Source organism: Epinephelus fuscoguttatus, linkage group LG17 (genome assembly GCF_011397635.1).
Source record: "Epinephelus fuscoguttatus linkage group LG17, E.fuscoguttatus.final_Chr_v1".
NCBI lineage: Eukaryota > Metazoa > Chordata > Actinopteri > Perciformes > Serranidae > Epinephelus > Epinephelus fuscoguttatus.
The window spans coordinates 33,510,607-33,766,844 of record NC_064768.1 but is presented as its reverse complement, the minus strand read 5'-3'; the positions used below and the strand labels follow the sequence as shown (position 1 = coordinate 33,766,844).

Sequence of the window (256,238 nt, the reverse complement as noted above, 5' to 3'; positions counted from 1 at the left end):
TTTAATTTTTATTTTTCTCTTTTATCTTATTCTGTTTAATGTCTGTTTGTTTTTGTCTTGTGCTGCTGTGATATTTGAATTTTCCCTCTGTGGGATCAATAAAGTATATCTTATCATATCAAATCCTAAACTCTGAGTTTGGCATCCTGAATAAGTCATAATGCACTCTTCAACGAATGTAATGTGCCACACTGACAAAAGAGTAATAATGTGTTACATTTACAAAAAAAAATTATTTATTTGTTAAAAAAAAAGTTATTGAAAAGTTACTTCGCTGTTCAGCTAACGTTAGCTTAGCATCAGCTCGCTAGCTATGTTAATATGAGTCTCAACTTAATTTTTTTTTGTGCAACTCCAAATGTTGAACAAGGTTGGAGGTTGTTGCATCTCCACCTGTAATTTCTGACACACACATTTTGCATATGGAAACAAAATTGGCAGTGTTAGTACTTCATGGTTCTGTCCTTCAACTTGACCTGATGCTGTCGCAGTGTTTTAAACACAGTGTGTCTTGGGAATTACGTGTTGAGCTTTTTGGAGTGAAACAGCTTTAACGTTAGTTGATTCAGGAAATAAAAGTAAATTAAATGAATCGTGGAACAATTTTTCAAGAGTCTAAAGTCAACAAGTTTGTCACTCGACTCCACATCGAAGAAGATTGTGTTATTTTATTATATTAAAAGTGACACAGTCTTGCTTTAAGTAAAGGATTTGATACCACAGTGTAAATACACTCCATCACAAGTCCATTCAGAATCTCACTCTGGTACATAAGTAATAAAATAATAGCAAAAAAAAAAGTACCACTCCCTCTGAAATGTGGTGCAGTGGCAATACAACGTGGAATAAACTGGAAACATTTAGAGGAAAGAACAAGTAGAGTACATTTGCACTGAAGCTCAGTACTTAAGTAAATGTAAATGCATCTGACCTTTGACCTTCAGATATTTAATACAGAGTAATGTTCACTCTGTGTTGTGTTTCATGTTGTTATAGTTGTAGCATTGTGAGCATGGAAAGAACAGAAAGCAAGAGCAGCAAGAGAAACAGCCAGCAGCCACACACACACACACACACACACACACACACACACACACACACACACACACAGAGCCCTCCCTGATGTGGATTGAGCCCCGAGCTTCGTCTGTCACTTTTGCGTTTCCACTTCAAGTTCAGGAAATCTAAACTTTCCTCTTCTAATCACCCGTCCCTTTGAAAGGGATAAAAAGAATTAGTGGGGACAGTAATTGCCCCCCCCGCGGCCCCCACCGGCCCTCATCTAGGTGCCCTACAGTAGACCTTGGGACCTTTGGCATGCTAATGATAGGGGGGCTCAGCTTTGACACTACAGGGACCGACCCAGCCAGCTCTGGAGAGGGAGAGTTGCTGAGGAGGACAGTTTGTTAGGTCTGCGTCACGATGAAATACAGGCAGCTCCTGTGGGGACACTGTTAAACTGTAAATGTGAAGCACGGCACAGCTGATATAAATAAGTTAAGTTTGGAACATGTAGATACATGAGAGAGATTTGTTTTATCATCATTCAAACTGTTTCTACTGGACGTAGAAGGAGTAAAAACAAATAGACACATCTAAACTCATGTCCTTTGTGATCACATCTGTCATAACTGAACATTATAACAATAGCACAAGTTTCATTGAGGTCTGTGATGCAGCACAAACACAGCAGTCTGTGCTGTTATCATGTCTCTACTCAGAGACAGTGAATGGATTTTCTTTAAACCAAAGTGGTGAATGAAGTAAAGTGATAATCCTAAATTACCAGTAGGGATAAAAGTCATAATACAACAAAGTAAAAGTCTCTGTTACACAAACTGACCTTTTCTTTAAAAACAGAATGTATAAGGCTGGTCGTGCTGCAGTGGGGTTATGAAATAGGAAATTTGATTTCAGGAAATAAGTAAAACTGGGGTGTTCTTACCCCTCCTACAATAACTGACTATTTATTCTTTTTTATTTTATTTTATTATCTTTTTTTTGTTTGTTTGTTTGTTTATAAAATAATAAAATATCTATTTTTATTTTTTATTTTTTACTACTCTATTATTATTATTATTACACATTTCAATAAATGTGTTACAATTATGATTAAATATTTCTTTCTTTTTTACTATTATCATCTGATATTACTTATTTTCCAAAATGTATTATGATTATTTATTTGTTTATTTAATTATCTATTTTTATAGAATACTATTTTTTTACTACTCTTTTTTACTATCATCATCTGATTATTACTTATTTTCCAATAAATGTATTATGATTATTCATTTATTGAATTATTTAGTTGTTTGTTTGTTTGTTTATGTATGTATTTATTTATTTAATTATTTCTCTATTTTATCAAATAATGTATTTTTTTTACTACTCTTTTTTACTATTCATTTATATAAAAATAATTTTATATTTAATATTGTTTTATTTTTCACTACTTATTTTCCAATAAATGTATTATTATTATTATTACTGTTATTAGTAGTAGTATTTATTTATTTATTCACCATTTTCTCCTCCTTGTTTGTATATATATTTCGTTCTGTTTTGTACCTGTAACATCAACACTGTTGATTTTGCACCGATAAAAAAAGAAAAGGATAACTGGATTGTTCTTCCTGTCCTGATGGATTCTGTTTCACTTTAAGGGTTTAGAATTTAATCATAGATTTAATGAGGAAGGAGCTTTGTGCAATTTGAAAAGTGATCAAATGTTTCGTATGAAAATTCTGAATTAGTAAAGTAGCTCGTAACTGCTGCCGTCAGAGAGTAAAATACAGTACAATATTAACTTCTGAATCATAGTGGAGTGTGAGTGGCACAAAATGAAAATGCTCAAGTAAAGTACAAGTCTTGTCAAATGGTGCTTAAAGTAAATGTTCTTTGACTCATCCAGACCTTTAGTTTAGTTTATTGTCTGCATTTGGGCGAGTGTGTTATATGTATATTATGACAAAGCAGCTGATTTATATGTAACAAATAATCTTATTAATCCTCTCATGTGTTTGAATCTTGTAATTAAAGCAACAGATGAAACGCAAGAAAACTCAGTATCAGTAATATATCCAGTAATGCACTGTACGTGTGCACCTTTCAGGTTTTATTGCTGTTAAATTTTGATTCATTGTGATTAATTTACGTGTTTCCATCTGAGGAGATAGTGAGGCTGTATTTCATTTTCTTCCTTGCAGCTTTGTTTTTGCCTGTTTCCTCTTCTTCTCCACTGCGATGGTCGCCGTTGCCTGATGTAAATATGAGCAGCTGAGGTCAGCAGACACCAGTGTGTGAGAAAACACAGTTAAATCTTCTTACTGCAGTCCCCAGCTGTGTGCACATGCACCCACACACACACACACATATAAACAGTAGACCCTGTGGAGTGAGATCACACTTCAGCCTATCTCCCTCTGACGTGAGGAGGGATCTACTTGGGGCTGTGCTGGGAAGCTGCGAAAGACATTAGCAAATATTAGCAGATATTAATCATAGCTTTTGGGTGGATCATCATAACCGGGCCCCGCTGTCTGCTCGGGAAGACTTTTTATAACCACCTCAGTCTGCAGGACTCTGAGCTGGGTGGGTGAGTCTTTTAGTGGGAGGGTTGAATGGGCAGGAGGGGGGAGATCAAAAGGAGCGAGGCCAGTTTCCACTGACAAACAGTAAGTGTTAAAGACAGAGGATTAATGATAGGTGCAGCCAGGAACATTATTTACCCAGAGTCAGAGGACGTGTGACTTCAGAGCTCATCACCCTCTTCCTCTGGCGGCACTTCCTCTCTCTATAAATGCACAATTAAAATGAGATGTTCACACAACACCGTGTCACCTTCTGATGCATGACCAATGAGCCCTCTGCATCTCACTCATCACATTACCAAGCAGTAATATGGAGGACTAATAATAGCACCTTATATACAGTATGTATGTGGGCGACCTGGAAATAAACTGTTACAAACAAAGTACATTACCATTTACTACAGGTGTTAGATGCACTTTGTTCTCTCATCACAGCCACAATCCACAAGCTTTATCTGAACCTGTTTTTTTTTAATTTGGCTTTTCCTCTTGTGCATTACTGTCTGATTTTACATCTGCAGACCTCAAAAAAATGATCAACTTCAAATAAAACAAGGGATGAAATAATTATGATACTAGGTCAAATAGCACATTTTTGTGCTTCATGCTCAAAACTGATCTAAAAAAATGGTTTCAAATATTATTCTTGTTACAAATAGATGGCACAGCTTTTTAAGTAATATAAAACACACACAAATCTCCAATTTGTAAAGATTTTAAAACATTATACTGAAGTAGTTTCATGTCTCCTCCAGATGTTTTAAGACAGAAAAACACTCTTTCTTAAAATTACGTCACATTACAAGGACAGCGACATAAAGAAAGGTAACGTGAGGGACCAAGAGGTGTTATTACATCACTCCAGTTTTGGCGTCCTTACACTGGCTCCCAGTTTGTTTTAGAATACTTTTTACTTATTACTTTTAAGGCTCTTAATGGTCTCTCTCCGACCTCTTAGTGCACTTTGAGTTCCTCGGGTAGAGTGTTTGCTGTCAGGGCCCTGAGGCTCTGGAACAGTCTGCCTGAGGAAATCAGGTCGGCTGAGTCTTTAAGTCCCTTCTTAAAACGTACTTTTGTTGGCGAGCCTTTCATGATTTTACTTCAGCTTTAAGTTCATATAAAGTGCCTTTTATTTATACACCAAAGTGTTTATCAGTTCTTTGTTTTCATGTCTTGTCTGTTTTAAATATCGACATGAAAAGCTCTTTGTAACTCTGTTTTGAAGAGCGCTATATAGATAAAGGTTATTATAAGGTAATACAGGCAGTATTAAATGCTTCAAATGTATGGAAAGTGGACAAAGAATGTAATGTGAGTGGTATATGGCTGCATAACTGTTGATTGGGACAGTTTTTGTAAAGGAAAGGTAATGGGAATGACAACTTCCTGAGCAGTTACCTTCTCATAATGCCAAATTCCTGACATTACGTTAGCTATCTGGCACACGTTACAGGCATTAATTAGCAAACAGCCAATACATTCTGAGGATCTGTTGATATTCAGATATATCAGATGTTGATGGGTAACTTATTGTTGTAATGCCACACCAATGATAACAACCAGCTCTGGCTGCTCTCATGCATTGTTCATACATTTTCCTACAAACCGTAACGCACCAAAATTCGTATATCCCATGAAATCATGAGCCAGTGAGTTGTGCATAACTTCTACCTGGAACTGACGCCGTACCAACGGTGTAGGCTCTGCGTAGAGCTGACGCACAAATATCAATCTGCCATTAGGGAAGGCTGCAGTCATGTGACCAAAGCGTTGACGGGAGTAAAGAAGGAAGCGGTCCCAAGCAGCACTCATAAAGAGGCAGGTTGGGGCGGTGGATGGGTCACAAAGCACAGGACTTTCCCCATGACACTGGTGCTCAGACCTGTGAAAGCTTTGAGTGAACTGAGCATGGTTTTAAGGTGCATTCTCACCATGTTTCTTTTCCCAAACCTTACCACAGTAACTTTACTTGCCTAAACCTAACCTCTGTAGCTTTACGTTAATTACCTAACTTTACGTTAGGAATGTATCGTCATTCGTGGGATGCTAATTTTCAGGATATCGCTAGGTGACATGTTGACCTCACGCTAGAACTGTTGTTATGGAAATAATAAATATTTTGCTAAAAATGTCACTAAGTGCCTGAAAACAAATGTTTTTGGTGAGAACAGGCTACTCAATCAACTATCACTAATGTTAGCTGTCATAGCTAAGTTACTTGCAATTAATTAGCCCCATATTCCCAGCAGCTACAGCCATGACACATTGATGTTGACCTTCAGTGACCGTAATAAAGTCTTTAGACCCTCCAATCCAGTGTCCAGCATGTTGGTCCAGTGTTGTAGGGCCGTACCTGCTCTCTGTGTTGACACTAGTTAATGGCCATATGAGATAGGTTCAGTCTTGTGGCCTAACAGACACACTGATGCACAGTTTGGTTTATTTGTGTTGAATAAACAGGTCCATCCTCAGTATATGTGTGATGACAGTTTCAAGTTTCCACATAAGCTGCACACTGGACCATGACTGGCTTCCAAACTAATGATGTCATTAAATCCTGCTGGTATGAACAACTATTTGAATCAGATTTAAAGTGAAAGCAGATAAACATTCCCATCTTAGATGATTGCGAGTTGTGCACACATTATTGTGCACATAGAAGCTCAAACATTATAGTGAAATAACAAGAGGCAAAACACTTTTCTTGAGTGGAGGGAGTTTTATTCTATAACTGTTGTCTATTGTGTATGTAAATAGTCTGTTACTGGGATTTGTTTTGCGTTTGTCCATGCACAGACTGTTTATGGTCATTCTTGTGAACGGGTTCCTCTTGATGAGGCGACAACCTGTCTGTCATTGATTTAATAAATATATAGAATGCAGGATGCAGCTGTGACTACCAGAAGGAAGTATGGTTGCCTGTGAGCCCTGTCATTCAGCTATACCTCTACGGGTGTCCAGTGGCCTCAGAGAGCAGCCAGCGTCTGCCTGCAGAGTCTGGAGGCCAGGCAGGACTATAGGAAGAGGGGAGCCCCCGCTGCACCGTAAACCAGAGGGGGGGTAAACAAAGGGGGCCGGGCAGATTTTACTGCCTTCCCACGCCAGGCAGCAGCAGCAGCTGACTGGAAAGTGTTACCTGGAATATGCCGAGTCGCCCCCTCCACCAGCAGACAGCCAATCTGAATGCAGGCACAGTGACCCAGGTGTACAAACAGCAAACAGTGGGGCCACATCAAAGGGTCTCATTAAAAGACAATAGATGCAGCCCTCCTCCTCATCCCCTCCCAGCTGCACTGCATCCCCCCTGAGACCAGCACACTGCCCCCTGCTGTCCAGTGTGGTGGTGAGAGGGGAGCGTTACAGCTTGATCCAGGCTCCAGAAACTTAATGGTTGTCTTAAACATATGTATCTGAAATAAATATCAGTGCAGATGAAAAGAGAGCAAGAATATTTACTTATTAAAGGGTATTTTGAATTGTTGATAAAGGTGAGGGTCTGTGTAAGTCAAAGACTGTTTAAAGTAAAGCCTCCATGACGTCACCCATTGGTTTGTGCACATTTGTTTTGAGGCCTTGAGTTTGGCATTTGGGCTGTCACCATCTTCGATTTTTGGAGTGAAGTGCTCATTTTTGGACCAGAGGGTGGAGATAACGCTAATGCTAGCTGCTAGTTTGGTTAGCACAGTGCATTTGCAGCTAGGGTTACCTGTAATAATGTTTGTGCCAATTTTTGCTTGAGAACAAAAGGCTTAAAACCATTAAAACAAAATTTACTTACCTTAAAACTGATCATCAGACTCCTTAAAGGGTTTTGTACTGTATTAAATCCGCGTGCCGTGATCCTCTCGCTAAACAATTTAAAAAATGCTTCTCCTGGTTTGCACTGTTGGCTCTCACTTCCTCCCTTTGGTCCACTGAATAGTCAGTTTGCATTTCTCACTGGAAGCGAACCGCACCAGGATTCACTTGCAAGTGAACCGAGACCCCCAGTTTTCAAGCGGACCAGGGTTCGCTCGTTTGATCTGCACCAGAGTTTGAATGAGCTTCACACCACTCCAAACGAACCGAACTATCCGTGGAAGCGGACCAGGGTTCGTTTAAAGCAGACAAAATAGCGCCAGTGTAAATTCATCCTAAATTTCAGTTTGTAATCTGATTTTCTTAAAGACCATTATCACCTATCCATCAACATCCCTGTACCATTATAATGGGACCAGGGGACCACTGTGGACCTTAAAGAATATATCTGGTGATATTCTATGACTGTAACCAACAATGTATCTGAGCTTCATATATGTAATTCCTCTGTGCCACAGAGCTCACCCAGGAGCGTGCTCCTTCATCACCATGAACACGCACACAAGTTTATCTTGACTCAATCCCACACACGCCATCCTGCTGAGCCACGTACTTACTAAAACTCAAAGCTTGTATTGTATTGGTGAAAATAGTCCCCAGCAAGTGCACTACTTCCTCCTGTTTGACTTGTGATTACTCAAAACTACAGTGACCAGCTGGTTTATGTTTATAGGAACACAGAAAGGCTGCAGAAGCTGTGCCAGCTTCATCCTCTAAAGGGCTGTACCTGTGGTTTTATATATTTTGGCTCTATACTCTATACTTTAAATCAAAGCTCATCATGCAACCCACACTACAATAATTGAAGTACCTCTTTAACATCCACTGGTGTCCATCATTTCCATGAAACTGGCGTGTAATCAGTCACAGTGAATATAAAGTCTGCATTAATGCTTGTCGAGTTAATTTATTGAAATATTGCAGTGCAATCTGTTCATTTCATGAGTCACCTAATGATCTACAAATCCCATAAAACTGAATTGAAATTAATGGCTGCCCCAAAAAAACCCTCTAAAAAATCTAAAAGTGTATAGTAGGCATTTCAAATGGTCAAAAAATATGTAAAATATATGTCAAATGAAGATAAAAGAAGTTAAATTTCTTTCTCCCATATTTTAAAACAATGTTATCCCATATTTTCCAAACATATGTGTTTTCCTAAGTGTCTCTCAGATGTGAGAACACCTGTACTTTCTCCTCCAGTCTCTGAAACATAAATGTCCTCCACAGGGAAACTGCCTGCTTAAATGTAGAAAAAACCTGAATATTAATACATCAAAGCTCGAGCTCTACCCTCTCATTTCATCTCTTATCATCACGATATCAACCTTATATGAGCTGAGCATCACTCCCAGCTGTCAGTGCAGAGGCCTGACAGATGTGCAGATGATGGTAATGATACGATACGAAGTTAACGCCTTTGCAATAAAGTCATTATTAGAATTTCTCTCTGAGCAGTCAACGATCATTATAGGAAAACAACTTCAAAAATCCATTACAGCACTATATCTGCCTCATGCCTCCCATCCTCATATCAGCGACATCACTGAGCGCCCACGTCTCTGATGTAAACTTTGAATTAGAAGTCTGGTCCCCAGAGTCACTGGGGATCACGTACGTAAGCATTTCTGCAGCAGTCAGAAGATGTGAGACGCAGGAAGACGTCATCACTCGTCCCGGCTAAAGGAAAACAACACAGAGGCATTTTAAAGCAGCACCCTAGAGGCCTGCGCTGCTGTGCCGTTAGATGTGAGCCGGCCTGGGAAAAGCCTATCTGGACTCCACAGACAGCAGCAGCCTGCAGCTTTGATGGGGAAGCCTCTTTGTAGTTGGCCTGGAGATGGCTTGTTAGTCAGTAAAAGTGAGGGCTAAATGGCTCCCTAACAGGAAGCAGTTTACACGGTGACGCTCAACCTGCCTGTGGCCCTCTATTGTCCCGAGCCCCATGTCCCACTTCATTACCATTTCCATAAGAAAGGAACAGTAATTGCCCCTTTTCTTCTGCTGCCCCTTCATCTTGGAGTGTTTCTTCTTCTTTTTTTACCCCCCTTCCTTCTTCTCTTGCTCAGTCCCTCTCTATCTAACTGTCCCCTGGTTCTGAGACGTCCGAGCAAACTGGCTAGAAAATAATTCATGTGATACATTTTATAAACAAGGATTATTATGTTCTTCTTTTCTTTAAGTACATGTTTCAGTCTTTCAAAGAAAAGGGTGTAAATAAATCATTACTATAAACAATCACATCATTCTCATTGTCCCACCACCTTCCAAAAGTACCCGAAAGGTCCAAAGAATCAGTGCAGTGTTTGTGCAGGAGGTCCTGAGACTCTCCTGACCTTTGACCTGACCTCAGATGGGGGACATGTCTGCTTGGATGACTGACTGACTAGTGCAGAGTATTAGTGTTTTACTGGTTTACCTGGAAACACAGTACACAGGATGTTCTTTTTTAGCTCTCGTTTTTGTTTGTAATAAATCACCCTGGTCTCAATCCAAAGTCGTCAAATACCAGCGCTTGGGCCTTGAATTCTGGCATCAGACACGGACAAAAAAGCCGTTATTTCACATCTGTATGATACGTGGCTCGCACCGTTATTGCGTAATTTGCAACAGGACAACAATGTAAGTTAAGGGGTGGAAGTCCAAGGTGGGAGCGGTGGATGAGCCCGGGATGGTGGTGTTCACTTCCTGTAAGATTGGAAAACCAAACCCTGTTCTTTTTTCTTAAACTCGAACCACATGCTTTGTTGGCTAAACATAACCACGTGTTTGTTATTGAAGGAAAAAACGTCTATTTACGGTGTTGTACGGACAGAGCCAGCCGCCATTATTGTGTAATGGCGCCCAGCAGCATAAGGGGTAAAGAATATAAGGTAAGGGGGCGAAAGTCTGACTTGGGCAGGTTTGAGGGCTGGTGGGATGATTGGAGCGACATAGTGCTTTTATTTTGAAAGAGACTGTATGTAAACTTTCATTTTCTGTGTAAACCGAAATGTATTTTGAAAACACATAAAGCATGTAATAGGCTGAAGTTGACACGGCATCCCAGAACGTCAACAACCAACACATCCAGGGTACCTTGCACGTCATATGTCGACATGGAAAATATATGACCAAACATCGACATGTTTCAAGATCGGAGTGAGAATGAGTTAAATAAATCAATAAAAATGAAAAAATATTTACATAGTTTAAAAATAAAAATGTTAATTTAATCCTTTACTTGATCTAGAATATTCAAAACAACCAAATTTGAAGGAACATGATTTTCTTTCTGTGTTTTTGTCTGTAAAGCGACGCATGAATAAAATATTTTATAGGACTGCTCTCCTGCTGATGATTATTGATCCAGAGTGCAATGACTCATGATGATCTGTATGTAAATCATCCAGTGAAATATAAGTAAACATTAGTGGTTAAGTGGCTGCAGCGAATAGTTTAGCCGAGAAACAGAGACTATGAATAAGAATAAATCAAACTGGGGGTGAAAGTGCCTGGAATCAACACTTAAGCAACAGGGTCAGAGAGGATAACACACACTCTCTCACACTCTCATCACGGGACTCCTTTGCCTCACTTTGAACTTCAGAAGGTGACAGGAGGTAAATGCAGCGACAACACGATGAATCTATGCGGAGAGAACGACCAACAGCCTCTGAGTGTCAGTAATCCTATCAGCAGCAAAGTCAAACATGTTGTTTCACACGCACGCTTGGTGGGATACCTGGATCCCACTGAGCCCCCACAGCAGAGGCCCCTGAACAGATCTGTAATCTGAAAGTTTGGAGTTTTATATGTAGGTAAATAGAATCTATATATAATTTGTGTGGGTGTCAAAGGCTTTAGATGCTCTTCCCAAACTTCACAAACACTCCTGTCTCCCCAGTTTCCTGACTCCCTCCATGGGAAGGCTGCAGGTAGTGCTGCTGTCAAGGGAGGGGGGAGGGCCACCGGACCCCCTTGGTGACTTGAACTGTTTTAATCATGGCCCCATGTGGACCCCGACAAAAGAGCCAGGTCGGAATCACCGTCTGCTCTTTTGTTGCGGGGGGAGCCACTGAGGCTGGGAGCGGGCTGCAGGCTCAAACGCTGCTCCCATCACCACAGCAGGCCTCCTGTTTATTTGCTTTGGAGATTGTTTTATCCCAGGTGACAGTGAAGGTAGCAGGTTCCCGGCATGATATATTGCACTGGGATAATTTCTACCAGTCGTCCGGTCACGGCTGTCAGCGAGGCGGCTGTGGGAGACACATCTAACATGCTCCTCGTTGCATTCAGATTACAGTTATAATTATACATGAAGCAGTGATCTATACATAACTGAGCACGCTGCTAATGACATTTATGAGCAATGTGTATTCAGATGTAATTTATCTCTCACAGTCTTCAGTCAACAGCATATGTTATGTTGGCGTACCCCCTATGTGTAATAATAAATAACAATGCCTCTTATGGTTATTATTATGATTGTGATTATGGTTATGATTATTTATTTATCTGTTGATATATTGTTTCGTTTAGGCTCAGTTTAATTGCTTCTTCGTTGCTATTAACAATCTAAAACTTGAATCTGCAACAGCCTGAGATAAACACAGCTGAGTTAAACATAAATATGATCTAAAAATACATTAAAAGTGTCATTTTTAATAGTCTGAAACCATACGCAGTGTTCGATTAGTCGACTGACAGCAAATTTGGTCATCAAAAACATGTTGAAGCCATCTATCGTTGTCTTTCTGCCTTTAAATTGTGAATATTTGCTGTTTCAGGCATTTTTATTCAGTATTTCAGGGTATAATTGGACGAACCGTGCAGGCTGGAGACCTGACTGTCAGCTCTGATCTAACATTTAGGCTGATTGCTATTCTGGGGTGTCAGAGAAACATCACTCTGCTCTACATTCCCATTACCTTCTCTATTGTACCTGGTCTGATGAGCTCTCAGCAGGTGACGAGCGGTTGTTTATTCCAGAACTTTAATTGTTCCTGTAGTCATTTTTAATAAAAGATCAGTTATAAAACAGTGGGCATCAACCTTTTTCGTCAAGGGAACCCCTTTTCTATCATTGAGCTAAGTGACCAAGTGACGTTATATAAAAATAACAGCACAGACCAGCAGATAAACTGTACATTTAACCCAAATAGTGAAGCAATAAGTGCAGGAAGTGTGTATAAAATGAGCAATCAAGATGAATTTTGAGCAGATTATTTACTGAGAATATTACATCAGGGAGTTTTTATATGATTTTCTGTCTGTATTGTGTTTTTAAAAACAATCATACATATGTAATAGGCTTCTTCTTCTCCCTGATGCTTAGCCATTATTCTATTAGCTCAGTTTGATGCAGGACGAGTCTGTTACGCAGACTAAAGGCTCTGTGAATACACCCTGTGCTCAGGCCTCATCCTGCCACACTCTTTTTAAGTTTAAATCTTGAATAAAAAACTTTAAAAATGACTTTACCTGTAGTTTACTCCACATAAGTAATTGAAATCCTGAGATACAGGCCTACTGTATATATTTTTAAAAATGTTTTTTTTACACCTCATGAAAAAAACGACCAAGATGATCTGGTGACGGCCTCGTGAAGCTTTGCTGACCTCTAGTGGGGGTCAGGACCCCAGGTTGGGAACCAGTGTTTTCAGGGGGTTTAAAGCTGAAGGCAGTAATTCTTATTCAAATAACTTTTTGTCATATTTTCTGACAAGGTCGAGGGTGGGCTCCATGGACACGGAAGGGCCGAAAAAGGGGGTTAGAGCTTGGTTTCAAGTTTCTACCACCTTTCTATCAAATGTTATCCTCAAAAATACCTTCCTGGTTTTGGACACAACTCCTCAAGGGTCGAGTTCACCCTCTTCCCGACGTCTTAGACAGTTGAGGGTAGGCTCTATCGATGCGGACAGGCCTACAAAGGGCGGGTAGACCTTGGTTTCAAGTCTCTACCACCTTTCTATCAAAAGTTATTCACGAAATGACCTTCCTGTTGTGGTTTTCTTGCCTCTACCTAACTCCTTGAGGGTCGAGTTTACCCTCGTCCCGACGTCTTAGAGGGTTGAGGGTGGGCTCTATCGACACGTGGCACATGAGGCAATTAAACATTGTCACTATACAGGGACGGCGCTACACCGGGGCTAGGGGGTGCTATAGCCCCGTCAAAAATCTGTGTAGCCCCAGTTAAGCCCCTCAAGCATTTTATTTTATATTTTATATATTTTTAAGTTAAAAAACATTAAGTAGCCATTCTGTTCCAATGCAATCCCCGCTTGCATGTTTGTGCTGCGCCTGTACCCCATTGATTGGTGTACCATAACCTCTGTGTGTGTGAGTGTGTGTGTGTGTGAGAGAGAGGGGAGAGGAGGGGGGTGGGGGTAGTCCTTTGTTTATACTTGCGTGTTAGGCTAAGGCTAGCTAGTCAACAGTCCGCTGCAATGGATCGTTTTGTGATCAAGAAAAAATCGTAGATGGTACGAGGATTACAAATGGCTGGAATATTCATATTAATTATGCATATGGAATAAATGCACTTGCTGTTGCATTTTGGATGTATTGTCTGGTTATTGGCAGGCGCATGGGCGCTGTCCGGTGCTGAATCTGTCACCTTTGCACATGAAACATTTTTGCCATTGCCTTGTGGTCACTTGTATTAGGCCTAACTATTTTGTTGGATATTCTTTGGAAAAATTCAGTTAAAACCACTTTTATATCGAACATGCTTATGCTGTGTATCATAGCTGCTTTTACTGAAAAAACAAGAACCTCCTTATAAAGTAACTGAAGTCATGAAAATCAATTATTTTCTTAGCACCCCCACGTATCGGTCAAGCTCCCCCTTAGCCCCGGGAGAGAAAAAATCCTGGCGCCGTGCCTGTCACTATACCTCCATCAAAATCGATAATTTCCACCACAGGAAGGCTCAGACTATTGTAAGTGTCTGAAGAGTCTCTTTACTTTTCACTTGATCCGGTCTGTTTGTTACTGCCTCATTAGGCAGAAGTCGCCTTCTGAAACATCCACGGATGTCACCTGTTGCAAGAAAACAACAGTAGGAGTGTGTGTGAGATCTGGAGAGAGTGTAATAACCACAGTAGTTCAGTGTTCTCTGAAAGATATTCATTGTCATGGATGATTTTTTACCTGACTCCATCCAGGTGGAGCAAAGTGCAGCCTGAAGATTTTTTAAACTATTATTTTCAAGATAAAGAATGACAGCTCATGCTCAGTTACTCTGCTATTTAAAACAGTTTATTAGAAAAATAAAAATAGTTCCTAGCCTTTCAGATTCCTTGTCTGGCTTCAAAGTTAGATAAACGTTTGATGCACTCTGTATCTCTTCCTTTCAACACTTTATTGGAGCTTTAATGAAATATTCAAGATGCCATGTTTTCTATATGACTGCCACGCTGGAGGAAATGGAAATATTTTAACTGTGGACTTTACTGGATTCCAAAAAGCTGCATTTGAACTGTGTAAACGTCAGAGTGGCTTGCATCAGTGCAAGACAAATGATGCCATTAGGATGAGCCTGCTGATTAATATTGATCACCGGGCTCTTATTAATGTGAGCACGCTCTCTTCTCTCTTGTCACTCTTCCGCTGCTTTTAAGACACACAACTGCCGACACTCTTTCAACGTTTGGTGACATTTTCATTGATCCTCGCAGTGATCTCCAGCTAAATGGCCCCCTGGTGTTTATTACAGAGGAGGACGGAGGGGGAAACATCTGTACAAATGAAAGCTTTGGATAGGAACGGTCTGCTTAGAGCTCAGATACAGCTGCAGGGAAAATGTGTGAGAAGCTAAAGGGAGCTTTGGATAAGATGTCCAATCAGATGTTGTTTTGGTGGCAGCTGCTTGTTGTCACATGATGCTAGTTTGTCAAACTACTGAGTTTTTGCTTTCCCATACACATCAGTCTTTAAACAATGCATGGTCACCCTCTGGTGGCCACTGTAGTCACCACTATGTGGCTGTACGCTCCTGCACCAGCCCTCCATATAACTCTTCACTATGCTTGGTACAATAATTTAATCTTCTCTGAATGTGAACCCCCAAACAATGTACAATGTTTTTCTCCCCAACAACATGCACGAGGCTGCTGCTACAAATCACATAGAGAGGTGACAAAAATGCACGTCTCCACAGTTTCACTTTTCCAGGCCTGAATATTACACGAGAATCAAATTACGGGCACGGGCTTTGTGAATGATTGATATAATGCAACAGCATGCAGTAAAAATGACTCCGGGATGTTTTATTCATGAGGGGTTAAATAAACAATAAAATCTGGGCTGAAACGTGAACACCAAGAGAACAATGGATTCATGAGAATAGCAAACACATTAGATTGTTGTATAATCGTTCATTCCCGGTGTTATCGCAGGAAAATGTATAAATTTAGTCAGAATATAATTTGAATTCTGATGTCAGCGGCAGCAGAAGGCAAAATACTGCACTCCGCTTTGAAGATTTGGACTTCAGAGAGAAACATTTTTGAACACATCTCATCAGGCTTTATGGAATTTTTATAAGTGAGTTTGCATTCATGTTGGGACCTCTTTCTCCCTTTCCTGCTCTCTGAATTGGACACTTTCATTTGCACCAGTGTCTTTCACTCTCTCCAAACCATGACAAACAGATGCATTAGCTCCCTAATTGCTGAGATTACCAATGAGATGCCTTATGAGTTACCAGGGTTGCCTCCTAGAAATGAAAGCCCCGGCCAATTTGCATGGGAGGTAATTGAATCGCCTGCAGTGAGGGAGAGAGGGGACGTGCTACGCATTACAGCCCAATTGGCTTCTCGGAGAGTGTGGCATGAAAAGCCATTTTCAAGCACTGAATGCCAAGGGTTTGCTCTCTCATTCATGTAGAGTCCACTTCTCGCAGCCTTTCCCATCCACTCCAGTGTTTCTCCGGACCGGTTGATGGCTGTTGAATGCAGGCTGCGTTCAGGGGCCCTCGCACTTATGGGGAAATGACCAATCACTCCTTCATCTGGAAATCCTGAGAACAGCCACAGGAGAGGGTTCGGGTGGGAGAAATGACAGTGTGTGGGAATGTGGAATAAGATTAACTATTGCTGTACAATCCTCCAAAGCGGGGGTGAGAAATGCATTGGGACAGCGGGGAGATGTACATGTCATATGTTATCTGCATGTGCAAACTGATTGTACTGATGAGATGAATACACAGCTACACAGCCACACACCCAGGCACCGTGGACATTTGCATTCCCCGTTAATGTGAATATAACACACTTTTTATATAGGACTCCCTGTGTGCTGCTCCTAACGTCTCCTCTGAATGTTATTCATTGACACTCTGATGCATTGAAATCATTTTCTCACTTAATTCTTGCTGCAATATTTCACATTTCTTGCTTATTTGCATGTTTTGTATCATCTTGTCTTTGCCTCATGTCATCTTATGTTCACAGTGCCTGTCTCATATGTTTTATTAATCCAGTCTCAACCTTTTTGTACAGAATTCACTGATATTTGAAACAATAGTTTGCTTCCAAATTTGTGTAACACTTTGGGAAAGGCCCAAAAAAAATGGTGAAAGAGACAGGCCTGCACAGATGCCTCAGTTGTATATCTATCAAACTTATAAGAAATTTAGCATAGCGTTAGTTCAGGCAGAGTACGGTGTCAAGCTCAGCTCACACCTTTGTTGCTGCTCTCCCTGCCTTAGGCTTTCCATGGAGGCGCATGGAAGGGCAGGGAGGTTTACCTCTCTGCCTTAGGCTTTCCTCATCTGCACATGGAAGGGCAGACAGGTGTGCTCTCTCTGCCGTATGGCTTTCCACGTAGGTGCTTGGAAGAGGCTTTCTGTGTAGGCCAGAGGAAAGGCAGAGGGGCCCCAGAACAGAGCCATGCTGCCAAGTATAATACTGTGCCAAAGTTTTCTTTGACAAAAGTGTTCCTGACTGAATTACATTCAAGTACTTTGGAGTAAATACGTTCTTTGCCAGATGTGAAGAATGAGATACATTCATCAAATGACTTACTCCGAGTCCTCAGCAGTCGCCAGAAGAAAATGTTGTATATGTATATGAGCTGACTTCTTCATCTGGAGGTCGAGGTGATGGTGGGTGACGTGACAAAGATGAAATGGCTGCCAAGCTGCTGTACTCGAGTACTCGATTTGGACATCAGTATTCATTCAACATATAATGTAATTGCTGCCCAACAATCAAAATGTGAACACACGCTTTTATTTTTGTTTTTGCCTACGGTTTAAATTGGGTTAAATCTTATTTCATTGTAAAACGCATCACATGGCAAACGTTACCTAACAATCATTAACGGGTTAAGCGACAAAGTTGAGCTGTTATGGTGTCGGTATGAGTTTGTTGGGAATGTGCACGGCTCATATGTTATCCCACAAAAATACAAACACAACAGTTTGCGTATCCTACGAATTAGCACCGTGCAAATGACGATATCTGTAACGCAAAATTAGAAAATTAACATAAAGGTACAAAGGTTAGGTTTAGGAAAAGAAACATGTTGACAACATTCCTTAAAATGACTCAAATTTCACTCAAAGACCACGCAGTACTCCTGTCAGCACATTGGTCATGAGATTGCGGCCTTCCAAAATATGTGGGTTATACAGAAATGACTAGCTCACCTTGACATGGGATATGTACAAATGTTGGTGCATTACTTTTTGCAGGAAAACGTACAAACAGTGCATGTAACAGCCTGAACTGACCCAGAGGAGAGCGACTCCAGACTAGCGTGACTTCATTCTCTGCTATATTAATGCTGTCAGTGTGACATACAGATCCTTTAAGTCCAAAATTTCACTTTTAGCCATTTGAAAAATATAAACCCTGACCTGAACCCCCTCCAGCACCTTTGGGATGAGCTGATACACTGACTATGAACCAGTTTCCTAAGTTTTGACTCATGCACATGGTTTTTGGAGGGTATAACGTTCAGTGTGTGTGTGTGCCTGCTTTTAGGCATATATTTTAAACACCATCAGCTGCAATGTCCCATTTTCCCTCAGTGGTCATTAAGTGTTATTTTATCTAATATACATTACATAGAGTCACTTACTGCATATGTTTATGAATATACAGTGCAACATGAAATAATCACAGCCCTTCATCTAGATGGCTTCACAACAATGAGTGTTGTGACAGTAAAAACAATATTAATTTCCTGTGCTCCTGATCCTGTCAGCGCCGACGGACAACATACAAAGGTCTGGATGCTTTTCCTCCGCTGCCTCTACATCTCTTTTGTCATCAGACTGCAGAAAAGAGAAACACACACCCCGCGCTTATTTATTTTTAGTCCTGGCCTCAAATGGGAATGAGGCCGATTACACTTCCAAGATTGACAATTTTATGCTGCCAAATTAAAAGAACCCTCTGAATTAGCGAGATAATTGCATGCAATCTCCCTTTAATGGACCTGTCAGTGATTACTGGCTGCCTCCACCAACCCTATCAGTGGCAGGGGAGGGGAGTGTGCTGAAATGAAATGTCAATCATATTAGCATAAATGAGTAAATTAGTGCGAGTAGCTCATTGTCAGAGCAAATCAGTCCTAACGTGTCACCCTCCAACCTGCGGTGGGGACTGATACTGTGAGGAAGGACGGATGAAGAAGAAGAAAACAGAGAAGGAGAGGGAGAGAGGGAGGAGTAAGAGAGACAAAGAAATTACATGTGAGCACATGGAGCTGACAGCTTATGAGATGTACAATTATTATCTTCAACTGGTGAAGCACAGCGCGGTGGCAAAGAGCAGTCGACAATAATTTCTCTTCATCTGCTCGTGTGTTCATTCAGTCAGTGTCGTCTGCCGCCTGCTGCAGCGTTCAGTTTCACAACAGCATCACTGGAGAGGAAGACATTTAGGGAAGTTCTGAGGAGAGCTCACCAGTGCAGTTCCCCAATATTTGCTCAAGATTAGTCTCTTCTCGTACAGACCTCTCTTTGTTTCCCACAGAGGAATCTCTCAACCATGACTTTACCTTACAGATACAATGTAAACATGAATAAAAGAGGAGCTTTCCTCTGTCACTGCAACACAAAGAACTTTCATGTAGGTATGGGCCATGATTTACCTAAATAATCAACTTCAAGTCTTTGATATTGATGTGAATATTTTAGCATAGCAGAGTGTATTTATCTCACTTCTGTTTTTGAGACGAAAGCAAAAAGAGAAGTAAAACACATTTAAAAATAACTTTATGTGATCAAGCATTGTCTAAAATCTTTGCATGACAGCTGCATTCACACCATTTTGATAAAACTATAACATCTGACATATTCTAACCATATGTTGAGCTTGTGTCGTACCGTTCAGACTGTAACAGTGAACCACTATGGGGTGCCGTTTGTAAAGTGTCTCACGCTGAAAATAACATCAACATTTTGCCACATTTAGCTTCAAACAATGTTTAAAAAAGTATTGTGAATTTTTTAACGTCACCTTTTACCACATTTACAGCAATATTTGTTAACTTAGAAATATATTAAATAGTTAAATCTAAATATTAAATGTGGCACCTAAATGTTAAATGTTAAATCTAAATCTAAATCTAAATATTAAATCTAAATCTAAATGCTAAATATAAATATAAATGTTAAATCTAAATATTAAATCTAAATCTAAATCTAAATCTAAATGTTAAATTTAATGCTAAATCTAAATCTAAATGTTAAATCTAAATGTTCTGGGTGAAACTAAATATTTAGCTAATATGCAAATTTACACTGCCGGTCACCGGAAGTACCAAAATAAAAGCTCGAGATGGTCAGACTGTGTTTATAGAATCAAATAACGAATTAAAACCAACTTATCGGGGGAAATGGACACTTGAACATACATTAGCGTGATAATAACTACCTAAAATAACAAGAAACGTGTTTGGAGAAATTTTATTTGATGTTTACTTTGAGTTGTTAGTGTCCCTTCGGAGGGAATCACCTTGTTGTTTACAAATACTTCCGGGTAGAAAACCAGCGGAGTTTAGCTACACATATATATGCATATCTCACACTGTATCACCGTTTAGACTAATCTGGTGTTTGTGAAGTCTATAAACACTATGACTGAACAAACATTACTATCACGTTCTGAAATTAATAACATGGTTATCGTAGATTAGCGGGGCTAACTGTTAGCTGTTAGCCCCGTTAGCGGTGTCTGTAATGACTCACTAACTCTAAACGGTCCGTTAAGAAAATATTTTTTCCAGTGGATGTCTTAGTTACAACATGATTGAGCTAACTGGAGTAGTTTCATGTCGTATCCGACAACGGGAGACATTTAACAGATGACGTCCTGTTAGCTTTGCTGCTGCTGCAGCCGCTGATGCTTTCTAGACATCGTGATTTCCCAAAACTGAATAAATACCACACATCGCAACACAAAACTGCTTTGCTAGCTCAATCATGTTGTAACTAAGACATCCGCTGGAAAAAAATATTTTTTTCACGGACCGTTTAAGAGTTAATGAGTCATTACAGACACTGCTAACGGGGCTAAGAGCTAACGGTTGTTAGCTTAGCTTAGGTTGTTAATCCCTCCGAAGGGACACTAACAACTCAAAGTACACGTCAAATAAAATTTCTCCAAACACGTTTCTTGTTATTTTAGGTCATTATTATCACGTTAATGTATGTTCAAGTGTTCATTTCCCCCGATAAGTTGGTTTTAATTCGTTATTTGATTCTATAAACACAGTCTGACCATCTCGAGCTTTTATTTTGGTACTTCCAGTGACCGGCAGTGTGAATTTGCATATTAGCTAAATATTTAGTTTCACCCAGAACATTTAGATTTAACATTTAACATTTAGATTTAGATTTAGCATTTAGATTTAACATTTATATTTATATTTATATTTAATATTTATATTTATATTTATATTTAGCATTTAGATTTAACATTTATATTTAGATTTAGATTTAGCATTTAGATTTAGATTTAGATTTAATATTTAGATTTAGATTTAGATTTAATATTTAGATTTAACATTTAACATTTAGGTGCCACATTTAATATTTAGATTTAACTATTTAATATATTTCTAAGTTAACAAATACTGCTGTAAATGTGGTAAAAGGTGACGTTAAAAAATTCACAATACTTTTTTAAACATTGTTTGAAGCTAAATGTGGCAAAAATGTTGATGTTATTTTTAACGTGAGACACTTTACAAACGGCACCCCATAAACCACAGCCTCCGAGCTGTGATTTCAAAATCAGATTTCAACAATTTATGACAACTGTGATTTTTTTTCTTTCCATTTTTATTGTGTTTTACTTGAAAAGTGCTTATATATAAAATTTATTTCTATTTTTATTATTATTATAATTATAAAGAGGTATTCTTTAAAGGTCCGGTATGTAGGATTTAGGAACATCTAATGGGGGAAATGGAACATAATATTAGTTTAGAATCACCTGAAAATAAGAATCTTGTGTTCACACCAACTGCAATGCGACTTTTCTCGTCGCAGTGCTCGCGTAAGTTTGGACACTACAGTATTTTGTGTTGACTCGCTTCATACATGCAAATAACTCATGTCATCTTACGTAAAATCACTGAATCGATGAATGAACCGACACGTCCTCAGCATCATACGTCCCCGGAGGATACCAATGCCGATTGGCTATCGGTCGCTGAAGTTCAGATTTTTTTAAATTCTCGCAAGAAAGCATACGATGCGAAATCATGCCACCCACTTCATTCACGCCACTTAATTTGCTTCGTGTCCATCACACCACCCGACATGAATTTTGTGTCTAGTTGCACTTTACATGTAACTCACTCGAGCAATTTGTTTTACTTCAGCCTGGTGTGAACACAACATTAGTGTTTTTGCTACCTTAGAATAAGCCCTTTATATCTACATACAGACCTATTCCTCTTCTACAGACTCCGTCATGTTGTTTCTATATTATCCCAAACAGACAAACCAAACAAATGGGTCTATGGTTATGGCCTTTCACATTTTCGCATCGGCCACTGTGGTTAACATACTTGGCACATGGGAAAAGTGTCAGTTGTTTGCAATCTGCCCTCTCACCACTAGATGCCGCTATATCCTACACACTCAACCTGTAAATAAGGCTATACACTCCGTATGTCATAGTTTCGCTTGTTAAAAAACATTTACAAATACGTAATGCAATAAAAATAGTTAACTAACGCTATGATTCTGGTCTGACCAGCGAATGCGTTAAGAGAGTTGGATACAGCACCACCGCTCAGGCTTGCTGCTAATTTGTGCTAGTGGCTACTCCACAGTCAAAGTCAACTCAAAGTCAAGTGTTTGTACAAGTATTAAAACAAGGTTGTTGTTTTTTTTGTTTGTTTGTTTGTTAAAAACTAGGATTAAAAACCTAATTATCAAAAAATATTTACTAGTAAAGCTGAGAGTCGGGGCAACAATGAGAGGGTACAGATGAAACAAAAAACTATAGAGTGCTCCAGGGATGATGGTTCTCTGTAGACCAACACTGAAGCTAGCATCGCACTGGTTCCCTTGTCAACAAGCCGACGGGATTTTTGGATTATTGCTGTGAAATAAGCTCTGTGGCAAACAAACACATTTTATGATACTTGCAGCAAGATAAACTGAACAACATTTTCATGATTATTGAAGCCTAAATGCCAAAAGTAAAAAGCTTACATTAGGCTATAAACAAAGCATGCTACGGTCACATGACTTCACATCACCACCATAACAAGACTGTAAAGCTGCGTCTGGCTTTATACTTCTGCGTTGAATCGACGCCATAGCTACAACGTAGGCTCTGCATTAACGTAGAGCCTATGCCGTAATCTGACGTGCACCTCCCTAGAAACGTACACGTTGCAGTGACGCAGACCTCCTGTCTATTTTTGTAAGCTGAAACCATTTCCCTCAGTGGAAACAAAGCTTTTATTTAATTTAATTTCACAGATAAGAAACAATAAATTGTGAAGACAATAAAGCCTCCACAGAAATAACATTTTAAGTCTTGTGTGTGATTTATCCTGGCTTCATGTGAGCAGAGGAACTCTCCGCTGGGCGCTAGGTTAATTTTTACAATGTAAAATGCCATAGGCTTGTGCTAATAACGTTAGCATGTTGTATTTGTTTGGAAAACGTGTTTAGTATAAGACAGTTGTTTTGTTGGTGAACCTTTTGAGCTGTAATGGATCAAAATTATGCCATTTCCTTTGTTAAATGTTGCTGTTGTCCCTGGAGGAAAAGATCACTAGCTGCTGGGATAATTTATACACTGTAAAATGCAGTAGACTTGTGCTAATAACGTTAGCATGTTGTAATTGTGGGGAAAATGTGTCCAGATAAAGACAAGTGTTTGTCTGTTAATGCTGCGAGTTATAGTGACGCTGATTTGTGTACTTGTGTTTGAAACTGTCTCTATTAAGCCATGTTTAATGTGTGTTTAATGTGTGTTTTGAATCAAGAAAACTTTACAGCACTTCACAGAAACCTCCACTGCCAACCAGTGTTTTGGAGGTGTAACTGCAGAGTGACAACAGACACACCACCACACAAGTTACCTACAAAAACTCTTGGTCAGCATTTGGTTGTACTAAAAGGCTCTGTAAGGAGTCTGGTGTTCAGTTTTCCTGGTAAGTACACTTTGTTTTAATGGTTTGAAGCCTGTTTTTCACCAGCAAAAATAAGCATTACCATTAGCACAGTTAGCTAAAGACTGTAAATGCAAAGTGCTACCAAGCTAGCAGCTAGCACAAGGGTTAGCTCAACCCTCTAGTCCAACTATGGTCACATCTGACTCCAAGAATCCAAGATGGTGACAGCCAAAATGCCAAACACAAGGCTTCAAAATGGGTCTATGGTCACGACTAGCGACACCTTTGACATTACATATAGTCAGTTGATCCTCTGTGAATATAAAATAGTGGTCAGGGCAGCTTCAGGGGATCAGTTTAGAGAATCTAGTCAGCTTTACATGGAGACACAACTGAAAAGTTGGGGGACTAACAAGACCCTTTCTACCTGGTAAATGCCAACATCTTTTAAACTCTACACTTTGTTTGTTGTTGCTTTCTGTTATAAATGTTATAAATTTAATGACCTCATCAGGGTCATTTTCCCAGACTTGGGCCTCAGAGGACATGACGATACATCTGAGTCGCACTCATCACCAGTCAAACTGACCTTCGGGTGTAAAGCTGGTGCAGTTTCCCTTTAAGACTTTTTAAAAAATAAAAGTTTTACAAAGACAACCCTTAACAGTATAAGAAGTTTTATATATATGTATACTTTCATCACTCTGCGTCTCTCTCACACACATACAGTGCTTACACTCTCAGCCCCTTCTCTTAGGATTTCCCACAGGCACTGGGAACAGAGTGTAAATCAAGGCAAAATTCCTCCAGTTCGACAATTCATTTGTCCACAGGCTTGTTAGGCAGGAAGGAGGAGGAGAGGGAGCGCGTGTCAATAAATCATCTGACGCCTGGCTATATTTATGCCCACAGCAATGAGTTTAACAAGGAGAGCAGTCCTTGAAGCAATATCCTAAGTGGCACTTCATCCCTGTCTCCTTCTTCTACACCCCACCCCCCTACCCCCCCACTCCTCATCCCTCAGGAGGCTTCTGATTGTGAAGTGGCAGAAGATGCTTCAGCTATAGCGCGCAGACAGAGAGAAGACGGACTCGAGACACCCGCTGCCGTCTCTCGGCTAAAATTATCCCATGAGCCAGAGATTTGGAGAACTTCATTTCCTTGTTCATAATTAAACTCCTCAACCTTAATCTGACCCAGTCATTCTCCTGCTGGAGCCGAGTGGGGGCTTCCTGCAGCGCTTATTGAGCCCTGCTTATTACAGGGATCAGAATCCATCCCTCCACTTCAGCTGCCAAGTGTGGGTCACCCTATTCAATTATTTTTGCCATTCATAGTGTAAGGAGATGATAGATCCTGGAGATCCTGCCAGTCTGTGCTTTCACGTACTCGTAAGGAGCGAGTGCTGGGTTCAGGGAAGGTGACTGGGAGTTCTGTCTCAACTGAACACAGTATCATTGCACAATCCTGCTCAGTGCATACTCCAAGTACAGAAAAATCCATAAAACAAAGCCCCTTGGATGTCCTAGTGTGCATTATGCTCGTCACACCACTAGGTGGCAATCCTGAACCAGCCCTTTTCCACCCTCTCTGCTTCTTTCCCACACTCTTCCACCCACTGCTGGTTTAATTACTGGCATGAAAGAGGGAGCTGTTTGTTCTGTTCGCTCCTCACAGGCCATCATCGTTCCTCTGATTGAGATAGACACTCTTGTTTTGCTGTCAAAGCTGTTTCCAAATCAAGAATAGCCTGGCTAAATTATTTAAAAACAGAGCTTATTGCAGTAAAACCAACACTGAAAATAGCAGCTGCCCCTTTCCTGCTGACCTTCTTTGCCAATTATCTTTTCCTTCAAAGTGATCTTATTATGAAGAATGAAAGAAAATCAAACACATCTCCGCTGGTTTTCCCACTTGGATTCAACAGCTCTCAACTGGCTCACAGTTTCCACTCCAGGAGCAGGACAGCACCTTCGTCCTTAGTTATTAATTTTGCAGGTAAACCAAAGGTGTCATAATCACCAGGCTGATGCTGCACCTTCTGACCTGCGTGAGCACTAGACAACATCTGAGACGAAAGGGAGCATGTAGGTTATCAGACACTTTCACCAGCTGTGACAGAGAGATAGCCTGGAAGTGTGTCTGACACTGTGGCAGTATTAGTAGATTTGTCAGTGTCAGACCTGCTCCCTCGCCATCGGTTTAATATCACAGGGGGTAAAAGAAAAGGGGGTGCTCCGTCCAAGTTAACCCTACAACTGTGTTGGAAGGGAAACAACAAGCAGCCAGATGATCAGCTCTGTTTCCATTGTCATCGCCCCCTTTATGAAGCTGATTTAGTGTGAGCCCAGAAGTGTGTCTTGCACCCGGCTACATGATTTGAGCCGGGGTGGAGAATGGGATACAAGCACGGCTCCATACAAAAAGCCTCAGTGCTTGGGTCGCCGCGGTGAGCCTCTGACCTCTCCCTCTCAATGGGTATTGTGTGGCCCCGTGGATCGGAGGGTAAAACAATCCATATAGGTTTAACAGGCATGAAGTAGGACGGATAAAGCTGGGGGATGCTGGAAGGAGACGTTGTCGTCCGAGCCAAAGGGCCTCGCCCTCAGTGTGCTGCGGGTCAAGGGCAGCGGGGTAATCTGGGGGGGGTAAAGGTCACTGACATGTCGACAGGAGCTGGCTGAAGCTCACTCACCTGAATCAACTATGTGCATCTTTTCACCTTGGCTCTAATTAATCTTATTCCTTTGAGCGTGTTGTAATCCATCTCACTTTTATAGAGTCTCCTGCTCCTGAATAGCCATGTCTATATGAATAGCAAGGCCAGCATTCAATGGGTAACAGCCCAGACAAGGGGATTAGTATGCTATGACCTGCTTTACAGTCAGCACAAACAATAGCTTCTCCTTCGTTTTTCATTCTCAAAGTTACAAGCAACCCCACCTTTGTCCAAGTGTGTACGTGCAACAAATGAGTACAGTGAAGATGTGACCGAGCATTTCTCTCATTCATGTCAAGTCCCACCATGTGCTCTTTGATGTAACCTACTTTTTTTGTTCTTCTGGTCCAAAAAAATCAATCTACAGCTGAATTCCAGGATTAGCCCCTGTGTCAAATTAATTCAGTTTTACCGGGCTACGGAACAGATGGCTGTTTCATTCAGGACTCGGGGTAGTTTTGTTGCCTGGCAATCTCCAGCCAAACCAAATCAAAGACCATAAACTGTCACTTAGGGGGCAGTGGAATCTGGTTTTGCATGCAATCTGACTGCGAAAGCATTGGTCATCATACAACCACATCGCGGCCAGGGCAGAAATTAATTGATGGTTAAGATGCAGTGCTGATAAGGAGCTGCTTCTTTTGGGTAGCGCCCAAGAAAAATACTGCAAAAGTAAGGCTGTGACTAATACAGGGTCACACAGCAGCAAAAGTAGCTATAAACCCCATGTTATGGGAATATTTTGGTGACATGGGTGATAAAATGTAAGACAAAAGCACTACAGACCCACATTTGAGTGGCACAGATGTACTTTAAAGGCCCTGCAGGAGTATGATAGGAATATTATGGAGTGTCTTTTTATGAGAGAGCCTTCGCCCACCTACTATACTGAGGGGGTTTAGTTACCAAAATTGATCACATTAATCAGAAATGAAATAATTTTAGATTTAAATGTCAGTTCAAGAACATGAAATATATTCTATTTCTACAATATTACATTATGTGTTATCCTTATATGGCTGTTAAAGGTTACATATCCATGTTAATAAATGTTTAGACATACTTCTATATGTACAGTGCTCATTTGTTGTCTGTTAGGGACTGTTCGTTATTTATGAGAGGGAAGGGAGGGTGCAAAAGGGGGAGGCGTGTCGAATGACTTTTTAAGCGTTGGGGAAGGATTTGTGTTTTTTATTTTGGCTTAGGGGAGGAGCATACAAATTTGAATGGTTGTATTTTGAAACTATTTTACTGCCGAAGGCAACTTTTCTTTAAAAATTGCCAAAATGACGAATTTTATCACAAACCAGAAACTGTAAAAACAGATATAATTATTTGATTTTTGAATTTCTGACAGTCCTTGGACACATCATGTGCAATTAACGCTTCCAACAGAAAAAAAACATTTATTTTACATTTTATTTCTTTTATTTAACCTAAGTTATTTAACCAGAAAAATCTCTTTTGCAAGGCCAAGACAGGCAGCAACATAAATTACAGACAGACAACACAGAATAGAAATGTACAGCTCTAAAACAAGCAATATACAGTAAAAAACAAAATAAGATTACTACAACAAAAAGACAAAAAGTCTGTTAATGTATACTAGAAGTGAACCATAAAAACGCAAAAAGGGCAACTACACATGATTACAAAAACCACCTAAGATACACTGTGACATTGACATATAGAAGATTGCGTACAAAAATCCCTTGAAACGGCCAAGAGGAACCAATGAGAGCAAACTCTATACGTAACCTCGGTGAAGCCAGTAAAAACAAGTTCTGAGAATAGAGAGCATGAATATAAGCAAACATGACCAAATCTGAGCTTCAAATACAGATATTTAATCAAAATGATTTAGGTTGGTTTGCACAGACTAACCGGCATGCATGGCAAGTGAAAAACCGAGGCTTTTATCAACTCCAGGATTTCGTCTTAAACTTTTAACTTTAAAATATCATCGGGTAAGTTTTAATAATCTAATTTATGGTCACTCAGGGAGACTCAAGGAAAAATATCTGTAGCTTTAGAGAGGGTCAGATAATAATAATAATAGTAGGGGAGCGTGGGGTAAATTGTAACATGGACTATTTATGTGGCTACACAGGGTCGATACTTTTGTGCTGCCGGCCAGTTGACCACAACACCACCAAACAGTGACCTGCAAAGAGATCGGACATGTTTCAGGTGAGGTCAGTAACAAAGTGTTTTCAGCCAACGTAAGTAAATGTCTTTGTCATACTTGTTTTTCAATTACTGAGCTGTCTATCCAGCCATATATCATCTTAACAACTGTCCTATGTACCCAACTCCCAGCAAGTGTTAGCTAGGCTTGATACAGATGTTAGCTGTAGCACGGTGTTATAACTAAGCCTCCTATAGCGCATTTTCTCTGTCTTTGCACTTCAGACTTCTGTTCAGTTTGAACTAATAAATGAGATATACTCTGTATTTTTAATTTGTCAGGTATCTTATCGACACAGTTTCACAGTCTTGTCAATATTCATACCTCAATACTCATATTATGACATGTGGATCTAGGTTACCCATTCCGTGTACATCTATCGGTCCAACCATTGAATATCGATGATAGACTAAGGGGCCGTACACATGCTGCGTTTTCTCAAATTCATTGTTTTCAATGAGGACGCTTCCATCACAGATATCTTTCCCTTCTTCTGTAAATACCAGTCTGTGGTAAATATGTAAAAGTTGATCATTTTGGTGCAGGGCTGCTGGAGCTTTACATCTGTCCCACGGACGATAGGCCTACACACCTGGAGGAAGATCAGCCCTGCACTCAGGATTTCAGGTAAAAAGGCTACAATACAGTGCTTGTCACGGTTGCTTAGCAACATTAGACGCAACTTAACGGCGCACTTTTGACAGCTGGCTCCAAAAAGGCACAAGAGTAGCACCCAGTGCCCGAGCATGGCACGTGTACGGCCCCTAACAGATGGATGGATACCTATACGGACACCTATCCATTCCCCTATGGTATAAAGATAGAATTGTATTAAACAATCAATAAATAAAACAAGATAATAATTAATCTTAAACAGTTTTAATAACAGCCCAAACTAAAATGTAATAATAATAAACAAAGTGACACCACAGACACCTCCCTCCTCTGATAAGTACAGAACAGTCCCTTAGCTCTTAATGTAGTGGACAATGAGAGCTGTTATTTGTTATGCAGGCAGTTTTGAGTAACTTGATATTTGTGCACTCTGATATGTGCTAGTCATTATTTTATTACGTGATCACTGTGTTCATTACTGCCTGCAAACTTGATGCGTGCTCTAAAATGGAATATGAACTCCAGTGTGGGTGCTGTGGGCCTGCTTGTTTTATAGGGCTTTTCCACTCACTCTCTGAGCTCCGTCTCTGTGTCTCTCTGCCTCTCTCGCTCATTGAGTCAAGGCGGGAGTTTACAGGAACAGCAGGCAGGCAGGGCCTTGTCACACCGCGGAACAACACAGGAATGTATTGTATGCGTTAGAAAGACAGGACAGCTGGGGCAAAATAGTGCGCCAAGTTCCCCAAACCGGGCCTGCGGGCGTTGAAACGCATTATAATAACTAACCCGCGAAGAGACATTCAAAATGAGCTATCGCAGTTGTTTTTGCGTGGCGTTGCGTGTGACAGTACGTGTCGTTTTGTGCTGTGAAACAAGAGTCACATACACGCACACACAAGTGAGCCGCGGAGGAATCCTTAAGGTTGCCAGTGAGTGGTGCGGCGCTGAAAGCACACACAGTAAATTGAGGCTCCGGCTCGGCGGAAAACCCGGACTGGATTTTGATGTTAATCTGAAGCAAAAACACATTTTAAAAGTGCAAAAACACAAGAGGTGAGTGCAGTAGTGCTTTACTCTGCCTGACAAATATATTTAATCAAATTCTGTTGGTGAAATCTTTAATATTTTAACACATTTTGGCTGTTTTTAGCCTGTATGTGCTAATGAACTGCCTGTGTATTGGAGGGAGCGGTTGCTGTACTATGACCTCTATCTAGACTTGACAATCTCTGGCTCAACTGTGTGAGCGCCAGACACAAGCAGCACACAGAGTGGAACTGGTTACACTGGTGGACGGTAAACTGGGACACCCCAGTGTCAAGAATAGCCCGAAGGTCATTCAGCAGTTCTCAAAATGTCCCATGGAAATAAAATGAGGAGATTTGTCAGGCCTGAATTAACCATGTCGTGCACCTCTGAAGCCTCTGCAGCAGGGCAGACATGTTGTAGTGTTGTGGAAAAGTTAGCACGGCATCAGCCTGTTTGCAGCCTGTACACTTCAAGACTAGTTTCTTATAAAAAATATGCTACAGATGTACAGCATCAACAACATCTTCTTTTAGCTTATATTCCTGAAGCTAGCCTCCATAATGCATATATATCTCTAAATTCATGTGGTGCTCACAGCCATAATTTGTAGTGCATGTGATTTTCTTTAGACTAAATGAGTAAAACATTAGCATGATCCTTGAAATGTAACATGTAGCTATTCCTAATGATAAAATACCCTATATTATTTCTTTTGAATGACTTCTTTTCGTCCCAACTTTTCAAATATCGTCATGTTGTTTGTGGACTTTCACGTCACAGGTATTCTCCTGTGTCTGTTGTTGACACGTTGGGACGCCGTGTCAGTTTAGGCTTGTTTACATGCATTGTGTCTTTTCAAAATAAACTTGCGTTGGTAAAACACCTCATATTTACTGTTAATTCCTTGTGCAACAGAACCAAGTGGTTAGGTGCAGAAAAAACATAATGGTTTGGCTCAACTTTCACAAAGAAAGTGAATGACGGGCTCCAGGAGTTTGTTGGATCCATCCATCTCTCCTCCTGGCCACCTTACAGCCACTTATATTATGTGGTTACTGATGGCGTTACAAATTGCTGCCTGCAAAAGGTGGCTTTGTGCATTGGTATTTTTTGCAGACGTCCACTGACATAGCACCTGATTTCGTCATCTTTGGTTGGTGGCCACTACGTCAACAACTGCCACTACCCGGTGCGTATTATACCGCCATGAAAGGTGCCTTTGTGCATCGGCATCTTATGCTCTTGACAAAGCTAAGTATTTTAACAAGTTCGGAGTTAGCATGGGCAAGTTCTTCTTACTTTGCATTCACTCTAATATTTACCCTAGTATTTCAATATTGGCCTTTGCCTTTAATTTGAATCATATTCTTTTTGCTCCATTGTGCCGTTGCAGCAGTCCACTGTCATATCAACTATTTTGTGGACAAACAGAAGTGTTGGTCATTCATTTTGCATGGTACAAACATGTTTATATGCACGCCGAGCTGCTCAGGCAGGAATATAACAAACCCAGAGCCAGTTTGGCTAAAGAGCGTGTTGAAGGCCAGGTCTGTGTGACCACAGACATGTTTAGATCTACCATATCTAGACGGCGGCCGTCATCCTGTACAATCTCTACAGTCTGCCTGCCCTGGAATGCCGCCACTGACAACGATTCTTCTCTGGAACAACAGGGAATTATTTGGAAAGGGTGGCAAAATCAACACACCGTCTGTCGATTATCCCCCTGCTATTCTGGGTCCTTTGGCTCCACTGTGTGTTTGGAGCATCAAAGGCCCGTCGGAGATGTCGGCCTAAAGGGAGGCGATGCACAGTTTAATCAAACATTTGGGTGCCTCTGTGTTCAGTGTCATGTGCCACTGTTTCAAAGCAGTGACATATTAAGAAAAACCATGGGGAGAATGCACCCCCTTTGGAGCGAGGAGACTTCAAACCTATGCACATGTGACCGTTCCCACTTTTTTTTTTTTGAGACTCAGGAATCTGCATTGAGGTGCAATTGGTTGAAATGCAACCAAAAACATTTTTGGGTGAACTTGAAAGAGAAGAAATCCTCTCATCTCTGCATCACAGAGAACCATAATTCCTGTTACCCTGCGGGATGAATTGTGAAGCCAAAGCCAAGAAAATGTATGTATTTATGTTTATATTTTTGTCTCGATCGCAGTCACATGATTGGCTTCTAATAGACCAGCACTTGTTATCAGGTGTCACACAGTTACAGGATGTTACATGACATCTGATAAAAGATCAGGAGGAAATGTTAGTGTCGTGTCTGTGCTGCTGTTTTGATTTGGACTCCATCACTCAGTGCATTTGTTATTGGGGACTGTGTGCCTCTGCCTGGCCTGATAATACCCTTTCTCTACCCAGGCCCTTTCTTGACTGTCACGTCTGGTTGACACAAAGTGCTGCCACACGGATGGGGGTTCACCCATCCCTTGAAAGCCCAGCTGTCAGTGGTTACATAATAGCAGAGCCTTGTTGGGCTCGCCGGACGGCTTTGTGCGCCTGTCACTGAATGTGATTGTGGGTGAGATTAAGCGGCGGGTGAGAAGCCACAGTTAAGGGGTTCCTACCTGGTCTCCAGCAGAGACGACAGTACAAACAGAATCAGAGGTTTTGGAAAGCGCTTTAATGTGGCTCCGTGAGAATCATACCCCCTTTTAACATCCCACATTGTGTTGATGAACAGTGTTTTTTGCTTACATGCTTAATGTTTTATGTATTGCCTTCGCACAGACCTCCAAGGGAGAAGCTCGGCTGCATGGGGCGTCCGATGAGCTGAACATACCAGAAGTGAAACATTTGAACAAATTACATTAAACAAATGTTCTTTTTCACATGGATTTAAAGCTTTAATGCAATTCCTCTACACACACTTAAAAACCAAAAGCTGTGCTGAATTCCTGTAGCCCACAGCTACAATCAATAAGTGCTTATGAAATATCATGTAATGTAATGAATTCACCCAAAAGGAAAAAAAAGGCACATTTGAAATCTCAACCCAACAGTTATACAGCCGAGACAAGGACATGCACGTGATTCCAGTAAACATGATTTAATAATAAATGCGTTATTGAGCTTGAAACCATAAAAATCATGAGTAGTGGGTGGTGGGTGGGGGTACAAGGGAGGGGTTGCCAATTTATTGTAGAGAGACCTGATTTCCCCAGGGCTCGTGTTGTTAATTCAGTGTATTATAGCACTGTTTATCCAAAGAGGGGGCAGAAGCTGCTTCAATAGGGGAACCATTCTCTTGGAGAAGTGGCTCCCAGAGAGAGGGTCCGCTCTGCCCAGGGCCAGTTACTTCTACTGGACTGAATCCCATCGAAAGCACCCCTGAGTGCTCCATCTGCGGGGCTGACAGGCGTCCCTTAGGCCGCTTGATGAGCCTCTGCTTCCTCCTCCTCTACTCTCCGTCTCCCTCTTCCTGCCAGTCCACACCAGCTTTTTCCTCTCTCCCCTGCTTATAACAGAGAGCCAAGCCTTACATTAAATCTGTGTTTCTGCATAACCGGCCTTGTATGTTTTTTTTTTTTTCCTCTCAGTCTGCTGGGCCCTCTTCTGTCTCTCTCCTCTTTCTCTTGCAGTGGAAACAGGGCAAGCCAAGCCTCCCAGTGCCTCACTATCAGCGCTTTCTGCACAACCTGAATTCTTCCAACACAACAGCAAATAAACAGCATTGCAAAAAAAAAAAAAGGGTGGTGGTGGGGGGGTGGGGGGGTACTGTGTAGTGTACCACAGTGCCATTTAAAACTGTGGCTATGGAAACCCCTCTGTCTTCCCCCTTAATATGTGTTTACGTTGCTGGGTTTGACTGACAGATAAAGGCACACTGGGGGAAGAGCCTCTTTTAAAATGCATTGTTTTCAGCACCTCCTCCCTCCGCTTTTATTTTCTCTTAAAATAGGCCTCTCTGGCAGGTTAAAATGAGGCAGAATAAATTACTTCAGCTATATTTTCCCCTTCTTTCCCCACTGTCTTGATTTGTACAGTTGCAGGACAGAAATTGCTCTCCTTGGTGCCTGAAATTAAACATTGCTGTTGTCCCTGACTATGTTCCTAGAGCCCTTTTTATTGTAACAGCCTCGGTGAGGATTGCGTATGTGGCGCCTGCTGCTATCAAACAAGGGATATCAAAATCTCTTGGAGAGGCTTTGAGCCAAATCTTCCGGTAAGAACGTTCACGGTTAAGACACTGTCAAGCTGGGTTCATAATTGAGGACACATTGTGTATTTAATTTAGTTTGCCCAGTGAGTATAGCCCAAATTATGATGTTTGTTTACAATAACTTCCAAGTAGAACCCCAGCATCACATACATGAAATGAAACGGCGCAGAACAGACGCTGCCTCAACTGGTTAGTTTTTAGCCACCTAAAAAAGGCCCACCTAAAACAGTTTAAGTGTATACTCTCTTTGCCATCAGACAGTACTTTCCATCGGGGAACTGAAGCCACTAGACTCCACTGACAAAAACAATTTTACTTAGCATAACAGGGGAGTTGCTGGTCTATTGTTGCCTTGATCACTTAGTGTGTTAGGTAAAGCGGAGAAAATATTACGAATACAGTTTATGCTAAAATATGTTTTGCTGTGGTCCCCGATCACAGTCATACATTGCTTTGCCACCATGCCAGTAGTGCAAAGAGGCTAGCAAAGCAACACAGAACATAAAATGAGCACAGCGGATATGCCAGATCTACGTATCCTCATACAACAGTTTGTAAGATATCCCATGAAAATGCACAAATATTAGTTTGTATGATATCCTGTTAATCAGCGACCAACAAATGACGTTACGTCCTTGATGTAAAGTTTCTAATTATTGCAGAGTTACTGTGGTTAGGTTTAGGAAAAGAAACATGGTGAGAGTGTACCTTGAAATGACTCAAATTTCATATGGTTACAAACACCGGTGTCCTGGGGACCGATCCATCACCCCAACCTGTCTCCTAACTGGACGGCTCAGGACCACTTCCTTTTTTACTCCCATCAGCACATTAGTCAGATGATCGCAGCCTTCCAAAATACATAGGTTGTGCACGAATTACTGGCTCATCATTATGTAGGAATTTTGGTCAGACCATTGTGTTTTACTGTATTTTTTAAAATGTTACAGTTAGGGCTGAAGATGACTGAAACTAAAACTAAACAAGTCTGTTGATTTCACATATTTCTGCAATTCAAATCAATTGCCAGTTGTCTACCTGGAAGTGTCTCAGTACGTCTACATGACATTAGGGCTGCCACTAACGATTATTTTCATTGTTGACTAATCTGTCGATTATTTCTTTGATTAGTCGACTAATCATTTCATCGAAAAATGTGTTAAAATGTTGAAAAATGTCTGTCTGTCTCGCCCAAACCCCAAAATTACGTCATCTAATGTCTTGTTTCATACTCACGCCAAAGGGTTTTAGTTCACTGTCACGGGAGAGTGTGTAAAGCTGCCAATATCTGAACGTAAGAAGCTGCAGTAAGTGTATTTTGGGGTACTTTTATAGTACTTTTCTATGAAAAATGACTCAAACCGACTAGTCGACTGCTAAAATAGTCACCGATTATTTTAATAGTCGATTAGTCATCAATTAGTCGACTAATCGTGGCAGCCCTCCATGACATTAGAGAAAATCAATTTATTGTGTTAGTCCGATTAAAACCAAACGTTTAAAATTCATGTAAGCATGTTATTCCAAACATACTAAATCGAATTTCTCAAAATCGGACTAACACACCCAGATAATGTGATTGGGAGTTGAATTCCTCCTGCATGTATACAGTCAATCAAACCCCATTCTCAGAACCCATCGGCTGCATTCGGCGTCTGACTTCCAGCAGACGGCGATACAGCCTCTGGGGGCAGACCCCCGATTTTTTGGCATTCCGGTTTGATTTAGCGGAGGAGGCGAATATCCTTTTCCGACTTCCGTTTACATATAAGTAAATATGCTGAACCATTGCGATGGATTCAGGGTTTGCAGTGACGCCAATTATGTTCTGCCTCGTTAGTTCACCGCACGGACTGTTTAACCTGGCAACAACTGCAGCCGGCTCAAATGTGATTGGTCAATATCACACGGACTACAAACAGCCTACAACCGGAAACCAGGGCTCTTCCGCTCTTCTTCCGGAGGCAAGATCTCCGGGGTTTGCCTGCAGACTCTACATTCACTGAATGTAGAGTCTGTACATAGAGACTAATCAAACCCAAACTGGCCAAGGTGCTCTGAGCATGCTCCACGGTGTCCGCCCCGCGCTTTGGCCTGGAAGTTGAAAGCTTTAAATGCGTAACAGAAGAAGAAGCCGGTCACAACGTGGTGAAATCTACATCCAGAGCTGTGCATTTTTGGACGAACAAAATGTGCAAAAATGTAAAGTTGTCCACCATGGCACCAGTTTGCTGCTAGCTAACCATTGCTAACTTGTTTGTCGATTGTTTGGTCTGTGACGTAATAGGTAAACCGGAAGAAGGTCCAATACTAACAAGCTGAAGGAGGCATATCTCCACCTATCGGTCAATAAAGTGACACTCTTTCTGTGCTTGTATACTTGGACAAGGACAGTAGTCCAATTAAATGGCCTAGTCGAGCTATAACCGTAGCTCGACTTAACTGTGCATGTAAATGTACGCACTGTTGTTAGCGTGACATCACGGTGATTTGGTCTATATATAAAGTTAATAAACAATACAAGGTAACCCATTTTTTGTTAAAGCTATGATTCCTTATTGATTTTTTTCATTAAAATCCAAACAGACAGCTGAGGATAAAGGGGGCTACAAGACATGTGGGATTCGTCCACAATATTTTGCACCTTCCCAGTATGTTTTTAATTGATTCCCATTCTTGTGCCTCTCATCTCACTCAGAGACTGAGAGCTTTTTAATGAATCACTTTCAGTTTGTAATGCTTCTGTAACCTAATGCTAAGTTGTGTTTGGGCCAGTTGTCTGGAGGAGACAAGCCATACTACAGAGACACATGCCAAACAAAACCCTTGGTTGGCACTATGATGTGGGCATCATGCCTTTGCCAGCCTTCACTCTGTAGGGCCCGTGCCAACCTTTTATAAATGCCCTATTTGGCAAGAGCTGTGCCCAGCAGTGTCTCTTAAGGTTCTGGTTCAAATACCCTCTTCAAATGTGAACCTGATCCAAATCCTAAATGATCCAAATGATGCGTTCCAAATTGTAAGCTCTCATATCATATTCAGAGGAAACCGTGGATTATGTTTTATCAACTCGACTGGCAACAGATGGAGAAAAGCTGGAAAGTCATATGCACAGCCTCGTTTTACTTTATTGTCACACATTATAGTAGATTTTGTTCGTTAATCTCGGCATCCTCCTGCCTTTCCATGCATGGAGGAAAGAGGTGGCAGCTGCAGCACATCAGCGTTCACGGTTTGTTTTCTTCGTATTCAGCTTGGAGGTGTGTCACCCAGAATCGCAGCAAAAGAGCAATTACAGCTGAATGTCCTCTCTTTCATCAGCATTTCAATGCAAAGATTTAAGATCCGACCCCCGGCCAGCACCACTCCTATCTTCAACCTTGCCCCGCAGCCCTCAAGCCAATTATCAGCCCCAAAGAATAGTCTCTGCCCTCAAAAGCCTTGTAGTCCCCTATCTCGCAGCCTCCCTACAGAGTCAAGATAAAGTTTTGTTTTCACAGTTGACTGGTGGGTGGTGCTGGACCCCCTTCACCCCCCCACCTGCTGTCCTAGCATAGATGCAAAAGGTCATGCCTGAAGTGTGCCGCCACACAAGGGGACAATTCCCAACGGAGGGGCCCTGAGGTCGTCAACATGGCCACATAGGTGCCTTCACTTGGAGGCCTCGTCTTCTCATCAAACCCAATCTATCCTGCTGTCACTTTACAAACAATACGTTTTATATGCCAAAGTTTTTCCTCCTTCAACAGAACTCTCTTGCTGTTTCAACATCGACTCCGACTCTGCCACCTATCTCGTATCAAACTGCTATGCTAATGTATTCCAATTTCTCTTCATCGCTGCCCTTTGTAAGTTAAGGCACTCATGCTTGAAACAGCATAAACATCAGCCCCCATAAGAGGGAAGAGTTCAGGCACAACAAAAGGCGCATCTGTAAACAATAGGCTAAAAGAGTGGGACAAGAAAATGATTCAGCTGGTAGCAGCTGAAATACATCCAATTTCAGTATATGAGAAGATTGGTCTCTTGAGCATCTCAGGGGCCCAGGGAGTGAATAACACCGGCCGTTTTTCAATATAATGCCTTGTATCAACATACTGATATTACACATAGAAAATGGTTTCTCCATAAAATGCTCCTTTGGTTTCTACACAGACTCTATTTTCCTTGCTGGGTAAGTACAGGTGCTTGTGATTCTTTTTTTCCCCATATCCATTCATTCGCAGCCAATTCATCTTCTCAGCCTGCCACAGTACATATTGATATATGCTCAGGGGCTGTTCTGTAACAGGTAACTTAATCACTCCGTCTTCAACATGTCAATTTTGTCCATCTCTGCCAGCCCACTCTGCTGTTCATCATATCTGCATTACAGTTAGCTATTTCAACTCAAAACAAACGCAGGTCCCCCGACTGCCACCATTGATTGCAAACCTATGGCTTCTGAATCGCTAATTCAAACACGCGTATTTGGTTCAATTATAGTTTTAAATATTCATAGCCCAGTCCATCTTTCTATCTTGAATCTACTGCATGAGCAGAATCTAAAGGCCCCGTCTATCAGCCACACATGGAGGGCAGCACCTTAACATTAAAACACAGAATCTTTCATTTTCACCTTATCATTTGAAAACAGATGAACGTATTCTCTAATGACCTGTGATGTGCAGCTGCAAAATTTATTTCTGAAAGCATTTTGATGCTTCTCATTTGTATTGTTTGTGAACACTATAAGTTTATGGAGATATAAAGTGTTCAAAATCTAAAAGCGATAAAACATCAAATAAATAATCACTTAAAACTCAGTTTACTATTATTAAACGTTGCAACAAAAGAAAATAGTTGTGAAATAAGGGACATTAAGAGCGATAAAACAACATTCAAAATCAAATAAATTACGATGGTGAACTCAATGTCTGGTAGACAACAGAGCTAGCCGACCAACCTGTTCTCATTCCCAGGTCATCAAATACTGACGTTCTGTCACAGCCCTTGAGTTTTAAAGCGATGCACAAGGAACCCTTAAGTGTCTCCTTTTCCACCAAAATTAGCATGTGTTTGCAGCTTTTTTTAAACACAGGTAAACCCACTAAAAATGTTACAGACTCCTTTCCCATTGCCAGTAGACCAGAGCTGTGTCATGTTTGATATCAAGGACAGGCCAAGTTAGTAAACAGTAGAGAGGAGCATAGAGGCAAGTGAGAACTTTACGGTGGTCACTTCTTTTATCTCTTATTTATTCAGTCTCTCTCTCAAACTAGATGCAGACTAATTTGAACTGATGCTTAAGTGCTGATTAAGAACTGATGTCATTGCATCTCACTGGTAAAGGAGCTAGAAATAGCATGTTCCCACAGGTGTTGTGTTCCCATCAATGCAGATCAGAGATGGAGTCAAATGACGCTACTGCAGACACTGTAGACGCCAAAACTATTGCTGCAGATCATGAGTTGCCTTGGGTGCTTGCTGCCGCGACGCATCCAGTGTGAACAGCCCGATTGGTTAATATGGGTCCCGAAAGCAAGCAGGCAGAGCTCCACGAAAAATTGGCGCACTTCGTGGTGCTTCCGTGTTGAGTTTTGTTATTTCGCAAGACACAAACTGAGGTCTCCTGGGTGATCATCTTGTTTTGTTTGACCCATCCACCTTGTATGCAGATTTCTTACTCTTCATACTACATCAGTTGCTCTCAGTTTGAAGTATTGCCACAGATGGGTTTACATTAGTGTTTGCTGGAAGCCTTGTGCATGCAGGGGTGCCTTGGCGTTGATATCACATGCCAAGGGGCGTGATAAAGCATTGGTATTTGACCATCTAGGGTTAAGAACAGGTTGTGCTTACAGCTATCAAGCTAGCTATTTTAAAGTGCCCCCCCCCCCCCCCCTTAATATCTCTTAATACAAATACCAACAAAACATCAGGGAGAGTAAACGGCACAAAGAGAGAAAGAGAGATGCTGGGACTGACTATTGCTAGCATGTTCCCATGTTGACTGTTAGCTTGCCAGCTAGCACCTCTAGTTTTGCAAAGATGTACGGAAGACTCTCCGTCTTTTTCTGGTGTGACTGGTCTGAAGTACTTCTATGGGATTGAAAAAGATATATTTACAGATATAAAGTGCTAAACTTGAGATTACAAGTACATTTTTTTAGAAGCCCTGGTTAAATTTTCCGCTGTAAGACCACTGCACGGTCTTTCTCTGCTCTTTATATTGGTCCTTCCCCGCAGCTGAAACGCTGACAAGATGCTCTGTGTGATTTGCAGGGATGGAACCGTTTGTCAGTCTAGGAGGAGCTCACATACTGGGCTCTGTGACCCACAATGGATCGGTTCCCAGTATGCTCGCAGTGATGAGTTCCCTTACGACAGAAATGATTCCCTGTACGGTTTCTTTTCATCCTCCCTGAAAAGAGAGTGAGCACTTCTCAGTCCTCCTAGGGTGGACACTGTAATTTTGACTGCTCTTAACCTTGCCTGGCTTTGTTGCGATCGGGGGTCCTTCCTTCACTTCACTTGAACACACTGCGAGAAAATAGAGTGTTTAGAATTCAGTGCCGGTGCCTGTGTGACTGTGCGGACTTCATGAATTCAGAGAATTCGAAAAAATGCCCCCTAGCAAATTATCACCCCCCACACACAAAAAAAGGTAGATAAAAGTGCTCCAGTGTAACCTGAATATGTCCTATCAGCTTTGATTTGAAAGCCTGTCGTGGGGCATTGAGGTCCCCTGGTCTATTTTCACCTAAGGAGCACAGAGGATTTCTCTGCTTTGGAGAGAATAATACAAGGAGAGAGGAGCAACTGATTGAATGTCTGCTAAGCAGTTCAGGGTGAGCTGCGGCTCTTAAAAAGTTTGATCCCATTTGATCAAATCATGTAAGAACAATGGCTGAAAGATTAATCTGAAATATGACCTTACAAGGCAGCGGAATAATTCCACAAGTGCTTTTTTAGATATCCTTTCATCTGTCAGCGCTGTATGTTTGACTGAACGTATGCTGAGGCTCTGGCGGCGGCGGTATGAAACTGATTGTCCACATTTATTAAGGAACCCTGGAGGAAACCACGTGGGGCTTTTTTTATTGCACATTCCTTAATGCTGCACTGTTTACAAAGAGGTGTGTGTGTGTTTGTCAGGTGTAAGTTTAAGCGGCAGGTTCCACGCGCACACACACACAGCGTCTGGGAACGAGCCGGATGCCCATTGCACTTCGCAAAGTGGCACTTCCTTCCTCTACACACTCCAGACTATGCGTTGAACTGCTGCCTGGCAACCATCTGGACAGGACCCAACTGTTGTGTGTGTGTATGTGTGTGTATGTGCAGGGACAACGTCACTGTGGGATTACCACTGATGTTTGGCGCAACTATGTGTTAATGACGGACTCTTGACGGCCATAAATTCTCAGTGTGTATATTATTGTCAGGTATGAGCTGTGTCTGGCTATAGCACACGAGGGTGGGCACCGTGCATCAGTGTGTGTGTCTGAATTCAACTCCACTCTTGTTAGGAAATTCCACGCCACATTATTGGGTTGTCTTGGTGATTGTATGGCTCCATTCCCAGACTGGATCCAAAGGGATTAAAATAAAGGGAAAAAAAAACTCCTGAATGATCAGTCATCAGTTAACTCGCTCAACAAGAGTGACACTTTTACTGTTCAAAGCTGAGATTAATTGAAGAAAGTTACTACATTAAAAATGCATATTTAAGAATATCAAAGGCGTACATAAATTAGCAGAAATAGAATATTTTGGCTTAGTTAAGTTGGTAAAATATTTATGGCCCTAGCCTGTCCACTGAAATTTGTGTTTTGCATTTATAACTAGATTTGATGACATGAATAATGAACTCCCTCTAACTCTTTGCATCTTTAAATGCAGCTTTTTTCCACCACAGCTTCCATTGTTACTTTCCTCCCTCTAATCAACCCTTGATATCAATTTAATAATGATTACAAGAGAAAGGATCGCCTGGATGAAGTCCAAGCCGCTGCCTTGGTGACGAACGGGGGAAGCCGCGGCATCAGGCCGAAGGTGATGCATCACGGTCATCCTTGCAGGGGAGGTGGCGGTGGGGCACAAGTAAACACTCTTAAATCATCATCCTGGGACAGATGGGGGGTGTCACATGACCCCACCCCCCCACCCCCCCTCCCGCTCTTTCTCTCTCTGCCTCTCAACACTATCAACTGTCAGAGCAAAGAGCCAAACGTGACAGAGTCCAGGCAGCTTTCTGTGCAACAATCTAAAAAAATAAAATTTTTCCTTTTTGTTTGAAATATTTCTAACGAGACAAAAGACAGGCATGGGGCACGATACTACGAGGCCATGTGGGAAGTGTGAATCTCATGCTACATGAGCCAGACAGGATTATGACGGAGAATTACAGTGAGAGCTTTTCATGGTAACACTTTTTCATCAAGTCATTAGGTGACTGGTGGGTGCAAGCAGTTATAGTGGTGACGACATGAACAATCGTAGCATCAGTTGTAAACTACTGGTACCTGTTTTCTGATTCCGCGTCAGTATTTCAGAGTAAAAGTCTTTCCAAGTGATATCAATTAAGAATAGTATCCCTATTAATTCTGCGTTGAGGAAGTCCTCATGCTTGTGTTGAGCTCGTCTGGACGTGCAGCATGGCGTTTTAAAGAACACCATATCCTTGTAAAACAAGAATCACATAAATAAATGCATGACACTCTTAGCTGCACAGGAGGTCTTTAGCATCATGTTGTTGCTCTCCCACTGAGATTTAACATACCATATGATCTCGGTGCTTTTAAGTTGCTCTGCAGCTGCACACAGACGGCTGAACAACAGATAAATATATTTCAAGGTGAGTGCTGAAAATACAGCACATTTTTGAAGCCATGTCTAAAATAAGACCGGGAAAAACAGAGCATAGAAAGCAGATTGTAGTGCTCCTTTTTAAAAATATGAAAGAGGGAAGAAGAGAGACTGCACCCCTTGATAATAAACAGCAAGTTTATGCTAAAAAGAAAAAAGAAGCTCCCTACCCCCTCCTCCCTTACAGCCTAGTCTCTGCGCTTTCTGCTAACACACACGCACGCACACACACACACGCACACACACTCCTCCCTTAGCCTATATAAGCAGACAGCAGCTGAGCTGACCCCCTCCACCCTGCATACTCTCCTTTATTAAACACACAAAAGCTGTCTTTGCAGCTTCAAAATACATGTGGATATTTTTTGTTGGCCTCAGAGTAAAACTTAAAGTAAAAGAGGATCTCTTTTTCCGCGGACAGAGTGAGCAATGTGAGCAGAAAGCCCCGCATTGTAGAGAGAAAGGGCTGAGCAGAGCAGAGAGCTGCTGCTTCCCATCCCCCACATTCACATAGCAAAGTTCTGCTGCTTTTGCAAGCGGTGATGGTGCCTTCACGTGCTCCACGCGAGGCTCGGGAACGCACAGTGTCGCAGCATTCTCGTGCTGTGTGGTTAGAAATAAAACACTCTATACTCTTATATGAGTGGGGATTTGTTTGCTTAGATTGTTGCTTATATGCCTTGTGTATCTCAGAGCCACTTTACAAAAACACACGCATTTTATTTCTGATATTATTTCAAGGAAAATAGGAAAATAGGAGAGCTGATATACAAAAAAAAGCACACTACATCTTTCCATATGAACACATACAAACACTATTTTCCATGTCCTCTCATTTTGAATACCTGTGTGCATACTGGTGCGTTAACACAAAGGAAATGTAATACTTTTTAAATAGTATTAGCCCATATTTTCACATGATCTTGTGTTGAACTTTATATAAATGGCACCTTCAAAACAAAGCTACAAAATGCTTTAAATAAAAATAATAATAAAGCTGTGACTACATTTTTACTAAATGTTTGTATTGTAATCTATATTTCTGTAGATATTCCCATTTATCCAGGTCAATTCCATTTTGGCAACAATTAAATCGTAGGCAACATCAAAAATCGTAGACAAAATCAAAGTCCAGTTGCCTATGATTTAATTGTTGCCAAAATGTAATCTATATTATTTATAATCCTAATCATTCCTGTATTGTGTGCTGCTGAGGTGGATAATGCCCCAGATAGATAGATAGATAGATAGATACTTTAATAATCCTGACAAATTAATGCACCCACTACCTTGTTACACAACACAACACATGCAAAGACACATGCATACATATGGATAGAGGATCTTTTATGTGTTTTGGTGTATATTACAAAGCTGTCACACCCTGCAGCGACTTTAAAATACCAAACAGGCCACTAAAGTAGGGTTTTGCATGACGTTTCATACTTTCCTTTCACATTTAGTCTCTTAGTTTTGCACTGTATGAGTCATTCGTTTCTGAGTCGCGAATATTCCGACAGCCTCTGAAGGCAGCACGAAGGCTGCTGCTGCTAGGAGAGCGCGAGGCAGGCAGGCAGAGAGCACGAAGAAAGGGGGTGGGGAGGGAGAGAGTGGTGGAGAGGCACAGGGTGTCTATTCCTATTAATTGTATAGGACGATTTTGTGCTTTTCTCGCTCTCGTGCGTGTTGGCGTGAGATTTGAGTTTTAACAGACAGCATATGATGTGTTGGATCTCAGTGGCCTGATACACTGTCACTTTTCCACCACCACTGTTTCTCTTTTTGTATCTTCACTTCCTGCTCTGTGACTGGCTCAGTCCATCCCCCATCCTTCTTCCTTTTCTATCCTCTCTCTCACACTCACACACACACACACACTCTGCACACACTGCACAGACTTGCACAGGTTGTGATTTCATGCTTTCCTCTACTCTCCTCCGCTGTCCTCTCCTCTGCTCCTGTGGACACATGGACACAGTCACTTCCACCCATTAGCCCACTCTAACAGAAGATGACATTGTAGCCTATTTTGTTCCACTCCTTTAACGAGCTAATAAGATAAAGTGCACAAATGAATGTAACACAGATGAACACACACAGCTCATGCATGAAGCAATTTTTGTAATCAGAACGGTTGCATAGTTATGGCTGACTTCAAGGCAGAGTAGTACGGTGCAGGAAGGGGCATTTTAATAGATTTACTTTACACAAAGTCTGTGGCACTGAGCAGTGCAGCAGCTTTGTATATAAAACCATAAGGCTATTTAAAACATAGTTAAACTGAAGTTGAATATGTCTCCAGACCTGTAATTCTGTTTTTGGTGGAATGTCCCCAGCAGAAAATGTCTCTGTGTTTAATGGCAGGGCTGCTAACTGTCAATTAACTGTCAGAATCACACAATGCACACCTTCCACATGCTCTCACGCCACACATCCATGGGCAGATTATGAGATAACAAGCCCCTGGGTGCTGATATGCAAAAGTCCTCACCACCTCTCCTGCATAAGAGCAAGACACACTGAGACACAGATGGTTTAGCCTTAAAAACGCACAGTTATTTAACTTCTCTTCAAAGTCTTTATGCATCTGTTGCAGTTTCGTGTAATGCTGGTTTTGTGTGTGCTTTATTTTGGGTCATGTAGTTAGTTTGAAGTCATTTTGAGTCTCTTCCTGGATGTAGTTGTAGCCTCGTCTATGCTATATACACAATTTAATAATGTTTGAATAGGATATAATATCAGAATGGAATAAAAATGCTGTAAAATAAGCAATAAAGTTGCACTGTAGGATGAAATAAAAGAAAATATAGTAATATAGCACCCATTTTTATCAACACATACCATGGCCAAATTACACTGGAGTTTTTCATAGATGATAACACTGAATATTTTATTAATATTGACCACCAAACTTCAAAATTTCCAAAATTTAGTCACCTATTCTTAGTTTAATAGCAGCAGTGAGCATGCACGCATAAATACGCTTTGTAAAATGTGTATTCTTTTCAAATCTAAATCTCACTCACTTACTTTGTCAGCCAGCCCACTGCTGTGTATTTTCATTAGCATAAGCCTTTTCGCCGTTCAACACTTAATTAGTCTCACAATGACCAGTACTTTATGCTAACAAACAGGGCTTTTCGTACACGTCGACATTTTTATGCACGAGCTCAGTTTAAAGCGCATTAGACCCACAATAATGGCTCTTCTTGGGTATAAACAATGTTGTTATTAGACAGGGCAGTCCGGATCCACTTCTCACCGCGGACTCCGCTCCGGGTTTTCATTTTCTCGCGGCAGGTCGGTAAGATGGCTGTGTCTCGCGGAGCCTCGTGCTGGTTTGGTTGATTTCTAGCTCGCGCTCTCGTTCTGTAACAGAAGCCCCCCCTCCAACACACACACACTCACTTGTGTCGGTGAAATTCATTTCCCTGGCTCTGTATTTATATATTCTTTCTTTCACAAACTTTCCCCTCTCTGTTTTAACTTTAAACGGAGTCGCGGTGGATTACCGGATACCGGTCCGGGCGGAGGGCAAAGGGGGGAATGAACCGGGACAACGGGTACGTTGTTATAAATATAATCGTATTTATATTCAATGGTTATTCGGAGTTTGATTGTGAGTGAGTCGCCGTGCTGAGAGAGAGGTAGAGAAAGAGTGGGGGAGAGAGAGAGAGAGGGATATCATGGCCGCTCAGGTTGCCAGCGTCGCCACTCTCAACACTAGCCCGCCATCCGAACTCAAAAAGCCGGATCGGGACCCACAGGAGGAGTCGGTACCGGGAGAGAAACAGCATGAAAATAAGGAACCGGGACCTGACGGCGGATCTCCTGGCCAGAAGGAGCTGCAGGACGGGACCGATGCTGGAAATGCTGGGGGAGGAGGGGATCCTGACATGAAGAACGGCAACGGGAATTTGCCCAGGGTAAATAATAATAGCAGTAATCAGAATGATTCAGGCGGGCCCGAAGGGAATAACCATCCCGGAATGGGACACCACCACCCGGGCCCCTTTCCTCCACCTCCTTACGGTTACAACCAGCACTACAGCCGGGCCCCTTTTCATCAACATGGCGGACAACAAAGCCCTGGCATGGCAGCTGCATCGGGGCCGGGCATGATGGACACTTACCCCCCTAATTCACACGAACACGGCTACCCCAACCATTATAACAACTACAGCCCTTTCCAGAACAGGACTTCTTATCAGGGCCAAGGATACGGGGCCATGAATTCCCCGCGTAACAACCAGCCTCCGGCGGCTGGGGGGCAGCCAGGCAAGCAACAGCCAGCAGGAGGAACCACAGCTATGGCTGCCTCTTACAATAATCAGAGGTATAACATGGGAAACCAACAACCTACGTCTACGCCAACTTTAAATCAGCTTTTGACATCCCCTAGCTCTGCCAGGAGCTACCCGAATTACCCCCAAGGAGACTATAACAATCAGGAAGGGGCCAGCAAGGGGCCAGGAGATATGGGCAGCAGTCAGTATGGTGGGGTCCATCCGGGTTGGCAACAAAGGACCCACCATCCGCCTCCCATGAGCCCGGGAAACACTGGACAACCTCCCAACAGAAATCAGGTAAACTCCACTTACTGCACAGTACCACTTTGACACAGTTAAAGTCACCCAGTAGCTCAGGAAAAGCACTGTAGAGTTGCATATTGCATTGGACCAGCCATTGTCTATGTAGCAAGAGCTCTAAAATGGCTGCCTCTCTCTCTTTCTCCCAATACCACCCCCTGCAATAGTGTTTAGACACAGAAAGAAGCCACATATTCTGTTGGAAACAACTTCCCGAGTTGTTGGTGTTAGTGTGTGTCCCTGCTGGGTACAGGGCAAGAGTTTGACTAAGTAGAGCAAGAGTTTGTCAGGAGAAAGTGTGTGTGTGTGCAGAGGGAGATAAGGCGATATTTCTTCGCAGTGCTCCTCCAGCCTCATTGTAGACAGAAGTGCTGTAACCACTGTTATTTCTGCGAGAATCCGCGGCGAGATAGCGTCTTTTAATGTGCTGTGCTCCCACCAGTGCTATCAAAGTTGTGTCAATGGCTGTCAAGGCAATAAACAAGATGCAAATGACAGCGGTAGCCGTTAAATAACATTTGCATAATCATTAAGAAAAGACCCCTCTGTCGGTTAAAAAGCCTCCGCACGGTGAGGTGGAGATGTGTCTCACAGTCCAGTGAATGGCAACAATTGCATCCGCTAAGTGTTTACTCGGATCAAAGTGTGATTGTGACCGCGATTGATTCATCTTGACGGAGGGTTTCATTCATTGTGGCTCGGTTCGGCTCCGCTCTCCCTTTTTGCCCCTGCGCCTCTGCTCCATGTGCCGCCTTGTAAACACGGCCCCGCTGGTTAGAGTTGGCAAAGTGCAGATTGCCTTTGCTTTGGGATTTGAATTATGGAGGTAAAATCCTGCTGTCAGAGCCAGGAGACAGTTGGTCTTAGGTTGACATGCGAGCCGAGATCTGATTGGCTCCCCATCCCTCTGCTCTCGGCCATTTATAATTGCATCTAATGGAAGGCTGCAGAAAAACAGCCCCCTCTGCCCAGTTATGTGTTCCTCCACCGTGTCAAGACAACATAGTCCCTGTGTCTTTTATGTCATTATATTTATTTTGATCACTATTGTGTGCATTTTTGTAGCCTCAAAACATACCTATATTTTTGTGCATATTAATGCTGTTAATGTTCTCCCACATCAACAGAAACATGCACCAAAAACCACAATATTAATTTCAGAATATTAACTTACTCCCTGGTTGTGTCTATTTAAAGCATTTTGAGAACACAGTTCCTCCCACTGCAGTAATTTGCATGATGACTGTACTCGTGTGGATCCACCATTGTTTTTATTTGTATGATAAGCTCACTTGTGCTGAATCACATCTCAACTGTCATTTTCAGCTGCTGACCTCTGACATGCTCCTGAAGTTTTTTGGGGGTTTTTCTTGCCGTTGGGTACACTGTGTGCACTGCTTGTTGAAGTTGGCTGACTCTGGTACAGCACATAGAGTAGGTGTGGCCATGTAGCCCCATTGTACAAGTGTGTTTTCCACTGTTTCCAGATCAGAAGTTGAGGAGACTTGTGTGCGCCGACGTCTCACAGCCACGTGAGAGGGCTGGACTGGCTCCAGTTGTGTTTACAAGCAACTAAGGTGTCAGCCGAGTGTCACAGCTTTTATTTTTCCCCCAGCAGGTTACAATAGTCTAATTTGCTTCCACATGCAGGGAGTGTAACCATGTCAACAGTGCTCACCCACATCTCTCTCTCTCCAGTGATAACAGCCACATGTGTAGTGTTTTTACTCTACAATTAAGTGTCATGGGAAACATTTGTGCAGTGTGCACCGCCACCTTTACAGCACAGGACTGTTTTGTCATTGAGATGCATGAGGATGATTCTGTTGTATACATACAGCATTGTCATTAAGGGCAGAGATGTGATTTCCAATTCACTTTGACACAGAGAGGAACATTTATTTAATTTTCTGTATTACAACATTTTGAATTTCTTTAAATATTCAAATTTGAGCATCACATGTTTCTGCTTTTTCCTGTCAAACTTTGCTTGATGCATCTGTTAACCAAAGATGATAGACCCTTTACGACAAAGGTCGTGCTTTATGTGTGTTGATGCTTTGATTTAGTCCCACAAGAAAGCAGACATACTGTGTTTATTACTTTATTTCCAGCAAAAGAGTTGTCTTCAAGGACAGACTGTTCAGCTATAGAAGTGATATCACCACATGTTGCTTTAACTTAAAAGGTGCAAGCTATTCACACGTGTCAAATGCCACTTTGCTGCCTCACAGCAAGGTCAATTGTGGACACTTAGAGCAACACGGTGCGACTTCGCACATTCACAGCGCTCTCTAAATGTCAGCAAAAGGATATGGTTCCAATAGTTTTAACTCAAACGTCCAGATGTTCTGCGATTCGACATCAGAAGCTGTAGACAGCATTGTCGTATTCACGGGCTGTGATGATCTGTGATTCTTTACTAAAGGGTTAAGGAATGTCAGGCTGATGAGTCTTACTGAAGTGCTGCTCACTGCTGTTTTGAGGAAAGTTTGGATTTCCCTTTTTCGTTCCAATTTGTGGCTTCCTGTGTGCAAGTGTCAGTGCCCAAGGCCAGCTTTCAACTTTGGTAAACAAGGTAAATTGACAGCATCTTCGTGGACATTGAAACGGGCACTTGTTTTATAGTTGAGCTGCTGATGCTGTGGGGTGAACTTTTTTAATTTTAATTTATTTATTTTTCACATCAAATTAATCAATGTTAACCATCAGACACTTTTTTGAGATCATGTTTTCAGCTATGTTTTTAGTGAGACGTCAGAGATGACCACGTGGGTCGTATTCATATTTATTGCATGGTTCCTGTGGATCCTTCAAAAGACTTAAAGGACATTAAATTTGTTAAAAATAAGGCGTTAATTGGTATTCAAATGTCTTAAATTAATCTTTCAAAAGCCTTAAAAATGCTAAGACGTGAAGTAGGATATTATGATGTTTTTAACTGGCATATTGCATCTTAATATCTCAAAATAATTGAAATCTATTAAATAAAAACTTAATTGACTGTGTCGTACATTAACTTTGAACAGAACAGGATGGAGGAACCAGCAACGCTCATTTACCAAATCCAAATGACAGATGAACATGTTTTGTTCAAAGCAAACCAGATGGATAGTTTTATGATAACATATATGTTCGTTGTTTTCCGTATGTTCCACTACAGAAAGTTGTACATTTTTTTTCAGCATGTGAACTAGATTATCTAACTTTTGAAGTAGACAAAAAAGTAATGTTTTATGTTACAGTAAATATTTAGGCAAAATTGTCCCAAACCCAAAGTAGTTGATGTCAGTTTGTGTTTTGGTTATTGTTAAATTGGTTCTAGATTTCAGTCCAGGCAGCTTTAAAAATGTGTTATGACTTATTTCAATCACATTTTATTTTGATTGACTGAATTTTTGTTAAGAAGAAGTAGAGTTGTTTTCTGTTGCTCCTAAGTATCAGTGTTTCTTAATTGCACTTACATTTTTTTTTTAGCATTTCTTAGCTGCCAGTTTTGCATGTGGACTAGCCTCAGTAACACTCATCTTATTGAATAAGTGCATTAGTTCTCAGTAGGTTAGTTTTATCTTTAATTGTGGTTGTGTTGTGTGCCGAGCAATATTTCAGGTGTCAGATTAGAGGCGTGAACTCGGAAGAAGTGTCTTATCTTTGCTGTGACGTCTAAATGTCTCAGAGAGCAGCATGCAAACAACTCTGCCGCCACTTTTCTTCAATTTATTGTTATAATGCTTGCTGTAGGCGATAGATCATGTTCGTGGAGACACAGTATTACCAGTAATGTTTGTAAGCTTTGCTTATGCTCATATCCTGAATGTGCTATCCACTTGTTTTCTTAAAGGTCTGGTGTGTCAGGTTTAGTGGCACCTAGAGGTGAGGTTGCAGATTGCAAACAACTGAAACTTCCCCATGTGCCTAGCGTGTAGGAGAACTACAGTGGCCGACATGACGATGCGAATGGCCCTATTTAGAGCCAGTGTTTGGTTTGTTTGTTCTGGGCTACTGTAGAAAAAACATGGTGGACTCCGTGAAAAAAGTCCCGCTCCTTTGTCGATATAAACGGCTCATTCTAAGGTAACAAAAACACAACAAGTCTTAGTTTCAGGTGATTGTACACTAATGAATATCGTATCTCATTTCTGATATACCCCCTACACACTGGACATTAGTCTATCCCAACACCCTTAACACCTTTTCATCACTAGATTGTCAACCATGCCGGTTTTTTTATATGAGCTACTGTGCTTTCATAGCAGTTCTTTGCTGAAGAAGCTCAATCTCATTCTTATTGTGCAAGTGGAAGAAGAGAGTCTGCTGGGAGGGAAATTGAACAATTTGGTTGTTAAGCACAGTTAAAGGTAGCAGAAACTGTATTTTTGCAGGAGGCAGACGGGTTTGTATCAAGATCTCATTAGTGTCACTGAATTGGGAAGAATTAGAATCACTTAGAACTGGAGCTTTTGCAGGAGTTTTTTGTCTTGGTGTCAGTGGTGCAGGTGCAGAGAACACATTACTTTAATGGATATAATCCCAAATGTGGTACCGGGAGGAAAAGACCACTCGCATGGGGCAAATGGACGGAGAGATGAAGTAAATAGTTTCCAAACAGTTGTCAAATCATGACACAGCGATGTCACACGAGGCCACCACTACACACACATTATGCTCAGTCAAAGAACTTGTTATGTGTTTGATGTTTGACTGCAGCGATTGGAGAGTTTTTCACAGACTGTGCAGAAGAGCTGTCCACGATGAGTGCTGCTGGCTGTATTTTAGCAGAGTTGATTAAATGCTTCAACTCTCCATTCATCAACAGCGGCACGATTGGCCTTTTAATTGGCAGATGCATCGCCAGTAATGATTCGATGGATGATTTTTATGGAGCCATTCACCTGCCTTGGGCCACCTGCTAAAGATGAATTAATGTGTTAATTGAGTGGTGGGTGAGGGCTAATATTATGGGTTTTCATTATGCCTTGCACACAAACAAATACTCTGAAGTGGATTGTAGTGGGGTTGTTTTGGATGGTATAACGCCAGGTGTTTCCCTCCGCCTAACACATGGGAGTGAGCCATCAGGGATGCCCTCTCCGCTCTGAAAGGCTGACTTCCCAAATTGAGTTTGAATTAAATCATAATCCAAGACACTTTGGAAACATTTCTCTGAGAAAGTCCCACAGTTGAAAACATAATGAAAAACACCAAACCAAGGGTGTTAAATTGCCTGCTGCTAATAGACGCTCAGCACTGCTGCTGCTGATGTACAAGGGAAGCCCCACTGCAAATTGGAAAGCAGTGCACAAATAAACAGTTTCATGACAGCTTTACGGTGTCAAAAACTCACAAGTAATGAAGATGGAATATATTTAATATTTCTCAGAGCAAACATTTTCCCCGTCTCTGCATTGTTATTCAAAAGTAAAACTAATTAAAGCATTAAACCGACCAGTATGCTCTTATTTAGCACACTAGAGCTGTTCTAAGTGTGTCATTTGTTTGAGGATGTAATGAAAATCGTATTGGAGATCATACTGGAAATGTGAAGTATACTGGGCGCTGAGTCCTTTACACTGAAGTGGGATTTGAAAATCATTAAATTTGTATTCTGATGAAATTTAAAGTCATTACAAAGAAAAAAAGTTAATTAAATGCCAAAAATAAAGTGCTGCAACTAGTGATTATATTCATAATCAATTATTCTGCCAATTATTTTTGTAATTATTTGATTTATAGTATTTTAGAACATACTAAAATCCCTCTTTGTCACAATTCCAGTTTCCTAAAGGGGCATTTTTTGAAAGTAATTGTTACAGCCCTAATGATGACGATTAAAGTACCCATTCACTCACAGTGTTTGTACTGGAGATGATACATGAATAAAATAATGTCAGGTGAGGTGAAGATGGTAAAAGGTTGCAACTAGAGTCTGGTGATTCAAATAGTTGACATTTAAGATGTCACCTTTGAGTCTGTGGACTTGTAATGAGAGGTGCGATGATTAGGTGATTGCAGAAAATGTATCCGCAGCTATTTTGATAATAGATTAATTGTTTAAATTATTGTCTATTCATTGTTAAAGCAACAATGCCAGATATTTTCTGGTTCCATCTTGTCCAGTGTGACGATCTGCTGTTTCTCTCTGTTTATATCAATGTTAATTTAATATCTATCGACAAAACAAGACATTTGAAGACAGTTGGCTCTGAGAAGTTGCGTTGAGCCTTTTTTTGCTTATTTTTTCGCTTTTATTTTTATTTTTACAACATGTGATCAAGAAAATAATCTACTGATTAATCCATAATGTAAACAGTTGTTAGTTGCAGCCCTTAATGTAGATTGTAGTTGGCATTTTTTAGTATTTGCTGACACTGTGAGGACCAAACTAGGGCTGGGCAATATATTGATATTATCGATATCACGAAATGAGACCAGATGTCGTCTATGTCGTCTATGATAATATTGTAAGTGTTATTTCAGAAAAGTGATATAATTTCCTGAAGACTGTTCTAGCTGCTGTTACTGTATTTGATTTTACCTCAATTATATTCACAGTACTGATGATTTATCAAAAATCTCATTGTGTAAATTATTTTAATATTGCCGCAATCTTGATATATTTGTTAAAAAATACTGCAATATTTTATCGTCTCCATATTGCCCAGCCCTCGACCAAGCAATTGAAAAAATTATCAGTAGATTAATTGATCATGAAAGTGAGAAATATTTTAAGTTATTATTTTTTAAGTTAAGTTAGTCGTTAAGAAAAAAGCCCAAAGGATTTTTTTCTGTCTGATGTTGTTGTAAATTGCTCACCAGATGTGTACTTCTTTCCCTAGACGAATCACGGTATGAGAATTTCACAGTACGATCTCATCTCAGAAAACATTGCAGTTTCACTGTATAACGGAATTTATTTTATCATCAGTCAGAATGACACTGAAAGGAATAAAAACAAAAGGGTTATTTCATTTTACAAAACATTTTAAAACTATAATTAAAACGTGAAACCATTTTGTTAATGGAAGTATAAGGTAAGTAAAAGTAAAGAAAAGTATGTGTAAAAGGTCTCCGCCCAGTTGCATTTTTTAAAATATCGTAGATAAGCAAATGTACACAGTATTACAACCGTCAGCTTTTATATCACAGTATACATTGAAACCAGTATATCTATGCAAATCAGGCGTTTTAAAGAAGTCGTCATCTGCTTTCACTTTTAACTATTTTCATTCTTTTAATAGACTAAAAGATAAATTGGTTTCTTAAACACGAGTCAATCAGTTATGAAATAATTGCTGGTTGCGGCTGTCACAGGCACTTTCTGTATTTGAAATGATTTAAAAATAATTCTCATTTTAAACTATAATTTTTGGACGGGTGAGTGTTGCGTCACTGGATGTTCACAATCACTAGAAAGTGATCCGCTGTTCTTTGACAGCCGGCGATACACTTTCTAAACTGTCCCTGCTCATTCAACATGACACACATTTCCAAGGAAACGCACAGAACAACTTCCAGCTACTGTTGTGACTCTGTTTGGTGGGGGGTTGGTGCCGTGGAAAAGAGGAAGCCCGAGCATTCAAAAAGGAAGTTCACTCTCGGCTCTTTAGTGTGCACTGCTGAGTAATGATTCTCCACAGGCCACATGGACAGCATGCTGCCTCCCGGCAACTGTGTGTGTGTGTGTGTGTGAGACTGGATGGTGAGTATGTGTGTGTGTGTGTGTGTGTATCAGGGAGAAACGGTGTCAGTGATACCCAGGGGAGGGGGGTTGGGTGTTTTGTGAATGATCTTCGTCTGCCCCTGACAGCTGTGTGTATTTGTGTATAAAGTGCGGCAGTTACTCGGTGGTCGTTGCGAGTGTGTGTGTGTGTGTGTGTGTGTGTGTGTGTGTGTGTGTGTGTGTGTGTGTGTGTGTGCTGCTGCCTCAGGAGCCTCTCTGACCTGCTCTTACTCCACGTGTCACCAGCCAGCCGTCTTTCTTTGGTAACATCGCCCGTTTTCATCTCGCTGACAGCCACAGACAGTGTTGCATTTTTCCAAGTCAGTCTTTTTCTTGAGTCAAGTGTTGGATTTGGATCCACACGACCATTTAATTATCACTGTGAATTTTTGATACGGAGCACGTCAGAGACAACAACACAGTAAGAAGCTGTGAGTGCTTATAAAGTTGACTACGTCTGCAGGTGTATTGACTTCCACAAACTATCCTGCCAGTATCTGATGATGATGCTGTTGAAATCTTTGCTTTGAAGTGATACAAAAGATAATTTTAATTCCTGATGGTGAAAATTACCAATCTGAAAAATTATATTTCCAGTGTTGCACATTGAAAACACACCAAGGAAAAACAAGTTCCTCGTGGACAAATGTCAAACTTGGGCTATTGCATCAGGGCACGCTGGAATGTAAAGGTAATTCATTTCTTTTGACATTTACCTTCTAAAATGCCCCAGATTAGCATAGTAATATCCTTCTCCGAGCCTGTGTGAGACTACAGACTTCATTTACATGACGTATGGTGTGTGTGTTTTTATGGAATAAAGTGGTTAACCTTTAAATTGGTGCAGTTGTTGATACTAGAAGGTAGAGAATGATGCTTCCTCCCAGCTCTCATACAGCTCTCACCTTTGCTCTCTGCAGGGAGAAAAAAGCCATTGGCTCATATATAAAGCGGAAAAGGGGAACATAAGCACACGTCTTTGTCTTCTGTGGAACTCAATCATGATATCTGTTGTTGTGGAGTGTGCCCTCTAGTCATAGCCTTGCTTTCTGTTTCTCCTAATGTGCTATTCAAGTCTAATGTTGTCACAATACCAGAATTTTAAACTTTGATGCAATACCAGTATAAAAAATTAGACTCGATGCCTCTTTCACAACCACTGCAGAAAGAAAAAGTCTTAAGCACACAAACTGGTATTTTTTACGGCCCATGACCAGTCTTAAAAGTGGTGGTAGTTGTTATAGATCACCCACACCATCAGTTTGTTAGTAGGAGAATATTCAAGTAGTGGAAATACTTCCATCTGGGATGCATCTGGGACTTTGGAGGAACGGCCAGCGACAGAACTTTATTCAAGCAGCACCATGACTCAAGCTAGATTTGCTATATGTGAGTTCAAATAAACACAAGAAGTTTGTGCTCTAGAGAAAGGATCAACACTCAGTGAATAACCTAAGCCCTATGATAAGCTAATATGGCAAGGCTTAACTATACAAACCAGTGAGCAGTGATAACTAGCATGTCTTTGGGGTCATCAGGTGGGAACCTCCTTTCACCAGTGTTTCGTCTAGTTGGTCCCACGACACCTCCAGGAGGCTAGACAGTGATCTCTGGCGTCCCAGAGACACCCCCTAATGCCAGGTCTCACTGCTCCCCTCCCCACACCAACCCGATAACCTCCTTTACCTTACTTACACATGGCTTTCTCAGCCCAAACAGCACTGCTACCTTCAACCAAACCCAGGCTCCGTACATGCGAGCTCCAGGTAGAGATACAGTGGAGTAGTGGTGTCCTGAGAGGTGAATGAAGTCACGCTACCTATGTATGTATGTTGTAGCTTTGTGGTATTGCACATGCATGTTAGTGCATGTGGGTCCCTATTAGTGTGTAGCTCATCACTGCTACTCCACTGCACTTAAATGGCAGTTAGCACTGATAATAGGATGGCATCATCATGAAAGCACCCGCCATGTTAACACTGTTAGCTTTGTTAGCACTGTTGTTAGCACCAGTAGCTGTTAGCTGCTGGGTCAGCCACCTCTATGTGCAGACAACTTCAGAATCATAGATATGTTCTGATCATCATATTGAGCATCTTTTAGGCTAATAAAACCAGCTCTGTGGAGTTCATTTAGGACAGGCAGGAGCTGGGAGAAAGCCTGTGCACACTGAAGTAATCTTAGCAATGGAGGATCAATATTTAGATATTGTGCTACATCTATGTACTATAAAGACAGGAAAGCAGTAACAAGTGCAACAAGTGAAATAGTTAGCAAATTAATGGATGCGTTGATAAGTAAATAAATGCAGTGTGTTGAATAATATTTAAGATCTTCTGCTCATTCGATTTGGTGCATTCACTATTCACTGATATCACTGTTTCTATCTGAAACAAATTGTCGATTCATTGATTGGTTGATTGACAGAAAAGCAGTCGGCAACTGCTTTGTTTTTTGTTAAGTTCTTGGTTGAAAATAATGAGTCAGAGTCAAAATTCATCTGTAACAATTCGGGTAATTACTTGCATCATTTTGTTGGAAAAAATGCCCAAAATTACTGCTCTGGGAACCTGTGATTGACATCTTTAACTATTTTCTAACAGGTAATTGACCAGACAATTAATGAGTTAATCATAAAATAATTGGGGAGTTCATTAGTTATGAAAATAATTGTTAACAGCAGCCCTTAATTGAATCACTTTTGATTTTTTGACATGGTTTTCTGTAACATAAACTATAAGCAGAGAGAGTTCTGACTCACTTTCATTGTACACTTCAAAATGAACTTTTCAGCTCTTTAAAAAGTATACGTGGTGCCACTGTGCTTATTTTTAACTGGCCTAAATAATTAACGTACATTTTTCATAGAATTAGGCCAGTGTTTACACAAGTTTAAATGCCACCTCTTTGTGCACAGCAGTGTGCCAGGCGTCCAGTTAGCAGCCCGTTTGATACGGAGCCATTGTTTTGTTTTTGATTTGGTAGGCTCATGGTTAAAAAAAGAGCAGCCGGTGGTCAGCAGGGACGAAGTTACACAGACAAAAGCGACAGCGAAAAGGCTGTTTAGTGTCATTGTTTCTCGCTGGTGTGGCAGGTGACAGTGATTTATGCACCAAAGACACATTTGAACAGTATTTGCTGCCTGGCTGATACTAACTGTGTTGTGATGCTTTAAAATGTGGTTGCATGGCTGTAGAGAAAGCAGTAACTGTTGTGGGCATGATCCCCTGACCTGAAGATTTGCATAGCAGTGCCCGAGGGAGTGCAAATTAACAATCTAAACTGTCTGTCCAGAGCAGTTCAGTCCGTCAAGGCCTGAAACATGATGGAGACAGTCCTGCACGAGCCTTTTCCCTCCGTGTTTTAGTGGAAATTAAAAGTGTACAGCTCTGCCGTAATGCACAAACGCCATATTCCATTAAAATTACTGGTCTGTGATTGACATTATGACCAAGCATGTTTTCCTCTGGTCAAGTGTGTGTGTGTGTGTGTGTGTGTGTGTGTGTGTGTGTGCGCGCAGAGCAGTGTGTCTGACATCAGTGTCAGAGTTGTGACTCTAACCATGAGGCAGGCAGTGACCCAGCCAGGTCCTTAAGTGGCTTCGCCTCATTCAGTAGCCAGGGTATTTTTGGCATAGTAGTGAGTGACACACTTATCGTAATAGGTCGTCCAGGGTGCCAATGGTCAGCCTGAATAAGCATCCTTCTCAGCAGCGCGAGCCGAGCCTCGGCAACGTGATGTAACCGATCACTGTCTTGCCTCCAATGCTGACGGAGGAGTCTCTGCCCGCTGAACGCACCAAGTGGCTTATCTCGGAGCAGGAGTGGAGAGCACAGACGGCATTTTTCTTTTTCCCCGAGCGCTCCTGGTGAAGTGCTCGTGTAACCTGAGCGCCACAGCCATTCTTGAGCTGTACTCACATTGTGGCCTTAAAAAAGCCACACCGCTGTTTATTATTGGATGTTAGGCGACCGTGACTGTAAACACTCTTTGCAAAGGTAGTGCATTTTAACAATGAGCTGTTAAGCGTTACAGTGTAACTGGATATTTGATTCCATGTGAAAAGGTTTAACACTGTAGGTTATAGGTGAAGAAGTGATTTCATATGTGACTTATAATGAAGAGGAAGTCAAACACAGAAACTGGTTGTTCATAGGGCAAAGTATGAGATGTGGGAATCACCCGAGGTCCCACGATACAATAATATTGCGAATTTAGGTGTTTTCTGATATGCTGAGTATCGCAATAACATGTATATTAACATATATTGCGATTACTTACCTTTTTTCAGCTGTAAATTCTGTCCATAACATCTGTTTTGTCTAATTAAATAAAGTTTTAAGTAAGTGTATCCATACTGAAACAATACTTTTTTCAATTGATTATTCAAGTGTTTTTTCTTAAACAAAACCTTTTCCCCATTTTTTTCAATATCAACGTCAAAGTACTTAAACATTAAATGTTGCTTTAACACAACTGAACAATAACTTTTCCCTCTACCAAATAATGTCAAAAATTATTGATTTATCCATACGTATCAGTTCGGAATATTTTAATTATTTAATACTCATTTTCCATAGTATCAGTAACTGGTACCAGCTGCGCTTTCTCGTTGCTCTTATTATTGATATTTACTTAAGTCCTTCTGCTGTTCTCTGCTTTTTGTATTTATTTTTTAATGAAAACTTAATTTGTATGCCCTCATTTTCGGTTTTTCCCCTTTGCTATCAAATAACAATATTTTTCAAAGTGTTGTGTCGTAGTAAGAGATGCCAATATTATGACAACACTACCTCAAATAGTCTAAAATTGGTGACATTTTGATATAAATCTGGTATTATCTTATCCAAAAATAAGTAAACACTAGTCACAGTCTTTAATACTCTGCGATACGGACGTATTTTGGTCGGTACCAAAAACGTGAAGGTTCCATTCTGTAGTTCTTAAGCAAAAGATTTTCTACCCTTCAAAATGGTCTTTGCTTTTATTTATCACCTTTTTAACCAAGTGTAGAAAATAAAACTTTCCAGTTCTTGTTGCGTCTGCAGGTGCCGCACACATCACTCAGAGTTTACTATTACTCCTCTGTTAAACAGTGAACATCTGGTTCACCTTCCTCTGTTTCACACCACAATGTGAACCATTCCCACTGGCCCTGCTCTCAGCCCTCCTGAGCTCCCAGTCCACAAACGCCCGTCTCACTCCTGGGAAGCAGCCACTGTCACCTGGAAATATAACTTTGGCCTGACAGGTTGACAGCCGGCAGTCAGGGCGGATGTTCACTCTCTTGTACTTCCAACCTGAACATCACAGTGACAGGCCAGGCAGCAGCAGGCAGCCCTCTCTCTCCTTTTTTTTATCAGGCAATAACTGGACGGTCTCAGCAAGCTGCTCTGATCTACCCAACGGGGGATTTTTTTCACAGAGCACACTGGGCCTGTCATTGCTGGGAACCAGTTAACACCTTGCAGCTATGTTTTTGTTCAGTACGTACTCACTCTCAGGTACTGATCACCGCTGTCAGATTGACACTAATCGATTGAGTTTCTCCTCAAGGAAGGATTGTGTTTACCTGATGTTTTGTTTTGAAGTCATGATTGATCATGTTATCAAGTTTTCTGCATCTGATAGATAATTTGTAGAGATGTTCCGATACAATTTTTTTCTTTAGCAATACTGATTCTGAAGCCTGAACTTGCGTCTCGACCAATACCAAGTGCAATCCGATATAATTTTGGTACAGATGTGAAATGATTGCTATCATTGTTGCGTGGCATGGCTCACAAAGGTTGAATGCCATAGGATTATTTTATCCAGTGTGAAATATTGCCAAATTCCTGACATTATGCTAACGGATAACATTACACTATTTACCAGCAATCAGTTCTTGTTCATTGCTCTAAAACAGAAGCGGCTGCACAGTGCAACTTGCTGTGTAGGCTTTTGTGTTGGGGAGGAGAAGAAAAATTAACTGCCTTTTTATCTGTTTGTGAAACTACTTTTGAGTATATTAATAAATTACATGGTATCAGATAGGTGCATAGACTTGCGTATTTGCCGAAACCCGCAGTTACCTAGTATCTGAAGCACTTCCAATACTGATATTGGTATCGGAACAACTCTACTAATTTTACTTATTAAAATAATTGCGATGTGATTGCTTGGATCTGTTTCTGCTAAATGTATAACTTCACCCTTGAATTCTTATATCATTTCTATGTGATGCTAATTACATTGTTGATGTTAAAATTACAGAGATAGTCCAGCATTTTAGCGCCAGACCTCCATTGAGTCCGGCAGGTATGATGTTTTTCTGTAGGTTGATGAGGACGTCAAAAAGCCTGTGGGATTTGTCCATTGGATTTCTGAAATTAAGCTCTTTGGCAAACTAACGTTTATGATGCTAGCACCTTTTGTTCACCATTTTCATGGTTATTGAAGCCTTAATGCCATCACCTGAAGTAAAAAGCAAAATGATAGGCTACTCACAAGGCTGTGATGCTGTGTTCAGCGTGGTAGAAGCTTCAAAGTTCACGAGTAGGGTATTTACTGATGTCTTTCAAGACGGAAAACAAAGCGTGAAAGTCTCTTAAGCTTGTGTTAACCACAGACCTTATTATAGGCATCTAGCCAAAAACTATTGACTTTGAGACGAGGGAACTAGAAGTGGTAAAATGCTAGCTCATTTCCGGGTTATAGGACTCATTCCTGGCGGACGCTTTCAGGGCAATAGTTGACAAAGATACATTTCAAAACTCGGACACAAGCTATGAAGTGGACTTTGAGTTAAGATTTTTCTTTTGGTCATTTACTGAGTTAACAGTGTAGATGTTGGTGTCTGTGCTGCCTTTACGGTTTGTTTCTGCCTGTGTGAATGCTGAATGTCAGTGTATAATGAAAGCTATTGACAGACAAATGTTTATAGCATTAACATTTAAAAAATTGGGCTGTCTAACTGAATTTGAACAGATCAAAGAATATCTCTAATATATGTGACATCGACCTCTGCTTGTCTTTGGGAATAATGTGCACAGAAATGCAACGGGCCGTTTGAGCAGCAGTGTTTCCCACCTTTAAATCATGCAAGTGTTTTTTAACTCTCGTCTGTTTGTCGCTGTTGTTGTTTCTGTTCTTGTTCACCTCAAATAGCCTTGTTTTTTTTTCCCTGATCTCTCAGAGATGTGAAAGTCGATTTTGTCATGCAAGCTCCCTTCTCCCTCTCCTCCCTGAACATCTTTTGGATTCCTTGGAACAGCTGGGTGAACATCTGGGCGAGTAGGGTGCTGCTGCCTCTGCTCGATGTGGATGATAGCACAAGCAGGCACAAGCCAGGTCCTCGGTGCTTTTATCCAGAGTCACGCAGCGGACAGCTCAAAGTTGGAGCTTCTCGGGTTGATGCAGTGGGAAGGCAGGCTAATTGCTTAATTGAGAACATGGCTTTTTTGGTTGTTTTTTTCCTCAAGCTTTTTGTTTTCTCTATACTATTTGGTTACTTACAGTTGGATACTTTCCTCAAAAGCTCATTTAATTAAGTTATTTTGAGGCCTTGAATATTTAGAGTACCTCACTGCTGTTGCTGCTCAGATGCAGCTGTTATTGTGAGAATTTAATAAGTTTTTTCTGGTCTTTAAGTATTATGAATTGAGTATTTTGGTTTGTTTGGGCTGTTGGATGGACGAACAGTGTGTCCTGCTTTAACTTGTTGAATTCTACCCAGACATTGAGCGATAATACCCATCTCTGCCGTCTGTTATCTCTGAGGAGTATCTACCTCAGTTTAAAGATGTTAGTCTGGAGAAATGTTGTCAGCATGACTTCTCGTGAAACTGGGAAAATGTCAGTGGAGAAAGTGGCTGAGAAACAGTTGCCTGTCCTGGAGCAAAGCACTTATCTCCTCACTTCTGCAGTGGGAGTGTTCAGTGCTTAAACGGTGAGGACTGGTCATACTGGGCAGCTCCCACTGTGAATATGGATAACCGCATTAATGTGAAGTGAGCTGTTAAACGCAAAGTGCCTCACAAATCTCACCCCTGAAGTTGACATTGGTGCTAAAGGGTAGGATATCCTGTCCCTCTCTGTCATGTGATGTGTGTGTCTCCGCCACCATATGAGGGCGGCCTTAGCCGGCGTGTGTTATCGCTGGTGTATTGCGTGTTGAAGGGCTTTAACGCAGAACAATGGTGTGTGCGCCGAACCGAGGCCATGTGGCCGTGTGGCGGATTAAATTAGCAGCAGTTGTTTATCGTCTGCCCCCCACCCCCCTCGGTCCATCTGCTCCGCTCGGCCCTGTAGACTCCAGCTCCGCTCTCAGGCACTGCTCCAGACCCCCCCATCACCCTCCCCAACCCCTTACAAATCCCTATCCCCATGTCACACACACACAGTTTTTGAATAGTTGCAATATCCACCAGCAGCCCAGTCATGACACAATATACTCAGTGCAACCTCTTCTGCCAAGAGTGCTCTGGCTTTCCTCTATGCAGATTAGCCACGTGCTAATTGTGGTTATTTATTTATTTTTTTATGGAGGAGAAAAAAGGGAGGGGAAGGAGTTTCCTCCAGAAATTGATTAGATGACTGAGCAGAAATAAAGAGACAGTGCTGTTAGCTGAGTTGCCATCCAGTGTGCATGTTTCAGACTTTGTTGCTGCGTGTGGAAAGCTCGTCATAAACCTGCAGTCTGTGTTGAGAAGGAAACATGTCAGTAATGTTTTGGTCTTTTACTGAAAATCAGATAGCAATAGGTCAGTTATCCCTGAATTTTTTATAGATGATTATGTTAAAAGTGCTGTCCTTGAAATGAGAGTTTTAGTAACCTTGTCTGAAATGTGTTTCATAATTAAAATTCTTGAGGAAACACAGAGTAGTTACAATATTTTTCATTTGTAATTTGCTTTTTTTATAGGAGTGGCTTAAATAAGAAGGAAAATATCGGCTCAAAACACAGTATTGGTTTCTAACATTTTGTAATGCGAATGATCTTTTCATTTCATATCTATAAAATAATATACCATTGACCTTTTGGAACAAATATCAGCCTTTCAGCCAGACAGTTTCAGAAACAAATAAGTGGGTTGCTGCAAATGTTTTTTTATCACGTGGCTTTTGATCTGTGTCTGTCAGGGAATCTCCCTCCACATCATAACAGCAGACTTTTGTTAGTCACATGCATTTTATTATATATATATATATATATATATAAAATTGACATTCATAGTCTGGAAATGTTTAGATTTTGATTTACGGCTGCATAATATTGAGGGCAATATATTCTTCCAATATATGTCGGAAAAATATTAGGTATGCCAGTTTACTTGTGACGTATGATTTATATTTATTAGGAGAAAAAAAGAGTGCATATTTTATTCCAAAGATGTCACAGTGGTGCTTGTTGGATAAAAAATTCAGATACTTGTTAGCTTGTTTTGTTAGCATGCTAATGTGATCAGTTGCTCTGTAAATGATTGTAAATACCAGAAACTAAAAAGTTATTAAAACAGGCCGCAGATGTAGATTTCAGGGAGGATGCAGGCGACATGTCCCCCTCAATATTTAAAATGTGCATTCACTGAACTGAGCCAAGTCTTAGGAGTAGCTGGGAGGTCATCAGGTGTCAGACCTCGATTGCAGTTATTTGTGTTAAAAAGCACAAGGACTCAGACTTCCACTCCGATCTACTGTTGTATGCCTTATCGTCTTTCCACTGTGTCTATCTTGCCCTCGCCACCTCCAGGCCCTGACATTTTTCTTTGACACATCACAAATTGCAACAAACAACTGCACTGATTTGCAAATAACAAGTTCATCCATTTTAAAGGTTGACAAATGTGGGAGATCTTGCTGAATCTTACTATTTAATGTTGAAAGTTTTAATCTCAACACTATCATTAAAAAGTATAATTCCTTTAAATATTACTCGTACAAACAATGATAGATGTCACGTTATCGGTTATGATTTAACTCCCAAGTTCAGACTTGTGGAAAAACGTGGGAAAAAAAATTCAGACACTCAAGGTCTTTACTCAACAGCACCAGTGCACCAGCTTTGGCGTCGCACTTCTAAAGAGCCACTCATTCTATTGCTAAGAGAAGGAGGAACAGAGCCTTCTATAGCAGTCCCTGACCTCTATACACAAGATGCAGTAGAAGAGGTTGTTTAGTGTGGTTAAAGCACACACACTCATAAATGCCTCAGCCAAAGCTCTCTGGGATCTCGGAGGATGCGTAACGGTGTGTCAGATGTGAACAATTTAAAATGCTGGTAAACAGATCAATGGAGGCCTGAGCAGGAGACTGGCCACAGCTCTATCCCAGCCTGCAGCACATAGATGTGTTAACATGATCGAATGAGGTCGAGGAGTAAAAAACAAGACCTCTTGAGCAGGTTTAACCAGAGCTGGGCGTTACGGCCAAAAATGTTATTTCAATAAAAAATTCACATCAGTCGATAAAGATAATTATCACAATAAATGTCAAATCATTATTTCTTTCGAGTTTGAAAGTTGAAGAATGATTCTGGTTTGAACTATTTTTTATGTCAGAAGATGACAAATATTTGCCCCAAAGCATAACATTGACAAATCTGAGGTAGTTTCAAAACAGTTACTATCAAGAAAGTGTCAATAAATAAAACAATAAATTGACAAAGGACTCTTAATTCTGGTCAGTAACATGTCAAACCCTTTGTACAAATGGATTAAAACATTTCGTAGAAGTTTAAGCTAACAGTGTAAACTAAAGAAATACACAAAACGCAAATCTCCACTGTGGTCATTGTTTTCTGTACATGTTTTAAATGCGGTTTGTAATTTCTGCCGTTTCTCAATCAATGGACTTTAATGTTGTAGCGGTGTTAAACAGTCATTGTTGCTGATGAAAATCTGACATGACTCAGTCTAAAATCATGTTCATGGACCAAAAAATATGATAAAGTTTTAGTCACGTGATGTTTAGTCAGATTTATTCACATTAAAGCAATTCTTCCTAATGAAATAACCGCTAACGCTGGCTAACATTATGTTACTTAGCATTAGCTGGGTCAACTAGCCATACAGCTATTGTAGCTAATGTTATGTAGTGAACTCAGAGCTAAAAATTGACAGTAAGTTTTGAAAAATAACTTCATGGTCGTGTTGAATGTGGTTTTAACATTGTAAGGCTACCGTACACATTAGCGTGGTGGCTGGTCACATCCTGTTCTTCTTTTACTACTAATACTTCCTTTTTTACTGTTTGATGGTGGGGGGGCAACTAATGTTTGAGGTGCATTAGCATTAGCACCCCATCCTGATGTATGGGTGGCTTAATTTAGGACTATCTCGAATAGCATTGCACCGGTGCTTCGAAGCTTTGGTTATTAATACCCAAGAATATTCGTAGTTTCTAGGGACCTGGTGGAGCTAATTGTAATCAGTCATATTTATATACGCTAATCAGCCACCTTTAGAAGGACTTGGCGCTGCTGAATGTGTGTGACAGAGTGATGGAGAAAGGGAACAATGGGTGGAAGGTTGGCTATTGCTACTGTTGTTTCTGTACAGGCCTCATCACTTGATGCAAAGAGAACTGTCGCTGTCCGCGATTCGTCTCATCTCCTCCTTTTCCACGTTGCTCGAAGCAGGGGTCGACTGTGCTGGGAACACTGGCTCCTCCGCAAATTTTATTGGCAAAAAAACAAAACAAAAATCGGACCATTTGAATACTGATTTGGACGTCAATTATCGTGGTAGAGATTGAAACTTGGAGACATTTGGGTCAGCCCTGGTTCTTGAACACTTTTATATTTCTGTCAAGAAAAAATATTAATTAATTACTATTAATTAATTTTTGGATTCCTTGGATTTATACCAGGCTCATTGACTTATGTTATGAATGTTCTTACATGATATTTAGCATGTTATAACCTATTTGTTGTGCACATGTGGGTATTTTATTATTTGCTTTTTTATAAACTGTAATTATCCTTCAAGGATTTGCTACCCTAAATAAAAGAGTTTAATTATTTGGAGTAGTAGTGTCTAAATCGAGTTTTTTTTCCCCACCTGATCACCTCTTTAAATGACCACTATCTCCATCTTTAGAGTGGTTGTTAAATGAGACATGAGAGAGACGAGTGAGTTGTTTTGGGAGCGCCGGCGCTGATTCTCCACGTGGCTCAGGGAGCTGGAAACCCTGATTGTAGTCGAGCTGTACTTTCCCCCTCTCTCCCTGCTGGGCCGAGGCCTGAGCTGTCAGGCTCCTTAATGAAAAAGCGGGCACACAGGCCGCTGTAGAAATATTCTCACCGCTGGCGAAATATCGACCGAAATTGGTGAGGAAAAAGGTTGATTGTTTTATGGCCCGGTCATCGCTGGGAGATTTTTGTCTAAATGAGAAATAGATTTTACCTTTAGTGTTGCTGTTCTGTAGTTTGTTAGCATACTAGTCATTTTTCATGTGGATTGGAGGACGTTAGCGGGTGATTCAGGCCTCTGTGGCACACTTTATGGATGACACAGGAGGCTCTGCCTAACTGCTTAAGCAGCTCATTAGGAAAGAGCTATAGCGCATTTCTATCCAGTGAGAGAAGTTGCTCCAGCTTTGTTTCTGGGAATGTGACGACTTTTTGTTGTTTGCCGTAATTGGACAAATACACCTGTCTGAAATGGATTAAAAACCACATCGAGGTCGCGTCTGCTTCACCAGTCATCTTTAGGCTGAGCGGTGTGCTGTGCGGACTCTGATCATGGCATGATGTAAGGTGGGGGCGGTGTCCTTCCTTTCAGACTGGGGTTAAAAGTGCATTAGAGGTCACAGGAGAGTGCCTACCGGGGCCTGTTACGTCTTCCCCCCAAGGTGCGGTCGGTAATGACCCTTGGGAACGTAGTAACACCCCCCTTCTCTTTCCCTCCTTCCCTCCACACACACAACATAACACACAACATAACACATACACATACTCCTGAACCTGGAGGAGCTCAGGAGAGTGTGGCCTGGGGGAGGCTACAGGGAAAACCTGGAGTGGAATATGTTATCTTGGATAAAGCTGGTTGACCGCCCTGACAGCCTGTTGATCCCCCCCCCACCCGACCACCACCAGCAACACCTACAGTCTCCCGCCAACACACACACACACATATATATTCACACACTCCTCTCTCCTGCTGAGCCACCCCCCGTCCGACCTCCTCTCTCTCATTGCAGCACTGTCATTCATAGAGTGCCAAAGCCTGCTGCTTTATTAAAGCCCAGGAAGAGCAAGGCCTGGCCCAGGTTCAAACAGCAGTGCAGCTGGGACCTGTTACATTTTCGGCAGACTGCCCTCTCCGTCTCGCTGGCTATAAATAGCCCTGGTGGTTGTCTCCCTTAACCAAGGAAAAGAGGTTTTTGGGGGAGGGAAAAAAAACACACACACACACAGATTAATAACCGTGGGAAGCAATGAAAGCTTTGTGTCTGCTGCCCGAGGTCAGCAGGCCAGGAGGTGTTGCTACTTCAAAGCCCCCATTGTGGCTCGCACTTTCAGATGCCGCTGCGGTGGGTTTGATGGGAACACACGGGTTGCCAGCGGTGTGATGAGTTGATGGCATCAGATTGTGCCAAGCAGGCAGACAATCTGACAGGCCCTGGCTTGAATTTTGTTTCTCTCTCTCTCTTTTTTTTTATTTCCAGGGAATGACCAATTCATTATAATTCAATGGAATTTTTTAACTCTTTTATTTTTTGTTACACTGGAGAGTTAATGTTGTGTTTGGGGGGGATTCCACCAAGCTCATCTCTTATGTACACATACGGCATCAGACACTTTATGACCTTGGCTCCAGCTGTTGACAGGCGAGGCTGCCTCATTACGAACCCCCCCCTTCTCTCTTTCTCTGCTCTCTCCGTTTCCCTCCCTGGCTCGCCAGCCAGAAAGGCCGTCTGGCCTTTAACATTGCCTGCCCGGGCCATGTGGGTCTCCCCGACTCCAAGCTGGCCAAGGTCAGCCCCCACCACCAACCCGGCCTCCGTCCTGACGTGGCTCCAGCTGAGGGGTGGGCCAGCTCCAGCCACCGCAGACACTTCCACTTCCTTAAGCTTATTTTAATAGAAACCCTCCCCGACGTCTCCGCTGTAACAGTATCCACCCACTGGCACAATGATCTCCTGGGCAGGGAAACACTCCTGGCGGATATAGTGGGCTCATTCATTCATTCATGGCCAATTTTTTCCCTTTCTAGTAGGAAAGTAAATCCACTACTGTTTTTTCCCTCCCCCTTCTGCTTTTTGTTCTATATTTGCTTGATTATACTGTGACTGGTTTATGAGATGATGCTTACACGACACACTGAAGAAACGGTGGAGTCATCATTTGTGTTCGTTGCTGAGTAATGTTTTTTCAAGAAACCCAACTAAAAAGGTCCCAAAATAACTCTGGCTCTCCCATGTTTTCCTGTCACATCACCAGGCTCAGAACAATACTCTGTCAGTTGCATCATTATAGAGCTTGTTATAGGTTGTTAGGGTATGTGACTGCACAGCCTAACAAGGGCTATAGACACACCAAAACCATCAACCTCAAAAGCAATGACAAACGAGTACCTCTAAAGTCAAACCTTTTCTACAGTGTTTTAAAGCTAGAGTTGCTACTCCAGCCAGCCATCCATTCTTAGCTTACTGAGACATTGCAAATTCTCTGTGTCCCCTCCAGCCTCCAAGCCCAATGGACCAGGTTGGGAAGATGCGTGGCCAGCCATATGGAGGACCCAACCCCTACTCCCAGCAGCAGCAAGGACCTCCCACAGGGCCAGGACCCCAGCAGGGAGGCTCTTACCCAGGGCAAGGCTACGGACCTCCTGGCCCTCAGAGGTATCCCATGGCGATGCAGAACCGGACTCCTGGCGCTATGGGCGGCATACAGTATGGACAGCAGGTCAGTTATTCTTCATATAGATGAACATCCCTGCATCCTCTCTGTAACCATACATAACCAATGTTCCTGTGTGGTGGAACGTCTTCTAGGTGATTTCAGTTTATCTTTCCTTCGTCTTTTACCATCTGGATAAATGAGATGAATCATGGAAGGTTTTTTAACCACATTGATGTGTTGGTCAGAGCTTTTTTTTTTTCGACATTTCTGCAAAGGTTGACTGTTGATATAACAAGAACAACCTTTTTCCTTATCTTAAATAGAATTAATGTATAAGACAATGCATTTATAATCAGAGTAATGAGGATGTGAACTCATAAGTATATAACCACCATTGGAGTCCGGAGGGCAGCATACTAAGAACAGTTTGAGGGATTTGTACTGCCTGATACTGACAGGGTGGCACTGTTTTCCAAACCAACACCACAACCTATGGTGCCGCTGGGTGAGCTGGGGAATTGATGGGTGGAGTCTGGCATTACCAGACCCAAACCACATTGCTGCTGTCAGTAAAAAAAAGTCTGTTGAAACCAGGTGAAACCAATAAGTTCTTATAAATGAAAGACCTCCTGCCTCAGGAAAGGATATTTAACAGGGCCATTTTGAGTGCGTGTGGTACTTAGTCATGATGCAGGGCATGGTTTGAAGTCCGGACCACAAGTTAATAATTTTTTTTTTTACATTCCTGTTAGTTGAGGCAGTAGAGCGTTCATTTGGTCTGTGACTTACTGCTGCAGGAATGGTGGAAATGGTAGCGTACGGATGATAGAGTGACTTTATGTAGCGAACTCATCTGACCTGAGGTGCGGGGAAGTTTGCAAGCCAGTTACTTATTCATATTGACTAGTCATGATCCGGAAATGGTGGGGTAGTAATCACTTCAGCCTGCAAAGGTACGGCTGATTCTTTAAAGGCACACTATGCTTTTAGCTAAAGGTGGAGCTGATGGATGTAACTGTACTTAAAGCAATAGTTGGACATTTGGGGAAATAAGCATATTACTTTCTTGACAAGAGTTGGATGAAGAAATTGATACAACATTGTTCCGTTCAGTAAAGTCCCTCACCCACTGGACATAAAACCCACTAACACCAACTAGCTTTTGTCTTTAGTGGGAAAGATTTCAACCTGCAGTCGTTCCCAGGAGAAATGACTCTGCAGAAGTCAAAAGTATTTATTGGCTCCAGCTCTAATGGGCTGCCATCGGAAGTGATCAAAATACAACACGCAGGTGGACGTGCTAATTGTCGGCTGTCTTGTGGTGCGATGCAATGGCCCACCTTAATGAATTCTGTCTATCTCCACCCAGGCAGAGCTCAGATATCATCTTAAATTAGTCTGCACTGAGTTTTTACGAGGGAATAAATAGCAGATATGAAAAACACGTAACCTCCATGCTGCTTTCTCGTGTTTACTAACCCCGGAGATCTGTTTGTTTAGCGTAGTATAAAGACTTCCAACAGGGGTAAAGACTAACCTTGTTCTGTCCAAAGCTGAAATAGAAAAAGTTGCACATATATTCTTCCGTAAAACCACATATTTTTATACACATCAAACAAATGTGATATATTTTGTTTCATTTGTATAGAGGCAGGCTAACTTTTCCCTCTGAGTCGAGTCTTTATGATAGGCTAAGCTAACCAGCTATTTGTTGTAATAGAGGTATTGATCTTCCCATGTAACTCCCGGCAAATTCCAAATTTGCGGTCTCAGCAGGGGAGAGACAGGAGAGCAGCATGACACAGGGTTTATTGAATTGTGGTAGCTACAGGGATAACTTTGTTTTTTGTAGGCCGCCACTGAAGTGGCGGCATTGCCGTGGTTCCCTTGTGAAAAGACCTATGGGATAATTCCATTAGATTTCGGATTATTGCAGAGAATAAGATCTGTAGCAAATTAACATTATGATATGTATTTGTTTTGCGCAAGATGATCTTTACAAATAAACACCAATTTTTGATTTTTGAAGCGTAATGGCTAGAAGTAAAAAGTTAACACCAGGCTACTTCACCAGGGTCATGTGACTTAATTTTGTCACCACCACAAGTCCATGTGTTCGGTGTGATGACGCTGCGCCTCATTTAGTCACTTGTTAGCAACCGCCTTATCAGGACACCTAAACGCTTCAAAATTCACGAGGGAGGGTATTTACTGATGTGACTGTGTCTTAATTGAACAGTACATGAAATTCTTTTGAGCTTATGTGAACCACAGGCTAATTTCTAACCAAAAGCCCATTGAAAGAAACATTGACTTTGAGACAAGGGAACCCGGAGTGCTAAAATGCTAACTCATTTCAGGGTTTTACGACTCATTCCTGCACCTCTACATATAAATTTGGTCATTAGGGGTCAGGGGAAAAGGCAGTTTGACATAAAATTGTGATTCTCACCCTCTATGATTCAGGATCAATTATCAAATGCTAAACATCAAGTTTATTACAGTTAATGAAGTTGTAATATTGACAAACTGCAAGAGCAAAGTGCAGCACCCGGACAACAATACACAGTGCGCACACACCCGAATTTTCTTGTAGTTTATCCTCGAAAATGTTAGAACTTAGTAATTAGCTTTGCATGACTTAAGTGAAGTGTTTAGTTAGCGTAAGCCATGTATATATTGCGTTTCAGTGCCTTAAGAGCCTGAAAAAAGTGCACCACTTTCTTTTTCTCAATCAAGAATCAGTGTTGTGATAATCGATCTTGAATCAATGGTGACACTAAGAATCAGAATCGAATCAAATCATAGGATTTGCAAAGGTTAACACCCCTATTGATCATGATGATTTAAACATCAGTGTTACTGGAGCCGAACAAAAACAAAATGTCGCATCTTTTCCACCTGGAACCAAAATTCAACTGAAGAAAAATCTATAAGAGGAACCGGCTCTAAGAGAGCAGGCCATCAATTTTTCACTGTCTGGTTTATTTTCATGCTCGAGAGCAAAAGTTGGTGAAGATTCAGGCTGTGTGTACAGGCACAGTGGGCAGCACTTTCTGACTGCGTCGTCCAATTGAAAACAGCAAACATCCAGTTTGCCGAAGCTACTCACTCATAGCTAGGAATAAGACCCTTCTTGAACCCTCTCAGCCAGGCAGTCCGTCTTAACAGACAAATGCATGCAGGGAATCCCGTAGAGTGAAGCCTTTTCTTTTACGTCCGCTGTCTGTGGTCGTGTGCCCATTGTGTGGTGTGATTATCTCATACTGGCCTGCCTGGTGTCTGACCGTGGACTCGATAAGTGCCATGCAGAGAAGAAAACGGCTTCCCTCCCTTTGTAAGACAGATACAATACAACCACTTCACGTTGTTTTAAATGTGTGGCAATTCTTTACTATCTCTTATTCCCTTTGAATTCTTGAGGAGCTGAGAACCCTCCCAAAACAACACGTGGCTTTTTTTTTCCTCCTCTTTTTTTATTACTGTGTTTCCTCACAAGGTCAGCGCTTTCTCCTTCCATGCTCCTTGAGGGTAATGAAACGAAATCGTTGTATTGAAAGGCTTTCCGCGCTCTGGATCGGGTAGAATATGAAAAGCCTCATATTGAAGTTCAAGGAGATGAAGTCAAAACTCAATTTTTATTTCCCCAGCTGTAATTTAAAGCGATACACGGCTGAATTCCAACACTTAGATGGTTTTTCTTATGCGCTTTGACTGATCAGTTTATAGCGAGGATCACACTCTTCTCTCTCACAGACACACACACACACACACACACACACACACACACACACACAACGGTTGTCTTTCCCTTTTAATCTGTGAGTAAGATGAAGAGATGCTCTGATTACTCCGCTGAGAATGAATGGTAAAAATATCAAAGAGGTGACTTTGGATATTGGGTTATTTTTATGTATTTTTACAGCTTTAGAAAGGATCCTGTCAGTGCACAGACTGTATTCAGGTAGTGATTGATATTCCACAGAGGGGCTCAGGATAGTAAACCTGTAGTAAAACAGAAGAAAGCTGTTTGTGTTCACAGCCAATTCAACCGCGCTGGGTTTTATTTGCTCACATTTCTGTTCTTCCTCGTTTTAAGCTGAGCTATTGTTGATGACCAATCTTTCTGTTTTCACATCTAGATGTCAGCCTATGGGCAACAGGGGCCGGGTGGCTACAGCCAGCAGAGCCAGGGCTACTATGGTCAGCACGGCCCCCCACCTCACCCTGGCCAGCAGCAGCAGCCCCCATATGCTGGTCAACCCCAGGGCAGCTCTGGACCTCCCTATTCCCAGCAGGGCCACCCTTCACAGTCTTCTGGCCAACATGGGCAGCCCGGACCCCCCTACCAACAATCCCAAGGTCCCCATGGTCCTTCTCCAGGTCAGCCTCCCTATAGCCAGCCCCCACAGTCTCAGCCAGGACAGCCACCCTATGTCCCTCCCCAGCAGCAGCAGCCTCAGCAGCAACAGGGACCAGGTCCCCAAAGTCAGCAGGGCCCTCAGGGCCAGCCTGGCTACCAACAGCCCCCCGGACCAGGGCAGCCACCACAGCAGCAAACCCCACAGCAGCAGCAGCAGCAGCCGCCGCCGCCGCCGCAGCAGCAGCAAGGACCCCCACAACAACAACAACAACAGCAACAACAACAACAGCAACAACAACAACCAGGAGGTCCGCCTCCTCAAGCTCAGCAACCTCCAGGTCATGGCCAGCAGGGTCAACCATCACCTTACTCCCAGACACCCCCTCTGCAACAGCAGCAGCAGCAACAACAACAACAGCAACAACAACAGCAGCAGCAGCAACAACAGTCACCATATCAGAGGTTCCCACCTCCCCCACAGGTAACAACACCTCACAGAACTCTGTTAGCACACTTTAGCTATGATGTGATGTGCCCTGTTGGACCTCTCTGTGTTTCTGTCTCTGTCTGCAGCATCAGATTCTTGAGCTGACGCATGCTCTTTATGTGCGCTGTACTTTTTTAATGCTGCAGAGATGCAGTATAACGTCCCTTACAATGTTAATGCATACGGTCTGTAGCTGCTTCTCAGTAAAAACCTTCCATTCCCTCTTTGTTCAGTGTCTTTTTGGTCATAATTGACTTAGTTGTGTAATAGACAGTTGAAATCATCACATCCTTAATTTTCCATAATACAAGTGGTCCAAAAATGGTGTACATATCTGAAGGGCTTGATGCACGGCGGGTCCATCTGTGTTCTTCTCCATGTTTTTCAAATTTGAACTCCTTCTCAACTGTTATCAAAAATCAGTGATGTAGGTTAGAGCACTGATCCACGTTACTGTGGCTACAAAAGTCACGCAATAACACAAACTAACTAACCGATCAGGGACAGTTTTAAGGAGTAACTTCTGCAAAGTAAAACTACTATTTCTTTTGAAGGAGCAGCAGCTAAATGTATTTTAGCTTCCTAAAAAGGACCACCTAAAAAGTGAAACGTATGCTATATGTAGATTATTTTACCAGTTTAACTTGTTGCCGAAAGCTGTTTTCTTTGCTCTCCTCAAAGTCACAAGGCTATTTCCAGGAACAGTAATTTACCTCACAAAACACGGGAGTTGCTGCCTTGATTGTTAACTTTGTTTGTAATTGTGTGACTTTCGTAACCAAACTAACGTGGCGTACAGCAGTACATCGACTTATATGCCAGGTCACATGCGAAAAAGCTTTCTAGAACTGCCCGAGAAAGAAACCTTTTTTTTTTTTTTTTTTTTTTTTGCTAAAACGTACCTCCTTTGACCAAAATTTTAATTTTTAGATTTGAATACATCAGGAACACTACTGGAAAGATACAGAATGATATAAAAACCTCAACAAAAAAATCAAAATATAATGGAGTAACCCTTTAAATGAACAGCAGCATCAACAGTAGGATTTAGAACACAACGACTCCTGTTTTACATGAAAAAACACAGAAAGATGATGAAGCCACAAGTGAGCTAAACAGGCAAACAGCTGTAAAGTAAGCAATTCCCTTTCCCTGTCTCCTATGGTGACACAGTCATGCCATACAGGAAGTATTCAAATCACAGTTGCGTGTGGCACGGCACACTACATTTATCCAGCCCAGTGGAGATCTGTCATTTGTTTTATGTTGCTGTACATTGGAAAGAGCCAATAAGCAGTAAAAACACTTAGGATTTTTTATTTTTTTTACATGTGTGGAATTCTCTTCTGCTTTTCCCCATAATCAGGAACTTTCCCAGGATTCCTTTAGCTCCCAGTCCAGTGCTCCTCCTTCCAACCAGCCCATGGCTTCCAACAAGAGCAGTCAAGAAGACAGCATGCAGGCACGGCCATCCAGTCTGCCGGTAAGAACTCCATCTGCTCACTTAACATCTGACTTGTGCTCGATGCTGGGGTTTCATCAGCTGGCCTCCGTAGTTTGCACCGCTGATATGTATTTTGTAGCCTTTAGACAATGCCAGAAATCCTATTAAATCTACAACTAGAGATTTCTAAGTAGTTTTGAATCTTGACCAGTCTATCCTCTCCTTCAGCCAGGAAAGAAAAGACAATAATTAATAACATTCTTGATAGTGAATGGGGGACTTATCTTGAATTTATGCACCTATGCATGTGTCAAAAATTGGACACTGGGCATGTGCTAGAACTACACTCGGAAATCATCCTACTCTTAGTGTCATTACAGCCGCCTCCTCTGCCCTGCGTTTGCAGATAGGAGGCACTGCTGTTTGACTAGAACAGATTTCAGACCAGATCTCATTCAGATGTTTTCTTGATCGGCACCCAAGTTCAATAAAACTGTTGATTTTGCTATGTATGTAAGCAAAGCGCTCATGGATTCAGACTTAAAGGAGCTGTGTGTGGGATTTACTGGCATCTAGCAGTGTCGACTGCAGATAGCAACCAGCTATAAACTATTCCAGTTATACTTCTTTCAGTGTCCATTGTTCAGGAGGTTTTTACCATTATCAACAGAGGTCTCCTCCTCTCTGAAACAAACAAACAAACAAACAAACCAGGTGATTAAAATCAGTAACAACACTAAATAAAGCAGTTAAGCCTCAGTAATCAGTGTTTCCCTGATTCTGTTTGGCTTGCTGGAGACAGGCTGCTAGCCCACCAAATGCTAATGTGTGCTTGCCTTTTTTTCTAATAACTTAAAATACAGACAGTCAGGATGTTTTTACGAGGAGAGGGTTATCCACAGAGGTGTGTTCCTCTCAGAAACAAATGGAGCAGGTGAATAAAACTAGTAAAAACACTGAATAAAACAGTTTCACGTTAAAATGTAAGAGTTTGTCCTAGAGGGGCTGCTAACTACGGTGGCTGACGCAACAACGCAAATGGTTGGGTCACCTTTAGAAACATGGTGGTGCAACGTGGTAGACTCAACAACTATGTAGATTTAAACAGCATATTTTAAGGTAACAAAAACACAATAATTCTTATTTTTAAGTTATTATAACCAAAGCAAGCATACTTATTATATTATATTCCATTTTTGCCAATATATACTCCTTAATTCTACGCACTGGACCTATAACAACCAGTTTTTAGTGACTCACTATCATGCCATTTTTGGTGTCATGATTAGATTTAAAATCGTGTCTTGATTTGAAACAGATTTTTGATTTGGCTAGATTTCTAGCCACCCGTAACACATAACACTAATTGTTTTCTCTTCCCAAGTTAGTAAATGAAGGTGGGCTTAAAGTTAAATAGAATAAATTCTTGTTTAAATCGAACTGTTGTTGTGCAGCGGACGTCACCAACCACCCCTGTACGCAAAACAATCACAATCAAACATCACCTGACAGTAGAAGGAGTTGCCCCATAACAGTAGGCACAGTCACAGTGTGACCAGAGAAGAAGAAAACACATAGAAATGTGGGGTAAATATTGGATTTTTGGGCCCACACTGCAAATGACTGACTACCAAACACTTCAGTTCAGCTGCACTAACCTATTCAGAGCAACATGATGGACATTTTATGTTTCTAAAAGCCAGAACTACTGTGGGTATTGCGTGCTTTACTGGAGAAGGGTCAATATTCAGTACTTTGGACTCTGGCCACTGGTGGATTCCCAGCTTTGTTTACTGTTTCTGTTGACATGTCTGCTAAATCACTGACATGTTTGGGGATACTGAAGTCTACTCTGCATAAAATTCTAACATATCTTTAGATAAATATTTTCCCTCAGTTGGCGCATACATATTTCTGTCCTAAAATCTGCATATTAATGGCAGTAATGACAAATTGAAGGTGTGAACAGATCTTTTAACTGTTTGAGGTAACAAGAGTAAGAATCTGCATCCCTACTGCTGTCTTTTAAATTTAGCCCCGTCTCTCTGCTACCTCTGAAGACAACATACACACAGTACACAACAACAAGCTGATGCCAAGAGTGACTAAAGCATGTTCAAGCAGTGCAGGTTTCTACTGACTTGTTAGGAAAAAAAACCTGAGAGGGGGAAAAAACATTTCTGCCAGGAAAAGGATTGTTGAAAGTGAAGTAAAGCTGGTGTGTGATAGCCCTCTGGCTAAGATAAAGGTGAGAGAACCCCCTTCTCTCCCCACCTCTCCCCCCCATCCTCCCTGTTAAAGAGGTGTCTCGCTGTAACACGTTGCAGTTTCCATGGCAGTGTTTATAGGTCAGACTGCGGAGCTAACCTCATTCTGGGCCTCAGGGAAGGAGAGTGAGAAATGAGATCATTAATGAGAGAGAATGAAAGTGAGAGAGCGGAGTCGGCGGCGAGGGGAGGGGGTGGCGGGGGGGGTGAGGTGCGGGATTGAGGGAGTGCAAGCAAATAACTTCAAATAGTGTGAGTGATTGGTTGGAGTGGGAGATGCTGAGAGGGAGGGAGGGATGAGAGGCAGCGCTGTCTATGCCAGTAGGGGATGCCCTCAGGATGTGTTTCCCTCCTCTTTTATTTATTTCTCTTATTTATTTATACATCTCTCTGTGGGCTCAGCCATTGGCCGAGCAGGCCAGGCTCGGGCTATTTTTATTTATTTCCCTCCAACTTCTCGGGGATTCCCTATTGGTGCTTTGTGATTGGCTGTGAGAACCATTAATCTGGCTAAGGTAGAGATGAACTGATCCCCTTCCCTCTCCTCCTCTCCGTCTTCCCTTCGCACCCCTGTGGAGTGCACATGGCACAGTGTGCAGATTAGACCATACTAGCTGTGAGTATAACCCTGACAGCCTCTGTCAAAACAGCTGAACCGACTCCTACAGGTGTTAGGAGTAGATATGCACCAGTAGTATCTCTTGCACCTGAAAATCAATCTGTTTTAATAACTGCACGTGAAATCTGCCACGATGCAGGAAATGTTTCTGATGCTGCTGTTTGCTTAATTCATAGAAAGGTATAGTTAAGACAAGGATCTGTGACTGTTAAAGCTTCATTAAGCCAAACCCTGTTGAACATCTGAAGATGTACTCCGCATTAGCAGCAGGGCTCAGTGTCACTTTCGTGGTACCAGCTGAAATTTGTCCAAAGCACTCAGTGCCAAACGCTGTCAAGAATCCAAAGTTGGCATGGCATTATTGTCCACATGCTTACCCCCAGTTTGCAAGACTTGAGACGTCAGTGGCGCAGAGGCGCTGTTGAGGCATCTTTTCAATACTCGCTTGATTCTTATCTCGCTTCACTAAGCAGTCCAAAAAACTGGAGTTGATGTGGAATGTTACTTTGGTTAAAATGGACGTTTCTGTTCCATGATGGATGTTGAAAACGCTCCAGAAATGCTTTAAAATGTGGCTAATTTGGATCGCCTTTTAGTTTTGTTAAAATGTTAAGAATAAATGCATCAAAAAATGATGATAATGTTATAAAGTTTAATGAGGCAGAAGTTTTGCTGGACATTTTTGTGTCAAAGGAAATTAAGGAAATTCAAAGGTTTTCGCTCATTTTGTTACAAAACATGCTCATATGTCAAACTAGGGTATAATAAAGTGTCACATCAGACTTGTCCTGACACACAGATATCATATTGTCACTGGCATTAAAACGATTCAAACAGCACCCAGATGATGATACCCTGATAAGCAGTTTTATCCCCTTGCTTTACAAAAGAGCACCTTATTGTCCGGCTCATATTTTCTATATCACTTAATTTTTCGTTTTCCATTCAGTGGTGGATGCATAAAGAGTAAATGGACTTGCATTTATGTTGTGCCTCTCCAGTCGTCTGACCATTCAAAGCGCTTTAACACGACATGCCACATTTGTTCATTCACATACACTGGTGGCCGAGGCTACTGTAAAGGTGCCACCTGCTACTCAGTTAAGCATTCATACACGCTCACACGTAAAAGGCAGAGCCATCGGGAGCAATTCGAGTGCATTGTCTTGTCCAAGGATACTTTTACATGTGCAGAGATTGCATCTATTGTCAGTGACTAGTACGAATATGTATTTGTGCACCTGTACTCAAAAAGGAAGTGTTGGGTATTGTATCTTAAATTAACTAGTTTGTATCAAACTAATCAAAGAAGCCTGTTCTCCAAACTAAAATAACACCTGACAGGATGTGCGCGACAGATCTACAGGTTTAATTTGATGGGGAAGGGTGTTTATTTTGCAGGCACCTGCAGTGATTTGTACATACGCATTTGTTTTAATCTGCCTCAGAACATGTTTGAATCCCGATCCAACAGCGGCTGAGAGGTAAGCGCCATTTAGCTACTTTAGTAGCTTTTGCACAGAGCCAGCCAGACATCACCTCATCCAGAGCACAGATGGGTCTGTTTGAGCCAGGTGCTAAAAACCCAGCGTCTGTTAGGCCGCCGTTGAGGTGGGAATAAAGGAGTACAGGAGGCTCAGCGCCTGCTGGAAGGCGCAGGTAGGAAAGCAACAGTCAGCTTGAGAAAGGGACTGTGGATAAGAGGTGGAGGAGGGAGGGAGGGAGGGAGCAGGCAGCTATAGTGGAACTAGCTGAGCAGGTTGAGCTGGTTTCTGGCTCCAGGATACAAATGCACAGTTTAACTGTTGAGTATTTACCACACCGGCTCCATGGAGCTGTTGTTGTCTTCACTGAAGCCTGCTTACACTTTCAGTAGTCAGGTATCTGATTCTTAACGACCTTACAGTGAGTAACAGCTGTAAAGTAGTCTGTGCAGTCTTAAAATATTCCTGTGACAACAATAATGCCATTTCTAGGAAAGGACATAAACTAAGAGCCAAGAGAAGGGACAGAAAGAGACATTATTTTGTACTTTTCTCCATCAAATGCGTCACATTATTGACTTACTCTATAATGAATAACCATAGTTGCTGATTAAAGGGGCACTCACTGGCTGAACAATTGTATAATGTCTTCTGCAGCTCTGCAGGGACCTTTAAAAGGTTCGCAAAAAATAAAGGCCACTGTACACTGTATTTTCCATCCAAAATTGTTGCATGTTTAAGAATAAATATGACCTCACGCTGTGTCAACCACTTTTACACACTGACTCCAAAACTTTAGTCCATCGTTAAAGTTTTCAGAGCTGGTTCGATTTTCTGCCTTGAGAGTTTTTTGACCAACAAGCAGTTAAGAAAATGTGGTTCAACGTGGGGGAATGGTATGCACAGTATTATTTCCCAGCTCAGATAGCCTGCTAAGATAGTGATATTCAGCTGGATGATGATGATGACGAGGAGGAGGAATTATTAGAAGATGAGAGCCGCACACAGACAGAGAGAAAAGGCGACTGTGTGGAGACAGAGAGGGAGGACAGCTCAGGCCCTTCAGGTAGCTACGATGCCAAATGCAAGATGTAGGCAGGAACTGGCGACAGGCGGGGAGGTAACTCCTCTGAGGAGAGAAAGTGAGCAAATGAGTCTTACCATTTTGTTTCATATACGATATTTTGCCTGAATGCAGAGTGAAAGGTTTCTTTGCACAATGATTTATATTAGATGATGGATTTAAAAAATACGTACAAAAAAATACAGATTTGGTGGGCGAAGTCCTGACCCTGATGATGTCAAAGTGATGTCACCAGGGTCATCTCAGTAAAGCTTGAGATTTAAAGTTTTAGTATAAAGCCTGTATTTTAAAACTAGAGGTTTGGAATTTGAAAAAATATGGGTGTTTAAGAGGCAGGGAGGGTCTAATGAAAGATATGATGCAGTTGCAGTGTGGGAAATGTAGGTATGTTTGGGCCTGCTAGCAGCACTACATCGCTGTTGCTCAGTCTACAAAGTAATAGTGAGTTAAGTGTCTTTATTTAGGGACGAGAGTTATAATATCTTGTATGAAAGCTCCTTGAAGCTGATGCAACTTATCTCCTCCCTTTGTGGCTCCAGCAGAAGTAAAGCAGGCCTCAGCTTTCATGGTCCCTGGAAGTGACGCTTCCTCTCCATGTCAAGCCATGGGAAAGGGAATAGCTACCAGACCACCACCAACTTCCCTCCCTCCCACCATCCCCCTCCACTCTGTTTTCTCCCCTTTTTTTAATCTCCTTCTTGTCCTTCCTCAGGTCTTTTGTACACCCTTTTTCCACTATGGGGCTAATCCCACTCAGAACCGCCCACTAGTTGTGATGCTCCTCTTTTCTGATGTGTCTGAATGTGCTCCAGACTCAAGAGGAAGGTCACATGTTGGTCACACACTCATGCCGGAGTTTGTTTTTCTGTCCTCCACCCTCCCGTTCATCATGCCTTTCCAAATAAGAGGCTTCGTCTGGAGTGGTTTCATCTTTAAGGAAGGGCCAAGGGTTCACGTTGTCTTCTTTATTTGTGCCAGGGATGCACTTTATTTGCCTATAAACAAGGGTGTAATGGAGTAGACTCAGTACTCAGTATTAAGCCCTACTTAAAACTAACAACTTCAGTATAATATGTGGGAGATAAGAAGCCTCTAAGTGGAGTGGTATAATGATGAAAGACGTGCATTCTTGCTTGTCACTCAGTTGACTTTTGATGCGTTGGAGGTCCTAGTCTTCTCACCTTTTAATTTATCACTGCATCACTGTCTATCAGGACCCCACCCTCACTTGAATTCAGTCTTGAGTGCATTTGCAAAGCTCCGAGACCACCCACATCACAACAACAGAGCCCCCACCCACCACCCTCCCACCCTAATGACCTTTAATGTTGTGTGCCAAGCCTTCTGATCTGGATCCAAGAGATCTTCCAGTCTTGGTGCTGATCAACTCTGAGTCCCCCCTCCTGCAATCCCCATTCCCTGCGCTCAGCCCAGCCCAGCTCTGCTCTCCTGCTGCAGCTAAGCTTGTTTTTGCGACATAGCTCTGGAGCAATCAGCCTGACAAGGCCGGCCCACTTTTTTCCTCTCCTACCCAGCCCAACCCCCTCTGTGCCTTTTTCAATATTACACTCTGTTTTTTGCTGCATCTCTCTCTTTCTTTCTGTTTTTATATATATATAAATATATATCTCACTCTCTGCCTCTCTCCCGTTCCTCTTTCTGTCCATATTCTCGTTTTCTCTTTGCCTTGCCTGCGCCCTCCTCCCCTCCTCCTCCTCCTCTTCCCTTCCTCGTTCTCTCTCTCTTCTCTCAGTAAATCAGCTTTCATAACGCTGTGCAGCGCAGCCTTGTTTTGCGAGGCTCTGGCGCTGACAGTATTCAGAGTCCGGGGCCAGTTTCCTGTTGCTATTCTGGGGCCCTTGCTTCCTGTGTGCACATGTCTTATTCAGATTCCAGGGCGCCTCTCACTCGCTCTCACCCCCCCCTCCTCCTCCTCCCCTCCTCCCAGCTCGTCTGTTTCTCTCCCCTGCTCCCTCTCTGTCTCACCCCTTTTCTTTCCTCTATGTGATTTTTAATTAATGTACTTGAGAAAATTCAATCTGCTGACAAAGTGTGTTGTTTTTGCATTTGCTTCAGTGAATTGTTTCTCAGGCTGCTAAAACCCGAGCCCTGTTTTGCTCTTGTGAGCTCGCACACACACACACACACACACCAGCACACACACACACACACACACACACACACACACACACCAGCACACACACACACAGAACACTCTCCCTCTCCCTTTTGCTCTCCGCTCACTCACACACTCTCACACTTGCACACACACTCTCCCATGCCCCTCCCCTCTGCCTCCATTTCTGCTGGGCTGAGCTAGTTTTGCAGCACAAAGACTGTGGCTGACTGCAGCACTGTCTGTCCTCTGCTCTCTCCTGCTCTCGCTGGAACAAGCTGCTGAGCCTGGATGGATGAAACCAGCCTCACAATGAAATTAACTCTCACTCTATGAAATAACCTCTATATAATATTTTCTCCCCTCTCCCCAGTTAATTCACTGGTGGTGTCGGGTGCTTTGGTAGCGCCCCCTAGACGTGCTGTGTGTGTGTGTGTGTGTGTGTGTGTGTGTGTGACAGTAGGAGGGGAGGGGCGTTGCTGCTCTGGAAAGCAGGCAGACTGGCTGTAGGGGTCTGGAGACTCCCCACCCACCAAAACCCCCCACCACACCCCAAGCCCCTCCAGCCCCCTCGTCCTCCGTATCCCAGCACCCCTCACCTCGGGCTGGGCAGCTGCCTGCCTCACTTGGGCATCTGTGCGCTGCCCTGGGACTCCCTGCTACTATTGTGATCTCTACAAAAGGCCCCCCACGCACACACCATCTCCCCATTATTCACAGCAATCAGACGCCCCCCCCCCCCTTCTCACCCTCCTCCCCTCTACCACCTCCCTTCATCTACTCTGTGTTAGCTCCACACACACTGCTGCAGTGTTTGTGTGCCTCGCACACCCCCTTTTTTTGTTACCCCCACAGAGAAGCTCAATTAGGCAAATGTGGAGCGTTTAAAAAAGAACTCCCTGTGTATTGATTAAGATTCATAGTTGGCCTTTATTTTCTTTTTTTGACTGCAAGCCTGCATCACACAGGAATGTTAAAGCAGAACAGTATTGATCAGTGTCAAATGAATTGTATTTTTTATGCCTTAGCAGTACGAGACTGTTTTTCTGAACAACGCCGCTTCACTCTTTCATCTTGGACTTTTTTTTTTGTCTGTGTTATTATCCTTCCCACGTGGCTGCTGGTGATGAAGTAGCAGTGTAATGGTGATCTCTGGAGAGCTGGAGGTAGCTCATCAGTGGAGGTAGTAGACATTGTGTCTGTGGCACTGATACTCCAGACAAGATATGTAACCCCAGCAGGGTGCTCCAAGACTCTGAGCGTTGTGTCACCCTACTGCCGTGTTCCTTAACCACGTGTGTTCTTTGCCTACATCTTGGAGAAATGAGATAACGAAACTCAGACGTGTTCATTTCATCCACTTAATACTTTTCGAGCCATCTGCTCAACGGCTCATATCTGTATCATCGTGCAGATAGGGTCAGAGTTGTGTGGTGCTCCTATAGGTCGCTCCAACTGTGTATAGAGAGTTTCTCGTCAGCTTGTGCTGTATGTGAAGCCCTGTAATGGCTGCTGCTGCTGTATGAGGCAGGGGCCTGCCTTGCTTCTCCTCCTTTCTCCAGTTCTTCCCTCATAGTGGGATGGGAGTGCCCCCTTATGGTTGAGCTCAGCCCTGCAAACCTGGAGCTGGGGCCGGAGCTGCCTCTCTACAAGCCATCTGTGGACTTCCCAGAACCTCCTCATAGCTCGGCGCAGCCCCCGGATGCAGGTGGGAGCCTCTGGGCAGGTGGCTGAGGCGTCAGCACCACCCACCTGTCCATCTCCTTGTTCACCACCTGAACATTTCCTGCTGTCACTCCATTGTGCTGCAGCACGGAGTCATTACAGGTGGTCTCAGAGACGAGTCAAACTAGATTTTATTTTGTTGGTGCGCCTACAGTCTTTCTGTCATCTGTGTACGTGCAGATAGGAGCGCTCTGATAGAGGTTCTCTGATATATGCTTCTGGGCTCAGTTAAGTCAAGTCAGCATTTTCAGAGGCTGAGCTGGGAGAAAGAGAAGAGAAACCACTTTAGAAACTGTGCAGAGAAAATTTCACTTGATCTTACACATAAAAGGGAAGAGATGACTTTTCCCATGACCCTGTTCAGATATCAGAAGCCCACTGTGCCCTGAATGAGCAGTGAATGTGCAGCGCTCCTACTGACGAGGTTTTCAGCATGTAAACATAAACATGAGGGACTCAGGAAAGACGGCAAAAAAGTTCAAGGTTTCACTGTTTTGTGTTTGTCCGCTCTCCGTGCTACTATGTGCATGTGTCTCAGTCCTCAGTGCAAAAGGCCTGGAGGCTGAGTGTGTAATTAAAGCAGTGGTGGAGCAGGAAGGGTGGGGAGGGGGGCACACGGCTTTGGTGCGTCTGCGTTTCCTGTAACAATGATGGGCTGCTTCTTTTGTAGTAGCTGACTGCACCGTGACCCTGCCAAGCACGCAGGGAGGCCGCCGCGAGAGAGAGACAGACAGAGGGATGGCAGCAACAGGGGGGAGGGACTGTGTCGGCTCTAATGTGTCAACCACGTGGATCTCAGTAACCATGGCAGCCCTTGAGATGCATCCATTTTTTTCCCTTCCTCTATCTCCCCAACCCCATCTCCCCTCCCCTTCTTACTCTCTCTTCCTCAGCTATCACCTCGCCACAGAGGATGTGTGAGTGTGTGTGCAAGCCAGTCTGGAGTGAGTGAGCTTTTTCTCTTTTTTTTTTTCTTCCCCCTGCTGTATATTGTGTTTAGCATCTGGAGGCCTGAGAATAAGGAAGCCTGCCAACCAGGCGGTTGGTGAAACCCTGAGGTCTGAGAATGACAGAGAAGAGTGGGTCAGGGAGAGTGTGTGACTGAGGGATGAACTCTGCCCCCCCATACCTCCTCTCCCCTCCTTACCACCACCACCACCACCAGATCTGGTTACGCTACTGGCCAGGGTCACACATTCCAGATACATTTCATTATCTCAGGGCTGCTACCTCTCTTCTCCCACTTTCTGTTCCTCATAACCTACAAAAAAAAAAAAAAAAAAAGAAATCGGCTGGCTTGGCAGACTAATGGCTCTGGTTGGGCTTGATTGATTCAGTGAAGTAATCTGCAAATGGAATACATTAGGACGGCGGAGAGGAGAGGAGAGCAGAGCAGATGACTCAGAGACAGCACAGGCACACTCAGAAGAGCGGTGGAGAATATGGGAATAATGGCAATAGTGAAGACTTTCTGCCATTTTCCACATTCATAAGCAATAATTGCATTGGAAAGATATTTTTTTAGGATTTTTGTGTTAAATTTTCATCACCACACTTTGTGTAAATCTGTCTTTTTGCCTCCTTTAAACCCTCAAACATTAGGAAGACTGTTCTGCAGTTCTCAGCTCTGAAGTTCCATGTTAGGCAGTGCTGGGAAAAACACAAAATGGCTGCCATAGAGAGGAGCTTGAAGCTCCACAGAAAGAACTGCAGCTCTCTCCTTCTCTCCCAGACACAGCTCACATATCTTCCCCTTTTTCGTGCTTGTATATAAATTCTGTGTTCTCCTTTATTCTCATATAATCAACTGTTATAATTGTCTCAGATGATAACTGCTGTAACCTTCCTCCGAGCTCATAAACCATCACACTCCAACTTAGACACCCCACCGTCCCTCAGCTCCTCCTCATGCCTGATCCATGTCCTCTTCATCATTTGCCTTCTAATAATGAGCGTGTTGAATAGCAGAGCCACACAGCATCAGTATCACCAAGCTCCCCCCCCCCCCCTCCCCTCCTGCTTCCTCTCCTCTCGCTGTCCGGCTTGTGCAGTCAGCAGAACAGGCTGGTGCTGTGCAGTATTGAGCCGGGAAAAATCAATGACTGCAGAGTGGGAGTAGGTAGGAGCTTGTGTGTTTGAATGTATGTGTGTGTGCGATGCTTCTGCCTGTCCAGGCTGAGGGATCAGAGCTGTCAGTTGTCAGATATTTACAGAAGGGTAAAGAGCTCGGCCTCGATGCTGCATCGTGTGGCAGGTGTACATCATGTGAACGTTTCTGTAGATTTGCATTTCTTTTCTCTTTTTGTAATTATGCATCAGGGTAAAACAAGTTGAAGGGATTTTGTCAAAAGAAACCCAAGTCAAGAATATTTTTCAAAACCTTACCCCCTCACATATATTAATTTGACAAATATAAACATGCTTTTACTACACCCCCCCTTTTCCCATTAAACTAAATAAGCCAGACTTTTCAAATGTCAGAGAAACTTAAAGGAACAGTGTGAAGGATTGAGTGACATCTAGTGGTGAGGATTGCAGGTTGCAACCAGCTGATACTTCTCCCGTGTGCCAAATGTGGACTTGCGGTCAGGTTTTCATTAGTGTTCATTGATATAGGAGGATTATACTGGGAGAGGATTTATCCACAAGTGTCTTCCTCTCCAAAACAAACAGGCCGGGTGGTTTAAAAAGGTAAAAACGCAAAATAAAGCAGTTTTATGTTAAAACTCTGTGTTTCTTGACACTGTTGAGCTCTTTTCTAAAGGACTGCTAACCACAGTGGCTGCCGAGAATATGCGAAAGGCCTGATCTGGAGCCAGTGTTTGGTTTGTCTGTCCTGGGCCACTGTAGAAACAAAATGGCAAACTCCATAGATGATAGATGTAGATTCATAGGCTCATTCTAAGGTAACAAAAATGCAACGATTCTTAATTTCAGTTCGCCGGACCTTTAATACTTAAAGTTATTTATGTGATCAAGCACTTTATTATACTGTCAGTTGATTCTGAATCTGAGTCCAGCTCTGAAACTGCTTCTCTGATCCAAATCCTTTTCGAATCTCCTTTCGAACACTCCACCCTGCCCGTGCCGACAGTTGTGTTGATTAAAACTGAGAAACCTGGTTCTCCTAAATAAAAATCAATACAGTCAAGAATTGGTAAAATGACTGTCTCATCCTAGAACAGGAAACAGGGTTACAAATTTGTTGAGTACTGAATGCCAGTGCCACTTGACAGCCTTTGATACTAGACAGTTGACCTCGGTGCCAAGAGTGTTCAATGCCCAGTCATGGTCTTCACTATATGAGGTAAAAAAAGTGGCAGCAAGGACTGGTTTTTCTCCAATTTTGCTCATTTCTGGCAGATTTTTACTCACCTCATCCTAATTCTGCTCCAGTGCCTCTAAGTACACCAAATTCCACCTGTAAAAGGAAGTGTCTTTCTTGTCTTGCTTTCTGTGTCGTGACTGAAGTGTGTATGTCTTGTGCAGCCATCCACAATGACCTCTTGCTGAGGTGCAGCTCCTGGGCATAACCCCAGGACCTGACCCCTGACCTGTTTGTCTTGTGGTCTGGGTCAGGGAGGGGTTGGTGAAAGGGGGGGGTGTCACGGAGACACAACTCTGCGCAGTGATCTCTGAAGCTTTCAGTACGGCAGCTGCTGAGGTGGTCATCGTGGCGGCTGGCCCAGGGCCTTCAGACAGAGTCCTCTGTCAGATGACCGGTCTTGTGATGTCTGAGTGGAGGTGGGGTGGTGCTAGTTGGGAAGAGGGGGGGATGTAGGTCATCTGACGATGCTGGCTGCTGGAAAAAGGATCCCGCCATGGTTGTTTAAGCAAGGAATGTCATGCTGTTTGATCTCTGCTTCTTACTCCGGAGCATTAAGATCTCGCTGCTCCCTGTCGTTCACATAGCACGGCTCTGCCTCATTCTGACCTGTTTTTTCACTTATGACCATTAATTGGGTATCAGCCAGTGAAACGCTTCAGCGTGTGATTCTCCTAAATAAAGCTCTCATGCTGAGTTTCACGTGGTTTTGTAGCTGCCACATCTCCTGTGCAGGTCATAAAGGCCTGGGTTTGTGCAGTCACCGAAGTAAGAGAGAGAGAGGAAGAGATGGAGGGAGGGCAGAGGGAACAGGGTGGGGGTGGGTTGGAGTGGGGGGTGGATTCTGAATCAGCGTTCTCCTCCTGTCACTCCCTCTGGGGTTCCTCCATCAGGTCACGTCCCAAAAATAGCAACGGGCGCTGTTTCAAGTGCAAAACCGCCGGCTTCGGGGCTGCAGCCAGCCTGCGAGTGTGAGATTTCTATGGGAATAGTTGGCCACCTTCCAATGAGTGCTTTTTTTTCCCTCCTCCTCCCTCCCATTTTTTCCCTCCTCCGATGTGACTGGCAGATGAGCTTGCATTTCTGAGCAAGCACATGGGCTCCACGTGAGTGGCCAGTGTGTAAACATTCACCTTCCCACAAACATAATCATCGCCGGCTGCCTTCCTACCTTCTTTCCTGCCTGGCTGTCTTTGTGTCACAGCCAGCGAGGCTCAATAACAACACCACATGGCACCAGAGCCCGTGCCCAGCACCAATTATTTCAACTGCCTCCCGAGATGACTTGCTTCAAACATTTTTCCCCCCATTTTCTCTTTGCAAGCCACACAAACAGAGTTCTCCTCGCCAAGATGGATCATTATCAGCATTATAGGAGTGATGTGGAGTATTTTTATAAACGTGGGAAAAGAAGTCGTTGTACCTGAGTGTGTTCGCACCGTAACAGTGCTGGCAGCCTTGTATGTGAGAATAACAGACACAGCCCAGTGGAGGCAAAGATTGCTGTAATGCAACAGTGGCCATTTGGATTTCCACTCACTTGATTTGACTTCACTTGACTTTGACATGACGCTCAAATAAAATGCTCTCGCCCTCCTCATTCTAGTATGTACAGGGAACCAAAGTTGAATATGATTCACATTTCCCAAATGCATCAGCTTTCTTCTCCTGCTTTAGAGTCTGAGCCAAACTGGGCTTTATTTACATCCCTGCTTACACACACTGACACACACGCCTCTGATATCCTGTATCGCTTTTTCCTCTTAATTTCCCTCTTACTCCATCATAATCGCAGCTTCCTCACAGCCACAGAGGACTGAGTCGTCTTTTGAGAGTTTTTGCCTTGGAAACGTTTATTCGTAGAAACCAATACCATTCAACCCATCCCAATACAATGAAATGAAATGGTGCATAAAATTAACAATAGTTACAATAAGCTGATTTGAAGTCAATGAATTAGATGTTAAAAAAACACATAAGCCATTAAACAAAAACAGGACAGTATTTGGCTTCAGCTAATCCTAGCCATATTTCATGGTAATATTCAAGGCTGCTAGCTTAGTCTTTAAAGTTATCAGGATGTTATAATGTCCGATACGTTGTTTATTCACAACTTAAACTAAGGCTACATCCACACTGAAACATTTTTGTTTATAACTTATGTTAATGCCTAGCATCCACACCACTCCTGTATTTGCATACCCCTAAAATGGAGACTTTTAGAAATGCAGCTGACGCCGTTTTAATTTGGAAACTCCAGGGTTGCGTTTTAGTGCTAACAACCAGAAACAGGGACTTTTGAAAATGCTGCTGACGTCATGTTCCTGTTAAAAAAAAAAAACATTAACCCATGTTGCTCCTCTTGTTCCAGGATCTGTCGGGCTCCATCGACGACCTGCCCACTGGTACAGAGGGGGCCCTGAGCCCAGGCGTCAGCACCTCAGGGGTATCCAGCAGTCAGGGCGAGCAAAGCAATCCTGCCCAGTCGCCCTTCTCTCCGCACACTTCGCCCCACCTGCCAGGTATACGTGGGCCTTCGCCATCACCTGTGGGTTCCCCCGCCAGCGTCACCCCCTCCCGCACTGGCCCTCTGTCCCCTGCTGCTGTGCCAGGTAAAGACGTGATACTATGAGCACTGGCTGGTGTTTGAAATAGTCAAATTTTTGAATGTGGTTTTTGCTCATGTTGGACAAATGTCTTTGCTGCATGTCTTAAAGGATTTCACAGTTGTATCATAAGCACAATATTTCATTGTGCTGCATTGAAGTAGCATTGAATTGATCTTTTGAAACAGTTATATTTATGCAGAACCAGGGTGACTTCTCAAACACAAAAATGTATTATATTGAAAACATTTATTGTGCTGAGATGAAATAAAACTGAAAAAATCAACGTGAAAAGACCAGAATTACCGGTAAAGAACAAATGCAGATTATTTACAGATTGTTTATCAAATCTGCTTAAAAAACAGGAAAAATCCATTTTTCATATATGGAGTTGGATGCTGTGCGAAACATCCAGTAAACGAACAGCAGACAGATTTAGAGTTTTAATTCACCACTTGCTCACTCACAAATACGATGGATCACATTTGTAATTCATGAAGTGACTTGCCAGATGGGAACATTTTCTCCTAACATGATGCTAGTAAACCATCCAGACGGCAGGGAAACAGAAGTTACGATGCCACCAACAACTCATTGTGGAGAGCAATTTAACAGGCAGCCAACAGGACACTGTCATAGTATTTCTTTGTTTTGATTTTCATTTCATTTGATTGGCTTTCGGTCATTTCATGGCCAATATTTTGAAGTTTAAGGCAAAGACAGGAGAAAACAAAGACAATTGAATTTCTGATGTCTTTTTTGAGTTGCTGAGCATTTGTGTTGTCGCTGTCCTGCAGGTAATCAGATGCCTCCCCGGCCGCCCAGCGTCCAGTCAGAAAACATCATGCACTCTTCCATGAACCAGCCAGCCATGGGCCAGGACAGGGGTGAGTGTTGATTCGAGATGTTTATGAGCAGGAATAGCTTCAAATTGCTCATGAGGTGTCTTTAATAAAGCACCTAACCTTTCCTCTGCTCAGTGGCCATCAGGGCATGAATGTGTGCCACGTCCTCAGCAGCTTGTATGGTGTGATTGTTTGCAATTGTAAGCATTCTGTCCTCCTGTAAACACTCCCCCAGGCTCCATCTTTAAATAAGAATGTGCTTGTATTCTACTTGCCAGGTCAAATGAGGGTAGCAGCAGACAGACACGCTGTACCTCTGTGTGTTTGTGAGGAAGTAAAGAGTTCTTCACACAGGGACATGATGTGTTACACAGAGTTTTTTGTGTATCTAATCTCTACGAATCCTCTCCAGTGTACATGCGCAACCCTCAGATGCCTCCTTACGGGTCCCCTGGACAACCTGGCTCCGCCTTATCTCCACGCCAGTCTTCAGGAGGCCAGATGCATGCTGGGATGGGACCATATCCCCAGAACAACTCCATGGGAAACTACGGGCCTCAGGGGGGCCAGTACGGTCCACAAGGTAAGGCTCCAGGGAAGATGTGTAGGTGGTGCTGCTTTAAAAGGCCCACTTCAGTGGTTGACAGAATAGTGTGCAGTGTTGAATGGTGCAGTCAGCTCCGTCATATCAAGCAGGCCTCTTTTTTTCAAATCCTAAAAATATTATGAATGAGTTTACAGTTGTCGTCTTGAGACCATCAGAGTTTTGTAGATAGCCCAGATTTTAAAAAAAGGCTTTGAAGTTTCCTCTCACTTCATATATTTATGAAATTATATCACTTCACTTTGAAGTCTCAGATGGTTTCTGTGGGCTTTGAAGAAGTTCTGCTATGAGTCATATCAGTGAAGGCCAGATAAAGCCCGCTTCATCAGGCTGCTTGTCAGAACAGGCAGCACCGAGGTAAATTTAGAGCTGGACTGCCGAAACTCTTTATCTCATCAGGGAGAGATGAGTAGAAGTCCTTACTTCTCTGTTTCAGACCAAAATACAGTTTCAAAACACAGCAGGATGCCATGAAAACCTCAAACCAACATCAGATGACTGTGGGTACCAGTCTACATTTCTGTCTCTGTGATTGTTCCAGGTTACCCCAGGCAGCCTGGCTACACAGGGATGCCCAATGCCAACTACCCCACTGGTCCCGGCATGAGCGGCTCCATGAACCCCATGCCCGGTCAGGGCAGCGGGGCTCCGTATGGGAGCATCCCTCCTGGCAGAATAGGCCCGGGGCAGATGGGTGCTCGGCCCTTTGGTCCCGGGATGGCCTCAAACATGGCGGGCATGCCTCCGCAGGTGGCATCTGGGATGTGTCCCCCTCCGGGCATGAACAGGAAGGACGGTGGCCCCACCATGCACCATGGACCCACAAACTCCATACACAACAGGTGGGTGCTCACAGCTACTGGCTGTATATGTGTCTAGGTGAGATAAGAGGTAGCAGTTAGCTGTCGAGGGTCAGTAGGAAGCTTTGTATTAAGACTCTCTAAAGATCCTGAAGGAGTTTTTTTTCCCTCTTTGAGCTGAATGTGTGTGTCTTCGTATGTGTGTCCTTGCTCGTATGTGCCGGTTGTGTGGCCATGAAAAATGATTGGTCCTTCCCACGTGCAAGCCGGTCTGCTGTGTGTTTTGGTGCCTGAGTGTGCCACAGAGTAGATGGCAGTAGACCAAACAGTTATCTATGAGAGAAAAAGGAAAAAGTGGAGAGAGCGCGAGAGCAGGAGATGGTCTCTGAGATCAGTGAATCACATCTCTCCCCAGCCAAGATGCCAGCTCAGCCTACAGAGAGACACTCGCGAGCTTGGCAGTTGCTGGAGTCATGTGACGTAAATTGATGTTTCCTACAGAATAAGCTAAACACAGCGAACACTAGATAAGAAAAAGGCATAGATTTGTCACAGCATCAAAGAGAAAGGCATGAAGGACGACAGACTCTTGCATATTTATTTCTAGGAGTTTCTTTGTATCAGCTAGTGTTCCTTCTAAACAAGCACTCTCTACTTTAGGCCACCTGGCTACCCTAACATGTCCCAGGGGATGATGGGAACAGGCTCTCCATACGGCCCTGGCATGAACAGCATGCACGGTATGATGAACCAGGGAGGACCAGGGCCATATCCAATGGGAGCAAATATGGCCAACAACACTCCTGGTGAGTAAACACAACATTGAATCCCTGATCTAGTGGTGGTACTACTGTGTGTCCGTAGAAGGCTGTTATAGACTGGAAAACTTTTGTTTTTCACTGTCCTCCTTTCACCTCTCAACACTCAGGAATGGCTCCTAGTTCGGAGTTTGGCATGGAGAAAATGAACCCCGCCCCGAAGATGAACAACAAAGTGGAGGGGACTCCCAAGCCCGAATCCAAAAAGGTACAAGTTCTAAATCCACAAGATGAAATTCTTGTTGCTCAATCGAGTCTTTGTCCAATCTCATGATTTCCTCTCATCATCTGTGCTGCAGAAGTCGAGCTCTTCCACCATCACAAACGAGAAGATCACTCGTCTGTACGAGCTCGGCCCAGAGCCAGAGAGGAAGATGTGGGTGGATCGATACCTGGCCTTCGCTGAGGAGAAGGCCATGGGCATGAACAACCTGCCCGCAGTGGGACGCAAGCCTCTCGATCTCTTCAGACTCTACGTGTCTGTCAAAGAGATCGGCGGCCTTACCCAGGTATGCCTGGATTCCAAACAAAGTTGATGTGAATATCACAGATTTAAAAACAGACAGCATTGTAATTCCTGTAAGGCTGTTGTGTGCAGCTTTCTGAGCCTACTCCTTCCTCTATCGCCCACCAGGTGAACAAGAACAAGAAGTGGAGGGAGCTGGCCACCAACCTGAATGTGGGCACGTCGAGCAGCGCAGCCAGTTCGCTCAAGAAACAGTACATCCAGTGTTTGTACGCCTTCGAGTGCAAGATCGAGCGCGGCGAAGACCCGCCTCCGGACTTCTTTAACACGGACACCAAAAAGAACCAGCCGAAGATCCAGCCTCCCAGCCCAGGTGAGCGGCGGCATCCTCCCACACCTCATCGCCATTTGTTTCTCCCTCGGAGTTAAATCACACTCGAATGAATGAAAGCTTATTTCATTTTTCCGTGTCTTCCTTGGTTGCAGTGTGGTTTCAGTGCAGTTCATCACATCCTCCTTGCTCTATTTGCCTCACATCATCTGCCCTATAAACTAGTGTATTTTATTGTATCCTATTAATTGCAGCGTTAAAAGCCGATCGCAGATCGTTTGTCATCCTCTGTACAGGGCTGCCATCCTCCATAAATCACTGCTATTTTGCCGTATATCTGAGGAGTTGTAAATGACGGCAGCGTAGCTGTAAGTCACAGAAGTCCGACGCATCCTCTGGACAGTTCTACACACATGTCTCTCGGGGGAATACTCCCTGGCATTTGCACAGGAGATGACGAAAGACTTGTCCTTTCAGACTCCCCGGGTTGTTTTTTGTGCGAACAGTGATTCCACCAGCATGCCAAATCTTTCAATGAACTCTGAATGTTGGGTAAAAGTCAGTGTGTAAACTGGCAGTCAGTCAGAGGTTAAGGGGGGGGGTGCAATTGGGGATGGGGGGAGGGGGGTGGTGGTCTCGGGACGATGTGTCGCCTGGAAGCTGTTTGTTTTGGAGGGACTCCGGTTTTAGCTGCCAGGAGCAACCACACCAGGAGCGACCACGTGCTGCTTCAGTCTGGCCGAGACCCATGCTGTCAGACACGGGGCACTGAGTCAGCGCCGGGGTGTTGTTACAGGAGACATCAGGGTGCTTGTCAGCTGGCATCAGCCCTCTAGTTAGTACGAAGGAAGAGCTGGGGAGGGGGGTGGGGGGAGCGGCGGCGTGGGGCGGGAGGTGATTTGGCGATAGCGATGCCCCGTCAGTGGCGTGTCCTCGCTGCCTGGTGCCTGGCTCAGGGCTACAGAGGCAAGGCAACACTCCCTGGAGATTAGTACTGAGCCAGAAATGATGAATGGGGGGAAGAGGCTTGGATGTGTGTGTATGTGTGTGCGTAAAAGTCATGCGATTCTCCCTCTCTCTCTCTGACTCTGTTTCTACCATGCTATTTTTTTCCATCCTCACGAGATCCTCCCCCTCCCCCTTCCCCTTTCCTCCCTTCATCTTTAGTACAGGGAAATCCCTGCCCAGAGGGAGGAGGGGGAGGGGGAGCCGCTTAATGTGTGTGTATGTGTGAGAGCTAGAGAGGCGAGAGGGTGATGTGAGAAAATGTGAATAAATGTGACCTGCCAGTGACCCCAGTGTTGTGTGTGTATGTGTGTGTGTGCCAGTTTAATGAATGGGAACCTGTGAGTCATCAGACTGGCGTGCTAATAGTGAGAAGTCCTGAGCTGAAGTTAAGAACGAGCACTATGTCACACACAAACAAACAATCACTCACTCTCGTGCACACGAACACAACTCGTTGTCTCCTGTCTCTACAGGTCAGGCAGTAATCTGTCAGAGTCAAGGTTTAGATCATTGTTTCCTGGTGACTCCAACAGCCCGGCGGTGGCTGAGGAGGAGGGTGATGGAGATGGAGATGGAGGTGGAGGTGGGGGGGGTGGGGTTGGCATGCTGTGATGAGCTGGAAGATTCAACGTTTTCGCTGGCTGTGCACTCAAAAGCCAGTCAGCTTGACACAAACTGTGTCCTCTGTGCAGCGCTCAGGAATTTCTTAATGGGATTTAGGATTGCCAAAAGCAGCGTGTGTTCCTGAAAGCCCCCAGCAGTGCTCAGCCTATCCACAAGACCGGCCTGCCTCACTATCAACTATCTACTCTCGCCTTCATTCCTGGAGTGAGGAGAGGAGGAGGGGATGAATTCTCTGGAATCTTTGAATTTTTCAAACCAGAGCACTTTGGTCGTTTACAAGCACTCAGTGTGTGTGTCCTTGTTTTGCAGCTGGTTCTGGATCCCTGCAAGGACCCCAGACTCCGCAGTCCACAAGTAGTTCGATGGCAGAGGGGGGAGACCTGAAGCCCCCCACCCCAGCCTCCACCCCGCACACACAAATGCCTCCGATGCCTGGCGTCAGGTACGAATCCAAAGCCGCACTATCATGTTTCTGTGATGTTGACAATATCTGGAGTCATCACAATAAAACGAAAGTGATCCCTGTGGCGAAATTGGATCATTGCAGCAGGAAATAAAAAATGATCTACAACAAACAGTAAAAAATTATGTAATTGTAGGTCAGGTTAAGATATGCACACACCAAAGCAGCTTGTTAAAGAGGAGTGTAATAATGGGGTATGTGTTAAAACTATTGCTGAAATTATGTTTTGCGGTTTGGAAAATGACTGCAGAATACTATATAAAATGTATAGACTATATAACTAAGGTAAGATGAATGTCCCCTAAAAAACTGTAGCGGAGTTTTGAATGCCTTGAAAAATATGGCGGGACACCAAAACCTTTAAAACAAGAAATAAACAGTGCTTTTGAATACTGTGTATATGAAGCAAAAACTTCTGTGTTTCAATAACAAGCCTCCTGCCCTCCCACAGGAGTAGCGTTAATCTGCAGGACCCCTTCGCTGATGGCGGAGACCCAGCGTTTTCCAGAAGGAACGCCGTGACTCCCAACTCACAGGGCTACCAGCCTGGGATGGGCGGCCCAGAGATGATAGGTCGAATGGGTCCCTATGAGTCCAACAAGGACCCCTTTGGTGGCATGAGGAAAGGTGAGCGACAGCCAGACCAGTAAATCAGATGCTTAAGTTTTATCAGAGCCGAAACAAACAATGTGTTTTCTTTTTTTGTAGCTGGAGAGCAGTTCATGCAACCAGGCCCCAACAGTGGGATGGGAGAACAGTATAACAGAGGCCCACCAGGGCCTATGGGCAACATGCAGATGGGTCAGAGGCAACAGTACCCTTACGGATATGACAGAAGGTAAACATACTGCATTATTCTCTTGGTGGTCGACATGATGTTATACTTGCATACATCTTTAAAATATATAAGGTTCACAAAGAGCTTTGGCAAGGTTGGGCTCAGGCTTGTACGACTCCAGTGTCCTTTTGTATATTCAGTCAAGTCAGCTGACGAGTGTTGGGTTTACAGACAGGAGCCAGGCATGGGCCCTGACGGCAGTATGGGACCAGGAGCTCCTCAGCCCAACATGATGCCTTCTGGAGCCGACACAGGGATGTACTCGCCCAGCCGCCCTCCACCGCAGCAACGGTCAGTACCACTCACTGCTGAGATCGTTCTGTATTAAAGTAGAAATGTGGTTGTTTGAGGGCATTTTGCCAGTGTGATCATTTTTACGTTAATTACGTCATTAAGACTGGAGGATTTTCAGCATTGGAGTTTTATACTTAAACTGTCTGCGCTTTTACTGTGAAGAAGAACTATGAAATGTAATTGTGTGAACTTTTGTTATTGTTTTCAGGCATGAGTCCTATACCAATCAGTACCCTGGCCAAGGAGCTCCCCCTGGTGGCCCATACCCAAATCAACAGCCAGGAATGTATCCACAGCAGCAGCCGGTAAGAACATAATGTCCGGCATTCGTCTTAACTTGATTCCTCCTTTTTTATGTATACATGTGTTAAAGGTACACTTACCTATCTTTGCTGGCATCCGAATAACTAATGCAAATTATAATTATTTTGTCACTCAATTATTAATATAATGCCGATTGTTGTCTGCTACCAGAACTACAAGCGTCCTGTAGATGGAGGGTATGGTCCTCCAGCCAAGCGCCATGAGGGAGAAATGTACAACGTCCCTTACAGTGGTCAGCAGCAGCCAGGACCCCAGTCCACGGGACCCCAGGGCCAGCAGGACATGTATAACCAATATAATGCTTACCCTGGAGGGGACCGCAGACCACCAGGCCCACAGAACCAGTTCCCCTTCCCCTTCAACCGGGATCGAGGACCATCATCTGCAGGCCCCAACTCCCAGTCTCCAATGCCTCCCCAAATGATGGCAAGCCCCATGCCTTCGGGTCCTGATGGCCCCCAGGGCCCGATGTGGCAGGGCCGCAATGAGATGGGCTACCCCAACTATCCCAACCGACAGGGACCTCCTGTACCAGGCCAGGGGCCTGGCTACCACGGCATGAACCGCTCAGAGGAGATGATACCGTCAGACCAACGCATGAACCACGAGGGTCAGTGGCCCGGCCACGTCAACCAACGGCAGCCACCTTTTGGCCCCGGGGGATCTGGACCTCCCATGACCAGACCCCTGCCATCCACCTACCAGACTTCCCAGAACCACATTCCTCAGGTGTCCAGCCCAACACCCATGCCCCGGCCCATGGAAAGCAGGACGTCACCCAGCAAGTCCCCCTACATGCATCCTGGCATCAAGGTGCAGAAAGCTGGACCCCCAGTACCCGCTTCCCACATCGGCCAGGCCCCTGTGCAGCAACCCATGATCAGGCGAGATGTGGCCTTCCCTCCTGGGTCTGTGGAGGCCTCCCAACCCCACCTTAAGCCCCGCAGGCGGCTCACCATGAAAGACATTGGTACAAAACATTTACTTCGTAAATTGTAAATTGACTCATTCAGCCGATAAAAGCTACATGCTTGAAATATGTGACATAAGTAATTGTGAGTTAAATAAATGCATTCAATGAAATCTTTCCTGTTGTTCACAGCTGTAATAACTGATCTTGATAAGTTGGCTCATTCAGGTTTTGTTCTTTCTTCACAGGCACCCCTGAGGCTTGGAGAGTGATGATGTCACTAAAGTCAGGCTTACTAGCTGAAAGCACCTGGGCCTTGGACACCATTAACATTTTACTGTATGATGACAATAGCATTACTACTTTTAACTTATGCCAGGTAAGCAACACAAAGCCACGTGTCAAATGTACATTATCACATGGTGTTAATGTTTACAGGATTGTTTTGGTGACCTTCCGTCTTTGGTTTCTCAGCTGCCTGGATTCCTGGAGCTGGTGGTGGAGTACTTCAGACGCTGCCTCATCGAGATCTTTGGCATCTTAAAGGAGTATGAAGTGGGAGACCCAGGCCAGCGCACCCTCATAGACCCTAACGCTGCTGAGGACTCTGACGATGAAATCCCCATGCCTGAGGGAGAGGGTATGGACGTGGACGAAGAAGACGAAGAGGAGGAGGAGGTAGAGGAAACAAAGGCCAATCCCGACACCCCCTCACTGGTCCAGGTGAAGCAAGAGGAGGAGAGCTCACTCAAACACAAGTCTTCAGAGGACGAGGAAGAGGAGAAGGAAAGGGAGTCTTCTATCAAGGAACCCAATACCTCTACCTCAGGGTCCTCCCAGGACCCCAACCTCCACTTGGAAAAGCCCAAGCAGGCTAGCAAGTTTGATAAACTCCCAATCAAGGTGGTGCGGAAGAAGAATCCCTTCCTGGTGAACCACTCGTCCAAGCTTGGGCAGCGGCAGAGCTTTGATAGTGGCCTGATACACTGGAGCATTGGTGGTGGTGACACTACCGAGCACATCCAGACCCACTTTGAGAGCCGGATGGACCTCCTCAAGCAGCGGAAACGCAAGCCAACAGCCACTGAGAGCCGCAAGAAGGTACAGGCGACTGAGACTGTGACAGAAAACTCTGACAAATCCAAGTCCAACGGGGAGGATAAGCCTCGGCAGCAGCAGCCCCAGTCCTCTGAACCTCAAAAATCTCCGGCGGAGAAGACCCCTCCTCCTCTTCCCATTGGTCCACCAGTCACTGCCACCATCGATGATGTCCTATCCGCCCGCCCAGGGTCGGTCACAGAGGAGGTGGTCCGAGGAGGCGCAGAAGAGCAGAAAGAGAACGGAAAGTATCTGTTCAGTATCAACCCTGAACTCCAGAGTCGACGCAACATCAAGATCCTGGAGGACGAGCCTCACAGCAAGGATGAAACGCCGCTCAGCACTCTGTCGGACTGGCAGGACTCGCTAGCTCGGCGCTGCATCTGCATTTCCAACATAGTGCGCAGCCTCTCCTTTGTTCCTGGGAATGACCAGGAGATGTCAAAACACCCAGGTCTCCTGCTGCTGTTGGGCCGCCTGGTGCTGCTCCACCACAGGCACCCCGAACGCAAACAGGCGCCCGTCACCTATGAGAAGGAGGAAGAGGAAGATGAAGGCGTGAGCTGCGAGAGAGATGAGTGGTGGTGGGACTGCCTCGAAGTGTTAAGAGAGAACTGCCTCGTGACTCTGGCGAACATCTCAGGCCAGCTGGACCTTTCTATCTATCCAGAGAGTATATGCCTGCCGCTGCTGGATGGCCTGCTCCACTGGGCAGTCTGCCCCTCGGCAGAGGCCCTGGACCCCTTCCCCACGCTGGGGCCCCACGGCTCACTTTCCCCCCAGAGACTGGTCCTCGAGACCCTCAGCAAGCTCAGCATCCAGGACAACAACGTCGACCTCATTCTGGCAACGCCACCGTTCAGCCGCTTGGAGAAGCTGTACGGCTCGCTGGTGCGCCTGGTCGGTGAACGCAAGGTGGCCGTTTGCCGAGAAATGGCGGTCGTCCTGTTGGCTAACTTGGCCCAGGGTGACAGCCTAGCGGCGCGGGCTATTGCTGTGCAGAAAGGCAGCGTGGGTAACCTGTTGGGCTTCCTGGAGGACAGCCTAGCTGCCACGCAGTACCAGCAGAGCCAGAGCTCCCTGCTACAAATGCAGGGAGGACCTCAGTTTGAGCCCACCAGTGTGGACATGATGCGGCGGGCGGCCCGGGCCCTGCACGCCCTGGCTAAGGTGGAGGAAAACCACTCTGAGTTCACTTTGTACGAGTCGCGGCTACTGGACATCTCGGTGTCCCCACTTATGAACTCTCTGGTGTCCCAAGTGATCTGTGACGTACTCTTTCTGATTGGCCAGTCATGACAGCCGTGGGGAGGTTTCGGCTCTGCCTCTTTCCGTTCCCCCTCCCCCTCCCCTCTTTTTTTGTGTGTGCGTGTGTCTGTTGCGTGTGAGTGAAAAGAGCAAAACTGACTGTCCTTTTTTTATTTATGCAAAATCACCTCGGATTCCACTGTCTTTCTACCCCTGCTTCTCACTAAAGGAAGGAATACCATGAAGTAGCTGTGGATTTTAAACGTCTGAAATGGAAAGATACTGACAAAGAAGAGCAGACTGGGACCCAGGCATAGGACAGAGTGCGCTGCCCTGCGGAAAGGACTTGTTTTTTAATGAAAAGAAAAATCTCCAGAAAAAAAAAAGAAGAAACTGTAACCAAAGTTGCTGTCTCGTTTACAGTGAGTTTGGGGGATACATGTGCTCGCTTTCTCCCTGGGGGGGTCGGCAGGGGGAAGAGGGCACGGACTAAACAATATTATGGTTCATGTTTGGAGGCTACATAGACTCACGGACTGTGGTGTGGTATAATTGCTGTAACTTTGGATGCTATATACTCAGCCCCACAGGAACCACATTATTGGCTGTGAACAGACATCTGTCATGGGAGGCCTGTGCAGTAGATTGTAGGACTTTTTTCTGTACTGTACACCTTAAAAACTGTAAACATACTGTAATAATACTGTTTCACACTGAGATACGCTGGCTTGGCAGCAAACTGTAGTTTTTAAAAACAGTTTTAGTTAATGTCGAGAGAGAAAACGGCTTTCCCCCCAAAGTATGGTGAACCTACAACACCCCGACCTCTTCTCTTTGTCCCTTGATTGTATGACTTGACCCTTATATTAAAAAGTCACCTCTTTAGGACTGGTCCTCAACTCTAGATGCAGTCCAAGCTGCAGTGTATATATGATGTTGTACATTACACTTCTCTCTCTTTCTCAACTTCTGTTGCTCTTCACCATTTTTAATCTTTGATGATTACAGTTTTTCCCCTGCATCAAGTACGCCATGTGATTACTTGACGCCCACCCTCTCCGTTTCCTTAGGCGCCTCACCCTGCTCGTATCGCGCTCCGGGGGTGTTTAGCTGCTGTCCAACGCCACCCCCCAACAAACACAACTTCAAGTTTCAGTTTGTCTCCGGTCTGGGTGTAGAGAATATAACAAAAATCATGTCTGCGGTTCCATTTGAGCTCCCTCATAAATGACAAACTAGACCTTGATGAAGAAACCATTTTAAATTTGTTTATTTTGTTTATTTTTTTTTTCCAGTGATGCGGATTCTGCATATTTGTATTTCAGATGATGTAGCTAAAAACTTGATGTAAATTCCTCTTTTTTCCTTTTTTTTGGCTTAATGAATATCATTTATTCAGTATGAAATCTTTATACTATATGTTCCACGTGTTAAGAATAAATGTACATTAAATCTTCGTAAGACGTTTGCTGTGGATTTATTTATTATTCCTCTCGTATGTGGTGGAGGCAGCAGTAAATAAAGTCCTGAATTTTTCATTTGGCTCGCACTTCATCTGCACGGAGACAATTTGATGCGTCTAAAGCAACATGCAGTGTGTTCTGCTGATGGCTTTTATATTTACACATAGAAGCGGAGGCATAACACGCACACACACACCTCGCTCTGTGGAGTATGCTGCTCATCAAATGCACAGCCATGTTTTTCTATCTGTGCATTGATTGACATCTCACCCCGATGTTGCATTGATGTCTTTTGTCCCTGGATCACATGTGCTGATATTTACATATATATTTACAGTAACAGGGGGGTGTGACCAGGCAGAGTCTGCTTGATACATACAGATAACCCAGAGAGTTCTCATTTACTGAGGGTGAAAATTGTCTCTGAATTTCATTTGTGACATTTTGACAGAAGCTGCATTCATCAGTGGGAGAGATACCAGACTTAAACCAAACCAAATATCTGACGTGCCGAAGCCCAGAGAACAGCATCCATTTCAGTTTCACCACAGTACAGATAAAAAATAAATGTTAAGTTTTCTCAATGGTGAAGCAAAATAGCATCCAAAAAACAAAACAGTCACCGTGAGCCAAATGTGGCACCAACTAAATTTTGTAAAGACCACCACCGTCTCTCGATGTTGTTTCACTTAGTTTAGCTTTATTTATTCAGGAGGTTTCGCAGAGATCGAGATCTCTCTGGCTGAAGAGACGTGAAAACAACTTAATCCAAAGTCAAGTCCTCACTTCCTTCTCACAACATTGACTCTGACTTGGTTAAATGCATCAAGGCATCTCCTGACAGAAACCTGAGTGAGGTGATGAGAGTCTCAGAGTCTAGTCATGAACTCGCAGTTAGAAATATACTGTACATTTATATACACCAGGGGTCGGCAACCTTTACCACCAGAGGAGCCAGTTTGTGTACAAAAACGCTACCTTTGCTAAGGAGACTCACGACATGCCACCGCTGTTGATGAAAATTTAGAGATAACGCGTGAGGCTGTAGACGTTTCTACGACTCATATTTTAGATAATGAAATGTTAAAACATCTTTAAAAAATTGTCGTAGGCCTGCAGGATAATGTCCGAACCACTGTGTGCCTACGATGATAAGTGAAAACTTAGGGCGTGTCCCTTAGCCCGACCCCTTGGCCCTACTCCTAGATTTGCACCTTCCTGCAAGGGGTAGCGGTGTCCCAATTCCTAGGGAAATGTTCAGAAATAACCCTAGTTCATTTCTCTGTAGTCTAATGTTTTGGTCAAAGCCACAGGGAGCCATTGGAGAGGGGCTCAATAGCTCTACCCTTGGTTCAGAAGGTAGAGCAGGTCGTCTGCCTATCAGAAGATCAGCATTTCGATCCTTGGCTCATCCAGCCTACATGTCTAAGTGTCCTTGAGTAAGATACTGAACCCCAACTTGCTCAAGGTGGCTGCTCCATCGGTGTGTGAGTGTGTTAAAAACTGAGTAGCAGGTGGCGCCTTGTATGGTTACTTCAACCAACAGTGTGTGAATGTGACTTTTCGTGGTTAGATGACTAGAAAGGCGCCATACAAGTGCAGGTCGCAGGTTGCCCACCCCTGATGTAGACTCTGCATGCACTGAGAGTCACCTGATGGAGCTGCCTCACTGTGCTCCATCACAGCAGTGCTTTGAGCTAAATGCTAACATGCTGGGGCCGTAATCACAAACATTCTGACATCACTCTCAGACAGCTCCTAACTTAGACTAAAAACTTTCAGTAAGGAGTCCTAGCTTAGGGGTGGTTTAGGAAAGCTCTAAGAGCAACTCTGAGCAAGGAAGGGACAGAGACTTTTACCTTAGTGAGGAGGTGTGGTTCACCCTGTTGCTAGGTGTGATGCTTTCTCTCAACAGATATGATTGGTTGTCACAGACACACCCTTTTGTGAGCCTGCAAGGTGTGGACACCCAGTGGACATGAAATGAACTGCTGACTGTGAAAGTGTTAGTGTGATCACAGCTGATGGAAGGTTGAGACAGACCAAAGTCATCACTGCTGCACTGTTGCATTTTTCCAGTTTTTCAAATGTCATCACTGATCATTTTATTTCTGGCGTTATAGTGTTATTTTGTTAGGTGGGAAATGTGTGCATATCCCTAATAAGATCGGCCACAAACATTATTCCTGCACGATCACATCTGCAGCATTTCATTTACTCACTGTCATTTTGTGTTGAGAGACCGTTTCTCCGACCTCTTTGTGTTTCCACCATTTTCTCCTCTGATTTTCAGATTTTCAGTTTATCAGTCGAGATTGTTTTGGTGTGAGTTACCAAGTACTAGAGATATCTGCTGTGGAGATGTCTGCCGTCTCTCCAGTATAATGAAACTAGATGGCACTCAGCTTGTGGTGCTCAAAGCGCCTCAAAAATACATTTGGAAAACTCAACAGCAATGTCTCTTTACAGAAATCATGACCTTACACAAGATAATCCACAGACCTTGTTGTGAGAAGTTTAATGTAGCAACTATTTTCTGTCTGCTTAGTGATTCGATTAGTGGTTGTAGTTAGGCAGAGAGAAAATGGTTCCTACATCAAACTGCTCACAACAAGGTCAATTCAATTCAGTTGTATTTATAAAGCCCAATATCACAAAGGACAGTTTGCCTCGGAGGCTTTACAGCATACGACAGCCCTCTGTCCTTTTGACCTTCACTACAGGTAAGGAATAACTGCCCAAATAATCCTAGAACAGGGAAAAAATGGAGGACTTTTTTTCATGATTTTGAACGACATGCTATACTATGACTTTTTTTCATGATTTTCAATGACATACTATACTATGACTTTTTTTTTCATGATTTTGGACGACGTACTACACTATGACCTTTTTTTCATGATTTTGGACGACGTACTAAACAATGACTTTTTTTTTCATGATTTTGAACGACATGCTATACTATAACTTTTTTTTCATGATTTTGGACGACATACTATACTATGACTTTTTCATGATTTTGGACGACATGCTATACTATGACTTTTTTTTCATGATTTTGGACGACATACTATACTATGACTTTTTCATGATTTTGGACGACGTACTATACTATGACTTTTTCATGATTTTGGACGACATGCTATACTATGACTTTTTTTCATGATTTTGGACGACATGCTATACTATGACTTTTTTTCATGATTTTGAACGACATGCTATACTATGACTTTTTTTCATGATTTTGGACGACGTACTAAACAATGACTTTTTTTTCATGATTTTGGACGACGTACTAAACTATGACTTTTTTTTCATGATTTTGAACGACATGCTATACTATAACTTTTTTTTCATGATTTTGGACGACATACTATACTATGACCTTTTTTTCATGATTTTGGACGACGTACTAAACAATGACTTTTTTTTCATGATTTTGGACGCGACATACTATACTATGACTTTTTCATGATTTTGGACGACACTATACTATGACTTTTTCATGATTTTGACGACATACTATACTATGACTTTTTTCATGATTTTGGAGGACATACTATACTATGACTTTTTTATCATGATTTTGAACGACATACTATACTATGACTTTTTTTCATGATTTTGAACGACATACTATACTATGACTTTTTTTCATGATTTTGGACGACATGCTATACTATAACTTTTTTTCATGATTTTGGACGACATACTATACTATGACTTTTTCATGATTTTGGACGACATACTATACTATGACTTTTTTTTTCATGATTTTGAACGACATGCTATACTATGACTTTTTCATGATTTTGAACGACATACTATACTATGACTTTTTCATGATTTTGAACGACATGCTATACTATGACTTTTTTTTTCATGATTTTGAACGACATGCTATACTATGACTTTTTCATGATTTTGGACGACATGCTATACTATGAATCTTTTTTCATGATTTTGGACGACGACTATACTATGACTTTTTTTCATTTTGAACGACATACTATACTAAGACTTTTTTCAGGATTTTGAACGACATACTATACTATGACTTTTTTCATGATTTTGAACGACATACTATACTAAGACTTTTTATCATGATATTGACGACATACTACACTATAACTTTTTTCATGATTTTGAACAACATACTATACTATGACTTTTTTCATGATTTTGAACGACATACTATGCTAAGACTTTTTTCATGATTTTGAACGACATACTATACTATGCCATTTTTTGGGACACTGATGACATACTATAGTAAGACTTTTTTCATGACTTTGAACGACATACTATACTATGACTTTTTTCATGATTTTGATGACATACTATACTATGACTTTTTCATGATTTTGACGACATGCTATACTATGACCTTTTTTCATGAATTTGGACGACATCCTATACAATGACTTTTTTCATGATTTTGCGACATACTATACTATGACTTTTTTTCATGATGTCGGACAACATACTATACTATGACTTTTTTTTCATGATGTCGGACGACATACTATACTATGACTTTTTTTGCCATGATTTTGGACGACATACTATACTATGACTTTTTTTCATGATTTTGAACGACATGCTATACTATGACTTTTTTTTTAATGATGTCGGACAACATACTATACTATGACTTTTTTCATGATTTTGGACGACATACTATACTATGACTTTTTTTCATGATTTTAGACGACATACTATACTATGACTTTTTTTCATGATTTTGAACGACATGCTATACTATAACTTTTTTTTCATGATTTTGGACGACATACTATACTATGACCTTTTTTTCATGATTTTGGACGACGTACTAAACAATGACTTTTTTTTCATGATTTTGAACGACATACTATACTATGACTTTTTTTTCATGATTTTGGACGACGTACTAAACAATGACTTTTTTTCATGATTTTGAACGACATACTATACTATGACCTTTTTTTCATGATTTTGGACGACGTACTAAACAATGACTTTTTTTTTCATGATTTTGAACGACATGCTATACTATAACTTTTTTTTCATGATTTTGGACGACATACTATACTATGACTTTTTCATGATTTTGGACGACATGCTATACTATGACTTTTTTTTCATGATTTTGGACGACGTACTATACTATGACTTTTTTTCATGATTTTGGACGACGTACTATACTATGACTTTTTCATGATTTTGGACGACATGCTATACTATGACTTTTTTTTTCATGATTTTGGACGACGTACTATACTATGACTTTTTTTCATGATTTTGAACGACATACTATACTATGACCTTTTTTTCATGATTTTGGACGACGTACTAAACAATGACTTTTTTTTCATGATTTTGAACGACATACTATACTATGACTTTTTTTCATGATTTTGAACGACATACTATACTATGACTTTTTTTTCATGATTTTGGACGACATGCTATACTATGACTTTTTTTTCATGATTTTGGACGACGTACTAAACAATGACTTTTTTTTCATGATTTTGGACGACGTACTATACTATGACTTTTTTCATGATTTTGGACGACATACTATACTATGACTTTTTTTCATGATTTTGAACGACATGCTATACTATGACTTTTTTTTCATGATTTTGGACGACGTACTAAACAATGACTTTTTTTTCATGATTTTGGACGACGTACTATACTATGACTTTTTTCATGATTTTGAACTACATGCTATACTATGACATTTTTCATGATATTGACGACATACTATACTATAACTTTTTTCATGATTTTGGACGACGACATACTATACTATGACTTTTTCATGATTTTGGACGACATACTATACTATGACTTTTTTTTTCATGATTTTGAACGACATGCTATACTATGACTTTTTCATGATTTTGAACGACATACTATACTATGACTTTTTCATGATTTTGAACGACATGCTATACTATGACTTTTTTTCATGATTTTGAACGACATGCTATACTATGACTTTTTCATGATTTTGAACGACGTACTATACTATGACTTTTTTTTCATGATTTTGAACGACGTACTATACTATGACTTTTTTTTTCATGATTTTGAACGACGTACTATACTATGACTTTTTTTTCAGGATTTTGAACGACATACTATACTATGACTTTTTCATGATTTTGAACGACATACTATACTATGACTTTTTTTTTCATGATTTTGAACGACGTACTATACTATGACTTTTTTTTCATGATTTTGAACGACATACTATACTATGACTTTTTCATGATTTTGAACGACGTACTATACTATGACTTTTTTTCATGATTTTGAACAACATACTATACTATGACTTTTTTTATGATTTTGAATGACATACTATACTATGACTTTTTCATGATTTTGAACGACATACTATACTATGACTTTTTCATGATTTTGATGACATACTATACTATGACTTTTTCATGATTTTGAACGACATGCTATACTATGACTTTTTTTCATGATTTTGGACGACATACTATACTATGACTTTTTTTCATGATTTTGAACGACATACTAAACAATGACCTTTTTCATGAATTTTGAACGACATACTATACTATGACTTTTTTTCAAGATTTTGAACGACATGCTATACTATGACCTTTTTCATGAATTTTGAACGACATACTATACTATGACCTTTTTCATGAATTTTGAACGACATACTATACTATGACTTTTTTTTCATGATTTTGAACGACATGCTATACTATGACTTTTTTTCATGATTTTGAACGACATACTATACTATGACCTTTTTTTCATGATTTTGGACGACGTACTAAACAATGACTTTTTTTTCATGATTTTGGACGACATACTATACTATGACTTTTTTTTCATGATTTTGAACGACATGCTATACTATAACTTTTTTTTCATGATTTTGGACGACATACTATACTATGACCTTTTTTTCATGATTTTGGACGACGTACTAAACAATGACTTTTTTTTAATGATTTTGAACGACATACTATACTATGACTTTTTTTTCATGATTTTGGACGACGTACTAAACAATGACTTTTTTTCATGATTTTGAACGACATACTATACTATGACCTTTTTTTCATGATTTTGGACGACGTACTAAACAATGACTTTTTTTTCATGATTTTGAACGACATACTATACTATGACTTTTTTTTCATGATTTTGGACGACATGCTATACTATAACTTTTTTTTCATGATTTTGGACGACATACTATACTATGACTTTTTCATGATTTTGGACGACATACTATACTATGACTTTTTTTTTCATGATTTTGAACGACATGCTATACTATGACTTTTTCATGATTTTGAACGACATACTATACTATGACTTTTTTTTCATGATTTTGAACGACATGCTATACTATGACTTTTTTTTTCATGATTTTGAACGACATGCTATACTATGACTTTTTCATGATTTTGAACGACGTACTATACTATGACTTTTTTTTCATGATTTTGAACGACGTACTATACTATGACTTTTTTTTCATGATTTTGGACGACATACTATACTATGACTTTTTTTTTCATGATTTTGAACGACGTACTATACTATGACTTTTTTTTCAGGATTTTGAACGACATACTATACTATGACTTTTTCATGATTTTGAACGACATACTATACTATGACTTTTTTTTCATGATTTTGAACGACGTACTATACTATGACTTTTTTTTCATGATTTTGAACGACATACTATACTATGACTTTTTCATGATTTTGAACGACGTACTATACTATGACTTTTTTTCATGATTTTGAACGACATACTATACTATGACTTTTTCATGATTTTGATGACATACTATACTATGACTTTTTCATGATTTTGAACGACATACTATACTATGACTTTTTCATGATTTTGATGACATACTATACTATGACTTTTTCATGATTTTGAACGACATGCTATACTATGACTTTTTTTCATGATTTTGAACGACATGCTATACTATGACTTTTTTTCATGATTTTGGACGACATACTATACTATGACTTTTTTTCATGATTTTGAACGACATACTATACTATGACTTTTTCATGATTTTGGACGACATACTATACTATGACTTTTTTTTTCATGATTTTGAACGACATGCTATACTATGACTTTTTCATGATTTTGAACGACATACTATACTATGACTTTTTCATGATTTTGAACGACATGCTATACTATGACTTTTTTTTCATGATTTTGAACGACATGCTATACTATGACTTTTTCATGATTTTGAACGACGTACTATACTATGACTTTTTTTTCATGATTTTGAACGACGTACTATACTATGACTTTTTTTTCATGATTTTGGACGACATACTATACTATGACTTTTTCATGATTTTGAACGACATACTATACTATGACTTTTTCATGATTTTGAACGACATACTATACTATGACTTTTTCATGATTTTGATGACATACTATACTATGACTTTTTCATGATTTTGAACGACATGCTATACTATGACTTTTTTTTCATGATTTTGAACGACATGCTATACTATGACTTTTTTTCATGATTTTGGACGACATACTATACTATGACTTTTTCATGATTTTGAACGACGTACTATACTATGACTTTTTTTTCATGATTTTGGACGACATACTATACTATGACTTTTTCATGATTTTGAACGACGTACTATACTATGACTTTTTTTCATGATTTTGGACGACATGCTATACTATGACTTTTTTTCATGATTTTGAACGACATACTATACTATGACTTTTTTTCATGATTTTGAACGACATACTATACTATGACTTTTTTTCATGATTTTGGACGACATACTATACTATGACTTTTTCATGATTTTGAACGACATGCTATACTATGACTTTTTCATGATTTTGATGACATACTATACTATGACTTTTTCATGATTTTGAACGACATGCTATACTATGACTTTTTTTCATGATTTTGAACGACATGCTATACTATGACTTTTTTTCATGATTTTGGACGACATACTATACTATGACTTTTTTTCATGATTTTGAACGACATACTATACTATGACTTTTTTTCATGATTTTGGACGACATACTATACTATGACTTTTTTTCATGATTTTGGACGACATGCTATACTATGACTTTTTTTCATGATTTTGGACGACATACTATACTATGACTTTTTCATGATTTTGAACGACATGCTATACTATGACTTTTTTTTCATGATTTTGAACGACATGCTATACTATGACTTTTTCATGATTTTGAACGACGTACTATACTATGACTTTTTTTTCATGATTTTGGACGACATACTATACTATGACTTTTTCATGATTTTGAACGACGTACTATACTATGACCTTTTTCATGAATTTTGAACGACATACTATACTATGACCTTTTTCATGAATTTTGAACGACATACTATACTATGACCTTTTTCATGAATTTTGAACGACATACTATACTATGACTTTTTTCATGATTTTGGACAACATACGATACAATGACCTTTTTCATGAATTTTGAACGACATACTATACTATGACTTTTTTTCATGATTTTGAACGACATACTATACTATGACTTTTTTTCATGATTTTGGACGACATACTATACTATGACTTTTTTTCATGATTTTGAACGACATACTATACTATGACTTTTTTTTCATGATTTTGGACGACATACTATACTATGACTTTTTTTTCACGATTTTGGACGACATACGATACAATAACTGTTTTCACGATTTTGGACGACGTAGTATACTATGACTTTTTTCATGATTTTGGACGACATACTATACTATGACTTTTTTCATGATTTTGGACGACATACTATACTATGACTTTTTTTCATGATTTTGGACGACATACTATACTATGACTTTTTCATGATTTTGAACGACATACTATACTATGACTTTTTCATGATTTTGGACGACATACTATACTATGACTTTTTCATGATTTTGAACGACGTACTATACTATGACTTTTTTTTCATGATTTTGGATGACATACTATACTATGACTTTTTCATGATTTTGAACGACGTACTATACTATGACTTTTTTTTCATGATTTTGGACGACGTACTATACAATGACTTGTTTTCATGATTTTGGACGACGTACTACACTATGACTTTTTTTTCATGATTTTGGACAACATACGATACAATGACTTTTTTTTTCATGATTTTGGACGACGTACTATACTATGACTTTTTTCCAGGACTTTCGATGACATACTATACTATGACTTGTTTTCATGATTTTGGACGACATGCTATACTATGACTTTTTTCCAGGACTTTCGATGACATACTATACTATGACTTGTTTTCATGATTTTGGACGACGTACTATACTATGACTTTTTTCCAGGACTTTCGATGACATACTATACTATGACTTTTTTTTCACGATTTTGGACGACATACTATACTATGACTTTTTTCCAGGACTTTCGATGACATACTATACTATGACTTTTTTTTCACGATTTTGGACGACATACTATACTATGACTTTTTTCCAGGACTTTCGATGACATACTATACCATGCCTTTTTTCATGAATTTTGATGACATACTACACTATGACTTTTTTTCATGATTTTGGACGACATACGATACAATGACTTTTTTTCATGATTTTGGACGATGTAGTATACTATGACTTTTTTCATGATTTTGGACGACATACTGTACTATGACTTTTTTCCAGGACTTTCGATGACATACTATACCATGCCTTTTTTCATGAATTTTGATGACATGCTATACTATGACTTTTTTTCATGATTTTGGACGACGTACTACACTATGAATTTTTTTTTCACGATTTTGGACGACATACTATACTATGACTTTTTTCCAGGACTTTCGATGACATACTATACCATGCCTTTTTTCATGAATTTTGATGACATGCTATACTATGACTTTTTTTTCATGATTTTGACGACATACTGTGCTATGACTTTTTGTAATGGGTTTTGACGACACACCACACTATGACTTTATTTCATGGTTTTATAATGACATACTATACTATGACCTTTTTCATGATTTCGGACAACATACTATCCTATGATTTTTTCCTTACATACTGTGGTATGACTATTTTTTGAGAATAAGCAACAGCAGGAAACATTAGCTTTGAATTAGTAGTTAACACATCTCCAATACGACTGAAAGCAATAAATAAACAGAGTCTAATGTGTGAACACAGGAGTGAAACCACACTCCAAACTACAGAGATTAGGGAGGAGTTATCGGTCATTAGTCTAAACTAACATTAACCCCCTGACTGACACTGATGAAACTACATCACTATAAATAAGCGATGATTTTGTGTGATAGCACTTGTTACTGTGATATGTTTTGTATGAGTGAAATTAATTTCACCTTTTATGTGTAATATTGTTGAGTCATGAAAGAATCAGCCCAGCAGAGCCAAGGACATTTCATTGTTTATTTTCAACTTCATGTTCAAAAAGTTACATAGTATTTTAACAATTAAAATGTGCTAAAGCACAGCGTTCTAAACTTCTAAAAGCCGCTTCGGACAAATACGGAACATTTCAATGAGCATTAAAAAAAGAAACCTGTATATGTATAATAAAAAGTGTAAAACACCTACACATTAAAAATCATTGAACATCACCATTAATGAAAATAAAATGAAAGAGGAAATGTACAAAAGTCTGTAGGAACACAGAAGGAAGAGGAACTTCCAAACAAGCAGAGTGTGGTTGAAGTGTGTTGCTTTAATCGAACATGTCGTCATCGTCGTCTTCATCCCCGTTGTCTGACTCGTCAAAGTACTTCACCTCTTTCTTGGCCCGGCCCGGCCGGTCACGGGACGGAGCACTCAGAGCACTCAGGCTGTTGCTGTCATCATCCTCGTCATCAGATGGGGGTTTCTGAGGCTTCTGAACAGGAGGACAATAAAACACTTTATTACAGTAACCATTTAGGTTATTACTGCACTGAGTGTGTGGACTGTGTATATGTAGGAACTGTATGTATAAACCTTTTTGGTATCTTATAACTGCAGGTACCACATGTATCCAAGACAAATTTTCTTCGGGACAAAGTCTATTTTATCATATCATAAATAATTAACAATATTATTGTTCCCTTTTTTTGGTCTCAAACACCAACACTGTGTCTAATGCACACAGGACGATACTCACTCTGCCGACAAGTTTTGCTTTCTTCATTGGACTGTACTCGTCTTCAGAGCCGGAGGCCTTCCTCTTCCTCCCTCTGCCTTTACCTGCACAAAGTTTACCAGAACAGAAAGTGACCAAAATATTCACCATGAGCAATTATTGGTTTGTTTGTGAGAAAACATAGGATGCGTGCTGTACCTTTAAGAGCTGGTGCTGGCTTCTTGGACCCAGTGTCAGAGTCAGAGTCCCAGATGGATTTATCTGGCTTCTTTGCTTTTGGTGCTGGTGGCTTCTTAGGTTTGGGAGCTGCATCAGAGGGTTTCTTAGCTGCTGTAGATCACAGGACATCACAAGTTGTTAACACATGGGCACCTTCATTTTGTCCATTGCAAAGTCCTTATTAAATACATATTAAACTCCATTAAGTTCCATTTTAGGCATCGTTATTAGCTTTTAAAAATCATCCTCTCCCTTCTGTTACGCTGTCAGCTACGGTGCTGCATTAGCACTCCCTCTGTTGGACACAGTGAGTCATTACCTTTCTTTGCTGGCGACAGTTTGTCAAATGCAGAGCTGCTGGAGTAAGTGGAGAACACGGGGCCCCTGTCGTCGTCACTGTCGGACTTGGACCCATCTACGAGACAAACACAGACCAACGCTCAGCTGCTGCACTTTCTGCACACATCACTCCTGCATGTTCACATTTCTGACTGAGTTGACCTTCTGTAGAGCATCATACGAATTTGCCTTCCTGCACCTTTTCTCTGTTATATTATGTCTAGAACGTACATACTTGGCTTGTCCTCAGCTTTTATGAAATTTGTTGAACTTGTCCAGATCCAGCAGAACTAGATCAGAAATGTCGGTAGTGTTCAGTTCAAAGAAAGAGAAAAGCAAATGCAAGTGTTGGCAGTTTACTTTTGGAGCCTTTATGGACAAAACAACCAGAGATGAGAACATGTGTTTTCAGCTGAGCTAGAAATTAAATATCTGAGAAATCAAGGTGCCTCATCACAGTGATGCAAAAGTCCTGTAAATCCAACACTGACACAAATCACTTCTGCTCATTGATCTTCAGTGTTGTCTACAACGGCCTGATAAAACTATAGATGTTAAAAGAGAGAGCTTGGTAACCCTTCATTAGAAAAGCAACAACTGTTGGATTAACTGACTGGCACTAAAAGGTCATTGATTTTATTGGTTGAAATTGATAAAAGTCTCTTTTGTCTCTTGTTTTGTTTCCTATATGACAGTAAACTTAATAGTTTAGGGTTAAACTGTGGTTAATGTTTTTCATCGTTTTCTGGCATTTTACAAACTATTAAGGTCCAAACAAACTGAAAGCATCTGATGCAGGCGTAAGTACACCTATTGTTTTAAATGGTCAAAAATGCACCGAAACCATTTTGAGGCGTGTCAAACTTTTTTGTACCTCTACTCCGCCTTTATTTTGATTTTGGAGCATCAAATGTGGACCCAGTGAAGCAGAGACGAGGGACGGAGAGACAGATGTGCAGCAAGATGCACATCAGTTTTGGGCAACAGCTGACATTAGCTCCATTTGCTTAGCTCAAATCTTTATGAACAATACAGCTGTATTTTTTGCAACCCTAAATTTAAAACACTGCCAGCAACTACTATAGATATTTACTGCTGCGTTGTCTCATGTCAGATTCTAAAATTAAAAACTTAAAACCTTAGTAATCATGTTTGCACAACAGACCCAACCTGTATCATCTATTTATGTTTAGAGCGTTTACTGACACCTGCTGGTCATAAAACGTAACAACAGCAAATCATTAACATAGTTTAGTTCAGCTGTGCTTCATGAGGCTCTCGTTCGCCTGGAAATAAAAATATAAGATGAATTGTGATGGCTGGTCCTTCACAAAAAGCAACCTTTTCCCAAAACACAGCTGGTCCTGTGAAGTTGGCATTTTAAATCTGGAGGAGCATCAACTGGCGTGTGTGTCAAATGAGGCACGTTAATTATCGCTTTCAGTGTGTTTGGGCCTTGACTCATGTCACAAATCAACAAGACTGAAAGTAGATGTTTGCTGCTGCCCTAAACTGTGTAGAAAAATCTGATGGTTGTCAAATTTTTATCATTGGAAACAAAACACCAACACATCACCAAACCGTTCCATTGCAGTTCATTTTAAGCCCAGTTGAGACCAAAGATTTGTGACGAGACGGAACCATTTTAAAATGTTGCAGCGGGGTGGACTGGCCCGTCTCAGTTCGACTCAAGCCGGCTGATGGTGTCGCCTGCGATTTAGACCGTATGGTACGTCACCTCTTTCATCAGCCAATCGCCTTGTGGCAAAGTCATCTGATCAAGCCAGTTAAAACCTGTCAGCAGATGGTGTGTTTGCTTGCCGTGGCATTTTCTGGCAACAGCCCTCCGTCTGGATGTAAAAGAGATGGACACAGGCTCACTCGGCTGCTGACACGTATACAAGTCTCCCTCCTTGTGTTGTGTCGGATGACTGATACACGTGTCAGACGGTGGGTCTCTGCTGCTGGTTGTATGTAAAACAAGGTACTCTTACGGTTGTTACTTGTACCTGAAAACTCATCTTCTTGCGAACCTTTGGTGTGAACTGGGCTTTAGAAAGATACTGCAGATGCGTGTGACGACACACTGACACTGAGCTCTTACTCACCACTGTCATTACTTTTTTCAGAGAAGGCCGACTTGGACGAGAAGATGCTGGTTGTCTCTGTCTTCTTAGCTACAGACGCAGACCTTCAGAGAAGCAGAAACAGTTTATTCAGTATTTGTTTTACATATATTTTGGGGCCTTTTGCCTTTATTGGATAATGAACAGTAGAGGAGGAAGACAGGAAATGAGTAGGGGAGTGATGGGACAGACTCGAACAAAGGTCCCGTGTTAGATTTGAAGGTGTGAGACATTATGGACACATGATAAGCAGGTTAGACCCAGAGCAGACACACAACATTCCTACAATCTTTTTATTTCAACACGTTCAGATGAGCTCCTGAATGTTGTTTCAATCTTACGTGGTCTTTTGTTTGGGGGCAGGGTAGGAGTCTTCGTTATCGTCGTCATCTTCGTCATCGTTATGGTCATTGAAGTGCTCCTTGGTGTCAGAGGACGGGAAGTCGTCCTTAAACGACCTCACTGGAGAAGAAGGCACATAATCGTCACCGTTCTCCTCTTCGTCCGCTGCCTCCTCGTCGTCCTCCTCCTCCGAGAAGTCGAAGGTGTATTTTGGCTTGGAAGCTGAGAGACGAGCAGAGTGTCACATCATTACTGCTGTGGATCCTGGTGCCTTGTACAATAATTATTCGCGTTGCATCAGACTGCACCCTCAGAGGCTTGAAGCTGACAGAGGCTAATCAAACTGACGAAATGTGGACCCAGTTCACAAGTTATTTTTGGCCGCAGGCCGCATGACGTGGATTTAAATAAAATGGTAGCAGTTACTCTGTAACCAGCTCCCTGATCCTGACGGTGGGTCATAACATAACAACATTGTACATAATCCTGAAATCTCACACTCCTTAGACTTTACAAGCACATCAATATTAGGTAAAGGGAGCCCTAAGGAAAGGGCCATGCCAGTTTTACCCCGGCCAAATTTTAGCCTATCTTTCCAGTGTTTTTTAGATCAATTCGCCACAGGCTAGGATGAAATGGCTGGTACCAAGGGGTTCCCTATGTTGTCTAGTTTCACATGATACCAGAACAGTAATAAAGATTTAATTTATATATAAATTCATACTTCTGTGTTGAATTGACACTGTAGCTACAGTAGGCTCTGCGTTGACATGGAGCCTACACCGCAACCTACGCCATAGCCTTACATGCACCTCCCCAGAAATGTAACTAGACGTCACAGCGACACAGACCTCCCGTCAGACCTAAGTCTTGTGTGTGATTTATCCTTCAGAGATTTATACTTCGGGATTTATCTTGGCTTTATATGAGCAGAGGAAATCTCCGCTCGTTGCTAGGCTAATTTATACAAGGTAAAATGCCATAGGCTTGTGCTAATAATGTTAGCTTGTTATATTTGTTTGGAAAACGTGTTTAGTATTAGACAGTTGTTTTGTCGGCGAACCTTATGAGTTGTAATGGATGAAAATTATGTACCGTTAAATATGTAAAATGTTGCTGTTGTTCCTGGTTTTATATGAGTAGAGGAAAAGTCCGCTAGCTGCTAGGCTAATTTATACAATGTAAAATGCCATAGGCTTATGCTAAAAACATTAGCATGTTGTATTTGTGGGGAAAATGTGTCCAGATAAATATAAGTGTTTGTCTGTGAATGCTGCGAGTTATAGTGAAGCTGATTTGTGTACTTGTGTTTGAAATTGTCTCTATTGAGCCGTGTTTAATGTGTGTTTAATGTGTGTGTGTGAGATACTGTAGCTGCCATAAATGGTGAGATGGTGGTGCTAGAGATGACAGTGAATATTCAACTGAGGGCCCAACTCTACCTGATGCCCTCTGGGACTTGGTCTCTCTTGGGATGACAGGTTTACTGTTCTCCACGTCACTGTCTGACTTGGAATCATCCTCAGACCAGGGGTTTCTCTTCTTCACCTTCTTCGCAGGGGTACCTTTGGGTCCTGGAGGTTTCCTCACTCTGGGAGCTCCTGCAACACAGTAAACAAGATTACCAGACTGTTTGTTGATGGTCAGGATTCTCACTTATGACCAAGGAGCTGCTGGTTGTTAAATAATGGACTATAGTTTTCTCTCTGCACTGCAAAGCATCACAGAGGCCTGGGGTAATGGCTTCTTTCAAACCAGTCCAACACAGTGTATCGAGGAGAAAGAACGCTGTATCATCTCTGGATAGTGGTAGCCGACAAATGTGCTGATCAATCATTTATCTACTGATACAGCAATTTCATCATTTCTTACAACCCTCCTCCTCCTCCATCTTCAGAGAGCTCCAAAAAGTCACACTATTACATTGGAAAAACAGTGATGCAGTTGTTGTTAAAAACTAAAAGAAATTACTTTTACATGTTTGATGAAATTGCAGTTTTCAGGTTAGTACTGACCAGGCTCTTTCTTTTCTCTCTTGACACGTGGAGCCTTCGGTTTAGCCACAGAGTTTTCTCCTGTTGCCGGTGCTCCCTCGCCGCCCAAACCATCTTCATCAAACTCCAACTTCACCGCTGGATCAATGTCGCTCTGGGAGAAAAACAAAACCTGTATCAATCCTGGATTCAAGGAAACATTTCTTTTTGGCATTACATCGGCAGTTATTACCTTCTTCTTTTTGGTCAGTTTCTTGGCTGCGTCAGATCTGATCGCCTGAGTCGGAGGCTCCACCCTGCGGCCAAATGGTGAGGGCATGGTCTCCTCCAGGTTCATCTTCTTCACTTTAGGTTTGCCCACTTTCCCCTTCACCAGTTTGATGGCCTTTCCTGAACTCTGCTCCTCTCGCTCCTGAGCCTCCACTTTCTGATAGACCAAACAAAGCATTTCTTAAATTGCGTAACTTTTTACTTTAGATACAGGAAATCATCAAATAAATGGCAGTATTACAAAAATAGCAGAGTGGCCATCACGAACAAATAAAGGCCAAGTAAAAAGAGAGGCTATCAGTCAATAGTTTGTTAAGTGCAAGGAAACTGAGATCTGTGTGGGAACGAGACCCTAAAAAGAGGGTGGATCACAGGGAGTACCACCAGTTGGTCCAGGAGCTTCGCCTCCATGATGGCTGTCACCAGGCACATGGGATGACTCAGGGGCAGTTTGACAACCTGCTGTCTATCATTGGGCCGTATAGCTCTGGGTATCCAGCAACCACTACCACCAGGTTCTCCTCTATTGTCTACCAACTGTAAACTTATTGTCATGACCACCACAGAAGGCCTCTCTCTCGAATCATCCGACTGGACAATGGGGGAAAGGCGGAGATGACATGACACGTTTTCTGTCCTGAGTTCTTTCAGCTTGAGGCGTTCAGAGCGCTCCGGCAAAAACGCCAGGAGCTTAAGCGCACAAACGCAAGGTGTGTCGCAACTCAAAAACAGCGAGCAAAAAGCTTCATTCTCATTAAAATCAATTACAAAAAGGCGCCTCCAGCTGCTAAAACACATCCTGTGTGATCAGGAATTCACTCTAATCTTGTTAGTATAACAGAGTCCCGTCTTTCTCCCCTGATCTCAGCTTCTTATAAACAAAAACACTGTTTTAATTCAGTAATTTATTCCAATAATTTCTACTTTTCTCTGCGTGCTGTCTGACACTCAGCACCTCCTGAACACATTCCAAGTTATGTCTTCTAGGAGCGGGAGAGATTATGTGCACTAAGTGTTGTGTTTCACTGACAGCAGCTTAAATGAGTAATTCAACATCTTGAGAAAAATCCTTATTTGCTTTCTGGTGAAAGTTTAATGAGGAGATTGAACCCAGTGTCGTGTCTGTCTGTTAAATATAAAGCTACAACCTGCAGCCAGACAGCTTAGCTCTCCTGGTTCTGTCCAACATGTATTTATCTGAGGCGTTTTTATACTTTTTGTATGGATTAAACAAACCAGATATGACGTGTTAATTTAAGAGCTTTAGAGGTTCTGGTAGGTGGATTTTGTTTCCTCTGGACAGAGCCAGGCTCATTCTTTATTTCCCTACTTCCTGTCCATTTGTGAAGCTACACTAACCGCCTGTAGGTTGTAGTTTCACATTTAACAAATAATAAGAGTGCTTACGAGGGTGGTGTTGATATAGAAGGCAAATAAGCGTATTTCCAAAAATATCATGCTCTTCCTCTAAAGATATATTGAGAAAAATCGAAATGAAAACAGCAAAGTAGAAGCGACTGCAAACAATACTGTGTTAGAGTAGAGAACGGCAAGTGGGATATGACTCTTGTCGTATGCTGGAGGCAGTAGTGTGAAAATTTACATTATACTAAATTTCAATTTACTTTATAAATCCGACCAAAAATCAGTTATCACCCACTTCACATCAACTTCAACTAGACTCACAGCTGAACGAGTGTTGTGTGCTGAGATAAAAAGCAAAACTTACATCCAGCTCCTCGATGAACACCGACAAGTCCTCCTTCCACAGATCCTCTGAAGATTTCCTCTGGAGATCGTTCAGCTCTGATCTCTGTAAGTTAGCACAAATTTACTTTGTTAACCTCATTACAGAAAAATATCCTAACTGCTTGTCCTAGCTCAAGTTTTGAAGAAAATCCCCAAGTTGAGACAGTTCTGTTAATTCCCATCCTGAAATAAGACAGATTTTTTTCCTAATGCAGTTGGGAAACATGTTTTTGTATTTCAGACTTAGGAAGTTTCTGTAATAAAACCCCTGGATCACAATCAACCACAGAGTGATGATGAAAGCCTAGTGAGATGAAAATAAGCACGTGAACAGTGATTAATAATACCTTGTGGTCCCTCTGTTTGAGAAGCTCGTCCACCTTCTCTTTAGTCAAGCACCACAGGGGCATGTTGAGAATGTAGTTGAAGTTCGGCCCAGACGTGGAGCCGGAGTCCACAGAGCTGTCGCTATCGTTTGCGTCGTTGTAATCTTCCTCCTGGGCCTGTGGGACAAAAACAATAACCATCTTATCAAACAACAGAACCCAAATCATGCTGCTTCCTCCACCTGCTGTCATGATTAATGTGTGTTTAGGGACGTGAAATAATGTACAGTCCTAGGAAGTGATGCAAGGGCGGCTCCCTCTTGTGTTTGTTCACAGTTACAGCAACGACTGCTAAAAACCTACAACTAACTTATTTTACTGCAGTGCGTAATCATTTATATTGCTCATTCATGTATTTTACTTTAGGTCATGTTACTGAATTTGTACTTGTAGATGTATCGTTAAAGCCGCTGTAACAGTACCTTCTCCTGAGCCTTAGCCCAGGCAGCCACTGGATCCGACTCGAAGCCTTTCTGGACGAGCATGCGGATCAGTTCACGCTTGGTTTTGTTCTCTGTTAGGATAAAAAATGTGGGTAAGAACATATTCGACCTCTCACTGTTACATAAGATCTGATCTGACTTTCAGCATTCCTACCGATGGAAATTTTTCCTTCGATCTTCTCCAGTACAAAGCGGGCCTGGTTGGACAGTTTGGCGGCTTCAGCTCCCAGGCTGCCCAGTAACCAGTCCTTCCTCAGTTTGTAGTAATGCAGGCGGAGCTCAAAGAACTCCCTGAGGATGTCTTGAACTGAATCGTACCGCTTCAGACAGCCCATGTGGTCAAACAGCACCTGGGGATGAAGTGGTTTCAAAATCAGTTCGTGACACAACATGGACGATACAGCAAATACACAAACAAGGGAGGCCAAGCCATCCGTATGGGTAAACACCTTCCATTATTTATATTTCATTTAAGGTCAAACTGAAATCACAGTTTACCATGGAGTTGCAGGTAAGGCTGGACTGCAGCTTGAAGACTTTGTGAAGGCCAGCTGTTTCAGCTTGGGCAAGTTTCTCCTCAGACATGCGCACCACAAACTTGACGGTGGTATCTGTGTGGTATTCCTTATAGTCGGTAATGAGAGCTGGTGTTTTGTCGGTGCCCTGCAGCATGGGCTCCAGCACAGACTCCTTATATGCCTGCACAACACAGGAAATAAATAGTTAACATCTGACTGTTATCCTATTACTATCATGACATATTCAAGCTCTATATATGGAGGTCAGTTAGCTTCCATCTTAAATGGAAAAAAATCCAGTATAAGACATCCTTGAGAAAAGAAGCAGAGTTGTACCTGAGTCCATGTCCGAACAGGAAGCTCTGTGATCTCAATGGTGTTTCTGTCAATGACCGACACCTCTCCACTGACAAGGTACTGGTTCTGACCAAGCTCATGAATCACCCCTTTGAAGTTTTTGTAGCTGGGAAGCTGTTTGGGGACAGACATTACACAGGGAGACACTGAGAGAATGGTCTCATTTTCCATCTTTCTCCTGCCTGCGTACAAACTACAAGCAACATGCTATGAAGATCCATGAGGAATCTGGGAAGTAGAGCTGATCTGTGAACTGCCGACATGCTTATCAGCCAAGAAAATCTGGTCAGGGCTACATTCACACTCCAAATCCTTTATAACTTTTCTTTGAAGGAGCACAGAAGTGAAATATTCAGATTTATTGTATCAGTTTTACAGCCCAAATGATCTAAAATCTGACGTCACTCCATTATACTTCTGTGGCTGTAAACAACCTCCAGTGTTGGCTGCTTTATTGACTGACTGACTGATGGCTCTGTGAGCTTGTGGTAAAGGTTTCCTCGTCTCGTTATGTCACTTAAACTATCTCCTAATTGGCACTCAAGGTTTCTATCAATCCAGTAACACAGCTAAAACATTCCTGACAAACATGCCATTACATTAACACACAGAAATCATGTACACAACCAGAGAAAATGATAAAATCCACCTCAGTTTGATGTGTAAGACTCAGACTGTTTACCATTGGCAGGGGGTCCTGGTGGTTGAGCATGCGGTTGATGTTGTTGACGATCTCTCGGGGGTCGTAGTTGGGGATCTTACACGCCCAGCCTGTTCCGATGCCCTCAGCGCCGTTCACTAGCACCATTGGAATGATGGGGATGTACCACTCAGGCTCCACCTTCTGGTTGTCATCGTACAGGAACTTGAGCAGGTTGGAATCCCCCGCTGGGAACAAGAGCTTCGCAAGCGGACTGTGGGAATCGAGACCACCGTTAAGAGTTTATATAAAAGGTTCCAGACAAAAAAAACATACAGTAAAAAAAGTCATCAAGAAGAAGTCAAATTTAAAGATGAATACTGGTATCATCATCTAGCATAAAGAAATCCAACTGCTGCGTTCATTGTTGCTTTACCTGAGCATGGTGAAGATGTAACGAGGGCTGGCAGCATCTTTGCCTCCATTGATGCGAGTACCAAACTGACCCAGCGGCTGCAGGATGTTCACATTGTTACTGCCCACAAAGTTCTGGGCCAAGTTCACGATGGTCATCATGAGAGCTTGCTAAAGGGACAAATGGGAAATTAGTGATCAGTAATAGTGAATAGAAATGAGAATCTCTACAGTAATATGTCTAGACATGAGCTCTACTCATCTACTCACTCACTACTCATCTTCCCCACTGTTATAATGACTCTCAGTACACTGTGTCACATGTCTGGAAAACACTGAGTTGACTGTACCTCTCCATGATGGTAGGCAGACATCTCTGCCACTGAGCCGGCCAGCTGTGCTACCTTCACTTCCCTCTTGTCGTTCCTCTTCAAGCAGGTGAACAGAACCTTCCTCTGGCCGGGCTTTAATCCTGGAAACAACACACACATCCCATCATTAATACATCACCATTCTTCCAAATAAAGAACATATGGTAATGGTTTTAAATATAGGAATGACCTTTTATGTTGGAAATACTCTGACAGAAAAGCAGCACAGCAAACACTTAGAAATGAGGGTGAATATACAAACCATCAACCAGGGATGGAATGGATCTCTCATTGTCAGAGTTGGAGAACAGAATCAGCTCTTTGTTGATGAAGTCGTTGTAGGAGAGGTGCCTGGCCTGATTTCCATACAGGTATTGCTGAGAGAACATGATTAAAATAACAGTTAATGCACAAACTTTAATCAGTGGTTTCATCAGAGTGGTTTGAGATTAGTTTGAGTACGAAAACAGGCCTTCTGAAAGTTTTACCATCAATTCAAACTGGCCCCGTTTATACATGGTATTAACATGCGTCTTGGGTGATCCAATCACAAGTGGATTCTGTCGTTTTGTCATATAGGAGACATTAAATTCTCCTGACAGTGATATCTTAAGCTGTAAAGACACAACCGCTACAGTGATTAGTAAGCAGCTAGCCAGGGTGGGCACAGGGCTCTTTGACATAATAGCTTAAGTGACGTAGGCAGTATAGAAAATCTGAGCACAAATGGTCAGCCAGAGATGCATGACAGACACGGGTATTGACGGTCATGTGAGTCGACTGTCCGCTTGTGTTCGGATCACCAAAAGCATGTTATTACCAGGTGTAAACAGACCTACAGATATCTGGGGAAAAAAAATCTGAATATATCCAATCACAGAGTTGGCTGAGTTTGGTCCAAAGAATTCCCACAGTGGAAGCAACACACACACACACACACACACACACACACACACACACACACACACACACACACACACACACACACACACATCTTGACTTCCTTTCCCCCATCACTGCCTGACACGACTCCAAAGCCACAAACCTCTGGCAGGCCGTGCATCCTCCTCTGGCGTCTGTCCTCCATGAAATTTGTCAGCCACTCCTTCCTGTCGTCGGTCTTCTTCTTACTGAAGGCCTAAAATAAAAAACAGCAGGTCAGCCTCCATTTATCACATGTTTAAGGTTTTTTGGGTGTGGACCATGTTGTGTTTAAAGCACAGAGCACTTGCTGATACAAACAACGTTTGACACGTTTAGACTGTATTTTATTAGAGCATAGTTCCCGTGCTCACGCGTTCTGACAATATTTATAATTGGAGAACCTTTTCTGTTAAATCAAACGCAATCATTTTTGTTGAAAAGGTAAAGTATCTAGTGCCTAATCAAGACCCCTTAATTGCATCGAATCAAAATCATATCGTGGCAGACTTTGTAATATCGGTATATATCAAATCGCTGTCTAAATAATCCATATAATATTGTATCGTGATGAAACCAGTGATTTACAACCCCACTAATACTGTCAGAGAGGAGCTGAATCAGTTCTTCTCAATACTGGCTTTTACTGCACTTAATGGTGGGTATTTTTGCATTATATTGGAAGGTATTTTTCACAATTCGACTCCCATAGAAAAGCATACAGTATTAAACTCACCAGAGTAATGGCGGCGTCATCCTCCGCACCGCTGTATCTGAATGTGATGCGATGCTTCTCCATGTCAGCAAAGTATTCCTTTGCCTCTTTGCTTGTACTTGTACCCAAACCTGGAACACAAATAAAAAAATGTATTATCTTTTTAGAAATTTAGAATTTCTAAAAATGTTCAGTTGCAAAATTGATATTGTTATATTCAAATACTCAAAAGCATCAAACCTTTGTAGTACTTTATATGCCAGGTTTTATAATTCTCCGTCTGTTTCTTCCACTCATCAAACTCGGGAATGCTGTAGAAGGCCAGCTCCTGCTTGTTCTTGGTCACCTGCGGACAACACGCATCTTAGTACTGCTTGTTATCAGGTGCGCTGAGATGTTACTGTACAGTATGTTTGAGTTCGTGTCTCTCTTACTTTGACAATGGGTGTGATAAACTCCTCCAGGAATGTGTGTTTCAGTAGGGATGGCCAGTTGTGGTGGAAGAAGTTGATAAGCAGACCTTTGATGTGGGAGCCATCTTGATCCTGGGACAAGACAAGAAATGTTAGAACTACTAGTTCAGTGACTATAAATTATACTAAAGCTGTGTGAGTCTCCATGAGGCAGATCACCTGATCAGTCATGATCATGATCCGGCCGTAGCGTAGGGTCCTCAGTGACTCTGCGTCGTCGTAGCTCTTCTTGTACTGGAGGCCAACGATTTTGATGATGTTGTTAATCTCAGCATTTTCCATGATCTGTTGGCAGAAAGAAAAGGTAACATCACATGAAAGATACTGATGGAGTTACACTGAGCTATAACTTTATACCAGTTTTGATCAACTCATTAAAACTGATTGTTCCCACTGCTTTCAGAGCTCTGATTTGACAAAACCAGAAGAATATTGACTCATATCAATACCTTGGCAGATGCCTCCAGCACAGGAACTGGCACAGACTAGGGGCCCTTCCCCTCCTACCGGGTCCAGATTTTTCAATTTGATCTGAACCCAACTTAAAGGTGTCTAATCTTCCTTTGAACACAGTCCGGAACAAAGAGCTGAACCTTGGTCCAATAAACAGGGGGGTCTTGGTTCAGATCAAACTAGTTGGATGGTTTTGGACATTCAAACTAATTACAGGATGTTCTGGCAGGTCAGCGTCACGCTATAAGAGGAGGGAAGCTCCTGTGATGAGTAGCTCTGTGCTTGGTGTGCAGTACGTAGCAAGTGTGTGGTAGAGAGAGAGAATGATGGTGGATGTGCGCTAAAGGAACAGAATTGTCAAGTGATAGTAAATGTACAGTGAGTGTAGGTTTCAGTTTGTCTCTGTCTAAAAACTGCAGCTACTCAGGACACAAGTAAAGTTCCCGTGCCTTGTTTGCTAACTGAAGCAGGACTGGTTAACAGTCAGAGCCAACAAAAAGGAAAAAACAATGCAACAAAAAAAAAAAAGAGCCGCGGCAGAATGGGAAGTTGGACTAAGCATCAAAAGACACAGCTCACATTAGTGATGTTTACAGGACATATCCACGTCTGTCTTATAGTTCCAGAGTGCACTTGCATAGCTGCAATGTAAGGGTGCTTTCACACCTAGAGTTGTCTTGCTTTGGTCTGAATCAGGGACTCATTTTATTACAAAGTTGTATAATTGCTTAGGGTTGGTTCGTTTTCTCACGGCAGCATTAACAAGCGGACCAGATCAAATGCCTTGTGTGAGAAAGCTGCTCTTGATTGGTCAGAATTTCCATGTGGGAAAAATCCAGGAAGTAAAGCAAATGTTGAAGAAGAGTACACTTGCAAGATAAATGTGACACTTTCTAATGTCACAATGGAGGGACAACTACGCAGGTTGATTTTAGCGCTGCTCATCGTGAACTATATTGCTGTCATTGTTCATTTTAGTCAAACCATACAGTTTGAAAACGAGGCGCGGCTCCAACTAGAAATTTTTGATGAGTCAGAACACCAAACCTGTGCTCATAGGACAGTAAATATTTGACAGGAGCCAGAGCAATAGGATGCCCATGTTGGCTTTGTGAGTGCCACTGGATGGTATCAAACAGTATACTGATATTAAGGATCTAATGAAGAGCAGAGAAAGGATTGCCCTTCACAACACCTTCAGCCCATCTTCAAAGACTTTCTGTCTTTCTTGCTTTCCTTTCCTGCGTTGTGTTGTGTCAGGTTCTGTTCTTCAACCATTCAGTCCTTATAGAAAGTCTCCAAGACGAAAATTCTGCTTTGTTCTCTGCACCCTCAAACTTCCAATAAATATTTAACTATGTTTTGGTCGACTGAGTCATGGAAGGTGTGCAAGTTCATCACAGCTTTCAAGACACCATTCCTGAATTTATTTATCAGTGCAAGTTGGGGTGTCAGGGCCCTGAAAAATGGGAACATGAGGGATCTGTGTCAGTATTGTGATGTGGGCCTGGTCCTTAAGAAATTCCTTATCACCCTTCCCCAACACACAACCACTGAGGCCTAACTATCTCTAAATACCATTACAGATCCCTAATATGTTTAACAGTTTGGATGGACTGGTGAGCTTTACCTCGTAACTGCTCCTCTTCACTACTGCACTTTGTCAGTGTTTAACATGAGCTGTCGTGGTGTTTGACACCAATTCTCTTACACAAAATGATTTGAGTGACGTTCCTCCAGTGTGAACACAAACTGTTTGCTTTGTGTGGAACTCTATAAGCTGCCTCTTGCCTCCATCAAAGCTGACATAATATTGTAGTCTCAACAGTCAGAATCAAAGCCCACTCACCCTGGCAGCTGTCTGTAAGCTAAATGTTACTACAAAGTCTCAAGACAGCGTTTCTTTTATTCATACATTCCCTACTTTCACAAATATCCAGTCTCATACCTGCTTGTGTGTTGCCTCTCGCACATTTAGGATCTTTCCTCTCAGGGGGAACACTCCATAGCGATCACGCCCGATGACTCCCAATCCAGAGACAGCCAGAGACTTGGCTGAGTCTCCCTCAGTGAGAATGAGTGTGCATTCAGAGGAGTGTTTGCCACCTGGGACATGGATGTGGAAAAGATTAATAATTACAGTGTGTCACTGTATAGTTTTCTTGATGCTGTTCAAACAATGGCAGAGTCTCACACAACAGGCCTTTTTTCACAGCAGACCTGTTGAATTATTATCGTGGGAAAGGCACAGGTGTTATAAATTTAATTAACAGGGTTGTCTTGAGGCGATCCTAAGGATAGGTATTGAGGTCGACCTGGGTATATTTCAACGCAGATCAAAACCCAATCCTTTCTTTTTGCTGTATGGTGTTTTTTCCACCTCAGCCTGCTGGTGCTGAAAAGCTGCTCTCTTTTACAGCAGCATTTCACGGCATGTGTGAGTAAAAAATTGAGTGTGTGAATGTGAAAAATTGCATGGGCTGTGACGATATGGGATTTTCTAAACACAGTTAAAAAAAAAAAAAAAAGCGAAATGTCGCTTCACTTATATTTGCCTTAAGTCCAACACACAGTTCAGAGTTTGTTCGCTCACGAAGCAGCAGCTCCAGTCTCTGTCTTTGCATTCTGTGGCATGGCAGCCTTCAGTGTTGATAGGCTATTACGCGTGTAACCAATGAGATAGTGTTGTGGGTGGGACACTGAGCGAGGCAACAGAGTGATGACTACAGACTGCTGAGATGCAGTTATCATCACAGCCGTAATAACAATAATGTGCAAATAATGCACTCCTGAAGTGAAACGTCTTTAGAGCAACACTTTATAACCAGTTTAATGCTCTGTAAACGTCTCTCTCTGCTCCTCATCAACATTTATGATTCTGTTAAAACGAACACAGCTCTGCCATCAGTGGTGGACATTCAAGGTATTCTGCTCCACATAATAATAAATAATCACACTGTTAACACACCAGCATCATTGGCGTCGTCTAGCTTGGGGATGCCTTTGATCTTGCTGTGCTTCACAGATGAGCACTTCTTATTCAGCTGTGTCTGAGCTTTGAATTTCACCCAGTTGAGAATACTCTCAACGATCCCACAGTTGGTTGCCTGCAGGGGACAAGGAGACAAAATCCTTTCATGACTGGTGTCCAATTATTTACTATGAAGAATCGAAAACAGAGTGAAACGGAGATGAAAGCAAAAGAGAATTGTCCTTACAGCCCTGATAAACTTCTCTGACAGAAGGCACTTGGACCCAAAGCTCTTCGTCTGGAGCGTCATATTCTCCTTGGTCTGGGAGTCAAAGGTGGGGTTCTCGATCAGCGCGTTCACAAACACCCAGATGTGGTTCTTCACCTGAAGCACAAATAAGAGCACGGTCAATCAGTTTTTAAAACACGTCTGCAGTGAAACCACTGCAGTCGCCTTGAGTTAGACATGCTGCATAAAGTCATTCATAACCCTACCTGGAAGGGTTTGACTGACACTCCCGCCTTGTTCTTCTTCTTCACCACTTCAATAAGTTTGCTCACTATCTGGTCCACCACATAGTCAATGTGTCTGCCACCCTGAAAAATACGAACCCTCAGTGTTAGACACACATTTTTCCTCTTTGCCTCCATGTTTAGCTCTACCACTTCTACCACTTCTTCCCTGTTGATATTCAGATACCTTGGTCGTGGCGATGCTGTTGACGAAGCCGATTTGTTGGAACCCCTTCTCACTCAGGGTGAGGCAAACCTCCCAACGATCATTCACAGTCTCATTCACCACCTTTAGAGCCACGCCCGTCTCGTCCAGTTTGTCCTTCACATACAGATCCACATAGCTGCGGAACCCAGTAACCTTTGATGGCAGAAAAGACAGATACAAGTTAGGTTCAGCAGGTAATAATCAAGTGTGAAACACCATTTAAAAAGCTCACAACTGCTGTCATGCCTTCTCTTTCTAATCCTCCCTCCCATCCAATATTGCTGTTGTTAGCAATGTCAGCGCTGTTAGCATGGTAGTCGCCATTATTTTGACGCAGCCACCTCTATGTTTGTTTGTGACGTCTGAGGTGAGAGCTGTGTGCAGGCAATCCCGGCGCAGACCATGTATGTTGTATATAGCACCTTTAACCCCACATCAGCTAACCCTCAACACAAATCTTATCGGCTCGTACAGCGCAACAAAGTAAAAAGTGGACACTTACAGGCAGTTTTTTCCCGTTCAGCATGACTTTAACGCCCCTGCAGGAGCCGGCTACATCGTATGCTCTGCGGGTAAGAAGTGCTACAATATCCTTGTCCAGTTTCTCCATCTTGAACTTGGACAAGTCTGGCTGGAACGTCACGCAGGTGAAATCGTCCCCGTCAAAGAACTTGATCTTGGGATCCGAAGTCTTGCCCATGTTGTTCTGCCACGTCTGCGGACAGTAAAAAACACGGTAACATACACACACACCTGCCATTGCCTAAAACATCGTCATATCCACCTCTAGATTATTTCATTGCTCAAAATGCAATAAAGCATTAGACCATCAAAACCATCCTTAGTGTATCAAGTGCATTTAGTACATCTCCCCGACAACCATGATATAAAACACCCGGTGATTTTACAATTGTGCCCTCACATCATGAAGTAGTAATATTCACAACCTTACCTCAGATATGACCACATGACCACAAACCCTATAAAACAGTAATTACTTAATTCAAAGATCATGTGGCACTGGGGAAGATTAGAGTTTTAAATTTCCTACTATCAGATACAGTCATTACCATCTGTTAACAAACAAGACCGTCACCTTGTGGCGACTATAATTAAAGTGTCAGCAGAGCAGAACACAACAATGTGCAGCTCACAGGAAATCTGCTGCATTTACTGCACTGTTCTTCTTGCAAAAATAAGGCTAACATTTTAGAGGGGAGGGAAATGATGAAAATAAAAAACACATTAATCACAGCCAAAGTTTATTTTTTAGTATAGTGAAAAAGATAACCTTTGACCACAGAAGCAAAAATCCTCTTAATGACAAGCAACAGGATTTGTAGTTTTAATTTAAATCAATGTTGACCATGACCGTTTGCTTATTTGTTTGACTGTGTCGTATTCAATATAAGAGACATCCTAACCTGTTTGAAACTGTGTCTGTATTCCTTGCAGGCAGTTTCCACTGTGAACTTGGTACTGAAGATGTTGCAGAGTTTAGCACCGTACCCGTTCCTCCCACCTGGAGCCAAACAAACAGTTAGTTCTGTGTTATCAGTATCAAGCTTCCTGAACCAACTTCAGTAACCACTGATAAAGATGTGAAGTTGTCTCCTCTCACCTGTGACCTTTTTCTCGTCATCGTCATAGTTGCTGGAGGTGAGCAGGTGGCCGAAAATGAGAGCTGGGACGTACATCTTCTCATCCTTGTGCTCCACCACAGGTATTCCTTTACCATTGTTCCAGATAGTAATGGTGTTGGACTCACTGGTGGAGGCAGAATAAAGGACGGGGATGAGTAACGGAGGCATGTGAACAAAACCAGGCACAGGCAATCTGAAATGTATTCATTTATAGGGCCAGGTATTGAACCTCAAAACTTTTTAGGTACGGACCAAAGCGTGTCTTGCTCACCACTGAGATCTGAGTTTTTTTAATCTCTGCGTTGTCTCTGCTGCATCTGCTGAGGTTACACTAAGTCCAGCCCTAAACTGCTGTCAATACTGATATCAGTGAAAGTAGGAGATTGATAAAGACTCAAGTCACTGTTAGTACTTTCAATGTCTGCTGGTGAAACACACACTTCAGGTCACACTAATGAAACAGAAGCCATTTTGCGCCACGTTTAAAGTTTCTCGCTTTAACTTATTATTGCGAAATAAATGTTGATTGCACGATGTAATGGCTATAAAAAGAGGACACCATCTACATTTAGATTGGTCCCCTGTGATCCTTGTTTTCACGATGCAATACTGTCTCATACTGGGTACGATCTCCTGGGAAATTGTGGGCTTGAGTAACGGCACAAAGGAAGCGCGTTCATCTGTGCGACCAAAACAAGAACAGGAAAACATTTTTGTTTATTTCTAGTGGCAAATGGTAGCCATCCCCAGTTTCCAGTGAGTATCTGTAGACCCTTTTACAGTGCCTGTTCAAGTAGGGAATGTTGAGCTGTTATATTGCCTCACTGGTACGTTCAGGAATCGGGGGACCGAGTTGTTGCGCCTTCAAGCCGGCAGCGGAGGTAGCAACAACTGTAAACTGAAGTCTCTGCAAAAAGTGTGAGGCGACAAGACGGGACAAGTATGATGTTTTGACAACATGTTTTGTGTTGAACCCCCACTGGGAGATTTAACATGCAGCTGGAAGCAGTTAGCAGCTAACTCAAAAGAGGAACAGCAACTGAAAATGTCCACAAATTGGGGAGACACTGAGGTCTATGAACTCCTTACCCTCTAAGCAGGGGACAAGATCAACTGCTATAGAACAGGGAACGGTAAATAACCGTTATCGCTGTGTTATTGTTCAGAAAGCACTGCCAACACAGATGTTAAACATCGCACTGAGTTAGTATGCAACAAGGGTTCTAGGAGTTCAAGATGACTGACAGATGTTTTATCTGTGCATTAAGACAGCTAAAGTATACGTCCAGTTTAGACAGAGGGAAGACAGATAGAGAGAAACTGGAGCAACGTTCTGTCAGAGCTATGGGGTGGGGAGTGGGTGGATGTCAATGGTCATGAGATAATAGCGGGTGTGGCCTGTGTCTGGGTGTAAATGCACTTTTGAATAGGTGAGGAGGTTGTATTTAAACAAAAACGGGGTGCAAAGTTGTTCGTTAAAATCTCTGTATCATATCCATCCTTTCTCCAATCTGTTATGATGTAGTCAGGTTTGCAGTGACTCAGTAAGACACCAGTGTTTAATAAGCTCAGCCACAAACAGGCTGAGTGAGCTGTGGACAGGAGCATTAACATCTCTATAAAACCACATTAGCAGCAGAGACCTGAGTGCAGCAGGGCTAATTGTATCATTTATACGGCAGGGGACATTAGACAGAGCAGCAGCTCGGCTGAAGGACACGCTGCTGTTTAAGCAGTCGGATGTTAATGCAGTTGGCAGGCTGGAGGTGAACTGCATATAAAACAAGAGCTCAGTGCATTTCAGCACAGGCTCATTATACTGAAGATCTGCCTGGATCCATGTCTCAAACCTCCTCTGTCTACTTCGTGTTTTCACTGAGCCCTGATTACAGCCACAGCATGAAGGAAACAGCCACCTGGATACAGGCAGGGACTGTCACCAGTAGGACTCACTGATAAACACAGAGCATTTTCCCTCCAAAATCAGCTGCTCATCTTTTTTTAAGGATGTAACGGGCTCGTAATAGTTATGTTTACATTTACAGGGGCATTTCAAATCAAAATCCAACACATTGAGGTGATTTACAGTACTTTGTCAAAAGGTACAAACTCTATTTGTAATTATATTATAGAACATTGTACTCACGGATCAATGGTGACCTTAATGGTATTCATGTTCTTGTCCCTTTGTTTGTTGTCTGCTGCATTGACTGTCAAGGAAAAAACATACAAATAAATCATACATACAAAAGTATCCAACATAAGGCTCTCATATAAAAATATGTTGGATTGCAACAAATGATTTTTTTTAATCTTCAGTTAATGGGTCGATTGTTGTTTCAGTCAATCGCTTACTCTGTAATATGTCAGAAAATACCAAAAAGTGCTCATCAGAATTTCACTCAGTACATTTACATGCAGCTTGAGAAAATCAAATTTTTGGCTTAGTCCGAGTAAAACCGGACTTGGACTTTTAAAAGCACGTTAACAGCTTAGTCTGACTGAAATTGGACTTTCAAATGCATGTTAACAGCTTAGTCCGACTGATATTGGACTTTTAAAAGCACGTTAACAGCTTAGTCCGACTGAAATTGGACTTTTAAATGCACGTTAACAGCTTAGTCTGATTGAAATTGGACTTTCAAATGCATGTTAACAGCTTAGTCTGATTGAAATTGGACTTTCAAATGCATGTTAACAGCTTAGTCCAACTGAAATTGGACTATCTGTAGCTCATCTAACACACCTAGAAGAAGGAGATGACATAGCAGCATTCAGTATATAGCAGTGCAGTAACTCCCGGAAAAACAAACTAACAAACACCATGGCGACCGAGAAGCAGAAGACGCACTTCTGGACGGATGAGGAAACTACATTCGTGCTAGGACAGCTAAAGGAGCTAAACATTTTGAAGTTCATGGATGGTAAGAAAATGCAGATGTATTTTAAAAAGTTCCTGAACAAGAACCGGAACTGGTTCAATACGCACAAAATTATAAAGGACACAGCGCCACCCATCGAGGCGGAGTCAGACGTACTTGGTCAGAAATTTGGATTTCTCTTCTGCATGTATACTCAGACAAGACGAGAAGTCCGACTTGACTGATTGGCCAAGCTATGAGCTTAGCTCGACTACTGCGTGCAAAAACTAAAGTCAGAAAAACTATTGTGTATTGGAAGCAGTGGCATTCCCAGTGTTTGAGCACTATTGCCTAATGATTTGAGGACGGTGTGTTTCTGTCATGACAGATGAGAGATAAGAAGTTTTATTGTGTTTGAGTCGAATCATGTGGCTGATAACACAATCTTTAACTACCACTGGAAAAGCGCAAAGCCTCACAATTTTATGAAACAACTAACTTCTTCTTGAGTTATGAGGCTGTTAATATGACAATGATACAACAAAGGGCTCATGGAGAAGAACCTTAACATGATAAGTGGTCTAAAATTGCCTCAACACTATCACACACCATCTAGACTGCACGGAGGGAAGTTACAAGACAATTTAGTTTTGGAAATATAAATCTGAAATAGAAACTTTCCTTCACTGTATATGGGAATGTAGTTTGTTCAGACCACTCAGGATCAATGTATAGAAATTTTAAATACCTGTAAGTCCAAAGTTATATTAACTAGGGGACTGGTCCCAATACCAAACATATCCAAGTTTGCATTTCCTGTTATTGATGTGAGGATAGTGACAGTCTGTTGAGTTATTTTAAGACACTGGTAAGAAACAAAGGCCCGGAGCTGAAAGACTGGATTAGTGCATTGGTGGAAACAGCATCTTAAAAATTAATGCTGAGTAGAACATTAAAATGGAAGACAGTTTAAAACAGATATCAGTCTATTCCGTGACCATGTGATCCTGTAGAATTAATTCATTTATTTATTTGTATTTTTTTACTGGCTATATGTGTTTTCCCTATTATTTTGGAATAATATTTTTTTATGGACAGAATATGTATGCAATGTACCAAGCCTTTTAAAACAAATAAAGAATTAATTTAATTAAATTAGATTAAATATGAGATATTTAAGCAATTGAATAAAGGGCTGTGTGGGCACTTCAGTGCCAAAAGCATGAAACAAATTATACTTTTACATATACAAACTGTGTAACTTGTATTTTTTTTCCTGAGTTTCTGCTTTAAATATCTACCACCTGCCTGAGCCTCTTGTACAATTATTTGGGACACAGCAGTAACATCCAGACAATGATACCGTCATTAAAAAAAAAACAAAAAAAAACAACAACACCCACACAGGCTAAGAGGGCCAAGTGTGCAGAAATGAAGCAATCATCAACAACACTCCCATGTTGTGAGCACACTGTTGAGCAGCATCATTTAAAATCTGATTACACTGGTGCACTTTAGTAAAAGAGGCATTGAGCAAAGCATTACTCCCACACTGTCCTGTGTAATTTTAACTAACATGTAATAGATATACAGACCTGCTTTTTCAACCTTTATTCAGCAGAGGAAAGCTGACTGAGCACACTTTGCACTTTACCAGGGAAAATAAATAAGGCTGGAGCTTTGACCGTGAGCTGCCACTAACACTGAAATGATTTCTCAGTCACCTTTTCATTTTTCACAAATGTCTCCTTTCAGGCTGCAAACAGGGCGCACAAAGACACGCTCACAGAGGGAAACTAATCTCCACACACAGCCCTCAATCAATGCTGCTGCTGAGCAGTGCCAGCAGCAGACTGTGAGTCAGTGAATGACGCTGACATTTTTATAGAGATAATAAGCCTTCAATATCCCAGTTATGGAGGGACAATCTCAAATGACAAATAAACCTTTCTATTAACTGTGCAGATTAGAGTACCAAAGGATGATGAACAGTGTGGATTCACTTACCGAGAATTTCATCAAAGATTTTGTACAGTCCAGGAACGTAGGTGATTTCTCTCTGGTTCATTCCGATCTCTTCATCAAAAACCCACATTAGCTGAAAAAAAAAAAAAAAGAAATCAACTTTCAGGGTGGACGACATCACTCAAAAACAAAGTATGCAAATGAGCAGACTGGTTAACATAATCGTGAGTGAGCTTATTAGCAGTAATACACAGACAAATTTTAAGGCTGATATGAATTTTTGATTGCTGATATTAATACAAATATATGTTTAAACTGGGAATACAAAAGACATTTATTTATAAGTCATTTATCTCCAGATCTCCATTTTCAGACCAAAATCTGTCACTCTGTGATCAAATCTTTTAAGTTACTGAATCTCAGAATTGGTTACATGCAAAAACTTTTCAAAAACTTTCTGCGAGTGTTGCGTCATGTCATAACCAAAGCCGCGTCATATGTGTCATCAGCTCATGACAGAGATGAAAGCACAAAATTTCTTTCTTTCATTAATCGTTTGTAATTTTCAAGGCGAACAAAATGCCAAACGCAGCTGTGAAGTGCGGCCTGCTTTGAGCTGCCATGCAATGTCATCCGAGCTGCGGCAGTCTGATTCTGTGGCAAAGTGCGGCCAAAGAAAAAGTTGAGGATAGTTTTACTTTTAGCTGCAAAGTCCTGTGAGTCCTGTGACATGTTGGCCTACGTTATTAAGAATTTCCTTCCCCGAAACACAACAAAGAAAGTAATTATTGCACTTTGCCGCTGCTTGGTGTTTTTTTGGCGTAAAATGTTGTTATGATCCGACATGTGCCAAATTAAAAATTTGATTAAAAATTTAACTGAGTAATATTTTTGATTGAAGGTAACTTGTGTTTTATTTGTGTAAAAAAAAAGGACCACATGTCCACTTTTTCTGCTTTCCACACACATTTTTAAAATACTCTATGATTAGGATTTTGTTTAACGTGGTTTACACACATAAAAAGCGACACAACAAAACTCTGACAACAGGCTGGAAGCACTCTCCCTCACTGAAAAATTCTGGATGTGGCCTCAGCCCCGCCCACCACCTCACATTAGGTTGACCGATAAAGAGCAGCACGCATCAAGATGGCTAGCATTAGCGTTAGAAGAAACATCACAGATTTAGCCATAAGTGATTAAGCATTTGTCAGACCCAGACTCAGATGAGGAGTCTGTTGTGCACCAAAAACAGCAACTAGCAGACATATAAAAATGGTAAGCTGTAGTTAGCATCTTTCATTTGTTATTGTTATTCATTAACTTATAAGTGTGCTCTGGACTCACCTGGGTGACGGGCTCCACAGAGCCGATGTATGTGTCTGGACGGAGGAGAATGTGCTCTAGTTGGGTCTTCTTCTGGTACACTCTCTCCACGGACAACTTGGAGCCTGCCTTGTCCTTCTTGGCTCCTTCCATCTTGCCAGTTTCACTTCTGCCATTCGCAGCCTCCTGTTTGGCAGAATTGTTTTTGTTATAATAAAGAAAATAAAATTACTTTGTTGTGCTGTGGTAAGGACATCAGACTATCAGTGCCCACCAGCATGGGAACAACACAATAGAGCTCACTGTGGCTTTGTGATTTTGGTGAGACAAAACCAACAGAAGCAAAGTACAGGCCATTATACGGTAATTGGAAGGCTCATGTTGTGTCTCTACTGGTGTTAGCTTTAAGACTTCTATCTCTCTGTTCCAAACTGGGTTAAATATCAAGTTCTAAGTGTTAGTGAGCATAGGATGTGAGACTTTGATAATATCCAAAGGCAAATAAGTTGAATATTAAGTAAGAAAATAGATATACTTACATTAAACATTTAACATGCAAGACAAAAAAAAAGAAACCTTTTCCTTATATGTGAAATCAAAAGATCGAACAATGCCGTCAGTGCAGTCTGTTTCTCCTGGTTAAAATTCCTTCAGTATTCATTGTTCAGGAGATTTTTACCAAGAGCTGCATTATCCACAGAGGTCTCTGCCTCTCCAAAACAAACGCACCAGGTGATTAAATTCGATAAAACACTGAATAAAGCTGTTTCCCATTGTTTCTCCAACACTGTTTGGCTCATTGCAGAGGGGCTGCTGGCCCAGCTCCTGCTTATATGTGCACACCTTTTCCCTCTGATAACTTAAAATCTGGATGTTTAGGAGGTTTGTATTGGAAGCCAAATTATACACAGAGGTCTGTTCCTCTCCCAAACAAACAAAGCAGGTGATTTAAACTGGTAAAAATACTGAGTAAAGCAGTGTCACATTACAGATCAGTGTTTCTGAGATGGTGTTCAGCACAGCAGGGGCTGAAGCTGAGCTGCCGCAAACATTTGCTCAGCTTGTTTCTCTGATAACTTAAGATCCAGACGTCCCACAGAGAAAATCCCTCATCTGGTAAAAACATATACTTCAGAAGAGCAAGATCTAAAGAGAGTATTGTAGGAGTGTGGCTTAAAACTGGATAAACAATCAATTTACAACCACTTCTAGCAGACAACCACAAGCCTGACATGTGCACAAAGGTGATATGACACCACTGACAGGTGGTGATGGTGACCAAAGGATTCAAAACATGTCCCTGATTAAAATGACAGATTTTTCTGGATTTAAATTTGGGATACTGCAAGTACACAACTCAACAAAATGTATAACATTGGTCAGTTTTCTTTTTTACGTTTTAATGTGGAAAAAAATTCATATAAGATCTTGCTGGAATTCAGACAAAAATGTAAACACCTCTAAAAAAAAAATCAACCAAATTAATGGTTAAGTCATGATTTGAACACACACGTTTGCACCACTAATTTTTAACTCAATCAGATAAAATTTTCTAGACTCCTGCATGAAAATCCAACATCTTTCTCCAAACTTTGCATCCCTTTACTGCCCTATCACACCACAGAGGAGTAGTTTCAGAGCACTGTACTGAGGTATACAGAATACAACCTGTAACAACATAAGAATGGATGTAATGCAGGTTTAACACATTTTCAGCAGATGCACATCACACACAGGTCTGCTGTATTAAAAAGGTGTATGACTGCCTCCTTGCATCACTGTTTTTTGAGATGCTAAATACTTGCAGTGCAGATGTGTTATGGTCACCTTGTTTAAAGGCAGATGAATAACAGCTTGTCCAACCACACTTCTGTCTCTGTTTATAGTGTTAATGTTACAACATGGTGAAGCAGTGTTTTGTTATCATGCAGCACAAACCTGGAATAACCTCCCAGATGAGAAGCCCTGACTCTGACCATTTTTTTGACTGCAACTTTATGTCAAAACTCAATTTTAAATCGTTTTAAATAATCTTTTTATCTTTGCACCTCTTGTCTGCACTGTTGCTATTTTCAGTGGTGTTTTCTTTAACTGTAAATCATTTAGTAAATAATTTTACCTTATATAAATATTTTTTTCTGTATCTTTTATTATGATTTATATTTTATTGCTCTGTAAAGCACTTTGAGTTGCTATTGTGTATGACATCTGCTACATTCTGTTTTATATTTGTGTTAACATTTAACATTGCTATATATTTGTGTGTCATTCTTTTATCTTGTACAGCACTTTGGTCAGCTGCGGTTGTTTTTAAATGTACTATATAAATAAACTTCATTTGATTTTATACACAAATAAAGCTGCCTTGAATGCTTGGCTTAATGAAGGTGCTCATACAAACACTGTGGTGAGTTAATACTGTGTGATCAAAAACTAATACAGCCAAGGCACAAAATCTGGTAGCCAAAGCCATGCTGACACTGTAATGAACTGTAAATGCACCCCCCGACCTCAGAGACTGTCTCTGACAATGCCTTTGGGTGAATGTGTGTGTGTGGTTTGTGAGAGAGTGGGGGTCGGTGGCATATGGGTCACCATACTGGTCTTGTTTGAAACTACGCCATTGAAAATGCATGCCCACTTGCACTAGTAGACACCTACCAAAACACAAGTCAGCACAGTGAATTCATTTAAAAGTTGATTTATTAACTTTAACAGATGGTTTGAGCTCAGTGAGTTCAACACTGGCAACTTTACAAGACAGTCATTAATATTAAATGAGACAGACTTACTGAGAGAAGACTTACGCCATTAATTTTGTTTGTAACATTGCTGTAATAAACAATGCACCTATAGAGCATGTTGCAAATTAATGCACTGCAACTCTATTGCGTAGCGTATATTTAACATTACCAATGAGCAAGGCACATCCCCTTCCTTTAGTCTGATAGTGTTTACTATGGACTCTTTGGTCCGTCCCCATCCTGAAACAAAATGCTACGGTTGTCTCTGCCACTATAAGTTGTTGTTATCTTTGTAAAACCCGGTCCAGCATCAGGGCTAAGGCCTGTGTAACCCGGTCACATTTAAATCCAGATGATTAAAGCTGGCTGGTCTTTAACAAGCGTGCTCAGGACTGGGGACGCTGTGGGCTTGCTGGGAGATTTAAACGCGAGATAACGCGTTTAACGCCCCGCTGCACCGTGCTAACGTGAACACAACACTTACACGTGAAACAAAAGCATAATATACTCATAAAACTGAGTTAGTAACGTTATCGGTGTGATAAACTAACTTACCATCCACGCCAGACCCCCGCTTCCTGCTGCGCCGTTGGACATCTTCCTTTGTGATGCTTATATTTTCTGATGCACCTCTCAAAATGTCTTCAGTTCCAGTTGAATTAAATGTCCGCCAGCATAACAAAGGTCTCACTTGCTGAAATGTACCCGGACCCGTTTATCTTCCATGTTCTTTCTCCGTTTGCGTTAGCAGATAATCCTTTGAGTGTACCAAAACAAGCGGAGGGGAGTGTATCGCGGCTATTGTTAAAATCGACAAGCGGTGGCACAGTAGGCCTAAACTTCCAACAAAGATGCTAACCGGCTGCTAGCTGCGAAATAAATACTGTACAAAACGCGCGTATTAAATAGGTTTACAATTTCATGTGAAAACTCGACAGAATAAAATAGCAGTTTAACTGAAATGCTCTCAAAACGATACACTTAAATACATTTCCTTCAGAAATCAAACGAATATGAGCTAGCAGCAGCACCAGCTGTCCGGCTCCGCCATCTGCAAGATAGACGGCGAATCGTCTCCGAGATAAACCGACCAATCAGGTGGCTGCTTTTCAAAGGCACCGGTACTTCGACCAATCAGAGAAGACAACACTTAAAGGACATGGTGTTCTTTCAACACAAGATGGCGGCAGAGCTCCAGCTTCACCACTGGAGACCAGACAGTGTGAAATGTAATGCATACATTCTCATAGCGAATACTAGACTGAAAAAATATCTTTTATTATATTACCACGTTTCTTAACATCCAGCCCTTCCCACCACACCAACACTTAATGTATTATGATAAAAATAAATGTATCTGGGCATGGCAGGGTGGAAGAACACCATAGTTTAACATTAACACACATCAATAATCACAGTTTATTACTGGCAGGAGAAGTGGAGCAACCTGAGCTGACAAGGTGATCAGCCTTGGTTCACATGTGCAATGTTTCCATGTACCACAAATCACAGACACACTGACAGTAGAAGCAAATATTACAAAAAACTATGGCTTTAAAACTCTTTACATGTTTATTGTAGACTGCATGTCTCATAAGTCATGTGGCCCTTTGTCGCATCATCTGTACTCTGTGATAGGTACAAAATGCATGTCTTCACTCATCTATCAGTAGGCCATGCATATTTAAAGGAGCAGTGTGTAGGATTTAGGGTGATTTAGTGGCATCTTGCGATGAGGACTGCAGATTGCAACCAGCTTCAACATCTCCCAGTTATAATAACAACTTCAGTGTTTATTGTTCAGGAGGTTTGTACCAGGGGTTGAATTATCTGCAGAGGTCTCTTCCTCTCCAAAACAAGCAAATTAAAACCAGTAGAAACACTGAATGAAGCAGTGTCACGTTACAAATCAGTGTTTCTGTAACACTGTTTGACATGTCAAAAAAGGGCGGCTAGCCTAGCACATGCTATTGTGTGCTCACTTTTTGTTTCTGATAACTTTCAGCAGAATTATCGGCAAACAAACAGATTCAGTGATTTAAACTGGTAAAACCACTAAATTAGGCAGTTTCACATTAAAAAAAATCTGTTTTTTCTATGCTGCTCTGCACAGATGGGCCACAGGGACACACGAACGGCCATATCTGGAGTCAGTGTTTGGTTTGTCCATTCTCAGCTACCGTAGAAACATGCTGGTACAACATTGCAATCTCTACAAACGAGGTCCTGCTCCTCATGTAGATACACATGACTCAATCTAAGGTAACAGAGAAACGATTCTTATTTTCAGGTGATTATACACTTAAAGAAACTTTTTTTTTTTTTTTTTAATTTCTGCCAATATGTCCCACTGAGTCCCACACACTGGACCTTTAATCATCCTGAAGGACCGACACAAATTCAAATATTGCACTGATTTCTTTTCATACAAAACTATCATCCAAACAGTTAACTCTGAACTTGTCCCAGAAGTCAACACCAAGAAAAATTACGGCTCCAATTTAGTTGAGTAAAAAAATGTTAAGCATCCTCTAAATGGATGAGGATTTCTAGTGAAGACTGCTCTGGCTCCTTTAAGCTTTGTCTGAAGAGCTGAGAGTGCTGCCATGATTCTCCACCACTGAGTTCTGCTACAACAACGAGCTCTGAGGAGCCGGATAGACTCTGGAATGACTGCATCTTCCCATCTGAAGGTTCAAACACAGGAGAGGACAGGAGAGGAGAGGAGAGGAGAGATAATGTCAAACAAGTATATTTAGATTATTTGTATGAGAATATCAATTAAATAACCATACCTCCAGTGAACTCTGTAGTGATCTGGCCTGCCTGCAGGTGCCAGCAGACTTTCCCAGAGTGGAAGGTCTGGCTACCAGCCATGATGGAGACGGACTTCATCTTCATTGCCGCCGGACTGAAGTCAAACTTCCAGCTGATTCTTCCCGTAGAGGAGCCTTCTGTTCGAGCTATGTAAACCTGAAGATAGAAATCTGGTCATCACACCTACCGCTGCATGTGAAGCTAGTGAAGAGTTTATTCTCATTTCATACACTACCTTAATATATATGTGTCCAATCCGTATCTAATCTTAGTCATGTACAAAATCAAGTTTTCAAACTGCAACATCTTGCAGTGCTTGTTTTGGAGCTGGTGGGTTTTCTGCTCTGTGAAAAACAGAAGGCGCTTTCTCTAAACACAGACACCCACTCTTGTCTTGGCATGGTTCTCACACAGTCTGACTAAATTACACAATGACTACAACTTCTTTGAATTGTAAATGCGGCTGATTAGCATTCAAACAAGGCACAAAGTGTGGACTTTTTCTTTTTTAAATCAAAAACAGGCACTCCACCAGTTTCATACCACTAGGATCCTGATTGAAGACACTGCCTAAGACTGCCCAGTCATACACTTATATTCATTACTAGTCTTTTTGATGTACAACTGACAGCAGACAGGATTATATTTCACTGAAATTGTATCTTATGATTTCATGTGACAAATAAAATGACTGGCTGAGGCACACACAACTTTGATTTTTGATAATTCTCTTTAGCAATGGCTCTAAGGATTGAAACGTCCGATTGGTCCAGAGTGAAATATCTTAACAACTATCAGATGGATGGCCATGAACTTAGATTCAGATGTTCATGGTCCCTAAAGGATGAATCCTGCTGAGTTTGGAGACCTTTGCTGCCATCTTCTGGTTAACATTTGAACTTGCCCAATACTTTGGTTCATGACTAACTACCTGCAATATAAGTGACAATCCTCTCGGCTTTAGCTGTTGCTGCTTTGTGTCGAGTGCTAATAATAGGCATACATTAGCATGTTAACACACTAAATTCAGATGTGATCATGGTTAACATTACACAGTCAAGGGTGCAGGCCCTGCCAAACTTTGTCAAAAAGACTCACAGAGTACTCATGGTGCAGCTAGTGTGGCTGCAGACTCCTAGTCTTATTATAATCTCTCTATTACAAGTACTCTAGTCTGGCTCACAGGATGTAGAGTATATTACAGTTTTCGAAATCCCTGTCACCATGTGAAACTAGTCTTGCACAGCCAGATCTATTTCCACACTTCCTTTTAACACAGTGTGTGAAACAACAACAATAATCTCAGAGCTAGCAACCTACACACTGAAAAGTCTTTTAATGTTTTATGTAGCGTTTTTGCTCACAGGGATTTAGCCATTTTAATGCCAGCACTCACCCATACACCCAACAAGTTCCCTACCGACACTATTTTGCAAGTGCGTGGTATCCTGGGCTTGGGACCACCCAAGATGATTGTGATTGGTTTAAAGGGTTTTAATGTTTCCTGTCTTTGCCATTGAATACTGAAAAAATAATGTTCAAACTGAAAAATATGTTTTTTTTTATCCAAACAATAATAAACCATACCATCTGCCAGTCCTCCTCCACCTTTCTGAAGACTGACTCCTTCCTCCACACACACTGATCCCAGCTCTGGATGACTTCAGAGTTGTTGGACACTCGACAGTACTGGTCTTTAACGGCATTGTAGCGCACGTGCAGTAAACAGTCCCTCTTCTCTTTCTCAGTGGGAGTAAACACATATTCTGCAGCCTGAGAAAAAACACACAGAGACACACACTTATTTTCATTAGTCAAATACTGATTTGTATCAGACACCCAGCTACTAGCTTTCACGCTATGATACATCAAGCTGTTATTATGCTAAGAATGCAGCACTGCCTCTGAGTGGTGTTTAATGCAGTTGTGACATCATCTATTGTACTCATACTGTAAATATGAAACAGGACTGATCATAAGCTTCGTAAAAGTAGGATGCATTGCAGAACAGGTGTATTCATAAAGGTGGACCTAATTAACATCAGAGTATATATTATTATTATCATCATCCTGGGTTGTTATTGAAGATTTAAGTGTCCGACAACATCCAAAATCAAGTGATTAGTGAATAAAAAGATCCAACATATGTCTGCATTTTAATGACAATGACGTCGCTGTTGGGAAGAGCTTAGTCGAAATGTCTCTTAAATTAAATATAATTAAATGAATTAGTAGATACATAATGCTGAGAGGAGTAAGCTCAATTATAAAACCGTACAATGAACAGTACCTGTGTGGAGGTCCCTGTATCCTTCCTGGTCTCCCCCCGTGCTATCCTCCAGGCCAGAGAGCCAGAGTTGCGTCCGCCCAGCTCTCCTGGTTTTGGTTTCTTGGGGGAAATGAACTCCACCAGTTCGACAAGCAGCCTCTCTGTCAGCTCCTTCTTCCTCTCTGGACTCAGGGACTGCTGCCTCTTCAGTTTTAGAGCAGATGGAAAGTGCTTTACATTGGACTCACCACATTAATTAGTCTTATATTCAGGATTTACAGGGTTCTGACTTACCGTGGTATTAAGCCCATTGATGGTGTGCAGCAGCCAGGCCTCCTGAACCTTGGTCCTTCTTGACAATACCTCTGGATGTTTGCAGGAATATCTCCATGTTACATCAACCACCTGCATCACAAACACATGCCAGAGGACTGTCAGTTAACCCTGGAAGAGAATTAATGTCTAAACAACAGTCAACAGTGCACAGCTCTTTACTGATTGGCCTAAAGGGGGGGACCAGGCATTACAGGTGGAATTACATTGCTTAGCCAACATGGTGATACTCCTACCTGCTTCTCCAAACTGGGGACATACCAACTGGCATCTAATGCACGTAATAGTAAAAAATCTGAACTATCCCTTTAAGGACATGACACTTTTACTTTAGTATTGAACTGACAGGTTTTTAACTGACCCACAGAAATAAGATTACAAAAAGGCAAATGTTGAAAGTAAAATAAAAACTGGACAAATACCAGTATGTGATCGTATTAGTACTAGCAGTAGTGGCAAGAGTTGTAGTGGTGATATGTAGTGTCCATTTGCCTGACCTGATCCTTAGAGAAAGCCAGAACGTAGGCCAGTTTCTTCCCCCAGCCGACCTCGTACAATAAAGGCTTATCACAGCTTTTCTCACACGAGTCGCAGTGCAGCCAGCGGCGCTGAGACACCGAGTAAATCTCCGTCCACACGTGGTCTGAAACATCAGAGACCAGAAGCGATTTACACCAAGGCTTTCAAACACTTCATACACTGCATAAATTGTTCTGCCATTGAGCAAGCATTAGAGTACAACATTATGTGATGACATGATGTTCCTATACATCCTATCCTATCCTATACATAACCATAAAACATTTGAGTGTGCAACGTCAGTTTTAACCTTGAGAATAACTTAACGACTACTACTAAAACTTTTTTTTAGATAAAACAGCAGCTCTTTCAGGCTGAGGCAGGTTTCACTACCTTCCAACAGCCCCAAGGCTGCTGAGTACACATTCTGAAGCTTACCTCTCTGCTGAGATATGTGTTACATAAATAATATAAACACTGCGTTTGAAAGTTCATTCATAAGCTTAGAAAAGTAGACTCAAGGTCTACTTGTTCAAAACTTTCAACCACATCTTTCTGTAATTAACTGACTAGGACTCAGGACTCTTAGTTAACAAAATCTCCTTCTAACATGTCAAAACACAGGTGTGTAAGTTAACTGCTGCTTAGAACATAAAATTAGCAATGCAAGAACCACATCCGTCAGTCATGTACGTACCTGTGCTGTCCCAGATATATCTGGCCTCAAGGCCAAGAGCTCTGCAGCACAGTGTGAAACAGTTAGCCCACTCCCCACAGCGCCCCCTCCTGGTTTCAAGTAGCTTCTCAGGATTATTGTATCTGGTGTTAATGATAAAGAAATGTACATCAGTGAAAGCAAATCATTATTATTACCTCTGCCAAGGAGGTTATGTTTTCGCCGGCGTTTGTCTGCAAAATAACTCAAAAAGTTCTGAACGGATTTTGATGAAATTTTCAGGAAAGGCTGATAATGGGACAAGGAACAGATGAGAACATTTTGGTGGTGATCGGTCGAAGCGAAGTGGATAAAATAATAAAATGGCGGTAAATCCGAGCTGCTTGGCGGAGGTCTGCTTTTCTAGTTCTACATGCGTTTTGTGGCAAAATTCATTTCATACCTTTTAAATTCTTACCATTTAAAAGTTTGTTTACAGTAAATACTACAAAATAAAAGTCAGGGATTTGACAATAAAATGTACAAGCAGTGAAACTTTGCCTCTTTGTGCAACTTAAACCTAATTTTATCACACTCTGGTAAAACTGGTCCCAAACTCTTTAACTGCAGTAGTGACAAAGAGCCAAATTGTTGCACAAACACACACAGACACAAACCTGGGGAATCTGGTGGAGAGCTGGCAGCTCTGACAGAAATGGTTTTCCACTCGCTGGGCTCCCCAGCGGAGGTCATCGGGGGTAGGACTGAGTGAGCCGGAGTTCTGGGTCCGGCCTTTGCAGCGGCTGCAGGGGAGACAGTCCACCCAGGAGAAGAAGTCTTGTTTGAACCAACTGAGCAGCTCCAGCACCAGGAATTCTTCCATTCCAAGTTTACATTCTACAAACAAGAAAGAAAATCAGTTGGTCCCTCTGAGTCCTTGTTTAAAAGGAGCACACAGTATGATTGAATCTTTTGAATGAGTGAGAAGATTTCACCTGGATCTGCCTCTTTTGCCTCCTTTAGCTTGCGTTCAGCAGCAGAGGACATCTGCTGGTGAGGGATGCAGCTCCTGGCTTTGCGCTGCAGCTCAGGGTTTTCATACATCATCACGTGTTGGAAATTTGACTGGAGAGTCACAAAAAAGCTCATACTGCTCTCCTGACAAAAGCACAGAAAAATCCTGATTACAAACATAAGTAGAGACAAAGTGACAATTTATCAGAACTGAAGGAGGTATAAGGATAGGTTCATCATATGAAGACGTTCATCTGAGATGTAGGGGATCGTAAGAGAAGAACTATGTCAAATTTCTTCTCTTTATTTTGTTAAAGCCACGGCCCTCTTTAGCGTTAATATTTTCTTTGCTACCTCCCCTTGATTAGAAAGTAAAACTGTGACACCCTACCCCAATATAATAGAAATAGAATAATAGAAAGGCAAAGCATTAAAAATGTTGAAAACAGACAGGCTGCAACTCTTCTGCTATTTACACCCATTCCTACGACACATTATTATGGATCCCACTGTGTGCTGTGATTTGCTAGTACTCGTCAAGTCAACACATTGAGCTCGGAGGCGATTGGGATTAGGTCAAAGAGGTCATGGTAAGCTCATGGTGCTAGCTGATCTTAGATGATCTCTGAGATTCAGGTGGTAAATTTACGAGAAAACCCTACAAATGCATTAGAGCAAAGTCAAGTGACGTAGTGTGAAGAGTGACAGTCCATGGAGGGAGTGAGATGTGGTGAATAATTGGGTCCATCACAGGACTTTCACACAGGAGACTGGAGTTTAGGTCGAGTATAAGTTGCCGGCTTATTATTGTTAGACATATCTGACTTATTAATTTCAGTCTTTAAGATGTATAAAGCTGCTGAATGCACACTGTGTACATAAACTTTAGCAGAATAGCTTAATAGACGTATTTGGATTTCTGTCCTATTTTGATGTTGTTAAGACACCCAGGAAAATACACCTGGGGCTGTAAAAAGCCACATTTGGCTATTTACAGCCCCAGGTGCAAATAGCATTGCTGGCTACAGACACTTGGGAGCTTGTCTCTGCCATGATGCTACATACACTCTGTACAACAAGAGCATTGGCACCTGGGGTGTAAATAGTCAGTGTGGCTACACGCCAGGTGCAAATGCTGTTGTTGGCTACAGACACCTGGGTGCTAATAGCATCAGTCTTTATCATTTCAGTCAAAACCTCACAAGTTCCTGCTATTCCAATGATTTGCTGCTTTTCTCTGTTTTACATAATTGTAAACTGAATATCTAAATATAAAGTGCGATTTGGATTGTTGATCAGACAAAGCACATCATTTGAAGATGTTATCTCGAGGTCTGAGAGACCGTGAAGGGCGTTTTTTAAAGATTGTTTTGACACTGTGTGTGTTAAATGATGAATCAATTAATCAAAGAAGTACTTGGCAACTTAGGAATAAATTCAGTTTTTAATTATTAATTTAGGAAAAAAAAAGCCCTGAGAGAGAAGCAGGACTGCTGTCCTTTACAAAGGACAAAGTACACCTGTATGACATACTGCACACGCCAAGGCCATCATCTGCAATGATTAGATGTTTATTCTGTTTTATTTTGCAGATGATCTGGCATTACAAGTGTTTTATATACACAAATTGGGGTTTCAACATGCAATGTGGATGTCACCCTTCTTTCTGGCAAACTGGCATTTGATTGAGGTTTTAAATTATTATGATTTGATGTCATGGCCAAAAAAAAAGGAACAAAGTGAGGTGTGTTTTGTCTCCACTGTGACCCTGCTACATTGATATTACAGCTGTACACTTCAGATATGTTCAATCACACTTTCTGCCATTTTAACCAGGGAGGAGAATATCTTTACCAAGGATGGAGGCTGTGATGGAGGTTGTACAACTGGCTGGCTGGAGGCAAAAGCAGAGCTCTCTGGTGCTGAGGCTGAGGCAGAGGCAGAGGCAGCAGCGCCCTGAGCAGCAGGCTGGACAGACTGTCCTCCACGTAGCCTTTGATCCCTCTCTGCTGCTATGGATTCCCTGATGAGCTTGAGCTGTTCCACTGATGCAGACTCGGGGAACACCAGGTGGGTCTCAGCCTGAACAGAGGGGAAAGAGGTCATAACATAACTCACAGTTAGGCTAATGGCAGATAACCAAATAGACCCTAGGCAATTAAGCAAGTGGCTTAACTTATTACAGTAACCATGTGACAGTACTTATGAATTACCTCCTCGAATCCCATCTCAAACAGGCATTCCACAGCACCTTTGATGGGCAACAGCTTGGTGGAGAATGTAGGATTACCAATGCGGATGGATCTGTACTTTTCCTCATTGGGATACCTGTTGGAAAGTCACATATGAGAAAGTAGAGCGGTTCTCAAGGCTGTTGGGGAAATACATTTCTTCCTATGGGGGGAAGAGACAAATCACTGTATACAAACTGAAGAGTCATGTGTTCAAGGGTGAGAAATATGTGAAAAATACATGATAACTGCTTTACTATCGCACAGAAAAAATGCATTTTCATAAAGTCATATTTCAGGTGAGTGTGCTCGGGTATGAATGTTAACTCTACTTAAAGAAGCACATGATAACTTTAACTTAAGACATTTATTTATTATATTTCAACTGTAAAATACTGACTTAAAGGTGCATTAATTCTTTACAACAATGTCTTGACTACACAATAATTGGTGTAATGATTGCCCCAATAGTCCGAGCAATTTCTGAACTTTTTTAGTGTCCTAATTTATTCTTATATACACAATTCTTGAATGTATATTTAACATATGATGCAGATAATGTACATATTTCTTATTCTTGTTGCTAATTACGTATGTGCTATATTGCATATTGTAGAATAACACACATATTCTACATTTATAAGACTTAACATATTAGTTTATACATTGTAAAGTAGCATAATGCACATATCTTACATTTTGTAGTGCTCAACATTGCAGAATAATACACATATACATACATACGCATACTTCTTATTTCTATTGTCTTATAAGTCTCTATGCTTTACATCAATTCTGACACCTAACACTGCAGCGTATTACAGAGACAGTGTTTGAGAGGTGAATGTAGACATGTAACTTAGACAGCTTTAAACAGCTTCCCAATGAGTCAGTCGTATGACGAATAATCCAAAACACCCTCTCCATTAATACTTAAGTTTGGTAAGGGTTTTCCATGCATGGGCGTGTGCTCACACACAAGGACAAGCAGAAATGCCTGACTTTTAAACAGGGTTTGGTTTGACACCATGTGTACAGGCAACAACAGCATATACTGGAGCTCAAGTGCAGCTATGTTAGCTTAACCGGCGGTTAGCCCGCTCATGACACAGTGTTAAACTACTTATTTGTCATGTAACGTTACAGGAAATCTCAGGTTAGCTAACACATGACAACAATCCGCTCAACACATTGCTGGTGTCATAACTTCACAGCCTTACCTTAAAATATTATCCGCGTATGTAAGTAACAACTTCGCGACGTCTAGAAAGACTTCGTTTGAGTTTTCACACAGTGTTGTCACGGCTGGTGACACCGCCATGCTCGTACTTCCTGCTGTGATAGCTAGCTTGAATGCTAATGCTGCAATTTTGGCTAAATGATGTTTTCGGGTCCTGAGTTTAGCTGACCTAGCAACGCCTGAAAACTTGTTAGCAGCTTTAAATATTATATAATCACTATATTTTACCATAATTGTGTTTAATAACGCATAATTATCTGTGTTGTTGCGCTTTTATTTTAATAAAATGTTTTAAAATTTGATAATTTACACGTTAAACGAATCTGGCGTTCGACAATGCTACCTAAGATTAGCTCACGTTAGGAATGGACTGGTTTCTCGTGACATGAATCTATCAGTAAATGACGGTTAACTTTGAAACAGTGCTCGGGACTAAGTTACAAACGTAAGGTCACCGACGTCTGGACATTTCACTTTTGGTTTTGTGCATTTATTCTTCTGTTATTAACAGGGGATTCACCAAAGCTACAAGCTAGCTGTGTCAAACTTTACAGGTATGTCTCCTCTGTCATCCTGTTGGACCAGACTCCAGCTGAGTACACTAAACTTTAGGGCACTTCTTCACAAGACTGTCTGTGTTTGTCCAAAGCCAGACTCCAGACACCACAGCTGTGGACAGCACAGGAGGAGGGTTGTTATTACTGGTATAGGGTTGGTATGTCCTCTGGGCACAGGGACTGCAGTAGCCTGGGACCACCTGATAAAAGGTCAGAGTGGGATTGTTGCTCTCCCCTCAGAGGAGTACAAGACTGTTCCCTGTAAAGTGGCAGCACTGGTGCCCAGAGGAAATGAACCAGGTCAGTTTAAGGAGGAGAGGTTTACCTCACGTGGGCAGATCAACAGCATGTCACCAGCCACTGTGATGGCCCTCGGAGCTGCTCAGCTGGCTCTGGAGGACTCAGGGTGGTACCCTGAAACCACAGAGGAACAGCTCAATACTGGGGTGGCTGTGGGCATGGGCATGGTTTCACTGGATGAAATCGCTCGCACCTCTGCTGCCTTCCAAGAAAAGGGCTACAGCAAAGTCAGCCCCTTCTTTGTGCCTCGCATCCTGGTCAACATGGCTGCAGGGCACATAAGTATCAAACATAAACTGAAAGGTCCAAACCACGCAGTGTCCACAGCATGCACCACAGGCGCACACGCCATAGGTGATGCCGCCAGGTTCATTGCCCACGGAGATGCAGTTGCTATGGTGACAGGAGGAACTGAATCCTGTGTGGGGCCTCTGGCAATGGCCGGCTTTGCCAGGGCACGCGCCCTCGCCACCAAATGGAATGACAACCCCACGCAGGCGTCGAGACCATTTCACCCAGAGAGAGAGGGCTTTGTGATGGGCGAAGGAGCAGCGGTGCTCCTGCTGGAGGAGCTGGACCATGCAGTGAAGAGAGGGGCCAGGATCTATGCAGAGGTCCTGGGTTATGGACTCTCAGGGGATGCCAGCCACATAACTGCACCCACTGCAGATGGAGACGGAGCATTCAGGTGACTCATAGTTTTTTTTTTCTTCAGGGGTTTTGTTGTTTAAGCATGCAAGACACACACAACCTCTGTCACTTATTTAAGCAGTGGTTCCCAACCAGGGCCTCGAGGCTGAGGTGTCACAAGATGACAAACAGAATATGAAATAGAAAAAAACACATATCTGTCACACACAATCATTTTTATATTAGGTTGCAGGTTGTACAAATGTGTATTTTATTGTGAGGGTGTGGGTGTGTGTGTGCCACTCTGTAACTCTGGTCTGGCTAAGATAGTAAAACCACTTCCTGCCAACTCAAACTCTGCTTTAATAAGCCCCTATAGCATGAGAGATGTGTGGAGATTCTGGTAGAGGTGCATATGCACAGTGGGTTTTTATCAGAACACAGCTGCCTGCTGTAGTGAGGTTTATGTGAGTGATTTTTGCAGGCCTGACAACCAAAAGAATGAGCAACAAGGCGCTTAAAAGTTCTGTCAAGCTGAGCAAAAGTGCAGAGTCAGGTGATATTTCTCTGTGGTTTCTGACACCTTCACATTACACAGCTACTTGATTTATATGAAATAATAATTTGTGTAAGCCTAATTGCTGAGATCAAACCTCCAGGTTAGTCCAACTTCTGTGGAAGACAAAAGTTAATTGTAAAATTATTGTCCAAACTGTCTGAGCATTCATCACAGTTTAGAAAGCTACCTCCAAGTTCAACTTTGACCTACTGTACTTACTGTAGCTGTGCACACACAGTGTCCCTGTGCAATGAGGACATATTATTGACATTTCAGGTGCACTCACATTCAGTTTGAGAACAACAACATGCAGTTATTGTTCAGTAAGCAGCGTTAAAAATGAGCAAATTGAGCCAAAACAAAAACAAAAGTTGTAATAAACTGAAATTCAACCCCTGTCTTTACAGATGCATGTCTACAGCCCTCAGAGATGCTGGCGTCTCACCAGCAGATGTGACATACGTGAATGCTCACGCTACATCCACACCTTTAGGTGATGCAGCTGAAAATGCCGCCATCAAGAGGCTCTTTCAGCAAAGCGTTGAAAACCTTGCCGTCTCCTCCACCAAGGGAGCCACGGGACACCTGCTTGGGGCCGCAGGGGCCCTCGAGGCAGCGTTTACCGCTTTGGCCTGCTACCACGGGGTCCTGCCCCCAACGCTCAACTTGGATCGTACAGAGCCAGAGTTCGACCTGAATTATGTTCCCTGCACAGCGCAGCAATGGCGGACTCAGGGCCGACGGGTCGCCCTCACAAACTCTTTTGGATTTGGTGGCACTAACGCATCACTGTGTCTCTCCAGCATGTGATGACACACTGAGACTAATTCTTGACTTTATATTATATTTGAAATCATCAATCTGTGTTCTTTTTTGTTTTGTATGATAAGAGTTTCACTAACTGAATATTTTTAGTAGAACTATTCAGTACTACTGTGGGTGTGAATGGTTGTCTGTCTCTATGTGTCAGCTCTGTGATAGCCAGTCGACCTGTCCGGGGTGTACCCCACCTCTCGCCCAATGTCCCCCACGATCCTCAACAGGACAAGTAGCTATAGAAAATGAATAAATTACACTGAAAGTACTAAATCCTTGTAATGATTGACTGATGGTTTTGTTTTATTTTTTTTTTTTTTTAATGAAAATGGTCAAATTTACGCTTGTGAGTGGAGGGATAAATCTGGGTCTGGAAAGTAACTAACCCACACTTGACTCTCTCTCATGGCCACTGTTGAGGTGCCTCAGAGCAAGGACAGTCATCTCAGTGGCAAACTGACCAGAATTACAGATTAATCTATCAGTCATATTCACAATTAAATGATAAATTGTTTGGGCCATTAAATAGTAAAACACATTTTATATTATAAAATGGTTAGTAAAAAAATGCATGACTTCCTAAAGTTGAAGGTGACATTTTCAAATGTATTTTTCTGCCCAACTAATTTAAATTGCAATTATTTGAAACAAAGAAAAGCAGAGAGGCAGAAAATTTGTTTTTCAAAATGGGAAATAGTTGATTTATTTTCTGGTGATCAACTAATCGTTAATCGTGTGATTGCTTTCACTAAAGTGAATGAAAAAGTCATTCCTTATCTCACATTACTAAGTTTGGTAACTGTCTTACTCTACATACTGATTAAACTCCGACTTACAGCTTTTGGCCATGATGTTATCAAGACGTAAAGCGACATTTCAAAAATAAATATTTAGCTACCGCACCAGTACCATCTGCAAACAACAATTATTTAATACCCGGTTTTCTATAACACACAATAATATCACCTAATATGGATGAATTTCACAGATTTCTTAATACAAAAGTAGTTTAAAGATTGTGATGAGACGGATCTAACTGCACTAATTATACTTTTTAGAGTTAGTTTTAGTTTAATCCAGGAGTTCTGATAAATCTGAAAGGTCATCACATAATCAGTGGGAGTGGACTTAGTCTTCCATACAAGGTGCCACCTGCTGTAACCATTCACACGCACTCAGACCAATTTGAGCAATTTGGGGTTTAGGATCTCATCCAAGGATACCACACGCAGACTGGAGGACCCAGGGATCCAACAGCCGATCTTTCAATTAGTAGATGACCTGCTTTATGTCCTGAGCAGCAGCCACCACTTAAAACAGTGTTCCATAATTTGAACATTAATCTGTAGTGACAGAGCCCAGATGGCATAACATATGTTTCATCTACCATCACATACCTTCTGAAGTCTATGAGTCATTGCACTTACCAGACTTCTGTAATTTAATTTTATAGATATTGTGAGCCCGTCTCTTTCTGTGAGCATGCCCAGGTTGGTCTGAGCATCTCTGTGCAGCTTCCTGTACAGTACAGTCATAATAACTGACACAAAGATCGATTTCATTGCTGCTAAGCTGCTATAATCAGGACTGTGTCCATGGCAAATGTCTGTTATTCGTGGCAGTTTTTCCCTAATCTTTGCTTTGTTGTGAAATATTGGATAAGTTTACTCCTTATACTTTAGTTAAATGAAAACATCTGACAAGTTCCCTGTTTTTATAAGGGGTCACAAGTCAAACAGGTTGAAAATCACTGGTTTAATATCCTAAACAGTGGATTGTGCTCTATAAAATAAAAAGTAAATAAGATGGTGTAAAAGTACAAAGCCTCCCTTTGAAGTACAGTGAAGTAGAAGTATAAAATTTCACACAAAAATACCTCAAAATTGTACTTAGGTACTGCGCTTTAGTATATTTACTTCCCACCACTACTTACATGTCAGATCCAGGCCTTATACCTGTGTTAAAGTGCTTTGTGCAGTGTGTTTGAAATGAGCATTCCACCATGGGACCTGGAGTAATGTCTGAGCCCAGCCATCACTCTGGAGCAGACTCTCTGTGCTCCAGCAGGTGGCGTTGGCTGACAGCAGTTTGCTTTGATGTACATGTCTAGTGCAGCTTACATTTTTAGCAAGGGCGTAGATTGTGTTTCTACACTGGTGGGGACAAATATGAAATGGGGGATCCACTGCTCCTCCTCCAGAAAATTTCCATCTCACTTTCTGCATTCTGGTGATTTTTATGCACCAATTTATGATGGAAATGTCACAAAATTCATGCATCTTATGACAATTCAAAATATAAAAAAAACAATAGAATATAACGCAGTATAGGGCTTTCATTTTGTATTGCTTTCAAATACTGATTCTCATGTAGATCAGCTTTTCTTATGTCATGGTATCCCTGCTGAGTCAACACACAGGCATGATTTACCCCTCTATCTTTTCATGTTTGAGGAATCACCCTCTTTAAATGTGCATGTGGCACCTGTTCACATCAATGACACATAAAGTCATTTTAATTAGTTTAAAGCCCCTGGACTTCAATAGCTCATATGTATTGTCATGTTCACTGAGAGAAAATGGAAAAGCTAGACATTACGAAACTGTGTGAAGAATTTGTTAAGATTACTTATCAGTGAATGCACTTCTTTGGGGTCTGTTTTAGAAACACTCTAGGAAACATTAAGATTACATTAATTTTTTTAGGACAATGCACATTTGTCTCTTCTATATCTGTTTTTATTGAATTGTATGTCTTCTTATAGTGCAAATAAACCCATCTCAAAGCGTTCTTCTTTGTTACGTTAGTTAACATTTCTTGGTGCAAGCAGATGATTTTTTTTTTTTAACAAATTGTCCGTTCAAAAAAGTGTTGGGGACACATTCCCAGTGTCCTCAGTGTAAATTGTACTTATGCATTTTAGGCATTAAATAGATACTTTAATACAACAACAAACAAGAATTACCACCTTGCGCCTGTTTGCCTTTGTGAACCAGTCAAGGTGCAATTAACATCCATGTCTGTCCAGACTCATATGTAGCCATGACAGATGAAAATGCTTCCAATATGGACATTTCAGCAAAGACGCTACATACTCTAAAATGTGGATACTTCACACACATCTTCAATCTTCAATCTTCAATCAGCACAGTTTCAAGGTGGGCAGCTAAAATTAGTGTCACAATTCAGTATCTGACCAAATCTCTCCCCTTCTGTTCCTGAGATATGACGTTGAATAATGTCCAGAAACTGTTTTTTGCAGAACATGATGATGTCACAATGAAGTTGACCTTTGACATTCTTGATATACAAGGTCATCACTCACATTTGTTTAAAGTTTTGTCATAATTAGTGTATGAATTCTTGAGTTATTGCCAAAAAATGATTTTGAGGTCACAGTGACCTTGGCCTTTAACCTTGAAAATCTAATCAGTTAGTCTTTGTGCCAAATCTGAGGAAATTCCCTCAGGTCCTTTCTGAGACAGATGCAAGGTCACAATGACCTTGACCTTTGACTGCTAATATCTAATCAGTTCACTGTTGAGTCCAAGTGGATGTTTGTGCCAAATTTAAAGAAATCCCCCCAAGGTGTTAGTGAGATATTGCATTCACAAGAATGGGACAAACCAGGTCACAGTGACCTCATTCTTGGAACCCATCGGCTGTATTCGGCGTCTGACTTCCGGCAGACGGCGATACAGCCTCTGGGGGCAGACCCCCGATTTTTTGGCATTCCGGTTTGATTTGGGCGGAGGAGGCGAATTTCCGTTTCCGTCTTCTGTTTATATATAAGTAAATGTGCTGAACCATTGCGATGGATTCAGAGTTTGCAGTGACGCCAATTATGTTCCGCCTTGTTAGTTCACTGCACGGAGCATTTAACCTGGCAACAACTGCAGCCGGCTCAAACGTGATTGGTCAATATCACGCGGACTACAAACAGCCTACAACCGGAAACCAGGGTTCTTCCGCTCTTCTTCCGGAGGCAAGATCTCCGGGGTTTGCCTACAGACTCTACATTCACTGAATGTAGAGTCTGTATATAGAGACTACAGTGACCTTTGACTGCTAATATCTAATCAGTTCACTGTTGAGTCCAAGCGGGTGTTTGTGCCAAATTTAAAGAAATCCCCCCAAGGTGTTCGTGAGATACTGCATTCACAAGAATGGGACAAACCAGGCCACAGTGACCTTGACCACTGACTTATGACCATCAAAATGTAATCATTTCATCCTTGAGTCCACTTAGAAACAATTTCTGTCGAGGTGTTCTTGAGATATTGTGTTCACAAGAATGGGACGGATGGACAGACAACTCAAAAATATAATTGGCCATGGCTATTGCCGGCACTGAGGCATAACAGTAAAAATTCACCACATTCAAAAAGCATCCCAACTTTCTGAGGTCTTCCTCGGAGGTATCCTTACGTGACCTTAGAGCAATCATAAAATATCAAAGTGCTCAGAAGAGAAACAGCAGGGAGGAGACGCAGGAGGCTTTTAGATCCATTATAGTAGATAGAGGAAATCATCTAATAAGGAGGTCGATATGAATAATTGCATTAAGAAGATAATGTTAGTTAATTGACTGCTGTTAGCTTCCTATAGCCAACCTGTGTTTTCTTTAAATAGGAACCCAGACTCCAAGAAGCTTTGGACAATTCACTGCAATTAGGAAATAAGTGGTGTTGTGCAGCTGACATTAATAACATCCTAATGGAGGCATGATCTCACAGTAGTGCCTTTTGTGATCACTTATGAAGGCACTGTCCAAACCAAGACCTCTTGGTCTTTAGTGTCGAGAAAACAACAAGAGCAGAGGGTCTGAGTAAGAGAGCTTAATTGGGAACAAAGTGCCATTTTGTTAGGGTTGAAATGAAAGTAATGGGGTAAACAGTCCCCTAAGGAAAAGGACAGTTTTCCAAATTGTCCCGCGTCTTCAAAGTTTGAGTGACAATTATTCTGCTCCTTTATACGGTAGACGAAACACAAAGTTCTTGTATAGCATCCTCAGGGAGACATACAATGGCTACAAGGGGACATTGAGTGGCCATTTGGAGCCTCTTCTGTGATGGTTGAAAATATATGTGTGTTTAAATTTCCCTGTGGCAAGTGTGGGCCTTGTGAGTGCAACTTTGTCATGTAATGAAAAACAAATCTCACATTTAATAGTAAATAATATTCCACAAAGAGCAGAAGAGAAACTGGTTTTAAAATAAAATAAGTGAGTGGACATTAAACAAGACTACAGCCTCGCTAACACCTCCTACTGACTGCAGTGTCCTTTCGACATGGATGGAATTAACAATGTACCAATTGTTTGTTTTTTTAATGCATATTTACTTTCCTCCCAAGAACTCAATAAGAAGATCAATATCAGTGTCTGTATTTTAATTATAGAGCCAGAGCCAGGAGTCATTTAGCTTAGAAACTCCACAGGGAACCTCTAAGTGCTGTTACTATTCCTTAGCTTTCTTTTTCCCCTCATTGTTACAACATTAATGACTAAATTACCATCCTGGAACACAGACAGAATCACAATGTTTGTTTACAATAACTTCCGAGTAGAGAACCCACTCATCATGTGGGCTACATAAAATCTAGCGTCGCTGAGCAAAGGCTGCATCAGTATCAGGTTAAGTGTACACTATATACAGAACATTTAAATCCCATCACACAGGAAGCGTTTCAGCAGCTGGAGGCGGCTTTTTGTAATTGTTTTTAATGAGAATTAAGCCGTTTGCTTGCTTTTTTTTTGCAGTGCTACATGCCTTGTGTTTCTGCGCTCTAGGTGCCTGGACTTTTTCACTCTGAACTCCTGGAGTTAAAAAAGACTTCACCTCTTTTTAACATTGTCCAATCGGATGATTTGAGAGGCGGGCCTTCTATAGTGGTCACGACAACAACTCCTCACTTCTCAGCGCATGAATAAGGACTCATTTATGCTCAACGTTAAATACGGACGGAGCCTTCTGTCCATGCTCTGCGTTCATTTCATCCGTATTTCTGCACGTTTCCATAAAGCTTACGGATACGGGCCAAACGGAGCAGTACCACCAGGAACCGTGGGGGCAGTGTTGCTGTCACTGCCCGATACGAAGCTCTAGTGAGACACGAAGAAGAAATAACAATTCAATTTCTCTCATTGGCAGTACTAGAGAAAAGAATTCTCTGTCCTCCAGTCTCGATGTATTTAACGGCCTCACCGACCACCGCCTCCTACAACGCTGCCTCTGTTTTTGTCTTTGATGCAAGCGGTACATTATCAATATCTCCTCCACAGTCGCCATGTTTGTTTTTGAGTTTGTTGTTGTCATAAACTTTTGATGCTGGGCTGCCTCCTGGTGGATATATTGGTTAACATCCATGCCAACGTAAAGGGCACATAGAAGTATGTGGGCAGTGACGGTAACATCGTTTGAAACGGACGTATACATTTTCATAAAGGGAGCATAAATGAGCCCTAAGAGCTTTGGGACGTCATTGAAGGTGGTGCACCAAAATGACTTCCGGTTCAAGCAAGGAGCAAGCAGTGAGGAGCGAGGAAATGACAATGAGCTTTGTGACAGCGGTATAGACAGCTCACCAAAGTGACTTATGGTTCAAGCAAGGAGCAAGGAGCAAGGAAATGACAAATAAGATATTTGTGATGTACCATCTATACTGCTCTCCAAGATGGCGCCCATTAATTTAAATGAAAATTGCAACAGGCTGGAATTTTCTCATTACTGCCCCCTGAGGCTGGAGGGCAGAAAACACCCACTGCAACTATGGTTGGTGAGAAGTAGTTGCTGTTCTCTCAATCTTGGGTGGGCAATTTATCAATATTATATCAATATAGTGATATGAGACTAGATATTGTCTTGGATTTTTGATATCAGTGAGTGTTGTCCTGGTCTTAACGGCTGCATAAAGTGATGACATTTTTTGAACTTATCAGACTGTTCTATTATTTTCCTTTACCCACTTAGTCATTATATCCACATCGCTGATGATTATTTACCAAAAGCCGTATTGTATGAATAATTCGTGAAAGCACCAATAGTCGACCCTACAATATCATTGCAATATTGATATTGAGCTATTTGGTCAAAAATATTGTGATAACTGATTTTTCTCCCATCGCCTAGCCCTACTCTGGGGGTTGGTCATATTTCGGCAGAGCCGATGTAGCAAGCGGATCAAGTCAAGAATTCCTCTACTGTACACTGGTCATTTCAGGCAGCTGTATAAACAGGAATCTGCATATGAATGCAGATACATTTAAAAAAGCTAATATAAAGCAAATTGTCGTCATAGCTAATGGGTTCTGAGAACGCTTTTTGCCCAATGCGATTCACCTCTATACATGGACAGTACTACTCTGCCTACAAACAGAGTACAGCCGGAAACCAGAACACTTTTGAAACTATATTCTTGTTCCATTGCCGACAGATTCTGCACACACACATATGCGGATATCGGTATATAGAAATTACTTTTCTCCCAGTGGCCACAAGAGGCAACAATGAGCTGATTCACAATTAAAAACAAGACATCAGACCAGCCATGCAGAACTGAGATTTCTGCTGTATGGACAGTATCTTTCAGTTTTACAAGAGAAAGGAGGCATCAAGGATGAGGACTAACTGGTTGCTTGGGTAAATGTATATCTGGTGGTGGTGAACCTCTCCACCTTCAATAAAGACAGGCGCTTCCCTAAGATAATAGTAAACATCTGGGACTGTCTCTCATTCAGTGGATGAGACAGATGGAGCTAAACCTGGCTCAACTTTTGTCTCTGCAATAGAGTGTCACCTGGCAGCAGCCCACATTGGCCAATAGATGCAAACACACATTTCTTGCAGATTATTTTGTGACGTGAACATTGTTCCATTTACCTCACAGTCACAGAGGCGATTATTGCCACAGTGGTCACTCTCCAGATAGTAAAATACACCTTCTCACCATTACCTGAAGCAACACAAACACACCAACGCAACCCCTTGTAATGCAGCGCTGTTTTCAAGCTGAGCACAAGATTACAGGTAGTGAAAAAAGGTGATGTTTGTCATGAGAATGAGAACACAAGCAAACTCATGGAGTGTCCAGAACAGAAATGGCATGGCTGGATTAAACTGTTTTGAGGGCCTTTGCCAAAAACGGCTCCCTGTTTCTCATCATCACTGTACATGGTATAAATTATTCCCAGAATATTACATGGTCCCAGGTTGCTGTGTGGTTAAATATTTAATGTGAGCTGAAATAATAAAGGTCTTAATACTTGATCTTGACTGAGGCCTCAAGACCTGCTAAAAAAGCAGTGCCCATCTCAAGGCCTGTGTCATGTTAGTTGATATTGTGCTTCAATACTCATGGCCTTTACCCACATTGCCCAGTTGGTAATTGAACCTAGTCTCTGGGAGGTATTTATTTTAAAGTGAATATTACTGGCTTATTAGATGTTGGCCTTTGTTGTGTATACGAGGAGATTTGGGCCTCGATGGTGGTGCTTGAGGAAACATTAGCTCATCCTCTGGGGATGAATGAATCCATGAATATCCACAGCCAGTGTCATGGAACACAAATGTCTTGATCCTAGGGGACATTTCACTTGATGCTGTTGCTACAGTAAAGGTCAAATCATTGTAATTCATCTTCTGGGGACCATCAATATCCATTTCAAATGTCATAGTGATCTGGCCAGTAGTGGAAATATCTTGATTTTTAGGAGATGGACTGATTCAACTACCCATAATCACCATCTTTAGATCCTGCAGCCATTGGAAAAATAAACATCGACCTTAATTTTATAGATTATGACCATTCTTATCATGCTCTAAATATTCTTTCAGTTTGCTCACACTGGGCCTCATTCATTAATATGTGCGTGGAAATGTTCTTACTTTGCGCACAAAATAAGTGCGTACGCCAAATCACCGTGGGATTCATGACACATACACACCGGCCAATTTTGTTCTCACCACCTTGTGTATGTGTGTGAATCAGAATCATTCTAAACTGACAGGCACGTTTCGGTTTCTATAATGAAACCGCTTGCCTAGAGTTGATTCATGAATGAAGGAAGCGGTTACGCGAGGAGAGAAGTAGTAAACTCTATTAAGGCGCTTGTGTGGTCATGTATGTTTATAGCGCACCTCTTGAGGGGTTTCAGGGTTTGCGTATGGTGTCATCAGCCATGTTTTAAGGCCATATCCCAGGTCACCTAAACAAAATTTTAATTTTAAGCATTTAAGCATTATCGGAATAGAGACTTACTAAAAATACTAACTAAAAACAATTGAAATAAAAGACTAGAACAAAAGATGCTCACCAACAAGCCATCCACTTCTCACAGTCCCTGCACTGATTGTGAATGAGGCCCATTGTCTTTCTGTCTTTGATGCCCTTAAGTCGACCATGAAGCCAAATTTGTATCAAACCCTAACACTGAAACCTTTGTCTCATGTTCTGCACATGGCGAGGTTGGACTTTTTGCTCTGTGTTTCAGTTGGTGAATAATTGTACTGTCCCGACTGAATTTAATAGCATGATGTAAAGCCAGACCCAGATGATGAATTACTGTACTGGGGAATGTCGTTCCAGACCCATTTTTAGAGATTACGTTTTATTAACTCTTCTGGATGTCACATCCAGCTAATGAATAAATCAATTATTCATCCATTTTTTAATTTGAAATAATCTGACACAGATAGATGAGTTGCAACAAGCTTTGAAAGGAAAGCCCAGCATCTTCACGGGCCTCAGGACTTATACATCACTCTCTGTCCAGCTCTGGTTTCTTACCCTGATGCATGGTACATGTGAGTAGTCGGTGTTATTCAGCAGTTTCTTTTGCGTCACTGCAGGAAGAGCTAACATTCAACATTGTTTTGTTGCATGTTGAGATGTGACACCATTACTTGGGCGGGGTTCTCTGCCTTTACGTAGTATTGGACACGAACAGACATATACAGCTCATATGCCAAAGACATGTTCCAGCTTTAGATAGACAGACTGGACGATGAGGATTTTGCAGCAGCACTGCATAATGTTTCCTGCCTTCTCCCCTGCCCTATGTACTCTGAGAGCTACCAGTAAGTGTACCCATTCCACTACTCCATATCGACAGTGCCTTTGCTGGGCGGGAACTATTGATTCCTACAGCTGTAATGATGACTTGGGTTCATGCTATTCCTTCTACTCTTTTTTTTTCTTTTTACATCCCTGCCTCCTAATTAGGAGATATCCAAGCTGAATTACGATCGCCATGGCAACAGAGTCAGCATGCATTCCCTTTGATATTACCCTGTCCCACACGGAGCACAGCTTATCACCAGGTTCTAAAAATAGACCTCCTTTCTCTCCCTGTGACACATGCTGGATGGCCCTCATTCCTCCGCTATGACCATTATTCAGGCCCAGTGTTTGTCTTTTGTTCAATTGTGGCATCCTGGAATGTTAGCCTTGACTCAGGATACTCAGTAATACTCCGTTTGAAACAAATTATCATTGTTTGTAAACATCCTACCACTTAAAGGTCTTGTGTGTGGGATTTAGTGCCATCTAGTGGTGAGGTTGCAGACTGCAACCAACCGAAACCTATCCCCTGTGCCAAGCATGGGAGAATAAAATGGCCTACGTGAAAACACCGGAACCCGAACCAACCCTTTAGTTTACTGCTGGGGCCTGACACAGACCCTCAATATTATTCACTGATTAGATATAATGTGATAATTATAGTATGTTGCCACAATATACAAGATCTGGATTTGGAAACAACAATGGGTGATTAAGGCTCAAGAGTACTTTATTGTCAACCCATTGAGGTGGCTAACTGTTTAGGGGAAAAAGCCGATACAGAGTCTGGTGGCAGCCCTGATGCTCCTGTACAGTTGTATTGTAGTTGCCAACCCAGAAAGTGATGCAGTAGCAGACGGTTCTCTGTGGCCCCTCTGTGGAAAGCAGAGATGGGGACTCGAGCCATTGTGGCTTGGACTTGAGTCGACTCGAGTCGCTGTTTTGATGACTTGTGACTTGACTTGACAAAAAATAAAAGACTTGAGACTTGACTTGGACTTGGAAGTTAAAGACTTGGGACTTGACTTGACTTGAGACACGATGACTTGAATGACTTGAGTGTTATTCACATCATGTTTTCGGTTAGAATATAAAATTAATAAATTAATTTAAAAAATATGTTGATTACCCGGTAGGAACGCAGGCTGAGGATGGCGTTGTCATGATTGGATCACTCCCCTGTCAATCAGTCATGCCCTCTCTACGTACCTTACGTGTTTATTGGAGAAACAGGCCCTCTTATATCAGATAGGCATCAACATGTCAGTGGGAGGGGTACCGAGAGTCATCGTCTTCGGCTTTCGGAATTACCATTATTATGGCAAAAGACGAACAGCACAGTGCAAGACATGCGGCATAAACATCTCGGACAGCCAGGCGACAACTTCAAACTTTGTTCGTCATTTGAAGAGCCATTCTGCCCAGTAAGTGCTTGTCAGTTAGCTAATATTATCTGGTTAGTCGGTGGTTAGCTAATGTTAGCTTGAGACGATACGGGGGTGGAGGGGTGGGTCAGTTTGGTGGAACTTGTTTTTTAATTTATTTGCTAACATTAACCCCAGAAAACGTGAGCGAACATTCCGACCAGTTCATCACAAGACCGGCTGTACATTTTATGAACGAGCAACACAGGGTTAAATGAGCGAAATGGGTGATTTTGGCTGCTGCCTTGGTTAGTGTGTGTATGCGCGCGCACGCATGGGGGTTGTCCCTGCAAAGTAAACATTGCAGCGATGAAGTCAATGTTTACTGACAGTTACTTATATCTTGTCTTTTCACTTTATTAAGATCAGATTCTGCAGGTAAAATTACAATAATAAGGTGACTTGACTTGGACTTGACTTGACCTATTACAGGACTTGACTTGACATAACCTGTGACTTGACTTGACTTGACTTGACTAGACTTGCCAAAGAAAAAAATGACATGGGACTTACTTGAGACTTAAAGGTTAAGACTTGAGACTTACTTGAGACTTGCACGTGTGTGACTTGATCCCATCTATGGTAGAAAGTGGTGAGGATGGAAAGGGGGAGGCAAGCATTCACAGGAAGTGTAGATACAGCTGAGCTTTTTTGGTGATGGCAGTGGTGTTTAATGTTCAGGTGAGGTTCGCTGTTATGTGCGCTCAAAAAAACTTGATGCTGCTGACTGTCTCTACAGCAGAGACGTTGGTGTTCAGAGGAATGTGTACAGCAGGAATCATGTCTTTTGTTTTTCAGGGACAGATTTTTGTCTCTCCACCAGCTGTTGGACCTTTGCTCTGTATGCTGACTCATTGTTGCTGATGAGCCTCACCACCGTTGTGTCATCTGCAGACTTAATGATGTGGTTTGAGCAGTGCTGAGTCAGCAGAGTGAAAAGTGGTGGGCTGAGCACACAGCCCTGGGGGGCGCCAGGACTCCGTTTGATGACCCTGGAGATCTTGAACTGGGGCCTGTCACTCAGAAAGTCCAGGACCCAGTGACAGAGTGAAGTGTTTATTCCCAGCAGACTTAGCGTACCTGCTGGTCTCTGTGGAACCTCTGTGTTGAATGTTGAACTGAAGTCTTTTAACAGTATTCTGACATAATTGTCCTTTCTGTACCAGTTGACGAGGACCTTGTTTTCAGGTCAAAGTTGGGTCTTCCTTGCAGGTTCCCTGTTATAGGCCAAAACATGTGTGGAAGTCATTTAGGGCATCACGCAGAGAGGTGTCACCACCACATGCCTCTGTGTCTGCTTGTAGTCAGTAACAGCCTGCATTCTCTGACACACGTGCACTGTCTCTGGAGTCCATGAAGTGGCAATTGATTTTCTGTGCATAGCCTCTCAAATGGCCCAGGACAACTTCACCCTGGCTGTACTGAGAGCCAGTATTTTCTGGTTTCAGGTTTTCGTGTCAAACATTGTGGTATTTTACATATAGCAGGTATTCCATTTGTTCATCTGTTGTCACCACAGTAGTAAAACACAGAGTCATCCATCCTGTGCACACATTGATGACATGCTACCTACTGCCATGTAACACAAGAGGGTGGCCACATTCTCCAGAGAGCAGACATTATAACAGGTCGGCCAGCGATGCATTTTAAATGAAGCTACAGTTAGAGAGATATGTGAGGAATGACCAGACCTATAGTCAAGTGCCAAAGCAATAAACAGTGGGTCAGTGCAGCTAGGGGAGGTCAAGGATGGGGCCACACATGCTACAGTTGTTACATCAGATTCTCCTTGAAGGTGAGTACAAACAAATGACTTGGTCCTTTTCCAGCACTGGTGTGGGTAGGACTCATGATCGAGTGTGGAGAATTTGTAATATATACTGAACTGTCTGTAGCAATAATTTAAAAAAAAGTATAATGACTATTGTCTGTCAGTGTCTAGACAATATATTTGGTTTGGTTACAGATGTGACATGCATGTTTTCTCTCATTACTTGATCTTGTTGACACGTGGCCAGTGCAGCAGTAAACATCCCTGAGAAATATCAACAGGATTCACCCCCTCTACAGGGAATGGCAGTTGGAAAACCAGGTCAGCACATACAAAGTGAAAACTAAGACTCGTTGTATTGTTTGAATATCAATTTGTGTTTTCATGTTGTGGAGTTAAAATACACATTTCTGTCTGCATGTATGTGCATCCAGTGGCTCATCTGTAGCACGTGTTACATTTGTAAATGCCTAGATTTGAAAGCACAGCTTGATTACTATACTTGTATATATAAAATATTGAATACATATAACTTGTTTGTCTCCCAAATGACCCAAATCTAGAAAGATTTAGGGTCTGGCCATGAGTAATTAAAATGGCCAAACTCGAGGGGCAGCACCAAGCATGCCTTTGTAAATATCACTGCATGCAATTGGATAACACTACGACCAATCAGAACAATACACGGGGTGACGTATACGCTTAGCTACCAGCGGAGCTAACTGGTAGATTAGACTCTTGCCGTATCGGCCAAAGCCGTTTCAAACAACTGGTGTTCATCCGTAGCCATCTTGCAATGTTTACTGACTGATTCCGGACTTCGTCGTTGCAGCTCTGTCGTCATCTGTTTAGCTCACCTCTGGCCCGCCTATATCAGATACACCGATGTGATTGGTGCAGCTTGGTTTCATGGGCATAGGTAATGAGCATCATTACTGATTGCCAGAGTGACTCGCTGAGCAAATTCAAATTGTGCTCTCGCGAGAACTCTGGATTTCCAGGGTACAAAAAGCATGCACTCTATGTTAAATTAGATGTCATTCAGTTGTATTCTAAATCACATTATGGGTGTATGGTATTTTTACAACTTCCATTAATCAAATTTGCCAACTACGTGGGTATAATCAGTGTACTTGCCACGAGGAAGGATACAAATGTGCCAGCTGCTACATCTGGTAAGTTTTCATAATATCATTATGTTTTCTACATTATCTGATCAAATCCCTGGAATTCAAGATGTTGCTTGACTGAAATTTGATTGATTTGCAATGAAAACCATGAAAACTATCTGCTTAATGCTGTCCTCACGACTTGTTTTCTCTATCAAAACATTTTGAAGGGGTTTATGTTACAGTAACAGATGCATGTACTTTGTACAAATATTACACATGTAGGTAAAAAAAATCTGAGTTAAAGAGTGAAAAGTAAAAAATTGTACAACCATGGTGACTCTCCGTCACCGTACGGACCCAGATCTTGTTCTCCACTACAACCTCCCCAACCCAGTATTGTCAGTGGGAGTGTTTTTTTCTTTTCTTGCTAATGTGTGAGCAGCAATAGCTACATCTGTCAGTCATATGCAAGCAGCAATCTTTGGAGCTCAGAAAAATGAAGCCGACACTAAGTGCCAAAAACTGCAGTTCCTCAAATGGCCACTTGAGTGAGTCAATTTCCAATGACCCCCATGTTAAAATGCCCAACTTTACAACAGAAATTAACATGTTTACAGCCTTGTACAAAAAAGCGGTTTTGGTTTCTATAGCTAACATTCGTGCTCATAACGATTTTATGGGTAGGGGGGTGAATCTTTGGCCATTTTGAGTGGCAGGTGGGTACAGTCTGCTAACAAGTAGCTACCACCTTGATAACATTCACCCCAGATTCACAGCTGCAGCTGTCGCTATTTCAGTGTGTTTTCATAAAAGTTAATTGTACCATTTTGGTCACCTAAAAAAAGTCTTGTTCAGCATTTGTTTGTAGTGAAAGACCCTTTAAAAAGTTGGATGTTCAATTTTTGTTTTCATAGTTTTAAGCCTGTTTTTCGTTAACAATTATTAGCATTAGCATTGTCACAATACACCATAGCTGTAAATGTAGCCTGCTAACCAAGCTAGTAGCTAGCATCAGGGCCGTACGCAGGACTTTTGAAATACCGAGGTCATTTAGTCATGGTGCACGTGGGGGGGTCAGAAATTTTTGTCAATTATATATCAAAAGCCTTCAATCTGGTGTACTTTGACAACCAAATTAAGAGGCTACATCTATAAAGAACTACACACATCATATTAGATTAATCCCATCTTATCATGTTTCTCTTCCCACTTCATACTATAGCATAATTGCCTTTCACCAAACGTTGTTTGTGGGTATTTATAATTATGTTTGAACCACTTATTCTTTAGCAGGAAGTACTCCTCTTCATCTGTCAGTTGTCAGTTATATTAATTTTTATATCAATGAAAAAAACAAATCCATGTTACTAAATTCTTACATTTTTACATGTATCTCACCATAGCAAGTTGGAAGCAGACATATTCTGCCTTATATGAAGAGGGGAGACTCTCTGGAATCTGGCAATGTAAGAACCATGATGGTGGGACATTCTGTCACTTCACAGCTGTCCAAACCATGTGGTTTGTGCCAGGCGGACATGATTGCCAGTATTTTTTCATTATTGCAAGAAATTCCATTCACAAGTCAAAAATGTGTTTTATCTGAATGAAACATGCAATATTTACATCTAAGATCACAGAAAAATAGTCAACCAAGTGCAATGATCTCCTCCAAGATACTATTTGCCACTTTGCAGTAAAACAAAATTCTGGACGTTTTCTTGTCGACATGATCTTGACTTACTTCTCTGTGCTCCGTGCTGCTCTTTGGCCTGACCTGAATGTTTTTTGTTGTTGTTTTTCAGTTTCAGTTATATATTGAGGGGACATTTTGGGCATTGGGGGGGGGCGTGTCCCCCTCAATGTATATGGTGACTACAGCCCTGTCAGCATGCATAATTAGGCTGCAGTTGTCTGGGTGCGCAAAGGTGAAGTGGCTGGTCTTGTCATACAAAGTTTGATGGAGTGTCAACTGGACAATATGGAGATATTTGCATCTTGAAAGCCGGACTACAAATGTGGATAGACAGGGAGAAACACACGCAAGCCTAAGACGTGGTAAGATACGATATTCCTCACTATATGAAGTGATTGATAACAAGATCTGTATAATGGATTGTAAAGAAATTTGTCAGGTTTTTATTTTGTAGACAATTGATCTGTATTTGTAGCGTGATGGGATGACAGCACAATGATGTGTGTGGTATCCCTGGAAAGCTCTGCTCCTGCGCTTTCATGTGATATCTGTGGCATTTCTGTGCAACCCTGCATTCGTGAGTAATCCATCTAAGAATAATGTGTGTGCAAAGCTGTATGAAAGCTGCGTCGATCAAACAAGAGTACCAGAATTTTCTTTTTTAAATAATTGTTATTATAGAGAAGAGAGAGTCACTCAATCACCTTCCATCGGTCCTCCCACGTACTTTTACCGCACAAATGAAATGGTTTATTTTTATTTTCATTTTATTCATTCATTTAGGTTGGGAAAAAAATACCGAGGTCATGACCTCGGTGTCCTCAATGGTAGTTACAGCCTTGGCTAGCATTATTTGGACCCTCTTGTCCAAATATGGTCACTTCTGGCTCCAAAAATCCAAGATGGCAACCATCAAAATGTCAAACTGGAGGCTTCAAGACGAGAGTCCTCAAACCAGTTTGTGTTGTCACCATGGCTACGTCCATTATTTTATACAGTCTGTGGTCATGTTTTAGCATTTCCTGACAGTCCATTGTCACCTCCAGGTAATCTGACCTGTAAAAAGACTGGACTGCAGTGTGGCGTCTTTCCTCTGACCTGTAGCTCTGTGTCTCTGTCTCTGTGTCCTCCTCACTTGTAGACACTTTTGCTCTGTTTGGGACTGTCTCCAGACTCCAGGATGCCTCCCACTGAGGTGGCTTTGAGCTGCGTTTTATCTGAGGTGGTTAAGATAACATTTGTGTGTACAATAAGACACACAGTGGTGAGATTTATGCCTGATCTGAAGTATTGTCAGTCACTTTTGGTTTTCCACCTCCGCTGAAGAGCAGCACACAGCTGCTTTCCTAAACACTGTCTCATTCAGAGACCAGAGTGCTAAACAGTGTTCTGTCAGTCAGAGAGTCGTGAGCATTAACGTAGTGCACAGCAGACTATAATGTAGAACAGGTAGATTTTTATGAATTCATTAAAATAAATTAATGTGTCATTGACTTGAAAAAAACCCATCACGTATATACTTAATATGTGTCCCCCGATGTTGAAATGAAACATACGCCCTTGCTCATGATATCTGCTCTGCTCTCCTCTTGTTGTGAATAACATGTCAGCAGGAGTGGAGACGTGGTTGCAGATTGACAACATATAATTAACCAGCTTCCTTAACAAAGATAAATGCTAATGATCTTTTCACAAAGCTGGGTAATAATAGCTCCAGCCCTGCAATCATCACTTTTTAAAATGTTTTTTAACCCATCTCCAAACTTTCCCTCTGATGCATCCTTTTCCTACAGCGGAGAAGAGTCAACAGACAGGACCACTAACTTCAGCAAAGGTATTAATATAAATTTACCTTCATTAAAATTCTGAATAAGTTCCTCAGACTATAAAAGGGTACAGCGACTGCCCTTCCTGCGGCTCTCAGGCATTGAGTATGTGTGAAAACTACTCAGATGAAAACACAAAGTCTGGTTTTACATAATGTGTCCTCACAGTCAAACCCAAAAAGCATTCAAAGATCATCGTAAATGGTAAATGGACTGTATTTATATAGTGCTTTTCTAGTCTTAGTAACAACTCAAAGTGCTTTGCAAGCCATTCACCCATTCATGCACACACTGATACTGGCCAAGGCTCCCAGGCATGGTGCCACCTGCTCATCTGATAAACATTCACACGTCCTCACACACCAGCGGCACAGCTATCAGGGCAACACATTCTCACTCCGACCTCGTCACATATTGACATTTGGTTATGGACTTTCCATGTCCACATAAAACGTGCAAGGTACCCTGGGTGCATTGTTTGCTGACATTAGGACACCATGTCAAGTTCCGCCTGTTACATGCATTGTCTTCTTGTAAAATACACTTCTGTTTTCACAGGAAATTTAACATTTACAAACAGTCTCTTTCAAAATAAATGCACTATGCCGGTACAACACCACGAATGGGCATTTTTTTCCCCTTCAACACACACACACACACACACACACACACACGGTTGGGTTTAGGAAAAAAGAACAGGGTTTGGCTTTATAATCTTACAGGATGCAAACACCGCTCTCTCGGGTGGAAGTCGGTGTTTGTTGGACCCATCCACCACGCTTCCCTCCAACCTTTCACAACCTTAACTTTCATCCTTGTCACGCCGTGTTTCCCCCTGACGCTGCTGAGCACCATTAAACTATAACAGCAACTGGCCACGTATCATGCTGATGTGAAAGGATGCCACTTTTCGTTGGTTTCTGACGCCGCAAGACACTTTCGATGACTTCAAAGTGAGACCGGGCTCATCAGGAGCTTGGTTGCCCAACAACACTTCAACATGTAATCTGCAAGTGCCAGGGATCAAACCACTGATCCTCCGATTGTTATATGACTGCTCGGCCTCCTGAGCCAGAGAGGTGAACAAAAGAAATACATACAATGCCCTATTTCTACCAATTTATTTCTTTTATGAATAAACAGGAGTAGAAACCACATATCTGTGTCCCTCCAAATACTTTAACACCCTGTTAAGAAGCTTACAATATGTCAGTGACTAAATGCCAAAATGGACTCTGCGTTTGACCCATAAAAACATGAGGAAGAATTTTTTATTAACATTATCACGAGCTAGTGCAAGCACTGGCAGCAACTACCATAGTATAAAGAGTGAGTAAGTCCGTACAGGGCGGATGAGAGGTTACTTAGTGCTTCATATTTTGATGTGTAAGTCCACTGATAAAGGGGTGATACCTGATGAGTGGGTATGAGAACGTGTTGGAACTCATCAAGACTTTCTAAATGTGTTTTCTATAGTCAGAAATATCAACCAGAGGTGAGAAGACAAACCAGAAATGTAACAAAAGGAAAGTTGCTGGGCTGCAGCTACAAGGCCAACAGGGAGTCAGGTTTATTGTTGCAGCTTCACTGTTCTGGTTCATTTTTACCACTCTCATGACGTCATTTTCAGTCACAGCAGCCAGCAGTTTTCAGACAGAAAAAACCCCACTCTAAAAATACACTGTGTATTACCTGCTCAGCTTTTAACAGCAGACAGTTCACACACACACACATCAAAATAATAAACACAGTTGACTGCTTTGGCCTGTCAAATTATGATTACTTCATTTCACACATAACATTTTTTAAATCAAAATCAAAACAGCCATTAGCAGATCTGATGGGTTCAGAGGGTTTAAATCTGCTGTAGTTATTTATGGAAGCAACACCAAGAGGTTTACAGAGAGAGGCGATGATAGTGGACGAAAACGTAAAATGCCACAGAGTGATGCTTGTTTTGGGACAATATAGTGTAAATATTGTACATACAGCATATTATCTATAATGTATGCAAAAATAAAAAGAATAGGAGGGTTTTATTCATGCAAAAAATGACAAAAAGGGAAAGCAAAGGTGAGCAGTAATTGGTGGCTAAAAAGAGGTCTACAAAAATGCAGAAATCCCTTTAACACTGCTTCTTCAATGCAGGAATTTTAAGCTGTTATGCTGCATCACTGTTCTGTATAAAAGGTATAATCACGGAATAAGGAGACACTGGCGGTGGTGACAGCACCAAAACAATGTGTGTATAAATTGGACAGGACGGCAGGACAAGTGGGTGTGACGTTTTGACAACTTGATTTAGAAAGTAGCTGATAGCAGTTAGCAGCTAACTCAAAGAAGAAGGTGAAAATATCCTCATATTGGGAAAACAGAGATGTCTGGAAGCTCCTTATCTTCTGAGCAAAGGTTGAGATATAACAAGGATGGTAAATGATTGTTATTGCCACGTAATGCCATTATTATTGTTTATAAAGCGCCGCTGGCATGTATGTTATATGTCACACTAGAGGCCCGCATGGTTGTGTTACATGTTTGATTCTGCGATGCCTGCCAAAAGCACACACTTGAGCGGAATGATGCCACCGTAAAAATGCAAAGCTGTCATGAAGAAGGGACTTAGTCGCAGCTCTCTAGTGCTACCTCTGTGTAAAAATGGCTTGAGTCAGTGGCCCAGTTCCAATTTTGCCCTTACACTGAACCCTCACACACTTTAAACAACGTCTCATGTGACATCACAGTAAGTGTCTGAGTGCAGAACGGTGTGACACTGAAATGTTGTATGAGGATTGGGACAGCACTTTGTGAAGTCACTTTACCTGGAGAGACATGTTTCTGTGGAGAGGAAAGTGTGAGGCTGATATTTCAGACTGTGTGCCGGTTTATGAGTTGGAGTGTTTTTAACCATCAGTGACAGTTCTGTCGGACAAAAGTAACATATTTTGAAGTCACTATTGTGCCATTACATGATAAGTAAGTATGTGTACACGGTGCTGGTTCACAACATGTATACTTTAATTAAAAGGATCATCATAAAGGGCTCAAAATGTTGTTAAAGTCTGTGAGGCACTTAAACAAACTGACCTGTCGAGATGACACATAAGCAGAACATACCATATGGTGCCTGGCCAAACCATTTTAAGGCATTCAACTCACCCAAATAAACACGAGACAAAGAGTTTGCTACTAACTCAATATTAACGATGCAAAACACAAAAATCTAAACTAAAAATGCAACACTAACCTCACTATACATAAAGCAATGGGATCCCACCTCATATCCACCCTGCCTGTGTCCACCCAATGTCCAATTTGTCAGGTCTCTTTGAGTGCCGTGACCCATTTATTTTAACACCTCCCTACCTTCACACAGGTAAAACACTGTATGTCCATAATTAGTCTCAGGTTAAGTTTCCATTTAACAGTTTCAGAGTTCATCACAGGTAAATGTCCATTCATCAATTTCATTTTCAACATGCTACGAACTCTTCATGCTGCCACACGTGACCGGTCAAAAAACTGTTTGCTTCCCTGTCACACACCTGCTGCTCATCACCTGCACCTTACCTACATTACTTTGTTATCTGTTCTAGTGCACCATCTGTGTACAAACAACAAAACTGCATCTATTTACATGTAGTCACAATTAGTTAAACATGAATCAAAACAAATACAAAGAACGTTACTGTGGCCCCAAAATAGTGGTATCATCTGCAAATAACACAAATTTTAATTATTTGAAACTTGACATAAGTCATTAATATATAATAGAAACAGTCTTGGTCCTAGTACTGACCCCTGGGGTACACCACAAGTATTGTTACAACATTAAAGTGTGTTTCCTGGTGTTAGTGAGCACATATGTAAAAAAAAAACAACAACAAAAAACAACTTGCATAAAGCTGTGTGAAGTCTGATAAATGCCCTCAAGTGTTGTCACTTGAGTTATGTAGGTAATCAGAGAATCTATACGCTGTAGTAACCTGGTTACTGTAACTGAGCCTCGAGCTACTTGGAACAGTTCAGTAACCAGATTTCTGTCCTAACCCTGATCTTATTTTGGAGGCATGGCCTACTGATTATAACTGTAGCAGTGACAGAAGATGCAGGTTTGGTCTTTGTGTGTGTGTGTGTGTGTGTGTGTGTGTGTGTGTGTGTGTGTTGTAGCAGACTAATGTTTAGCAGTGGAAACATCTTATTAGTACCTCTACAGGGTACTTTGTGTCAGCTTGGAGGAGGCAGTAGCTGAGAGAGTAAAGGGCCAACTTCATGGCAAGTGCTCATTTTTTCCAGCATGGAATAATCAGCCTCCTAGGGCTAATGTGAGCCACAAGATGCTGGTTGTCTTGTGGTCTCCGTAGTGGAACAACCCCGAGAAAGAAAACGTTCATTAAAATCTGCCAAAGCAACACGTTTCTTACTGAGTGACTGTTGGATGTCATGCCTCTTCTGTCCACTGGAGCCGGTGGGGCATCTCGATCCAGCTACATCTGTATCAGCAGAGCTGTAATAGCAGAGGAGAGAAGTGGGAGGTGGTGGATAATTTTACACAGAACCCGGTGAGGGAGAACACTCATTTTCACACTCACACGTTACATTTGCATGTTTCATACATATCATATCAGCGTTTTTAAATTAATATGTTATATGAGCTGTCTTTGTCATTGAGAGGTGGAGGGGATGGTGGATGGTGTGACACACTGGCAAGATGCCTGCCGAGCTGCAGCACACTGTCAGAGACCAACAAACAGCAAAACCAGTTGTTTTTAGTGAGTCTTTGTTGTGTTTCAGGCCCAAAATGTGGGTGATTTTGAGGGACCTGTGGTTGTTTTTCTAGCTGCTTTGTTTTTTAGCAACCTGTCACTGTTTCTCCAGCAGGGATAGTGCCACAAAACCTGGGCATTTTAAGCCAAAACATTATCTTTCCTTTGAGGGAAAGGAACGATCATCTCAAGGCGCAGCCAGGGGAAGGAAGGGGACTGGTTTAGTGACCTCAGAACTGCATCTCTGCTTTTTGCGGATGATGTGGTTCTGTTGGCTTCATCACACTGTGATGTGAGCATGCACTGGGGTGGTCTGCAGCTGAGTGTAGATGTTGGGAAGAAAGTCAGCACCTCCAAGTCTGAGGCCATGGTTCTTTGCTGGAAACCAGTGGAGTGCCACTTCTGGGTTGGGAATGAGTTACTGCCCCAAGGGAGTTCAAGTATCTCGGGGTCTTGTTCACAAGTGAGGGTAGAATGAAACACGAGATAAATTGACAGTTTGGCACGGTGTCTGCAGTGATGCAGGTGCTGTGCCGGACCGTCACGATAAAGAGGGAGCTGAGTCGGAAGGCAAAGCTTTCGATTTACTGGTCCATCTACATCCCAACCCTCACCTGTGGTCATGAGCTCTGGGTAGTGACCGAAAGAATGAGACTGCGGATACAAGCGCCCAAAATGAGTTGCCTCTGAAGGGTGTCTGGGCTCAGGGTAAGGAAGGATAGGGTAAGGAACTTGGACATCAGGAGGGAGCTCGGAGTAAAGCCGCTGCTCCTTCTTGTTGAAAGGGGTAAGTCTATCAGGATACCTCCTAGACACCTCCTGTATTGGTGTTCTGAACACATCCCATTGGTAGGAGGTCAACACGCTGGAGGGATTACATATCTCATCTGGCCTGGGAACGCCTTGGGATCCCCCAGGAGGAGCTGGAAAGTGATGTTGGGGAGAGGGACGTCTTGAATACTTTGCTCAGCCTGCTGCCCCCACGACCCAGCTTCGGATAAACAGTTGAAAATGGATGGATGGCATGATCTTTCCCTAACCACAACCAAATGGTGTTTGTGCCAAAACCACACCACACATTAACCACAGTGGTGTCGAAACATCAAGTTTTAACAAATCTGCTACATATAACGTGCAAATGTAACTTATCTGTGGATTGCAAAAGTGTTTGTGCTGATTGGGCTGAGGACTCTGTGACAGCTGATGCAGCTGCAGACTGATGACTATGGATGGAAAATGCATCATGTTATTTTGCTCAGAAGTTTTCAGAGAAAAAACAAACAGGTGCACACTGTGCAGTCTCTTTTCATAATTTTGTATGACTGATCAACAATACTTATTAAACCTGTCGTTAGATTATGCTTTTACCCTGCGCTGCTGTTCAATGATCCTGGAAAGACACAGTTAATTTCTTACTACCGGTGGAGCTAATTTTATCAGTTTTCTCAATTATCATTATTAGTAGTAGTTGTAGTATTATTTGCCATTTCTGACTGGAACTTCATTGGCATTGTTAGGTAGGCACAGATGCATGTGGTAAAAAGACAGGCACCACATACCAGTTTACCTTTAAACTATATGTTGGTTTCCAGCAAGTTGTTTCATTACTTAATTTATTTTAAAATTAAAAGGCATTACACATCCACAGAAACATGTGCAAGGCCACACAAGATCCAGTGATGTATTTGTGACATAGGGGTTAAATGCAGCTTTTTGAGGGTCTTTGTAAGCCATTGGTACCTGTAATTTTTTGTTCTCGATCTTAAAACTGAACAGAATCACCTTTCGTCACCAAAATTACAGAATCAATAGCTGCACGCCCTCTTTGACCCTCTCCTTCTGAAAGCAAAGCTTTGCTTTTGAAATGTGCATAAAAGATGTTTTGAGAGATTCTGCGCCCAGTAACATGGACAAATTACATTCTTTGAAGCATGAATGTCCCAAACTAAAAAGTCTTTTGGCTTTTAGGGGTCACATAATTGCTCCTTTTTCGTTCTTTTCTTGCAAAGTGTCTGCCTCCAACACAGTCTCTTAACCTGAGCAGCTGTTGTGTATCATTACAGTGGCAATTACTATCCTAATGACATTCACATGAGCTTTTCACAAGCTATAATCATATTTGGTGATTATCAGTCATTATAAAGCAGCACATGTACTGTAATTAGCCAATTGAAAAGTGTTTAGTACTGTACTGCATTCTGCCGTAGTCCTTGTAATTATCTTCCAAAAGAGAATATTGTGCTGTGCAAAATTACAGTCAAGGACTGCAGCAATCTCTCTCTGCATAATGTGATGAGTCTCTTCAGCCTGGTGAGAGAAAAAGTCATCAGAGAAGCACTGGAAGTCGCTCTCCACATTTATTGTCACAGAAATTACATGTTTAATACACAGTACACCACCATGTTTAAAAGTTCATCCCGTGGCATTTGTGACAGCTTGCTATAGTAGAAATGAAAACTGCTCATTCATTCATTTTCCTCACTGGTTTCTCCTTATTCAGGGTTATTCACTGTTCACTTCTTCCACCATCTGCTACTGCCAGCAGCTCTGAATGCTACTGCTCTGTTAGTGCTGTTTTGTGACATTAACAGTAACACTTCAAACCAGATCTGATCAACTGCTAGTGGTGGGTTATACTAATATTTTCAAAGCGCTACATGCCACATACACACACATTTATATACTGGTTAATTTGCACATTACACACATTCATATGTATTCACGCACAACTGGCACAGTAGTGAATTTGGGGTTTGGTGTCTTGCTCAAGGACACTTCGACGTGCAGGCTGGAGGAGGAGAGGATCGAACCGCAGATCCTCTGATTCTGACCTGCTCTGTCTCGTGGGGTGCAGCAGTGACCCTGCAAAAGTTTTATGTCAGTCTATGTGCGTGTTTTTGCTTGGTGTAAATTGTTGTAAAAGTTGGTGGAGGCTTGTTTATGATAATGTTTCAAAATGACTATGGTAATGTTTTACGAATAATGGCATATAGCTTAAAAAAAATAATTAAAAACATATTGTCTTACAGAAACAGATGGTAGTGTATTCATATCATTTGTCAGATTAATGCTTGAACGATATCATCAAGGTAAAGCAAAGGTAAGATTACAATCTGTTCGTCACAGCTGCAGACAAGGTGTTGTCTTGGACTCTCACGCTTACACCTGTACATTCATCCTTCACTCGGGGACTGCCTACTTGTGTTGTCATTGAACACTGGTGAAACACTAAGAACATGGCCTAAGTTTCTGCAGCGGATCATGAGAGCCTGTGTGGGATATAGATTCTGTATGGCTTGTTCTATCTGGGATATCACCGAGAAAAGTCATCATCATCCTCTCTGTGCATCACTTGACTAACAGATTGCAGTGAGTAGAAGGAAGGATGAGAGGCCTCTACCATCTGCTCTTTTTCATATATGGAAGAACAAGGTCTCATGAGATGATGCAAAATTGTTAAATGCCAGCTGTCTTGCTGCAGCGTCTGCCCCATTCACTGTACTCCTATGAATCTTTGTTGTCTTCAGTCTCCGTCTTTTCAGCAAGTTTGCATTGAGTTTGTATCACAAAAAGCGAGACAAGGTGTGTCATCCCCCTCTCTTCAAAATGGCTTTTTGACAGTGTGTTTTTATTCATGAGACGGGGGTCTGAAAGTGTTGGTGCAGCACCATTGTAGTGTGAATGTTTAGAGAGCCTCCACGGGCTGTCAGGAATTCAACAGACGCTTTTCACACAGCACAGATGGAAGTATTTCTCAAAACACTGTATTACAAGCCAAATCACCCACAAAAATGTGCCTTCTCTCAACACACTGCAAGGCCTTTCACATTTTCATTAACATTCCACAAACACCAGCACGATCCAGAATGTCTATTGTAGCCATTGATCACAGTACCCATTAGTGTGAGATATCCTACATGTCACACGTGCACCACAAGGAACAGACAATTTAACGAGTCATAAGTCTCATATCTTCATCGGTATCTTAGCAGATGTTTGAAAGGTATGCAGAGACAGGGTTTTCAGGTGCTGTTTGACAATCTGGCAAAGAAATCCCGTAAGAGCCAAACTGCGAGGGTGACTAAACATGTGACATTTATTTAGGATGACACAAAGCAGTCCTTGAATCCTGTGGGTCGTGCTCTGTGGATTATGAATCAGCAGCTCTGTCTCCTGGACATACATTTGTGTGTTACTACACTGCTCTCTTAATTACAGTGCTGTGGCAATGTAAAAGTTAAATGTTTCTTTCAGGTAACAAAAAACTACAGTCATGTGCCACATAGGCTTTATAACGAGGTGGTTGGGGAGCATGGTTGGCGCACAAGTGCAGGACCTTGACGCCAGAACCCCTGGGCCAGGCCAAACTCTTGTCTTAAAAACCTCCTACAGACTGTGAGATTTTCACAATCTTAAAAGTTTAGTGCTAGCTACACTGTGCAACATGGATCTAATAAACTTGGGTATGATAGTGTGCAAAGATGCTGCATGGATTATTACTTCTCCAACTGTGAAGTACAACACATTGGGCCACATATTAAAGAACCTAAAGTTTTGTGGGCACTGTATACTGCTAGGTTGCTCACCTGGCAGCTGCAAATCCACCGCTATTTCCTACCATGCTACGTCCTTCTTTATGTGATCATGGTTAGAGCTGGAGGACACGTCATACAGACACAAATTTCTTTTAGTGTGTTTTGCCTCCATGGCGAGCTGCTATCTGTCTGTTTGTTTGGGTTTAGTGCCAGTGCGTCATATCATGTAGCTTTTCTATTGTTTGGTTAGTAGACGTAGGTTGTAACAGCAGTCATACAGTGGGCTGGTTATCCCAAATTTCTGCCACTGTCAGAACTCTATCCCAGGCTGTCTTTGATCACAAGCTAGCAGCCCTTGAACCTCTATCACTGTGCGACATAGGAGCCACGACCAAAGACGTTTCTTTTACATTGGTCATCTTTCGTCTGGTACAGCCCAAAATTGCAAAGTGTATGCTCAGCTTTAGGTTTAGGCAACAAAGACATTTTTGTTAAGGTTAGGGTAATGTTGTGATTTCTGTTCAATTTTCATAAAAACGTGATAAAAAAGCACTTTGGTAAGGCTAAGTTTTGAGAAAGATTGTGACTTTGCTTAAAGGGATACTGCACCCAAAAATGAAAACTCAGCCATTATCTACTCACCCATATGTCGATGGAGGCTCAGGTGAAGTTTTAGAGTCCTCACATCCCTTGTGGAGAGGGGGTAGCAACACAACTCCACCTAATGGAGGCTGACGGTGCCCCAGATTCAAACGTCCAAAAACACATAATTGAAACCACAAAATATCTCCATACTGCTCGTCCGTAGTGATCCGAGTGTCCTGAAGCCCCGACATAAAAAGTTGTTTGGAAAAACATCATTTGAACTCTGTTTTTAGCCTCATTGTAGCCTGTAGCTCTGACTGCCTCTCTGTGCTCCGCGTTCACGTGTGTGCGCCTATTTTGTGGTTTCAATTATGAGTTTTTGGACGTTTGAATCTGGGGCGCCGTAAGCCTCCATTAGGTGGAGTTTTGTTGCTACCCCCCCGGATCTCCGCAAGGTACGTGAGGACTCTAAAACTTCACCTGAGCCTCCATCAGCATATGGGTGAGTAGATAATGGCTGAATTTTCATTTTTGGGTGCACTATCCCTTTAAGTGTTGCTTAAAAATGTATAGTAAAAAAAAATAAAAAATAATGCTGTATTCACTGCCAGTGGATGCTGTATTGCAAGACTGAATATTTTGGTGGACATAACTGATACATGTTGTTAGTGTACATATTTGCAACTTTCCAGGTACATTAATTAGCCAAAAGGAATCAAATGTTTGTAAATCATTAAGATGAAAATTGATAAAATGAAAATTGCATCACGCTGAAAAGCTTTACAAAAAAGTTGAAGGTGTTAACTGAAATATACTTTATTAAAAAAAAGAAGACAGTGAAATGAACTAAAAGACACAACAACATTAACTAAACAGTAAAAAGACTATATAATGAGATAACAAAACTAATAAACACCCTCCCTCCGGACAGGAGTGAACACAACCAACCCTGATACACTACAACACGAGCTACTGTAACAACCAACACACAACACAGAAGCAGACAAATGGCCTACTGGCACTGTTTGCTTACCTCCTTTGCTCTTTAAACTATTACGGAGCACCGGAGTGCTCCACCACCCACTGCAACTGGGAAGGCAGGGGGGATGGCACAGAAGAAAATGGAGAAAAGGGCACTCACCACCTGTAACAGCTCTTTTCTTTTCTCTTTATGGCAACAACAGCTGAAAGATTGCAGGCTTCCCAAGCTGGAAATCTGGCCAGGAAAACTTACTGCACCCTTTGGCTGAACGATGTCATTATAGGAAATGTCAAAAGATGACCATATGTCTTGCAACACCTATATTATGTCCTGTTGATGGAAGTAACACTTTGACCTGAGCATGGTGCTAGACAAAAACGCATGCATCCAAAATGAAAGGGTTCATCCTCTGAGGAGGAGGAGACTATGCTTGGTGATTTTCATTGCGATCTGTCCATTAGGTTTGGATTAGACTTGCTGGACCAGAAGTTGGACAGGAAGGCCGACTGGACTGCATCGGCATTTTTAGGCCAACGCACAACTTGTTTGACGACGTGAATGAAGCAGAGCTGTATGAGTCATTCAAGGTTCACTGAAGACATTATCACTGTAAGTACTGTACGCTCAGTTTAGCAGAATGAAGGTTGAACACATACAGGATGAAACTATGAAAGGTTGTATCCATCCATTTATTGTTATCCTGGTAACTAATGTCTCGGAAACGTCCATCATTCATTTCTCGTCTGCCACTGAGAGACTTCCATGTTGTGTTCTTGACATTACCCTTGATATTGTGTCAGGACTGGGTGGTCTTCGCCAAAATGAGACTACTTACTGGAAGATCTTGGCATTGAGAAGAGATTTGGGTTTCCCTTTCTTTCTTGAAGTGTTATCTCATGTCTTGTTTTGGTCGAAGAAATGTGATAATGAGAATGATAAATGATTTGAACATGGTGTATGATATTCGTGTGTGTGTGTGTAAGTTCAGTTCTGTACAGAAATAAAACGGAAGGTTTCAGAAGTTTTGTTAGTTCACTGTCTCACTTTGGACTCATAGATTTGGTTGCTTTGTCTACTGACGTCTACTAAAGACAGCATCTTGAAGTTTGACTGTCTTGTTCTTCACAATCCTCACAATTACACAAGAATGATCAACACTATTTCTGGACTCTCAGACTGAGTTTTATCTCCTCAGTTACATGTAAATTTGATTACTATCGTGAAAAGCTCATTGATAATGATAATGTCAGAGAAATTTTAAAAACTATATTGTTCGTTCACAAAGAGTCCACTATTGTGCAATCAGTATAATCATGGTTAATAAATGAGACAGCCGTGCCTCAGTGAAGAAAGCAGTTCATATTGAAGCTACAGTGGTTATTTTGATGATCATATCTGCTCTGAGAGCCAGCAGCAACAGGACCAGGAGCTTCCCACGGTCCACTGTTAACATTTCATTTCTTATTGTACCAATGAGTCAGAGCCACTGCCCTTTCTTATTCATTTTCTTTTGTCCTCCATTAGCTTGTGTGGTTGTTAATGTGCAAATATCCATGAGACAATTTGGTAAACAGCTTTATTTTTTGTCCCTTGAGCAAAGTCATCCTTCCATTTTCTGCAACTCTTTCATACTCAGATTGTTAAACATAACATGACAAGTAAAACCCTCTTAAAGCTCAGTCACACCAGCATAGCTCAATACATTTCTTTGGGATTGGCAGAATTTTTGGATCTGCAAATTTGCACCAGGCTGTCATGTCAGTGCTGATCTCTGAAGGAACTGAGAGCTGGGAAGTAACCATTGTTTCTTACTAGCTTTGTTTGCACGAGTCTGCTCTCTCTCTCTCTCTCTCTCTCTCTCTCTCTCTCTCTCTCTCTCTCTCTCTTTTTTCAGCTGTTTTTGCTTCTGAGCACTTGAGACAGCAACAGGTCACTTGCCTCCTATTTTTGACTTGCAAACTGCAAGAGGACACACTCACATACTGACGTAAGGGTCAGTCAAAGTATGCACGAGAGAAATTATCTGGTGCACGGTAGCCGCACACAATTAGTGTAGATTGATGCATGTAATCTGTGCTGGATCTAGCACATTCGGCACCCTAGGCAAGCGTCCACTCCCCAGTTTTGGTGCCCATCTTCTGGGTGGCTGCCTATGTCACCTTTAAGTGAGATTAATACTTGAGCGTCAGCTCTATGCAGAGCCTATGAGGTTGTGAGCATTTATACTTGTGCGGTGGTGTGTCTGTGTCACTCTGCAGTTACACCTCCAAAACACTAGTCAGTGGCGGAGGTTTCTGTGAAGTGCTGTAAGTGAAGTACACAAATCAGCTTCACTATAACTCGCAAGATTCACACGTCTTTTGCTGGACACATTTTCCTCACAAAGACAACATGCTAACGTTATTAGCACAAGCCTATGGCATTTTACATTGTATAAATTAGCCGAGCAGCTAGCGGAGATTTCCTCTGCTCATATGAAGCCAGGATAAATCACACACAAGACTTAAAATGCTATTTTTGTGGAGGCTTTATTGTCTTCACAATTTATTGTTTCTTTCTTGGGGCGGCAGTAGCTCAGTCCATAGGGACTTGGGTTGGGAACCGGAGGGTCGCCTATTCGAGTCCCCGTCCGGACCAAAATATGGAGCGTGGACTGGTGGCTGGAGAGGTGCCAGTTCACCTCCTGGGTACTGCCAAGGTGTCCTTGAGCAAGGCACCGAACCCCCCAACCGCTCGGAGCGCCTGACCAAAGGGCAGCCCCCTCACTCTGACATCTCTCCACTTTGTGCATGTATAGATCCTGTTCGTGCATGTGTGTGTCTTTCAGAACTGTGTGTAATTGATAAGCAAGAGTGAAAACATTGAATTTCCCCTCAGGGGATTAATAAAGTAAAATAAACTTAAACTTAATAAACTTATCTGTGAAATTAAATAAAAGCTTTGTTTCCACTGAGGGAAATGGTTTCAGCTTACAAAAATAAACAGAAGGGCTGCATTGCCGTGACGTGTAGTTACATTTCTGAGGAGGAGCACGTCAAGTATCATCCTGCATTAGGAAGATCTGCCAAGATCAGGCTTGTTACTTGTTGGTGAAGCTGCAGACTGGAGGTTAGCAGGCTGGGCAGACTGCAGTACAGCAGGCTGGAGGCCATCTGACTTGAAAGCAGGCTGGAAGCTAGCAGACGGAGGTACAGGCTGGAGCTGATACTGTATGCTGGGAATTTGGCTCGGGGCTTTAAGGCTGCAGGCAAGATGCAGGAGAGACTGCAGAGTTAGGCTCAAGAGAAATGGGCAGAGAAGTGTTTGCATGGAGCTTCCACCTGTTAAATGCCACCATCAGGGGAAATTCACAGCCCTTCCTGCAAAAGACAGCAAGGGCCTCCAGGAAGCCTGGGTCGAGATCAAAGAACATTGTCTTTGTTCCTTCTAAAACAAAAGGGAGAAGGGCAGGTGTGTGCCTGCTGGATCCATTTCTCAGCCAGATCGTACTGTCACGATGCAGTTAAAGTGGACTGAGGGATGTAATAGGAATGATGTATTTATTTCAGAAGGGGAGGGGGGATGCAGGCCTGAGGCAGCTTGGGCAGGTAGCTGGGAAACTGGAGTGGTGGGATTGGAAGGTGGGAAGAGTAGGGGTCCAGGGTGGGGAGCTGGGCTGACAAGACAAGGGACGAGACACAGGGACAGGAGCAGACGGAAATGCAGGGAACTGGAGACAGATTTACGCAAGGGAAAACAGGCAACAGCAAGGAAACAGGATAAATGCAAGGCTTGACGCATAGTAACACTGACAGGTGGCAGAGTCTATGATCTGCTGATGAGTGGCTGGCAAAATTTTCATTTCTATTAGCTTCATTTTCCACTGTTGACTAGACCAGAAGTAAAAATGTAAAAAGTAAAAGTGAAGTAAAACATGCATTCATACAGAGTATGACAACTATGTCCGTAACAAAAACAATGCAGTCCTTCAGACATGAATATTAGTGTTACACGAGTGAGTACGTGTGTGTTGCTGCCAGGACACTGATATTAGGAAGAGAGCTAATGGGCCAAATGGTCCTTAACTGTCCAATAACAAATGTCTTCATTTAGTGTCCCAAAGTGTTTCATACTGTGTTTATGTCCAGCCGTGCTCTCCAGTTAAAATCTGATGGGCCAAAGTCTTGGACAAAACTGTCGTCTTGAGACAGATTTTGGAGACTGCTAGTGAAAATGTGATTCTGACAGCTGATTGGTGCAATCAAGTGCCCATAATTCCAGTTTGTGCCTAGAGACTGAAATGCGTGTGAGGAGGTTGATGGAAGACAGATGCTAGTCATATCGGAGGTGTAATAATGGGGGGACCAGCGGGAAGTGGAGAGGGTGTTACCACAATTAGGACAATATTTCCTCGCTGTGCCCCTGAATTGATGTAATGAATGTCATCATTATTGATCCTGGTGAGATATTTTGACAGTTGATGAGGTCTCAGTGGAAATTTTTCTTATTACCTTGTCTAACAGTTGTTTTAGAGGCATTTGCAGCATGCCAACATTACACTGAATACTGAAATTGTAATTAAGAATAATAAAATACCAAATTATCCAACTGGCTATTGGCAGCTAGTGAACAAACAAAGGAAATGAGTTGTCTGGTGTAATGAACCCACAGAGAGTAATCACCCAAATTTAGCTCCATTTCCACCAAACACTTTCAGTATGGTACCTTTGGAACCAACAGTTACCCTTCAAAATAAAGCAAAATAAAACAGGTTGCAGTGAGAGTCTTTCTCCACAGGATATTCATAAAGTGTGGGTTTGTGCATTCAGTCCTTCTCAGGCAAGCTCAGGGGTTTAGTGTTGCCGTAGCCCACAGGAACAGCGCTCCACAAGCAGTGTTTCCCCTACCATTATATTAGGGGGGCGTCCCGCTCCCCCCAATGGCACTTTTACCGAGTCCAACGCAGTTTGTTACGTGACACAGTTATGAACAGTGTGTAACACACAGCTCACACAGCAGCGCAGTACAGCACTGAACACACAGGAGTGGAGCCTGTGTTGCGTTCAGGCGTTGTCACGTAAATTACAACTTCCAGCACTTGCTGCTCCTGTCGCCCCCCCCACATGTCATGACAAAGTGCCACTCTGGGCAAACGCCCATTCGACCCATATCAGGATCCGCTACTGGATTTAAGTCATCAACTCATGCATTGAGTAATATTACAAGTTACAGTACATCGTTCCACCTTAACAGTTGCCAGCAGTCGGCCCAGTGAATTTTCTCAGACTCCAGCTGCTGTGAGAGGCAGCAAAACATCCTTTCATTTTATAGTTACAGTTTACTAATAAAACTCTCCACAGTATGAACAGAGGTTACATGAGCCTCAAAACCAGACACAACTCAGCCCTGAGCAGAGTGACCATCCTCTACTGACCAATCAGACTGCAGTGTTCACAGCTCCACTTTTTAGTACCAGATCTGTGTGCTAGGTACCCCAACAGAGGGGGGACCAAACATGGGGACGGTACAGAACGTTCCATTGGTACCATCCACGACAGATAAAAAGCGTACCGAACTGAACTGAACAGTACTGCTCGCTGGAAACAGGATCAAGCAACTAACGTCACTTTTTTACTTGTGGTGATTGCATTTACGCTTCAAAAATCATAAAAATGGTGTTCATTTGTGAAGATTATCATGGTGCAAGTGCAAACGTGTAAGTATCATAAACATCACCACAGAGCTTATTTTCTGCAATAATCCTAAATCCAATGGGAAAATTCCATTGGATTAGCACTCAATTATGCTGTTGTAGTATAAAGGCTAGTGATACAGGCAAAAATCTGTTATTGAAGGTTGAAACCACAGTATTATATCTTTTGAACAATGTTAATATACATTGAATGTAGTAGAAATACTTGTTTACAATTCCATAAACAAGTAAAACAAAGTGTATGAGGTAATATTGTTGTGTAATTATATTGTTTGCTGCAATTAATCCATCTTTAAAAAACAAACAAAAAGGCATACATTATTAGCATAAGATACCCATTCGCTCTTGTGTGATATTTGAAATGTAACGTCAGTCAATGCAGCGAGCATGTATTTTAGTCCTTGACAGAGCTGGATCTCTGCTTTACCTTTAGTTACAGGTTTTAAAAGGCAGAAAAGCAATAAGAGTGAGCTCAGGATTTTGTTAACTTTAAGTCTTGCATACTTGCCACTTGACAGTATACCGACCTCTCTGTGGGGTTTTTCAGGCAAAGCGACAGTGTGTTGCTCATGGTGTGCGAGCATGTCAAGTGTTATTAATGTCGGACCAGGGAAGGGAGAAGGAAGACCACAGCCACCACTGTCAGTGCAGCAAATGTACTGTAGAGGTTATTACACCAAATATCAGGGGAAACAGCCTGCCCTGCTCACTGTGAGAATCTGTCAGTCCTGACCCAGCCGAGAGGATCCACACGCCTGCTGTAGCGACCATATACAACCCCGTATACTGAAGGAGTCTGGAAATAGCTACGACATACTATCCAATTAAATACAGGTTGTTTCGACTGACATAATATTAGCTAATGGGTTAATCAGGTGCCAAGCAGCACATGCTATATGATCACCTCTGTTTGTTTGTTGGTGTTGACCTTGAACTGTAAATTAGTGTGAGCACATAAATGTTTCCAGAAGAATCTAACTGTGTGGCTTCTGTTACCTTACGACCTTTATTCAGGAGCCACCTGCAGGCCGAACTTTACCCAATTTTACACATCGGCATTTGGTCTGAAAACGATTTAGCGGCAGGGGGCAATGGCCAATATTCTGGAGGTTGCAGTGATGCAGGATGGTGGATATCAGGGCCTAGACTTCCTCTTTCTTGCGCTGGTCATTGTCTACAGTCCGATTTGTAATTCGTCTCAGCAAGAATGGAGTTGGAGTTGAGATACGGCAAATCTCTATAAAAGAAATTTTTAAAAGCTGATACTAACCTCCAACCATTCCACTGTAAGGGCTTCTGTCATTGAATTATATAAGTGTCAACACACACTGAAATTAAAGGGCCTTTTTCAGTGTTTGCCTTAATATTTCTTGAGAAAACATGCTGTAGATGACAATAACTGAGACCTAACAGCTGGAAAAGACAGCAGTACACAGCATGAAGCCTCATTTAGTCTAAAATCAAAGTAGATCATCACAGAAAGCAACATTTGGGTAAAACAATGTACTGAATCTGTGATAATGAGTGAAAAACATATTCAGCCATGACAGAAACTATTTCGGAGCTTACTACTATGATGCCAGGAACCTGTTCAAAAGTACACTCAAGGCCAGGAGTGTCACTGACTACAAGACCCATAAGCCACCGGGCCAATTGCTTGCTCAAGATTGGATCTGTGAGCTGAGAAGCAAGGGAGGCCCTTCCTTTCAACACCGGCCCTTGTTTGCTATTGTAGCTCATAGTGAGAACGTGGAAGCTCCTATTGGCTCAAGTGAGGTGTCAAACAAAAGGTCAGTGTTCAGTCACCATTTTCATATCAAGGTGTCGGCATATTTTTGAGCAAACTGGAGTTATGTGTACAGTAAGAAGAGAAATATGAGCATTTGAAATGATGCAGTGGTAGTTCATGGATATCTATGGATGTAATGCTGTCACGTGCCAGTTCAAGGAGGACCCAAATGCAAACCAGTTGAAATTTCAACAAAAAGCGATAGAAAACGTCCAGTACAGGCAGGCAACTCAAAGTCCAAACGAAAATGAATCCAAACAGAACACCATGCAGGTAACAACACCAGGAACATGGGATGAGCACAAGGAATGAAAATAGGAAGAACATGGGATGAATACAAGAAAGAATGCAGGAATGACCACAGACGAACTGACAAACAACAAAGGGAAACATACAGGTATACACAGAAAACTAATCACAAGAACGAGACACAGCTGGAGTAGGTGGACACGGGAAAAGCAGGGTAATGGAGATTGGCTAACAACAAGGGTATGGAGGGAAACACTGGGGTGGAGCAAACAAGACTAAGGTCCCGTTTATATGACGATTTCAACTGAAAACTGTAAACTTTAGTTGTTTTTGTCCGATCGTTCACACAACAGCAGCGTTTTGGGTGCCTGAAAAGGAAATGTTGTGAAAAGAGTGCAATTTTTTGGAAATGGCAGCGTCTCCGTTGTCATGTAAACTTATATGCAATATGCAGTTCCTCTGAAAACGGAGCCTTTTCACTCATGCGCATTACAGTTCCAGTCACTAGGCATGCGTGAGAAAGTCGACCATCACAACAACAGTGCCGAACTCTGTTTGTGCTGCTTGCCCTGTTGAATTTATCAACGCTTCTCCAGCAAAGTGTAGATCTACTGTAGCAACTCCACCTCGTCGTCCGTCCAGACAAAGTTATCTGTGCATGCTTTCGCCATTGTGTCTTCTTTGTTTTGGTTTGTAAACACTGCGTTGTAGAGGAAGGCGTTTCATGCCATGGTGTTGCTTTGCAAGTTTACACTGCCACCCATTGGCCTGGCGTGCATACTACAGCGTTTCCAGTAGATTTTGCAGCTCTGTGTGAACGGGGATTGTTTCAATAACATCGTCATATAAACGCAGAAGTTTGTTAAAATGCAAAGGACAGACTTTTCAGTTTTTAGAGAGACCGTTGTCGTCTAAACATGGCCTAATACAAAACAGGTGTGAAGGGAAGACTCTGGGAACAGGGAAGAACTAACGAGACAGGTGTGACAGAACAGGCGGGACAAAGACAGGAAGTGAAACCAGGCCAGACACAGGAGGAGAGAATCTACAAAATAAAACAGGAAGCAGATTAAACATGAATGAAAACATGAAACAAGGAAACACAAACAGAAAACTCCAAAACAAAATCCACAGGATAACAGGATATAGACAAACCCAGCTTCATGACAAATAATGTGTTAGGACCAAATATTTCACTGGATTTAGATCATGTGGAACTTTGGAAGTGTACGAGGATGTTTTTTGTTCGAACATAGTCAGTCTCTGGATTATGATAAGGCATAATCGATGAGTTATGACTCTGTTTGTCTGACAGAAGTGTTTATTGAACCTGCTATGGTGGTTGAATGCACAAACACAACCTTTTTTCCTTACAAAGTACAGGGCGAACAGAACGTGCCTGTGACAGAGGTGAAACTCTTCTAGTCTTTTCATTAAACATCAGCCAAAGGCAAGGTTTTAATGTCATGTGCTTATTGGAGTGTTAGTTTGGATTATATTCCTGAAGCTTTGGGTGAGACGACTAAAAGAGACGTATTATTTTGCATGTAGAGGAGGCAAAAATGTGTGTCGCTTCCTTCTTTTTAAACGAAAGAGATTTAAGTGTTTGTGCTTCAGTACGACCTTTGTCTTCTCTCCTCTGCAGTTTTAGGCAATTATCATCCATAATGTGAATAAAGTCTTCAAACATAACTGTTGAGGCTTGCTTCTAAATATAGACCGAGATATTCAACCCAGCAGTCTGCTTTAAATTTTCCTGCAGATCGAAACGTGACCGAGAGAGTCGACTGTATTTCAGTGCTGTGAAGTGTTAATGAACTGTAAATGACAGAGAAGGTGTTCCTCATTCTTTCATATCGAAGTTAGGATGAGGATGAATGTGAGAGTCTTCCCAGAGGGGCAAGATGAGAAGATCAGAGGGTGGAATGGTTGGATAATCATGTCCCCTTCATATTTAATTGCTGTATGAAGGCAGGCCATTTTTAGCCCTTTTATCAGCGGGGCGTATATGAGTGTCTTCACTGTATGTGTGTGTGTGTGTGTGTGTGTGTGTGTGTGTGTGTGTGTCAGTGTTGCACTGAACTAGTTGCCACCATTCAATAACTCTTTTCTTTGTGGCGGCGTACTTACAGCAAATCACAGACATTTTGTTTGATCCAGTGTTGTTGACTTTGGCTTTTATTTAACAAAAGACCTCTTTCTAACAATTACATCATGCTGAGTCAAAGATGAATGTGTCACATTTAAGCCTTATAAAAATATCTTTGGGTTATTGTCAAGACTTGAGACAAATATACCAGCCTCAGCTCTGCACAAAAACATAAAAATATTGAAAGTCTGCAGCTGCAATGTTTATTTCACTCCCTAATATAAAAGTGTGGAACAATAAAAAGTCCTTTTTACATAGAGATTGCACTATAGGGCTACTGTGAGGTCTCTTCTTCATATCGCCTTTGCACTTTCACACAGAACCAAACAACGACGGCATTGAGCCGCTCAGTGTGTGATTTTAAGGGCGCGACATGTAACACAACAACACATTTCCACGTCCAGATATGATGTGCAAGGTACCCTGGGTGGTTGTTGACGTTCTGGGACGCTCTGTCAAGTTCTGCCTATTAAATGCATTGTCTTCTTTCAAAATACATTTCTGTTTTCACAGGAAATTTAACGTTTACATACAGTCTCTTTCAAAATAAAGGCACTACGTTGGTACAGCACTGCGGTTGGGTTTAGGCAATAAAAACACACGGTTAGGTTTAGGAAAAAAGATCAGGGAACTGAGGCTGTTAACAGCTCCCCCGTCAGGGCTTTGAAGCCAATTTTCATAGTGGCGAAATGGTGGTACTGCAGTTCCCGGAGTCCAGTGGTGTAGTGGAGGGTACATGCAGGTATATGGGGTATACCTCCCTTGCGATCCTTTCACGTTAACCAGGTGTAAAACTCAGAACATCAAAGGTCATATTTGTCACTTTGGCAAATGTTACTGGCAAACGACCTAATCTGTCATTTAGGTTTGAGGACATGTTTGCTTAATACATGCCTGCCAGTTCAAGTCACAAGTCATATGTTGGTTCAAACACTGCATCATATACAAATGTTTGAACCAGCCGCCGTTACCAGCGACTGGCTGCGTATCATGCTGACGTTAAAGGATGGCTTTTTTGTCTGTGTCTGATGCTGGAAGTCACAGTGTGACATACAACTTACACACTGGCAGCGCTTTATAAACAATAACAACAGCATTAACATGGCAAAAACAATTATTTACCATCTAGTGTTGTCACGATACCAAAATCTTTGTTTCGGTACCGATACCAATATGAATTTCAATACTTTTTGATACTTTTCGGTACTTTTCCTAAGGAAAAGTCCTTTTGGATACAAACCTTTAGAACAATAAATAGTAGGGGTGTAACGGTACCAAAAAAATCATGGTTCGATAAATATCTCGATACGGACGTCACAGTTTGGTTGCTCAAATGTTTCACCAAGTTTGTGTTGTCCTGTGTTGTCTCCCTTTTGTGAGGCAGACTTTGTCTTGTCTTTTTTCACCAGCTGCAAATGTTGATACAGGTGTTGTCATACACACCACTTGCGCAATGTGTGCTCCAATAGGAACAAGGAAGACGTTTGTGTGCATAAATGAATTAAATAAATTAATGAATTGAATCAATTTAAAAAGTACTGGTATTTTCCAAATGCAGTATAGTACCGTTTGGAATACTCTAAAACCGCGGTACTATTTTAGTACCGGTATACCGTGCAACACTATTACCGTCCCTTTTCTATGGCAGCTGATCTTATCTTACGCTCGGACAGTAAAGAGTTACTGGACCTCATTGTTTTCCCAATTGGTGGGCATTTTCGGCTGCTCTTCTTCCTTGAGTTAGCTGCTAACTGATATCAGCTACTTTATAAAATCCCACAGTGGGCCACATGCATAACACATCGTTAAAATGTCACATGTATCCCATGATCCCGTCCTGCTGGCTGTTCCATTTACACAGATATTGCTACAATGCTATTACTACCTCCACCTTAAAGGCAAGACAACTCTGACCCCCGATTCCACGATTCAATGTAACTTTTATACAGAACAATGAGGCGGCATAATGGCGTAAAATTCCCGCGTTGAAGAGTCAGTGTAAAAGGGGCTTAGGCCTGCTGATGATTTTGTGTTTGTTTCATACAGCCTTAAGGCCTTTGCACACCAAAGTCTGTATTTTTAATCTGAAATTGTTGCATGTTTAAAAAGAAATACAACCTCACATTGTGTCAATGACGTTTACACACTGATGCCTTGTTTTCACATCTGTGTATGTGTGCAAGTCAACTGGAAGTCCATTCAGTCCTGTGAGAACCTGCGTGATTTCCGATGTGTTTGTGAAACTCCTCCTTCTGTTTTTTGATAAATGAAACTATTTTCTGGTTTCTTTATTCCTCCATGACAGTGAACTGAGTATCTTTGACATTTGTGGACGCCATCTTGGGCTTCGGGAAACACTGATCGACATTTCTCACCTTTGTTTAACATTTTATGGACGAAACGATTCATTAATTGAGAAAATAATCGACAGATTAATCAACAATGAAACTAATTGTTAGCTGCAGGCCCACAAGTCATTATGAGAATATCTGGACCAAAGCATTCAGCAGACAGATGGATGGAAAGGATGACCGATGGATTAATAGAGAGATATATGGTAATCAGGCCTATTCAGACTGAACAAATTAAATGCATCTATAAATGAACATGGACTCATAAATTCATTTCATTCCTTTTTATCTTCTTTGAACAGATATAAAAGCGAGGACATACTGTCTCTGATCAGCGCCAGTTAAAGAAATCCCTCCATCTGTGCTCTGCTGTCAAACCCTCCGCCATCGCTCAGCATGTCTCACCACTGAGACTCTACTAACCCACTGTATCAGAGCGGCTGACCTTTACACCCGAGCATCACAGATCGATAAAACGTTATTGGATGGTCATGTTGATGTTCAAAGAAACAGTCAGGGGCCATTGTATCCACATTCAATACCATAATAATTCATGAATGATTCATGAGTAGTTGATGTTCCTTCTGCGAGGATAAAAAAAAATCATTTGTTAAATTCTGGGACCAAAGTGTTTCTTCCATCAGGCCTCTGTGTGTAAATATGTGTAACATTACTTGATTGGAAATTGTTAATGAACGCAGGAGTCATCCCGTGACATTTGAACAGGAAGCATTGTTTATGCTTCACACCAGGTGAATGGCACGATGAGCTGTGTACTGCGCAGATAAAAGCTCTCTACGCATTTATTATGCTTCTCTTTCCTCCGTCTGTATACACAGCATATAATTATCTCCAGGCTACGGGGAGACTGACCACTTAATTAGGGCAGGAACAAATTATGATCCTGTTTCCTGTAAACATAATGGAATTCCTACTCCATGTTTGGTCCCTCTAAACATCAGTGGAAACACACCAAAGGAGTCTTGGGAGCACAGTGGACACGGGTGTTGGCCCTCTCGCTGTGGGATAATGACTCATCTTGTGCTAATGAGCCTTTTGGAGATGCACTTGTCGTAGTAAATGAGCAGCTCAGCTGAGCAAAGTCGGCGCCTCGTGACAACCGAGTTGCCAGGGGATTTAAAAGACAATACCAAGTATCATCTTAACCAGCCTGACGTCTCAGTATTCCTGTTCCTGATAACGTGTAAACCTAATCATAATATCAATAGTCCAGCTATAATCACAACAATAAGAACAAGTACAATTTTTCAGGTTAAATCCTCCCATTGCCTTCAGATGTATTAAAGAAATTAGCAAGGATCAATATCCATCAAATTGGGCACCTTTCCAGAGGCCCTAAACCATAATGGCCCCTTAGCCCCATGCTTACTGGGCTTCAAGTGGTACCAGTGTTAAATTTGGCACCTCATTTTGATTGCCCCTGTGGACATCAAGTGTTAGGACAACTGTAAATCAGTCAGTGGAGGCTGGTGGCTTTTAAAAGGGCAATATAATGGCTGTCGGACAGCAATGTAAAGTGGTAAAAATAATCTGTTGCCTGGCACAAAAATACTGCTTTGGCCTCTCCTCTATGGGGACTGAATTTTTATGTAAGTCACCTGTTTACATTTTATCAAGGCTTAAAGAAACAGTCAGTTTTATAGAAATAACTTTTGGCATATTTGCAGAAACTGTTACAACATCTACACCGAAAAATTCAAGCCTGATTCTAAGGTTCTGTCCAAGCCTGACCTGAGCCCAAACCACAGCAACAGTTTTGGACCCAACACAAATTTAAAGCCAAATCTCTACTGTAAAAAGATTTGTTATTTGTATATATTTTTTTAATATTAAAACATTTATTTCTTCTCTGTTACTTAAATAGTCTGTCGTCTCATGCACCGCAGGTTGGGCAGAGCGGGCTGCACCCCTTGGTGAGTCTAGTGTGCACGGCAGTCCATGCTGGTGCAGCACGCAGATAATTGCCACTCTTCGCTGCATGTAATGCACATCTCTCCTACTACCAGGGAGGCTGAAGCAAACACTGACGCTCACTCTCTCTTTCTCTTGTTTTCATCACTCGTACATGCTCTGTCTCGCTGCCCCGATTCTCCACTATATGCTCTGTTGTCAAGACGAGCCCAGTTGTGCTCAGGCAGAGAATCAGAGCTCTACATAAGACAGACAGTCTGTGAAAAATATCAGGTTTCTCCTTCCACTTCATTGCTTTTAGTGGCATCCGCTTGAATCTACCACAGCTCATGGAAAGCAACTAATCAGAGCTGAGGACTATCCAACCCAGCTGTCAACCATGTCAATCATTGTTGTGAACTGCAGTCAAACTGTTAAACTATACACCGCTGATGAAATCTGAAACAAGATTCTAGTGCTGCATCGCATATTTATCTTCTGAAATGTTTACATAAATATATTTTAGTGTTCTGTTTAGCTGTGAAATGAGAAGGTTGGTCCTGTTGGTGGGCAGTACTTTGTTTTGGCTCAGCTGTTGTCAATGTGGACACTTTGCTTTGTCATGAAACACTGACAGCTTTGTCAATGATTTCAGCATCAGATACCACTTTCATGGCGGTATAATACGTACGAGGTGGCTATTTCTGACAAACAATCGCAGGACTTTCTTCCAGGAGAATACTGTTTGTTTCCCGCTGTGAAACTAAAAGTTAATGGAGTTACTTTGATAATGACATAGTGTGCTAGTACGTGTAGGATGCTACATTAGAGACATATATCACATGATGATGTGACATTACATTAGTAAGACCCATGCTTGTTTTAAGCCAAACCACTTTTGTTGCCTAAACCTAAGGAAATAAACGTATATACTACAATTCAAAGTGTTTTACCTCTGTAGTTAACTTAGTTACAACACTTGTAACAAGTGTTGAGAAACTGTTTGTGAACGTCCAAAACAATGCAGGTGGCTACCTTGTGCATCATATTTTGACTTTCAGGGCACTAATAAAGTGGCAGAATTTGATGAGGTGGGATGAGAACAGGTTGGGCAGCTGGGTCACATTTTCATGAATAATAAAATAAACTCAGTGTGTCTCAGTTGTTCTCACTTGAATATATAAGTTTAATTACAAAACAAATCTGATGTTATTGCCATTGGCACAGCACATGCACATGGACAGAGACAAACCAAAAACTTAAAGTACAGCACCATCATTCCAGCCTGATACAGTGTCTGCCCCACGTCATTGAGACCCTCGTATCATCACATCACCAGACGAGAGTCAGACAGAGTGTGTGCGTTGCTCGGGAGCATCAGCAAGGTCAACCTCTTATCTTTAAGACAGGAGACTCTCAACATAAGACATGCAAAATGTGAAGGGCAGTGATGCTTCTTAAGTCAGCTACATGTCGATGCACAGATTTAACATCCTAAGGAGACACGGAGTCAAGCATTTCTTTATGATCAAAAATTCCACCACTATCTATCTGACGCAGCACATGTGGATTTTGGGTACTTTACCTCAAATTAACCAGTCAAAAATGAATCAGAGATCAAGAAGGAAATGTAAATCAAGCAAAGACATACAATGAATCCACTTCTAACTAATACATGTAAATAAATCAAATTTAAACAGTCAACTGTAAACAAAAATTTACAGTAGAACTAAGGATTCTGTTTTACATTTCCTTTGTCAAACTACTGTCAAATGGTGAAGAGCTCAACCAGGTGATAACTTTAACAAGCAGAGTCTGAATCACCGTATGAGTAAGTGTGTATTCAGGATGAAAAGGTTGGTGGAACTGACTCTGATCAGAGGAAATCTTAGTAAAACATAACCAGAAGAGTGAAGTAGTTGTAAAAAGAAACATTATGATTAATTTAATTTAATTTAATTCAATCAAATTTTGCTTTATTTTATTTTATTTTATTTTATTTTACAGGGACAGTGCACAGCTACTTTCACCTGCAGTCCCTGGGCAGGAAAATGAGAATAAATCCTCTGCTAAAAGACGCTATTATATAAAAAACACACATTAGAGTCTGTGGCAGTTGTTAACAGAAATTAAACAAATGTGATCACAAGGATGCACAAAGGATCGTCAAACCTGGGATCATCCCCCTCTAACTTAAGCCAGCCTTAGAATTAAACCTGACAGAAATGTAGCTGCGAAAACAGAACAACTGGACCCATAAAAAAACAAAGAAACAAAAGCAATAATCTCCATCAATCTCTAATCTTATTTAGGATTCCTACAAGGATTGTATAGTTTCTTTTATAGAGGTTATAGAATGAGAACAAACTGAACTCAAGCACTTCCTTAGATACACTGATCACTTCATATTTGGTCCTGTCCTTGATGAGCAGTTCAGTACTGTGTGTGGAGCTCAGTACCTTGTGTACACGAGACATATTGACACCTGGAGGTTGATAATATCGATTAACCTGCGACACGAGGAAATCAACTGCTTCCCTCTGTGAGTCCAGGAGGTGAGATCAGTGTCAACCTGTAAGATAACGACATTCATTAGTTTCATCAAATGAGCAACCCAGATCATACCGGTTAAACATTTCCCAATGTGATGTAATGAATGGAATTAGATTAAGCTTTGGTGGATGATATGAATGTGGCAATTGGTGACACAAACAACAGGCTAACTCTGATCTGCCATCATTTTCAGAATTAAATCAGAGGTATCATAAAAACTACATGATGTTATCGTCTACTGTTGAGTGACAATCATTAAAAGATTAGTGAGCAGCTGAGCCCTTGTGCTCGGGTAATACTTTTATTTCGTCCTCGTATGAGAGCATCTCCATCTCCAGGAGAGACATGGCCGCCCACAACCACACAGTGACACCAACCGCTCACATGGCTTAAATCCAGTCTGACTTCTCCTCCACGTGTAGGGCGGTTCCCGTTGTTAGCTGCACTTGGTATGGGCCTCTCTGTCTAAGGGCCTTTTGAGCACCTGAAAGTCTCAACCAAGGTCTGAACCAAGGTTTGTATTTGCGGACTTGCTCTTTTATCCTGTTGGAGAGGAGTCCTCGTGAGTTTTTCCAGCTGACTCTTTATAAACGTGTCGCCTACTGTCGTCATGTGCTACTGTGGCTCAAGCTGCGTTGTTCACGGACAAACTGCAACCCACACTGTACGTTTACTACACTCTGATTATCACCACCTGTCTGCTCTGAATGTAGCCACCTGCACTCTCTCTGTTGGGAAACCACACACACTCTACGCTCTTATCACATGACGATACCCTGCCAAAACTTTTTGCAATTAGTATGAAAGTCCAAATCATTCAAAAAAAATCTTTGCACACTGGAAACAAACCAAACCATGGTTCAGTTTGATCCACACTGAGACCACCTGTTTCCGTCACACCAAGGTTCAGCTGTTTGGTCCTGACGGTGCTCCAAGGGAGGATTCACATCTTTAATTTTGGTTCGGATTAAATTGAATGCCTGCAGTTATTAGTTCTGCCTGAGAATGAGTGCATCTCTGCTTTGGTGTGTGGAGGAGGCACTGCAGACAGCAGCATATCTCCGTCTGGTGAGAGGAGGAGATGACAATGTTCCAAATTGTTTACCATATTGTTCACTATTGGCTGGCAAAACAGTAATTCAGCAAGGATGAGTTTAAGTATCTGTTCCATTAAAAAAGGCAAATACTATGAATAAGTACCTCATACAACCTCACTTCAAAAAATGTTAACTTTCCCTTTAAGGGCAATTCATACTTTCTGCATGTCTACGATTTGATCCACGATCATCTGTCATGTCTACGAAGGTCCGTTTTGGTGAGGTCCAAAATTGTGACCATATGCCTGGGCATGCTCAAGTTACAAAATATAACCCCTTATTTGACAGTTTAGTTCAGCTGGTGGCATATGCATCTCTTTTCCCAGGAAGAAAATAAAAATAAAAATCCAAGTGTCTTTCAAAGAGGGGGTGCCAGGAGATCTGCCGTTACTCACATTTATATGATTTATTTTTCAAGGAATACAAAGTCAGCCAATGGCGTTGAAGCTCTGACAAGAAATCATGCAAACACTGCTGAGAAATGAAAATGCCTGTCTTTCAAGTGGAATTATCTGAGAGACAGATGTGTTGTTCCACTTGTTGCCATCAACTGGAAAAGATGAGCACGGGTCAGGAAAGTGGCGTGCATGAACGTTAGATTGACACAGACCCAAAATTGTGGTATAAATGGAACAATGTGTGCATCTGTGTGACCTATTCAAGTCTGCAGCTGTCTGTAGATAAGGTATGCACAAGCTTTTGGAAAACAGGAAGTATGGTGATGATATTAGGGGACAAAGTCGAAGGTCAGTGTGCAAATGTCCACAGCAAACTTTACGCAGGTGAAACAAACAGATGGAAAAACAGTTGGACAGATGGAGGCAGACACAAAACCTCTGCTGCTTGCCCAAGAATAACATGTCATCAAACAAACTGTATTATATGAGTGCCGTTATTTTATCAGAGGTGGACACCACTTGAGTCATGGCTGATTTACTGTACACATGTCCTGTCCTGTTAGGTTTGACTGAGGGTGAAGAATGATAGACCGTCAGGCAGACGGCCGTGGCCTGGATTGGTAGGAATGTGCAGTGCTCTGACGTGGTTCTCTTTGGGTCGGTGTGACCTGCTCAAACACTGGGACGATTTCACGAGCAAACACCTCTCATAACTTTGATATTCCACAACATGGTTTCATATTCAGCTGCAGAAATGAAGCTGAAATCTTACTGATGACAAAGACCTCTGTCATAGACACACTGTTCAGATATACTCTACAGATATAGATAGAACATGTGTCTGTAATCCCTGGTATGTCAGAGCACCAGCAGTTGGAGGTGCACAGTACTACCACTAACAATAGATCAGCACAATAACTGTCCTTTGGAAATGAATTGTCATTAACACACACACATGTACACACAAACACAAACACACATGCAAGATCTATTGCCTGTCTGCCAAATGATGCCTTCCCATTCATTTCATCTGCTCTCTACATGGTGAACACCACAGCTGCATCAAGTTGCTGCAGTCGGCTACAACAATACCAGGAAACCAAGTGATTCCCTTTTCAAAATAAAAGCGAAGCATTTGCTACTTTGGGGAGCAGAGTGTTACAAGCACTATCTGACAGACAGGTTAGCTAGCTTATAAGACGCCCTATTGAGGCCTGCATGGCCAATGACTTAATTCAAATATGGTGTAACAGAAGTCCAACTTCATACACAGATAAGGTGTTAGAAGTATTGATAAATGGTTAGAATAAAAGATAGATGAACAGTTAAACAGAAATAAGTAGATTAAATTAATGAATAAATGGTTTGATTAACTCAGAACAAAAATATAAATGGCGGATGGATTATCTTGGAAAAGGAGAAATGCTCGCTAACACAGATTTTAACACATTTTCAACCAAACTCTGAGAGAAACAAGTGTTTTGTGTGCATTTATTCACATCAGACATTTATTTTAAACTCATATAAAATGTTGCATTTATATATTGTTTTGTCGTTACATTGGCAAAAAATTATTTTTAAAAATCGTTGAAATGGTTAGCTCTGGACAAGTGATTAAAATACACGGCAAAAACTAATGGATAAATGGTTGAAATATTTACCTATAAGCAAATGGCTAAATTTTGCCATTTAGCCACTTGCTAGCAACTGCCTTTTTTAAGACACGTAAAAGCTTAAAGGAGCAATAAGCGAAATCGTTTCACTACTAGGTTCGTTGTTGTGCACTGCCTGTAGAGCAAAACAAAGTGTGTCATGAGCCACTCCTCCCTCTACCTCTGCTCTCCAACGCCCCCCCCCACTCGTCTCATCTGTGCCGGCAAGTACCGCACCATCTCCACGGACTATCACATCCAGACAGTCCTGGTGTTTCTTCCGCAGGCTCCACTTCACTCAGCTTCACTCAGCTTCACTCAGCTGCCCGATATACCCACTGCTTCTTCCCACATTAACCTGAATAACAAACCAGGGCTCGGTGCTCCGGTTGGATCCCAATGGAGAGCCGCTAGCTGGGAAGCTAGCGGAGGCTAACTAGCTGTGTTAGCAGCTGAGTGAAGTGGAGCATGAGGAGGAAGCACCGGTTAGCCCCCGCTTTCACTGCAGGCAGATTCACTTGCCACAGGGGCGAGGAAATAAAACCTAAACACCCAACTTAATTTAGCAGTTAGCAATGTCTTTCACTCACTCTCGGTCTCTGCTGTGTTTAGCTATTTCCCTGCTTTCCTGTTAGCATTAGCACTACTCGGCTGCCACGCTAATGCTCCAACTCCAACTGAGCCGGGAGCAGGGCTCACGGTCTCATGGAGATAGTTGGAACGTTAGCATGGCAGCCCATTAGTGCTAACGTCCCCACGCTTCTCCGCCAGGCTCAGTGAGTCGGAGCCAAGAAGCATGGGGACGTTAGCACTAGTCGGCTGCCATGCTAACGTTCCAACTCTTTTCCGTGACCCTGTCACGGAGAAGAGAGGAATGTTAGCGTTAGCTCCCAGAGTTAGCACTAGAGCTACTATGGCTACTGGAGTAGCTTGCAGCTATGAAGCGCTTCTACTAGCTCTTCTAGTCACTGAGCCTCACCTCCATTTCAGCAAATATATATATAAGCAAATATATAGCCCGCCGGGCTACATTTTACAATGCTAATTGCAAATGTTAGCTGAGCTGCCAGGCTACTCATCTAACACAGCTGAAACACCTGACCCATTGCTGGGACCGAACCGCTAATAACTCAAGCTCCAGACATTAACCCATGCTACAATTGTAACATTAAATTTAATTGAATCGACATAGCGACACGTGCCTAACGTTACTGTAACACTAATTAAAACAGACATTTGACTTTATGTTGTACCTGTCCAGGAGAAGAAGAGCTAGCTCCGAGTCAGATTGTAGCCCCTTTAGCTCTTGCAGTGCTCTCAACCTTGGAAATGCAAGGCCAACGTTAATCTGGGTTCTCTCCCTTTCTTTATCCGACAACCGTTTACTTCTGCTTGTAAACAATGGGCTGGAGATCAACACAGAGAGAGGGTGTGTGAGGTCATGTTATACTCCAGATGAAATTACACCTCTAGTTCTTCACATAGCAATTTTTTAATTCCTTCAATCTAGAAATGAAGAATTTCGCTTATTGCTCCTTTAAAGAGCGAGGTATTTACTGACTGATTTTATATCGCAAAACCACAAACCAAAGACCTTATTTCAGGCATCTAACCAAAGACCCAATAAAAAAAACATTGACTTTGATATGAGGGAAAAGAAAAGAGTCAAGAAAACACAAAGTAAGCTCAGCAAATATGATGATTTATCCATGGGTCTCCCTCGTACTGTTTGGAATAAGATGAATTTGGAGTTTGAAGAAACTTCAAAATCTAAAATGTAATTTTAAGATGCAAACACAGACGCTTAGAACACAACACTGTCAAAGTCGAGAGGACGAAGCAGAGATGAGGAGTCAACAGAGTGCTGGCAGAAGGAGGTAGGCTCTCTTACAAAGTGAATCTGCTGACTCAGGTTTGGTTTTGATTCTCAAGTAGCTGTTTGTGTCAAAACCTTTTATTGTTACTGTTTATCTAAAGTGTGGAATAAATGCTTGTCACAGTGGTCACTGCTCAACAGCAAAAGGAACAGACAGACTGATGAGAACTACCCCAGCCGGAGATACAGAGATAGATTCAAATCATGAAGCTGCTGTGAACTGATTAATACAAAAATTAATGAAATGTTATGTTTTACATTCAATAGTGTGTTTGTATATTGCCTGGTTTATCATTTAGTTCCCAATACATTTAAGCACCCACTTCTGCTGACTTAAAAATACCACTCTTTTAACTAATTTAACTCTTATTGGTAAGAACAAGTGGGTCGTTTCAGCCCTCCAAATATCTTCCATAACATCAACCTCAGGGGCGTAAATATAGACAGTGCAGGCAGTATGGTTGCACTGGGGCCTTTGAGGTGGGGGGCCCATAGAGAGAGTGGGCCCGCCAACAATGTGTTGGGTGGAGAATGGGCCCTTATGAGTGACTGCCACCTTGGAAATATCCCTGTGTTCAAAGAAGAACTCTCATTACATTAAAAACATGATTGTTCCAAATAAACTGTAATAAATTGTCAAATTTAATGAATAATTTCTAATTTTCTTTGGTATTTTTGTGATATACAGATATGCAATGATGATTGCTGGGTAATATATAAGTTAATGTTATTTAATGTCAAGTCTCTGATCATGTGACGAGATGATATGTGCACTACAGCGTACACTATCAGGCCTGTCATAGCAGTGAGCACCGGGGCCTGTTGTAACTACTGTACGCCACTGATGAACCTCTCTGCTCTAGCATGGAGCTGGAAAACGTAGAGCTGTGTGTATAGCCAGAGGCCAACAGCTGATTATATTGGCTGTGATAAAATTAGCGTGCATATTAGTCATTTGATTAACTCTCTCATTTATGAACTCCTTCAACTGCCATTTAATCCAGATTAATGGAAGAGCATCAACGTGATAAATTCTCAGTGGTTTGGTTGATTGTAAATGTGTTTGGGCACTAAAGTAAATACTGTAAAAGGCAAAGTGTTTGTGAGTCAGAGGTAATTCAAAGTTTGCATACAAGGTGTCCATCTTAAAGGGCCAGTGTGTAAAATGGGTTGAAAACAGTGACATCAGTGGTCAAATTCTAGATTGCAGGGCTCACTCGCTCACCCCTCCCGTCGGGTAAATGACGGTGGCCTCGTAGGGTCAAAAAGCCTTGCGCACGAGTTTTTCAGGAGTAGGTCTATCTAGTGATGAGGTGAATGTTTATTTAGAAATCTAAGCCATGTTACTATATTGTAATGAATCCCTCACGAGCAGGAGACCAGAGGAGCGTTCGGGAAAAAGGACAGTTTATTTGAGCACTCCAAAAACTCCGGTAACACTCCAGGGGGTAAAAGACTCCGTCCCAAACTCTGACTCTTCTGGCATAACACACACACACTTCATAACTTTACACACATACTCGTTTACCATACCGAGTGGGGACCCCCCTCCCCTCTCTGCTCAACCTCCAGCCCGCACATTTACTGACAGCATAGCCGGTAAACAGAGCCCAGCTGTTTATTTAGCCGAGCGATATCTCCGGACTATAGTAGCTGCAATGGACGACTTTGAACGCGATTTTGAGTTTCTTGTAGCGGAAACAGACCCAGAGCCGTACCTGTTTGAGCCGGAGCATACAGATGAGGAACTCCATGTGTTTGATGCTGAGCAGGTGAGAAGAGAGGCTGAATGCACAGAATGAGATTCGGTGCTACTGCTGCCATCGTTGGGGAGATATATCATCAGGAGGAAAAGCGCCGCAGAGAGTGCATCACAAGGAGTGACGTTGCGTCTTCTTTTCCTCGCAGATGACGGTTCGGGTTCATTCTCTCCTGTTGCGTAGTAACTGTGGTCCATTCGCAAACTTTATAACTAAAAAACTACTCTCTATCGACGAACTATTAACACTCTGCTGTTTCCTCCTCCTCCTTCCTTCCTTCCGCTGTCTTCGTTGGTTCATTTATACACGCAAAACGCGTTCTCTGGCTGGCTGGATTGTCCGCTCGGGCTGCCTTACATACATGGCGGCGCAAGATGGCGACCTCTCTAAAGCAAGGCCCTTGCTATACATATATATATATATATATATATATATATATATATATATATATATAAAAGCATAATTATAAGGCTACGAAACCCAAATGAATTTTATTTTATAGCGATTATACACTTGTATAAACATATTAATGGGTAGAATATTCAGATTCAGATTCAGATTGACAATAAACCATGCCAAATATTACACACTGGCCCTTTAAGGCGTCAAACGTCTGTGTGTGATTTCCTTAGAGCCGCTCCGGCTACCTGTTTTCTTGCACAGTTAAAGGCTGGACATTTTGTTTGGCATCTTTGTCTGAGGCATCCGTTGTGAAAGACTTTCACTCTCCTCATGTCTGTTTTGACCACTTGCCAACCCTCTGAAACATACAGCAGAACAGACCTGACATTGCTGTTACACAATAGCATCTTGGTTGTAAGGCTGTGTCACTTGGATCTGCAGACAGAACAGAGATGGGACAAGGCAGTCTGAAGCTTTTTCCAGCCTCGCTCTGATGTCTTTTTGGGTCTCGCTGACCTCACTGATGAGGCTGTTATTATCCATAATGTTTTTCAGCCAGTTCAACCTGAACTCCAGAGATATATTGTAGCTTTATCTGGAGATTTCGGCTATATCCCGTGACCTTCTTTAGCTAATGGTACTGGGTCAAAAGGAGGCAGTGGGATACCAAATGCCTGTAAAGTTTGTGTGCCTCAACATTAAACTTTATTATTCATCAGTGACTTGTAACTTTTTTTTAATTTTCTAATTTTAAGCCTTTGTTGTGCTGTGTGCACTGTACTTGATGGGAGCCTGGAGGCAACAGGCTCAACACATCCTCAAACAATGGTTTGTATGATACCTAATGAATTAGTTTTTTTACCCATATGATGCAAAAACAATACAAACCAGGAACTTAATAACTAGGCCTATAAAAGAGGTCAACAAAACAGAACTATACTCAAATATCAGCAGCAACACAAGGTGTTAACTGAACAATCAGACCTAACAAAGTGAAACATGAGGGAACATATAGTGGCTTGGCCAAACCATCTAACACAACACGGCAAAACAAAATGGACGTTTAACTACAACTAATATAAAAGAAAAAAATAACTAAACACAAATCCCCCCTCTGACATGGGAGTAGATGGTTTTGCCTGATGAGCTGGCCACAAGATTTAACAGCTCTCTGCCCTCGGCCACGCCTTTGGCTTCTCCAGGAAGAGACCTCCCACTAGCACGGTATCTCAAACATAGATGGACAAAAATGATTCATGTAACAGATAGTTTCTCATTCTAACCCTACAATGTGAAAATATGTACACTCTATTGAAACAGTGTATGGCTAAAAGGAAATAAAGAGATTATAAAACAAGTAAACTGTGTAGTGTGGGATTAAATAAACCAGTGTGCTGAACAAGGCAGTGCAGTGTGTGTGTGAGCAATATTACCACCTCTGGCTTTTACTTTGTGTGGCCTTGGCATTCACAGTTAGGTGTAGGAAAAGAATCATTGTTGGGTGTCGTTACGTTAGAAGTTGTCAGAAGTTATGTAGGTTAGGTTAAGGAAAGTGAAGTTATGTAGGTTTGGTTAAGGAAAGTGAAGTTACTTAGGTTAGGTTAAGGAAAGTGAAGTTACGTAGGTTAGGTTAAGGAAAGTGAAGTTATGTAGGTTTGGTTAAGGAAAGTGAAGTTATGTAGGTTTGGTTAAGGAAAGTGAAGTTACTTAGGTTAGGTTAAGGAAAGTGAAGTTACGTAGGTTAGGTTAAGGAAAGTGAAGTTACGTAGGTTAGGTTTAGGAAAGGAGTGTTGCGTGGTTTAGGAAAAGAATCATGGCTGCGTCTCGTTACGTTACATACATACTTAATGCAAAGTTACGTAGGTTAGGTTAAGGAAAAGAATTTTGGTTGGGTGTTATCATGTTACGTAGGCCCTACTTAATGTAAAGTTACATAAATTAGGTTTAGGAAAGGAATTATGGATGGTGTCGTTACATTACATACTTAATGCAAAGTTGCACAAGTTAGGTTCAGAAGAGTAAAGTTACATAAGTTAAGGAAAATAATTATGGTCAGGTGTCATCACATGACGTACTTAACGTAAAGTTAGGTAGGTTAGGTTAAGGAAAGGAGTGTTATGTCGGCTGGATTCAGGAAAAGAGTCATGGTTGGGTGTTGTTACGTTTGACAGGTGTCAGCAGGCTTTACTATCTAAAGAGCCATTTTCGGCAAAAACATTTTTTAAGAAATCTGTCTGGAGCCGCAATACATGTTTGTGCCGTATAGCATTGGCAACACAGCCTATTTTTATCTACATTAGCCTATAAACATTCCTAATAGGATTGTTTGGTACTTGGCAGCATAAATGGTTGAAGCAAACAAATCTGTCCACTCACTATTTTCCTCTGTTTTCCATTTTATTTCAGATGTTTTCTTTTTCAGATTTGGAATCAATAGCCTCACTGAGGAGACTCAAGCTTAGCCATCGATATAAAGATTTGGCAAATTTTAAAGATTTAGAGAAGGCGACGTCTGACACGCATTGTTGACAAGATGTTAAGACTTTTTTTTTTTTATTCAGGCTTTTCAGTGTGTAGGCTACACATTTATACAACTGGAAAATGCAAGAATCACTTTCAGGCTGCAGCAATGTTAAACAAAAAATAAAATGTTACAAACATAACGGGTATTCAGTTCCATATATTTTTTGTCAAGGCCATAGGGAGCCACTGGAGAAGAGGCTAAAGAGCCACAGGTTGCCTAGCAATAAGTTAGGATCAGAAGAGTAAAGTTATTTAGGTTAAATTTTGGAAAGTAAAGTTAGTTTTAGGAGAAGAATTATGGTTTGCCATCATCAGGTAAAATGTTTAATGTAAGGGCAGTCTCCTGGGGGAAAGTCCTGTGTTTGTTTGTCCCATCCACACGCCAGCCTGCCTCCTTATGTAGACTTTTGCTCTTTGTACTACCTCCTTCTTTACTCATCAGTGCATTTGTCACATGGTTGCAGCCTTCACAGTGATGCAGGTTATATAAATGGCTGGCTCATGGTTATGTTATGAATTCTGGTGCATTAATTTTCATAGGTATACATGTGAACAGTACATGAGAACAGCCTGACAGGCTACATACATGCACAGATTGGAGGAGGAGGTGGGTCAGTATAGGCTCAGCATCTCATTTTCACTCTGGTGCCTCCAAACATGTTCATATGTCCCTTCATGTTACACATTACAGTCCATGAACTGGTTTCCTAAATGTTTTGTTTGTGTTGTTTTCAGTCTTTGGGCTGACAAAACACAAAGGTAACCATAAATCATGTTTGGTTTTTTTTGTTTTTTTTATAAGCATGAAAATATCAAGAACAAAACTTAGATGCACTTGTATTTATAATTTGTTTATTCTGCTCTATTTTAAATATATTTTATATTATATAGGAGTGAATTACTCGCACAGGGACTCTGTTTTACATTGGAGGTTGCCACCGGACGTGGTGCTGTCTCTGTTCCCCGCTCACTTCACATAGAGAACCCCTCCCATTCTCCCCATTCACTCCTGTGCAGTGTTTTATACTGAAAGGTAAAGATGCGAATTCACACTGCGACTTGTACATCAGTGAGCGGATACATGAGCAGGCAGGCTGCCCTCACAGCCTGTCTGAGCTGCTTCATGTGATATGACCGTTTTCACTCCACCAGGTAATGACTGTGTCTGCAGGTGAGGAGACTTGTGTCGCCTGTTGCTCTTATGCCTGTCTGCTGTATTATGTTTGCGCTGTCTGTCCTCTGCATGGTCGCTGCCGCTATTTATTTCTGCACGGAGGATTTGTTTTTGGTAAGTCTGACCCACAATGTAAATATTGTCTGATTATAAATGTGCACTTGAGCTTTGTATTGTGTATGCTGTGTTTTCTTTTCATAATCGGACAACATTAAGCTTTGATTTGGTGTCGGTAGCTCAGGTAGGCTGATGCGTGATGTTTTCACAGGGAACGTCCCGCCAGACGCCATTTGAAAAAAACCTAATTGAGCTTTCTTCGGTTATTACCGAGAAGACACAACATAAAAAAATAAAACAAATGAATATTTGAGATGCATAAAAGCCCCGCATTCATTCGGCGTATGAATAAGCCACAAATTCCGCTTAATTTTGATGCAAAACACCATTTTTACGCTGCTTCGCTGCAGTTTCTGTCGATCTTTTACCAATGAAACGCACCGCGGAGGGCGGTAGCGACCAATGCGAATCATCTATAAAAGTTAAAATGCTGTTGAAATAATAGCTGCTGTGTGTGTTCAATGTGAGCCGAAATATAGTGTTGCCCTTAAAGATTAATAATCTGCGTTTTATTTGACAGCAAGCCCAACAGTTACCTGCCAGTGAATACGGATATATTAAAACGCTAAATTATTAAATTGAGTTTTGCGTGACGTTCTTTCCATTTACGAGGCGCATCGGGGCCACAGTTAAGGCAATGTTAAGTTTATTGGACTGGAAACGCTGATAACATTACGTCTGTGTGTGAAGCTAATTGTCTTGTTATCTGCTGCTGTTTACCCAGGTCATAGAAACGCCAGGCTGTGTTTGCAAAGCCTCGTCTGTGCCAAATGATAGCAGGGCTTTAAATCAAATGCATGCGGCAATTCAATAGTTGTGTTCACGCAGGGGAGGTTTTTTTCCCTCCACATGTGAGGCAACAGCTGGATTCTCCGGGGATTCTCGGTGTATCCCTGCTGTCCGTGCAGACCTCAGGTGCATCCCGGTCACAGGGTGTTGTGTTGATGCATATTTGGTTATTCATAGAGCCTGTCACAGTCTCAAGGCGGCAACCAGACTCCTGACAGACGAGGTGAACCCCACAACAGTTATGGAGTCCTGTCTCATTGGAATAGAGACAGCTCGATTAAGACATGCCTCTTTAATGTTTTATATTTTAAGGCTGAGTGTCAATTGGTATTCAGACCCACACAGGCTGTCAGTAACTTTTAGAAATAGCCAAATTTTCAAGTGGACTCTGGCAGAAGAATGTTGGAAAGGAGGGACACATTAAAATGATTACCTTATAGTGCTGTTATCTTGTCTTTAATATGGGCTGAACTGAAGAGGTTAAATCTTGTGTTTGATTGTTTGTAAGGCATGAGACAGTTTGTGCAATAACATGATAATAGTACAATTGTTGAATGAGTTATTTGCAGATGAGGAGACTTATGTCTGGGACTGCAGCTAACAATTATGTTTGTCAGATGTCTGACAGAACACAAAGATATTTGATTGACAACATATCAAATCACATAAAGCAGCCAATCCTTAAAATTGAGCGGTATCTAGACAGTGTTTAAATAATAAATCAATGATTAAAATAGTTGCAGATTAATTTTAGTGTTATTTAAAAATGATTAAAGGTGTTGTTTCAGCTACGTTTTCCAATATGCGAGGTAACTCTGTGATATACTGTGCAAAAACATGTTCACAGTATAACTGGTTCTGGCCATTTTGAGAGGATGTGTCACACTTTATTTGTTCTGTCATATTATCTGTTTTATTTCCAAGCACAAAAGTCTAAATGCATCGGAAGCCTTCTCCAAACTGTCCCGAATAAAATTCTAGCATCAAAATTGTAATTATTTTATAGGGCTGGATAACGAACTGTGATTGCGTTCTTGGCGCAGACTAAAATGTGTCTGTAGCATCAAGAATGGTGCCAAATATCAAGTGCTTGCTCAGATTGTTAGGCTTGTTTAACATGACTTATTGAGTCCTTAAATCATGTCTGACTTTGGCTTAGTTGATTTGGACAGAGCTTTTTTTTAGGCTAACACTGATGCATTGATAAATAAAAAACAAACATGTATATACTCCTAAAAGTATCATATAGCCACAGATATAAGGTCCTGGCCTGATTTTTGTTAGAGTAAATGTAGTCTTCTTTACATATACCAAGTCTAAACATGTCAGAATTAGTCTGTAAAGTACCCATCGTGTGACTCAGTGTCATGTTTTTGGCTATTCCTTACTTTATTTTTTATTTGGCACAAAGCAGATAAACAGTATCAGTACATTGTCTCAGTTTAATGAACATTTAAAAACCAATTTTACTTGTTAACTGAAAAATAATTAGTGAATCCCTGTGATTCAGATGCGCTCCAAAATGTAATGGGTTCTTTCTTGGCTCATGCTACACCCTTATATCAAGTTTCATGAATGGTGCCAGTAGAACTCTGCTGACAAACAAACCAAACTGAAAACATAACCATAACAAAGGTAATAATAATAGTAGTATTAGCATTTCCACAGGCAGCTGCAGGATGAGATTGTCTGCTCTCAACAGACAATAGATAATAGCTTAAACACTTCTGATGAAGGTATTTTAATGAGGACAAAAAATGTCAAAATGGAGCGATTGTGATCTGTGACTAATGAATACATAATATTAGATCATGTCCATCATGACCAACACCTGCTGCTTTTCCAGTGGTTAGGGTCAGGGCAAGGAAAAGTTCTGGATGCCGGATGATAAGGCTAAGGCTCCATTAAGATTGACCAATTACCTAGTTAATAGTGCGTAGTTAAGAGCTATTGAATAATTTGCGGCATGGTAGTACAGTGGTTAGCATTGTCGCCTCACAGCAAGGTTCCTGGTCCGAACCTTGGGTGGGGGAGCCCCTCTGTGCAGAGCTTGCATGTTCTCTTGGGTACTCCCAGGTACTCTACCTCCCACAGTCCAAAGACATGCAGGTTAATTGGTGACTCTAAATTGTCCATAGGTGTGAATGTGAGTGTGAATGGTTGTCTGTCTCTATGTGTCAGCCCTGTGATAGTCTGGTGACCTGTCCATGGTGTACCCCTGCCCCTAACAGGATTAGCGGTTTGGGAAGTGAATAAATATTTAACTATTATATCGCCCCCCTCCACTCACTCGGACAAACTATCAACATTCAGTGACCGGCGCTATGGCAGGTGTCACAGTACACGGCATTTCGCAGGAGGCAGTTGATGATTTTTGGGGACGTAACGATCAGATGTCATTGAGAAGTAACCAAAAGGGCCTAAACTATGCATTGGAGGGATATATTCATCATTTTATTGTTGAGAAGGTCGATGAAAAGCTTAAATTACAAGCCTAGATTTACAGGTCACAGTGTACGCTTGTGAACCGCATCTCATTGCCATCACCATCAAAGACAACAAGTTAAAGTGCCACTGAAGTTAAGGTTTTTGGCTCAGAACATGAGAAAAAGATAACGGCCTTTTACCATCTTTACCAAGAGTGTCTCTCCGTTAGTTTGGTGCTACAGTATTTACACTGAATCATTCAGCATAACGTTTGCCAACCTTTGTTATCTCTGCCATTACAGATAAGTTAATGAAGCTAAGCTCCAGAAGTTACGTTAGCTTAACTAGAGCCCTTTGGACAACAGCTAACAATGATGTACGATCACCAAAGTACAAAACTAGAACAAAATAGGCTAATGAACTCCCAGCAAACAAGGTGACATGATGAACAACGCAGCTAGGAGCTAACGTTAGGCTAACTTTAGCTAACGTTAGCTAGAGATGTTAAAGATAACTTTATATTTCTTTCCAGCAAAGTGACAATATGTTGCCTCAAAGACTGTAATGCATTTCAATGAACGCACAGGCAGAGAATGTCAGAGTGTATGGGAATGGCTATATGCACTGTGATTGGCTCATCACGTTTTAGGGCGGGGCTAAGCCATAGGTCAATTTCCCCACCGGAGACAAATAAAGTTTTTTATTGATTAATCAATCAATCATATCATAATAGTTACTGGGATGTAATTGGTCTTTTCTTATTATTTTTTGGCCACTAGAGGGCAACAGAACACTGACATTATTACTGTATAAATTTGTTATGGCATGTGTTGGCTAATGGCTGCCAAATACACCTATTACAACATGTCTGGCAGATCGAGCAGCATTAGCCTTCATTTGGAGTCATATTCATAAACAATATTCAAGCCAAAATTCATTCTCCTGTTAGTTGCATGTCGGTCCCTTGAGAAAAATACCTGGCTCTTAAAGGGGAACTAACCTTTTTTTTCAACCTGGGCCCTATTTTCCGATCTACTTTTGTCTAAATGAGTGATAAGATGTTCATTATTTGACATTTCTCCAGTATGAAGCTAGGGCTGACCTGCCTGCAGCCTGTGAGCGCGCACTATATTAAATAATAGGGCACTCAGACAGCGTCAAACAACGTCAAAATACGTCCACTAAAAGTGCATTTTTTTCACACAGATAGGCTCAGATTGTTAGTATAATTATCTGACAACATAACGGAAAGGAGAAATGAACGTCTGTGTTGACCTTTAGCTTGAATCGAACATGTTCCTCTGCCTGTTGCTGCTCCCTCTCTGTCCTTGTCCACTCTTCAGTTTCAATGAGTTCTGCGTCTATGTACGTCCGTGTACTGGAGAAATGTCAAATATTGAACATCCTATCACTCTACTCACAAAAGTAGATCAGAAAATAAGGCCCAGGTTGAAAAAAACATTAGTTCCCCTTTAAGCTGCTTAATGCCCCACTGTGGTCACGAATTGTGTCAGTTTGCTGTTCGGTGCTCGGTTCAAAAGCTACCTGCTGGTGAGAGCACCAAAACAGTAATAAAACAACCAGCTGAAAGATACTAAAGGGTCCATCAGTGACTCTTTCACATAACAAATAGCTGTTTGATCCATTGTTAATAGGATATTATTTGTATAGCTCAAAAGAGTACGTTATTTTGTGCTCTAAAAGTGAAGAAGACAACCTGTTGGTTAAATTGGTAAGACGATGTATCGTCCCTCCAAACTGATGTAAAAACGTGGCAGGTTGCGTAGTCTTTGTGATCTTCAAACATTTTGATTTTAATAACATTAAGCTTATCAGTCTTTTCTGAGTCACAGATATCACCTGATATTTTAGCCTGGCTGGTCACCAGCATGACCAGCACAGATGCCAGCTTAAACCAGCACCAGCAAGACCACCAACATAGACTGGTCACCAGCATGAACAGCAAATGTGCCCAGAACACATTCTGCATTCTGCACATTTGCTGTGAGGTTTTGGGGCTGTGGTATGTCAGTTCTGCCAGCCCTGCCTTGTAATTTGTCTCGCTGAAAAAAAGAAAAACACAGGGACCGAAAGTGCTTCCTCAGTAGACTAATAATTCTTTGATTGCGAGCTCCTCCTTTCTCAGGAAAATCACAAACATCCTGATTGCAGGCAATCTGATGCAGGAGGAGCTGTCCTTATTTTCCTCAAATGTGCATCCTTTAAAAATAGAGCTACTACTCAGTGATAACCCAGTGGCAGGATAAACAGATGACTGCTGTGTATGGATCAGACCACTATAATGGCTTTATTCTCAGCATGTTGATATTTTGCCAATTTGTTTTGCAAATTATGATGTATTAGAGTTTTAAGGGTTTTCCAACTGACATCAGCTGATTGGAAAATTGGCAGCTTGATGGAGTAATGCTGACCCCAGCTTACTGCTCTGTCCAATCTATTTTATGTCATTGTTACAATGATGTTACTCTCTATATACAGACTCTACATTCAGTGAATGTAGAGTCTGTAGGCAAACCCCGGAGATCTTGCCTCCGGAAGAAGAGCAGAAGAGCCCTGGTTTCCGGTTGTAGGCTGTTTGTAGTCTGAGTGATATTGACCGATCACGTTTGAGCTGGCTGCAGTTGCTGCCAGGTTAAACGGTCCGTGCGGTGAACTAACGAGGCGCAACATAATTGGTGTCACTGCAAACTCTGAATCCATCGCAATGGTTCAGCATATTTACTTATATATAAACGGAAGTCGGAAACAGAAATTCGCCTCCTTTGCCCCAATCGGGGGTCTGCTCCCAGAGGCTGTATCGCCGTCTGCCGGAAGTCAGACGCCGAATACAGCCGATGGCTTCCGAGAATGCAATGATGTCAATGCTTTAAAACTGCATTAATTTTTTTGGCCACTTGGGGGCAGCGGAAAAAGCTGTAGACACCAAACTGACATAAAATGAATCCATATTAACTTGTTGTGGCTAACATGTTAGCAAATCATTTCCTCCTTACTCATCCAGCAGACACAGAGCAACATCAGCATTCATTTGGAGTCTAGATGATGAATTTAAGTCTACTATTCACGCTCTGCTTCAGTCTCCACTAACTCCTTAGCTGCTAAATCCTCCACTATGTTCACCAGCTGGTTGCTAACATTGTGTCTCTGTTGTTTGGTGCAGACCAGGTAGTTTACTCTTTTGGATGAGATGATGATGATTGATGAGAGCAGTGAGACTGAACCAAAGCAGATGAAAAATTGAAACAATAAGTTCAACGAGGTTTAAATGCTCGCTGGAGCTGAGGGGAACTGCAGGTGATGATTCTCTGTGGGTTTGTCCCTTTGAGCAACACTTCCATATTATACATTTGTGTATATGTGTCATTTTAACCATTGGAAAAATGTTGACTGGAGCTGCTTCAATATGAGGTTGTCTAATAGTCAGGGTTTTGTAAATTAGAAGTAAAAATTTTAGATTAGACCCCATTGTGGCGTCATATATTGTAAGTGGGCTGTTGAAGCTGTATTAGAATAGGAAACCCCTTATGGAGTCTAGACGCGGGCGGTGGTGGTGTTGGTGGGGATGAGATGAAGAGAGATGTGATGAGGAGTGGACTTTTGGTGAGCTAGACCTGGACATAGGACATGGTGACTGGGGTGTAGGAGGGTGCAAAGATTCTGCCCGAAATGACATCTGACAGCAGCAGCAGAGAGGAAAACAGATTTAAAGTTTGACAGCAGCAACATGATTGGCTGATAGAGATCGTGGCTTGGTTTGAGCTGATTGGAAGAAGTGGGGGAGTGAGGTAGAGCGAACTGTGAATGTGAATGAAGCATGTAGATAGTCTTCTCGATGGAAGCATTTGTTCTTGTGCCATTTTTAAGAAGGTTGACATCGCCTCAGTTCCTCTGAGGGTCATGAGATGCTACCTCCAATTAGATGCTAACTGTGATGAAGTGAATGAGAAACCCCCCTCAATCTGTCTCTGAAATGCACAGTCAGTCATTTTTTCTTGCAAGAAGTTAGATTATTAAAAAATAATGCCACCTTTTCTGATGATCCATGCAATTAATTTGAAATGATTCCTTCATCCAGTCAGACAGCAGACCAGGTTCTGCTGACTGAAGCTTGTTGAGATGTTACACACAGGTTACATACTGTTCCAACAGCATTTTAACAGCTATGTATTCATGTGTGTGTTGTTATGTAGTCATAACTTGATCAATATCGACATATCATCATGAAAAATGTTGAAACAAATGTCAAGGCTTCAAACGAGGTGCTCATTGGATCGTCTATAAATGTTTGAAGACCGCTTTCCAATGGAGGAATCAAGGGGCGCTGCATCCGAGAGTTTTGATAATTTAACGAGACAACCTGACGAGCATGTCCACTTCACTCACAAGTGCTCTTCTTTTCATTCATCACACAAATATATCCATCCACTATAAATGTTTTAAAAGTCTGAAAATGTGTGTTGGTATCTCCATTTGTATGAATCATCTAATCACGGCTCCTGCTGACATGATGCCGATATACTGCTGATTTGTTTTGAAGTGTAATTGCTGTCTGGAAAGTTAATTGGCAACAGTTTTTCATGTGAGGCATGTTTTATGTTCTTGTAGGTGTATAAAGCCCAGAACTTTGTACCATAAGTGCTGCCTGTGGGGAGGTAAAGGCAGGAAAGACACTTGTCTGAGGGCCTTGACATGTCAAGCCAACTGTCGGCCATAGGTCAATGTCTGGCTGTCAGTGTGCGCCTGTTGCCCTAGTTTCTGCGGTGCATCGTGCACCATTGACACTGGTCGGCTCTTGTCGGTCCTTGTTGGCCCTTTTATGGCCAGTTCAGCATGTTGAATCAGGGCTGGCGGTGAAGAAAATCACTTTGATTGGCAGTTAAGCTGAGTGCACGAGGAGAGAGACAGAGGTGAGCTAGGTTGTCAAGAGGGCGTGAGATAAAAAACAAAGTTACTCATCCTGAGGTTTCTCACATTAAAGGTTTTTTTGGGGAGTTTTTCCTTGTCTGCTGTGAAGGACCAAGGACACAGGGAGTCGTATGCTGTAAAGCCATCTGAGGCTAATTTTGATTTGTGATATTGAGCTTTGTTTGAAGAGAGATAGTTGCACATCCAACTGTCTCAGATGCAGGTGCGTTGGAAGATATCACTTGAGTCTTTGAACAGTAAATCCTGCACACTAGTCTTTCTCACACTCTTGACAAAAGTCCAGGAGGACCGAGATGTTAGTGTTACTAATAAACCATGAAGCTGAGCAGGAGCAGTGTGCAGGGTTTTCTGATATTGGGCTTCAAAAATAAGATTGAATTCAACTGAATTGTTTTTGTCTTTGAGCTGAAATGGTTCATTTGTGCTGTTGTTCACAAGCGCAGGGTAAGACTACCACCGCCTGCTGGTATGGAGTTACTTTCTCTCAGGCAGGTGCAGAACATATGTGCTAGTTGGCTGTTTGCTGTAGGTTTTACTGTGTTTTCATGGGCAGCTTTTTGGCCAAGAAACAGGCGACATGAGACAACACAACAGTCTGCCATCATCGCCACTAATTTATGATGTCAGTTGGATGTGTCTGAATCTTAAGGACAGATTGTGGGTTTGGTTAAATATTGCCAAATAAAATGGGGTTTGAGTTGTGCTTCAAGTGAGTGCTGAGTTTTTCAATCCACTTTCCAGACACTATGCGCTTTTCATAACCATAACCAAATGCTGTGAGTGTGTAGGCTACACCTAAAATGTTGATAAGAAACATACTTGGAGTGGGAATACCTTAAATCTGGAAACATTTTTGCCATTGCAATTAGTAGTATAAAAAATAACATCTAGGGAACAGGGCTGATTGATCACTACTCAGTACTACAAAGCCTTTAAATGTGCCCATTCAGAACAGGCATAAACACAATGACTGTATGTAGAGATGGAAAACATGTCTCTACTTACTCCCACTGTACAAAAATGAAGCCAAAATATCCCGGATATGGCTGCTGCCATCTTGTGCTTGTGATGTCATTTGAAGCAGAAGTTCCTGCCACCTGACCAGGCTTTTTCTAGCATCAGATAACTAGTTATAACCAAACTTATCCAAACTAGAATTACCACCCTGCAGTTGTATGCCTCTATGCACCAGTCAAGTTTCACTCACAGTTTAAATCCATGTCTGTGAAAACATGAATGCTTGATACTCATCTTCCCCATGACAGCACAGAAGATCTAAATCAGCACAGTTTCAAGGTGGACACCTAAGATTAGTGTCACCAAATCACTATCTGACCAAATATTTCCCTTTCTGTGCCTGAAATATGATGTTGAATAATGACCAGAAAAGTGTTTTATGCAGAACATTATGATGTCACAGTGAAGGTGACCTTTTTGATATAAAATGTCATCACTTCATTATTTTATACTATCAGACATTTTGTTTTAATTAGCGTATTTATACCTGAGTTATGGCCAAAAACACATTTTGTTAGGTTACAGTGACCTTGACCGTTGGACTACAACCACAAAACCCTAATCAGTTTATTCTTCGGTCCAAGTGGATGTTTGTGCCAAATTTGCAGAAATTCCCTTAGGGTATTCCTGAGATATTGCGTCCAGGAGATTGACATGGATGCAAGGTTACAGCAACCCTGATCTTTAACCCTTGGACACCAAAATCTTCCAAGAGTCCAAGTGAACGTTTGTGCCAAATTGGAAGAAATTCCCTCAGGGCTTTTTTGAGACAATATTGTCACTTGCCAGTTCAGGAAGGACCCAAATGCAGACTGACAGGCAGGTTTAGGTTTTAACAGGAAACAAGCTTTGATACAGCAGACAAAAAAAAAAAAACATCCAGATACAACAGGCAAACAAAAGTCTAAATGAAAGCTGAACAAAAACCAAACCGAAAACCAACCAGGAAAAACACAAACACAAGATATCAGGCAGGACATGGAGCATGGACGACATCAAGAACACAGGGATGAATGCAGGATGAACAACAGAAAGCCTGACAAAGAACAAAGGGAAACACGCAGGTATATACACACAGAAAACTAATCACAAGAACGAGACACAGCTGGAGTAGGAGGACACGGGCAACAGGAGGGAAATGGAGATTGGCTTACAACAAGGGTGTGAAGGGGAACACTAGGGTGGAGCAAACAAGGCTAATACAAAACAGGTGTGAGTGGAAGACTCTGGGAACAGGGAAGGACGAACGAGACAGGTGTGAAAATACACAAAGACAGGAAGTAACAAATCTACAAAATAAAACAGGAAGCAGATTAAACATGAATGAACAACATGAAACAAGGAACACAAACAAAAAAAAAACTCCAAAACAAAGTCCACAAGATAACAGAATAAAAAAAACTCAGGATCATGATAATTATGTTCACGAGAATGAGACAGACAAGGTCACAGTGATCTTGACCTTTGACCTGTGACTACCAAAATCAGTTCATTGTTGAGTCCAAGTGGACATTTGTGCCAAATTTGACAACTGCAGGGCGGTGATTCTGAATTATTTTGGCCCTTACCCCAGTAGCTTACAGGAAGGGGTGGGATTTATGACCTACACTGCAGCCAGCCACCAGGGGGCGATCAGAATATTTTGGCTTCATTTTTGGGGAGTTGTCATGTTCTCCATCTTTATCATACAGCCTGCACATAAACACTCTTCCCTTTAGACACAGCCAGGCAATATTTCTTATGGACTTGTTCGTCACAGGCCTTCTGAGACCTTAAAATGTAACTGAGACATCCAAAAAATTAAACTTACCAGCCAAACCCAGATAAAAGCTTCCACACAATGCATGTATAGAAGTCCCATTGGATGTCTCACTCCTCCGACAGTCTATAAAATCTTTAAGTCAGGGTCTGTCTAGCATCCATACAATCCAGTAGAAAGTCTTAAACTGAGTAAGTGGAGTTCTTAAATTCCTTGATAGCTTTTTTAATTACTCTCCGCAGAATTGTTCTGTCTCTGTGAATGGGACATTTAATTATGTTTCCCATGCCAGCCTTGAATCATTAGGCACCTTAATTTACTGGTACATAATCAATGAATAATGGCGGTAGGTTTCATAACCCCGGCCAAGAATCCTTGAAATACTGCAAAGAAAAATTGAACTCTTGAGGAGGCGTTGTTCAAGAACCTCTGACCCGACACAGGAGACCTCTCGGTTGCACGTACTGCTTGAAATTCTGTGTAGGAACACCAATGTCTTCCTACCTTCCGAAAACATTCAATTTCAGAGTATTACACAAATCCCTGTGTGTAAGGAATCCTCTGGTTACCCCGCTGTATTCAATTTGGGGCTTAACCAGATGGTAGATGTTGGATTTTCGATACTGTGACATAGGTTAGTTTTAAACACAGCAGAAGTTTTAGCCTGTAGATGAGATGAGATGGGGTGAGACTGTAGTTCACGAGGTTAAATGGAATCGTGTTTCACTGGGAGGAAAAGCAGAGAGCAGACCTTTCTCCATCTCAAATTAAAAAGAACCTTTCTCAGCCAGCACAGCCTCGTTTTATAATGTCTAATATCCAATGCAGAGTGATAGAACAGAGGTCATGGAGGTCATACTTTCTCACACTAGGCTGGCTTTTGAAGTTCCCCCCGCTGCATCCTCACTGCTCCACTGCAGGTTGGAATATTTATGTAGTTACTGTATGTGTAAGTGTATGAAGTCACTTCTGAAAGTCCTCCTTTCTCAACATCAATAGCATAAAACAGGTCATTAGTAGTTTTAGCTTCTAAAATGCAAATCCTTTGTTAAAATGGTTCAAATGAGCATTTACTGCAGTGAAGTTTAGGCAACTGAAGCTACTTATTTAAAGAGCAGCTGCATTATTATTATTATGTTCTTGTTTGTTTCTTTTTTGAGGTTTTTGTATCATTCTGTATCTTCCCAGTAGTTGTGTTATATATTTAAATTCAAATTTTGGTTGATTTATGTATATTTTAGAGTCGAAATGCTATTTTCCATGGGCGTATTGTGAGACAATGGGCCCCTGGGCACAGACATGCAGAGGGCCCCACCCCCTTTTCTTACATAAGAGCAAGAGATAAAGACTTTGTGGTGGTTTTGCCTCTTTTTTTGTGGTTATGCATCTCTTCATGGTTGTTATGCATCTTTTTGAGGTCTCGTGTCTCTCTGTATTTATTTTGTGTCTCTGTGTTATTTTTGCCCCATTTTATAGTTATTTTGTGTCTCTTTGCAGTTGTTTTGTGTCTCTTTTAGGTAAATGTGTGCCTTTTTTGGTCATTTTGGGCCTCCTGATGTTATTTTACCCCTTTTTGCAGTAATTTTGTGTGTCTTAGTCTAATTTTTGCCCCATTTTGTAGTCGTTTTGTGTCTCTTTGTGTTATTTTTGCCCCTTTTTGTAGTTGTTTTGTGTTTCTTTGAGATAATTGTGTGCCTTTTTTGTCATTTTTGCCTCCTGATGTTATTTTGCCCCTTTTTGTAGTCATTTTGTGTGTCTTTGTCTTATTTTTGCCCCATTTCGTAGTCGTTTTATGTCTCTTTGTGTTATTTTGCCCCTTTTTGTAGTTGTTTTGTGTCTCATTGAGATAACTGTGTGCCTTTTTTGTCATTTTGTGCCTCCTGATGTTATTTTGCCCCTTTTTGCAGTCATTTTGTGTGTCTTAGTCTTATTTTTGCCCCATTTTGTAGTTGTTTTGTGTCTCTTTGTGTTATTTTTGCCTCTCTTGGTAGTAATTTTGTGTCTCTGTGTTATTTTTGCCCCTTTTTGCAGTCATTTTGTGTCTCTTTGTGTCATATTTACCCCCTTTTGTAGTTATTTTGCATCTCTTTGCAGTTCCTTTACATATTTTTGTGGTCATTTTGAGTCTCATTGTGGTTGGTATGTGTTAATTTTGAATGACATTTTGCAGGTGAAGGCCAGGGTGGCCCCTGACACTTCGGGCCCCTGGGCCTGTGCCTGGTATACCCGTTCAGTAATCCATCCAAGCTATTTACCCAAACCCTTCTAAAAACTTTATCCCACCTCAGCTGATGTGGGTTTTTGCATGATGACATCGCTATATATAAACACATGTTATTGATCTTTGGTTTGGAGAAGCAGACGAGTACCAGTATGGAAACTACACAATGTACTGTTGATGCCCCGTAGGGTCACAGTGTTCTCAATGTCACACAATAACACAAACTAAATGATAGAGGCAGCGATAGACTGCATATTGTGTGTAACAATTCCTGTGTGCTGTGAGATAAAGTCACTATTTCTGTCAATGGAGTCTGGTGACTTTGAAGAAGGAGATATAACAGCTTCAGTTCACCGTCAAAAAGAGCTGTCTGATGGCCAGGTAAAGGGGTAAAAACACATCCAACTATAGCATACGCATAACTGATATGGATTTTTTAGTTGGACCTTTTTGAGGGGGGTAAATTCCATTTTACTGCTGCCCCTGTCCACAGCAACCAGACTCCTTTGATAGAACAGCAACTTTACCTCATCAGACAAAGGAGAGTGGCTAGTCCTTACAGCTGCCTCTGATTGGTTAGTTAGTTTGTGTTATTGTGTGACATTCACAACCAAACAAACTTGGTGTCCACAGCAGTACATTGCTTAGCTTCTTAGATCTCTGTCTGCTTCTCCAAACTGGGAGTGTTGTGTCCGTAATCTTCTGCAGGTAATACACTGCCTGTGGGTTTAAAATATGTCAAATTGCAAGAGGGTTTAATGATAATAAAAAGCTCCATCTTCCACCTCCGAGCTCAAACTTACAATGAAGTCCTTTTCACACCAGGAATGAAATGAAAATGCAGAATAGTCCTTGACTTGATTCAAACCTTTAAATATTTGCATTCCATGCATTCAACTAAAACTACTGGGGAGTGTTTTCAGCGGTGATTAATCCACTTTTGATGCTCTAGTGAGTATTTTCGGCCACAGGACAGTGTGTGTGGAATTGAGTCAAGAATAAATTAGTGTGTGCGTTCATGGTAATGAAGGAACATGTCACCCAGTGCACACTGTGACTCACTGTAGTTTTTGGACAAAAATGGAGCTATGGGATACAGGAAAGATATATCAGGCATGCAGTACTACTTAAGATATATTCATTGTTGGTTTGGGTCTTTGTTGACAGTAAGAAGTGTAAAGAATATCACCAGACTTGCTCTTTAAAAGGGATTTTTTGGGGGGAATATGCAACATGTGGTAAATAAAAACTAAGCTAATAAAAGGTTTAAAACAAGAAGTCCCATCTGCGAGCCTCGAGCATCTTCCAGGACAGTGCTGTTGGTTAAACACACAGAAATAAGACGTCACACAGTAGCATATTCGTGTCATCTGAAAGGCCCCTCAAGCTAATGGCTCCAAATTCCATTTGACAGCTCAATTTTTTTAGTCACGCCGGCTGTGTGGCTCCAGGGAGGGAAATATTTTGGCGGTCCATCACTTTGGTCCAGACTGAAATATCTCAACAAGTATCAGATGGATTTCCTTAAAATTTTCTACCACACATATCTATGCCGCCTTGAAGATGAGTCCTAATGACTCTGGTGATTTTTCCTCCGAAACATTATGAGATTGACATTTGAAGTTTGGAGTGAAATGTCTCAAAAAGTATCAGATGTATCATTAAAGTAAAGTCCCTCAGGATGAGCTTCAATACATTCGGCTGCTTGGACTCTTTTCTAAAGGTAAAAATTGTAATGTGTCCAATGCTTTTATGACCCTGAACAATCACAGTCAGTGCTTCCTAACCTTGGTGACAAATACACTGTGTTCCCTTTGAGTTCCTCACAGTTAAAGTCACACCGTGTTGCACCAGTTGAACACTGTCAGCACTGTCACTAGCAGCAAAAGAAAATGTTGGGTTTCTTTAAAATGGTGTAAAGACATGCTGCATCATTTCTTTGTTTCTTTATATCATCAGAAACCTTTTTTTTTTCAGTGTATTACTGGGGACATTTTGGTCCCAAGATTAGGTGCTTTCACACCTAACCTGTTTGGTTCGGTTAAAATGAACTCAGGTCTGTTTGTGTGGTTAGTACGGTTCATTTGGGCTGATGTAGAAGCTGTCAACCGAACCAAGACCGCTCGAAAAGGTGTGTCTCGGTCCGCTTCCCAACGGACTCTGGTGCGATTCGTGAAATTAAACAAACCAGCCACAGGATTTTATGATAGCAGATGTGTGGTTTTAGCATTATTTCAACAGCTGAACCAATAATAAATCCAACTGCTGATCGTGAAATCTGTCCGCGATCTCATAATTGATCCTGATAAAGGCCACGTACTGTTTATCCCATAACCTATTTATCCTAATTTATCCTAAAAAGCTGTTAAACCTGCCATCATTGTATCCGACTCCGTGTACTTTGTTCATTAAAAAGGGTGTGATAGTGATGCCACAGTGTTAAGCCCCGAATCATTACTATACAAGACACCTTCTTCTCATCCTGTCTCTATGTTAGTCATTATAACATGTGATTGAGCAGCCTAATAATGCTTACATCCGGAGCTTGGACATGAGCCACTGCACCTTTACGTCGAAAGGGGTCAGTTGAGGTGGTTCAGGCATTTTATCAGGATGCCTCCTGGGCACGTCCCACTGGTAGGAGGCAGACCCAGAACACACTGGAGGGATTACATACCTCATCTGGCCTGGGAACGCCTTGGGGTCCCCCAGGATGAGCTGGAAAGTGTTGCTGGGGAGAGGGAGGTCTGGGGTGCTTTGCTTGGCCTGCTGCCCCACGACCCAGCCCCGGATAGGTGGGTGAAAATGGATGAATGGATGGAACTGGATGGATGGGTAATGCTTACAATCAGTTATTTCTCTGTGAGCTCTTTGTGACGACAAACAACATTAATATAAACACTTTAGACCCTGTTTAGACGACAACAAGTCCGTCCTTTGTGTTTTAAAAAACCTCTGCGTTTATATGATGACGTTATTGAAACGATCCCCGTTCACACGGGGCCGCAAAATCTACTGGAAACGCTGTAGTATGCACACTAGGCCAATGGGTGGCAGTGTAAATTTGCAAAGCAACATCACGGCATGACGTCATGCACCTGCACTGAAACGCCTTCCTCTCCAATGCCGTGATTACAAACCAAAACAAAGAAGACACAATGGCGAAAGCATGCACCGATAACTTTGTCTGGATGGACGACGAGGTGGAGTTGCTACAGTAACAGATCTACACTTCACTTCAAATCAACAGGGCGAGCAGCACAAACAGAGCTCGACGTTGTTGTGACGGTCGACTTTCTCGCGCATGCCTTGTGACTGGAACTGTAATGCGTGTTATGTCTAAAGACGTTCAGTATTGTGTTCCTGTGCCTTTAAGTTTTGTTAAGTGTCGTAAAGTGTTAGGTGTTGTCAGTTGAGTAAAGGCTCTTAGATGAAGCTACACAGAGTGGTTTTTGTCTCCATCCAAACACAATAATGCGCATGTGCGAAAAGTCTCCGTTTTCAGAGGAACTGCATATTGCAAGTTTAAATGACAACAGAGACGCTGCCGTTTCCAAAAAACTCGTTTTCAAAATGTTGCGTTTTCAGGCACCCAAACGATCGGCCAAAACGCAACTAAAGTTTACCGTTTTAAGTTGAAATCGTTGTCGTATAAACGGGACCTTGGAAGCATCAAAGTGCTGCTGCATTAACTCCGATGTCAAACTAGACTCCAGAATTTGATTTCCCCGTGTCGGCTCTGATGATGCAGGACACGCGAAAATGTCCAATTAATGAGTTTCCTGTCAGTTTGTAGAATTTCATGTTTACTCTTCTTGTCTCGTTTGCAAAAAGTCAGTGTGAACAGGAACCGAACCAAAACTAAAATGCAACAGTGAGTCATTTTCTCCCTCTGGTGCGACTGAATGAACCAAACTGCAGGTGTGAAAGCACCCTGAGCTGCAAAGTGAGTGCTCTTTGCTTTCAAGCTGCTCTCTGGTACAAGCAGCTGCAGACCTAAGTCTAAGCGCGAGAGAGGCAGCTGTTATATACAGCCCTTTCAGAAACAGTCTCCAGCATCAAGCATTATGAGCTTTACCATTAATTGTATTGTAAGATATTTCTGCTATTTTGTTTGCTCCTTGTGGATCCACTCACAGCTTTTGTTATTCCCAAAGTGCCGTGACTGTTCTCGATGAACAAACCAGTCGTGGTGAGGTAATTTATGAGGTGGTTTATTGGGCAGCTGTTTACAGTAATAATGAGGACGCATGTCAGAAACAGATCATACCTACCGTAAGCACAGTGCAGGTTTAATAGATCCAGCACAGAGCCTGTTTCCATACAGCAACAGGTTTTGCCTCTTGTGGCAGAGCAGCAGCTGGATAAACAGCTTGACGTGGGCCTGGGAGCTGCTGCTGGTCCTCGCTGTGCGGCAGAAAACAGATAATCCCTCGCCTTGCTACTTCCTCATAGGCTGTTGTTAGATAACACTGTATTGTCCTGAGCCAGGACAAAGAAATACTAGATGACTGGGTGAGTGTTAAACAGCCTTTCAGAGTCTGTCTTTTTAAGCGGTAATGACATAGAGCAGCAGCTTAAATGTCGTAGTACTGTGCACCTTTTTAGCCTCCTCAAGGTCTCCCAGAAAAACCTATATGACCTCCAGTTTACAAGAATGAAATAATAACATGGGTTGTTCTTCTGTTAAAGGCTCTGTATGTGACATTCAGAGCATTAATAGAGCAGCAAACATTATTTGCTCTGTAAAGATATAATGATGTAGTGGCATCCAGACAAAGAGATCGCACTGCCTCTGGGTGTGTTGTAATCTGAACTACTCTGTGGTTTGTTGATATAAGCCGGTCTAATTTTTTTTTTTTTTATTTTAACCTTTATTTTACCAGGAAATAGTCCCACTGAGATTCAGAATCTTTTTTGCAAGGGAGTCCTGGCCAAGACAGCAGCATAACGCTAGGGCCACACCGCCCGCGGAAGCGCCGCGAATAGCCTCGAAGCGCTGAGAAGAGAAGACAGTTTCCTTTCGGCGCCCATGTTAACCGACTGTGTCGTCCACACTGGCCGCGCCGCGCCGGGAAGCTCCGCGGCAGGCTCACGATTTGCAGCGATCAGTTCGGCGTCTGGTCTATTTTCTGCGCAAGCCGCGAGCGAATCTGACAAGCCAGGCAGTGAAAAACAAGAGCTGGGAGCAGAATCCCTTGTTGACGGCGTGGAGAAATGTGCGTCTGATGTGAACGAAGGTGCTCCGGCGCGCGCAAGAATTTCGGTGCGCTGCGCTTCCGCGGGCAGTGTGGCCCTGGCGTAATAGTTGCACTAAAAAACACAATAGATTAAAACAGACAACATGAAACAAACAGTTACAAAACAGTTGGCAATTCACTTCAAGACAGTAATCACCAGCAGCGCTCAGTAACAGGACATGTGCATTCAGTACTCAAATAGTCCTTAATCCTACTTTTAAAATGTTCCATACTTGGCAGGTAATCCATTTTAAAATGTCTCTGTAACTCACACCAGGACGAGGGTGCGAATACTTTAAAGGCACTTTCACCAAAGACAGTTCGTGTTCGAGGAACGACATACATAATTTGTCCATCTGACCGAAGATTACAGCTCCTGGCGACTTTAGGAATCAAGAGAGAACATAAATAAGAAGGCAAATGTGAAAAATGTACCAATGCTCCAATCTACGATTGTGCAAAGAAGGCTAACCAACACTCTCATACAAGCTGCAGTGATGAGTACGAAAACCAGAATCAGTTACAAACCTTAATGCTGCATGATACACTGAATCCAGCATTTTCAGAGAAGATAAATTTGCATGCATATATAAAATGTCACCATAGTCAAGTATTGATAGAAATGTTGCTTGTATAAGTCATTTTCTCGCACTAAAGGAGAAACAACATTTGTTTCTGAAATAGAAACCCAACTTAACCCTGAGTTTTTTGTAAGACACTCAATGTGATGTTTAAAAGACAAATTTTCTTCTGTCTAGCCACATGTGTCTGGCTAGCTCATCAGTGCCGCTTTGCACTCTGCTGTTATGGCGGTTCCCTCTAATATTGTAAAGGTATCATCGCGGAGGTTTAGCACCTGCTCTCCAGTTAACCTGGTTAACACCGTCAGCACTGTTCTTGTTGAGCGCTGTTTGTGGAGTTAGCACTGTTAGCTGCTAGCTGCCAGCTCACTGTATTACTTCCTATGTACCATTACAGTTTTCCTGAATAACAAGCTCTGAGGCGGTAAAAAACGGTATCGTTAAACCTCTCATGAAGCAAAATCAACATGTATATGCTGAAACATTGCAGTGAATGTAAGAAAAGATGATGATGCAGGGCTTGATGCTTACCTTTTCTCCAAGTATCACTGTGCTACCATGCTGAAAAATTTAGTAGCACACAACATTTTTTAGTTGCACAGTGAAAATTACAGTGAAGTGTAATTATTAAATAAACCATTAAATAACCACAGAAACGTGCTCTGCCACTGGGCATTGTATTTGTACTTTTTCTTCTTACTAAGTTTTCGTTCGTCCTTTCGGCACCGATGCCTCCTTCTTCCTCCTTCCCCCTCAGACACTCTCTGACTGGGATCTCTCCACCTTGCTTACCCTGTCCTCTTCATGGATGTGGTCCGGGTGTTCTTCGTCACTCTTGTCTTCATTTAAGTCTCTCCCATTATCCCCCTCATCCTCCTCTCTGTTCTGAAAATAAGCCATAAGTGGCTTCATTTTAACGGCATTCTTCCTCCGCTCCATTTCGTCTTCAGCTCATTTGGCGCCCTGGTTTTCCCAATGTGCCTGCGTGTGTTCATGTGTCTGTTTTCAAAGGGCTGCATTCAGGTTTGATTAGGTAGCCTACATAGATCGACTGTGCCTGTGTTGGTAGATTCTGAATCAGTAGCCTACAGCCTAAACATTCGTGTTCATTTTTTATTCTTTTTTTCCCCAACAAAGAACCCAACTACTGTTCACGTTAAACAACAAAACAGTGCATGTACTAACATTTTTGTAGCACTCGTGCACTGGTGCTACTGAATGTCCCTGTGATGGTACCAAGCAGTGGTTCCCACCTGGTGAGTCACAGTCTCAAAGTGGGTCGCGGGTCCATTCTGAATGGACCGCAACTGCCTCATGAACATGTCAAGTTTGTAAAAAATAAACACTTTATTTTGAGGTGCAATGAACTTCTGGCACAGAGCTTTTATTCCAAGGTTCTGTTTTCTGCTGTGGAGTAAATGACTAAAGCCCCGTTTCCACCAAACACTTTCAGTATAGTACCTTTGGAACCAAAAGTAACCCTTCAGACATGATACCTAGACCCTAGTGTTTCCACTGAAGACAGTCAGTCTGCACCTCGTTTATCGTCCACAGAACGAGGTTGAAAGATGTCACACAAATTTAAGTTGTGTTGATGGATTCATGTCGTCAGCTCATGCATTGAGCAACATTACAAGTTAATGTTCCACCTTAAAAGTTGCCGGCAGTCGGCCCAGTGAATGAAGTTATTTTTTCTCAGACTCCAGCTGCTGTGAGAGGCAGCAAAACATCCTTTCATTTTATAGTTACAGTTTACCAATAAAACTCTCCACAGTATGAACAGTGGTTACATGAGCCTCAAAACCAGACACAACTCAGCCCTGAGCAGAGTGACCATCCTCTACTGACCAATCAGACTGCAGTGTTCACAGCTCCACCTTTTAGTACCACATCTGTGTGCTAGGTACCCCAACAGAGGGGGGACCAAACATGGGGACGGCACAGAACGTTCCAGTGGTACCATCCACAACTTTTCATGGTGGAAGCAGGAAAAAAGAGTACCTAACTGAACTGTACGATACTGGTTAGTGGAAATGGGGCTTAACAGACAGCTGCTTGACAGAGAGACACCAAACTAGCTTGACGACACGGCCAAACGCAAGTATGATGCTTTTATTAAGAGTGAATGTTGTTATGTTGATGCTTTTATCTGAGATGTTCCAGCACCTGATCCTTGAGACTGGCTGTGCAGAGGGAGTTCTGTTTACCAGGACTCTTTACATGTTTACACATAACTGTAAAGTTACTTTTCCACTTTACTGAGGAACAGACGCATCAGAATGCGCCACGCAGGTCACTGCTCCAGGTAGCCTTTCAGTAATAGCTCTTTTTCAGGCTTCTGATTTTCCAACATCTTCTTTGAGTTATATCGCCACTCGTTGGTTTGGGGTGCTCTTGACAACATTTCAGTTGTTTTTCTGCATTTCTATTTAGACAGAGATGGGTGTTTTTTTTTTTTTGCTTGAGAATGAAGGTGAGAAAAACCTCACCTGAATGTGAGCACCAGCGGGTGTAGAGCTGTTGTCTCTGTGTGATCTGCTGTAAGACTGTGACTCACGCTAATAATAAGATGTATCTGAGATCAGTGTGAGGTGGATGATTAGAATTAGTCACCTTTGTCAACCACGAATAATTATGTGCATGAATGTTGTTGAAATACTACCTGCAGGTGTTTCCCTTTACCTTTCACATAGATAGTTACAGTTGCGTTTATTTAGCGTGCGTGCGTAGTATGAGAGCACATCATGGAGGCCTGTTTTAGGGCGTAGGTGAGGTAGTCAACACCAGCAGTTAGAGGAGAAAGAAAAGTGAGGAATTTTTTGTAGCTGATTTCTGACACCTTATCTTTTCGTCACACTGGTTCCTGTGTGTGCATTACACTGTTTAATAAATCTAATGGTTGCACTGCAGTGTGCACTTTATTTTCAGAGGATTCTGCAGGCAGAATATGATTCTCGCTGTCATATAATTAAATGGAAAAAAATGAAACTAATTTTGTGGCCCAAACTGCTCAATTATTGACACAGCTGCATATGAATCAGAGATTAATGAGAGTGCTCGATTAACAGCTGTCCAACATGCCCACGTGTGCTCCAATAAAAGACAGACAAGAAAGTCAATATGTCCCTTTGAATAACACACCTTGTAAGTGTTGTCTCCGAGACAGAGTTCAGATCATGGCAGACATACAGTATATAAATGTTCTCTCCATTAAACAGCAGGGAGCCATTATTTGTACAGAACATTGCTTCATTAAGCCAGGTTAATATGTTGTGAGAACCTGAAGCAAAATGCCCTGACCAACACAGCCCCTTGCAGAGTCCTGCACCGGGTCAGGTGCCCAACAGGTAACCCACAAAAAGCTGTGTATCATAGCTTTGTGCAGTATACGTGTAACATTTTAATATCTAAATCACTATTATCAAGCCGCAGTACCTTTTAATGTGAAAGTCAGTGACACAAGCTGAACCTTTGGTGACAATGTCACGTTCGTCACCAATATGGAGGACTCTAGCCATGAAACTTTACAGCCCGAGGATGAGGTGGCTCAAGACACCCAAGGAGGATCCTTTTAAGGTTTTGTGGTGGTGGAAGGAGCATGCTCAAATGCCTCCTAACCTGGCAGTGATTATATATGTACCTTTATTAAGCAGGATAAGCCCCTTGAAATGAACTATCTCGTCTCCTAAACATACAGGCAATATGCAACATTACAGAAACAAACAAACAAAGCAAAAAACTGGACAGCAAACAGAAAACAAAACAGACAAGCAAATACAACACTAACAATGGCTCTCACAGGGTTAATCAATGTCGAGCACCTCTCCCTCAGCAACAGGCAGGATGCTATAAACCAAATCTGAAATTATTTAAGCAAATAGTGCAAGCTAGCACGTACAAAGGCTTATGAACGCATACCCAACATACACAGTTAAAAACGGCAGCAGGATGTCTTCAGAGAATTAAAAAGGGTTCTTTTGAAAATATGAAGTGAATTAGCAGATCTTAAACATCCAGGCAGATTGTTCCAGTCATTTGGGGCTTTGTACTGAAAAGCACATCGACCGATCCGATTGTGTGGAATGTTTTCACTTTCGACTTTTCCTCCGCTGGATTTGTAATTCAAGAACGATGAACCCAGCTTAATGTGAGTGACTGTAGCCTGTGTGTGTTTAATCATGGGTGCAGGTCCGGTTGCAGGACTTTTATTAACGGGTTGCGGCTTTGACTTTGACATAATGATGGGTAAAAGGTCGGTTCTGGTACTGAGCTTCATGAGTATGGCAGGTGTGGGTTTTCAAAAATGGACACGTGCAGGACTGGCGCCTTGTGTTCTAACACAGGGCTGCTCAGGTACACTGGGAGTACATTAGTGGAATGTTGAGTAATGTGTAAATGCTCACAATGACAATCTGTTATGCTGATGTTTAGCAGGTGGGCTTATTTTTACCATGCCCACCATCTTAGTTTACGATATTAGCACACTAACATTTGCTTAAAATAATTAAATACAGAAATGTACAGGTGAGGATGATGGGAATGTTGTTAATTTTGCATATATTTGGTCATAAATCAAAGTTTTATACAAATTTTTCACTACTTGACATATGTACATCCCATTCCTGTGAACCCGATATTTCAGGAACACCTTATGGTAATTTCCTCAACTTTGGCACAAACGTCCACTTGAACTCAAGGATGAACTGATTAGATTTTTGTGGTCGGAGGTCAAGGTACTGCCTCTAGCAAAGATTGGCGATGGCATAGAGGCATAAAAATGCGCTACTGTTTCTGTTTTGCTTCCTGTTTTTCTTGTGCAGCATTAAGGGATTACAACTGCATTTCATTATGCAACCCTGTGTTTTCGAAATAACAATAAATAAACCTTAAAGGAGACCAAACTTATAAGGATTCATCCTATGGAAACTATGAATTTGCACCAGATTTAATAGCAATCCAAAGTGGTGGACCACCCAACACTGCCAACCCTAGAGCCACATCGCTAACAGCTGGGTGTGAGATCGTATACGGCTATGTTGGGTTTTTTTAGAATGAAAGTCAAGGGATCACCAAAGGTACTACAATTCATTCTGCTGGGAACATCTGTAGTACAGCAATCCATCCCAATGAATGTCAACCTGCTGGTGGTTCTACCAGGGCTGTTCCAAGGCACTCTGGGGGCCCCAGGCAAGAGGCACCTTGGATGCCCCACCCCCGCCCCCAGGGTGACCAGGTCACAGTAAACCAAATGTTGGACAAGGAGTAGGTTTGTGAGGGACAATGTGGGACACCCGCCCCAGCGCAAAGTTTAGTCATCAGACACTTGTCACGGTACCAAAATTGGGACCCACAGTGTGATACCAGTGAAAGTGTCACGGTTCTGAGTAGTATCACGATAGCACATCAAAAATGAGGCAGATGTGCCTTTTGTCATTTATAAAAAGATAAATCACTTTTCTATAATACATCACTGATATTTCAAAGGAATAAATTACTTATTGACTTATTCATACTTCAAAAACAGCATCAATGAGTGATTAACATAGGGGGGATCAAAATAAAATAAATAAATAAAATAAAAATCAACCAGCCACCCTCCTCCCCTGACAAGTAAAGAACAGTCCCTTCATAAGTAAAGAACAGTCCCTAAAGTGCGGTGAGGTTTCTGGACCGTTACCTGCCACAGAGAGAGAAATGTGAACGGCTCATTTCTCCTCTGACACGTCACATACCTGTGTGCTGCCACAGCTCGGCTGTTCAGGTACTACTGGGCAGTCATGAAAGCAGCATATTAAGTGCCAGGTGGCCAGCACGCACCGTTATTGGACGGCGCATGGACACTCATGCTCTTGCGATTGCTAGCGCGGGTGGCAACCAATCATGCGGGACATGGTCTCAGTTTGCGTGACGCATGAAAAGAGTCAGAAATGCTCAGGGCGTCGGTGGCTTAGTGGTAGAGCAGGCGCCCCATATACAAGGCTTTTGCCGCAGCGGCCCGGGATCGACTCCAGCCTGTGGCCCTTTGCTGCATGTCACTCCCTCTCTCTCTCCCCCTTTCATGCTTGTCCGTCCTATACATTAAAGGCTTAAAAATGCCCCCAAAAAAATCTTTGAAAAAAAATAAAAAAGAGACAGAAATGCTGTGCAGTCCCGCACAATGCGGGACGTCTGGTCACCCTACTTAGCCACTCGCAAGCAGCAGCTAGTAGGGGGCCCCATTAGGGGGGATTCCAACGTGTTGTCATTGTTGCAGTGTCTATAAAATAGGGGTTCCATCATATTGTCATTGATATGGACCAATGTCAGCCTTCTCTGGGTGCCCCCTTCCAGCTCGGGACCCTAGGCAATTGCCTAGTTTGCCTGTCCGGTTGCGACGGCCCTGGGTGCTACATGAGAACTGATAGGATCATGAAAGAATTCATCATCCGGGAACCATGAATGGCTTTTAAAAAAAAAATGCCAGTCTTGTAGATGTTCAGATAGATGTCCACTGGATTTTTTTCCCTTTCTGAGTCATTATCATCATCATCATCCTCTGGGCAGCATGAATGTCATTTATGGTGTCTTGCAGCTGGCTAAAAATTTAAATCACCATTTAGCAATGAATTTGTCCCACAGTGTGGCAAAATAATTGTGAAAATAAGCGCGGAGCCCATAATTGTAAAAGTCATACAGTTACATTTCTGTTTCGCATACACAGAAGGATCTTGGTGAATAGAGAATATAATGTACATATTATACCTTGCAAAGAAGCTAGTCATCTTTTGGATTGGACTTGGTATCAGCAGATACTTGGTTCAGGATCGGGGGCAAAAAACTTGATCAGGACATGCTTACTTCAAAATATGGGCCCCTGTCACATTGTCAACAATCACATCAAGCTATTCAAATTTGAAGGGCCCGTGATGGTGACACTGACAAACATAAGTAATAAAATACTACACAAGATGAAATGGTGAAGGGTGTCACTTAACCATATTTATTGACCCTGTCTTTCTGTTTGATCTCCTTTCAGGCCTCATCGAAGCATGGTAACATCTGTTCACACTCCAGTATCTTCAGTGGGCAGACAGTGAGGACCAGTCGCAACAATGCGATGTGTGTAAGGGACCAGTGGCAGAGTAGTGGCCCCAGGCGGGATGCTGCTGACAGCCGGTCAGTATGACTTTGCTGGACTTGTGGCTGTCGCGCTCCATCCCCATGTGCCTGCTCCTTCAGAGCCTTGTCCTCATGGCCCTGTGCTTCCCCTCGGCCAGCATGTGTCCAAAGGGCTGCATCTGCCACCGCGACCCTCACCTCCACGGTCTCAACGTTACATGCAGTCAGTCCCGCCTCAAAGAGATCCCCCCCAGCCTCCCGGTCGACACTGTCCTGCTGAGGCTAGACCACAACCAGATCGGCGCTGTGCCCGATCAAGCCTTCCACGGACTCAGACTTCTGAGGGAGCTCAACCTTTCATACAACGCGGTGGAAACTTTAGGGGAAGGTGCGTTCAGTGGCATAGAGGCGACGTTACAGGTGCTGGACCTCTCCCACAACCGCATCACTAGCGTACACAAGGATGCCTTTGCTCGGCTCAAGGCCCGCGTCATTGTGGACGATAACCCCTGGCATTGTGACTGCGCCCTCCAGCAGGCCATCGGTGGAATGGCCCACAACCATGAGGCCGCCGCCCGGGTCCTCTGCAGGAGCTCGGAGCTTCGTGATCAGGAGGGGCGACCTTTCTTGGCGGTGGACACTGACCTCTGTAACCTGGCCAAAAGGACCACAGACTACGCTATGCTGGTGACCATGTTCGGTTGGTTCGCCATGGTCATTTCATATGTGGTGTATTATGTCCGTCAGAACCAGGAGGACGCCCGACGCCACCTGGAGTATCTCAAGTCTCTCCCCAGTAAGCCCAAGAAACCTGACGAGGCTGATGACATCAGCACTGTTGTCTGACAGCAGTGTCAAAGCGACTGTGTCCCACACAAATCTAATGAACACCAAAATGTTTATTGTAACAGGACCCCCATTTATAGTGTTTACTATTTGAAACTTTTAGGTGATGTGAGCATCAGATCTGCTGAGAAATCTTTGTATTTTGGAAATTCTGTTGTATGTCCGTACCAGGGTTTGTTCATGACTGATCCGAGATGAGATGACACGTGAAGGGAGGCCACAGAGTCTAATAGTCTAACACCAACATTATCTTTTCTACAAAAACAAAAAAAAATGCATACGGAGCTTTGAAAATTTGAAACTCAGGTTAAAATATTGATATGATAATGGCTTTTTGTAGATGAAAATTTGGAATATCTGATAAAAAGAAATATATTTGTAAGACCTGACACCCTAAACTTCATTTGCCAGAGCCTTCATTTTGGTATCTAAAAGCCCACCATAAAATACTCATCGAGTTTTGCAAACACCTGCTAAACCAACTGCATCTTTTATACCCCTTAAAATTAAATACAAATTAAAATATTTATATTGACAGCTCTGCACTGAAATGTTTGCATTTCTGAAGCCAAGGCCGGCTCATTGAAATTATTTGATCTGCATGCTGTGTAATATTTTAGACCATTAAAACCTTGGACATGGGGTATGCAGATGTGAGGTAGTCTCATTTCCCTGATTGCCTTGAGCTGTGGTAGCCTGTTTTGTATAGACAAATCAAAATGAAGGCAAATATAATAGAGGTAGTAGGCAGTCACAGAAACACTGAGTGAACCATGTCGCAGCTACAGAGAATACTGGATTGTATGGAAGCCCATTTCTACCAAGAAAAGACATGAATGAAAGGTCTGGAATGATTAACATTAAAAATACTTACTCAAAATCATGAAATATGAACTTAAAATTTGGACTTGGGTGAAAATATTGAGTTACTAAGTCAGAAGAGTTATAAGATCATAACTCAGAAGTATCATCTATTAAATCATTTTGAAAACTTTACTTTTGAAGTCAAAATTAAGAGATAGTAGGTTAAAGTATGACCAAGCTTTTTAGCTTTTCCTGCTACGTCACTATTATAAGTCAAGTTAAAAGTTTAGAAGCAGGGTTCTGATTTGTCTTGTTACTGAGGCAGATATTGAGGTAGAAACAACACATTATGTGCTCAAGTATCAACAAAATGGCCAGGCACTGGTTTCACAAAACACCTTAAGTTAAGATTTTCTGAGTTATGGTTAATTTAAGCTAAAATCAGTTGCACAAAATACCCTGAAGTCTTAAAGATTTCCTTAAAATGTTCACTTAGTATTAAAGGTTTTCTCCTTATCTCCAATCTGATGTTCTTTACTAAAATGAGAGCGCTGTTGTTCGAGGAAACAGAGCGTCCTAATTCTACGTGAATTAACGAACAGTTAAGTTAATCACACGGTCACTCTGCTCGGCGCTCTGCTGCTCAATGTGTCCAGAGTGTGCTATGCCACTCCGAGAGTGCGGTGCTCTGGATAACTGAACGTTAACTCCAACAGTGCTCCAAATTTACAAATGGGCCAGTTTGTACGAGAGTGCACTCGAGAGCGCTCGAAATGATTCGAGTGTACCCATAGTTAAACCACTGTGTGAAAGACGATGTAAAATCTCTTTCAATGCAGTAAATAAAATGAATGATAATGATCTTTATTTATAAAGTGCTTTTAAAAACAGAGTTACAAAGTGCTTTACGTATCAATAATTAAAACAGATAAACTGATAAAAAACACTTTAGTATATAAAAACTGAGGAAATAAAAGACAGTCTAAATGTACCTAAAACTCAAGTTAAATCACAAAAGGCTCGCTTATAAAAGTATGTTTTAAGAAGAGACTTAAAAGAGATCACTGACTCTGTATAAATGTAAAGTTAATATTTTTCCTTAACTAAGGGAACCTTTTAAGGGATTCTGTGCAACATATTTAGATAAGTCCCTAAGCCAAGGAGAAATTAAGCCTTAGGTGTCATACTTAAGGAAAAATCTTAAGGTATTTTGTGCAACCCTTTATTTATTTATTTACTATATGTGTTCCTCTGTATTTTTCAGGGTGTAGTTGCTCTTACTGAATAGCCCATATGGATTAGTATCTTAGAATAATGACTTACTGTCTTATAATTTTGCTTTACCTTGTATTTTTGTCATTCCTTACATTTCAGGCAGGTATGGGCATCCATTCATCCCTGATTGGTCAGAGGGTGTGAACTGATTTCAGATAGCCACACCTCCTTGATGCAATGTTCTCTCTGGCATTGTGAATTAATTCTTACAGTTGGAGCGCTGCTGATTTGAGTTCTTACAAGTCTACAGCTTCTGCTTGTTGGAGTATGAATGTTCATTACAAAGAAAGTGCTAATATAAAGTTTCCATTTAAAGAACTTATTGTCCCAATATTTAAGAAACAATACTTATCTTTCAGTTGTAGCAAATTTCCATAAACAGGATAATGTAAAATAGGGTGCAAATAGTCCATGCAATTTTTTTTAATAACAGCATTGTGGATTATGTTTCTGAATACAGAAGTTTGTTAATCATAATGCTAATCCCAATTATGGTTTGTGTTTAGGCTTGAGAAGCTTAAGAGTTTTAAACTGAAATGGCATGGCATTAGCACAGGGTTTGTGAGGAGAACTTACTGATGGTGAGGTTTTGTTCCAAAATGATGTCGGCCTGTTGCTGCCATCATCACAAAGAAATCTGCGCTCATTATACTGACAAAATGGCTTAGTTTCTTGTTATTACTACTTACCAAATTATTCAGTTTTAACAAAAACATTTGTCACTTTATCTTGACATATCAATGAACTGTTATCTGTACATGATTTCAGTATTTAATTGAAACGAGAGAGCTTTTTTGTGATAACAGAATACGGACTTCACTCATTAAAACAACGTCTATATTATGTTATGAGAAATGACACAATCGGATCCTTAAAAAGAAGACACTAGCCTACGCCAGTTCATTACCACATATTAAAATAGCGTACAGCTACATGACAAACCATGACACCCTGGTCATAAGGTTAAAAAACAGTACTACCAAACCACATTGTTTCTGCCCAACCAAAACCCAGATGGAGCTCTGAGTTGATCAGAATGTTAATATGCTCGTCTGAGTCACCTCCAGTTATTACTATGCACTCACAGCAAATAAGCTTTACAAGCAACAGTGAGTGAATTACAGACTTTTTTACACCACTTTTTGCCCCTCAGGCAACATGCAAGCTGCTCTGCTTTCTTGGTGGAGGTTGTTAGGGCTGTGTGCAGATTCAGGGTTGATGAAAGCCACCGCCAACTCCTTTTGCATTTTTTGGGTAAATCATAAAATGCATCGGGTTTTATTTAAAGACAATTCTCATTTAAGGATGCTAGAACTGATCGCAAATCAAAGATAATGCAGTAGAAGACAAAGCTTTTTGTAGTAAAGACAAATAAAATTGAGTTTAAATGTTCATTGCTGATATTATGATAACGATAATATGAAACCGTATAAACACTCTTATGTGTAATAACAACCTGGTGTCATTTCGAAGTCATTCAAATCCAATGCTTGGGCAGTGACTTCAGACATCAGACACCGCTGAAAAAGCCTTCCTTAAACGTCGACATGATATGTGGTTGGTCGCTGGTATAGTTAAATGGTGGCAGGGGGAGATACACAGCGGGGCAAGCAGGGCGAGGAAACACCGACTTTCACCAGGGAGAGCGTTAGTTGTTAAAGGAAAAAAAAAAAAAAAACGTCAATTCATGAAGTCATACTGTGCTTTTATTTTGAAACAGACTATGTAAACAGAAGTGTATTTTGAGGGCCTCACTCCGAAGTCATCCAAATGCGGCACTTGGGCAGTGACTTGCAGTGATAGAAACCAACGAAAAAAGGCGTCCTTTAACATCGGCATGATACGCTGCCGGTTGCTGTTATAGTTTAACGGCACCCGGCTGCGTCAGTGGGAAACGCGGCGGGACAGGGATAAAAGTTAAGGCAGCAAAAGCCCAACTAGGGCAGATGGAGGGGTGGTGACCGACTTTCACCTGAGAAAGTGGTGTTTGTGTCCCGTAAGATTCTAAAACCAAATCCTGTTCTTTTTCGTAAACCTAACCATGCGTGGTTGTTGTTAAAAGAAAAAAGAAAAAGTCAATTCGGGGTGTTGTACCGTACATTTATTTTGAAAGAGACTGTATGTAAAGTTTAAGTGTACTGTGAAAATGTAAGTTTATTTTGAAAGAGGACAATGACCAAACATCGAGTCCATGACCAAACATCGATATGTGATGAAGTCAGAGTGAGAATGTGTTGGTAATAACCAGAAAGCTTCTTGAAAAAGTGATATATTGTCACAACAAACAAGATTCCTGTTGAAATTTCATCATTTGGTATGTAGTATAAACAAGAATAACATGTCATCATAAGATAATAATACACTATTATAACTAGGTTTCTTATTGGTGTATTAAGGAAACAGCAATGGTGACAACAACAACCTGCCAGACAGAGTCATCACTTTTAACAACTCTGTCACTATTGTTACGTTCCCTGATCAGACTCAGAGGATGAGGGAAGTAACAATAACACTGAAAAAGGCAAGCGGAGATGGGTGTTTAAACAAAAGTTATGGATTCCACACATTCATTGAAGCCATTATCATTATCAGTTCAATAACAATTAACCCTTAAACTTTTTGAAGGTTGTCCTGGCATGCAAAACATCAATTAACAATCAAGTAAAATTGGACATTTGCAAGCCAGAAATGTTTCAGTGGTTATATGTAAAAATCAGTTTTGCAGCATATCAAGATAAATTTTTATTTGTACTAGATTCATTTATCTGCCTTGCAATGACATACTTTTTTACTAATCTCTTAAATGTTATCAAAATTAACGCTACATTTATAAAGTGAAGAATATGTTATTATTTAAGATATAGACCTAAAACAGACCTAATCTTACAAAAAGAGTTGGTACAGGGTTGCATGTTTTAAATCTATGCCTGTGTTGAATCTTATTTTGAAGTACTTAAATTCCACAAAATATGCTCATACAATGCAGAAATCTTGAATTTGAAAATGTGTCCTTGTGTTGGAACCAGAACGGTACATGTCATATGACTGTAGTTTATGGTGCTATGTGTAGCAATTAATCAGTTTACTGTCGGTACAGCGTTTTAGATTCCCCCTTCTCCCTTCTCCCTTCCTGCTCCATGAAAGACATGACAAAAAAATAGGGGACAACAGCGATGTCCCAGTTCAGCATAGGTCTCCTCTTGAGTCTGCAGTTTGAGTCCAGATGTGTTGTAGCGGGCCAACAAGGCATGCCCCATTCCAGAGGTTCTTCCAGACTGAGCCTTCTTGGCCTTTGCAGCTTTGTTTTTTTGAGATGTCGGAAAACAAGTGTATCCTTTGCTCTCTACAGAAACCCGTCCATCACATACAAGCTATTCAACATAAATGTGCCATTCTGCTTGTATGGGCATGTGCATTTAAATTTTATTTCTAGTATATTTATGCCTTAAAACATTGACCAAGTTGGTACAGTTAGCTGAAAGAAAATGGTTTCCAATATATCCATTGGGACCCTGAATGTTAAGTGATGTGAAACAATAGGTATTCAACAACATTTTATAAATTGGTCCCAAAATTGAATTTACATTGAGGGAGACAGTTTCATTCTTGACCTTGAGAGTGATGGTTTCCATAAAATAATCTTAACTCACGGTCCAATTACTAGCTTTTTCCAAGGATTTTGATATCTAATCGTCATCTGCAGATGAATGGTGCTCAGTTGACATGGAGTTGGCTTAGCTGTCATCACGGGACCTAACTTGAAGCAGAACATTGATCAGCAGATGGTGATACTTCATGGATTGTAAGAATCCTAACATAATACCAGGATGGACATTGCTAAATCAGTGGGGACCACTTCATATTCACATCCAACACCAGAAACCTTGCAGACAAATGGCTGTTTGCTACAATGGGGCATTTTTCAACCTATTGAGGCTTTGGAATTATGAGCCGTCCCAACAATGGCATGGCACCTTATAGACAAGTTTTAAAAAGACCTACATCAGCGAAATCACTGAGTGTTACTAAGTATGTCCAAGAGAGCAAAGGAGAAGGGAACCTTACTACCTACTCTGAATGAGGCTCTAATTTATCATATTCTCAAAAAGGGTAAACTGGCTTCTGACTGTAAAAGTCATAGACCCATATCCCATCTCTGATAAGACCTAAAGATCTTTTCAAAGGTCTTGGCTAATCAATTTCAATTTTATTTATAAAGCCCAATATCACAAATCACAATTTGCCTCACAGGGCTTTACAGCATACGACATCTCTTTGTCCTTGGACCCTTACAGTGGATAAGGAAAAACTCCCCCAGAAAAACTTTAATGGGGAAAAAATGGTAGAAACCTCAGGAAGAGCAACTGAGGAGGGATCCCTCTTCTAGAAAGGCCAGACGTGCAGTAGATAGCATGTGTAGACTGATCGAACTGATGAAATTATAACAAGTATAATCTTGATAAAGCGGGTTATATTAATTTGAGAAGCTTTGCAGACAGTGTCAGACGCCTTCTCAATATTACATTGTCCTCTCTGAGCAAGAACTGTCCTATGGCAGCAATCTCATTGGATGCAGAGAAGGCGTTCAGTAGAGTCCAGTAACGGTATCTGTTCCTCACTCTTGAACATATGGATTTAGCCCAAAATGCATGACCTGGATTGTAAGTCTCTGTTTCTACAATGGCCCATTGTTTGAGATTGTTTGGAGGAATTGCCCCCATGTATCCTTCCTAATTATCAGGTAGCTGAAGTTTCTGAAAATCCTAACTCTCTCTGTGACAACTGAGCAAACTCTGCAGATGAAGACCAAGAAATGTTTCCAAACGTCCTTGAAAAAGCTCATAAACTGAGAGTGTCTTATTTGATGTTTTGGAATCCAAGGTATTTGGGAATGGTTTAACATCTGTGGACAGACTGTTGCTGTGTTGTACTGTACATTTCTTCCTTCAGTTTGTGAAGTCTATGTTTGTTCCTGTTGTCTTTAGTCAGCTGTTGTCCGTCAGAGTCGGTCTTTGTGTATCTGTTCTGATCAGAAGTAAGCACAAAACTAAATGTCAGTTTCGGTGGACTTCTTCTCGTTGGTGTTGTGTGGTTACTCCGGTCCTTCAGAATTAATGCAGTTTACCGTTTACTGTAACCATTTGCCTTCACTTGATTTCACTTTCAAGGACAGATTTATTTAAGTCGGAGACTGCAGACTATATGATCATCTCAGTCATGACAAATCAACACAAACATCCCTATTCAATCCAAGCTGTCAGTGCATGCATCATTCCCCTTTAATAACACTGTGTACACTAATGTTCCCAGCAGCGGGTGAAGAGAAAATTGACGCTGTCATTTTCTCAAATGGCCTGCCTTCCATCACAGCAGCTGGAACATACGACCAGAGAAATCCAATGAAAGCCACTTGAAAGACAAGATTGATATGTGAAGGTGCAGGAAATTAGATTTTACTGGGGAAAAAAAGCTCATTTCATACATACTGACTACTTTAAATAATGACCTAAAGAACTCCTGCACAATGAAATGTTGGATACTGGGTGTTGCTGATATATTGTGAAATTTCCTCTCAGTTCATGTTTCAATTGTTTGTCATAGAATTTGTACAATTATGGTTGTTAAAATGACGTCTTAGGGGATATGCAACGAGAATACGTAGGTACACTAGATCACATGTAAATAGGAACGTTGATGTTGTGTGAAAATACTTGAAATCCCTTTAATTAGTTGTTCTTGAATGTGCTGAATCCCTTAGCCTTGTCTTGTAGAGGCGACCTCATACTCCTCATGACAGGATCAGGATAGACTATAAAGTGCATGTACAATGTAATGAAGCACAGTGTAGCCAAGGACCTGAGAGTATTTCTAAGTGCCTGAATACTTCTCTCACCATTTTATTTTTTTATTTACATCTTCTGTCTCCACCTCTGGTCTTTGTTCTAAACGCATAAGCCTCTCTTAGTTTAGGATACTCACTATTTAGTGGATTTGCCGATTTAGGTTTATTTTGCAACTTAGAAAAACACTGAATCAACCATGCTGATGTAAAGAGCTGTTCAACTAAATTATACTGTACCATATCACAGTTTTCCGTGCACGACAGGGTGTGATAGACTAACACAGTGGAGGATAAAAATGTTAGCTCTGACTATCATGGTTGTGTTGTAATGGCATGACATACAGAAAATGAAATAAAGGAGGTATGCATTGGCTCATGGTATATTTTCTTTCTTTCTGCTGATTGAAAAATACTCAGCTTCAGACAGTAAATGAGTAAAGCATTAAGGTGATGTGATAGCTTTTCCCCCAGGGATGGGTAGTGAAACAAAAAAACCCTACCTTACACCCAGCACAGCGGGTACCCACGTTGTGTAAGTACCCTTGTGTCCATATGTGCACCTGTAGGTGTGTAGGTCTTTAAATGAGTTGTGGTCAGGCACATTGGTGTTTTAAGGAAGCGGAAAGTGAATGTGCTACTGACCAACAAAACCTGGTCTAAGGTCAACGGCACAGTATTGTCATGCTATATGAAGGGCACGTTATTCAGAAAGGCGTACACTCTGCCAAACACACAGGAACCCGCAGATGGATTGCAGGAGGGTGAAAGGAAAATATTAAATACATTCTCAAAAACTTGAACATAGCAGAGAGCAGAGAGGAGCTGCTGTATGATTCCCCACGAAGAGAGACGCTTTGCACATTTACGCACGAGGAGCAGTGTAACCTCAATAATTATTTTAAAAAGCTAATGGTTAAGTTTTGTTTCCTTTGTCAGGTTTTTAACTATAGTTTTTAGTTTTCTGCTTAAATGTCCAATGGCATTTGCTGTAGTGGCATTGTTGCTCTTACTGCATTAGGGTATGGTCACACAAGAGCAAAACTAACATCGGCCAATATTCGCCTCCCCTTCACTTCTATTCAGTGTGAGCAAAGGGGCAAATAAAACATTCGTTTTCAGTGGCAAAGCAAATTCACAGCCTCAACCAAGAGCAAGGAGTATGTGTGTATGTGATATTAATTATTGCTGTTTCCAACCAGTCAACATTATATGATACTGCCTATAAAAAAATTAACTACCATAAGAGACTGCCATGCTTGGTGGCTAAAAAGCTGCTTAAAACACAGATATGACTCACTTAAAAACAACCATTTTGTTGTTTGTTGGTCTCAAACAGTGTCAACGGCTTTGCAAATGTCACGCCATCCACCAACCCAAAGAAAAAGTCGGCTCATACACTATATCACTTTAGAAATATTGATATGATCCCTATGAAATGTACAAATGTAACGTACCTGTTGTTTACAGAAACTTACAATGCCAACATTTTCTTCTGTGGACTAGGCTGAATAGTTTTGTCTCTCGCTCTGGGTCATAAAGGTGTTTTTGCCATACGATGAGGACAACAATTCTGTTTGTTTTCTTCACCACAATCAGTAAGCAATACTTCAGTTTTGAAAAACAGAACAGATGCACATCTTTATAGTAGTTAGCATTGTTTTTCAACCCATGGCAACATCATAGCAGAAAGTAGAGCTGGTGGAGTAAAATGTGTCATTAAAAAGCTTGTTATATAATTCAAATTCAGCATCTCATGTCACACACATCTGCTAATGAGTGAATTTAAATGAAACTGACCTTGGATATTTATAGTTTGCAGCGTTAATATAGATCAGTTAATTAATACAGCACATGTTCCTCAGTCTATGGGCATATTAATTAGTACTGCTAGGCAGAATCTGTTACCTTTGTCACAAAGATAACAAAGCCAAGGTAACAGTCTCCTGGCTGTAGCTCCATAATAACAGACATGACCGATGTGAGAGAGGTATATCGATCTTCTCATCTCACTCAGAACAGTGTGTTAACACAGGAAAATTGTTATGTAAGGAAATAGTTTGAGAGAAATATTTGAGCCCCTGTATGCAGTTTATATAACAGCCTGCCTCTCAATTGAAATGTCCATCAAGATGGACAAAACAGAGCATATTTACAAAGCGTGTCTGTGTCCTTAACCTGGTATTGAATTCAAAACAATGTTTGCCTGTAGGCTGTCACAAACACACTGATTCAGAATGAATGGAATGAGAATGAATGTGCTCTAAAAGTCACTCTGTCATTAGTCTCTTTATACAGACTCTACATTCAGTGAATGTAGAGTCTGTAGGCAAACCCTGGAGATCTTGCCTCTGGAAGAAGAGCAGAAGAGCCCTGGTTTGCGGTTGTAGGCTGTTTGTAGTCTGCGTGATATTGACCAATCACGTTTGAGCCGGCTGCAGTTGTTGCCAGGTTAAACGGTCCGTGCAGTGAACTAATGAGGCGGAACATAATTGGCGTCACTGCAAACTCTGAATCCATTGCAGTGGTTCAGCGTATTTACTTATACAGTCATGTGAAAAAGTGTTTGCCCCCTTCCTGATTTCTTACTTTTTTGCATGTTTTCCACACTTAAATGTTTCAGATCATCGAACAAATTTAAACATTAGTCAAAGATAACACAAGTAAACACAAAATGCAGTTTTTAAATGAAGGGTTTTATTAATGAGGAAGAAAAAAATCCAAAGCTACATGGCCCTGTGTGAAAAAGCGTTCGCCCCCCAGCTCCTGTTAAAACATAACTGTGGTTGATCACACCTGAGTTCAGTTTCTGTAGCCACACCCAGGCCTGATTACTGCACACCTGTTCCCAATCTAGAAATCACTTAAATAGGACCTACCTGACAAAGTGAAGAAGACCAAAAGATCCTCAAAAGCTACAGACATCATGCCGAGATCCAAAGAAATTCAGGAACAAATGAGAAAAAAAGTAATTGAAATCTATCAGTCTGGAAAAGGTTATAAAGCCATTTCTAAAGCTTTGGGACTCTAGCGAACCACAGTGAGAGCCATTATCCACAAATGGCGAAAACATGGAACAGTGGTGAACTTTCCCAGGAGTGGCCGGCCGACCAAAATTACCCCAAGAGCGCAGCGACGACTCATCCAAGAGGTGACAAAAGACCCCACAACAACATCTAAAGAACTGCAGGCATCACTTGCCTCAGTGAAGGCAAGACGAGTTCCAAGACGAAAACCACTGCTAAGCAAAAAGAACATTAAGGCTCGTCTCATTTTTGCCAGAAAACATCTTGATGATCCCCAAGACTTTTGGGAAAATATTCTGTGGACTGACGAGACAAAAGTTGAACTTTTTGGAAGGTCTGTGTCCCATTACATCTGGCGTAAAAGTAACACTGCATTTCAGAAACAGAACATCATACCAACAGTAAAATATGGTGGTGGCAGTGTGATGGTCTGGGGCTGTTTTGCTGCTTCAGGACCTGGAAGACTTGCTGTGATAAATGGAAGCATGAATTCTGCTGTCTATCAAAAATCCTGAAGGAGAATGTCCGGCCATCTGTTCGTGACCTCAAGCTGAAGCGAACTTGGGTTCTACAGCAGGACAATGATCCAAAACACACCAGCAAGTCCACCTCTGAATGGCTGAAGAAAAACAAAATGAAGACTTTGGAGTGGCCTAGTCAAAGTCCTGACCTGAATCTTATTGAGATGCTGTGGCATGACCTTAAAGAGGCGGTTCATGCTCGAAACCCTCCAATGTGGCTGAATTACAACAATTCTGCAAAGATGAGTGGGCCAAAATTCCTCCACAGCGTTGTAAAAGACTCATTGCAAGTTATCTCAAACACTTGATTGCTGCTAAGGGTGGCCCAACCAGTTATTAGGTTTAGGGGGCAAACACTTTTTCACACAGGGCCATGTAGCTTTGGATTTTTTTCTTCCTCATTAATAAAACCCTTCATTTAAAAACTGCATTTTGTGTTTACTTGTGTTATCTTTGACTAATGTTTAAATTTGTTTGATGATCTGAAACATTTAAGTGTGGAAAACATGCAAAAAAGTAAGAAATCAGGAAGGGGGCAAACACTTTTTCACACCACTGTATATAAATGGAAGTCAGAAACGGAAATTCACCTCCTCCACCCCAATCAAACCGGAATGCCAAAAAATTGGGGGTTTGCCCCCAGAGGCTGCATCGCCGTCTGCCAGAAGTCAGACGCCGAATACAGCCGATGGGTTTTGAGAATGCCCTGTCATGGAATTGTGTTCAATGTCATTTGAAAAAATATTCAGTCTGCAGGTGTTGGAAACGGTGACCTTCACAGACATGATGCTCTCATGTTTAGCAGCGCCTCTTCCTCATTCCTGGGCTGCGTTTCCTCAACATGCCCTTGTTGACTGGAATCCTCGCTGCCATCTTAAAAGTCGTTCTATTTGTCTGAAAAACTGAAGTGAAATCAACCCTCAGAGTGTTCAGGGAGCAGGTCAACAAGTGTATTTCAGCTGCAGTGCATTGCAGTTATATATTTGCTGCAAGCAATGCATCCATGGTTAGGTGGCAGAAATGTAGAAGTGTACATAAAGCTCTGGTTGCTTACCACTGAAGAAGAAGAAGATGAATACAATGGAATAGAAATAAAATAATGAATTAAAAAGTAAATATTTTCACTATCTGACATGTTTTTCAGTTTTAGTGTTTCTCATCTGAGAGTCTATTTGTGCCTGACTGAAAATAGTCGCACTGCAGCTATTTTGCAATTTCACCCATCACTTCGTCACGTTGATGTGTCGAGTTTGGAGTTCGGAGATAGTTAGGGTTACGGCAAAGAGGTCATGGTCAAGGCTAGTACTATGAAATTTATATTCTCTGAGATTAAAGTGGTAGGTTTAGTACCAGAAAATAAGGTGCCATGGTATAAAGAACACAGTTCATGGGGTCAAATGTGGTGAATGATTGGGTCAAGCACAGGACTTTCACAAAGGAGACTGGGGTTTGTCGATGTTGGCTTATTATTTTCAGACTTCTTAATATTAAGTAATAGTTAAGATAATCATGATACAGATCACAAAGAGAAATTTCTAAATCAGACACTGATGAAGCTGATTACCAAGTGCCTGCTGATGCATTACAATTATCCTCAGAAGACGCTTTTGCCTCATTAAAATGAGTATGATTATAAGCCTATGCATATAATTACATCAAAAACATCACACAACTAAGAAAAACCTTTAATACTGACATAACCGTGCTTTGAAGTTCTTATGGTTGATACAGGCTGTGGATGTTTAATGTGACAAAGTAGTAGATTCCCCAAAGAAGAGCTGGATGGTATGTCACTTCAAATGTTGCAGCAGCAAGGAATTGTGGGACAGCATTATCTCCTTTGGTCTAGTGTATCCTTTGCTAAACAAGATAAGAAAGAAAGCACAGAAGCACCTGTCCTTAGCTTCTAGAGAATTCAAGCAGCTCATGGCGGCCACCGAAATACTCCTGGGTCGTTTTACTAAGGTAGGAACCTTCCTAATTTTCTGCTGGTCCCCTGTTTGTTCTGTGTGTGTGTGTGTGTGTGTGTGTGTGTGTGTGTGTGTGTGTGTGGGTCTCCTGGGCTTGGCACTCAGTTCCCCTCCTGCTGCTAATCAACAGCTCGTTCTCACTCCCAACTCAACAAATACTGCCACTTTATTGGTGATCTCTGCATCAGATACCGACACAGACAGGCACCTTTCGCAGCATATTTTATGCATCAGGTGGCGGCTATTTCTGACACCGCCGGCAACAGCTGAGCTCATCAAATACTGCCGCTTTTTCAGTGGATGTTGGTGGCAGACACCAACTCACCAAGACACTCTTCATGACAGTATGATTCACACTAGGCGACAGCTATTTCTGACGCAGCCAGTAACTCGTACTTTAAAAAGTGAGAAAGTCCAAAAAAGATGGGCGGGAGGGAAGGTGGATGGGTCAGACGGACTCTGGACTTTCACTCAGGAGCCCACTGTTTGTGTCACATGTGAAAACAAGTCAATAGAGCTAGTATACGTAGAATGTAGAATGCTACAGTAATGATGTATTTCACATGTCGTACAGTCATGTGATGTGACATTACTTTCGTACTTCTTTAAAGCCAAACCGTGATGTTTTTTTCTACATCTAATCTGGGACTTTTGTTGCCTAATCCTAAAGAAATAAATCTAACAACAAAGTTTATTTTGAAAAAAATCAATGCATGTAACACGTGTCAATTGACACACTGTCCATGAACATCCAAAACCGATGCAGGAGGTTATCTAACACATCATATTTTGACGTTTTGTCTATAGCCCCTTTTACACTGCCAGATTTTCGGTGAATGTTGGGCAGTTTTGCCAGCAAGCTACGAGCGTTTAGACACACAGACCTGGATTGGTGAGTTGATCTGAGGTGCCCAATTTTCCACCTCGTAGGGTAGACATATTGGCAGAACCTTTTTGGTTTAAACAGAACGAGGTGGCCTTCCACCACGGGAGGGGCTGTTGATGACTTGTGGGAGGAGCTGTTGATGACGCCGCACGTGCGAGCCACTGGCGGTGGATAAACAGGAAACAGCTGATAGCAGGAATTAGCGAGCAGCTAGTAGCAAGAGGGAAACACAAACCTGACGGACACTGTAAAGATGAGCAACTGGGGAGACAAGGAATTGCGTGCCCTCCTTGCCCTCGCAAATGAAGAGGCCATTAACCGTCAGATGACGGGGACGGTGAAGAACGGGCCAACTTACGAGAGAATCGCCGAAGGACTGACCAGCCGCAGCTTCCCTCCCACATCACTGTTTACGTCACACGCTGAGCTAGACGTTTTGTTACTTGCTCACGCCCCCCATTGCCCCGAAAAAGGCGCATTCTGTATGAACAAAAGTAGGTAGGCGGCATTTTGCTGCACTCCCCAGTTTTGTTTTTATACTGCCAATGCTGAAAGAAGACTGATTGGGATTTCCTGCAAATTTGCACAAGTCCTGTTTAAAAAGAGCTAATGACAAAGTGGTGGTACCTGATGCGATTACAACAGGTTGAAAACAGCCTGTGCACCTGTGACCCATTCACTCGTTGAGCTTGCGCAGTATATATCCACTGGCTCTACACTCCAGTCCTCGCTAGATCATTTAGTTTACCAGTGTGGTACAAACACCACGGCCAGTCTCAAGTGTAAGTCAACATAATCCTTCCATTTTCCCATACTTTGAGTAGCTCTGTGTCTGAGCCTCAGGTCCATTGTCTTCCTGTGATCTCCACCTGCTTTGTCCAGCAACTCACCAGTCTGTTTCCAGCTGACCTCCCAGTTCACTTAGCCTGCCCTGCTCCACTGTAAACTCTGGTTCAGCGCCTCAAACCCTCAGTTCACCAACTCGTAACATAAAATGTTGTTGACCTTTTTGGAAGTCTTTGACTGAGTCCTGTTGTT

The 256,238-nt window shown here is 41.7% G+C and overlaps 5 protein-coding genes across 7 annotated transcripts; 3 read left to right on the top strand and 2 right to left on the bottom strand.

The window, feature by feature from the left end:
• Positions 1-46,913: 46,913 nt before the first annotated feature.
• Positions 46,914-103,502, top strand: arid1ab (AT rich interactive domain 1Ab (SWI-like)). Its single transcript, XM_049602842.1, has 20 exons — positions 46,914-48,193; positions 70,585-70,806; positions 74,886-75,587; positions 76,960-77,076; positions 92,029-92,269; positions 93,061-93,150; positions 93,521-93,691; positions 94,254-94,554; positions 95,173-95,318; positions 95,441-95,538; positions 95,630-95,839; positions 95,965-96,169; positions 98,069-98,201; positions 98,674-98,849; positions 98,931-99,060; positions 99,232-99,351; positions 99,563-99,659; positions 99,829-100,648; positions 100,837-100,967; positions 101,063-103,502. The coding sequence occupies exons 1-20, from the start codon at positions 47,294-47,296 to the stop codon at positions 102,983-102,985; spliced, it is 6,933 nt and encodes a 2,310-aa protein (XP_049458799.1). The 5' UTR covers positions 46,914-47,293; the 3' UTR covers positions 102,986-103,502.
• Positions 103,503-115,906: 12,404 nt separating this feature from the next.
• top2b (DNA topoisomerase II beta) lies at positions 115,907-144,634 on the bottom strand. The gene is made up of 36 exons (XM_049602844.1): positions 144,124-144,634; positions 140,846-141,010; positions 139,541-139,631; positions 136,819-136,882; positions 134,651-134,796; positions 134,454-134,551; positions 133,532-133,744; positions 133,009-133,182; positions 132,804-132,905; positions 132,556-132,693; positions 132,306-132,444; positions 131,286-131,443; positions 129,044-129,169; positions 128,846-128,956; positions 128,652-128,757; positions 128,433-128,542; positions 127,821-127,913; positions 127,038-127,152; positions 126,755-126,876; positions 126,427-126,575; positions 126,033-126,264; positions 125,330-125,464; positions 124,974-125,174; positions 124,630-124,825; positions 124,455-124,546; positions 123,994-124,149; positions 123,627-123,710; positions 121,860-122,054; positions 121,649-121,781; positions 121,076-121,234; positions 119,633-119,855; positions 119,274-119,356; positions 117,146-117,241; positions 116,806-116,937; positions 116,629-116,711; positions 115,907-116,364 (listed from the first exon to the last, which is right to left on the bottom strand). Exons 1-36 carry the CDS (start codon positions 144,163-144,165, stop codon positions 116,200-116,202), a joined length of 4,827 nt encoding a protein of 1,608 aa, XP_049458801.1. The 5' UTR covers positions 144,166-144,634; the 3' UTR covers positions 115,907-116,199.
• Positions 144,635-145,121: 487 nt separating this feature from the next.
• On the bottom strand, positions 145,122-154,771 carry ngly1 (N-glycanase 1). Its single transcript, XM_049602845.1, has 12 exons — positions 154,627-154,771; positions 153,389-153,503; positions 153,030-153,257; positions 151,157-151,319; positions 150,839-151,058; positions 150,204-150,325; positions 149,485-149,630; positions 148,949-149,059; positions 148,676-148,858; positions 147,973-148,158; positions 146,364-146,541; positions 145,122-146,255 (listed from the first exon to the last, which is right to left on the bottom strand). Exons 1-12 carry the CDS (start codon positions 154,725-154,727, stop codon positions 146,089-146,091), a joined length of 1,920 nt encoding a protein of 639 aa, XP_049458802.1. The 5' UTR covers positions 154,728-154,771; the 3' UTR covers positions 145,122-146,088.
• Positions 154,772-154,995: 224 nt separating this feature from the next.
• oxsm (3-oxoacyl-ACP synthase, mitochondrial) lies at positions 154,996-160,277 on the top strand. Its single transcript, XM_049602847.1, has 2 exons — positions 154,996-156,191; positions 157,100-160,277. The coding sequence occupies exons 1-2, from the start codon at positions 155,203-155,205 to the stop codon at positions 157,500-157,502; spliced, it is 1,392 nt and encodes a 463-aa protein (XP_049458804.1). The 5' UTR covers positions 154,996-155,202; the 3' UTR covers positions 157,503-160,277.
• A 53,401-nt stretch (positions 160,278-213,678) lies between these two features.
• lrrc3b (leucine rich repeat containing 3B) lies at positions 213,679-249,167 on the top strand. 3 transcript variants are annotated; one of them, XM_049602851.1, is made up of 2 exons: positions 213,679-213,815; positions 239,951-249,167. In XM_049602851.1, the coding sequence occupies exon 2, from the start codon at positions 240,097-240,099 to the stop codon at positions 240,877-240,879; it is 783 nt and encodes a 260-aa protein (XP_049458808.1). In that variant the 5' UTR covers positions 213,679-213,815; positions 239,951-240,096; the 3' UTR covers positions 240,880-249,167. The 3 variants fall into 3 exon arrangements, with proteins under 3 accessions (XP_049458808.1, XP_049458810.1, XP_049458811.1); XM_049602853.1 differs by having other exon boundaries at positions 213,679-213,834; XM_049602854.1 differs by lacking the exon at positions 213,679-213,815 and adding an exon at positions 213,857-213,951.
• The last annotated feature ends 7,071 nt before the right edge of the window (positions 249,168-256,238 follow it).

Bases quoted from the DNA above. Each gene is read 5' to 3' on its own strand.
- arid1ab (XM_049602842.1), top strand. From the start codon at position 47,294: ATGGCCGCTCAGGTTGCCAGCGTCGCCACTCTCAACACTAGCCCGCCA. The intron at 92,270-93,060 runs GTAAAGACGTGA...GCTGTCCTGCAG, and splicing joins GTCCCCTGCTGCTGTGCCAG to GTAATCAGATGCCTCCCCGG. The intron at 98,202-98,673 runs GTACGAATCCAA...GCCCTCCCACAG, and splicing joins CCTCCGATGCCTGGCGTCAG to GAGTAGCGTTAATCTGCAGG.
- top2b (XM_049602844.1), bottom strand. From the start codon at position 144,165: ATGTCCAACGGCGCAGCAGGAAGCGGGGGTCTGGCGTGGATG. The intron at 128,543-128,651 runs GTTTGATGCTTT...TTTGTGTTCCAG, and splicing joins GCATATAAAGTACTACAAAG to GTTTGGGTACAAGTACAAGC. The intron at 126,576-126,754 runs GTACAGTCAACT...TTGTCCCTTTAG, and splicing joins CTGCCTACCATCATGGAGAG to CAAGCTCTCATGATGACCAT.
- ngly1 (XM_049602845.1), bottom strand. From the start codon at position 154,727: ATGGCGGTGTCACCAGCCGTGACAACACTGTGTGAAAACTCAAACGAA. The intron at 146,542-147,972 runs GTATGGTTTATT...TTCTATCTTCAG, and splicing joins TGGAGGAGGACTGGCAGATG to GTTTACATAGCTCGAACAGA. The intron at 146,256-146,363 runs GTATGGTTATTT...TTGAACCTTCAG, and splicing joins CACTACAGAGTTCACTGGAG to ATGGGAAGATGCAGTCATTC.
- oxsm (XM_049602847.1), top strand. From the start codon at position 155,203: ATGTCTCCTCTGTCATCCTGTTGGACCAGACTCCAGCTGAGTACACTA. The intron at 156,192-157,099 runs GTGACTCATAGT...CTGTCTTTACAG, and splicing joins GATGGAGACGGAGCATTCAG to ATGCATGTCTACAGCCCTCA.
- lrrc3b (XM_049602851.1), top strand. From the start codon at position 240,097: ATGACTTTGCTGGACTTGTGGCTGTCGCGCTCCATCCCCATGTGCCTG.